Here is a 244,966-nt window from a genome sequence, read left to right as displayed (position 1 = left end):
AGGTGAAACTTCGCAGAACGAGATGTCAGTACCCATCACAGAGGTACAAATCAGAGTTACGACAATAGTTATTTTGAACAAATTTATAAATGTTTCTTGCAAATATTTAATGTAATAGTTCTACTTCGTACTGCTGTATGTACTTATATTTATACTGAATACTGCTATAAGGTGCTGATGCAGGTAGGAAGCACGAAGAAAGGGTCGTCCAAAGAAAAGCTGACTGGACGATGTAAAAAAAAAATGAACTGGCCTCTCTCTTGATATCCTGCTAAGAAAAGCTGCTAATCCGAAAACGTGAGAGGGGAATTTGGTTAATCGAACTGTCACAGCACTCTTATAAGGAAAGTCAATGGACAAATGAGAAGAGACTTACTCACAATAGGCGCTACAGAAGGTCTATTATAGCAATTATGTAGCCAATTGGCTTGTAAAATGAATGAGTAGGCCTAGGTCAATATGTATAAGCTAATTTTTATAAAACCTAAATCTAAAAAGTCTTTTTTTCTAAATTTAGCATTTATTTTGGTACATGATTTAGTCATTCTAGTCAGAGACACTGGCATTTTCCCAGGACATGTATATGTACTGGTTTCTCTACAATCTACATGATAGTTTCAATCATTCCTTCAGAAAAAAGGACTATTAGAACCCAGTCTTAACTTATCAAAGGACGGTAGTGAATGGTAGAAAGGTAGGAGTCAGACTTGACAGTCCCGATTACATGACTAGGCACAACTTAGCTTTGAGGTTCCTAATGAGAGATCACGATGAGCGCTATTAAGTTCGAGACCAATTGTCATAGAAGGCCTGAACACTGTCACGCAACGTCGCAACCTGTGGGCGGTGGAGACCAATTGTCATAGAAGGCCTGAACACTGACATACAACGTCGCAACCTGTGGGCGGTGGAGACCAATTGTCATAGAAGGCCTGAACACTGACATACAACGTCGCAACCTGTGGGCGGTGGAGACCAATTGTCATAGAAGGCCTGAACACTGACATACAACGTCGCAACCTGTGGGCGGTGGAGACCAATTGTCATAGAAGGCCTGAACACTGACATACAACGTCGCAACCTGTGGGCGGTGGAGACCAATTGTCATAGAAGGCCTGAACACTGTCACGCAACGTCGCAACCTGTGGGCGGTGGAGACCAATTGTCATAGAAGGCCTGAACACTGACATACAACGTCGCAACCTGTGGGCGGTGGAGACCAATTGTCATAGAAGGCCTGAACACTGACATACAACGTCGCAACCTGTGGGCGGTGGAGACCAATTGTCATAGAAGGCCTGAACACTGACATACAACGTCGCAACCTGTGGGCGGTGGAGACCAATTGTCATAGAAGGCCTGAACACTGACATACAACGTCGCAACCTGTGGGCGGTGGAGACCAATTGTCATAGAAGGCCTGAACACTGTCACGCAACGTCGCAACCTGTGGGCGGTGGAGACCAATTGTCATAGAAGGCCTGAACACTGACATACAACGTCGCAACCTGTGGGCGGTGGAGACCAATTGTCATAGAAGGCCTGAACACTGACATACAACGTCGCAACCTGTGGGCGGTGGAGACCAATTGTCATAGAAGGCCTGAACACTGACATACAACGTCGCAACCTGTGGGCGGTGGAGACCAATTGTCATAGAAGGCCTGAACACTGACATACAACGTCGCAACCTGTGGGCGGTGGAGACCAATTGTCATAGAAGGCCTGAACACTGACATACAACGTCGCAACCTGTGGGCGGTGGAGACCAATTGTCATAGAAGGCCTGAACACTGTCACGCAACGTCGCAACCTGTGGGCGGTGGAGACCAATTGTCATAGAAGGCCTGAACACTGACATACAACGTCGCAACCTGTGGGCGGTGGAGACCAATTGTCATAGAAGGCCTGAACACTGACATACAACGTCGCAACCTGTGGGCGGTGGAGACCAATTGTCATAGAAGGCCTGAACACTGACATACAACGTCGCAACCTGTGGGCGGTGGAGACCAATTGTCATAGAAGGCCTGAACACTGACATACAACGTCGCAACCTGTGGGCGGTGGAGACCAATTGTCATAGAAGGCCTGAACACTGTCACGCAACGTCGCAACCTGTGGGCGGTGGAGACCAATTGTCATAGAAGGCCTGAACACTGACATACAACGTCGCAACCTGTGGGCGGTGGAGACCAATTGTCATAGAAGGCCTGAACACTGACATACAACGTCGCAACCTGTGGGCGGTGGAGACCAATTGTCATAGAAGGCCTGAACACTGACATACAACGTCGCAACCTGTGGGCGGTGGAGACCAATTGTCATAGAAGGCCTGAACACTGTCACGCAACGTCGCAACCTGTGGGCGGTGGAGACCAATTGTCATAGAATGCCTGAACACTTTCACGCAACGTCGCAACCTGTGGGCGGTGGAGACCAATTGTCATAGAAGGCCTGAACACTGAAATACAACCTCGCAACCTGTGGGCAGTGGAGACCAATTGTCATAGAAGGCCTGAACACTGACATACAACGTCGCAACCTGTGGGCGGTGGAGACCAATTGTCATAGAAGGCCTGAACACTGACATACAACGTCGCAACCTGTGGGCGGTGGAGACCAATTGTCATAGAAGGCCTGAACACTGTCACGCAACGTCGCAACCTGTGGGCGGTGGAGACCAATTGTCATAGAAGGCCTGAACACTGACATACAACGTCGCAACCTGTGGGCAGTGGAGACCACATCAAAGGTCTGTCCGACGCACTGGCGGATGCCGGGGGGGGGGGCGGTAGGGGCGGAAGAATTTGAGTATAGAATTAAACACAATTTGTATACAAATTTATTACTTATGTTAATAATATATACTAATTATTAATATTTCAATTTTTTTTTTAGATTATTTCGCCCACCCCTTCTAGTATGTTGGCTGATTTAATGGGGTCGGGACAGGGGGATGGCATCAATCCCGCCCCCTCCCCTTCCATAAACTTTCGAGTGGGGGGGCGGTCCAATTTATTTGTAGAAATCAAAACTTGCTAACAATATCAATTAAATATCTATATAATTAAAACTTGTTATTAGTGTTTTAACCAATCTCTATATTATGTCGTTCCCCTGTTGGTCGATTTGGGGGGGGGGGCGAATACTTCTACTGCCCTTCCCACCAATACCCTTTGAGTGGGGGGGGGCGGTCCTACTTTAATGGGGAAATCATAGTTTGTGAGCAAAATTAGTTGAATTAAAATAAAATTTTTATATGATGTCGCTCCCTTTCTGGTATCTTGGCCGATTCGGTGGGGTAAGGGGGGGGGGAATTGCATGTACTGCCCTCCCCACTCTAGCCCTCTGAGTGGGGGGGGGCGGTCCTATTTTTATGGAGAAATCATAGTTAATTAACAAAATAAGTTGAATATCTATATAATATAAGCTACATATTGATATGTGAACCCATTGTATATTATGTCGCACCACACTCTAATTTCAAATTTTATCATTAGTAAATATAAAATGAAAATGGGTTGTACCAGGTGGGAGGGGCGATTCATGCAATCGCCTTCCGCCCATCGGACAAATCAATACTTTTTCTTTTTTTGTTTTATAGTTAAGATATTACATTTTTTTAAAAAATCTGTCACTAATATTATTTATATATGCTATAAATTAATTTTTTTTATCGAGTCGCCCCACCCATATTCTTTAATGCCAAATGCAATCATTAGCAAATATTATAAAAAAGATCGAGGATTAATCGTTTTCACTCTACCGCCCCTCTTTTTCCAGACGAAAACGCGATGTTTTAAAACAGAAAAGTCAAATATGGCGACAGAGTTTATGTAATAGGGTTTGTTGGACTAGTCCGTTTCGTTTCTTTGATTAAAAAGTATTGGGCCGAAAGTCGCTTTATTTATTTATTTATTTTTTGAGTATTTTACCCAAGATCTGTGTTGTTTTTTTTAGGACTAGCTTATTTCATGTACCCGGCATTTTCCGATACACAATTTAATACACAAAGTAATTGTTGAAAAAAATTGTAGTGATTTTAAACTTTAAATGATTACTTAAAAAGGTGTTACTCTAATCAATTTGAATATTATTTTGTTATGAATGTCACTGTTTATTTTGTGTCTGTTCTAGTTTCTTAAATTTTTCTTGAGTAAAGGGGTCGTTTTTCTCCTAATGGGTATACCTGATTCATGGGCGTAGCCAGGATTTTTTTTCGGGGGGGGGGAGTTTGGGGGGGTGAATTTTTTTCTCCCCCCCCCCGACCCCCCCCCCCGACCCCCCCCCCCCCGACCCCCCCCCCGCGAAAAACAAATTATATATATTTATGTGTGTGTGTGTGTGTGTATATAATCTTTATTACATTCTGGCCCATTCATTCTTTCGGAAGACGTTTATTGTGCCCTAGAAAAGGTTCTTCCATGAGTTAGTGAAAAAATTGTAGATTCCCCGACATTACCAGCAAAGGGGTCTGGGGGAGCGCTAGGGGCTCCCCAGCACGGGGCGAAGCCCCGCCGCCAAGCACTATTTCTGATATTGAAAACCAACAAAATGCATATTCTGAGGTATCTACACTGCATTTTCCTGCTATTAAAAAGTTCTATTTCAGAAACCTAATGTGCTATTCTTACTTAGACCCTCCCTCGTCGATCGGCGCATTTGCCATCAAGCTGTTTCCATAAAATTGTAGACTCCCCGCCATTACTAGCAAGGGGGTCTGGGGGAGCGCCAGGAGCTCCCCAGCGCGGGGCGAAGCCCCGCCGCCAAGCACTATTTCTGGTATTGAAAGCCAACAAAATGCATATTCTGAGGTATCTACAGTCCATTTTAATGCTATTAAAAAGTTTTATTTCAAAAACCTAATGTGCTATTCTTACTGACTTAGACCCTTTCACGCCGTTCGGAGCATTAGCCATCAAACAGTTTCCATAAAAATCTGTCACTGGTAATGTTTGAAGCCTCTTCCCACCTACCATGAGGACCTCCATGAATGAGTGGCGTCAAGTTGTACTAGGATATCATTGCAACTCTTCTAATGCGTAATTCATTTTGTCGGAGAACATGTCCCGCAAACCTCATGCGTCGTTCTCTCACAATCTTACTAAGGGGTCGACTCCCAGTTCGGCATAGGATTTCCTTGATTTAGATCCGATCTCTATAACTGACTCCTAAAATCTGTCTTAGCCATCTTTGTTGAGCTACATTTAGTGTTTTTCGATTTTGGTAGATGACTATTCACTGCAGTTTATTAATGGAGCCCTGCCACTGGTAAAAATGTGTAACCTCTCTTGAATACGCTCTTGGAATTAAGTGACTGTATTTTGCTTTAGATTTTATATCGAAAAGAGAAGTTTTATCGTCAAAATCTTCTGTTGGGGGTTTTCCACCTCAAAATGCTCTGTAAGGGAATCTTAGACTCAAAACCATCTGGAGGGGTTTTAAAAAAAAAGCCATCTGTAGAAGAAACTCAAAACCCCCGATTTGATTGGCTACGCTCAAATAATTTTAGTGTGTAATTTGCTTTTTTTTTTTATATTGAAGATGTATTTTTAGCACCAAACCCCTCTGAATGGGGGTTTAAACTCAAAATCCCTTTCGGCAACGCTTATAGCATTTTGAGTGCGTAATTTGCTTTTTTTTCTTACACTGAAGATGGCGGGGGGTTTGACTCAAAAACCCCTTTGACTACGCTCATAGATTTTAGAGTGAGTAATTTTCTTTTAATTATATTTAAGAGGTACTTTTTAGCTTCAAACTCTACTGGAGGGGAGTTTAAACTCAAAACCCCATAGACTACACTCATAACATTTTTAGTGTATAATTTGCTTTTTTTATATTAAAGAGGGGGTTTATCGTAAATTTTAGACGGGGTTTTAAAATCAAAATCTTCCTTAACTGTGCTCTTGGAATTAGGTGATTTTCGTTTGCATTTTTTTTTTGTTTTTTTTTATAGAAGAGGGGGAGTTAACTGCAAAAACCCCAGGTAGGGGGTTTAAAACTCAAAACCCCTGGTAGGGGGTTTTAAACTCAAAACCCCTAGTAGGGGTTTTAAAACTCGAACCGCTCTGGTAGGGGTTTTAAACTCGAACCCCCATGGTAGGGGTTTTTAAACTCGAACCCCCCCTGGTAGGGGTTTTTAAACTCAAAACCCCTTTGGTTGTGCTAGGGCAAGTGATGGTTTAGTATTAAAATCTCACCTAAAATAAACAAAATCAAAGCAAAAAATCAGTCACTAAATTCCGACCCCCCCCCTTACATTCTTCACTGCAGAAACGCATTCTCCTGACATCTCCAGCTCATTAGTAATCAGTGGGGTTCGGGGCGAAGCCCCGACGCCAAAAGCGTTTTCTTGCATTCTTCACTACAGAAACGCATTTCCATAACATCTACAGCTCATTATTCATCCTATTAAAAAAAGGAACTTTTGAAGAATGTTTTACTTGAAAAATATTTTAATGAATGTATAGGCCTTTACTACATTGCAAATAAAATGAGTAGAAGATACCCCACATATATAGATTAAGGCTTTGAGGATCGCCGCAGAAAAACAAAAATTGGAAAAATAATATTTATATAAAAGAAAGCTGATTTGTAAGTTATACATTTATTTCAATAGGCATGTTTGTAACTTTGTTTTGTTACAGAACTATAATTTAAAGCTCTAAAAAAAAATTCTGAAGTTGGAGGAGAAAATAAGTGGGCCAAGTAGATTCTACTCTAATTTTTTTTTTGCAATTTTAGGTTTCAAGCATAAATTGTGAGCTATAGTCCCAAATTTAACTAGAAAAATTGCAGATTGAGTGAAGATTGAAAAAAGGCGGATTGGAAAAGAATATTTGTGTTGAGAACTCATCTCAATCGTTATTCTTGTACTGAGAAATTTGGTATGAATTCCAAATGTTCCAAAGCAAAGTCTTTCGTTAAAAAATTATTATAAAAAATGATGAAATAGGGTTTGTTGCTGAACATAAAATTTATATATGTGTCAGACGCGAAGCTAAAAATATCGAAGCCTACATTTTTACTCTCATTTCTAAATAGTCAGAAGAGATGGACTGACTCATAGTGTAGCTTGTGTACATCTGCAAAAACACAAACTCAATTAGACTTTCAAAACTATTAAAAGAAAAACTTAGTGATTATTTTTACTGTATAATTCTTTTATTATTCCTTTTTAGAATTAGGATATAAACAAAAATTTGCCACATGACTTTATCTAACAGAAAAAAAAATTAAACTTACATCTATTTATGCGGTTATTTATAGTTACCTAGTAATATAAAATATATTGAACTAACACGTACATTCATCCTAATGCAGCCATGCGATTTTTCGTTTATAAACATAGCATTATTTAGGACCAATATTTTACAAAGGCTGCTTGGAGAAATCAGGTCATGGGCGTAGCCAGGGGGGGGGGGTTCTTGGGGTTCAATATAAAATACTGTGAAAACGGGTTTACACGATCTGTTAAAAGTTTCGTACTTAAATAGAGATACAATTAGGTATTTTCTTGTCTATTTTAAAGGCCCTCCAGTTGTGTAATGTACATTAAACATACACTACGGTCTTCGCCATGATCTAAGAAACATTTATTCCAAGTTTTATCAAGATTGGTTTAAACGGTTTTGATTTCTATGCGGGACATATACACATACATACGCCTTACTTTCTGCTCTTTAGTATTGATGGTTATATTGACTGTAAATAAAGAACCTCTTTCAGACCTGCCCATCTATAAGAAAAGCGATGTTTTAAGGGTAATATGTTTCTGTGGCATATGGTTAACCGCCTTTACTTTTCCTCAACTAATTTCAGGTTGGGTGAATTTATGGGGCGCCCTAAAAATCATGAAATAGTAAAACCCCAGTCTTCGATGGACTCCAAGGAATTTAGATGATGTCAAGCTCAACAGAAATATTAACAATAAACTATTTCAAATGATTATACTGACTTACATTTTGTAGGATTCTTAAGCATCTTGATAATACAATTTGTCACCAACTGATACTGATAGAATTAATGACTTCAATAGGCAAGACATAAGGAATGAAAAACTGACGCTCCAATCCTCATTTGTTTTTTTTAATTGTTTTGATTGCATTATTTACAAATCATGCACAAGTTTAGACAATTTCTTTTATATATAGATATAAAAATTATGCAGCAACCATCTAAACATCCACTCTATAGCTTTCATTCATTTCAGCATTCCGAGCATTGCTTTTAACACTACCACCACTCGTCATATTGCTTACATGTCTATCTACACTAAAACATTGCTTCAGTTAATAGAAACAACTTTCCAGTTGTCTTCATTCATATTGCTTTCATAAATATCAACACTCAAGTTTATTTTACCACTGCTTTCAGTAGCATCAACGCTCAAAACATCGAACCTAAATAATATCAACCTATGCATTCTTATTAATAAAACACACACACGCGATTGCTTAGAAGATAAACATCACACTAATACATACAAAATATCTCAGACATGAAAATAAGCTATTTCATTTTATGCATGTATTCTAAGATAGACAGTCTTAAAATATTCTGATGAACTGTCAACCAATACTTCAAGATGCTTGAAAGTATACTATAGAAATGATAGAAACATTTATTTGTAATTCAAAGCTAGGCAGGAAGAAAATCTACTCAATTGTCAGAGAAAAAATTAGCAGGATAATAATAAAAGCACTATGTATTTCTACACTCAAGATACTCACATCGTATCATTTCATTCTTCTATGATTTATCACAACTGATTGCTTTATAACTGTAATAGCTGTTCCTTTTTGTCTAAAAAAAACATTTTTTTTTAAGGAATGAGTGAGTCTTACTATTAGCTGCATAGGAGTGGACACTATTAGAAACTGTGTTGTGGAAAGCATTCTTGTCACTAAACGTAAACTTCTAAAATGAAATAAGTTGAGACTAGTTTGGACTTTCCAAATAGTGGGTAGAAACACAGCACCACAGAGTCCCTGGGTAGAAACACAGCACCACAAAGTCCCGAATCACTCAGAACATCAGATTTAGAAAATCATACACATTAATTCATCCTCAATATTTTGGCTAGAGATCCTTTGTTCAACTAGCATATACTGTTTTCAATGGCAATAGTTTCACTAAGTACTGACTGACCATCATTTATAGACCATGAAATAGAGATAAAACATGACAAAATGTAATCAGATTAACACGACTGGCTGATAAGCACAAAATTGAATCAGTCCTTCTGATGTGGAGAATCTGTTGAGACTCTACATAGAATAGTTCAAAATACATTGACTAATCATGAAATACAAACCATAGCTAAAAATGCTAGAGTCAAATATGTAAAGGAATTGTATTTTAAGTCCATCAAGGGTACAGGTATATTAAAACAACACAATCAATCTTTGCATTCAGTTTTGTTGGAATCACAGTCACTCTTATATACACACAATCACACACAGTAATTCTTGTTTTTGAATCAAAGAAATGAATAAATATGAACAATCATGAAAATATCACACTCTGACATTCAGACCTGAAACTATCAAGTCTCCAATGTGAAGTGAATGAAAGTGAACCTAGCACACAGTATGATACAATACTACAGTGTGCCACAAAATATAAACTCAACATATTTTGTATGTTTCTCGTCAAATGAACACAAAAAAACAGTGACCATGGTGGAAATACAAAGATATCAAAATTAGGCCACTATTTGAAGAAAACATGTTAATTAAAAACGTCAACAAAATCTGAAACAAAGCCATGTTATCTGTCTCCTCTCTTTTAGTATATGCTGTTTTTTTTTTTTTATATAAAAAAGATCGTTAACACAAAATGATAATTTGAATATTTCACATTGATTAACTGACTGAAGAAAAGTTGAGAATAGGTTAAATCTAGTCTAAATAAATGACATTAACTGGTGAATTAAAGTAGGCTGGCCAACTATTGGACTGGTATAACATACACAAGATCGATCATATTAAACATAGCTATTTGGGACTTATGATCAAAATATTTTACTAAAGTAAACTGCACACCACTTACAGTAAGCTGTGGTCAAATACCATTAGGAGTCTTGACAACTGCATATAGACTAAAAGCTACTCAATTAAAGCTGCAAAAAAAAAAAAAAAATGAAAAGCTGTGAACAAAAATACAAAAAAAAAAAGAAATGGAAAAGAGTGAAGCTGCCTGAAGAAATAGACCAAAACCAAAACCCCAGACAAAGTAAATCAAACAAATTAATTGCACTTTACAAACAATGAGGCTGTTGTACGCAAAGGCCATCGTGTGAGGAAAAGAAAGGTTTGTTTGACTTGTTGCTTGGTAAATGTACTGAACTGACAATCACAACACATTAAAACTGATACTCATTATACTGAAGGCTGTTCAATAGTCTCGCTATACAATCTAACACTACATAAAAATGTGTTATACACAAAAAATTAAATTTTCCATTAAAAAAAAAAAATGAGAAACAGTCTATTCACAACTAGAGAAACAGACTACAATTCAGAAAGAACACATTGTATGATATGAACAAAATAACACTCAATTTGAATGTATAGAAACTTGGATACACTATGTAGATTTACAAAAAGTGACTTATAATTTAGCAAACCCTTGGCAATTGAAAAAAAAATAAATTTAAACTTCTCCTTCCAACTATTAAAAAAATAGTTATTTTGAATTCACCTTTGTATAAAAATGCCATACTACAGTAATACAATGAAATACATTAAAAATATAGATCTATATAATTGAACTTAAACATCTTGTAGATTAAATTGTCCTATATTTGAGTGTATAGAATCTATTACAGTATTAACTCTATTTCATGTCTAGTGTAAAGCAACCTACAACTCTATATAATGTTTCCAAGTTGAAATTGTTGAAGGTTCAAGGTACACAAATAAAATGTTGGAATAAAACTTAAAACCACTCTACTATATCAATAAAATGAGCCTCCCCATTATTAGGCCTTTCACTCTGTTCTATGTGTAAAAGATACATGTTTATTGCTTTAAAAAAAATCATGTTTGTAAAACAAAGAACATGTTAGATGTGTGTACTCAGTACTCACAGGATTTTTATTTACAGATGGTTATCACTATCACTAGAACCAATGACCTGGGTTAATGCCAGAAGAAGACTTTTGATTGGAAACTACATGATATGTGCTTCACCATAACTATAAGAAACTCTATATAGCATTCATTGTGTATTGAAGCAAAGACTTGCATAATCAAAGAAACAGCTGGACAACAGCATAATTTGGTCCACTGAGAACTTGTAGGCTGTGTAGTGGACATGAGATTGTTGATACAAAAAAATTGTGTAAAAATGTAAAAACAAATAAACCCAAAAAAACCTAACACAACTGGTTTGCATTGACTGGGTTGTCAAGACAAAAAAAAAGGTTGTTTAAAAATGTAAATAAAAGTGAATCAAGCAATGAGTTCAGTCCTTAAGATTGTTGTCAGCAAATTGTGGTGGTTCCTTCCATCAAGGTAGAGACTTGATCCAGCTTGTAGGTTAGTTTGCTTTTTTTAGCAAACTCATCGTCTTCCAATGCATTTACAATCTGTCCAAAAGAAATGAAAATACTTCTTATAAGTTAAGAAATGATACGAACTGGCCAAAAGAAATGAAAATACTTCTTTTAAGGTAAGAAATGATATACAAGTAGTTTTTGTCAAGCAACAACTACATAAAAATACATTCTTTTCTTTTTTGAATGTGGGCCAGATATGGACTTCAATATAATTTTATAACTTAAGTAAAGCATTGACTACTTTTAGATGAGGGGGTAAACTTTCCTGCTAAACTTTCCAAAGAAGAATACAAATTAGGCATTTTTTGTTTCAAAGCATCCATGGTACCCCTTCTCTTTTAAAAGACAGCTATAAATATTGGGAAATTAAAATGAAAGTAGTTGGACACACTGACTTCAAAAGATCATGACCTCAGTTTTATTGTAGTGACAGGTTTAAGTATTACTTATTTAACAAAAATAATTATCATTAATATTGTCAGGTTTCAGCTTCATGCACTTCTATTTCTGAAAATTAATTTCTTTATACAGATTTCTAATAACTAATGTCAGAAGGCAGTGATGCCCAACTTTATTCAGCCTGCATGCCATTTTAATTTCCAAAACTCAAGTGAGGCGGCCATATCACCGAAAAGGTAAGAAGGAAAAAAAAAGAAATGAAATGAATGACTTGAAATCATTTTATATTGTACACTCAAACTGGTTCCAAACTGGTATTCAACACCTTAACACAGAAACTTTGTGGCTAAATAATGCAACGATATTGCTGAGGCTTGGATTTGTTAACTCTAGAACTTTTCAAATGAAATCTTGTTGCCAGTCCAACCATTCTTCTGCCGCCATAAGTAGTCATAGCCTATTTTTCTGAAGGATGGTTGGAACTTCTTTAAATAGACTTTAGTTAGTGGGGGTCTCATGAATGCTCCTCATATTATTTAGCAGAGAATCTAAACTAATGATTCATTCTTTCAAGACTGAAGAAGCCCTATTATTTCTATATATCTATAATGAAATGATTGCACCCCAATGCGGCCTAGTAACCAGATTCAACTATGTATAACATATAACATAACATACATATATTTATGTAAGCATAAAAAAAGCATATAAATATGTTGTAACAAAAAAATCTGTTGAAAAGAACTCCAGTTCACTTACATCATCATAATACTTTTTCACATATTTATACAACTCTAACAAGGCAGCATTTGTATTGAACTCATTCTGGTGGCTCTGTGGAAGAAAGATCAATTATTTAGAGATTTAGGTCTAGTATAATAAGCAATTAAAACAACATGTTAAATAAGAATAGTTTAAAATATATTTAAAAAAAATCCTGTATGATTTTAAAATTAAATGAGCAAATTATGAATAATAAACAGTCTTTATTTATACAGAAGAGTGCTTGAATCATGAAGCAATATAATTTTAAATACATTGTATTGGGAATTGTCCAGTCTTCTGTATTCACACAGTAAATAGTAAAAGACATTGTCCTGCAGTAGGGATAAGCAGACTTAAGTTTTATCTACACATTTTGTCACATCTGATGCAAATGAAGACATTGTGGGGAGTTACAGAAAAAGGAAGCACATCAAATGTATGCCTTACACAAGTAGAACATTACAGGATACAGCATCAATCTGATTTATTCCAGGTCTGCTAATAAATTTTTCTAACACAAGCAGATACTTACTAAAACGCTGCACTGAGGGCTTTGAAGTACTTTGCAGCATGATTTTAAATTGTTTTTATCCCTTCCTGGAGATTACTTACCCGAGATTCTTCAGCTAACATAGCAGTCATATCTTGGTCACTAATGGCTGGCATAATTTTGATATCTTGATAGTATCTGTTGATAAAAAAATGTCATTTTCACTTAAATCTTTAAAATAAAATCATTACATTGAAAGACATCTAAATATCTTTTGAATTTTTGTAAACACAAAGAAATATTTACCTGGCGACCCACTGTTTGTACTTAGGAATATCCTTGGCATAGAGAAGTTTGCCAGAGGGTGAATCTTTAGTCAGCTTGTGCTCCAGAGTAGAGCAGCAATCCATGAAGGTCTGACCTATCACTGTCAGACATGCATCAACAATGTTGGATTTGTAGATATCAAAGGCAAAGTTTGGATTCTTGATCACATTCACCCAGAACCTCAATGGAAGACTGCAAGACAGAGAAAACAGTAAAGAAAAATAAAATTAAAAAAAAAGTACCAAGCAATAATTAAGAGAAAAACGTGACATATCTATTGATTCTAATGATCATATTCAGTGTTACAATAAGGGAGGAAATAACTTAAATGTGTAGTATGATTATGTATGTTTGTTTTTTCTAATTTCAACTTCCCCTATCCCTTAGTCTGTAAGACCTTTGGGGCACAATTTGTTTCTCCATTCCTCTCTGTCTTTTGCCTTGGCAGGCTCGTCTCTTCCTTTATGTTGTCTTCACATTGCTTTCTCTGTCTGCCTCTTCTTTTTCCTGATACCGTTTCCTGAATGTCATTGCATTTGTGATGCAGTCTTTAAATGTGATGCCTATAATCCTTCTGTAGAATCACAACAGAAGAGAAAGTTGCAGACAGATCTTCACTACTGTACCTGTTGGATTTCCAGGTATGAACCACCTCTTCAGACATATTGTGATGCAGAGCCTGATCATCAAGGAAGTCAAACATATACTTGATGGCTAAGGGCAGGGCTGTGCCACGGTGGGCTGTACTAAATATCCGCTCAAATAAATCATCCACAAATGTCTGCAAAGTACCCTGGGGAAAAACAAAGCACAAAAAATTTTAATCAGTAATTCATTTTTTGTTCACACAGTGATCTCTTCACCACTGGAAAGGACAAAGTAAATCACATCAAAAGCTGTATAAACATAAATAAATAAAGAACAAAAATTGTAAAGTGATATTTTCAATACAGTAAGAAAGCTAATTGATAAGATATTAATACAATACAATGGCATTACAATAAATATAATATATTCACTTCTAAGAAACAAATTAATCTATGCAAGACTTAACTTACTTTAGTGACAAGTAACCTAGGCAGGTAGATCTCAGACACTAACTTGCTTCCTCTTTCACCTTCTTTATTATTGGAATCAACATCATGATGCCGCACCTAAACAAATACACATCATGTTTTATTTACTATTAATTGCTACATGAAATAGCACTAGTTACTTCTAACAAAGAAATACTTTTATGAGGTTAGGACAATTATTGTCATTATAGCTTTGTATAGCATGTGTTCCTAGCTCCTATTGTGCGCTCAGTGCACTGTGAGGGAAGGGGGCATCTGAGAGAGTTTTCAATGCTGTTTCTATATGCTCAGCAAAAACACAACACCACTTTTAAGTCTCAAATACAAAATTCGTAGTCCACAGAATTCAAACTCCAGCTCTCTCAGGTAGCAAAACAGTTTATGCCACTAAACAAAAAATCACACAATTCATATAAAATCAAGATTTAAACTTACCAAGTGATAGACTTTACAATCTGAATCATTAGCTAAAAGTGGACCATTTAAAGTTCTATTTAAAGAAGGACTTCTGTTGTAAAATGAGTTTTCTGTGGGGAAAGAGCAAAACCTATAAGTAAGGAGTGTCAGTAGAATAAACAAAATGCTAGCACTTAGAAGAAAGGTTTCTATGTTACCATTTCAAAAACGTATTTGACTTGACAGTAGGCCTACTTACCACTACCATATTTGTGTTTGTCTGGAACATAACTCATATTATACATGGAGGTTTGTTTGGGATGTAAGGCAACATATGCCCCATCAGGGACCTGGAGAAATAGAAATAGTCCTCACATGACGCAAACCTTTAAGACATTTAGAAATAGTCACAAAGGCATACTTTAATGAAAGTTCAATTCAAAAGTGAATCTAATGAAATGTACAAGAAAAAACAACTTTGAAAGTAGAGATTGCCTACCTTATAATGGCTGAGGGTGTTAAGGCGCTTGCAGTCATTCTCCATCTTAGTGGTATGGTCTTCATCACTAAGCACCATTCTCTTGGTGTCTTTAGTTGGAAATATTTTGAGAGGAATTGAGGATTTTTCTCCCAGCCACTCTGGCAGATCAAATAAAACTGTTCCAGTTCAAGGCCAAATGGAAGAAACGGAATAAAAGAAAAGAAAAGAAAAACAACTCAAATTAAGACCAAAACAAACCCAGGAGTCAAATTCAGTTTTAATCATTGTGACAATGGTACTCTGAGTTAGAAATAATTAATTAGTTCACATTAATATACAAGTTCTGTAACTTTGATTTAACGATGTACTTTCGTAGTAAATACATTATATGTTTTTTTAAGTTAGAGTTATAAACAAAAAATTAAAAATTGAACACCATTATAGTGAATAGTCTGAAATAATCAACTCTAAAATGACCAAAGTCACAATTTAAAACTGGATGCTACAAAAAAAAAAAAAGCATGCAATAAACTAAATACAAGACAAACACACACATGTATCTTTTTTTTAGACCTATATACATTTATTTACAGTTAAATCCATTTAATTGGACCATTAGTTAGTCAAACAACCTCCTATTCCTAATTACTCCCTATCCTACAAAGCTGATACAATTTCTACTATGCAATATTAATATTGCTTTTGTAAGGATATTAAATTCCATTTGATCTGAACAAGCAACTAAGAAAAATTAAGTACCATCTTTCTCTCTGGACAAAAATGTGGAACATCACAAGATGAAAAAATTATGAAGACATTACTAGAGTTCAATACTGCCAAATCAAATCAAGATTTTTGGCTTGAATTGCAACTAAACACAAGAAAGCATCAGAAGCCAAGAAAATTGATGAGGAGTCCATTACAAGTTAATTAATATTGACAATACAGAATGTGACAAATGCCTGAGGGAAATGAAGTCAGTCCCATTGCTGTAATAGATATCTGTGATGATTTTGATAAAAAGCCATCTGTCAAAAAAAAAAAAAAAAAACGATCACATCACACTGGTTCTTAAAACCCATGGACTTAAGTGACACATTTTTGTTGACACTGCAGTTAGTTTTGCAAACTGAATAATACTTAAATGTGTGAATTGCTTTCAAGAATAAGCACATGGATTTTTCAATGAATAATGTTTGTCACAGAAAATGAGTTCTTATCCATATGTATCTGTATTTCACATAAAAAATGTGAGGTTTCATTACTGAAAGTATTATAAAATATGCTTATTATTGTAACATAGACAATGTTTATATTAAAACATAAGAAATACTAAAATTGACCCTAAGTGATCCAATTAACCAGAATCAACTGTAGTCTAATTAAAATATAAACCAACTAATATCATGTTCTCTATTGTTCTGGAAATAAAATAAAAAGGGGGTAAAGTAAACCAGCTTAAAGCTGAAATGAGTAACAATTACTTAAAGAGATTTTGCATTTTCAATCTTATTTTAACTTCAATTGTGATGTATGGAAATTTCTATAATTTCTATTTCTATAAAAACGAATTCCTTTAATAGCAAAGCATTTTATGTCATTTAGTTAACAAATGAATTTAATTGTGTAATTTTATCATTTGTCATACATAATTTTACATTTTTTTTAAAGAACTGGTAAAGGCAATTTTTTAAAAATTAATTACAGAATCATTAAAAAAAAGTAACATTTTTAATTTTCCTTAAACAATTTATTTCAAAATTGTTAAAATAAGATTTAATTGTTTTGGCTTACCCAACAGCTCTGACATGCAAAAAATAAAAGTAGAAATAGAAACTAAATGTAACAAAACAAAACAACAACAAAGACATACATGCAAAAAAAAGAGATTAAAATATTTCCAGACATGAAACATGTTTTAAGACTTCAAGATACAGTTTTTATTGTTATATCTATCTATCTGTATTGCTGCCAGAAGCAGAATAAATATTTATGTTACATAACTCTTACAAAATTACATGCAGAAATATAATAATTTGACTCGTTGGATGGAAATTTAATTTCATCATTAATCCATAAAAACTATCAATACTGATAAATAATTGAGAAAAAGACATTGACTGCCCTATTTCACCTGGCAATGAAGAGAATTTTTTTTTAATTCATTATAATCCATAACTCCACTTTCTTGTAAAAGATAATTAAATGTGACTTTTGTATCATTTGCTTATATTGAATTTATGCAGCTAAAATGGAGATAACTCTTCTTGATGTTATGAAATCCTAACAAAAACAGGAATCAAATGAATTATTCAAAGAAAGTGGCAAATAACTGTAAGATTTGTTTGATTTCATGTTTAAGGAATTTAAGGACAGATCTAAAAAAAGAGCAGAAAAAAGAAATGTTTCTAACATTGTTAACAATTATCCTCCCAGTAGTTCTTTATCAGATCTATAAAGTACACTGACACAATAACAAAATTTAATTTTAAGGCTGACTATCACAAAACACTGACTGATATTTCACCTATTAAAACTATTTTAATGTGTTTCTATTATATGAAACTGTTGCTTGTTTAAATACACGCTGTAGTATCCAATGGTCAAAGAGTTCATTGGGGGGGGGGGGTGGTGGTGGTTTGCTAGTGAATGTTCCCAAGGCTATGAGATATTCCCAAGGCTAGTAACTGCTCCCAAGGCTAGTGAATGTTCCCAGGGCTATGAGACCCAAGGCTAGTGAATGTTCCCAGGGCTATGAGACCCAAGGCTAGTGAATGTTCCCCAGGCTATGAGACCCAAGGCTAGTGAATGTTCCCAGGGCTATGAGACCCAAGGCTAGTGAATGTTCCCAGGGCTATGAGACCCAAGGCTAGTGAATGTTCCCCAGGCTATGAGACCCAAGGCTAGTGAATGTTCCCAGGGCTATGAGACCTAAGGCTAGTGAATGTTCCCCAGGCTATGAGACCCAAGGCTAGTGAATGTTCCCAGGTTATGAGATGTTGGTGGGAACAGAACTTACCAAGCTCTAATTCTTCCTTAGGTGGCCTACTACTGAAGGGTGCAGACTTGTACATGGAGTCTAATATTTTTTCTTTCACCTGTGAGATGGTATCACAGTCTAGCACCTTGACTTGGTGAGTGGGTTGAGAACACCTGTCTACATCAATGTCCATCACATGAAGTACCTGAAACAGAGTCAGACATGCAACTTTAGCAAAAATAAACAATTTCAAGAGTTTCTATTTTTTTTTGCTCGGTTGATCACTTGGCAAGGTAGCACCTTAAGCATTTTCATCGTAGGTGAACTGGTTAGTGTACACTTAAAGTAGTTCCATCTAGGTGAACTGGTTAGTGTAGACTTAAAGCAGTTCCATCTAGGTGAACTGGTTAGTGTAGACTTAAAGCAGTTCCATCTAGGTGAACTGGTTAGTGTAGACTTAAAGTAGTTTCATCTAGGTGAACTGGTTAGTGTAGACTTAAAGCAGTTCCATCTAGGTGAACTGGTTAGTGTAGACTTAAAGTAGTTTCATCTAGGTGAACTGGTTAGTGTAGACTTAAAGTAGTTTCATCTAGGTGAACTGGTTAGTGTAGACTTAAAGCAGTTCCATCTAGGTGAACTGGTTAGTGTAGACTTAAAGTAGTTTCATCGTAGGTGAACTGGTTAGTGTTGACTTAAAATAGTTTCATCTAGGTGAACTGGTTAGTGTAGACTTAAAGTAGTTTCATCTAGGTGAACTGGTTAGTGTAGACTTAAAGCAGTTCCATCTAGGTGAACTGGTTAATGTAGACTTAAAGCAGTTCCATCTAGGTGAACTGGTTAGTGTAGACTTAAAGTAGTTTCATCTAGGTGAACTGGTTAGTGTAGACTTAAAGTAGTTTCATCGTAGGTGAACTGGTTAGTGTAGACTTAAAGTAGTTTCATCTAGGTGAACTGGTTAGTGTAGACTTAAAGTAGTTTCAGCATAGGTGAACTGGTTAGTGTAGACTTGAAGTAGTTTCATCTAGGTGAACTGGTTAGTGTAGACTTAAAGCAGTTCCATCTAGGTGAACTGGTTAGTGTAGACTTAAAGCAGTTCCATCTAGGTGAACTGGTTAGTGTAGACTTAAAGTAGTTTCAGCGTAGGTGAACTGGTTAGTGTAGACTTAAAGCAGTTCCATCTAGGTGAACTAGTTAGTGTAGACTTAAAGCAGTTTCATCTAGGTGAACTGGTTAGTGTAGACTTAAAATAGTTTCATCGTAGGTGAACTGGTTAGTGTAGACTTCAAGTAGAGAATCAATCAAACCAGTTAAAGGTCAATACGCTTTGAACATTATAGAAATGTTTGCTCTAATCATGTTTTTTTTTAAAATGCACAATTTTAAAACAAATTGCCTCTAGGAGAATAAAGATTATTATTAATCATATAAGTTGGATATCAGGTGCCTGCGGTCTAATTTCCATACATAATCCCAAAAAGGCTTTGCTCTAACAAGTTTCACTTCTTTACAAAGCTTATATCAACTCATTCTGTCTGACTAGTACTATTTTTGTACTTATTTCTGCCACAGAATGACTTGATATATGCTTAGTAAAAACTCAAAATATTAGGTGTTATAATAAATGAAAAGTTATTATGGAATCCCCATGTTATCTTATAGATTACAGATGTGACATAAAATGGAAACATTAAACATAAATGCAATTTAACCTTGGTTAGGTCAATATTAGAATATGCCACCTCTAAGATTCTGATGTACTCACTATTGATTTAAATGTGACTTGTTGCCTGATCAGTTTGTCCTCACTCAGTGAGTAGCGAGCCTCACTGGTAACAGCATCAACGGGCCCTTTGGAAACTTGCTGTTTGATAGCATTGTACAACATGAACAATGGCTCGCCAGCGCATTCCTGAAGTACAGAACAGTAACAAGTCTTCAAATTGAGGTTTTAGAAATCTACATTCAACATTGTTGACTGATTCAAAGGCAAGATTACATTCAAAGTATATTAAAGTAGGCCTACACAACTAAATAAGCAAAAAGGAGTACACTGCTCATAGAATAAAGGGCACTGTAAAATAGATTTCTAGCATTACTCAGTTGAAAACCTACCTTCAAAAATTTATACAAAAGGAATGTATACCAATTTGTTAACATCTTCTCTGCCACAGACTCATTTCTATTAAATGAGACCAGGATAAAATGAGTTAATATAGATTAGGCAACATTTATTTCTAACAAATAATATAATTATATGTAAACTAAGTCAACGCAAAAACATGTACATTTGGTTTTTACACCACATGCCTATGTGTATCAAAGCAACACATTCACATATAAAGTGTCGTAAAAGGATGATCACCTTCTTAATAGAAGCTTAGGGTGAACTTTAGGATTCTCCACTGTTTTTTCTATCAGCTCAGCCAGCAATGTTTTTAAAATTCTGAAACACACAAAGAGCAACCACTTAATATTCAACTAGATTTTTTTGAACTGAAAAGTTAGAGCAGTGATACCCGAACTAGAGCCTGAGGGTCACATCTGGCCGTGAGTCAATGCTACGTGGCCCTCTGAACTCCTGTCCATAGTGCACAATGAAGTCAAAGAGACTGAGGCTTGGTTCCATTGAGATGGACAATTTTTTTTTTGTGAGCTGGCTCATGACAAATGTATCAGAAATTTATTTGGCCCACAAGAGTTGGCCAACACTGTCTTATACCATGAAAAAGTACAAATATCAAAATCTTATAGTTTGACAAAAGTAACTTAATTAGAGTATAACATTGCTTTTGTGTGGAGCAACTTACTCTGTGGCATACTCCATCTGAGTCTGTAGACTGACAGATAGAAGAGAAGCAACATTCACTCTTTCCTTCATTGTAAAGTCTTGATTGTTTTCTAATGTACGCACAAAGATCAAGAGAAATGTTTTGTTGCGGATCAAATTGAAGAAAGCTTTCAGACCTTTTTCTAGATCTTCTTTATGGCGATAGTCAAGCTGACAAAAAAAAGGGGGAAAAAAAGTTGGCAACTAAAAATTATTAGGAATGGTAAAAAAAATATTAAAGAAACTAATAAATTTGTGTAATAAACATTAATGACCACCATAACATGACATAAACAAAGGCATTTATAAAAAAAAAAACAACCAACAATTTTCAAAAGTACTTATATTTTTAATATTATATTATTATTCCTTTATTTTTAAACTCATATTTTAAAAATGTTTTGTAAAAGGCTATAATAAAATCATTTTACTATTACAAAGTTAAAAAAAAAGTAACTTTGATTTTGTTTTTCCTTTCCTTGGTACTGACCTCTAATTCCTTGATTACAGGATGATCATTACATTCAGGAGGAAACAAGACTCTCATACAGTAAGTCCTATAGTCCCAGAATGGTATAGAGCATCCACCTGAGAGGTCACTGGTCAGCTCTGTCATGTCCGTCTGGAGCTCTGCAAAAGCTGTAAACCAACAGGACAGAAATGTACAAGCTAAAACATAAGTCAAACAACTGATGAGCTGGCAGGAGTAGAACTCAGAATTAGTACAAAGAAATCTACTTGAGCTGCATACCTTCTTTACACTCATTAGCTACTCGGGACTCCAGCTGGTCCATATCTTTTCTCATTTTCTTCATCATGTCATCGTTGCGCCTGACCTTGATGTAGCAACAGATGCCCACGATGATGATCAACACGACTGTCAAAGCTACAGCAACAATAATCCCTATCATTGCCTCCTGGGTCAAGCCTTCCTGTTCCTCAAACTGCAGTACCCCCAGGTTAAAGGTCAAGTTTTGCCCAATCTGAACCTAATTAAAAAAAAAAAAAAGAGTAAAATACATGAAATAGAATTGAAAAACATTGCTCTGCTTTATCAAGTGAAAAAGTTTCAATGCTACTATGATACTAAGATGACTTACAATGACTTCAGGGGATCCACTTCCATCACTTGTGTCTGGTAGGTTTTGAGGCAAGGTGCATGTGATGATAATTTTACTTATAGACATAACCAAACATTCAGTTTTCCCAATGTAGACCTTGATGTCAAGCTCTTTCAAAGGCATCAAATTGACTCCCTATAGAAGATTTGATATTAATCAGAGAATGGTAAAAAAGTTTTTAACTGTAATGATTCACACACACTATATACATACAATGTTCTGTTGCTTTTTTGCTGGGCCATATCAGGTTTGGGATTATTCTTTTGCCAGCAATAAAAGCAGTAATTGTGAGGGAAGACATTTTTGAAAAGTTTATTATTGAACATGTATTGTATTGTGTTTTCTAGCTAATTACAAATGTACTCAAATAGTTAGGTTACGATCCTCTGCTAAATTTAAATATAATATATATATATTTAGTAAAGCAACATTTCTTGAACTGTAAAGCTTATGTCACACCCATAAAGTTGAGCTTAGGTTACACCCATAAAGTTGAGTTGACACCAATACAGTTTAGCTTAGCTCAAATATTTTGTTTCGATCTCCATCTCTTTTAACAAGCTGTTGGGTTGAAAGTACTTGAACTATTGACCCCATTCCATACATTTCCAAGAAAAGAATCAAAGCAAACATTTTTTAAAATCTATCCCATTCATTGAAAAAACAAAATAAGCAAACATTTCTTACATTGATCAATAAAATTTCCTGACTTTGTTTATGTACTTTCTTGCCATCATTGAAAGCATAAAGGTTGGGGTCAGGGAAGATCTTAAATTTGCCCATATGTGTCAGTTTTTCCAAGCCAGAGACTTCATCCATCTTGAAGCCAAAGTCTAGCTCTTCATAGCCATCAAACGTAGCATTCAGGTCTTGTATGAGTGGGGTCACACAGGTGATATTGGTGGCGCTAGAAACTGGAAAAGCACAAGCCTGCAACCCAAACAAAGATAATTATCAAATCAGAAGAAACTCAGTTCTACAAAATGTCAAGATAACAAAGTTGAGTAACTAATGAGGAAAAAAAAGGTTGGTGATTGAGAGTGCTTGGATTACAAACCAGAGGGTCCCAGGTTCGAGTCCTGGTTAAGTCTGGGATTTTTAATTTCTGGATCTTTAGGGCACCTCTGACTTCAACCGCATAAGTTGGAAAAAAAGCAAAGGCAGTTGGTCGTTGTGTTGGCCACATGACACCCTTGTGAACCATGGGTCACATAAACAGATGACCTTTACATCATCTAACCTATAGACCCCATGGTCTGAAAGAAGAACTTTATTTTTTTTAAAATCATATTCCTACTACTAGAAATTATAGTAATCTTTCAATTTTGTAAAAAGGGCATGTGACTTAATTTGCTAAATAAATGCTTCTCAATGAGTGGCTTAATCTGGTAGGGTACCAAACATTTCTTGAGCCCTATCCCAGACATTAAAAATATATATATTTATAAAAAAAAACTTGAAGATCATTGAAAGCAACTTACCCCACTGTATGGGACACCTTTGTACCAGATTAAAAAGTAGGGAGACTGGACACTGTTTAAGTGATGACCAGAGACATTCAATGACAGACCACCACTGTAATGAAATGAATAGTAGTTATAAAATGCTAATATTTTGTTTACATAGTAATAGATTATTTATAAAATCACATAGTTAATATGGCAAGTCATTGGTCAAACAGATTCTAGCCAATTTGTATTCTGTATAACTGCAATGTAAAAACTTGGCATGAAGAAACATTCCTATTACATAAGATATGTGTGATGTTTTAAAGACCAGCTTAGGCGCCAACTTGCTTTAATTGATATAGAAGAGAGCACAGGAGACACATTGAATGCCAAAAGAAAATCCACTGCTGAGGACAGTCATAGATGGTAAAAAGAAAATATAAATTGACCACTAGAGGAAAATTGTTATGTTTGCGCTGGATGTGATAAAGATGTAGGTCGCAGCTGGGGCTGCGTAGCCACATGAAATACTGCATTCCTCATTAAACTGAGGACTCAATGTTTAAATAACTACAGATAAAATGTCATTATGACATGTCATGACATTGTTTAGTGAACAGTAAACAAGCTTGAGAGACACAGGGGTAAGAGAGCTCCTACCTTCTGAACCCTTGTAACCTTGAGAGCCAAGTAACATTGGGGTTTGGCACATAATGAAACTGTATTCCATTAGTATCCAGAGCAGTTTTGTCAATTGTTACAGACACATCAACAGGCTTTGAGAAAAGAGATTCATTGACACGTGAGCTCTTGCAGGAAATGGCTGCAAAGTCAATCCTACAGAACAAACACACACAAAAGTTTAAATGATATTATTTAAAAATTTGATTACTAAACAGACTTTTAGTAGATGGGGGTGCAGTGGTAGAGTGGTTAATCATAACTTTGGGCCCTAGGTTCAAATCTCAGTGAAGAATGGGATTTTTGAACTGCAGGATTTTTAGGGCACGCTTAAGTCCACCAACTCTTAACGGTACCTGACTTTTGTTGGGGAAAGTAAAGGCGGTCGGTCTTTGTGCTGCCCACATGACACCCTTCTCGTTAACAGTTGGCCAAAGAAACAGATGACCTAAACATCATCTGCCCTATAGATCACAAGGTCTGAAAGGGGAATGTTTTAGAAGATACAATTTTGTAGGAAAATATCAAGATCATAAATATGGTACACTCAAACTAAAGAGAAAAAAAATTCATTCCTTAAGAAATGAAAATGATGTTCGACATTAATCTTGATATGACAGATATACTCTAAGGTGTAGCTAGCTCAGTGCCATTAATCTAACAAAAGAATTTTAGCCAACAATACCTAGTGATTTCTCGACAGGGATTATTTTTTCCAAAGTGTACAGAGATGTTTGATCCAGAGTTCAAGTGCAGACCACTAAGTGTCACTACTGTGCCACCATCATAGGGTCCAAACTTAGGGTAAATTTCTCTCAGATCTGGTTTCTGAAACAAAGTATTAAAGACAGGCATTAAAGACAGGCATAGGACACATTTACATAATGTGAGCTCTAGAGTTTCAAGTGTTATGTGTTTATATCTTCTCCTAAAAAGAAGAACTTCAGGTGTTAATCTAGTACTGCAGGTTCATGAAAGTCTACTTATGTCATTGGTTTATTGATTAATTCATTCAATCTGTTCCATGGCACTAGGAAAGAAAGAGTTCTTGTACACATTTTTTACAGCATATGGGATGAGAAATGCGCCTTTATCATTGTGGGAATATTTTATCAGGTTGTTTGATGTTAGTTAAGGCTGCAGAAGGATCCTAGGTATCACATTTGGTATTTAAAGACCACTAGGTATGAGGGTTAGGAAACTTAGATGTTAGGATTGGAGAATTTAGGGGCTAGGGTTAGGGTATTCTACAGTTCTTATTTAAATAAACATGAAAACACATCAGCTGACAGTATTATAAATAAAGGAACTCATTTGGCTTTACTTCGAGCTAGTCTCATTTACTAATACCTGTTGTTGTTGTTTTTGTATTAGTTATTTCTGGTTCAATGTTTTATGTTTTATTGCTACATTACTTTTGACTAAATTTAGTCTTTTTGCTCTAGTCAACTCTAGTGAAATGTGAATATACATTTATTATAAATCTCACATCTCTATTGTTGCATCTGTTCTAGTTTCTTGATTTTTTCTTGAGTTAAGAAGTCCCAAACAATTTCCACATATTTTAATATTGATAACACACATATAATGAATCTAAAACTTGTATCAACTAAACTTACCACAAATTCATACTTCTGGGGAAACTCTGTACGGAATCTGTTTCCCACAGAGACATGGACAATGCCTTGGAAGGTGAGATTGTATGTATTACTTCTTTGGACTTCACAAACAATTCTAGAAAAAGAATTTGAATAAACATTTTCTTAACCAGAGTTTTACATAGTTCTGTAGAGTGAATACCTAGGAGAAAATTTATCAAATTTACTGGAAGACAAAGCTTATCTATGAAAAGATAAATAGTTTTGTATATTGAGGTAAAACTTATTATACATAAAGTGTACTCAGGAGAAACTTCTAGAAAAAATAGCCAGGATATGCTGCTTCAGAGTAAACCTCAGTCAACAATGTCATTCACACTTTACTTGCACAATTCATAATTAGGCAATGTGAAATAAAATTTTTTAAAAATGAAACTCATTACTGCATAGCAATGATGTTGAGCTCATTTCCTTTTATGACCTAACATTTATGTAACTATTATGAGGTTAACAGACATAATTTTTGTCAAGATGTAGCCAACCATTCAACTGGGTCTCAAGGGCTACACTCCAGAAGTAAAAGTAACACAATTCAAACCCTAGACCTTCACATAAACAGACAAGCACTTCATTTATTTAGTTCATTTCCTTAGTTCCAGCTGTATACATATATTTTTACACCAAAAACCTCTGGTTGGAAAATGACTCAGTTTTAGACAGAAAAGTAAAGTTGTAGCCTAGAAGCAGAAGGGATTATAGTGCTGAAAGGCCAAAACATAAAATGAGTCAATGATAAAAAAAAAAAGGGGCAAGTAGCTACCTGCTAGGAGGAGAGAACTCTACAACAAGACAATTCACTTGCATCACACCATCGATCGTCACTTTGAGATCATTTTGGGCTGCCACAAAATTTTCTCCTATTATAGTCAGTAATGTGCCACCTCCGACTGGGCCAGATAGGGGAGACAGCTGTTGGTAGAAAGAAAACAACTAACCTGAAACCCTTTTTAATTCATTTTTTTACACTACAATAATAATATTGGCAATATATTTCTATTGTGAGAAGTGTAGGATACCTTCCATATCATAATAATTTTATTGTAGAGATTCATTTCGATGTCATAGAAATTCACAGTAATTGCATTATTGACTATAGTTTAAACATTCTACAGAGTAAATACATCACTAAAATCTATTTATCCTATATTTTCAAGATGTTAATAAAAAAAAAAGACTATTGGCTATGTTACAATTTTCTTTTTTCTTTTATAAGATAATTGATACATTTTAAAATATTTAATATCACATGTAATGTCAATATATAACTTTAAAATATGTAAGCAATTCTAACCTAATTAGCTGAGTTAAAATAATTACATTTTTTACTTTGATTTTAGAATAATGGATACACTTAGAGTTTAAATATAGCCAGTGTTTTATTATTTCAATGACAAATATATTGTGTTTTCTGAGATGTGAACTAATGATGTAGGGTATTCAGTCAAGAAAAATTTAAAACTTTCACAATATGAAACCTTCACTATTTACATTATCAAGACTTTTAAGAGTACCTGTAAAAATAAATCATTTTTCTCCAGACTAAAAATGTACCTGCTTGATGTGAGGATTATCACAAACATTGCCCTTGCGAAGGCTGTGGGTATTCTGACAGGATTCTGCAGGTTTGCATGTTTTTCCCTCACACCATACACACTGGTACTTCTCCTCGGCTGTTAGGCAAGCACCGCAAGTTCCAGCCATGACAGAGCATTTGTAGACTTCAACTAAAACACAGGTCATAGATTTGTAGTAGCAGATGAAATCAGGTGGACATGCAAGTTGATGCAATTAGGAAAGGAATTCAAAGTGGAATTGTTTAACCTTCTACTGAGTGATCAGTACTGAGCTCTCAAGTCTCTACTGTGTTAGGATAGTATTACATTCTATCAACTGATGAATCAATGAAGGCAATGAGAAAGATTTGAAACTCAATGAAATGTAATAAAACTACAGTTAGAAAGCCTTACTTTGTAATCCACTTGGATTGTCTAATGGATGTTTGCCATCACCCCACAAGATTTCCATGACAACAGTTTTGCGACTAATAGTCTTTAGGTAATTAAACTGAGGAAAAACAAAATTAGTTATTATTTAGGAAACTGTAGAATGCTTAAAAAAAAAAAGAGAAAAGAACATTAAGCTAATGTAATAGAAAGATATCATTTTTTCAAATAAAATTTATGATTATTGAGAATTAGAATTCTAAACAAGTACTAATAATTTGATCATATGATTAAAATAAAGCAATAAATAAATATACAAGTACCTTATGAAGATCACAAGAAATATTGAACAGTCGTCCCTGTCCAATGGAGACACTTCTGGCTGGAACCTCAGTAATGTTGTCAACCCTGAAACTGCACCACAACTTGTCCTGCTGAAAGTCAAACAAGGAAACACCCCTGACACTGATAGATGTCATGGAACCAGCTGCCACAAGAATTTCATTGCTGGAGTTCCAGTTCTCAAACTTGGGACAGAACTCTGGGCCAGGATTGTGCATTCTGAACTGTTTCTAGGATGAGAAATACAAATTGCTATTGTCACAGAAAATTAATCAATAGAAATTTTGTTAAATAGATTTGTCCAGATTATGATTCCTGATTAAAACACTTCACTTTAAAGCTTGAAGATACTTTAGTCTTTTCCAACACTAATGGCTGACATGCATGAGAAACTATTTATGTTTGTTAGGTTTTTACATTACAACAGTATTAAGCTAACTTAATTTGACCTGATCCATGGAACTTTGTCTATTCATTAATTAAAGACGTCGTGGTCATGTGGTAAAACACTTTGCCACATTGAGCTGAGGAATCTTAGTTCAAACTTTGGTGATTACAAAAATTTGGGATTTTTAGGGCACCCCGGAGTCCACCCAACTTTTAATGGGTAAATAGCATTTGTTGTGTTTTGAAAGTAGAGTTGGTCATTGTGTTGGCCACATGGCACTCTTGTGAACTGTCAGCCACATAAACTTTACATTATCTATTGTCATAATTGCAAGTTCTGAAAGGGCTATCTTTACTTTTTTTTAAATAGATACTGAAAACATTCCATCAATCAGATTAGTTCTACACATTTTGTCATTACCAAACAAAAAATTTTCATAGAAAAGTGAAAAGTGTCTTTTTTTCCAGAGAAAACAATATTATGTCACATTTACATTAGAATTGGATGGAATTTGTAAAATATTTTTTAATATGGGCTAGAAAAATGTACAACGTGTGTAGAAGAATTGAACAGATCAACAACTTCAATTAGAAAGTAGATTGTCAATAAAAAAAACAACAGGAGAATCAGCTAGCTTCTTAAAATGCTGAGAGAGTGGAGAGTCATGATTGAGTTTAGAACTCATACAATGCAAGTAAAAAAAAAGTACACATAAAGAGAGATAGAGAAACTGGATATTTATAAGTCAATGCTAACCTCAATTTTCTGCCCAGAAATGACAGTGTCACCATGACAGTGCTGAGCAGTGTTGTCAGTACACATGTGTTTCTTGATGCACCAGGAACAAGGGAACTTACTCATTGTGCAAGATGTACAGCTGAAATTTTTTAAAAAAAGTCTAGAATTAATAAACAAAAACTACCAACTAAACTTGTAACTTGTATAGTCCAACAAAATTCACCAACAAACAGATAAGCATTTGATTTCTAATGTTTCTCTAAAGCTGAGGTTTAAATTAAATAAAAATGTTTTTTTTTTATATATTATTGGCAAGATTCTTAATTCCCTCAGTCCAGAGTACATGTATGTTAATGAAATGGAAACAATAAAATATCCAAAAACGATCTAGAATGAGTCAACCCTAATGCTTAACATCGGAGAGAACATGCACCAGTCAACTAACTTACACTTTATGGTGGGCACAATTAAAGAATGTGACTGTATCATGGACAAGTTCTGTATTATTCAGCAACAGCGACAGCTTCATAGACACAGAGTCTGAAGAAATACAGCCACAAAGTCAAATACAAGAAAATACTGAGAACTTCAAATACAAAATAATTCATTACAAAAAATAAAGGCAACAAAAGATGCACACATGAAAGCATCAAATGGTACGATGAAGCATTGTTTTTTTTACACTAAATAATGGGTGGTCCCTACAGACCAGTTGTTCACATATTACCTCATACACAAGCTCATGCCTACATTGGATTCACAAGAAATAACACAAATAGACAAGAAAGCACTATTATTACTGTTATAAAATTGACTTAGGACTTAACTTTATAAACCAAACAGGACACTTTCTTGTAATCACAACTAGCTTTAACACTCATTGTGAGCATAATGAAAGTTATTGTAACTATTTTAACCATCTTAATGAAAGTTATGTCAAGAAAAATTTTCGCGTTTTGGTATATTTTATTTTCAAAAACAGGTACCCGTTAACGCAGGTACCGCTAAAGCACTTATTTCAGGCATTGTGAATCAGATGGTGGTGAACTATTTTGAATTAGGCTTCTAGTATGTATTAACTCAACATCAAACATAAACATTACAATAGCAGTTATTGCTTTTCCATAGAGTGGCTGTTTAAAAAGGGAATCTAGGAATTACCTTTTCCAGTCTCAAAGGGAGGCAAGAGTGATTTCTCTGGAGTAAAACACTGAAAGTTATTGTGTGTTCTGTTGGCCATTCTGACAATTTTGTGCTCAGTGTTGAATGCCGTGAACTGGCAAATGTAGAAAATTTGGTTTTGAAAATCTGGCACATTTTGTACATTCAGTGTCAACTGAAAAAAGGAATGAAAACCTTGTTTATTAGATTTTTTTTTATATACAAATGTTAACAAAAACATATCAAGAATTGAAGTCAAAACTAGCATTTCAAAATACAAACATTCTCTGAAAGTTGAGAAGTTCTAATTGGTGTCTGATGCTTTAGAAAATGTTTAATCTAGAAATAGTAATTGTACAAGTTAATATAAATATTATCTGCCAATGTTGGATGACATTGGGCATCTTTTCTACTGTAGAGCAATATCTATTGTGTCTCTGTGCCTTACACCTATACACCACTAAAGAAATGAGATCTACAAATAATGTGAAGTGTTTCTGTTGTACTACAGTTTGAGAATTAGTAAATTATGTATCAATGTTTAATGACACAAAGAACAAACAGATGTCAGAAACCTGTCAGGCGTGTAATCAAATGTCTGGTCTATTTCTGGATTCAATCCCTAAATCCTCAGCTAAACAGCAAGTGCATTTTGTTAGGCAAATTTGTTTAATAAGGGTTATTCATTTTTAAAAAATGCTACACATCACACATAAAGAATTGACACATCACTGTGTTAAAAAAGATAGACATCACCAAACAAAAAGAAATGTACATAAAAAAAAAAGAATTGTGGATGACTATGTCAAGAAGTTTCTGATCACTATGTAAAGAATATACACATTGCTACACATAAAAGTTGTACATTACCACAAACAGGATCAATAGTTCATCAACTTACCAGCCCTTCTCTGTCTATAGAAATCTCTTCTGGGAGGATCTGCTTGATTTTGGGACACTCTTGTTTTGTGTGGGATAGCCATCTGTTGGGGTACTTACTGCCATTACACTCAGACTTCAAGCTACACCTGCAATGACCAATACAATCAATAGAACATGCAATAGTTTTGGTACAGAAAAAAAGAAGGTAGCAAAACACTGTTGAATTAAGTCTCTTGTTTCTTGACAAGAGTTTGTTGGAAGCACCTTTAAGTAGAACTAGGTAAAAAAAACACCAAAAAACCCAGAGTAATCTAGATTTGTACTTATTTGTGATTTTATATTATTCCTAAATGAAGATCTCTTGCAGGCTTCAGTAAAAATAAGAAATTAAAATTAATTGATATATAATCTAGAATACATCAAAATTTATATTATTATTGTCTTATTCAACTTCAAATTACTTTTGACAACATGACACATTCAGAAAAAGTTTTCTGAGATTTAAATGAAGTATTTGTTTTGACAAAGCAATCTTTAAAAATATTTTCTTTTTAAATATATAAACAAAGTTGCAAAAATAAACAAAGTTGTAAAAAAAAAAAGGTTTTAATATTTGAAATTGCACATTGACAACATAAAAGATGAATGTCAGCTTGACAAGATTTTAGTTGGACTCTGAACACAAGAGATGGTCATGGTTGGAATTGAATTTATTTGACAGAAAAGACAAAAATACAATACAAAAAAAAAAGTGATGAAACCAAACATTTTGAAACTAAAATTAGCTGCTACTCAGAGTGATTAGAAGAAATTGTGCCAAGTTTTAAAGAGTTTATTTGCCCTCCCATGACAGAATCAATAGAAAAATACACAATATCTAGTAGTTCAAAGACAAATTAGAAAAAAAAAATAACAACAGCATGACATTAACAGAGTGCCAAATAGTTTTGTGTTAAAAATTGGTCCATGTGACATCAGAGATCACAATCAGGGCAAGAAACACATAGACCAAAATTCAATGCTTATAATTTATGATATATCATTGCCTGGTGAATGAACTGGTGAAATAAATTTAATTTCGGTTTCTCAAATTTGATTAAATCTAAAGGAAAAGAGAGTACACTGAAATACGATGTTCTGTTCTAATCAATATCCTATGTGAAAGCCTATTCGAAATTCTATGGCATACAATATTCTGATTTGACTTCTACACACCAGAACCGTTAACAATGGCTGATTCCAAGTCATCCATTTCCCCCTTTTTTACGACTCCCTAGATACTTTTTATGGCCAAAGCCAAAGCCCTTCATGGAGCTTATTAAATTTTTTTTAGACCACATAAAAAAAAACAACTAGAAATTGTTTGAGTTTGATCTAGTTCTAGGATTCATGGTCTCTCTCAGAGTGCTCTCCCCTTACAGGACTTATCTATGTCCTGTTGACAGCTTCAAGAAATAAGTCTCAAGGGTAAAAGAAAAAAGATATTTATTTGTGTGTATATCTGTGTAACAAGGTTAAGAGAAGGGGGGGGGGAAGTACACCCATATTAAAAGGTCAAACCACTAAAATAATAAAATGCACATATATTGTAAAGCTTTAATCTTGATGTATGTATTTCAATCATGTAGGGTACACAGTGTGACATTCAAGCTGCTTGCTGTTAAACCAGTTCTTTACAAATGCACAGCAAAGTCACAAAGCAGATTTTTGTTTTTCTTCTGTTGCAAAAGATGCAATGAAAGATGTTTTTTTTTGTTTTTTGTTTAATGCCCCAATGATGCCTAATATTTAGTCCAACAGGTCAATGAGACATTGTCCACCTCACTGCCCAGTAGTAGGACTGAATATGAAGGACAAGCTCGGCCTTGCTCTTCCTAAGGCAAACATCCTAAACACACACATTTGGCCTCAACACACATTGAGCCCTCTAGTAAAGGAAGCAGACTTTCGTCTCATCCTATTTCCAATGTTTCCTGAAAGAAAGGCATGCAGTACTCCGAGTCAAACTGGACTCGTTCAGAAATACACTGAAAGGACAAAAGGAGCAAGGTGCAGCGAATAACAAAGAAGTTTGGCCAGAGGTCAGTCAGTCATGCAGATAGACACTTTGAGTTGCAAACTAGCGTTTTTGGTTCTCTCCTTTAGATAAACTAAAGTCACAAGTTTCATAGAGACTATATTGTTAATCCCGCGCGGCAATTTGAAGTAGTATTCCCCTTTAAATTAATTCAGGATCTAATGTAACAAGTTTGTAGGTTTATATTGTATTGTTGTTTTTAATTGTATTGATACATTATTTAACACATGTGTCTTGTTGATGTTATTGTTGCTGATATTTAGTAACAGTTCAATCTAATGCAACAAAAAGTTCAAACAGATTAGATGTTTTTCCTACTGCGTCAGACGTATCGTGCCTTTCCGGAAGCTATAAAGTGCATTTCCGCCAGCCTCATCGTACTTTTCCTTCAGTTTTATGTCAAACAAGTCATCGGAACCTCTGATTGCCACTGTCTCTAACAACTTGCAAACAGACCAGCTCGTCATCTAATAGAATGTTTGACTACAGAGCAGCAGACATGTCCAGCACGTGACAGGCCGTCAGGACTGAGCTAATTCAGACATCAAATATCAAACCTTTCCTCCCACATTCATTCATCTCCCCTACCCCCTTCTCTAGGCCCTATGATTGACAGCTTCGAGTCAAGGGAAGAAACCTCAAAACATCTCCGCCCGACCACAGATTTCAAGTCAGACAATTGTTGCATAGAAGATTCCTAATGACCAGAATATCTGCAAGTCTCCTCGCCCAGCCTCCCCACCCCCCCACCCTTTGCGCCCTGGACACGTTCACAAGTGACGGCGCCTCAAGACACGATGCCGGCTGACACAGACGCTAAAAAAAAAAAAGCTATGCTAAAAAATTCAACAGTTGAGATCTAGCGTGTCTTTGTTCACCATCATCACACAGTTGTTAAATATTAAATTCACCATCATCACACAGTTGTTAAATATTAAATTCAGCCTGTTTACTGTATTGAATCCACCCTGTTTTACTGTATTGAATTCACCCTGTTTAGTGTGTTGAATTCACCCTGTTTAGTGTGTTGAATCCACCCTGTTTAGTGTGTTGAATCCACCCTGTTTACTGTGTTGAATCCACCCTGTTTTACTGTATTGAATTCACCCTGTTTAGTGTGTTGAATTCACCCTGTTTAGTGTGATGAATTTACCCAAGCCGCAACTTTCCAATCCACGAGTCTCGTTTTCATAGATTTCTCTTCTTTGAGAATGACACAAACGGGGCTAGTCACGTGTTCGGCCACTTAAAAGAAACGGACCCATTCTAAATGACCCATTCACTAGATTGTCGGACTCAAAGACTGCATGTGCTGCTAAGAACGATCACCATTCTGTTTGAAAACGTCAACGTCCCAGTTCACTATTAGGCCTCTACATTCAAGGCCATAACAGTTTTATAACCAAGGGGGAAAAAAGAGAGAGTGCTAACCCCACAGAAACTAGGGTAACATTGGGTGCCGACACTAGTCCATAAATAATGTTTACTTTCTTGACTTATGTAATCTAACTGCAATACATCATCCTATGTACAGATTATTTCGCTATCGTCTGCAGACCATGATGTTGATGAAACAGGTTCCACCCAGGGAGTAACGTGTACACAACTTAAGGCACGATACCAGTGAATCATCCTTGACCTCCTCCCTTGGGTCAAGAGCGCATAACTAGATACAAATCAAAGTCCGATAAATCTAGTGTACAACCAACGATGAAATGGGACGGCCCTGATGGCGGTCGTAATGGCTGTCTTCAGAGGGTACGCGCCAGAACGAGGCATTCAGAGTCGGTGGGTGCGTGGAGATATTCTTTTGATTGCTCGCTCCAAAACTCCCAAGAATATTTTGTCATAAAGTAAGTTTCTATGGTAAATGTTGGGATTGGGGCAGGGCCGATGGGAGGGGGGGGGGGGAGGAAGGCTGACCATGTGGAAGTAAATCAACAAATTACTTACGCCAGTAACGATTGAAATAACAAAACCGAAGCACGTTGTGGAGACTCTTCCAGAAATGGGGTTGAAAGATCAAGACAATCAATACATGATATTCAATCGTTTCCCAAGACATCTCCGCGCCACCACTTTCCATTCCGCTATGGCCTAGACTTCATCACGTGATTATGCTCAACCAATCAGACACAGAGTAAGTCTTAGCACGTGCGGCCAGCGATAATTCATTGGGGCAGGACAACATGATTCTGGCAGAACATTCAGATTTTGGAAATGGAGGGGGGGGGGGGATCTTCTTCCCGCAACAATTCAAAATGACGCCATGGCAGGGTCAAAAAAAAGTTTGATCCTGGAACGTGAATCATCCAGTTAATTTGAAGCCAAGCTCATCAAAACATGTTCCATAGAATCAGGAACAAGGTAAGAACAGAAATATGCACATGTCTAGATTTTCCACAACTTCCGCTTTTTTTTTTATAGGACATAAAATTTTAACAAATAATCATTTTAACATACAATAAGCCACAGATAACTTAATGTTTCCTGTTTTCAGCATTGCCTTTAAAAGTTCAACAAAAACTTGCAATTTTTTTTTTCTGGCCAATTCTAAAAAGTTCGGGACAGCTTTACAAAACAATTTTATTTGTATGATTGAAACTAGTTCTTGATCAACGGAAGAAACACCCAAAGTTCTCCTACCCACCAGATGACATAATTAGAAGATACAGTAGAGTTACACTAGCAAATTGGCGACTAAAATGTCACTAAAAATGTCACTAAACACTTCACATTAAAGGCGAGCGATAAAAAAAAAATACAGCCATCAAATATCAATGGATGATAATTGCTCTGTCTGTGTGTGTGTGTGAGTGAGAGAGAGAGCGATCTCCATGTTGTACAGTTGAAGCAGACACACCGGTCGCTCATTAAGTTTATTATGGCTCATTACCTACACATACTTCAGTCCATTAGTTGAGAAATTGATGCAGATAGTTGGAAGGCGGTCGGAGAGAGAGAGAGAGAGAGACAGAGAGAGAGAGAGAGAGAGAGAGAGAGAGCAGATGACTGTTGTCGCTATGATGGACATATTTTTAATTTTGCATCTAACAGAGCTTCCTCTAAGTAACAGTTTTCTAGCAATTGCCTTGCATCTTCAATACGCGTGTATGTAATGATTCAAGGCACACATACATTTGCATGTAACATCTTCAATACGCGTGTATGTAATGATTCAAGGCACACATACATTTGCATGTAACATCTTCAATACGCGTGTATGTAATGATTCAAGGCACACATACATTTGCATGTAACATCTTCAATACGCGTGTATGTAATGATTCAAGGCACACATACATTTGCATGTAACATCTTCAATACGCGTGTATGTAATGATTCAAGGCACAAATACATTTGCATGTAACATCTTCAATACGCGTGTATGTAATGATTCAAGGCACACATACATTTGCATGTAACATCTTCAATACGCGTGTATGTAATGATTCAAGGCACAAATACATTTGCATGTAACATCTTCAATACGCGTGTATGTAATGATTCAAGGCACAAATACATTTGCATGTAACATCTTCAATACGCGTGTATGTAATGATTCAAGGCACAAATACATTTGCATGTAACATCTTCAATACGCGTGTATGTAATGATTCAAGGCACACATACATTTGCATGTAACATCTTCAATACGCGTGTATGTAATGATTCAAGGCACAAATACATTTGCATGTAACATCTTCAATACGCGTGTATGTAATGATTCAAGGCACAAATACATTTGCATGTAACATCTTCAATACGCGTGTATGTAATGATTCAAGGCACAAATACATTTGCATGTAACATCTTCAATACGCGTGTATGTAATGATTCAAGGCACACATACATTTGCATGTAACATCTTCAATACGCGTGTATGTAATGATTCAAGGCACACATACATTTGCATGTAACATCTTCAATACGCGTGTATGTAATGATTCAAGGCACACATACATTTGCATGTAACATCTTCAATACGCGTGTATGTAATGATTCAAGGCACACATACATTTGCATGTAACATCTTCAATACGCGTGTATGTAATGATTCAAGGCACACATACATTTGCATGTAACATCTTCAATACGCGTGTATGTAATGATTCAAGGCACACATACATTTGCATGTAACATCTTCAATACGCGTGTATGTAATGATTCAAGGCACACATACATTTGCATGTAACATCTTCAATACGCGTGTATGTAATGATTCAAGGCACACATACATTTGCATGTCACATCTTCAATACGCGTGTATGTAATGATTCAAGGCACACATACATTTGCATGTAACATCACATACAACCTTGCTTTCCGCAAAGAGAATCGATCAAACATTATATTTAAGTCCTATATAAAACCCAGAATAATAAAATAGAATGTCCTTTGTTGACCAAATGAAATAGAATGTCCTTTATTGACTAAATGAAATAGAATGTCCTTTGTTGACCAAATGAAATAGAATGTCCTTTGTTGACCAAATGAAATAGAATGTCCTTTGTTGACCAAATGAAATAGAATGTCCTTTATTAACCTATTTTCTTCTCTGCATTTTCTTTTTTTACTTTTACAAAATGAAGTTTATAAGATTACTATTCGTTTTAAATTAGGTCTAACATATAATGCATACTAATTAGCTTTTTCTCTTTAAAAAAAAAACTGCTTACATAATTGATTTTAAAAATTAGAATTTTCGCTTTCAGGAAAAAAAAAAGTAGCCGTTGCATCAGAACTTTGAATGTTCTAAAATATCGTGAAGTCGGATTTTCAATATCTTTTCTAATTTACGAGATCTAAACGGGACGGACGGACAGACATTTCGCACAAAACTAATAGCGTCTTTTCCCCTTTCGGGGGCCGCTAAAAACCAAAAGGCGAGATTTTCTCTACCTATTGTCTATCCTTTACGTAATGTAGCTTCTATCATGAAGGCGTGGCGGAGGAATGCAGCATAAGGTCTGCGGTTGGGAGTCAGCTGATTAAGAGGCAGAAATTGCAAGACATACGAAAACTACGTAAGTAAATTAAAGCAAAATACTAGTGGGTCATTAATTGCTCTTGAACAATTTGATAATCTATGCCTATACATTATTTACCGAATATTGCAAGTGTGTTTTACAATTCTCATCAATGCTATGAGCTAATGGTCTTTTTCTGGCACCGTCAGGAGCGACGTTCATAAAGCGAAAATTGATAGAAGAACCATTATTACTATTATTATTACTACTTCTACTAAAAATAACAGTAAAAAAATGCAATCAGTGGTCCCACGATAAAATGATGTTTTCGCAAAGCATAAAAAGAGATTACCGCCCTTGGTTTACCATGTCAGAAGGACCGATGTGCGAAAGGCTCCACCCAAATTAAAACTGTGATTATCTTATATACAATGAAGATAATGGCGGCTCACGACGACAGGACAGAAATAGCAGACATACGTAAACGTAGATAAGTTCTAAAAATAGTAACCCGATGAGTTACTGCAAAGGTCACACCAAACACGATGGCGCCTGGTATCTTACCGTTTTCTTTAACTCTTCTGATGCATACACACTGCACTGGGAGAGGCAGGGACCATGACATTCTAGGGTCACCGGCAGCATGTGAAATGGCAACACTGGATATTACTCTGCGGGTTACGGCGATGATGACTGGCCAGCTGATAATTCACGCGATATGTTGATTTCAAAGAATGAGTCATTAGGAGCGGCCTATTATTTCTCCACATCATGTTACTGTGATGAGTATTTATGTCATGTATTTACAGGTTACATTACTTGCCCTTTAACCTAACTGTTCTGTGCGGCGTAAAACTCAAGAGTGATTAAAAAAGGGGTGCTTAAAATACAACCAGGTCGCCATGACACTCTGTGGCGTATGGAAAAATAAAAAGAATTAAAGAAAGTTTTATGGGTTAGAGATAAAGAAAATACATATGTTTAAGTAGACAATGATTTCAGATGGTTTGAAGACCATCTCGGGAGAATGTTCTTCATTGACAGCCAAACTACAGAATGGTCAAACGCGCAGACTGGGTGATATCCAGAGTTAAGTCAAAGTAGGGTCTCACTTTGGAAAGCGCAGCATCAACTACCGCCTACCGGAATATACCCTGGTTCCTAATGAATCAACTATTGAAATATAACCTTGTTCATAATGAATCAACTATTGAAATATACCCTTGTTCATAATGAATCAATATTGAAATATAACCTTGCTCATAATGAATCAACTATTGAAATATAACCTTGTTCATAATGAATCAATATTGAAATATAACTTTGTTCATAATGAATCAACTATTGAAATATAACCTTGTTCATAATGAATCAACTATTGAAATATAACCTTGTTCATAATGAATCAATATTGAAATATAACCTTGTTAATAATGAATCAACTATTGAAATATAACCTTGTTCATGATGAATCAATATTGAAATATAACCTTGTTCATAATGAATCAATATTGAAATATAACCTTGTTCATAATGAATCAACTATTGAAATATAACCTTGTTCATAATGAATCAACTATTGAAATATAACCTTGTTCATAATGAATCAATATTGAAATATAACCTTGTTAATAATGAATCAACTATTGAAATATAACCTTGTTCATAATGAATCAATATTGAAATATAACCTTGTTCATAATGAATCAATATTGAAATATAACCTTGTTCATAATGAATCAACTATTGAAATATAACCTTGTTCATAATGAATCAACTATTGAAATATAACCTTGTTCATAATGAATCAATATTGAAATATAACCTTGTTAATAATGAATCAACTATTGAAATATAACCTTGTTCATAATGAATCAATATTGAAATATAACTTTGTTAATAATGAATCAACTATTGAAATATAACCTTGTTCATAATGAATCAACTATTGAAATATAACCTTGTTCATAATGAATCAATATTGAAATATAACCTTGTTAATAATGAATCAACTATTGAAATATAACCTTGTTCATAATGAATCAATATTGAAATATAACCTTGTTCATAATGAATCAATATTGAAATATAACCTTGTTCATAATGAATCAACTATTGAAATATACCCTTGTTCATAATGAATCAATATTGAAATATAACCTTGTTCATAATGAATCAACTATTGAAATATACCCTTGTTCATAATTAATCAATATTGAAATATAACCTTATTCATATTGAATCAACTATTGAAATATACCCTTGCTCATAATGAAACAATATTGAAATATAACCTTGCTCATAATGAATCAACTATTGAAATATACCATTGCTCATAATGAATCAATATTGAAATATAATCTTGCCAAAAGAGAACTAACTCCAGGGATATACTCTAGTTTTTCAATGATATATCATTTTTCGGTTATTTTTATTAATAAAAATGAATTAGGATTATTGTTTTTTTTCCTACAGAATGTGTCAGTCACACTACGCTACAGATTGATACGTTGTGATACAGAATGTCGAAACTCCAAGCCTGTGTTGCTGGTGTTGTCTCATAACATTCAAGAAACAGATTTGTGTCAATCCTTCGGATAAGGATTGTGTGTGTGAGAAAGAATGGCAAACGTTAGAGGGATTGTGGTGAAATAAGTAGTGGGAGAGGGAAGGGGAGAGTAAACGAAGAGAGAGAGATAGAGTGAGAGAGAGAGCGAGAGAGATAGCAAGAGAGAGAGAGAGCGAGAGAGGGAGATAGAGAGGAAGGGGAGAGTAAGAAGAGAGAGAACGAGAGAGAGAGAGAGCGAGGGAGAGAGAGAGATAGCAAGAGAGAGAGCGAGAGAGAGATATAGAGAGGAAGGGGAGAGTAAACGAAAAGAGAGAGAGAGAGAGTGAAAGAGAGAGAGAGAGCGATAGAGAGATAGCAAGAGAGAGCGAGAGAGAGAGCGAGAGAGAGAGAGAGAGTGAGGGAGGGAGGGAGAGAGAGAGAGCAAGAGAGAGAGAGCGAGAGAGAGAGCGAGAGAGATAGAGAGGAAGGGGAGAGTAAAGGAAGAGAGAGAGAGAGAGAGTGAGAGAGAGAGAGCGCGAGAGAGAGATAGCAAGAGAGAGAGAGCGAGAGAGAGAGATAGAGAGCGAGGGAGGGAGAGAGAGATAGAGAGAGCGAGAGATAGAGAGTGAGAGAGAGGGAAAGAAAAGCGTGTGTTTTATAAACAAATCACGCAGTGGACATAAAATATAGCAAAAAGCCATTTCGTTGAGATTCATATTGTGTAGAAAGCTTATTCAGCCCTTGAAGTCCTACAAGACAAGCTTGATGGCCAGCTCGTCATCCTGTGGCAAAATGTCAGTACTGAGTGAGACAAATCAAGTAACAGAAGACCTGTCCAAGAAGTGACGTGTTAAAAACATTTTGACGCTAGACAATGCACAATTACATTTTCCTTTTTGTTTTAGAGAAAAATAAAAGACACATATGTGTGTATGTGTATAATGTGTGTGTATGTGTATATATATGTATACATGAGTTATTTGACATTATTTCAGTCAAAGTGTGACTCCTATGCATAACTAATCAAAAATGAAAGCAGGAATGACGCATATCTTTTAAGGAACAAAAAAAAAAGATTTGCCTGTTGGGACTCCATAGCCAAAATTAAATGAACTAAACGAAGGAAAAGGCCAAAAAAAAAATAATGCTGAAAGATTGTTGAGAAGAGCAAAGTCTAGATATTAAATCAAACCAAATCATAACATCATTCACAAGATAGACGCCATGCATCGTACAAGCAAAAATAATAATTAAAAAAAAATGATCATCGAACAACAAAGAAATCAGAGAGAGAGGTCAAGGCACAACATTCAAAGCTCTGGTACATACGATACATAATGAAGTCTGGACTGAAGGGATCTTTGAGGAATGTGTCCAAGTACTTACGTGTTTCTCCGGACACCACTGTAGGACAAGATAGGGAAGTCATTAATTCACTCTCTCATCCTCAATATAGGCACATGTAGAGTGGCCAAACATTTAGTCATATACATACATAACTATAGATATAAATATAACAAGATATATAACATATACGTTTATTGATACAAGTAGGCGGTACAAGTGGGAGGTTATGATCGCGAGCATGAACTGTGTGGTAGTGGTATTTGGTTTGAATCCAAGGAGGCAGAGTTACTGAGCTGTGGTAACATGAAATGATTCTCGGAAATGATGTCAGCATGGGCATATCTCAAAGATGGGCACATCTCAAAGATGTCTTTAGAACGTTGAACTCTGCCTTCGTTCTATCACTTGTTCTGTACCCCTGCCAGTCAACGTAGTATTGCTCTTCTCCACATTGTTGGATTGAATTGACACTAAGAGAAATGGTCCAAGTTCAGAGAGATATAATCCAATGCACAAGGACTCTAGATTGATGATTTGTTACATTCTGTAATCTTTACGTTTTGACCATTTGTTATTATTTACTAACAGCGACTTCATTTTGCTCTGCTAGCTGCTTATTCCAAAGCTTATATAACTCTCTCCGTCTGTCTGTAAATTCTTTAACACTTTTTTCTGCTCACTTCCCATTGTCTGATCCAATTGAAATGTTGCACAAAGATTCATTGTCGATGTCAACACATGAATCAATACAAAAAAAAACAACCTATTGAATAATCCATTAGTGGTAATTAATTACATCGGTATATAGAAAAAGGGAGATACACTTGCTATAGTGAGAAACATGGTAGCAATAGGACGATGAGTTCCCTAGAATAAAATAAGCTTTGTTTATTAAAAAAATATATATTTTTTGTTGCTGTTGCTTGTACAAGTTTTATTTACTATGACGATTGTTCAATGCTGTGATGATTAGTTATTTTAATTATAGTGAATGTTCGCAGCTGTTTTGAGTTACATTAAATATAGTGAATGTTCGCAGCTGTGATGACTTGCAACTGACGCACACAAAAAAGTTGCATGAAATCTTAATCAGAACACACAGTAACGACCAAAACTCTTCTGCTTTGCGATTCTGGATGATGTTTAAGTGCTATTGTAACTCTGCTTCCCTGGTGGAGGTCAGCTAGATATACAGGATGGGAGAAACATGGTGGACAGTCAGCATGCAGGGAGGCAACAAGCTCGCGCAAAGACACGCGCACACATACACCAACTAGTACTAGCCCATGCTTACATTACTGAATACAACAGAAAGAACACAACCTGCACCTCGACACACATACAAACAGTAGACACACAAACAGAAACACAGTAGACACAAACAGAAACACAGTAGACACAAACAGAAACACAGTAGACACAAACAGAAACACAGTAGACACAAACAGAAACACAGTAGACACAAACAGAAACACAGTAGACACACAAACAAAAACACAGTAGACACAAACAGAAACACAGTAGACACAAACAGAAACACAGTAGATACAAACAGAAACATAGTAGATACAAACAGAAACAGTAAATATACAAACCGAAACAAAAATAGACACACAAACAGAAAAACAGTAGACATACACACAGAAATACAGTAGACACAAACAGAAACACAGTAGACACAAACAGAAACAAGAGTAGACATACACACAGAAACACAGTAGACACACAAACAGAAACACAGTAGACACAAACAGAAACACAGTAGACATACACACAGAAATACAGTAGACATACACACAGAAACACAGTAGACACACAAACAGAAACACAGTAGACACAAACAGAAACACAGTAGACACACAAACAGAAATACACTAGACATACACACAGAAACACAATAGATACACTAACAGAAACACAGCAGACACAAACAGAAACACAGTAGACACAAAAACAGAAACACAGTAGGCACAAACAGAAACAGAGCAGTCTAAAACAGAAACACAGTAGACACACAAACAGAAACACAGTAGACACACAAACAGAAACACAGTAGACACACAAACAGAAACACAGTAGACATATAAACAGAAACACAGTAGACACACAAACAGAAACACAATAGACACACAAACAGAAACACAATAGACACACAGACAGAAACACAGTAGACATACAAACAGAAACACAGTAGACATACAGACAGAAACACAGTAGACATACAAACAGAAACACAGTAGACATACAAACAGAAACACAGTAGACATACAGACAGAAACACAGTAGACATACAAACAGAAACACAGTAGACATACAGACAGAAATACAGTAGAGAAACTAGAACAATATTTGCCGATTCCAACAAAAAGACTTCTACGAAAAGGGGGGGGGGGTAGTCCTAATTTGACCAAACTGTATAACAGACGACTCATAGACATTAGGGCTTTGAGTTGGTAACATGTATAGCGTGTATGCATATAAATATATATGAAATATAAATGTAAATATCTATGAATGGAGTCCATGAATAAATGAGTAAAACGAAGCGATGGAAGGAGTATATTCTTGGACTGATTGAATGCAGCGTTTGAAGCGTTGCTTTTTCTCATTCATTTAAGCCAGAGCTGAGAATCAATGATTGGGACGAGGCATGGTTGAGAGATAGCCAACATGGAGTGGAAGAAGATTGGGACGAGGCATGGTTGAGAGATAGCCAACATGGAGTGGAAGAACACTCATTCCCCTACTACTACAACACACAAACAGAAAGTGAAGCGACAAGCCACACAGAATCAAGACGATGATGAGTTTTGTGTTGACAATGTTACCACCACAACAACAACAACAGGCGATGAAGGAGAGGAGAGAGATGATACAGTCGTAGACCAAAAACATCATCCTCTATCCAGTAACAAACCAGTTTTGTTTACCTAGCTTATCTCAAAGTGTCTTTACATCTACCCTTACCTAGCTTATCTCAAAGTGTCTTTACATCTTCCCTTCCCTTGAGTGAAGCAGCTTCTGTCTCAAAAGACAAAGGCCCATGATGACTTGCCCCCCCCCCCCCCACACAAAACTAAACTGGTGTTATGATGTTATGGCGGATGAGTTGATGCATGGACTAATGGTGTCACCGTCTGTTAATTAGCGAAAAGGGCCCTTTACTTACTTGCTCTGTAGGGAGCACCAGCCACAGTAGGGGTCTTTGGCGCCCAGGCATTCGCCACATGATGTGTACTGCGTGCAGTTTTGTACTTTCATCCTCACTACCTGAGAAGCAGAAGAAAAAAACGTCATCACTAATTCGGTATGAGTACAACTAGACCCAGATGTGAGTACAACTAGACCTAGATCTGAGAGCAACTAGACCCAGATGTGAGTACAACTAGACCTAGATCTGAGAGCAACTAGACCCAGATGTGAGTACAACTAGACCTAGATCTGAGTACAACTAGACCTAGATCTGAGTACAACTAGACCCAGATGTGAGTACAACTAGACCTAGATGTGAGTACAACTAGACCTAGATCTGAGAGCAACTAGACCCAAATGTGAGTACAACTAGACCTAGATCTGAGTACAACTAGACCCAGATGTGAGTACAACTAGACCTAGATCTGAGAGCAACTAGACCTAGATGTGAGTACAACTAGACTTAGATCTGAGAGCAACTAGACCTAGATGTGAGTACAACTAGACCTAGATCTGAGAGCAACTAGACCTAGATGTGAGTACAACTAGACCTAGATGTGAATACAACTAGACCTAGATGTGAGTACAACTAGACCTAGATCTGAGAGCAACTAGACCTAGATCTGAGTACAACTAGACCTAGATGTGAGTACAACTAGAGCTAGATCTGAGTACAACTAGACCTAGATCTGAGAGCAACTAGACCTAGATGTGAGTACAACTAGACCTAGATGTGAGTACAACTAGACCTAGATCTGAGAGCAACTAGACCTAGATCTGAATACAACTAGACCTAGATGTGAGTACAACTAGACCTAGATATGAGTACAACTAGACCTAGATCTGAGAGCAACTAGACCTAGATCTGAGTACAACTAGACCTAGATGTGAGTACAACTAGACCTAGATCTGAGAGCAACTAGACCTAGATGTGAGTACAACTAGACCTAGATGTGAATACAACTAGACCTAGATGTGAGTACAACTAGACCTAGATCTGAGAGCAACTAGACCTAGATCTGAGAGCAACTAGACCTAGATCTGAGAGCAACTAGACCTAGATGTGAGTACAACTAGACCTAGATGTGAGTACAACTAGACCTAGATGTGAGTACAACTAGACCTAGATCTGAGAGCAACTAGACCTAGATCTGAGTACAACTAGACCTAGATGTGAGTACAACTAGACCTAGATGTGAGTACAACTAGACCTAGATCTGAGAGCAACTAGACCTAGATCTGAGTACAACTAGACCTAGATGTGAGTACAACTAGACCTAGATCTGAGTACAACTAGACCTAGATGTGAGTACAACTAGACCTAGATGTGAGTACAACTAGACCTAGATCTGAGAGCAACTAGACCTAGATCTGAATACAACTAGACCTAGATGTGAGTACAACTAGACCTAGATATGAGTACAACTAGACCTAGATCTGAGAGCAACTAGACCTAGATCTGAGTACAACTAGACCTAGATGTGAGTACAACTAGACCTAGATCTGAGTACAACTAGACCTAGATGTGAGTACAACTAGACCTAGATCTGAGTACAACTAGACCTAGATCTGAGTACAACTAGACCTAGATGTGAGTACAACTAGACCTAGATGTGAGTACAACTAGACCTAGATGTGAGTACAACTAGACCTAGATGTGAGAGCAACTAGACCTAGATGTGAGTACAACTAGACCTAGATCTGAGAGCAACTAGACCTAGATGTGAGTACAACTAGACCTAGATGTGAGTGCAACTAGACCTAGATCTGAGAGCAACTAGACCTAGATGTGAGTACAACTAGACCTAGATGTGAGTACAACTAGACCTAGATGTGAGTACAACTAGACCTAGATCTGAGAGCAACTAGACCTAGATGTGAGTACAACTAGACTTAGATGTGAGAGCAACTAGACCTAGATCTGAGAGCAACTAGACCTAGATGTGAGCACAACTAGACCTAGATGTGAGTACAACTAGACCTAGATGTGAGTACAACTAGACCTAGATGTGAGTACAACCAGACCTAGATGTGAGTACAACTAGACCTAGATCTGAGTACAACTTGACCTAGATGTGAGTACAACTAGACCTAGATGTGAGTACAACTTGACCTAGATGTGAGTACAACTAGTCAAGCTCTAGGCCCATGTAGCAACAGCCTAAAAAAAGTGTGTCTAAACAGACTTGATTATCTGAACTATTATGTCTGTACATTGAAATAGATTAATACTACGAGACAACGTCTGTGATCCGATTATCCGATGTTCCAGTTATTCGTCTAAAGATCTAAACTGAGCTCTTAAGCTCTTTAACTCCCCTAATTTCTATTTCAAATCCTGACATCTAAAAATGTACATTCAACGCCAGTAATCTAGTCCTATCAGCTTCACTGAAGTTAACAATGTGTAGGTTTAAGTAGACAATTCAGCTCACAGTGTGTAAGGGAGACTTGGCCAGATTTTTAAAGATACACAAGATCTACCTTTAAAACGTAACAAAAATTTAAAAAAAATACTGTTTTCCTATACATCAGTTCTATGAGAATGGGTGTGCTGTTAGTGTTTATTTGTCAACTAAGAATAGAAATTGTGTTGCTCAACAGTTCAAAATCAATAAATCCCAAGATATAGTGTAAAATACTCAGTAGTAGAAACCCTAACCCTGTTTATCATGACTATTTGGTTTATTTTCTTGATCAAACGTTAAGTAACAATCAGTAGAGAGAGAGAGAGAGAGAGCATGGAGCTCCCAACATCCCCGCCCCTACTGGATACACAACACCCACCCACCGTGTGTCTGGTACTCACAAAACACTTCCACATTAGTAAGAAGGGACTGAAGGTATCCATTTTCAGGGCATCCATCTCGGCCACCGCCGGAAAGGTCAGTTCTGATTTCTAAGAGATTGTCAAAGGTCACCTACTCCAGGAGATTAGGGCACGAGGGGCAATCAATCTATCTGACCAGCGCACTAATCAAGTCCATCATGCCCCTGTATTCACACAGAAGAGGGGGTGAGCAAGTATTTGGACCAGTGTCTTTCATCCATACATCACAACCAGATGACACCCTCGCTTTATGTGGCACACACACACTTCGTATAAAGACTCGAGATGTATACACCTACAACGAACAATTTACATTTTGGTTTACAGCCTGGACTTTGCTGCCGTCCAATAATAATAGACAGTGTGTGGGATAACTAATCATCTTTGAGCTCTTTAGTTATAGAGTTGCTTAAACTTCTCTAGTCACAAGTCGGGATTGAGACGATTACAGTAAGATCTAATTGTAGAGATCTAAATCTACACAACGTTGGAGTCTTGCGGTATTTCCTAAATCGGGGAAGCACAAGTTGATGTATCAACAGGGTGGGCCCTCGTGTTGACAAGTGGGGACAGAAGAAGTGTACAGGGAGAAGGAAGAGAGTACGCTGAGAAAACCTAAGAATTTAGTGGGCTGGAACAATTTTAAAAAATAAAAAGTGACTAATTCACAACTTGACACCTAAACAAAAAGAACAAATTGAACTCAACGTGAGGCTGGTGGTACGGTATGGGATCTGCACCGTCATCATGATGGTCCCGGGTTCAAACCAATGCCGAGGTATGTGCTAGAACATGCATATCTTCCTTGAAAAACAAACAAATGTGGCAGTTCTGAGTGAATTGTCTTTCCTTGATAATCTTCCTTTTGAAACCACACGACTGTGTCATGTTAGAGCAATAGTTCTGAATTAAGATAATTGTCTTTCCTTGATAATCTTCCTTTTGAAACCACACGATTGTGTGGTGTTAAGGTAATAGTTCTGAATGAGTTGTCTTTGCAGTACAAGTGTTCTGTATGACTGTAATTTTGTCATGGCTTCTATTTTATTTATTTATGTCGCTTCAAAATAACTTATATTCCAAAAATCAAGCAAAAACTTTAAAAAATACTCTTAGAAAAAAAAAAAAGATCTAAAAGAAAAAGCTTCACACTTACGATATCTTCAAAAAAAAAAAAAAAAAGTTGAATGAACCCGAATTTGAGCTCGGGGGCTAAAGCCTCAGGCCGATACCGAAATCACTACGCCAGGGTAGTACTAATGAAAATAGAAGGTTTTCTAGTTATCTATTGTTAGTTTCAACCTTTTCTTTCTACAAAGTATAAAGAAGACTCATTCATCTTATACAAACACATCAGTCAAGTAAAATTTCTTTCCCTTATTTGAGATTGCAAAATAAAATAAAATAATTTCCAATAGTTAATTAACTAATTGGTAATTTTTTTTTATTCTTGTTTTGTCAGGTCAAAGAAATAATTGTGCAAAATTTCAGCTTGATCCGAAATTGGGTGTGGGAGAAATAACGTGTACAAAAACATTTTTACCAGACAGACAAAGTGAGTTGATAGATATAAGCTTTGTAGAAAAGTAAATCATTTCTTTGTGTTACCACCAGTGTAAACCATGACCACACTGACTAACTCAGCCAGTTCTATCTTTATGAAGAAATTAGTATTATACACATACACAGATAGATAGATAGATAGATAGATAGATAGATAGATAGATAGATAGATAGATAGATAGATAGATAGATAGATAGATAGATAGATAGATAGATAGATAGATAGATAGATATGAGAGAGAGAGAGAGAGAAGGAGAAAAATGCTGTATTACTGTTACATTACTACTAAATTAAAAAAAAAAGCCTCGTCCTGAAAATGTTTTTGACCTACTTAGAATGAGATCATCGATTTCTGTTGAAGACAAATATCCAGGAAGTCGTCAGAACTTTGACATTTGTTCGTCTTACACTCCTTCATTTGCTTCTTACTTTCCGAGTCTCTGGCCTATATACAAGTCAATTATCTAATCCATTGTCTAATCATTTACCACACTCCTTATTCTCCTAGATCTGAGAGGACATCAAAAGTTGAGATCTGTTTTCTTAAAGGAGATCGAAGTTTTCCCCCAAACCTGCGAGTTAACCATCACAGTCAAACAATGGAATACAAGGAGACATAGCCAGGCGAGTAGAATAATCAAAGGAAGAGAACTCCTTTTGAAGTTTCAAACATGCTATTGTAGTGCAAGACGTGTTTAGGCATTATTCTTGTGAGTCTCTGAGATCAGAGAAACATGCATACATGAAACTATGGTATCAAATAATTATAACTTTTTTTCTGTAAGACACTCTAAAACATTGGTTTCAACATAAATAATTACTAGAACATAGATTTCGGATGACTTTATATGAAATACAGTCACATATTTAAAGTTACCACGATTCTAGATTTCGGATGACTTTATATGAAATACAGTCACATATTTAAAGTTACCACGAGATTCTATCTTCCAGTGTTCCGTGTTGTTCTTAACGATGTACTGTGTACTTTCAAAAACGCATTTGTTTTGTTTTGTTTCGTTCGTACCATACAATATTTTCTATTACTGCGATTGAAAAAGAAAAACAAAACGAATGGGGACTGAATTTTAATCAGCTAATCCCCGCCCCCTGATTTACATATTTAATACTATGGATGGCAAAAAGAATTCGACTAAAAGCATTCGACAGAATGACGGAACATTTAGGCGGCTAGGATTTATGTTCCACACCAGGACAAAAAAACTTTTTCAGAAATTCCGAATTTCGGGGTGGGAGTTGAGCTTTACAATCTGTTGGCCAGCTTATGGACAAGAATGGAGGTCATCCCTAGGATGGGCAGTAAATTGACCACCACGAATGTTTAGGGAGATCATGGTAGTTTCAAATCTCGAGGCACCATGGGATCGTGTAGGGGAGACAAGGGCAGGATGGATTAGCAGCGCGTGGTGTAACACATTCGCACGGGATAGACAAATGGCTGGACACGCATTGAGCTCCCTTACATTTCACCCTACTTCTAATGGAGTTGAATGTGTGTGTGTATGAGAGAGAGTGTGTGTGAGAGAGAAAGAAAGAGGGTGTTTCTGTGAATGAGAGAGAGTGAGAGAGAGAGAGAGAGAGAGAGGCCCTTCAAAGCAATAAGATAGTGAAAGTTCAGTTAATGTGACATTCCCATAAAATAAAATGAAGGTAGTAAATATAATGCAGTTTTGCTTTTTGTAAAGTGCATGTAGTCATTGCTGCATCGTAAAGTGCACGTAGTCATTGCTGCATCGTAAATCGTAAAGTGCACGTAGTCATTGCTACATCGTAAATTATATGTAGTCACTGCTACATCGTAAAGCGCATAAATTCACTGCTGCACCGTAAAGAGCACGTAGTCATTGCTACATCGTAAAGTGCACGTAGTCATTGCTACATCGTAAAGTGCACGTAGTCATTGCTACATCGTAAAGTGCACGTAGTCATTGCTGCATCGTAAATCGTAAAGTGCACGTAGTCATTGCTACATCGTAAATTATATGTAGTCACTGCTACATCGTAAAGCGCATAAATTCACTGCTGCACCGTAAAGAGCACGTAGTCACTGCTGCACCGTAAAGTGCACGTAGTCACTGCTATATCGTAAATTACATGTAGTCACTGCTACATCGTAAAGCGCATGAAGTCACTGCTACATTGTAAAGCGCATGAAGTCACTGCTACATTGTAAAGTGCATGTAACAGCTTCCGTAGAGAAGTGAAGGAGATCACTTCTCTATAATGAAGTGAATGTAGACCTCCTTATCACATCAAGAAACTCATTGTCATCTGCACAAAGAGGATGCGGTCATTACTAAAAGCTAATTGATCATCCAGAATCCAGTCAGAGTTTGAAGTCAAGCCACAAGATATTCAGTAACTAGAAGTCAAGCCACAAGATATTCAGTAACTAGAAGTCTAGACTATCATGAAATCTACTCGGCTCCTGAACGGAACATTTGATTCTCTTTGTTAAAACAACCACGACGATATGGTGCATGTTCATCTCGTTATCTAAATGTATGTTCTAGCGTGTATCGGACCAAGGCAATCAAGTGGACGGATATCTCCACACAGAGATCAATATCTCCACAAAGATATCAATATCTCCACAAAGATATCCATATCTCCACAGATATCAATATCTCCACAAAGATATCAATATCTCCACAAAGATATCAATATCTCCACACAGAGATCAATATCTCCACAAAGATATCAATATCTCCACACAGAGATCAATATCTCCACAAAGATATCAATATCTCCACAAAGATATCAATATCTCCACAAAGATATCAATATCTCCACAAAGATATCAATATCTCCACAAAGATATCAATATCTCTACACAGAGATCAATATCTCCACAAAGATATCAATATCTCCACAAAGATATCAATATCTCCACAAAGATATCAATATCTCCACACAGAGATCAATCCACAAAGATATCAATATCTCCACACAGAGATCAATATCTCCACAAAGATATCAATATCTCCACACAGAGATCAATATCTCCACACAGAGATCAATATCTCCACAAAGATATCAATATCTCCACACAGAGATCAATATCTCCACAGATATCAATATCTCCACACAGAGATCAATATCTCCACAAAGATATCAATATCTCCATACAGAGATCAATATCTCCACAAAGATATCAATATCTCCACACAGAGATCAATATCTCCACAAAGATATCAATATCTCCACACAGAGATCAATATCTCCACACAGAGATCAATATCTCCACACAGAGATCAATATCTCCACACAGAGATCAATATCTCCACAAAGATATCAATATCTCCACAAAGATATCAATATCTCCACACAGAGATCAATATCTCCACAAAGATATCAATATCTCCACAAAGATATCAATATCTCCACACAGAGATCAATATCTCCACAAAGATATCAATATCTCCACAAAGATATCAATATCTCCACAAAGATATCAATATCTCCACACAGAGATCAATATCTCCACAAAGATATCAATATCTCCACAAAGATATCAATATCTCCACAAAGATATCAATATCTCCACACAGAGATCAATATCTCCACAAAGATATCAATATCTCCACAAAAATATCAATATCTCCACAAAGATATCAATATCTCCACACAGAGATCAATATCTCCACACAGAGATCAATATCTCCACAAAGATATCAATATCTCCACAAAGATATCAATATCTCCACAAAGAGATCAATATCTCCACACAGAGATCAATATCTCCACACAGAGATCAATATCTCCACAAAGATATCCATACCCCACACAAAAAAAATCCCCCTCACACAAAAATATCAATTCCACACAATAAGATCAAACCCAACAGAAATCATTTCCCCCGCAAAAGATTATCAATGCCTCATCAAATTATCAGTCACACAAAAAAGATCGATGCCAAAGAAAAGATCAATACCACAGAAAATGGTCAATGCTTCCAAAAAAGTTCTTCATGGAATCAATATCGTTTCCCCCTTCACAAACTCTAGAAACAAAATGTTCGCGTCTAATTGGATTTTAATTCTGACAGAAATTAGAATTGAGGAGTTCCGCACTTGAATGTTTGCTCGCCACTACATCAGATTTTTGTAGGAACTAATCAACTCTTTTCAATCAACATGTTTTCTGAAACACTCATAGGTAAAAAAAAATAATAAGCGAAGCGAAAAGAAAACGCCGTAGCGACAAATTCAAAAGCGCCACCACGAAAAAAAAAATCATTTACGATTTTCCTAATTAGTTGAAAACATTTCCATCCGTTTCCAATCTCCACAAATTATTTTTCAAACAAGAACAAACACAAAAACACACTCCACGTTCACACACACACACGCGCGCACAGGACGAAGTAGGAAAGATGAGAGAAAGAGATTCCAAGACAAAAGAGATTCCTCCCCGTCTCCATGAAGCTACATTAATCCAGCAGCAAATGAAAGATAAATAGACATTTGAAGGCTAAAGAAGCAGGGGGATAAACAGAGAGACTCCTCACCTTCACAGTGGGGGCCCAGTTAGCTGCCCTGGTCAGAGTTTCATTGGCTTAGACTAGCTCAAGAAATGTAAACATAAGAAATCGTATTACCTCCATAATATTCTAGTGGGAAATGTTATTTCTTAACTCGATCTTAATTAAGTTGATTTCCTCTTTAAATCCTCAATAAAAGTATGCCACCTAAACAGTCAAAAATTTCATTTAGAAAGTTGTGTGTGTGTGACAAAACGTTTAGTTCGACATTAGACATACTATATCAACACTAGCTAGAAATAACAGCCCCACAAGTTGAGATACTTAAACTAAATCATCATCTTTATTGAAGTAACCTCTTTATTATACAAGATAAGACAGCCATAGTTCGAGTCAGTTTTCAGTCCCAACAACCGTTAGATAGGCCTAGTGCCTTGACCTAAATCAAACATAAGTCAATGATTTTTACTTCACACTACAGTCAACTCTCTGTAATGCCATCTATTGAATCTAGATCCAGGAACTATGACCAAGGGCTACTTAATTCTAGTAGAAATAGTCAACTTGTCACACAGAATACACTGTTGACCAAACGGACAAAAAGATGGCTGTACTGTTCAACCTGTTGGCCAACTTGTTATACAGACCACAGGGTTGGCCAACTTGTTATACAGACCACAGGGTTGGTCAACTTGTTATACAGACAACAGGGTTGGTCAACTTGTTATACAGACCACAGGGTTGGTCAACTTGTTATACAGACCACATGGTTGGCCAACTTGTTATACAGACCACAGGGTTGGCCAACTTGTTATACAGACCACAGGGTTGGCCAATTTTTTATACAGACCACAGGGTTGGCCAATTTGTTATACAGACCACAGGGTTGGCCAATTTGTTATACAGACCACAGGGTTGGCCAATTTGTTATACAGACCACAGGGTTGGCCAACTTGTTATACAGACCACAGGGTTGGCTAACTTGTTATACAGACCACAAGGTTGGCCAATTTGTTATACAGACCACATGGTTGGCCAATTTGTTATACAGACCACAGGGTTGGCCAACTTGTTATACAGACCACAGGGTTGGCCAATTTGTTATACAGACCACAGGGTTGGCCAATTTGTTATACAGACCACAGGGTTGGTCAACTTGTTATACAGACCACAGGGTTGGCCAACTTGTTATACAGACCACAGGGTTGGCCAATGTGTTATACAGATGACAGGGTTGGCCAACTTGTTATACAGACCACAGTGTTGGCCAACTTGTTATACAGACCACAGGGTTGGTCAACTGGTTATACAGACCACAGGGTTGGCCAACTGGTTATACAGACCACTGGGTTGGTCAACTGGTTATACAGACCACAGTGTTGGCCAACTTGTTATACAGACCACAGGGTTGGTCAACTTGTTATACAGACCACAGGGTTGGCCAACTGGTTATACAGACCACAGGGTTGGCCAACTTGTTATACAGACCACAGGGTTGGTCAACTGGTTATACAGACCACAGGGTTGGTCAACTTGTTATACAGACCACTGGGTTGGTCAACTGGTTATACAGACCACAGTGTTGGCCAACTTGTTATACAGACCACAGTGTTGGCCAACTTGTTATACAGACCACAGGGTTGGTCAACTGGTTATACAGACCACAGGGTTGGCCAACTGGTTATACAGACCACATAGTTGGTCAACTTGTTATACAGACCACTGGGTTGGTCAACTGGTTATACAGACCACAGTGTTGGCCAACTTGTTATACAGACCACAGGGTTGGCCAACTTGTTATACAGACCACAGTGTTGGCCAACTTGTTATACAGACCACATTGTTGGCCAACTTGTTATACAGACCACAGGGTTGGTCAACTTGTTATACAGACCACAGGGTTGGTCAACTGGTTATACAGACCACAGGGTTGGCCAACTGGTTATACAGACCACAGGGTTAGCCTATTTGTTATACGGGATGTTGGTCAAACCTTTGCCTACCATGTGTTTGCTGATGCTGTAATCTACTGATGACAGACTTTTGTTTTCTTAGATATAAGTGTGTACAGCAGGCAATCATTGTGTTGTTGTTTTTCTCTTTCAAACCTTTCTTTTGATGTCTCTTAGGGACGAATTTATGAATTATGTATTTGAAAAAAAATTATCTATTTATGGTTATTTTACTCTGAAGCATTAAGGAGAACAAAAAATGACACCTAGAGCAGGGGTGGCTCATCAATAAATAGTTCGTGGACATTTCAACGTAACACGTCAAGTAGAAACTGATCATGTTTGAAGTCTCTATATGACTTGTTTTCTATAGTGCCCAAACTAAGCCGCAGAAAATGAGTTCTGGTGGATGGCTTTAGACACAAGTTATAACTGAGGCCAGAATTTACTCAATGATTGAACAAAAAGAAAGTAAAGTTTCAACCTAATCCAAACAGTAGAGTCAGAATAACAAAAGAAGAAATATTGGTATAATCTTTTAGTTCCTGCGAGTTCCTACCAAGTAATACATTTGTCTTGAATTGTATTTTTCCCTTACTGCATACAACGTCACTAAGGGCCATCAGAAGATCGACATCCTTGAAGTTGTTCTATATACGACAAAGTCGATCTATGCGTTCTCGTCAATAGACTAACATCTCGGGGAAAAAATCAGACGTGAATAAACTTTACATTGGAGACAAATTAGTGACACAGAGCCAGGCCACAGATGAAAAGATTATAGAAGAAGACATCAGACAGAATCAGATTTCCAAGATTTTAATCTACAAAACTAACAAGACTTACTTCCCCTAATGAGGCGTCCTCAGAAGGAGTCAATGAACTAGGAAACCATTAACACGATCGCTTTATAACTTTGTATGTGTGTTTGAATGAGAATTTTGTATTTGTGGATGGGGTCGTTAGCATCAGTGTGTCAGGAAGTTCCAACGTACAACATGAGCCCCAATCAAAACACGTTCGGTAGATGATACCATCTTAAGTCTAGAAACTTCAGCAGTTAATCAGCGCCACAGTGGGCACAACACAATCACGTATTATCTAGATCACGTGACAGTGAATGACTGGCGCGTGACGACGCAACAGAAAGTAGTTATTAAACAAGCTCGGCTCAAGATGTTCAGTCAACCTCAAACCAAGATTGGACAGGGAAATTTATCAAAATAAACCAAGATTTGAAGAATAAGTATCTAAAAATAAGCCAATATTTGGATAATGTACTTTAAATAGATAAGGATATTTCCATAGTACAGCATTTATTCCATTCATGTCAAGTTCCCATGTGGGCTGCAACATTGTGAACAGCTAACTCGCGATCGCTTCTGAAGGCAAGAAACTTTCAGTGCTGATTCTTAAGGTAAAGAGGCCGACAGAAAAGACAAATCAAATTAATGCAGGCAAGTCAGCTATAGGCCCATTTTACTGAAGCCTTGAATGTCAATGGCTTTTCAAAACAAAGATTGAACTAAAAGCAATCTTCGTGTTCATAAGAAAGTTTGTTGTGAACATTTCAACAGCGAATGAGAAGCTTCATAGTTCTGAGATCTTAAAACAAAACGTGTCGATCAACTGTTTCAATCAGTGGTTAAATCTTATTGGAACTTGTAAGTGTACTGTCCGACTCCTTGGTTCAATCAGTGGCTAAATCTTATTGGAACTTGTAAGTGTACTGTCCAACTCCTTGGTTCAATCAGTGGCTAAATCTTATTGGAACTTGTAAGTGTACTGTCCGACTCATTGGTTCAATCAGTGGCTAAATCTTATTGGAACTTGTAAGTGTACTGTCTGACTCCTTGGTTCAATCAGTGGCTAAATCTTATTGGAACTTGTAAGTGTACTGTCCGACTCCTTGGTTCAATCAGTGGCTAAATCTTATTGGAACTTGTAAGTGTACTGTCCAACTCATTGGTTCAATCAGTGGTTAAATCTTATTGGAACTTGTAAGTGTACTGTCCGACTCCTTGGTTCAATCAGTGGTTAAATCTTATTGGAACTTGTAAGTGTACTGTCCGACTCATTGGTTCAATCAGTGGCTAAATCTTATTGGAACTTGTAAGTGTACTGTCCAACTCCTTGGTTCAATGAGTGGCTAAATCTTATTGGAACTTGTAAGTGTACTGTCCGACTCCTTGGTTCAATCAGTGGCTAAATCTTATTGGAACTTGTAAGTGTACTGTCCGACTCCTTGGTTCAATCAGTGGCTAAATCTTATTGGAACTTGTAAGTGTACTGTCCAACTCCTTGGTTCAATCAGTGGTTAAATCTTATTGGAACTTGTAAGTGTACTGTCCAACTCTTTGGTTCAATCAGTGGTTAAATCTTATTGGAACTTGTAAGTGTACTGTCCGACTCATTGGTTCAATCAGTGGCTAAATCTTATTGGAACTTGTAAGTGTACTGTCCAACTCCTTGGTTCAATCAGTGGCTAAATCTTATTGGAACTTGTAAGTGTACTGTCCAACTCCTTGGTTCAATCAGTGGCTAAATCTTATTGGAACTTGTAAGTGTACTGTCCGACTCCTTGGTTCAATCAGTGGCTAAATCTTATTGGAACTTGTAAGTGTACTGTCCGACTCCTTGGTTCAATCAGTGGCTAAATCTTATTGGAACTTGTAAGTGTACTGTCCGACTCCTTGGTTCAATCAGTGGCTAAATCTTATTGGAACTTGTAAGTGTACTGTCCGACTCCTTGGTTCAATCAGTGGCTAAATCTTATTGGAACTTGTAAGTGTACTGTCCAACTCCTTGGTTCAATCAGTGGTTAAATCTTATTGGAACTTGTAAGTGTACTGTCCAACTCTTTGGTTCAATCAGTGGTTAAATCTTATTGGAACTTGTAAGTGTACTGTCCGACTCATTGGTTCAATCAGTGGCTAAATCTTATTGGAACTTGTAAGTGTACTGTCCAACTCCTTGGTTCAATCAGTGGCTAAATCTTATTGGAACTTGTAAGTGTACTGTCCAACTCCTTGGTTCAATCAGTGGCTAAATCTTATTGGAACTTGTAAGTGTACTGTCCGACTCCTTGGTTCAATCAGTGGCTAAATCTTATTGGAACTTGTAAGTGTACTGTCCGACTCCTTGGTTCAATCAGTGGCTAAATCTTATTGGAACTTGTAAGTGTACTGTCCGACTCCTTGGTTCAATCAGTGGCTAAATCTTATTGGAACTTGTAAGTGTACTGTCCGACTCATTGGTTCAATCAGTGGCTAAATCTTATTGGAACTTGTAAGTGTACTGTCCGACTCCTTGGTTCAATCAGTGGCTAAATCTTATTGGAACTTGTAAGTGTACTTACTCATTGGTTCAATTTGTAGGAACGGTCCAAACATTTTCTTCTTCCACACTTTTTTGTTGCATGAATATGACGTCACCATGAGGAGCAATGACGACGTTAACCTAAAGAAACTGTCCAGTTGTGTCCACTGAAAGGCCAGAGCCCCTGACCAGTAAGGTCAACACGATGTTGATCAAGTCATTTCCGACAGTTTCCACTGGACACAAACAGAAAGCAATCAAACTGGACAGAAGCCGAGCGGAACTCTTGCTAGTGTTGGTGCGGGGGATGGCAAGTGGTGGACATGGAGTCAGTCGAAAATCGAAAAGAGGGGGGGGGGGAAAATAGAAGCATCGACAATTTAAAAAAAAAGGGGGGGGGGCGGGGTGATGGCTATAAATAGATGGAAGGGTAGCAGTGCAGGTGAAGAGATGACGTCAAATGGCGCGTTTTATAGAGACAATCAATTCCCAAAGAGGTCATGGGCGATAACTTCACACAAAGGTCTACAACTCTGCAAATTAAGTCAATCAAAGACGTGGTAGACTATATATGTTTAACTGATTTAGTTAGAAATATTACATAATGCTTATAGTGCATCACTTATTAATTATGTGTAATATTTTTTAACAGGTCGATAGTACTTTCAGTAGAAGGGCCCATTCCTTTGATTAAGTAGACTTTTTATTGCATACACCTTGATAAGTCGTATTGAGAACGGCAACAGATACTGATGAAAATAAAAATCAACAGTAGTGGATGAACTTTGAAAATATATTGCTGAAATAGGCTTGGGCATGAATAGATGAAATGTAATGCCTGACATTAGCCACATTGACAATGACGAGGAGAGAGACAGAGACAGACAGACAGACAGACAGACAGAGACAGACAGACAGAGACAGACAGACACAGACAGACAGAGAGATAGAGAACGGGGATCGATGCAGGAAACTAAAATGGACGTTAGAAAGAGTGTATCAGATCAATATGATTCCGCCATAAGTCACTTCCGATGTCAAATTTCTGGTTGGAAATGACGCGCGTCAGACTTAAAACAAAACGTCCTGAGTTTCTAAGTACACGTGACAGCTAAATAAGAAAAGGAAAAAAAAAGGGGGGGGGACTATTTGCCATCCCAATCAGTTGAACATTTCAATTGTAGAGCAGGACATTGAGGTAGAACGAAACATCCTATTAATCCAGAGATAAATTGAAATAAATACAAGTAAATGTAAAAGATGGACCTTGACCACAATAAAGATTAACCGACTATCAAAGATAAGATATCTGTTTATTCCTAATCCTGTTTTTGTTTTGTTGTAAGTCTCAAGTAACAGAATGGATTGTAAGCAAAATAGGTAAACTTCCAGCTACATCTTTCAGTAGCACCATTTTCTTTGGTTTGGTGAAGACTAAAATTGAACTCATTTAGCTTTTGTCATTATTTGTTTGCAAGAGTATTTCAACCGTAGACGAAGACTACGTTTCTGGAGGTCAAAAGTGAAATGCAATAGCCAGTAAGCACATCTTGCAGGAAACATACCCATTCTAAAAGTGCAACAATCCAAGGTGTACAGTGACAGGCACATTCCCCGATTCAAAGATGCTTCAGCCAATCAAAATGTATTGTCTGGGAAAAGGGGAATACGGGCGGCCCCCCAGGGGAAAATAAAGGGGGGGAGGAGTGAACTTAATAATATGACCAGTTTAATTTCTTTTCCCTAAGTGGCGACTGTCAGCTTCATTTATAGCACTGAGGCTAATGTACACATTGCGCTCTAGTGTCCATGTGTAGAGGTCCGTGCAGCTCCCCTCTGGGGCAGACGTCTGACAGATGAACTACATTAAGTAGACGGCCTCGGTCAAGATGTGATACCACGCACACACGCTGCGATACAGGATGAAATCTTCCATTGAAAGTAGTCCATGCTAATTGAAAGTAGTCCGTGCTAATTGAAAGTAGTCCATGCTAATTGAAAGTAGTCCATGCTAATTGAAAGTAGTCCATGCTAATTGAAAGTAGTCCATGCTAATTGAAAGAGCTTTGTGATGAAATCTTCAATTGAAAGTAGTCCATGCTAATTGAAAGTAGTCCATGCTAATTGAAAGTAGTCCATGCTAATTGAAAGTAGTCCATGCTAATTGAAAGAGCTTTGTGATGAAATCTTCAATTGAAAGTAGTCCATGCTAATTGAAAGTAGTCCATGCTAATTGAAAGTAGTCCATGCTAATTGAAAGTAGTCCATGCTAATTGAAAGTAGTCCATGCTAATTGAAAGTAGTCCATGCTAATTGAAAGTAGTCCATGCTAATTGAAAGTAGTCCATGCTAATTGAAAGTAGTCCATGCTAATTGAAAGAGCTTTGTGATGAAATCTTCAATTGAAAGTAGTCCATGCTAATTGAAAGTAGTCCATGCTAATTGAAAGTAGTCCATGCTAATTGAAAGTAGTCCATGCTAATTGAAAGTAGTCCATGCTAATTGAAAGTAGTCCATGCTAATTGAAAGTAGTCCAAGCTAATTGAAAGTAGTCCATGCTAATTGAAAGAGCTTTGTAAGTCGAAAACAAAAATAGGAGAACATTTACTGAGTTGTCTTAGGGCGTTTATGTTTTGAACACAAACTCGCTGGAGGCTCCCTTGGGTCTGTTGCTTTGTAAGCGATGTAGGTCAGTGTGTAGGAATTTGATATTTTTAAGCACGACGAACATGGGGGCTAAATGAAACTCCGAATCGCATTTCGTTAATTTTTTATTTTTTTTTACAATTTTTTAAGAAAATCTATTGTAAGTATTTTAGTTACTAACTGTTAACAAAATACAGCCGTGATGCGCCTACTACGGTCCGAGGGCCACTTAAGACCCTCGAAAGAGCTTTAAGAGCATAATGAAGCCACAGTACCACGATTTCATTAGACTTGAGTTTGACAAATAGTGCTTGAGCCGAAACAGTTTGGGGATCACTGATCATCCTAAAATGTCTTAAACTTGGCGTGATCTCTCTAGGCCTGACCTTGTTCTTTGAAATCATGAAGTTACCATACGTCAGCGTAGATATTAAAAAACAAAACAAAGGGTGACTCATGGTGAAGCCAGTTCTTTCAGTCGTGGTCAACGTGACATCTAGAGCTACTATCTAGAAGTGACAACACGTAAGTTGATACAAGTGTTGATAACCGAGCACAACAATCAAACTGATATGTTTCTTTCTTTTCTTTCCATGGAACAAAGTTTCTCAGCTCTGAGTTCCAGTACCCCCTTAGGGAATTCCTTACTTCCACCATGACAATCAAAGCGTTCATAGAAGAAAAACAATATTGGCAATGAGACTGAGGAGGAAGGCTTCACAAGAAGGGCTTCACAAAAGTAATGCCCAGGGATGACGTTTAGGGGACGGGGTGGGGGGAGGCGTTAAGGAAACTCTGCCGTGGATAGATGGATAAGTGAAAGATTGAAAGGAAAAAAACAACAAATGGACAATTCAGACTGTTAAGTGCTAAATCAGGAAAGAAAAAGAGTAGCAACTTTAAAGATGTGAAGTACACATTTAGTTACTATCAAAGATGTGCCAGTTCAGACAGTCACGCGTGGTCCGAGTTCACATTGTCACATATAATCCATTCGGGTTGAAGGCGGTCACGTGATGTCCGTTCACAAGTCTCGGGTTGTGTGCCCAGAGCAATGGGATGTCAGCTGAACATTTACTTACAAACTAAGCAAATAGAAACACGATCAACTCGCTTATGTATCTTGGCGTGAGTAATTTGGAGCAACCCGATACAGAGGGTGGGTATGATAAAGGAGCGAGCTCCACTGAAATAAAAAAAAAAGTTTGTGGGATGGGGAAAGCTTTCTGCTCAATCAAAAGGTCAAGGCTGTAGAGAATGAAAGAATATTTTTGATTGACAAGCTCAATTATCATGAAAAATGGCCGCAATGACACGGGGGAGTTCTAGAGGAGGGTAAAAATGGACCGGGGGGGGGGGAGCAGTGGGAGGTGCCGGTTACTCATCGCCATGAATACACAAGTGTGTGGCGGCAACGTTTATCTATTTCTGGAAGGATAGTTTTGTATCTACTTGTATCCTAAGCTTTGATTGATGGAAACATTCCCTTCTTTTAAACATCAGCAACTTTTGTCAAATAGTGTTCTCTCCCTTAGAACTGTCGTGTTGACGTTTATATATACATACTAGACATATGTTACCCGCGACCCGCGGGTCTTTATTTGCGCATTACTTTCGATATAGTCACTGAGAGTGTTTTGTAAACAATTAAACGAAATAATAATGTAATAGTAAAGCGAATGTGTCAATGTAAAAATAGCTAATAGGCTTAAATCCATTTTTTTTTTAAATTAAAACATTTGCTTTTGAATAATCTAGTGGATTGGATTTAGATGTATGTTAAACGTAGCTAATGATCTTTTCACATTATTTCTCTTTCGCTACGAAAATAAAATTAGTTTTGCGAAAATGGTTTACCCGAAGTCGATACATTCTTATCTATTAAAAACGAAAAGTGCGATAGCTTTGTTAAATAAATGGGATTATAAAGTGAACAATTAAACAAAATAATTTTTAGTACGCGATTCATGAATGAATATAGATCTAGGCCTATCTCAACTCGGCTTCGTGGCTTTCGTAAATGTATGTAGCTTTAGAAAACCAAATTTGAATGTTTATTTGATCAAAATATGAAATGAATGGACTTTAATTAATATGTTAATGTGTTAAAGTATAAAACTATCTGTGCGAAGAGAAGTTTTATCATCTTAGAGTTGAATTAGAGTTTTAGATCTAGGGATGGGATTATAAAGTAAACAATTAAACGAATTAATATTTAGTACGCGATTCATTACGGAATTGTCTAATGAAAGAATGTTCGTCAGGAAATCTGTAATCACAGATATAAGGAACTAATTAATGTAAAAAATGCTTTTGAAACACAAAATTGAAGGTTAATTTTATTATATAATGAAATCAATGGATCTTCTTTTGTATTTTCATGTGTCAAAGTAAAAAACTATCTGCGCAAAGTGTATTTCTTAAAATTAGATCTAGGTCTAAATCCTTTCTATCTTTTCTCATGTCAACATTGTAGACATGGCCTAGATCCATAAAATACTATAGCTGTAATAGAGTCGGACAACTTTATTTTTTTTGAGGGTCTTAAGTTTGTTTTAGGGCTACTATACATACACTACGGTCTAAGTTGGTACCCAAGGAACATTCCTGCCTAGTTTTATCAAGATTGGTCAAGCGGTTTTGATGTCTATAAGTAACATACATACATACATACATACCCCTCACATTCTACTTTATAATATAGATATACATGGTTTGGGCAGCGGTTGGGAAGAGAATTAGTTTGGAAAGAGAAAAAAAGAGAAAAAGGGGGGGGGGGCGGGGGAGTACAGAAAAGCTCCTAACTGATGATAATCTATAAATAGCAAGTCCGAATGATTCGTCCAGTTCAATGGAAGCGTGTAGGTTTAATCAGTGTATTCACAATGAAGTCAGATGTGCGCTTTATAGATCTGTAGAAGATGTATCGGTTAAATAATTTGGTGTGTGGGTTTTCAAATGTGTTTATTGAATTATAATGTCCATGTGTTTTATAAACTGATGTGTGGGTTTCATAGAATTTCAGTTCTGCGTAATTAACTGAAATGTTGCTTCAGTTAAAGCTTCAATATGTTTTCAGCAAGAAAGTGTGCAACGAAATGTGTTTTTAGACAGAAAAGTGAAACCCAATATAAAACTACACAAGACACAAATGAGCTCAAAGAAAACTTACTCTGAAGCTGGTGAGGAGATACAGATGTTCCTGCTGGTTGTCAAAGAAGATGTCCGACAGGAACGCTTCATTTGGAGTCACCGTGACCTGCTCGTACAGGTTGCCTGTGACATTGGAGTCCAAGGAGACCTGGGGACATACAAGGTACATGAGTAAACAGCCAACTTCCAATGTAGAGGTCAGATGTCAGGAAACCAACCTACTCACTGCTCATTTGAATTGCCAGCATCTAGTTTACTGCCAATACACTCTAGAAACAAGTCTCAAAACTTGTATAACCATATTTATTTATTAATTGAATGTGTCGATAGTGTCACGATAAAGTAATCCATGCCAAGTTCTTCACTGTTGCCAACTATAAAAAAAGAATTGAATTATAATTTTAACAATATATCAATGCCTGACAGTTAATCATCATATTAATTTGACCTTATGACCGCTAGTTAGTTGTCCATTTGAAGTCCTAGAGTGATAGTCTAATGTTTTTTTTTTCCATGTGTGACATTATTTTGTGCTAGAAACAGAAAATCTTAGACAATCTGCAGGGCCAAAGTGAACACAAATGATCATTACTTTTAAAAACCAAAACTTATCAAAATAAAAAGCTAACTATTTATAGTTTTCAGCCATGTATGAAGTTCTCCACTATTACATACCTTTCCCATTTCATTAGAATCAATGCCATGTGTTTTAAGAGATTACTAAGTTAGCTAGTTTCAAGAGATTGCTATGTTAGCTAGTTTCAAGAGATTACTATGTTAACTCCCATTTCATTAGAATCAATGCCATGTGTTTTAAGAGATTACTAAGTTAGCTAGTTTCAAGAGATTGCTATGTTAGCTAGTTTCAAGAGATTACTATGTTAACTCCCATTTCATTAGAATCAATGCCATGTGTTTTAAGAGATAACTTAGTTAGCTAGTTTCAAGAGATTTCTATGTTTGCTAGTTTCAAGTGGTTTACACTACAACCATGTCCTCCAATGACTCAGCATAACACAAATAGAACTCAGTTTAGGCAGCTTACCAAATGACATTTCCTATTTTAGATGTCACCATCTGTTTCATTGTCTAAAAAGTCCGTTACCTTATAAACACTTCCATCGGATGTTCCAAGAAAGCCCACAGTGAACTCTTCAGTTGTGCTCACAGCCATGGAGGTCATTTCTACACTTTTGTTAAAGGTGATTAAGGCGGGAAGATCAGCAACTACCGGGCCAAAGTAAGGGATGTCTTCCAGGCCAGTGCAGAAGTCATCGTCTACCTGGACATTACCTGCAGCCTAAAGTGGACAACAGACATGGACATTGAAATAAACTACCTTCAAGAAATGCCTAATACAAATTAATAATGAAACAAAAGAAGAATTATTCAACAAATGAGATCTAGATCTGCAACTAATAGATATAGATCAAGTTGGTTGATGTATCCACCTATATAGGCTTGAATGGTCAGGTCGCTACAAGAATACAACAAAAGTTGGTTGATGTATCCACCTATATAGGCTTGAATGGTCAGGTCGCTACAAGAATACAACAAAAGTTGGTTGATGTATCCACCTATATAGGCTTGAGTGGTCAGGTCGCTACAAGAATACAACAAAAGTTGGTTGATGTATCCACCTATATAGGCTTGAATGGTCAGGTCGCTACAAGAATACAACAAAAGTTGGTTGATGTATCCACCTATATAGGCTTGAGTGGTCAGGTCGCTACAAGAATACAACAAACGTTGGTTGATGTATCCACCTATATATGAATCTGGGGAATCTCAGAAATAATCGACCCAAGGCACACAAGTCGAAATAGGAAACATTTGTGCACTAAAAAAAAAAGTTTCCTATGTTATGCAGAAAACAATCTTGGCATTTCGACATTGCTAAAGGGATCTAGCTATTACCAATGAGAGGTTTGTGCCATGAATAAAATTAAAGCGCTAACAATACTTTCTTTTTTTTTTAAAGGTTAACAATACTTACAATTTTATTCACACAGGGTGTGGAACGTCCAAGATGGCCTCCGCCTATGATTCCTTTTCCAGACAGACACAGCTTGATGTTTTCCGTAAACTTTCGTCGAATGAACTCCAATGGGAAAATGCAAACAGCCGACTGGACATAGCCGTGTGTCTGGGGCGCAGCCGAGAAAACTGTGAATAAGACCTCGCTGTTGAGGTCCACTCCAAGAAACAGGGCCAGTTCGCGCCCTGGTTTGGCCACGACGCCGGCCTGCATGATGGTGTAGTTGACACCATTGGCGTGGCACTGAAAGGCCATCTCAGTGTACGTGTAGAAGTTGCGGTCAGTCTGGCACACCCTGGCGATGACCGTGTGATTTCGGGTCTCGTTGTTTTCATCTTTCTGAATTCCGATTTTGTAGCTGAAGTTTTTGAAGGAGAACCCCAGAATGTTCTTCACTTTGAAGATTTCTTTGTTCCTGGAATCCGGGAAATGGATCCCCGAAAACAAAAACTCGGCGCCCGGGGTGGTCTGCACATCCATGTCGTTGAGGTTACGGCTGCTGTACACGTAGATGTTAAACTGCTCATCCTTGTCCGGCGTGGAGACGCCCACGTACATCAACGTTGGCTGGGGTTCGCCGGCTTTCGAAGGCACCCCCGGAGCCAGGAAGCCCACCACGGAAGAGTTGGGATGGAACCCAATGACGGGCATGCAGTTGTAAGCTTCTTGGTCGAAGAAGGAGATGTTGCTGAGTGAGCGCTTCTCGCAGCTGCCGAAGTAGTAGTTGCCGCAGGAGATGAGCGTGTCGTTGACCAGGTCCACCACCAGAAGTTTGTTGATGTTCTCGTTCACTGTAAACTGGCCAGGCTCTTTGTCACTGCAGGATTTGATCTCAGACCTTTTCTGTCTCAAGGTCTTCACTTGAACTTTTTGAAATAAATCCTTATCCAGTCTGAAAAAAGAAAACATATTTCGTGTGCACAAGTTTCTATGTGATGTTTGGATTGTAAGACGTACACTATGTCATAGATTGTAAAGTAAGATATTGACTGTCATAGATTGTAAAGTAAGATATTGACTATGTCATAGATTGTAAAGTAAGACGTACACTATGTCATAGATTGTAAAGTAAAATACTGAATATGTCATATATTGTAAAGTAAGATATTGACTATGTCATAGATTGTAAAGTAAAATACTGAATATGTCATATATTGTAAAGTAAGATATTGACTATGTCATAGATTGTAAAGTAAGATACTGACTATGTCATAGATTGTAAAGTAAGATATTGACTATGTCATAGATTGTAAAGTAAGATACTGACTATGTCATAGATTGTAAAGTAAGATATTGACTATGTCATAGATTGTAAAGTAAGATATTGACTATGTCATAGATTGTAAAGTAAGATATTGACTATGTCATAGATTGTAAAGTAAGATATTGACTATGTCATAGATTGTAAAGTAAGATATTGCCTATGTCATAGATTGTAAAGTAAGATATTGACTATGTCATAGATTGTAAAGTAAGATATTGACTATGTCATAGATTGTAAAGTAATATGTAAACGAAAGGTCATAGATTGTAAAGTAAAATCTACACTAATTGTCATAGATTGTAAAGTAAGATATAAACGAAATGTCATAGATAAAGTCAGATGTAGACGAAATGTCATATATTGTAAAGTAAGATGTAAACGAAAGGTCATAGATTAAGTCAGATGTAGACTAAATGTCAGACATTGTATAGTTAGGTGTAGAGGTGTAGACATACATTGTATAGAAAGACTCAGATATGACACTGTACAGACTCTGACAAAGCATGAAATTACATAGAATAATTCAGTAGTAGTAGTGTCATAGATTTGTTTGAAATAAATGATTTCGTAGTGTCTTCGACTGTACAGCATGGCTGTCACGTATCACTCGATTCATAGCACGACTGTCACGTATCAATCAATTCAAAGCACGACTGTCACGTATCCCTTGATTCAAAGCACGACTGTCACGTATCACTTGATTCAAAGCACGACTGTCACGTATCACTTGATTCATAGCACGACTGTCACGTATAACTCGATTCAAAGCACGACTGTCACGTATCACTTGATTCATAGCATGACTGTCACGTATCACTTGATTCAAAGCACGACTGTCACGTATCACTTGATTCAAAGCACGACTGTCACGTATCACTTGATTCAAAGCACGACTGTCACGTATCACTCGATTCATAGCACGACTGTCACGTATCACTTGACTCATAGCACGACTGTCACGTATCACTTGATTCATAGCACGACTGTCACGTATCACTCGATTAGACATATTTCGGCAATAATCTACACAGCAAATAACAAGCAAAATAGAAAAATATCAACTTGATCCGAGAATGGGTGTGGGAAAAATGACGAGCACACACTTTTACCAGACAGACAGAAAAACAGACAGACAGAATGAGTCAACGTAAGCTTTGTAAAAATTTATACAATCCCCTAACTATTAAATAAATATCTTTTTTTATAAGAAATCTCTTTTTTTTTTTGTTTGAAAGGCGTATTGAAGAGATATCGTTGAGTCAACACAAACACTACAACAACATTAAGGTTATGGACACAGATTGCTAATTGAAAACCAAACAAGTAACAGAAGGAAGTTGTTTGAAATCAATTCGTGCTGCCCATTCTACAGATTTCTCGTCATGCTTCACTATGGCAATGAGTCTTTCCAATGAGCTTTGCAGAATCAAGTTTTTCTATTACAGTCGCAGCTCGTTTCTACAGAAATGTTTATTTAAACTCTTTACTGAATACAAAGAAAAATTGGAGCTGACTGCGGGAATACCCACTGAAGTGTGTTGAAAATTGCCAAATTTAATAATAAGATGAATATATTTTGAAAAATTATGACGATCAAACCAGAGTTTTCGCTGTGTGGCCCATTACTTAGTCATTTTTGTCCCAAAGATATACATAAAGTATCAAATGTTATCGTTAGAGACGTTTTCAAAATGTCCAAGTGTCCAGGTTCCACCCTGTGTAGGGGGCCTACCACTTTTTGAGACCATTAAGAATTTGTCAGCTAATAGGAGGAATTGTAAAAAAGAAAAATTTGTTCCTCAAGTAGTAAAGTAAAAGTACAATTATAAGTAAAAAAAAAGTAAAAGTAAAAATAAAAGTAAAAGTAAAAATAAAAGTAAAGTTCCCCTTTCAGGCCTATAGTGCAGATGATGGTCACATGTATTGTTTTAGCCAACGGTTAACGAGCAGGCCAGCACAACGACAAACCGCCTAATTTTTCCCTAACTAAAGTCTTGTACCCATTAGAGTTGAGTGGACTCAAGTCGCCCTAAAAATTCCGAAATTCAAAATCCCAGTCTTTACCTAGATCCGAACCCAGAACCCCAGGTGTGTTACATACAACTAACTGAATGGGCAGCACCTTCAGGTTATGACAAAAGTCGAGTGTATTAGATACAACTAACTGAATGGGGAGCACCTTCAAGTTATGACAAAAGTCGAGTGTATTAGATACAACTAACTGAATGGGCAGCACCTTCAGGTTATGACAAAAGTCGAGTGTATTACACACAACTAACTGAATGGGGAGCACCTTCAGGTTATGACAAAAGTCGAGTGTATTACATACAACTAACTGAATGGGGAGCACCTTCAAGTTATGACAAAAGTCGAGTGTATTACACACAACTAACTGAATGGGGAGCACCTTCAAGTTATGACAAAAGTCGAGTGTATTACATACAACTAACTGAATGGGCAGCACCTTCAGGTTATGACAAAAGTCGAGTGTATTACATACAACTAACTGAATGGGGAGCACCTTCAGGTTATGACAAAAGTCGAGTGTATTACATACAACTAACTGAATGGGGAGCACCTTCAGGTTATGACAAAAGTCGAGTGTATTACATACAACTAACTGAATGGGCAGCACCTTCAGGTTATGACAAAAGTCGAGTGTATTACATACAACTAACTGAATGGGGAGCACCTTCAGGTTATGACAAAAGTCGAGTGTATTACATACAACTAACTGAATGGGGAGCACCTTCAGGTTATGACAAAAGTCGAGTGTATTACATACAACTAACTGAATGGGGAGCACCTTCAGGTTATGACAAAAGTCGAGTGTATTACATACAACTAACTGAATGGGCAGCACCTTCAGGTTATGACAAAAGTCGAGTGTATTACACACAACTAACTGAATGGGGAGCACCTTCAGGTTATGACAAAAGTCGAGTGTATTACACACAACTAACTGAATGGGGAGCACCTTCAGGTTATGACAAAAGTCGAGTGTATTACATACAACTAACTGAATGGGGAGCACCTTCAGGTTATGACAAAAGTCGAGTGTATTACATACAACTAACTGAATGGGGAGCACCTTCAAGTTATGACAAAAGTCGAGTGTATTACATACAACTAACTGAATGGGCAGCACCTTCAGGTTATGACAAAAGTCGAGTGTATTAGATACAACTAACTGAATGGGGAGCACCTTCAGGTTATGACAAAAGTCGAGTGTATTACATACAACTAACTGAATGTGCAGCACCTTCAGGTTATGACAAAAGTCGAGTGTATTACATACAACTAACTGAATGGGGAGCACCTTCAAGTTATGACAAAAGTCGAGTGTATTACATACAACTAACTGAATGGGGAGCACCTTCAGGTTATGACAAAAGTCGAGTGTATTACATACAACTAACTGAATGGGGAGCACCTTCAGGTTATGACAAAAGTCGAGTGTATTACATACAACTAACTGAATGGGCAGCACCTTCAGGTTATGACAAAAGTCGAGTGTATTACATACAACTAACTGAATGGGGAGCACCTTCAAGTTATGACAAAAGTCGAGTGTATTACATACAACTAACTGAATGGGGAGCACCTTCAGGTTATGACAAAAGTCGAGTGTATTACATACAACTAACTGAATGGGGAGCACCTTCAAGTTATGACAAAAGTCGAGTGTATTACATACAACTAACTGAATGGGCAGCACCTTCAGGTTATGACAAAAGTCGAGTGTATTAGATACAACTAACTGAATGGGGAGCACCTTCAGGTTATGACAAAAGTCGAGTGTATTACATACAACTAACTGAATGGGCAGCACCTTCAGGTTATGACAAAAGTCGAGTGTATTACATACAACTAACTGAATGGGGAGCACCTTCAAGTTATGACAAAAGTCGAGTGTATTACATACAACTAACTGAATGGGCAGCACCTTCAGGTTATGACAAAATTCGAGTGTATTACATACAACTAACTGAATGGGGAGCACAATCAGGTTATGACAAAAGTCGAGTGTATTACATACAACTAACTGAATGGGGAGCACCTTCAGGTTATGACAAAAGTCGAGTGTATTACATACAACTAACTGAATGGGCAGCACCTTCAGGTTATGACAAAAGTCGAGTGTATTACATACAACTAACTGAATGGGGAGCACCTTCAGGTTATGACAAAAGTCGAGTGTATTACATACAACTAACTGAATGGGGAGCACCTTCAGGTTATGACAAAAGTCGAGTGTATTACATACAACTAACTGAATGGGGAGCACCTTCAAGTTATGACAAAAGTCGAGTGTATTACATACAACTAACTGAATGGGGAGCACCTTCAAGTTATGACAAAAGTCGAGTGTATTAGATACAACTAACTGAATGGGGAGCACCTTCAAGTTATGACAAAAGTCGAGTGTATTAGATACAACTAACTGAATGGGGAGCACCTTCAGGTTATGACAAAAGTCGAGTGTATTACATACAACTAACTGAATGGGGAGCACCTTCAGGTTATGACAAAAGTCGAGTGTATTACATACAACTAACTGAATGGGGAGCACCTTCAGGTTATGACAAAAGTCGAGTGTATTACATACAACTAACTGAATGGGGAGCACCTTCAGGTTATGACAAAAGTCGAGTGTATTACATACAACTAACTGAATGGGGAGCACCTTCAGGTTATGACAAAAGTCGAGTGTATTACATACAACTAACTGAATGGGGAGCACCTTCAAGTTATGACAAAAGTCGAGTGTATTACATACAACTAACTGAATGGGCAGCACCTTCAGGTTATGACAAAAGTCGAGTGTATTAGATACAACTAACTGAATGAGCAGCACCTTCAGGTTATGACAAAAATCGAGTGTGTTAGATAGAACTGAGTGAGAAGTAAGTTATCATAGTGTAAGAACACATTCTTCAAACTTTTTATGTAAACTCCCAATATTGATTGTTAATAGCACCCTTGAATGTTTAATACTACAAAGGCCTTTATAAGATTGTAAGATCTTTTTCCTTTATTTGATCTATTTCATTCTATTACTTGCCTTTAGAGTTTTGATTTTCTCAAGATGTCATAACGTCAAGACTTCAGTACCGCAACTGACATGTTCACATAAAGCAATTAGTCTGTTCTAAATACTTGCTGGTGACGGTATGTTTGTCTTCAACTCTAATGTTTTTTTTCCCTTTGTATTGGTGCCACGTAGATTGATTTTGTTTTCTTTTCTGATCTACAACGAAGTGCATTAGAAGCAAGTTCATCCATCCACTTCACAACGTACATTTCTATTGGCTCAAGAATGTCATATGTTTCGTTTCTTCCTTCTACTCTCTTCGGTGTTACAAGTATGACATGTCTGACGGAGAACTCTGTCACTAACTTTGTTTTCATATCCGTAGCTTAAATTCTTGAAATAAATATGACTATAATGTACCGGTACTTAGAAATAAAATAAAAATGGTACGTTTGGTGGGTGCGAACATTTTATTTTAAGAGATTGTTGATTATATAAACACATTGATTTAAAATAGGAACTTTCTGTCGTGTATTTACTGAACAGAAATTAGATGATAGAGAGCCAAAGTCATAGAATGATAGAGAGCCAAAGTCATAGAATGATAGAGAGCCAAAGTTATAGAATGATAGAGACAAAGTCATAGAATGATAGAGAGCCAAAGTCATAGAATGATAGAGAGCTAAAGTCATAGAATGATAGAGAGCCAAAGTCATAGAATGATAGAGAGCCAAAGTCATAGAATGATAGAGAGCCAAAGTCATAGAATGATAGAGAGCCAAAGTCATAGAATGATAGAGAGCCAAAGTCATAGAATGATAGAGAGCCAAAGTCATAGAATGAATTGAGAGAAGTCCTAGTACTGAAACAAAGCCTAACATCGAGACAAGCCCTTATAGTGAGACAAGGCCTAACACTGAGACAAGCTCTAATATATTGAGACAAGGCCTAACACTGAGACAAGCCCTTATATTGAGACAAGCCCTACTATAAAGAGAGAGAGATTCAAAGAACTAAACCAATGCTAAATCCTACTTACTGAAAGAGGTAGTTCACAGCTCCAACATATACATCTTGAGTCTTGGGATTGAACGCTATATGGTTCAACAGGAGGTTGGCACGGTGGAACTCGGTCACATTGTACACACTGGCAGATTTTTGAAGGCCATGTGTAGCGTCGACCAGAAGATTCGTCCCCAAGAGAAAGACGAACAAAAACCTGGTCAAGAAGTTTGTCCAGAGGACTGTTATCCGTTTGGTTGTCATGACTCTGAGCTAGGACATCTTGCTCTGAAATTGAAATAAAAATAAATTTGTTACGATTTCAGGAATTCAAACGTATTGTGTTCAGTGTTTTAGACAGGGAATGCGACCTGGCGGTTGCGAGTGTAGCTGTGGAAGTAGAGTGGCAGTGGAGTAGAGAGAGACTGGCTTTGGAGGTAGAGAGAGTGGGAGTGGAGGTAGAGAGTGAAATAATAAAAAAAAAAGAATTAGAGATTACAATTCGAAGTTTTGAAAAATGCCATTAATTAAAAGATGTTTGAAAAGAAGGGAAAAAAAGGGGGGGGGGGGAAGAGACAGACATATAAACAATCCTGAAAGAAAAACAAATGACCAGTACCAAACAAGCAAAAGAAAAAAAAAGTTTATTTTTGGGAAAGAACCGCTAATTACTGCCATTTATCTGAAAATTACAGGGTTTAGCGCCCTTTCTGCTAAAACAAAATTAATTAATTAGTACCAAATGTTTAACTAATTAGTTACTTTTTTTGGATTGATTCGTATATTGTTATCGACTATGAATAATTATGTAAAATTTAAACTTTTTCGAGTATAGGAAGTGGAAGAACAAAACGTGTCCTATATTTATATCCAAATCTCTCATCTGATCTCGCATTACTCAACAAAATAATTAATCACCAATAATTAACGAACTAATTGTTTAATTTTTAAAATTGATTTACGTCTTGTCATGTTCAATGAAATAATTGTGTGCAAAGTTTCAACCTGATCCGAGAATGGGAAAAAATACGTTCAAACTTTTTACCAGACAGAGAGACTGAGTCGATATAAGCTTTGTAACAAAAAAGCAAACTGTTTCGCTGTGACGATGAATGTCGTCTCGTCCAGCTTCTATTAACGATGCTGTAAACGTGCTCTGATTATTCAGAGTCTCAAATTATATCGTCACTTACGTACGTCAAGTGGTGGCTAAACCATTTTCTCTACAATTTAAATGTTTATTGTGCCTCTGTAAAATGAGCAAGAATTTTATGCCAATATTTATAGATGAAGAAGTGTTATGCGCCAGGAGGCCCATTGACTCCGACTTCAGCTTGATTTTCTTTCTGGGTGTGCTCCCATAGCCTTTGATCATCCAAGATCATCTGCAAGGCAGCAGTTGATTTGTTTCAGAGTTGTCTCTCCTAGATGAATTACTATCCGTAGTTAAGGAGTTTCATCTACCCGGGTTTAGAGTTTAAGCGCCTTATGCTCGCTTTTTGCAATCATTTCCCTGGATTTTTTAGATGTTTTAAGTGAATATTCTAACCACAGGAATACCCCCCCCCCCTCCATCCTCCATGACTGCAAAGCAGTTGGTCCACGGCTGTGTTTGATATTCACAACTAACCCTTATATAGGGGTTTTCACTTATCCGCCACCTGGGGGCGTGCTTGGCAGAAGATGGTAGCTCCTCCAAGCTATCTCGACATAATTTTTCGACTCAAAACCGGACACAACAGAATGAGACAACATATGTTCAGGAAGCTTTAAGTCGGGACGAGCGAAACCTGCCCTTGTGGGGCATCACCAGAGAATGCTGACCATGTCCTTCAAAGCTGCATACTATATCAAGAGGCCCGAACAATTAACTGGCCCCAAAACCTTCCTTTAGAACAAATAATATGTGGACAACTGCCTGATCTGGAAACCACTGTGCAGTTCATCTCAGATATAGGATTACAGATCTGAACTCTCCGACATGTCAAATGAGAACGAAGAAGAAGAAATGTGTGAACACGTATACGTTGATTCTAAATAAAGATCTATATAATGACTTAATTTAAAATTAATATTATTATGCACTAATTTTACCATAGATCATTCAGTACTTCAATAATACACTGCTGCACTAGAATTTAGATGTCTACTGTCCACTTGAGACCTACTATTTAAAGTCTTTGTACCGGTACTTCTTTTGTACTCACAAGCAACTAAGTTGTAATTTCTTTTGAAATTCTTGATTCAAGAGTTTCAACGTTACATTTTATAGATTTCATTGTTATAGCAAAGTTAAATTTCGTTCTTAAGATTTAGAGTTATGTATCATTACTACAGACTATTTTGTTGTCACGAGTCACATAAATGCTTACTGTGTAATATCAACAGACATAGCCACATAGATGAGCCACAGAACAGTGCCGCCTCCTTAGCGAAAGATGCAATAGACTACATTCCACGGATAATTCAAGTTTCCTATGGATCGGGTTATAGCACTTCTGACCAAAGCCAGGGTCATAAACTATCTGATAATAACTGACCTCAGGAATGTTAGCCCAGGACTGAGCAGGAAATAAAAAAAAAAGAGTCACAAAGTCGGTGTCCGTTTTATCTCCTCCTTGGGCAGCTCTCCTGGCACACAGAGTCGCCTAATTACCATCTAATTATAATACATAAAGCCCTGGAGCTAAATACTAAACCGCGCGGACACACCAGTCCGACCATGAAGATTATAGTGTCCTCGGACCTTCTCGGTGGCTGGGAGGTTCACTTCTATGCTCAACTCGCCCCCTCCCCCACAATAACTCACACTCACTTGTTCACATACACACACACTTGTTCACACACACTTGTCTACAAACACATACATTCACGCTGATTCGATCCAAGTTTTGAACCCATTTGTTGATCACGTCTCAATGTTGATTGGTCAATTTCTAATACTGTTGTGCATTTAAAAAAAAAAAAAAGAGGGACCATGGATGAAAAATGGGGGAGGGAGAATGGAGTCCTGGGAAGAACATAACGACAACGGCCTCGCGTGTGGCCCTTGTGGATGGCCACTACTGTAAGCTGGAGTGAAAGTGATTTCATTGACTCAAACAGAAGGGTCATACCAGGATAAGAACGACCATGGCCTGAGGCTAACAATTTCCTGGTCCCACAGGCTTGTCTAAACTGAAAGTCGCTCACTGCATTCTGTTTTCAGATTTAGTTTATAAAGTTTGATGATCGGGGGCCCCGTTACTTTACGTTGCTATATGTCAAGGTTAACAAATGTTTAGCGACTGCAGTAAAAAGTGTATACAATTTAATCGATGAAGAACTTTCGATGTTTGTTCATGGCTCACTTTTAATAAGTGAGCTAGAAAACCAAGCTGCTTTAGAGACGTTTAATGGTTGTAGTGGACAGTAGAAAGGTACTTTGGCTTTAGCGCAGTGGACGGTAGAAAACATATATTGGCTGTAGGGAATAGTAGAAATGTCAATTGGCTGTAGTGGACAGTAGAAATGTCCATTATTTGCAGTGCCTGGATTTTAATGCTGGGTTTAGGCTTACAGACGGTATCAAAGTTAGGAAAAGAGATAGTTGGTCTAATACAATAAGCCGAAGTCTATTATTAAGTCAGCTTTTGTGTTGGCGACAGATTACAGTTATATTTTTTCTGCGACACTGTCTTTATTATTTTCAAGATCAACAAGCCTGATGTAATTGTTAGATGTTTGAATAGTATTCTTCTATATATTGACTCAATCTTCCTTATTGTCCTGCTCTTTGAAATGTAACGACGTACACAAGTAGAAAGATAAAAGAGAAACCGAAAGAAAGAAAACAGAAAAAAAAAAGCCTTTTGTTGTTGTTCAAGTCCAATCATCAAAGGTCTCTTAGCTCCACATTCAACGCACACACTCACACAACATTGAAATACAAGCTCACATCTAATAATGTATGGAAGTGGGTGCATAAGGCATGTGTGTGTGTGTGTGTGTCTGTGTTTATGTCTACGAATGTTTATATACATTCCATATGCATAATTCCCCCGTTGGCTTTCTATTCCGTCAGACGATGGATGGCTTTCCTACCTCTCCCCTTCAGCCAAGTTGTATCTCCAGATATGTATAGCCCTAGTCCGAGCAGTTTCTTCTCTCTGTTGGTAGGGACGCACGCATGTGACCATGTCCAGTTTCTTTTCTCTGTTGGTAGGGACGCACGCATGTGACCGTGTCCAGTTTCTTCTCTCTGTTGGTAGGGACGCACGCATGTGACCGTGTCCAGCTTCTTCTCTCTGTTGGTAGGGACGCACGCATGTGACCGTGTCCAGTTTCTTCTCTCTGTTGGTAGGGACGCACGCATGTGACCGTGTCCAGTTTCTTCTCTCTGTTGGTAGGGACGCACGCATGTGACCGTGTCCAGTTTCTTCTCTCTGTTGGTAGGGACGCACGCATGTGACCCTGTCCAGTTTCTTCTCTCTGTTGGTAGGGACGCACGCATGTGACCGTGTCCAGTTTCTTCAATCACAAAGTTGGTGTTTTATTTGAAACATTATTTGGCTTCGTTTGAAATGAATCCAGCCAAACCAAGTGACCTGATTAACTGGATAAAGCTTGAATGACCACGATCCAAGTGTTGTTGAATGACCAAATATCACGTAGACTGAAGTAGTCCATGAACACTACACGCGCGCTGACCTTACTGCAAGCGTCCTAAAGGAGCAGAATTTGGAGATGATTGACGACATCTCAAAAGATGACTGCTTTGTTTAATAGAGACTGAGAGAGAGAATGTGAGAGAGAGGGGGAGGGGAGAGAGAGGGGGAGAGGAGAGAGGGGGAGAGGAGAGAGGGGGAGAGGAGCGAGAGGGGAAGAGGAGAGAGGGGGAGAGGAGCGAGAGGGGGAGAGGAGAGAGAGGGAGAGGAGAGGGGGAGAGGAGAGAGAGGGAGAGGAGAGAGGGGGAGAGGAGCGAGAGGGGGAGGAGCGAGAGGTGGAGAGGAGCGAGAGGGGGAGAGGAGAGAGAGGGGGAGATGAGAGAGGGGGGAGAGGAGCGAGAGGGGGAGAGGAGAAAGAGGGGGAGAGGAGAGAGAGGGGGAGAGGAGAGAGAGGGGGAAGAGAGCAAAAGAATAAAATAAGAGAAAGAGAGAACGCAAAAAGAGAGATAATAGAGAGATAAAGAGAATGGGAGAAAAAAGATAAAGAATGAAAGAGAGTGAGAGAATTAGAGAAAGAGAGATAATAAGAGAAAATGAGAGAGAATGAGAGAGAGAAAGTGCGATGGAGAATGAGAGAGTAAAAAGAGTGAATGAAAGAGAGCGCGAGAGATGAAATCTCCATCCCTTAATCCCATAAAACATTCTGACGTAGTTCTTACCATTGTGACTGAACGCTCTCACACACCGGGCCACACACCGGGCCACCCACCGGGCCACCCACCGGGCCACACACCGGGCCACCCAGGACGTGTACTACTCCTCCGCCTATGTACATCATCATCAGAAGTTTTAGAAACAAGGAGACCAATAGATGGCGCTGTGACTCGGAGTGATAGTGAGATAGCAAGGAGTATACGGGGGGGGGGGGGGGGAGACACGCACAGATCTGACGGGTGGGGTAAAAGAACAGAGACAGTGGGGAAACACTGCAGAATAAAAGCGATATCACGAGCCCAGGTATAAATACAGTACATAAACTAGTAGCCGGATATGACCCGCGGGTCTGAATTGGTATGTCAATCACCTGGTGCATTAGAAACGAGAAGTCTTATGTAATGCGTGACTATATGATCTCTTTAGTTGATAGTGTTCTTTATGGTAGGAGACAAAAATTTGAATGGGTCAAAAAGTTTTTAAAAGTTACCTCCCCCTTTTTTTTATTGTATTCTGCCATGAACAATATTTCGAAGTCTATTATGTTTTTCTTGATCAATAGACAATTAAAACGTACTGATTCATCAACCGAAGACATTTAACAAGCAAACAAAGCTTATAGAAGGGAAACAAATCGCACAATTGCTGATATATCTCTCAATGATGCAAGATGTATCTCCTATTTTTATATTAAAATATTTTAGAACTAATTAATTAAATAATGGGTTATTTTTGTTTGATTGATTCGTGTGTTATCATCAACATCGAGCAAAGATTCAGCTTGATCCGAGACTTGGAAGTGAGAGAAATAACTTGCACAAGATTTGTACCAAACAGACAGACAGACAGACGGATTGAGTTTATAGAAGTTTTGTAAAGAAAAAAAAAGTAATAACGTGTCACGTGACAATACTCTCAAAAACAAGCTTTGAACTGTTATTTTAATCTCTCTCGCTTTTTCTCTCTCTCACACATATACCATTATAAGCCAACACCATTGACTGATTTTGTAACGGGGCATGGCGCTACATTTCTTTGATGAGATGAAGTCAATTACATGCATTGATTTTTAGATTCTATTTGAAATGGGGTTGACAAAAAAAATAAGGTCAGTAAAAAACAAATCTTCCTTTGTTGTGCTTATTTCTTACCAAAGTATTTACCTGGATAAAAATGACCAAAGAGAGATAACAATAGTTCCGTTTGAAATGACAATTCGAAAACAAACTTTTGGTGGCCATTTTTCTTCCGTCAAATTTAAATCTATCCAATCACTGACGTTCCGATCGACTTTATTTATTTACCTCATCGGGAAGAAGATCGTACATCCAGCCATCACAAAGCCGCTTCAATTGATTTCATTAGCCATCAGCGACTGACGGTGTGCAAACGGCCATCAGTTAGGAGGCACTAGCCAGAGTACTTTATTTATTAGTGGGTCAGAACGTTTTTTTTAAGGGAAGAGGAGGGGATTCAATCGGGAAGATAGGGGAGGGAACTAATCAGCAAAATCAACAATGGTCACGTGTCTAACGCCCATGAAATCAGAGGCGGTCTATTTAGAGCCAATCAAGAGTGTCGTGAAAGTCAGCAGTGGCAGCTTCATGTTGACCTGACAAACTTGGACTCAGGCTGGTCTAGGGCAGGGGTCGGCAACCTTTTGAGTCGGAAGAGCCGAAAATTGGAATTTACACAATTCTAACTTTTTTAAAGAGCCACAATATTTTTCTCTTGCCAACAATAAATAGTACTTACACACTTTTTTATGAAAAAAAATGAAACTTTTTATTCCTATATAAGTAGTGTTTTTCAAAAAAATAAATTTAGGAAACAACTAAAACAGTTAAACATTCACTGATAACACTAAATTGTACTTCAATAACAAACTGTCACAGATCACATTATAGAATTGTGTGTACATTTCTCATTTGTAAAGAAATATAAGCCCTCGACACCAGTCTCGGGATTTACCCCTCAAATTTAGACACTTGACATTCAAGTCAGGATTTACCCAAGGGACGTAATTAGTATGTTTGAAATCTATTGGTTGATTTGAATTAAACAAAGACATTTTTTGAAAAGAGTTAGCGCCAGAGAATTGGCGGGTGTAAGAAAGTAACGGGAGTCGATAAAATATGGTTCTTGTAGATAGTCACGTTTCTAAGAGCTCTGTTTGAAAAGCCTTTGTAATATGTTTCATGCTCATTGATTTATAATTTGTACATAAGCTGTACTTACGTTATGTTTAAATAAAGTTCCAGAGTTTTGTTTTATCAAAGAATCGTCAATTGTGATTCTAGATCTTCATTTTTTGTTAACTATTGAATTCAAGTAAAATCCCCGGCATCACAACACATCGTGACATCTTGCATCATGTATGTTGTGACACAAACAATTAAGCAAATTGGAGCGATGGCCCTACGATCTTGGATACATTTAGCTCATAGCTTATTTTTAGTTTCAAACGCGACTGTAAATTTTCAATTTTTAGTTGGTTTCTTACTTTACTTTTAATTATATTTATGCAAGAGAAAGCTTGCTCGCACGAATATGTCGATCCAAAGATAGTCAGCACTCCAAATGCCAACTTCTTCACCGAACTGTAGCAATCTGGAAGACTATTCAACTCATCAACTCGCGGCATTCCTTTTAAAGCTGTCCACTCGTGTTACATAGGCTACAACAGTTCTGTACCTCCAACTCTTCCAACTTGAGTTTTAACTCTGTACATTTTCCTCTCCAGAAAACTTTACTTTTTAAATCGATCAATTGTATTTCTATTATCAATTCCAAAATGATCAATGTGGATTTCGTTACTGTTTGTGTTGAGAGGATTTACTTGGAATGACAGAATGGTTGGTTTTGAACTGCTCAAATCTATCAAGAAATTCATCTTAGATTTTGTTTATTACTGTGCTAAGCTAAAATAATTCGTATCAAAAGTTGCTCTGATTCTGTTTTAGACATTGCCACTCTGAAATATATTTTTGGCAAAAATAGTTTTTCTTTAAAACAAACGAATTCTTCTATCACACTGGGTTTTACTTTCCTTGCAGTTGTAGATTCAGCTCATTTAATTTCATTGTTATATCCACCATAAAGTAATTTTTTTGCAACCATTTGTTGTTCTCTAATTCAGGGTGATTAATGTCATTATCATTTAGGAATGTATTTATTTCATTCAAGCACAAAGCAAAACGTTTTAACCTTTGGAAAGCCATTGCACTTTATTGGGAAGAAAGAGTCTCCGTTTCCTTTAATAATTCTTTAAACTGACTATGGTAGAGTGCTTTTGACAGGATGCTGTTAACAATCCTGATTACCAAATTTATGACCTCAACTATTTCGGCTGAAAATGTTTGGGCACAAAGCGCTTCATGGTTTGGTTTATTATGCAGTGAAACGTAAGAATGAATTTCATGGTTTATTTTGCTCCGAAGAATCGATGTTACCCCTTTATTTTTTTTTTATGTCACAAGACTCATCTATAGCAAATGATAAGACAGAAGAAAGTAGAATATCTTCCACCTGCCAATATGTTACATTTGAAAACATGTTAGCTATTCTATCTTGTACTGTTTTAGCAGATAGTGGCAAATCTTTGATTTTTTTAATTTCAAGATTTCTGTTTTTTTTTAAATCACGAAACAGTTCTTCAGATGCACGAAGGAAGCAGTCTTTAACAACTTTAAATGGTTTGATTTTTGTGCAATTTCTAGTAGTACCGCAAAGCTTGCCATAATAGCATTACTTGTAGACTGCTTCTAACTTGTAGAAGTTAATCGCTTCTAACTCACTTACTTGCTATACGTCCCAGCCAAGGAGAGTGGTGAAGATGCCAATTCGTCTTGCGTCGATAGCGAATTAAAACGTACTTAGAAACGACCAAGAGCTTCTGATGTGCTGACAACAACAGTGACGATACGTGTAATGGGGGAGGGGTGTGGTGAAAAGCGAGTACAAGTGGCTGAGAGATATATTCGGTGCCTAATCCTAATTCAACGATTCAAACTTTAAAAAAAAAAATTCCGATAAAATAAAGAATATTTGCGAAAGGAACTAAAGAGCCGCATCTTCACATCCAAAGAGCCGCATGTGGCTCGCGAGCCGCAGGTTGCCGACCCCGGGTCTAGGGGGATCATGGGGAGAAATAAAACTTGGACTGAAGATAATATATAGACATAATGGAAAGGTTTACAAACAGGGTAACTATACATAAACAGGTCAACTCGTACATAAATAGGTCAACTCGTACATAAACTGTGTAACTCGTACATAAACTGTGTAACTCGAACATAAACTGTGTAACTCGTACATAAATTTGGTAACTCGTACATAAACTTGGTGGTAACTCGTACATAAAAAACTGGGTAACTCGTACATAAAAAACTTGGTAACTCGTACATAAACTTGGTAACTCGTACATAAACTGTGTAACTCGTACATAAATAGGTCAACTCGTATATAAACTGTGTAACTCGTACATAAACTGTGTAACTCGAACATAAACTGTGTAACTCGTACATAAATTTGGTAACTCGTACATAAACTTGGTGGTAACTCGTACATAAAAAACTGGGTAACTCGTACATAAAAAACTTGGTAACTCGTACATAAACTTGGTAACTCGTACATAAAAAATTGGGTAACTCGTACATAAACAGGGTGACTCGTACATAAAAAACTGGGTAACTCGTACATAAAAAATTGGGTAACTCGTACATAAAAAGGGTAACTCGTACATAAACAGGGTGACTCGTACATAAAAAACTGGGTAACTCGTACATAAAAAAAAACTGGGTAACTCGTACATAAAAAAAAACTGGGTAACTCGTACATAAAAAACTGGGTAACTCGTACATAAAAAAAAACTTGGTAACTCGTACATAAAAAAAAACTGGGTAACTCGTACATAAATTGGGTACCTGAAACAGTGTGTAATAATTACAGGATCGAACAACAAGTAATCTAGCAAAGATCTCAGCATGTCACACGGGCATTCACTTTAACATCTGAACTGGTGCGTTATAAAATAGTGTGTTGACAACAATATAAAATAATAATAATAAATAAATAATAATAATCTTTATTATCCATAAGGGAATTTGTTTTACAAATGTAGCGAAACATCGCAATGAACTATTAGACTCTAAATGATGAATTGTATATTCATTTATGGATAATGAGGTACTTCATTAAAATCGGTGCCTATTACATTTTAAAACATCTAGTGATAGACAAAGAAAGAAATCTCATAAAAATTGTCACTGAGGTGAATGTCTACTACATATTCATTTTCTTCCCAAGCTCCTATCCAGATCAAATGAACTAATGTCTAGAAGAAAGAAATATGCAAAACAGAAGATAGAATGAACTAATATCTAGAAGAAAGAAATATGCAAAACAGAAGATAGAATGAACTAATATCTAGAAGAAAGTATGCATAACAGAAGATAGAATGAACTAATGTCTAGAAGAAAGAAATATGCAAAACAGAAGATAGAATGAACTAATATCTAGAAGAAAGAAATATGCAAAACAGAAGATAGAATGAACTAATATCTAGAAGAAAGTATGCATAACAGAAGATAGAATGAACTAATATCTAGAAGAAAGTATGCATAACAGAAGATAGAATGAACTAATATCTAGAAGAAAGTATGCATAACAGAAGATAGAATGAACTAATGTCTAGAAGAAAGTATGCATAACAGAAGATAGAATGAACTAATATCTAGAAGAAAGTATGCATAACAGAAGATAGAATGAACTAATGTCTAGAAGAAAGAAGTATGCATAACAGAAGATAGAATGAACAAATATCTAGAAGGAAGTATGCATAACAGAAGATAGAATGAACTAATGTCTAGAAGAAAGGAGATAAAGCAGCCCTTAAAAGACTGCGAGTAGTCAGTAGGATGGTGTGTCCAAACCTAGGACACCCTAGAAGATCAGAAGTGATAGGCCGGTCAGCAGTTTCGGGGATAAGTGTGATGACCAGCAGCGATATTTCACCAGCCACGTCGTCAGCGCGCATGAATATTTCAAAAGCGGAGGAACGATCTGTGTGCTAAGTCTGGACATCACTGCCAAAACGAGGCGAGTTTAATTACAAAACGAAATCGCTCACGTGATGTGCTCTAGATTACACTCAATTATTAAAACTAGTGATATCCAAGCATTAAATACCAAAAGCGGATTACATTAATATGGCTATAAGGCCATGTGTTAAAAGCAGGCATGGCTTTCGGTGTTTCCGGGTCAGTAAAAACTTGGACTTACCCACACAAACAAATGAAAACACCCTTCGATCCTAACTCCACATACATCTCACTGTCGCTCTCTTCGAAACAAAAAGCATCAATGACAACCAATGGTGTTAGGGAGGAACCAAAAACAGAACACGCGCGGAAAGATGTAGTAACTGTGTCCTGTGGGAACATTACAGGAAGTACCAGGTTAAAAATCGTTTGCTTGAAAAGATGATATAATGAAGACACTGGTCCAAGTGATTGTAATTATGTAAGTTTTGTTCTGTTAAAACTAGCATGAGTAATTTTCACTTTTTAGTTGAAATAGTGATTTTCAAACTTTTTATTTTCGTTTTTTTTTTTTTTTTTTTGAAAGGTTTCATTATTTCGTTATCATATTTCTTCCTATTGATTTTCTTCTTTTTCTCTCTTAGTAAATCGTGGGATGTTAAAAATTCAAGTGTAAATAAAGAGCAGATTACTCTGATTGAATTTTAGAGGGAACACTTCAAATAGAATAAAACAAAATAGCAAATAACATTTCGCTTCCAAAATTAAAACAAAGAAATCAGAAAACAAATTGAACGTTTGACTAACAATGTCATCCAGTCAGAAATGTCAGATGCACTTCACTCACCATGATGAAGCAGTATCCAGTTTATTTCCTAAAATTACTAAAACTTAACCTTAGTTATCAAATCCCAAAATGTAATAACACCGTATGAAGATCAACATTTACTTTAGATTTGTAAATATCAAGGATGCAAAACAATTGATCTTATCTTATCAAATACAGACGTTACTTCAAAAAAGATGATTACGTCCAACGCGTGTTCTTAAGCCAATATGATTATGCATGCTAAATCTAAAACTTAAATTCTGCCAAGTCATTGTTTTTTTCTGGCTGACTCAGGCAACCCATTCTATGATCTAATAGCACTAGGGAAGAAGGGGTATTTGTACAAATTCGCCCTAGCATATGGAACAAGGGCACTGTGGCTGAGCTGTAAAGCGCTTGCCTTCTAATCCGGAGGTCCCTGGTTCGAATCCTGGTAAAGACTGGAGCCTCCGTGTCCACCCAGCCTAAATGGCTACCTGACATTAGTCAGGTGATAGTAAAGGTGGTTGATCGTTGTGCTGGCCACATGACACCCTCGTTAACCGTGGGCCACAGAAACAGATGACCTTTATATCGTCTGCCCCATAGATCACAAGGTCTGAAAGGGGAACTTTGCTCTAAGGAACAAGGAATTCGCCTTTATCTTTGTGCCTTTTTGAGTATTGTATTAGTTTTTGTTTTCGTATTTGAAGATAAATGGCCCAGTTTGGTCTCACGCATATGCGAGCATTATGTTAAATACATTATTTCATTAGCCATCATTTAGCCTAAAGCAAAGAATTCCAAAAAATCTCACAAAGGCTAATGTTAATAGTTCGAATATCTCACGAGACTAATGCAGAACAGTCCAACAAGACATTCATCCGAGGCCTATACGCGAGACAGCCGCGCGGAGTTCAAGGCAGATCGCCTAACAAGCCGGTTATCATAAGACGAGCTCGGGGCGAAATAAACCAGATTTACATTAATAAAGATAATTGGCTGGATGGAGGAGAGACTCAAGACAGGAGGAAGATGGATGCCCACATTAAGGTGTGGACACAGACACTGGTCAGGAGATACTTGACACTGGGAAAGAGAAGGAACACACAAACAGTACACAGTTCAGAAGATACGGGGCGATGACCACTGAAGAGTAAACCAGGGCCTCAGGGACGAGCACTACAATAAAATCGGATTAAGATAAATTTTTAACCGACGGTCAGAATAAGACTTAACATAAAGTGGTGTCGGAACAGGAATAGAAATCCTCGAGAAATGAATAAATATGCGCACTTTGTAAAAGAAAGAGAACGCTGCCAAACGCTGTTAACGGGTATTCCTATGTTGTGACTTTCATTAGATAAAACCGTTCTAAGTAGGATATTTGTAGTAGGCTAATGAATCACAATTTATAGTCTGATCTTTTTAAAATAGTATTTGGTATTATGATAAAAGGCTTTCTTAAACACCCGACTCACAAATCGAGTACCTTATGAAATAGGCGACAAATACTAAAAGAAATGTATTAAAATTGTACAACAGGCTAATATAACTGTAATATAGATCTAAATTATGATATAGATGTTTATTTAGATATAATACGCAGTTCCACATCTTTCACGCATTCTTAATTTGGTTAGGACTTGTAGAAGAGTGGACATAAAGGGAGTTAATAGGAAAGGAACGGGGAAGTAATTCAGGCTGGATTTAGAGCCGCCATTAGGAGAAAACACGGCAAAGGCTCGCGTTGAGTTCAAACACAATAGATATCGATCTGTCGGTAGGTGTCATTTTATTTCCTCCATACCAGGCTCCGGGGAAGAAATCCAAGACACAGTCAACAGATCCACGTGTAATTTGTGGCCTGAATGCACGGCACCAGGTATCCGTAACATCTAGGTCACGACTCTGGGGCGTTAGCTGTAAACGATAATCCGTAAGAAAATCGTAAAGGCATTCAAACAAGTCCAAACTCTTTTTAGAACTGAAAATAGTTCAATAACTGTATCTTTTATACTAAACATAAGTATATACATAGTTATAAATAATTAGACAAACATCTTACAAAAGGTATATGTATAGTTCTCTAGTACAGTTTATAGCAGTTCGTGTGATACGCACAGAATTATTTTCATTTAATGACTCTGTCCTGGCAGCGCCAGATAATTAGAAACATGTTTTATAAGAAAACTAATTTACATATTTCCTAACAGCACACAAACATCTTACAAAAGGTATATGTATAGTTCTATAGTACAGTTTATAGCGGTTCGTGTGATACGCACAGAATTATTTTCATTTAATGACTCTGTCCTGGCAGCGCCAGATAATTAGAAACATGTTTTATAAGAAAACTAATTTACATATTTCCTAACAGCACACAGTTTTGTCCCCCAGACACATGTGTTCCTGAGTCCCAGTCTGACCATGTGAGTCTCTACAATAAACGTTTGTTCTCTCTATATATATAACACGTTCACACGAGTTGCGACCATTCTCATGGGTCAATATCAGTGTGTGCTTAGTGGTCAATCTTCGGGTGTCTTTAGTGGTCACTCACCAGGTGATATTAAAAGCTGTTTGGATCACACGCTAACAAAAGAAAAAAAAAACAACACTCAATGTACAATCTAAATTGGTCACTATCCAGTTAGCCCATGTTCAGGTTAGTCAAGTTAGTCATTCAGAGTCTGGACTTCAAAAGGGGTTGAACAATTTGCCAGATGGTAGGACATTTAAATCGTACCACTCCTCTCCTCGCCCATTCCTTGCACCCACACCCGCACGCGCCTATTCACCCCCCCCCCCCACGCGTAGTCCCCCCTGGTGTATTATTTAGGAGATAAAAGTATCTAGCCCTGGTTCATGACTCTCTGGAGGAATTCTCACCAGCATTCTTGAGGCATGGTGCGTCTGAGCCACCGAAGTTCGGGAGGAAGGTCACGACGATGGAAAGCGATTCGTTGGAATTCGTTCCCCCTGCCAGCTACACAGCTGGGGATGCTTTGAGAAACCTCGGCGTTTAGGGCACTCGTGTGTGTGTGTGCGCGTGTGTGTGTGAGCGTGTGTGTGTGAGAGAGTACCAAAGATGTGATCTAAAGACCTAAGTGGGAACAGATATACATAACTGCTTACATCGTGAGCAAGGTGTCAATGCACTCAAGACTAAACACCTCTTAATTGAGAAAACAGGCACACTGATGGTCCTGTAAACTGAGAAGGGCCCACTCGACAGTGAGGCCACGGGTGAGGCTTCAACGTAGGTCTATCGGTGAGGCTCAATATTATGTCATAAAAAGGGCCGCATATGACGACAAGTTTAAAGGACAAAAAAATGGGGGGGGGGGGGGGGGAGTATAAGAGATAACTTTATTAATGTTATTAAGTTTTAAGTAACATTGAAGTGTCCTGAATGTTTTTGTACTACAGAGTTACTGACAAAAAAAACAAAAAACAAAAAACACTAGAATTTGAAAACGGGACTTATGATTTGTTGCTTGTATCAAGAAACTTCAACTTGAGTGACACGAGTCGCCGTCTGCTTACGACCATTACTGACCAGTGGCTAGCGGAAGCCTGTCGTGACCTGTCACTAAATGTTGACTGATGAGCAAGGCTGACCTGAGCTGATTATAAATACTGAGAAACGATTGGATACACACACCTACACAGAAATGTCCAGGTACACAGTGGTGTGTAACTATCTGCACATTAATATAGAACTACACAGTGATGTGTAACTAACTACACATTGATGTACACTGTGATGTCCAGGTACTCAGTGATGTGTAACTACACTTTATGTACAACTACACATTGATGTACAAGACAGTGTGTATGCAGACGATAGTGGCACTGTGTGAAAACTAAACCAGAGAAGGAGAGAACCAAGTAGAGACAGCTCAGTAGTACACACCCCTGGAATAGACTGTAGGGGCGGAGACGTCATAGTTAGAGACATGTAGAGGCAGTTGTCTTATTTTTTCTGGAAGATGAGAGAGAGAAATACTCACATAGAGTTTGCCGTGTTCTCTTAGACCAGTCGCACATAAAGCCATATGGTTTGAATGTTTCAACGTAGGATTAAAAAAAACAAATCGCTAGTTCTTAAATAACAAAAAAAAAAAACTTTTTAAAATAAAAAAAGCATATAGAAGGGAAAGAGCTACACAAAATGTATATGTTTATACACATTTATTCATTAATCATGTAGAAGTTATTTCCCTTGTTACATAACCAAAACAAAAAACTTACTTAACAAAGTGACTAATTGGTTCATTTTTTCTTAGGTACAATAAATAATTGTTTAAAGTTTCAATTTGATCCGAGAAAGGGGATGTGAGAAATGACGTGCCTAATGATCTAAGGGGACAAAACCCTACCTATTTAGCCATATCTATGAATACTGAAGGGTTCATTTCCCTTCTTGGTATCAAACAAAAATAATTAATTACCAGTAATTAATTTATATTTTTTTTTTTTAAATTGATTCATGTTTTGTCTTCAGTAGTGAATAGTTGTGCAAAGTTTCAACTTGATCTGAGAATGGATGTGGGAGAAATAACGTGTACAAACTTTTTACCAGACAGAGAGACAGAGTGAGTTGACACAAGCTTTGTACAAATGTCAACTCCGGAATTAGCAGGAAATAAAAGAAGATTCAATATTTGTCAATACAAGAAAGATGAACAGATCTAACAGAGACCCTGCGCTCAAAGGAAAGCATAGGAATTGTCCGCCTTCGTCAGTTAGAAACAAAAAGAAAAACCTAGACCTAGTTTGGAAGACATGAGGGGCATACATTTAATTAAAACTAGTGACATTCTGATGTTACCTCCCTTGTTGTTGTTTACCAGCGATGAAACATTCAGGGAGTCAATAGTTTACTCGGATTCTATACCGCCCTACGCCCCCCACCCCCTTACCCTTCCAAGCCTTGCCACACACTCGCGGCCTCAGTTCAACACACTCGCGGCCTCAGTTCAACACACTCGCGGCCTCAGTTCAAATCTAAAAAAAAATCGAAAATTTTGTGTTCAATACTGTCTCCGTCCAAAGTCCATTAAAAGACAATAATACCCAGAACTGCATCCCATTACAGCGTGTATAGACATTGATTCAGTTAGTTGCGGATGTTAATAGTGGCGGGGGGGAGGGGAATGGTCTAGGGAGGGGAGCAACGAAACAGGGAGGGAGAGATATGAGGATACGTTTTCAAAACCAAATGATTAAGAGGGGGAATAGAAACAGAGAAAAAGGCAGAAAGGAATGTGTGTGTGTGTGTGAGAGAGAGAGAGACAGAAAGAAAGAGGATGACTATAGAGTAGATGCCAGCATCTGTCTGCCTTGATTTAACTCTACACAATGTTTGTTCTCTAACTTAAACATTCCAATGATTGTAGTGTAACTTTATACATGGGTGTCATGTTTACAGACTTGAAGATCATACAATTACCGGCTTGGTTTGAGCAATGGGAAAGCTTTTATTTTTTCTTGTCAAAATATTTTTTTTATGTAAGTTTGAACTGTGGTGCACAAGTAACAATGCCATTGAAGCAGGGGATACAGGTTAAACAGATAATACAGGAAAACGGGTAATATAGGAAAACAGGTGATATGTTAAAACAGATGACTCAGGTAAGCAGGTAATGCTTAGTTAACAAGTGATCCAGGAAAACAGGTGATACGGGAAAACAGATGACTCAGGTAAGCAGGTAATGCTTAGTTAACAAGTGATCCAGGAAAACAGGTGATACGGGAAAACAGAAGATACGGGAAAACAGTGGATACTGGGTATTTCCTAAGACGGTGAACCACGTGATTCGGAAAAAAAGGGAACGCAAAGTCATACACGGGAGACGATACGGTGAAACAGCTTGCTACGGGCATCATTTGATACAAGAAGACATCTCTCATATGGAAACACTTGATACGGTCTAAAACACTCAATGCAGTTAATACTGGGAAAAGTAAATAATTCTACATGACATTTATTTGAACTCACCATATGAGTATTCCCACGAGATTTGATCGAGTGGTGACTCATAGACCTATCAAATGTCAACAGATAGATCTGATATCATTAAAAGCTGATAGTGATGACCCCTCCACACACAAACAAAAGAAAGACAACTGATATTAAAACTTAAGTGGCTTACAATGTGTATTTACGAAACACATAAGCTTTGAGTCTAAACAAACTCTATTCTGCTGTGACATAAAGACCGTGTGATATTCATGTTAGCCATTGTCGACAAAAAGGTAATGGAAGAAAAAATACGTGGAGTGGACACCCTGTTCCGATGGAAGAAACGCGTGGAGTGGACACCCTGTTCCGATGGAAGAAACACGTGGAGTGGACACCCTGTTCCGATGGAAGAAACACGTGGAGTGGACACCCTGTTCCGATGGAAGAAACACGTGGAGTGGAAACCCTGTTCCGATGGAAGAAACACGTGGAGTGGACACCCAGTTCCGATGGAAAAAACAGACACTGACCAAATAAATTAAATCGTTTAAAAAATGTGCACTTCAACATAAAACACTCAACTTAACAGTGTAACACAGTGGACATAAACATAACACACTGGACTTGATAGTGTAACACAGTGGACATAAACATAACACACTGGACTTGATAGTGTAACACAGTGGACATAAACATAACACACTGGACTTGATAGTGTAACACAGTGGACATAAACATAACACACTGGACTTGATAGTGTAACACAGTGGACATAAACATAACAAACTGGACTTGATAGTGTATAACACAGTGGACATAAACATAACAAACTGGACTTGACAGTGTATAACACAGTGGACATAAACATAACACACTGGACTTGATAGTGTAACACAGTGGACATAAACATAACACACTGGACTTAACAGTGTATAACACAGTGGACATAAACATAACACACTGGACTTGACAGTGTAAAACACAGTGGACATAAACATAACACACTGGACTTGACAGTGTATAACACAGTGGACATAAACATAACACACTGGACTTGATAGTGTAACACAGTGGACATAAACATAACACACTGGACTTAACAGTGTATAACACAGTGGACATAAACATAACAAACTGGACTTGATAGTGTAACACAGTGGACATAAACATAACACACTGGACTTAACAGTGTATAACACAGTGGACATAAACATAACACACTGGACTTGACAGTGTATAACACAGTGGACATAAACATAACACACTGGACTTAACAGTGTATAACACAGTGGACATAAACATAACACACTGGACTTGATAGTGTAACACAGTGGACATAAACATAACACACTAGACTTAACAGTGTATAACACAGTGGACATAAACATAACAAACTGGACTTGATAGTGTAACACAGTGGACATAAACATAACACACTGGACTTAACAGTGTATAACACAGTGGACATAAACATAACAAACTGGACTTAACAGTGTATAACACAGTGGACATAAACATAACACACTGGACTTAACAGTGTATAACACAGTGGACAAAAACATAACACACTGGACTTGACAGTGTAACACAGTGGACATAAACATAACACACTGGACTTAACAGTGTATAACACAGTGGACATAAACATAACACACTGGACTTAACAGTGTATAACACAGTGGACATAACCATAACACACTGGACTTGACAGTGTATAACACAGTGGACATAAACATAACACACTTGACTTGACAGTGTAACACAGTGGACATAAACATAACACACTGGACTTGACAGTGTAACACAGCGGACATAAACATAACACACTGGACTTGACAGTGTAACACAGCGGACATAAACATAACACACTGGACTTGACAGTGTATAACACAGTGGACATACACATAACACACTGGACTTGACAGTGTAACACAGTGGACATAAACATAACACACTGGACTTGACAGTGTAACACAGTGGACATAAACATAACACACTGGATTTCACAGTGTAACGATGTGATCTGAGACATATCTTCATTAAATTTAGAGTGTAACAAAATGTTACAATATTCAGTTTTGAAAGTCGTTTTAAGTTTCAAACGTCTGTGAGGGACATAAATTTAAATGGAAGTCAACCAACAGATTGAGAACTGCTGCAACAACCTTCACGCCATGACAAGCAGCCAACGACCACTGACAAAAGTCATGTCAGGAATGGGAAGAATGTCAGCTCTTGTCTCTGTTTCCCACAGGTAACAAGTCCAATGTCAGCACATGGGCAATGTCTCTACTGACGACTTCCAGACAACAATCTCTTCTTGTTCTTCTCTGGACCAATACGTCTGAGGTGAAGAAGGAAAGATTCATACTAGCCTAGGTATTGTACCCGTCATTCTAGGAGATGAGTATTTATGTAGCTTATGCTTCACGTTGAAAGCTGTATGTCATGTCTTCAATTGGTGAAAGGACAAGGAACTTATTTGCATTAACATTAGTCAGCTCTTCACCATCAGGGTCATGCTGACATAATAGTTGGTCAGGTGTGGTCACGACTCATCTATTGCATGTCTGAACGTGTGTGAGTAAACAAATGAAAGACTCGCTCATGAAAGACTCGCTTTTGCCTAGAATAAATGATATCGAGATATTTATAGTCGTCAGAGAAAGACTTCACAGAAACAACATATTTCGAATTTTCGTGAATGTAATGATCATCCCATACCATCAACATTTTGTAATAATTTTTTACACAAAAATCATCAAGTAATTTAAGATTAACAAAAAATGTCTATTTCAAAATGAAATTAAATAAAAAAATTTAAAAACGAGGCAACAAAGAAAAAAAAAAAACACACACACACACACAAGTGCACTAACTCAGATTAATGTAATTTTTCATGGCAGTCAAGTTGAATTTCTTTTTCAAACTTCAATTTTCTGTGTTTATATTATCTTATTATTGCGCTTGCACGAACAGGAGTAAACAAACAGCTTTAGAGAGTTGAGTTCAAGAGCGTTAACTCTAGACATTTTATCAGTTGAGTGCAGTTGTACATCTGCATACTTTCATCTTTCACGTGTATATAAATATTCAGACTTACTTTCCCGCCCTCTTGTGTCATCAAACGACAAACTAAAGTGAACACACACACACAAATATTTCATCCAGCTTTATTTGGGGCACATTTTAATACCGCCGTAATGCAATTCTGAAAGCTTTTGATAATAACAAAATAAACTTCCAATAATAACGCTAAATCTGGACGCTGGTATTCTTTATACCCACTAAATTCCAGTACAAACTGGATAGAAGAATACAATCAAAAGTGATTCGACTCGAGATGTGGTTCCTGGAGTACAGCAGCGTGGGTGTGTGATTGTGTGTGTGTGGGGTCTCTATGTCTCTAAAAGTTGACAAACTTGACAAAGCAGAAGGTTCTAGTTCTGTAGACACAAAGGACACGAAAGTTGCCAACGACCTCTAGCATCTCAGACCTCTAGCATCTCTGACCTCTAGCATCTCGTGTAAAATGGTTTTAGGAGAAAAAAAAGGGGGGGGGGGAGTTTTATCTCTTCAGAAAGAAAAAAAACAGGATAGGAAAAAAAACGAGGGGAGATAAGCAATGAAGTTGGTGAGAGGAAAGATTAAACTAAAATGGTTCATGTAAATAAACTGACGACAATAAGAGTAGAGGAAATGTCTACAGTCAGAACATGATCATGCCTGTGTGTGTGTGTGTGCGTGCGCGTGGGAAAGAGAGAAAGAAAAGGTGTTGATAAAAAGAAGGGACTGAATGAGATTAAAAGTGGAAAGTGACTGTGTGTGTGCGCGTGAGAGAGAGAGAGAGAGAGAGAGAGAGAGAGAGAGAGAGAGAGACGGGGTGGGGTAATTATAATATGTGAGTGTACTGGAAAAGAAAAAGAGCGTATTCTATTAGAGTCATTGATGGGTAAGTGTGAGTACACCGCCTGTGTCTTGTGTGAGTACTCTCCTTATTAATCTCAGTAAACACACACACACAGACTACTCGCCCACTGATGACAACAGCTCACACACAAACGTATCAACACCAGGCCGAGGTGTTAGCAACACTTGGTAAACACCTCGTAGAGTTCCCCCCCCCAAGACCCTACTGAGGTCACTGTATCCTTACTTTGAATCCAAACTATAACACAATAAGACAATAGAAATAAAAGACTGGGGGAAACAACTCTCAAAGAAAACAGAGAAGGGGAGAGTACAGTGTATCACGACTCAGCATAATGTCTGGAACCTCAAGATGTGGTTCGTCAACAATTTTTATATCTACATGGTTATCGTTCCTTGCCCGGCTAATATCCATAGAGTCAGAATGTTCTGGAGTTAAAAGATTCACGATGACCTTTCTCAGATTACGCCTGAAGTACCCCCTTTCCCCTAACTCGCCTGCCCATTTTTCTGCTCCATACACACGCAGAGAAAGGGGAGTGGGGGTGCCCCGAGGGCGCTGATATTTTCTTGCCACACCTAGCTCTACAATTGAATCAAAGTTGTGCATTTGAGGCTTGTTTCTTCCCTTTCACCTATCGTTTGGGCAACATACATGATTCGTCAACTGTTTTTCTCCATTCCTGTCTTTTAGAATCTCTTTCAATGACAGGCCCGTCCATTCTTGTATGTTGTCTGTCCATCGCTTTCTCTTGTCTTTTAGAATCTCTTTCAATGACAGGCCCGTCCATTCTTGTATGTTGTCTGTCCATCGCTTTCTCTTGTCTTTTAGAATCTCTTTCAATGACAGACCCGTCCATTCTTGTATGTTGTCTGTCCATCGCTTTCTCTTGTCTTTTAGAATCTCTTTCAATGACAGGCCCGTCCATTCTTGTATGTTGTCTGTCCATCGCTTTCTCTTGTCTTTTAGAATCTCTTTCAATGACAGACCCGTCCATTCTTGTATGTTGTCTGTCCATCGCTTTATCTGTCTATTAGAATCTCTTTCAATGACAGACCCGTCCATTCTTGTATGTTGTCTGTCCATCGCTTTATCTGTCTTTTAGAATCTCTTTCAATGACAGACCCGTCCATTCTTGTATGTTGTCTGTCCATCGCTTTATCTGTCTTTTAGAATCTCTTTCAATGACAGACCCGTCCATTCTTGTATGTTGTCTGTCCATCGCTTTCTCTTGTCTTTTCCCTCTTCCTGTTCCCCGAAGTGAGGATTAGCAAGAACTGAGGACCTTGTGATAGGGCTTTAAGTATTGCATAGATCCTCCATCTCTAGTATCTCAATTCCATGGCAAGGATCCTCCTCTCTAGTTCTACAGCTTATTTACTCTGCACAAAATACCGAGGTCATCAATGTATCTAAGAATCATTGCGAGTGGTGTCCAAATGTTTTACTGAAACTGACAAAATTCAAGATGTTAGCAACCAGGTTAGTGTTCACTTTTGAGATTATAATGTGGCATGAAGCAGTAGCGTGATCAGAAGTTACACTAGTGATTCTCATAATGCGATGCAATTCAACCCCTAAAACTTTCGCCGACAATGAATTAAGAAGGATTCAAAGATAAGTTCTATTTGGATGTTGAAATGTTACGGCCCGCCAAACGTTAATTGGAAAATATATTGGCCGAAAAAAGTTTGGCACAACTGAGCTAGATTTTCCCATTGATTGGCTAAGTCTTTACATTTTTGTTTTGTTTCTACACAATTTACTTTAATGTGAAGTAGGCAAACAACTTTTTAATTCTACTGATACCTCCCCTCACACAACTTTTCTTTTTGTTGATTATTTCATTAAAAAAGGGGAAGTGCGCTACTTAAATAAAAAAGCGTGTTTCTACTTAAAAGAGTGTTTCTACATAAATAAAAAAGCGTGTTTGTACTTAAATAAAAAATTGTGTTTCTACATAAATAAAAAAGCGTGTTCTACTTAAATAAAAAAGCGTGTTCCTATTTAAATAAAACAGCGTGTTTCACCCTCACCCAATGTTGGATTCACCACTTTTAGAACAAAGCGTAGCCTGGAACCGTTGGCCAGAACTAAACACGTCTGTTATGTCAAAGATAAAGCCGGGTTACTTTATACCCTGGACGAGATACGTGTCAAGAGTGGACATCTAATGGTCAGTTACAGAACTCACGGACCGTTCCAGACACTGATTGTTAGCCAGATTAAATGGCCGGATTGTTATTCAGCTATGGACTTGATCGATCTCACAAGGACGTCCAGCAACGTGCCGACTGGAGCAGAGACTCTGTATTGTCTTTTCAACACGACAACAAACAAGATGGCTGGCAGGTCAAAGTAGTGGGGGGGGGGGGTGAACTGAAGGTACGACAACATTTCTTGAACTTAGCACAAAACGGTTTTTGAAGGTCAAATGAAACGACTCATAGGGTGAGGCTTCAATGGAAGGGGATAATGTCGAATGTTTTTAGGGTATCTAAAAACTTCTCCCTTACAGAGAAAAAAATAAGATCGATCTGCCGCTAATCCGAAGGTGATAGGATCGAATGCTGGTCGAGACTGTTTTATTTATATTTACTATGGGTTTCAGAGCGTTGTTAATCCAATAAGATCCATTGTGTTGAAAAGAAGCAAGGTTTAGACATTTCTTCAGACATGAACATTACAAAGACCTCTACCAGACTTACAGGACGACAGGTGTCGCTGTTAATTCATTACTCACTTTTACATAGGCGCATCTTTCATGCTGATTGCGCTATTTGTTTCACTTTCTTTATTTCAACATGTGTGGGAGAGGGGTACCTGGGAGAAGGGTACTTGGGAGAGGGGTACCTGGGAGAGGGGTACTTGGGAGAGGGGTACCTGGGAGAAGGGTACCTGGGAGAAGGGTACCTGGGAGAGGGGTACCTGGGAGAAGGGTACCTGGGAGAGGGGTACCTGGGAGAGGGGTACCTGGGAGAAGGGTACCTGGGAGAAGGGTACCTGGGAGAAGGGTACTTGGGAGAAGGGTACCTGGGAGAAGGGTACCTGGGAGAGAGGTACCTGGGAGAGGGGTACCTGGGAGAAGGGTACCTGGGAGAGGGGTACCTGGGAGAAGGGTACCTGGGAGAGGGGTACCTGGGAGAGGGGTACCTGGGAGAGGGGTACCTGGGAGAAGGGTACCTGGGAGAAGATTTCGTGCTGCAGGTAGTCGAGTGGTCACTCAGGTACACATTGCGTATATTGAAAGATCAATGTTGCAAACTAAATATCTCAAGTGTAGAAGCTGTTTCAAGTTGTTAACTCTAAAGAGAAGAAGCTGTTTTAAGTTGCTAAATAAATATATAAAGAGTAGTAGCCGTTTCAAGTGTCACAGTCATGTGTTTGCAATACTCCATTTTGACATTATGTTGTGCTACAATCAGTAGAGTTGAGTGATTGGCCAGTGCTAAAAAGCGCACAAAAATTTACCGTATACCCTTTAAAAATAATGGCTTGCCAAAAATTTCTATATTTTATGCCCCAGAAACAGCCCCCCCCACACACACACACAAAATGCGAGCCAATTATAGTTTTCCATCTTGGATGAAAATCTCCAGTGGACTACAGAAATGCATGAAATCGATTAGAGTCTATACACCAATTACAGATACAATAGAACTAGAGTCTATACACCAATTACAGATACAATAGAACTAAAATGACTAATACCTCATAAAACATAGTAGATGCAATACTTAAAATCACGACATAATAGAGACGATCAAGACTCATTACAAGACCAAACACACACACACACACACACATACATTAAGTCTCTGAAATTGCCGACGTATTGACAAAATTATACAGGACAACAAAAAATAAAATAAAAAACCCAGACCCCATTCGAATTGGAGTCTGGCTTCCAGCAGGCTGGCTTGTTGAGTACATTATTCTGTTACAGCAGAAGTTTGATCACATGCAAGAACACATCAAGCTCATTTCATTGACCAGATGAAATAACTCTGTAGCTTGCTGGCAAGACAAGTGTCTGACAGCCACCAAAACACGCACAAGACAGCCACGATGGCAACACGTCATGAGGACTGCACGAGGGAAACGCGACTTGAGGACGAGTACAACAAGGATTGGAGACATGATAGGAAAACAATAAACAATATTGAATTTCCCCTGTGACGGACATCTTGCCTTGTCCATCACGCTCGAGCTGGGCCTTTCTCTTACATTTCAATTGTATTTGTAATCACGTGGCTAGTGTTATTATTCTCAACACGCAGGACACGTCATGACGTCATGTACTGAGCACGTGTAGTGTCTCACAAGTATCAGTTTCAGTCTTATAATTTTTTCTTCAACAGTGGGGTTAGATATTTTGTTTGTGTGTGGTTATAAGTTTTGTTTGTGTGTGGTTAGAAATTGTGTTTGTGTGTGGTTATAAGTTTTGTTTGTGTGTGGTTATAAGTTTTGTTTGTGTGTGGTTAGAAATTGTGTTTGTGTGTGGTTAGATATTTTGTTTGTGTGTGGTTATAAGTTTTGTTTGTGTGTGGTTAGAAATTGTGTTTGTGTGTGGTTAGAAATTGTGTTTGTGTGTGGTTAGATATTTTGTTTGTGTGTGGTTATAAGTTTTGTTTGTGTGTGGTTAGAAATTGTGTTTGTGTGTGGTTAGAAATTGTGTTTGTGTGTGGTTAGAAATTGTGTTTGTGTGTGGTTAGAAATTGTGTTTGTGTGTGGTTAGAAATTGTGTTTGTGTGTGGTTAGAAATTGTGTTTGAGTGTGGTTAGAAATTGTGTTTGTGTGTGGTTAGAAAATTTTGTTTACAAGAGTGTTGTTAGAAATTTCGTTGAGGTGTGGCTAGGACTCTATGAAAGTAGAATTATACATTGATAAAAAGTGTTTAATGATTTTGTTATCCAGAGAATGTTAAGTCCTAATGTCCTGACCCACTGATGTCCTGCTCCGCTGTAAGTGTTTCGGATCAGTAAACAACGAAACGGAAATTACGCTCAAATGTCGTGAATTAAGCGAACTAAATTTCGTTTTTTTTTGTCCCAAGTATAACCAAGTTTTGTTTCTGGCTCGAGTCTATGTAAACTTCCATTTCCCAATACATTGGATCAGAAGAAAACAAACAACAGTCCGAGTGGCTACGAATAGTGCTGAATACTTCAGATCTGTGTATTCGCTGTTTTTTTAATTCAATAATGAAATAGAATTTCAAGAAAATATTAATAAAAATTATGTTCTTTATCTACACAACTATTTACCATGTAATAACTAACTAATGTTGATTGCTGTAATGTACTACATAGCCCGAGTTTTAACTTACACAAAGACAACAGTCTGATTTGTATGGACACGCCCAAATGTATTACATAATTGGAACAACTTTAAAACTCCATTAGAAAAAGATATAACAAATAGAAGTATGCTGTTAGGTTTTTGACTTGCAAGCAAGAGTCAAGTAGCCAAAGACAAAGATGAAATCCAAATAGATGCAAGAGTAAGTCTTGAAGAATTACGTTGATACAGTGTGAGTTCAAGTCTAACGCCTGATACAGTGTGAGTTCAAGTCTAACGCTGATACAGTGTGAGTTCAAGTCTAACGCCTGATACAGAGTGACTTCAAGTCTAACGCCTGATACAGAGTGAGTTCAAGTCTAACGCCTGATACAGTGTGAGTTCAAGTCTAACGCCTGATACAGTGTGAGTTCAAGTCTAACGCCTGATACAGTGTGAGTTCAAGTCTAACGCCTGATACAGTGTGAGTTCAAGTCTAACGCCTGATACAGAGTGAGTTCAAGTCTAACGCCTGAGTCATAAAGGTGTGTGTGGTGGGAGAAGATAATTCCTCCATTAGAGGAAAACCAAAAGAAAGAGTGATAGATTCTTGTCAAAATGTCTGTGTTATAGGCTGGGTGAAGATCTGATTTGTAGCAGAATACAACAGGCTTAACCGAGGACTTGAATGTAATGTCTGTAGAAATGCAAGATATTAGCCATGTTAGAGAGAGAGAGAGAGCGGGAAAGATATTAGCCATGTTAGAGGGAGAGAGAGAGCGGGAAAGATATTAGCCATGTTAGAGGGAGAGAGAGAGCGGGAAAGATATTAGCCATGTTAGAGGGAGAGAGAGAGCGGGAAAGATATTAGCCATGTTAGAGGGAGAGAGAGAGCGGGAAAGATATTAGCCATGTTAGAGAGAGAGAGAGAGCGGGAAAGATATTAGCCATGTTAGAGGGAGAGAGAGAGCGGGAAAGATATTAGCCATGTTAGAGGGAGAGAGAGAGCGGGAAAGATATTAGCCATGTTAGAGGGAGAGAGAGAGCGGGAAAGATATTAGCCATGTTAGAGGGAGAGAGAGAGCGGGAAAGATATTAGCCATGTTAGAGGGAGAGAGAGAGCGGGAAAGATATTAGCCATGTTAGAGGGAGAGAGAGAGCGGGAAAGATATTAGCCATGTTAGAGGGAGAGAGAGAGCGGGAAAGATATTAGCCATGTTAGAGGGAGAGAGAGAGCGGGAAAGATATTAGCCATGTTAGAGGGAGAGAGAGAGCGGGAAAGATATTAGCCATGTTAGAGGGAGAGAGAGAGCGGGAAAGATATTAGCCATGTTAGAGGGAGAGAGAGAGCGGGAAAGATATTAGCCATGTTAGAGGGAGAGAGAGAGCGGGAAAGATATTGGCAGAGAAAGCTGAGATAAAAGAGGTACGGATACAAGAGCCAGAGAATAAGCGAGAGAGAGAGGGGGGTGAAATAGAAGAAAGAGAGAGGTCCAAAAAAAAAGAATGAGAAAGAGAATGTAGAGCGCGTGTAAAAAAGAAAACGAGTCATCATATAAAAGACAAAAGGTACAGTGACATAAAGAGAGTGAGAGCAAGAACGAAGATAATGTTAAAGAAAAGTCGAGAGGTTTTGTAAAAGTGAGAGAGATGATGTCATTAAAAAAAGAGACAAAGAGAGGGAGGGAGAGAGAGAGAGGGAAAGAGAGAGAGTGAGACACACACACAGATAGAGAAAGAGAGATGGATTATAACAGAGAGATGAGGGTCATGGGAAGGAGAAACTATTTCACTAACATCAATTCAACTAATAGCGAGTCAATATTCCATGCACGCGAACAATTGAATTACACTGGAAAACCAGGGGCGTATCAGGGATGGAACGGGTCAGAACCTCAACCACTATGTGATGTTAAACACTCATTTCAAAGCAATGGACATGCTCGTGTGTTAGTTATTTGTTGAGCTACTACATTATAGATCAACCCACCCTCCAAACCCTTTATTTGATTAACTTTCGCAAAATAAAAACAAACAAAAAACGTCAATAAAGAATATTTCCCCCCATGGAAACACAACTAGTCCTGAGACCAAGTCCAACTAACATTCAATACAGCGGTAGACTTGAACTAGTCCTGTTGTCCTGAGACCAAGTCTAACTAACATTCAATACAGCGGTAGACTTGAACTAGTCCTGTTGTCCTGAGACCAAGTCTAACTAACATTCAATACAGCGGTAGACTTGAACTAGTCCTGTTGTCCTGAGACCAAGTCTAACTAACATTCAATACAGCGGTAGACTTGAACTAGTCCTGTTGTCCTGAGACCAAGTCTAACTAACATTCAATACAGCGGTAGACTTGAACTAGTCCTGTTGTCCTGAGACCAAGTCTAACTAACATTCAATACAGCGGTAGACTTGAACTAGTCCTGTTGTCCTGAGACCAAGTCTAACTAACATTCAATACAGCGGTAGACTTGAACTAGTCCTGTTGTCCTGAGACCAAGTCTAACTAACATTCAATACAGCGGTAGACTTGAACTAGTCCTGTTGTCCTGAGACCAAGTCTAACTAACATTCAATACAGCGGTAGACTTGAACTAGTCCTGTTGTCCTGAGACCAAGTCTAACTAACATTCAATACAGCGGTAGACTTGAACTAGTCCTGTTGTCCTGAGACCAAGTCTAACTAACATTCAATACAGCGGTAGACTTGAACTAGTCCTGTTGTCCTGAGACCAAGTCTAACTAACATTCAATACAGCGGTAGACTTGAACTAGTCCTGTTGTCCTGAGACCAAGTCTAACTAACATTCAATACAGCGGTAGACTTGAACTAGTCCTGTTGTCCTGAGACCAAGTCTAACTAACATTCAATACAGCGGTAGACTTGAACTAGTCCTGTTGTCCTGAGACCAAGTCTAACTAACATTCAATACAGCGGTAGACTTGAACTAGTCCTGTTGTCCTGAGACCAAGTCTAACTAACATTCAATACAGCGGTAGACTTGAACTAGTCCTGTTGTCCTGAGACCAAGTCTAACTAACATTCAATACAGCGGTAGACTTGAACTAGTCCTGTTGTCCTGAGACCAAGTCTAACTAACATTCAATACAGCGGTAGACTTGAACTAGTCCTGTTGTCCTGAGACCAAGTCTAACTAACATTCAATACAGCGGTAGACTTGAACTAGTCCTGTTGTCCTGAGACCAAGTCTAACTAACATTCAATACAGCGGTAGACTTGAACTAGTCCTGTTGTCCTGAGACCAAGTCTAACTAACATTCAATACAGCGGTAGACTTGAACTAGTCCTGTTGTCCTGAGACCAAGTCTAACTAACATTCAATACAGCGGTAGACTTGAACTAGTCCTGTTGTCCTGAGACCAAGTCTAACTAACATTCAATACAGCGGTAGACTTGAACTAGTCCTGTTGTCCTGAGACCAAGTCTAACTAACATTCAATACAGCGGTAGACTTGCAATTTTCACACAGCGTCATAGCGTTATAAACATTGCCTTAGTCCGGTCTCATCCCCCCCCCCTCCAGCAAGTCCGCCCTTGTTAGCACCATTACGTCATGTCATTAGCGACATTAGCACATTTTTAATAAGAGTTGGGACTTGAACACAAAAAAAATGAGTGTTGTGCGCTGTATGTGTGTGTTTAGGTGCAAGTGCGTAGGTGACACGAAGTGTGTATGAAAGACGGCGTGGGTTTGAGAAACAAACAAAGAATCTCAGAAGGTAGAATGGTATTTTCTCACCTCAATAGACTGTCTAGGTCAGTGCTAGAGTGCAGTGTGTCTGTGTGAGTACCCGTCAAGGTGTGAAAGAGCATGTGCATGTCTGCGTGCTAAGGTGCTACATTATGAGCGCACGTGTCGTTGGCAGCGTGTTAAGATCTGTGCATCGGTGCACAATGTGGCGAAGTCAGGTGTGTATGCATGTCATAACGACCCAGAAACCTATGACTGAAGAAACTTTGTTGTTTTTTTTTTCTTTCAATAGCACATGACGTCAAATAGAAACTCAGATTGAATGCTAGATGGCCAATAAGATGTGAACGCGCCATTCCTTTATTTTAGATCTCTTCTTTCAGATTTCTCTCTCCTAAACACACAGACACAACAAACCTTGTTCTTTGGAACCTCGCTTAGCCTCGTCTCGCAGAGTTCTTTGGAACCTCGCTTAGCCTCGTCTCGCAGAGTTCTTTGGAACCTCGCTTAGCCTCGTCTCGCAGAGTTCTTTGGAACCTCGCTTAGCCTCGTCTCGCAGAGTTCTTTGGAACCTCGCTTAGCCTCGTCTCGCAGAGTTCTTTGGAACCTCGCTTAGCCTCGTCTCGCAGAGTTCTTTGGAACCTCGCTTAGCCTCGTCTCGCAGAGTTCTTTCTTCTTGGTGTGTGGGAAAGAAAACGCTCGCATGTATGTGTGGGTAGGTGCGGGGGGAGGGGTGACAGGGCAGACAGTAACAACGTCACCAATCAGGAAGTGAATAGATCTAAAATGAAAGTCTCTCGATGTTTCAAAGACAATAGTGTATGTTCACATCTCAATGACCTCAGTCATCTAAGGGAAGCAACTACTTTTATGGTTCTACGAACTAAGACTAACACGCTTTCAACAAACCTACACAAACAAATAAGTCATAATGGTTAAACACACATTCCTAATAAGGGCTGGACAATAGGCAGACTAATTAAGTCCGACCGATTATTCACTGACCCATCGCATCTCCCCTGAAGTCAAGAGGAGGGAGATAGTCAAGAGGTGGGGGTCGAGCAGTAACGTGAAAAGAGCAGAGTTCACGCCCCTAGACTGTACTCTGTCCTGCAGGAAGAAAAGCAATACACATTTTGATTAACGCGACCAGGTCCCGTAGAGACATCCCCCCCCCTTCCCTCCCAATCAACCTCTCGCCTTCCCGGCCTTAACTTTCTACTCTGGTATGTTAAGTACTCCCCCCCCCCTGTTTACCATGAGGTAACCTGAAACTACCCCACCCCCCTAATGTAAACGATCAATTTGTCAATGAGTTCTTGTTGACCCTAGCGCTCCATTCACCCTTTTACCCGTCCTCAATATAGCACCCCCCACCTTTTCCATCGCCATCCCTGGAGACAAAACTCAAGTCTGCACGAAGTAATTGGGCCAAAATTGTGTTCCACTAAGGGAGATTACTTTAAAAAAAAATAATATATATATATATATATATATATATATATATATATATATATATATATATATATATATATATATATATATATATATGCACACTCTGCAGCTAAACAAGGGGGCAAAAAAATGTACAAATAGATGTAACAAAAGTTGAACCATTTGGTAATATGTATTATGTGGAATCTCGATTTACATCTAAATGTACATAATATGAAAGCACAGCTAGGTCTGCATGACCGCAGGTTTTATAACATTTTGTAATTGCATTGTTTCTAGAGTGTTTACAGCCTTTTAAAATTTGAATGTTCAGAAGCCAATGTGGCTCCATACGTCTCTTATGCTCCTGGCAAGTTCTTGTTAATAAACTAAATATTCAAACATTAATAAAAAAAAATCTTGCCCACATTGACAAAGTATGTATTATACTTTTTCTTCCAGATGTCGAATTAAACCCAGGTTACAATTTCTGATTTAATACCCAGATATCATTTATAAATCATCTAATAAGAAAAAAAGATCTAAAACAAAACAAAATGGAGCAGGGGGGGAGGAGGGCGCAGAGAACGTATGGCGGCTAGCAGGATCCAATCACATGCTTCAGTTGAGGAACTTCTGCTTAATGATGATGACTTGATGACAAGAACAAATAAATAAAGGACTGAATATAAATTGCCCAGATTGAGCGGAGACTCTATGCAAAGTGGAAATCAACCAAATTTCTATTTTATTTAGATTTTAGACTGTTGCTAGATATTGCTTTGTGACAAGCAAAACACAATTAAACGGAAGAAGTTAAATTTGTATAAACGTATTTACCGGTAGAGTATGTCAACCCCTTGTCAGTGGTGTATATCAAGTGAACGGTCATGGGCGTAGATATATGTAGATATATAAGGTGGATGTCTGGATGATAAATCGTTTTGGTGTATCTCATATCACACTATAGAATGTTTGGCCAGTATAAGGATTGTGTTTGTCTCTAACTAAAACTTCTGCATCAAAGTAGGGCTAAAAGTATTTACAATAGAGATCTCGTGGACAACAAATACTTCATTAAGATTTATTGATTTATCAAGTTTCATTCTTTTTTAAAAAAAAAACCCTCTTCACTGCATGAAATAAATTATAAATTGAGACAGGGGAGTAGCTGGCCACGGAAAAGGAGGGAGGGGGGTTGTTATCTTAGGGAGATGTGATACAGAACTTTGTTATGCACGTCAGCAGACGATGTATGCCTGAGAACTTGTGTGTTGGTTTATTTCAACTAGCCTATATAAACGTGTCGAGAGGTCACGTGAGACAAACATAGTTTAAAAGTATGGAAAAATAGTCTCAACAAAGAAACCAGCTTTCATTTATGTGTGTGTGTGTGTGTTGTATTTGTATATGTGTTAAAGTACAGGGTTTTCCACGTGTTGTTTTTTTTTATATAACCTGCGCAGGATTTTGTGTTTTCTCTCTTTGTAAACTACAAATCTAAAACTCAGTCATCTCCCTTTTTTAAAAAATTTATTTAACCTACTGAGAAGTGGATTTTTTTTTTAAATTTAAAATAATAAAAAAAAACCAAAGGTTTAGCTCTGGGTCTACAAAACCTTCACTGTTGAACACCTAGGGGAGGTGGAGGAGGCTTGGCAGAGGGGAGGGGAGTAGGTGGGTAAGAAACAGTTTTACCTGCAGACATGCCATTCGCCGTGTATTGTTTTCTAATTAAACAGCGCCGGGGTCACGGTGACCTCCACACACACAGACAATATACCAGAACAAAATGTTTGAAACTGAATGTGCTGGGGGTGAAAGGTCAAGATTTAAATTGGAATAAGGGGGGGGCACACACACAAAAAACAACAACAACGTATTGGATGGGAATTTGTTTCGTTGTTTCGTTTCAACAGTAATTAGACATAATGATGAAAACATGAGCGCAGGGATAGAATGGCTTACTGATGCGTGATAAGAATGTTTAATAGGTAGGTAGGAAAACGGATAGTTTTGTTTTCTGACGTAGACTAGTCAAACAAATAATGCATATTGGCAGACAGGCAAAGAGGCAGATCAGCAGACAGGCAAAGAGGCAGATCAGCAGACAGGCAGAGAGACAGATCAGCAGACAGGCAGAGAGACAGATCAGCAGACAGGCAGAGAGACAGATCAGCAGACAGGCAGAGAGACAGATCAGCAGACAGGCAGAGAGACAGATCAGCAGACAGGCAGAGAGACAGATCAGCAGACAGGCAGAGAGACAGATCAGCAGACAGGCAGAGAGACAGATCAGCAGACAGGCAGAGAGACAGATCAGCAGACAGGCAGAGAGACAGATCAGCAGACAGTGCTAAAACCAAGACCAGGAAACGTGTGACGGTACACCTAAGCTCTGGGGTGGGCAGTGAACGTTGTCCATGGGGCTATTGCGTGATGTCCACATTAGCACTTCCTCCCCCCCCCCACACACACACACACCTCCTTCAGCAGCTTAGGGGCCATGGCGTGTGAGATCAAGTGTTGACCAAGCTAAATAATACATGTCCACTTCTTCTGGCCCCGAGCCCTCGACACGCTCTCGTTTATAGGCATTGTGGTCTTAAACTCGCGGCTCACTGGCTGGTCGCATGGGAGTAGAGAAAGAGGAAATGAAGGAGTATGAGAAATAACAGAGAGTATACGTAAATACGAGAGAGAGAGAGAGAGAGAGAGAGAGAAAGAGAGAGAGAGAGAGAGAGAGAGAGAGAGAGAGAGGAGTAAAAGTAGCAGAACCAGAGACGTAACAGAGTGAGAGAAGAAGAGAACGACAAACGACAGACAAACAACAGACAAACAGCAGACAAGTGCTTCAACATTATTCATGCATTAGAAACTAAAACTTCGGGGTCACGTGTTCAGAATATTTACTGCCGTGATTATTTTACTTTTAATATCTTTTGTTTACTGAAAAACTTTTTCAAGGCAAATATCTAAATAGGAAAGACTAAAGATTTATAACAAGAAATGCTGTTTATAAAAATAAAACAAAGAACTATTCGCACTGAATATACACTAGCCCCAGAGAAGAACAGATCATTATTAAAAACCCTCGATGGCAAACAGTAGAAATGTTTCAAGTTGTGTAATGTAAGGTTCAATATTCTGGTGAGTTCTATCAATGTCAAATGATTGTAAATGTAACCACGAGACATCACACGATGCGGTGACGAAGCATTACTTTTTTTTTTGATCATTTGATTGAACATCGTGACTAGCAGCAGCGAGGAGGAGCCCACGGCCGTGTAGTCTATAGCACCACATCAAATGTGCAACAGCCAACTCGTAACAGTGTGAGGCAAATGAAGTTGAACAGACGAAGCATTAATCACAACGCTGTATCTCAGAATTTGTATCTAACTGTAAGAACTACACTGCTACTTGGGGTAGGCTCACCCCATGTTGAGACACGCAGCATGCTTAAGAACAAGTGAAGCTACTGCACGACTGGAGAGGCGCAACATGAGACCCTGGTTTACAGGTAATCAAAGTCACCACCAGGTTTCTCAACCTTCAAGCCACCTGTCCAGACTAATCTAAGGAGGCAAAGTGCATGCAATTAAACACTGCTCTCTACTTCGTCCAGCTCTGGCAGAGGGGAGGGGGAATTAATTGAGAGGAGTAGATAGGTGAATGTTGACAGATCGGAGACCCACAGCTCAGAAACGTGAGCTCATTGAATGTAATGGCGATAACAGCACTCACCCACAGTTATTGGAGAGTGTTGTGTCTAGTCACCCGCAGATAAGGTCAACACGGTTAGTTGAATGATGTATCTAAATGATAAGGACCATGGGCAGCAGTTAGCGTTTTGGTCATTAGGGCCAAAGCAATATGGTTTACGTATAAACAAAAGCACTAATTGAAAAGAAAAAGTGTATTACGTACTAAAAGAATGTGTAAAAATGTAATAATGAAATGAAATCTTTTTTTAATACTTGATTTACGAAAAAAAAAAAAAAAAAAAAAAAAAAAAAAATTAATCTTCATAAGAGTAACAATGGGGGTATTCAATTCAAAATGAAACTTTTAGAACTCGAGCTCCCTAAGAAGGCCTGAGATGTTCACGTGAGTCAAGCCTGATAGATGGGAGGGGGGATATCAATGTGTGTGTGTGTGCTTGTGTGAGACTGTGTTTTTGGTAACCAAGTTGAACCCTGGATTCTGAGGAATGTCCAGCATTATGTCAACAGAACGAATCAACTCATTTAACCACAAATGGCTGTCATTCCATCCAGTCCAATGAGTTGCAATGTGAAGCCTTGGTTTGCCACAATCTCTTTGTTAACAAAAGGTTATGAAGAGAGAGAGACAACCAAGTAGAGATAACATGGCCCAGGGTTGAACCTAAACGTTGCGTTCAGTTCATTATGACTTGTCTTATTATGGCAACAGGATTCACTTCCAATGAAACGTTTTCCCCCCAAGTCCCCCGAGAGTTTGGAAAGAAACTTGGCCTCCTAGACTTTAGTTATTGGAGAAGGTTTTAAGTTGAATGTTGATTGAAGCAAGTGATACTCGTTGGCTTCACAGACCAAACTCTGGGAGGCGAGCTGTAGGATTCAAGGTTAGACAAGATTAGCCAAATGTTAGACAAGGATAGACAAAGTTAGACAAGGTTAGACAAAGTTAGACAAGGTTAGAAAAAGTTAGACAAGGTTAGACAAAGTAAGACAAAGTTAGACAAGGTTAGACAAGGTTAGACATGGTATTGTCATGTGATGGATTCGCTGGAGGAAGGACGGGACAGGTCAATGGCGCAGAGGAAACATACATCCGATGAATGAAGACATTAGCCACGTGCAAGTGCAAGGTCGTGTTCAGTTCTGTCAAGGTCGAGAGGTATGAGCATAGACATAAATATAGACTGGAAAAAGGAAATAACTTCATGTAACTTGAAAACATGTATATCTATTGTTGTCGGATTTCCGAATTCTGAAAAGTTGCATGATTTTCAGTCTTAGAAATTAAACAAAACTACACTGCTGTATAATAAAATACACAAAATTGCTAGTCACAAATTTTCGTTTCATAAAACTCTTTTATCGGCCAGTCTATATTTATATATGTATGTCTATGGGTATGAGACAACAGGCTTATATTGTCAAGTGAATTACTGATAAAAATGGAATCGCTTGTAATTTCACCAAAAGAAAAACAACAACAATTCTGCGTTATTTTCTTTAGAACTAATGAATTTCAGTATTTATTTGGAGCTTTCATGCGTTCATTTAACGCCAATCACGTGGTCGCGAATAAAAACCTAAAGTTGTTTTGTTTCATTTATATTAAAACACATTGAGCTAGTGGTGTTGGGATATAAATAGCTCATAAGCTCCCAAGGGCTCTAACAATAAAGACGTTTCAGTCCCAGAATCTTTCCTCTGAAATAGAAAGGGAAGAGAAGTAAGTGGGTCATTAGTTATTTGCTCTTCAGTTGAACACTTTCACTGTGGATGTATCCTCTCAATTCATTTCTAGTCTGTCTATAAACCTCAGGTATTCTTGGTGATTATTTATTCTACAATTCAGTTTGGGATATTAAATTACTTAATTTTGTGAAGTGGATTTGTCTGTATTCAGTACCCTCTCACGGATCCCCGGCTGGTTGGTTATGTCTATAGGTTCTAGAATTGTAAGTTTGTAAACACAACCACAACACCAGCCCCGCCTCTATAAGAACACACTTATACTGAAAACCCAAATGAGCCTAAAAAGTGAAGCAGAACAGTTCCAAACCCATGAACAGGAGAAAGTGTTAACACTTCCGCTCGTCCACTTCCTCTTCAACTGGACAGATAATAAATGCCTATCCCCAAGAGAATGAGAAGCCCGTACACCATAACGCTTGTATTATAGCCCTCGTCTTCTCCCCGAAATAAGCTCGAACTACTTATAAAAATGACATCCATCTCGCATCGGGGGTTCCCGAGCACGCCCGTCATTAAATCAAGTTTATCAGCTCAAGGTCACATTGAAACTAAATAGAAATCTACGTTCCGGTTTATTTCTGTTCTGCACAGTGCACCAACACAAGAGCCAGCCACCCGACTACTATAAATAGCCATGACAGGAAAGTTATCTGGGCCAGGAGAGCTCATGAAATAAATATCTGGTGCTCCATCAGTCTGTCCACTCAGACAAGCTAATAAATAACATCATGAGAACATCTGGCTCCGAGGTTTCCATTTTGTTAAGTCCGTAATCGATCGTTGATTGTATTCACACTACTCCCCACCCACTCTAAGTTTCATTCTCTTTTTCACAAGGATTGCATTTCACTTGGATATCGGTGTATCATGACATACTCAATGTAGAAAATATAATTCCTATATATCCATTTGAATATAATACACCAGATGTTCATGTCGCCTCATTCAAATATGCCTGCAGTTCATGAGTCCTCATTTAGTTTTACCTGCAGTTCCTGTCTCCTCAGTTAAATATACCTGCAGTTCCTGTCTCTTCATTTAAATATATCTGCAGTACCTGTCTTTTCATTTAAATTTACCTGCAGTTCCAGTCTCCTCATTTAAATATACCTGCAGTTCCTGTCTCCTCATTTAAATATACCTGCAGTTCCTGTCTCCTCATTTAAATATACCTGCAGTTCCTGTCTCCTCATTTAAATATACCTGCAGTTCCTGTCTCCTCTTTTAAATATACCTGCTTAGGCGCCAACTTGCCTTAGCTGACATAGAAGAGAGCACCTGGTTGTATGCGGCCTCAGAACGAGACCGCCGGAGATCACTCACAAAGGCCGCGGGGATGCACATTTGAGACCAAAAGAAAATCCGCTGCTGAGGACAGACGCAGACGGCGAAAAGAAAATATTAATCAACCAACGGCGGCCAAAAAATGGATATGCTTGCCCTGGATGTGCCAAAAATGTAGGTCACAGCTCGGCTGCGTATCCACGGGAAATACTGCATTCCTCATTAATCTTCGGACTCGAAGACAAGCCTTATTATAACTGTTCAGAAATGTACAATAACTAACGTATACAGACTCATGTTTCCCAATCTTTCCCTCAATGTTTATTATTTTGATATTAAACAAATGCAAGTCTTTGAACAAATGCAAGTCTTTGCTCTGCCATGGTTAGAATGTTATGACATTTATCACAGTTCACATTGATGACCATTGAAATCCCAATAACAATGTCCACTATTACTGCACTGATTGATGCTTGACTATACGGACGAGTCATGCTAAATTGTTTACACTTTTTTATTGATTGATGAAAATGTAAATACTATTGTGCGTTTAAATCCAAAGACTTCAAGGGTTCGTTGCTTTCAAGTAAAGATAAAGATACTGTTGTCTTTGTTGTCCTTATCACATTGTAAGAGTCAACGATTTCATAGTCACGCTGTTTTGACATTCCCACCTAAAGACTAGGTCAATGATGCACAGCTTATGTCTCGAGGGTCACATCCAGCCCGTCAGTAATCTAGTAAGATACGTGACGGGGTGCTGCATCTGTACCTTTGTCCTCAAGGAGTCTCTCGGCCCCAGATGAGTCGGTGATGTGTCTCGGCACAAGAGGAGTCGGTGATGTGTCTCGGCACAAGAGGAGTCGGTGATGTGTCTCGGCACAAGAGGAGTCGGTGATGTGTCTCGGCACAAGAGGAGTCGGTGATGTGTCTCGGCACAAGAGTGTGGGAAATGTGTACTGCTTTAGGTCTTGTCAACTAGATCTTTGTCAGGTCCTGTCAACTAGATCTTTGTCAGGTCTTGTCAACTAGATCTTTGTCAGGTCCTGTCAACTAGATCTTTGTCAGGTCTTGTCAACTAGATCTTTGTCAGGTCTTGTCAACTAGATCTATGTCAGGTCTTTTTAACTAGATCTTTGTCAGGTCTTGTCAACTAGATCTTTGTCAGGTCTTGTCAACTAGATCTTTGTCAGGTCTTGTCAACTAGATCTTTGTCAGGTCTTGTTAACTAGATCTTTGTCAGGTCTTGTCAACTAGATCTTTGTCAGATCTTGTCAACTAGATCTCTGTCAGGTCTTGTCAACTAGATCTTTGTCAGGTCTTGTCAACTAGATCTTTGTCAGGTCTTGTCAACTAGATCTCTGTCAGGTCTTGTCAACTAGATCTCTGTCAGGTCTTGTCAACTAGATCTCTGTCAGGTCTTGTCAACTAGATCTTTGTCAGGTCTTGTCAACTAGATCTTTGTCAGGTCTTGTCAACTAGATCTTTGTCAGGTCTTGTCAACTAGATCTATGTCAGGTCTTGTCAACTAGATCTATGTCAGGTCTTGTCAACTAGATCTTTATCAGGTCTTGTCAACTAGATCTATGTCAGGTCTTGTCAACTAGATCTATGTCAGGTCTTGTCAACTAGATCTTTGTCAGGTCTTGTCAACTAGATCTATGTTAGGTCTTGTCAACTAGATCTATGTCAGGTCTTGTCAACTAGATCTTTGTCAGGTCTTGTCAACTAGATCTTTGTCAGGTCTTGTCAACTAGATCTTTGTCAGGTCTTGTCAACTAGATCTATGTCAGGTCTTGTCAACTAGATCTTTGTCAGGTCTTGTCAACTAGATCTCTGTCAGGTCTTGTCAACTAGATCTATGTCAGGTCTTGTCAACTAGATCTATGTCAGGTCTTGTCAACTAGATCTTTGTCAGGTCTTGTCAACTAGATCTTTGTCAGGTCTTGTCAACTAGATCTTTGTCAGGTCTTGTCAACTAGATCTATGTCAGGTCTTGTCAACTAGATCTTTGTCAGGTCTTGTCAACTAGATCTCTGTCAGGTCTTGTCAACTAGATCTATGTCAGGTCTTGTCAACTAGATCTTTGTCAGGTCTTGTCAACTAGATCTATGTCAGGTCTTGTCAACTAGATCTTTGTCAGGTCTTGTCAACTAGATTTTTGTGAGGTCGTGAATGACCAGAACAATTCAGAGAACTTTTTTCTGTTCCAATAGCTTCCAAACGTTTACAGTCAATAAATAGTTTGTGTCTGTCCCCTGTGGCAGGATAAAGCGAATGGTCTCAGAGAAATGTCCACAGAAGGGGAAAAAAAAAGACCAAATAAACGATTCAAGATGGGGGAGGGGAAAGAGGCGGACAAATCTAGTTAGAGGACAAATCAAGCATGGATGCTGCAAATCGACCGCCCCTAGTTCTGGCCCTTGTTTTCTCTGGAAACTCTGCGAGAGTTTCGTTTTCCCAGATTTTCTGCTCCGACGAGTCCAGTGTTTGCAGGTGTGGGCCTTTCCGAGTCTTTGTCTAAACTGACCTGGCTAATCCGTCAGCAGTTTGGTCCATGTGGGCACGCGAACAAAGCATTACTAGTGTGTTTGTGTATCTGAGTAAGTATGTTGAGACAATTGTATGGATTAGATTTATGAGTTATGAGATAATGTGGTTACACTTTTGGACAGTGTCACGTGATAATAGCAAGATCATATTCTTCGGTCGTCTGGTTAGGACAGAGGATGATGGGACATAATGCTGAGAAATGGAAGAGGCGGGAGACTGGATTATGTTATTAAGCAATGTGGAGGGATGGGGGGAGGGGTGACAAGAAAGAACAACGACCGAGTGGGTATTACTTGTTACAGGATAAAAGGTAGATTAAAATTCCATTACTGAAGCAGCGGGATCCTTCATTATTTCGGGTCAAAAAACAGATCTGTTTGTTGTTTTGAACGTAAGTTGAGACACACATAACAACACACACGGACACCTCCCCTAGTTGAACTTCACACTGTGTAATGGAATATCTTTGAATCATTGAGTACACCCTTCGGGTCTAGCATTCTAGGGATCAACTGAATGGATCTCAATGCCGCTCAGAGAGGACACTGGACATGGATGGACTGTTATAGTTGAAACAGAAATAGACAAAATAGAGACATTGTTTAATGATACTCACCATTAAGGAATCATATAAAACGACTAATCCTTTCGAGACATTATCTTAAAGCTGGGACCACCTCTATCTTTAAGCTGGAACCGCCTCTATCTTAACACTGAAACGAAACAATGAAAGACATTATGAAATCAATATGTCCATTGAGAGTCAAGCAAAAGTTTTATATACATATACGTGAAGGGTTTGTACCAGGACTGTGTGTAGAATACTTTTGGAATGATGGAGCTCTATTAGTTGGAACTTAGGGGGGATCTTATTCCAAATAAGAAAATTACGAATTTTTTATAACCTCCGGGGGTGGGGGGGGGCATGAAGAACGAGGAAACAGGTAGGAATGTAAGGAAGTAGATCTGTGACGTGGTACACAAATAAAATCAAGATTTAACATTATGAGTTCAAAATATGTATCGGATATTTGTATATTCTCTTAAGAATAAAGATAGTTTGTGTAGATACAAGTGAATTTGTTTGTGTAGATACAAGTGAAGTTGTTTGTGTAGATACAAGTGAAGTTGTTTGTGTAGATACAAGTGAAGTTGTTAGAAAACAGCGAAAAGGGGGGGGGGTATATTATGTGCTTAAATGTTTGTGATTGGCCAATGTACATCTAGCGAGATTGGCCAATGTACATCTAGCGAGATTGGCCAATGTACATCTAGCGAGATTGGCCAATGTACATCTAGCGAGATTGGCCAATGTACATCTAGCGAGATTGGCCAATGTACATCTAGCGAGATTGGCCAATGTACATCTAGCGAGATTGGCCAATGTACATCTAGCGAGATTGGCCAATGTACATCTAGCGAGATTGGCCAATGTACATCTAGCGAGATTGGCCAATGTACATCTAGCGAGATTGGACAATGTACATCTAGCGAGATTGGACAATGTACATCTAGCGAGATTGGCCAATGTACATCTAGCGAGATTGGCCAATGTACATCTAACGAGATTGGACAATGTACATCTAGCGAGATTGGACAATGTACATCTAGCGAGATTGGCCAATATACATCTAACGAGATTGGACAATGTACATCTAACGAGATTGGACAATGTACATCTAGCGAGATTGGACAATGTACATCTAGCGAGATTGGCCAATGTACATCTAACGAGATTGGCCAATGTACATCTAGCGAGATTGGCCAATGTACATCTAGCGAGATTGGCCAATGTACATCTAGCGAGATTGGCCAATGTACATCTAGCGAGATTGGCCAATGTACATCTAGCGAGATTGGCCAATGTACATCTAGCGAGATTGGCCAATGTACATCTAGCGAGATTGGCCAATGTACATCTAGCGAGATTGGCCAATGTACATCTAGCGAGATTGGCCAATGTACATCTAACGAGATTGGATAAGCTCGTAGACCACAACCTTGTTACAAGAGTCTGTGAGATAAATAGATGTGTAGGATGACCAACTATTCCGTGGTGATACCTAACAACTAACGTTCAGATGTTTTAACGAGTTAATTTATATTGTCATTGTGTTGATAGTGACAACTTTTGTGTCTCAGAATATTCAAAATACTTTTCTCAAACATAGATCCTCCTGTGCCGTTCGGCGCATTGGGCGGCAAGCTGTCTCCACAAAGGTTCTCTCACTAGCAATGTCTGAAGCCTCTTCCCACCTGCTGTCCACTGCTCTGAGGTCCGTATTTGGCCTCCATGTTATCGCAACTCTTGGTATGCGTAATTCATTTTGTCGGAGAACATGTTTCGCAAATCTCAAGCAACGCTCTGAAACAACCTCACTTAGTGGTCGAGTCCCAGTTCGGCAAAGGATTTCCTTGTTTGATACCCAATCTCTATAAGCTGAATCCTAAAATCCGTCTTAGTCATCCACATTTAGTCTTTTCCCAATTTTGACCGAATATTTCCATGTCTCGCATGCATATGTTGGGATGAAGGTTGTATTACGTAGATATAGTTGTGTGTATAAGGGTAATAAAAAAGCACTTTTAAGACACACTGACAGTGATATTATATTTTGGCTAGATTAGACAACTCGTTCCAATCCCAAACAGAGTTCTCGGGCATGTGTTTGTATTAACATAACAACGAGAAATAAAAGTCTTATGTAATAGCGTGTTTCTATGTGCAGTGTTACAGCTCGGTTTGATATATCCAATATTATATGACATTGAAGTGCAGTACATTTAGATCTACCAGAAGTAGAGGAGGGAAAAAAAAAGGTTTGTGTTGACTTTGGTATGAATTCATTATACACAGTCACGTGGTTCAGCACAAGGCACACAAAGAATTATTTCAGCAGGTGACAGGTCATGGCACCGGAAACAGTCGATATCACGCCGAGTGCTACGGGCTAGCCTAATAGAACTTCTGGTAGGTGGCGCTGTTTATATTGAAGATAGATATTTATAAGTATCCCTCCCCCGCCCCGACGACTCCAGCTGCCACTAGGTGATGATGTGGTGCCACTCAAGAGTCGACTGATAACAATGCCAGAAATCAAACAATGCCAAGAGAGGAAGTCTTACAGAGGACAGGAAGTAGTCAAGAAGTTATCAATTCGTTACGTGACTCAGAAACAGATGAACATGACAAAAAGAACAAAATGGGAGTCGAGCTGACAATAAGAGAGACAAGAGAGATACAGAGACACACACACACACGCACACACATAGACAGACATGAAGAGACAGAGAGACAAGAGAGATACAGAGACACACACACACACGCACACACATAGACAGACATGAAGAGACAGAGAGACAAGAGAGATACAGAGACACACACACACACGCACACACATAGACAGACATGAAGAGACAGAGAGACAAGAGAGATACAGAGACACACACACGCACGCACACACATAGACAGACATGAAGAGAAAGAGAGAGATTGTGTGTGTGTGTGTTTCTGACAAAGTGAGAACGGACAGAGAAATTAAAATTTTATTTTTTTTAAATGTGAACAAAACTTTTAGTTATTTGGCAAGAGGCAGGCAGACAGACACACACACACACAAGTAATTTGAAGAAAAAAAAAAGCAATTAAAAGAGAAATTAACGACTGCAAGTGTAAAAATAAACAACCTTCAAACAGCAGTATATTATTTATGGGATCAATCGATGGACAAACTCATCAGACGTAAAAATAATGTGAGATAAATGGGCATAGTATTATTTAGAGAGAAAGAAAAGATGATTGAAAACTGAGGGTTGAGAGCTAGAAATGTTTAGATTAATTTCGCAGGTGGAAACATGAAACAATATTTTCAAGCTACTTTTAATTAAGTAATTTCTTTAAAAATAAATGAATTTTTGTTTTGTTGTGAAAGTGTTCACAAAGTTTCTGAATTAAACTGCAGAATGAAGGTTGCTCTAGCGAGCACGATATTATGTCCCTAGATCTAGATGTCACCCCAATAGATGAAGCAATCCCCGAGCAGCGATTCTCTAACGAAAATTTGACAGCGTCCTGCCCTCTAGGAATGTGAGACCGTTGGTTCACTGAACTCAAGTCACTTAAATCTCATCCTATTTTATTGTAGACAAAGAAATAGAGTTCACCCTTGCGATCTATAGGGCAGATGATGTAGCCAGGCTTTCAATACGACCAACAACCTTTACTTTTCCACAACCAAATGTCAGGTGCCCCATTACATTTGCCTGAACTCATGGGCGCCCTATAAATCCCGAAATTCAAAATCACTGAATTCACCAGGATTCGAACACGGGACTCATCGATTCGGAAGCAAAGAAAAGCAAACATACGTATACAGAAATCCACTTTCATATACTCTCTCTTTCACTCTCACCTCTCATTCTCCCCCTCCTCCCTTTCTTTCTCCTCCCCCTCTCCATTTCTCTCAAAGTAAGATAGGGTAGATAACAAAGTCTATAAGAGGAGTAGGTCAACGGAGATATAATGCCCTCGTTCAGACCTGAGTGTACCCACTTGTTGGACACTTCCACTGTTAAGTGATAGCTACTCGAAGTGATAGCCAGGCATATAGAGCTACTACTCATAGATTGGTTTCACTTTTTACTGATACTATTGTTGTATACTGGACTTCACAACGTCTGCTTATAACATATACAAAACTTATAGCCTCATTGGTACATATGAAGGGGATGGTAAATAGTATCGCCAGCAGTTAAATCCATTAATCCAATAGCAAAGTCAGCCGCAGATTATTGTTTAAGTAAAAAAAACAAAAAAAAAACATCCTCTTGATCAAATAAAAACACTTTAAATCTCCGAGTGGATATCAGGAAAAGAATGATCACACACTAGTAACATAATGAGGCATAGTTTTAATTACAGAATCATTAAAGTTTACGACACATATTGAAATGTATTTTAATTTACCCCCACCCTCCCCACTATTGTCTTCCGTGGTATTTACAGCCTCTCTAAACTGAGTGTCTCAGACAAGAAAGAATCATAACCTCCTGTTGAAAAGATCCCTGCTTATTTTTTTTTAAACTCTATTGGCTGTTTATAGTTCTATTGGAAAATTATTGTTTCTCGAAATATGAAGATATTGTTTATTGTTTGTACACTTACAACAACCATGAACTTGGCACTTATTATCACGTGACACTTAAAACCATTGGCAGGGAAAACTACAAACACGGAGCTAACCTTGCATCAAAAGGGGCCAGGAATAGAACGCTGGCCAGTCAGTTTTCTTTGCCAGACGACAAACGCAGTTCATTTCAAATGTTAGGAGAAAAATCAATGGGGAACATAATTCACAGTAGGTCAGAATCTAACCATCATACCACCAGTACCGGGGCTGAGACTTTCTCGCCCACACACACACACCCATCCTTCCTCTTTCCCAGTTCACACATCTACCACACACCTCGCTGAAACAGAATCCCGTTATTTATTGGTATTACCAGACCACCGGACATGTTAGTACCGCGTCAAAGTGAACGTGGAAGAAAAAAAAACAAGACTCGAGATCCGATCCCCTGTCCCTCTAGCTCTAGGGTCCGAAGACTTTTTCCTTGTTGCTTTGCGAGCTACTTTCTTTTGAAACTTTAAGACTGAAGAATCAAGAGCAGCAAGCCATGACCAACATTGTCAGCGACACAAGTTGATGCATAAACATGGCGTCATAACCAAGAGTTATTTCCGGTAAGTGGATGGAAATGGCATCTGGTATTTGAGAGTGTAATAAAACTTTGTTCAACAACGTGGAATGACAAGAGACAATGGCCGTAGTGTTAGTAGGGATTTAAACACAATTATATATAACAACTACAAGTGGCCAGAAAACAAAAAGAATATAATAAAATAAATAATAAGATTCTTTATATTACAGGGTGAATGTAAATGACATGTATGGAATACTTCAGTCTAAATCCCAACTTCACTGGTTGTAAATATTCAGTTATCGCGTAATTGGTTTTGGAGATTCTCAAAGCATGGCGGTCACCTTTTTGGTGTCTCTGGTGTACTATATAAAGGAAGTGTTGATTGATATAAAGGAAGTGTTGATTGATATAAAGGAAGTGTTGATTGATATAAAGGAAGTGTTGATTGATATGAAGGAAGTGTTGATTGATATAAAGGAAGTGTTGATTGATATAAAGGAAGTGTTGATTGATATAAAGGAAGTGTTGATTGATATAAAGGAAGTGTTGATTGATATAAAGGAAGTGTTGATTGATATAAAGGAAGTGTTGATTGATATAAAGGAAGTGTTGATTGATATAAAGGAAGTGTTGATTGATATAAAGGAAGTATTGATTGATATAAAGGAAGTATTGATTGATATGTTTGTTTTTAAAGGTCTAGGATCATGAATGTGCAGAATCAAATGTTCCAAGCTCTTCCGTTCGTATCACAAAATAATGTCAATATGGTGGAATCATTAGATCTCCACTCTAAGACATAATAGCCTAGTCCTTGTAAAACAAATGGACAACTAATAAGCGGTGGGTGATCAAGGAGATTCGATTGGAAAATCAACTGCCACGCATTGAGATATCATTACGACTCAATTTTGTTTTGTTTTTTTATTTAGTTGGCAGAAGTGAAGTTCAATTGAGTGTCCTTGACATTGTTTTAGTTTATCGTAAAAATATCCAACAATAGGCAAAACTGTCTGAAAGAGAGAGAGAAAAAAAGAAAAGAGGGAGAGAGAAAATTTTAAAATATCAGACGTTGAAAGAAAGACGTGCCATGACGTGTAGCAATTCTCTAGTTTCCGTGTTTAAAAAAACAAGTATCGATAAAAAGAAAAGACAACTCTGTCTAGAGAGTAACTAGGCAACAGTTGTTCAAAGCACTATTCCCAGACTACTTGTAACAGCCAGATAATTGTCCTGCTATCTAGACGGACCCTCAATACTTTATCAGCACGCATTGGTCAGACTGAAGTGGGATGGACTTTGCCCTCTGCCTTCACACTCTTGTAACAACGCTAGAGAGAAATTATTTGTGTATGTGAAAGTAACACGTCAAGTTTGAGCACCAATTTAAGTGAAATGAACAAAGTAACATCGAGCTGGTCAGTACATAGCCACAATAAACACCCCGAAAAGACAACTATTTAGCCCCACAGGGTGGAGGAAAACCGAAAAGATGTGTATTTAGCCACACATAATGGACGTCGAACCAAGAAGATGTGTATTCAGTTACACAGGATATATATCTTTACCAAGTAGACTTGGACATGTTACAGTCCTGCACAGTCACTCCAAGGAGATAAATTTCAAGCTTATTTAGCCGTTCAACGGATTGGCTAGAAAAACAAGACAAAACCAAAACAATGCCAAGACAAAACCAAAACAATGCCAAGACCAAGACAAAACCAAAACAATGCCAAGACAAAACCAAAACAATGCCAAGACCAAGACAAAACCAAAACAATGCCAAGACAAAACCAAAACAATGCCAAGACCAAGACAAAACCAAAACAATGCCAAGACCAAGACAAAACCAAAACAATGCCAAGACAAAACCAAAACAATGCCAAGACCAAGACAAAACCAAAACAAGATCAAACAAAAAATGGTGTTGTACGCAACAAACAAAAAACTCCCGATAGAAAACTGAAACGTGTAGGAGAAGTTCAACTGCAGCAGGCCGAGACCGTTCATGAAGTGAAACTCTAGGACACTGGCCAGCAGAACAGAGTTCTCCTCCCTTTGATTATTTTCCCTCGTTAGACATCTCGTTCTTTTTCACCATTGGATTCGTTTCCAAAGTAGCTGGCGAACAATACGTCCCTCTCTACCCCAGAGACGTCATTGTAGAGATACGTCATTCTATATCCCTGTTAGAACCAGGGTAAAGAAAGAATGGTAACAAAAACAATGAATCACAAGCTAACCTCTGCATGCCCCCCAATACACGCTCACACACCTACACCCGGGGCTCACACACCTACACCCGGGGTTCACACTAAGGATGTTTTGAATGACGATGACGAGTACGAAGGGAGTGGACTAGCACTACTCACTCTATGCTCAACGCCATTGTGGCTAGAAACAAACCCCGGCATACAACAGCGCCCCCTGGCGAGGGTCTCAGCAGACGTTCACTTATCAAGATTGAGAAACAACGTATGTTAAATAAATCTGTCCCGGAGAAGACAACTCGGTTGTGTTAGTGTACACTGAGCACGGAGAGTTATGAGACTTGAGGGCGGAGGTCATACAATGCAATTATTTCTTTCATCGATGTAACTCTCCCCCTCCCCCCCTCTTTCCCGAACCATTTTCAAAATAAGGTCAATTTATTAATGAAATTAGAAAAATGATATTAGGAAACCTGCTATTGTGTTTTTATCAAATTTCAAGTATAAAATTTGCTTGATTAAAATCAATAATGTCAAAATGAAAAATAACATTCAACATTCGTTTTCAACAACGTCACTCACGTACAACACAGACACAGACAGACACAGACAGACACAAGACAAAGATACATACACAGACAATTTGAAAGAAAAACACATCTACAATCTCTACATCGTGTTTTTCTAGCTCTCCTTTAATCTCCAGAAGTCAAACATCTCTGTGCTGTTATTTCTCTGTGCTGTTATTTCTCTGTGCTGTTATTTCTCTGTGCTGTTATATCTCTGTGCTGTTATTTCTCTGTGCTGTTATTTCTCTGTGCTGTTATTTCTCTGTGCTGTTATTTCTCTGTGCTGTTATATCTCTGTGCTGTTATTTCTCTGTGCTGTTATTTCTCTGCGATGTTATATCTCTGTGATGTTATATCTCTGTGATGTTATTTCTCTGTGCTGTTATTTCTCTGTGCTGTTATATCTCTGTGCTGTTATATCTCTGTGATGTTATTTCTCTGTGCTGTTATATCTCTGTGCTGTTATATCTCTGTGCTGTTATTTCTCTGTGCTGTTATTTCTCTGTGCTGTTATTTCTCTGTGCTGTTATTTCTCTGTGCTGTTATTTCTCTGTGCTGTTATTTCTCTGTGCTGTTATTTCTCTGTGCTGTTATTTCTCTGTGCTGTTATTTCTCTGTGCTGTTATTTTGTCCACCATTAGTCGACCAGAAAATTCCGGTGGGGTGAGGAGGGGGGGGGGTGAGAGGAGTGACAACAAAAGAGTCGGAATCAAAGATGTCAAATTACATCGAATACATTTTTTTCCCTCCTGTCTCGTGAAGTCATGCATGAATAGTTTTGATGTGGACGTTCTTGTTGAAGCCGGAGACAATAGGAGGAGTTTCTTTTTCCGAGATCTTAAAGCAGTCGTGGAACATTGGAACTAGACCAGTGATGTTCTAACCACGGGCCTTCAGGTCGTGTTCGGCCCGTGCTATCCGGCCAATAGAAACTTCAGCCAACATAACATGATGAGAACACATGATGAAGACATGGGTCCTAAACATGCGTGAGGACATAAACCACCTCTCAAGGACCTAAAAGATTGGGTATTAGGGAACATAATGGGAACCAGGGAGAAGATTGTACACAAGGGAACGGGACAAATGATTGTAAGAAGAGCAGAGCTCAGACCCTCTAGACTTTGAAACGCCGTCCATGCCATAGCTAGATGTGTGACCTAGTGCCATAAACTGCTAGACTATCTATCAAGGGGGCTCATTGAGACTCGAGGTGAGTTGTATTTGCTGAGAGCCTTAAGGCAACACAATAATCTTTTTCAAAATACCCCCCCCCCCCCATCTTTTTTTGTCTTGTAAATTCTTAATTTTTAATTATTTTTTTTTAGTTTCGAACTAAAGAACTCACGTTTACCTAAAATCAATGTACAGAGTCTAAAAGCTCTGTCTACAATTTTTTGAACACCTTCAGCTCAAGAAAAAGAAAAGCCGTCTAATGCTTTATATAACCAAGTTGCAGTCCAACAAGTGTTCCAAAGGCTTCCAGACGACACAAGTGTTCACTAGAAACTTCAAACAAGAGAAACAAAAGCTACAATGTTGACGTCATCAACGAGGGGACAAACAACGAAACAAAGCTGTGGTGGTTACATGCGCGAAGTAAGTGGCTACAATGTCGGCCCTTTCATCAGCCGGCCTAGGCGAGTCCCTGTAACTCGACCACTACTAACATCACGCATAGTTTCAACATGTGCTGCCACGACCTATCTGAAGTTTGGTCTACAGAACTTTCTTCCAGCAGTCTGGATCTCGAGCCTAGACGAACGTTGGCCTGGGTCAAGGTGAAGGCCAGAAAACTCACAAACTTTTATCAACAAAAAAAAAAAAGTTACAAACGTAGCAACAAGAAATGCTAGGTATTTACCACCAGATCTAGATTATTTTTAAATAAAAAAAAAGAAATACTTTAAAAAAAAAAACGAAGCTTATATTAAGTCTAATTGTATCAATTAGTTTGGATCAGTAATGCATTTATATGTGCTATTGATCTAAACATAATAAATTTGTGCGATTAGAAATATTTTTTACCAATCGTTTTGGTTTAGCTTTTTCAATGCGTCTGGTCTGGTCCAGTTGTGAAAGGGGGGTGGGAGAAGAAGGAGGTGGGCTATCTTGCTGATTGTTTACATGATTGTTTTTTAAATGCATAAAAATGTTTACTCAGGGTTTGAGTCCACAAGGGGACTAATTCAACTTATGTCAAATACGAGTTCTTTCCATTGTTCAAGATACCAAACAAAATAATTAATTACCAATAGTTCATTAACTTATGTTTTTGTACTTTTTAAAAATTGATTCTTGTGTTGTCACGTAAAAGAAATAATTGTGCAAAATTTCAGCTTGATCCGAGATTGGGTGTGAGAGAAATAACGTGTACAAACTTTTGACCAGACAGACTGACAGACAGGGTGAGTTGATAGAAGCTTTGTACAAAAAAAGTTTCACGCTGTTATATTTTCATTAAAATGAAAGCACTGTTCTTTAAGATCTGATCCAGTTGTAGTCCTGACATATGTTATAATAAGAACTTCCATGACACACTTCAACTTCTGATTCGAGAGTCTAACATGGGAGACGAATAAAACACAATAGATTTTGTATGCCTCAACAAGAGACGTTTCTATTTTTAGAAGATGGAAATTGCTAGGGTTATAGCTTGATTTTTAAAAGGGGGGGGGGGAGGGAGGGCACGTGACCATGTTGAGAACAAAAGTCTCGCTGGCTATTCAGACTGGAAACTACTCCAACACCATTCTCTCCCCCGTCCCCAAGCTCTGGGACGCTGTTACTTTGATCAATAAGAATTATCACAGTGAGTTACCTCCCCGCTATTAAATTCCCTTTCCAGCTTAAATCTCCGTGGAAGATGCTTAAACCGTCTGAATGTGTTTAGATCTTAAATACACCCTGATTACATTTATACACACACACAATGTGTTTAGATATAAATACATCCCGGTTAGATTCAAACGCACATACACACACACAACGAGTTTAGATCTTAAATACACCCTGATTACATTTATACACACACACAATGTGTTTAGATATAAATACATCCCGGTTAGATTCAAACGCACATACACACACACAACGAGTTTAGATCTTAAATACACCCTGATTACATTTAAACAGACACACACACACACACAATGTGTTCAGATCTCAAATACATGCATTCCAAACCTTGCTCACACACTACTAAGATCGTTACTACACCTTAATAGAAGGTTTGAACACACACTGACACATGTTTATGTACACGTTAAGATCCTAAATACACCACAATCAAATCTAGCTTCATAAACAAACACACACACACTGTAACACACACAAGACATAATTTTCCATCTGGAATGAGTAATGATTTGCTTGTAGGAGACAATGAAAAATGTTTGTTTTTCCCGCTCGCAGATAGCTGTTCAGTATAGACTCGCATCTCTAGTAAAAGAAGTTTTAGAATACACATCCCTATAATTTGATTTCTTGATGCGTCACAACTCTACATTGTAATAGGTCACATCTATAAGAAGTGATAGATCACATCTCTATGTCACGATTCATATAAAACACATTTCCACTTTTTTACAGGCGCCCATGCAAAGCAAACCATTACTTCAAACAAAAAAAAAAAAAAAAACAGCTTCGCCTCATTGTATTGTCTAGGTTATTCTGTGTTTAAATTTTACCTAGAAACACAGCTTTCACACCTGCTATACAAAGAGAATGAAAGCAGCCCCCAACATGAAACATTCCAGCCAGTAATTGAACGCTGTGTATTCTTGGATTCAAACAGAGATATGAAGAGAGAAATGCCAGGTATCGCCCCTGCTCACACCTGCCCCGATGTTCAATCTGGTTCTGTTCAATAGGATGTGCTAAGTAAAACAATTTCCTAGGAACTCTCTCGGGTCGGGCGAGACTTGGCTCCATGCTAGGGGGCCGGAACGGTCTGAAAATGAAGTTGAAAGACCAAAAGAGGGAGCATCGATTACTCTCTCGGCAGTTTCACGAGCTGGACGTCGGGGGGACAAAAAAAAAAAAGAACCACAAATCAATAGAGTGTATACATAATTACTTAGTTGGACACGAGAGAGCTGGCCAAGTTCTTGGACTAAAGGGAAGGGAGAGGAAGAGACTTAGAAAAAAAAAGGCGAAAGAATAGTTGAGTTGTTTTGGCTGTATAAAGTTTAATCAAGAACCATTTTCTAACTGTGGAAATCATAGCACTAGACCACAGTTTACAACTGTTTGCATATCTTCTGGTAGAAAGGTTTTATAGATTATAGTTTACAGTGGAGAATTGACTAGCATGAACTTATTACTAATCAATAATTACAGAGAGAAATAATCAGACTGGCTCAAGAGACTATTTTTATTCGCTATTTGTATTATGACAATCTTTAATGATGAAAAAACGCGATGGATTCTGGGAGTTCACCCGAAACAAAACGCGTGGTCATTAGTTTTACGAATCTACAGACAACACAATTCCCTTGACTTCCACCTCCGTACATCAAAAACAATGCACTATGAATGCCTTGCAAATATTTCTATTTATTTATGACTTCAGGGGAACTCGTAACAAAACTAAAAAAAGCGACGTCTCTACATCGCTTGTAATTGTTAGACCCTAGATTTGGACGACATCTCTTAGGAGAAGGATCCAATGTCGCATGAAGCAAATAAAACATCACAAAGCTTTTTGTTTTGTTTTAGCTCAGTCAGAAATAGACATCTACATTTAGTAGAGAATTATTTTTGTTTATAAACACTCTACGTGGAAAGAAAATATAATCTTTTCATTTCAAATCGTCTAAAAAGAGAGTTTTATATGACGTAATGCTTGTCCAATCTATACATTTGTACAACGGTACAACCACACTGGTCTCACACACAAATTATCAAGATATTTTTAAAAATATAAAAGTTTACGAACATTTACATCTATTAGAGGAATGGAAACTATTTGGTCGTACTTTTCTCTCCAGTCTAATGGGATTCACATCAAACGATGGCATTGTCCATTAGCCTCAAAGGGGATAGTTTTAACAGCGCTGAGCCCAGTGGGCCGCCTATTGTCCAGATACACATCATTCCACAATTATCAGTGATTAGCGGGGTCCCTGGGCCCATTCTAAATTGAAGCCGGGCCATCGGGATATCATCGGTTTCCAGCGCGGACCACAGCATTCACTGTAATTACCCCACAGACATGTCTCATTTCCTTCCATGCTGACCAGCTGGTCTCTCCCCATTGTCCGAACGATTTAAGCCGCTACAATCCAGAGTTGTCATTCAGGCCCAAGAATGACAGAGCAAGCCAGGACTCGTGAACGCTGTTCAGGACTTTTGTTAATTAAAAAAAAGGGGAGAGGGGTTGTACTAACGAATGGATACATCGTTGTACATCATGTTCAAATTAAAACTGGACAAACCGATAGCCTTCAAACAACAACTAGGTTTTAAAGGAAGAAGAAAATCCAGCGAGAGACAATGGACACCAAACTTTCAGAAAGCCAGGGTTCAAGGGAAGTAATTCTAGACTGGATAGAAACACTGCACATATTAATGGCAATAGAAAGAATGAATTGCAATATTAAAGACATTTAAACAGACTACACATTACATGTCAAGGCGACACTGTAAATCGAACAAATACAGTTACCTCAAATGTCTCAATTGAAGCGTCACATCGACAATATTTTGTAGAAAACTTTAAATTGGGGTCATTGTGACAGAGTTGAACAAATAAATCGGACATTACGGGGACATTGAGTAGCCTAACAATTGTTTTAATTTATGGTAAATGTACACTCGAGGCAACATTTTGTTTTTGAGGGGTGTTCAAAACTCTTGACTGATGCCGTCACTCCGGTTTTCCAGTCAGGCTACAAACTTAAAAGATCTTTAAAAGATGTGTCCAGACACCAAACAATCTCAGATGTTAGAATCAGAATTATTAGAAAATTGTTCTATCAATTGCCCAATTCTTATGAAGTCCCCCCCCCCCCCAAAAAAAAATGCTTTCATGGCAAGGTCACGTGATACGACTCACAGTCATGCAATTTTTTTTTATGCCTGATGGCCAATTAATTAATTGGGAGAATAAGAGGAAGTCAAAAGAAAGTTGGTTGGGTGAAGTCATTGATTTATAAGACTATCATTTGAAGATGGGTGAAGTCAGTGATTTATAAGACTATCATTTGAAGATGGGTGAAGTCATTGATTTATAAGACTATCATTTGAAGATGGGTCAGTGATTTAACAAAAATAGCATCTGAAGATGGCGAAAGACCAATGTAGTAGGGACAGGATTGTGACAAGAGTCAGCAGTAATATACCACTTGTTTCCATAACATGTTACGGAATTGAGTGACAATGAAAGAAACTCTGGTCAGTGAGAACAACAGCCAGTCACACGCACACACACGCACACAAACATAATAAATAACGTCAGGTAAGAAGGTGTGCAACTAACTAGTGTCAGGGCTTTAAACTAATCTCAGTCAGCAAACTTTACGGTTCAAGAGGTTTTAAGTGACATGCGCCTAATGAGCTCCTAGACGATTCACTGACCAGTCGTTAGGTGCAGTGACAAGACTGTTTTTTTTTTTAGCGCATTCATTAACTGTGTTTATTTATTTATTTTTTGAACATATTGAAACATATAGACAGGTTGATATGCAATAATTCTTTGGAAACACAGACAAAAAAACATATTTTTCTATGTTATATTTATATTTAGGTCTACACCATTTTGTATATCAAACTAAGCTTGCTCTGTAGTGTACATAAACAATGATACAATTGTTAAATGTACATAAACAGTGATACAGTTGTTAAATGTACATAAACAAAGATACAGTTATTTAAAGTACATAAAACCATGGGATAGTTTTTCTTTAAGAGCTACAAAACGAAGATGACTTTCTTATGTAATTTTAGATACATACATAGTGAATGTTCATAGCTCCACCAGACGCTTGTCTCAATTCATTGAATGAACCCAACGTGTGAGTCCAAAACCTGCGTTACCGCGGGGCCAAGGTGGATGACCACGTAGTGTAAGCAATAGATCATTACATTTTAGTGGGGGGTGGTTAACAGGTAAAAACAAAAGTACCACAATATTTGATTCAATGAATGCGTGCGCGTAGTTTGACTTGACCTTACGTGAACAGCCTGTGAGTGAGCTGAACACAGAGAACTAGACAACCAACAATGTGACGTCTTGAAACCAATAGCTGTTATTTCTTTCATATAGGAAATATTAAGTAGTCCTCTTAGGGCAGAGACGTTGTAAGATGTCGCTTTAAAGTATCAAAGGCATGGAAGTTTTGTCTCTTAAACTTTCGATAAAGCTTAGACATGAAAGTGTCTATTTAAAGGTCACAATGTTTCAAACAACAAAAAGAATGGGAAGTAACGACATAGTAGCAGACACAAGAGAGTTCAGTTCAAAGGGAAACAAAAGGTGAGTTACTGGCGCGTGCCACCCAAGTCAATCTGCCACTCAATCTTTCGGAAAGAAAGATTAGAGTTTGGTGACATGCTCACTTCACGTGGTATGGTTGCTAGCCATTTTGTGATACGGCTGCGAGTTGCCCATTACTGTGGTGGAGCAGACATTGTACAAGTATCAGCGTTATCTGTTCAACTAGCACTAATTTTCTGTCCTGACTAGAGGGATCTAGGTCTCGAGTACAACCGAATGTATTCCTGAGAACATTCAGCAGCCAATAACCTCCCCAGGCATCCATCAAGCCACTCTGCAATCAATATACTGCTGCACATTGTAAGGTCGGAGATCAAGAAGGCAATCATTGCGAAGTTCTTTGAGTTTCAGTTTGAGGACCAGTTAAAGTGGAAGCGTTATAGGCCTCAAAATACGACACTCTACAACTGCATATCCGCTGCTGACTATAGAGTTCCCCTTTCGCAACTTGCGATCTATAGGGCAGATGTTTCTATGGCCCACGGTTAGCGAGTGTGTCATGTCGCCAGAACAACCGCCTTTTCTTTTCCCCCAACTAATGTCAGGTACCCATTAAGGTTAGGTGGACTCAGTCTTCAGCAGGATTCTAACCCGGGACCCCTCCCCCCGGTTCGGAAGCCAGGCGCTTTACCACTCAGCTGCTGACTGTATCATGTTATAAAGGTTATCATGATGTAAATGATACAAGTTATCATTATGTAAGGATACAAGTTATCCGTAAAGCCGCTATATCGTCGAACATTGTCGAGGACTATAAATGTCATGACAAAATGCTACTATACAAGATCAAGATCAATGGTGAAGAAAAAAAGGTACATGTGATTGTAGTACGAAAATAACAAATCCAAAAAAGAAGAATGTGTAGATCACTTCAAGTATGTCTCAGGGAAAGTGTTGAGCTACCTATCACCATTGTCTGATGGAGGTGAGCAGGAAATGAAACATCAAGAGAGGCACGGGCGATCTAGTGGTTCAGTCGCAGGTTGCCCAATAGAATCACATCCTCAGGTATCAGCTGAAATAAACAGCAACTTTTTAAGACGCTCCATTTTTTTTACTTTCTTGGATGTAGTTTAAACATAGATCTCTGAGCGCAAAGAGAGTCTGGTGGAGATGAGAATGTTTCAGAGCGCCAAACAGGAAAGTTAGAAGGAATCTTTGTTTTCAAGCCGATAGAACTTGGGTTTAAATTTCAGTATGCCTTAACTCGGATTCACGATAGAATTTTAAATTGACCATAGTTATGTAATACCTGAAGGTGTGATAAAGATGGTCAAGATATTGACTTTACGATACAAATGAAGAAGGGGTAGTTGGATTACGATATGGCTCGGCTAGAAATCGGTTGACTTCACGTCCTGTTGTGGACACAATGATTTGCATTGGAGGTTGGAGGTCTACTGACAAAGTCATTGAATGAAGTACAGAAAAGTGGTTGATCTATACACTATACACACAACAATACCAAATAAACCCGCTGACCATAAACGTACCTGTCGTATATAGGCCTCGAATACACTTTACGATTTACTTTACCGACATCAATACGTTTCTAGTTCTACCTGCATTGTTACGTCACCAAATAGGTGTGAGTGTTTCTGTTTTCTACTGGACAATGTTGCCTACCAATGTGCACTATGTAGAATGATCGCCAGTCAGATGAACATAAAAAGGTTAGGAAAACGCGAAAGAGTGCCCATAATGGATTGAATGTCTACCAGGGTCAGGTCAGTGGGAACAGAGTGGCACGAGACAGAAAGCGAATGAACAGCTACAAACGATTTATGGCCTTGTGGATTAAAAGGTGGCAGGCACTCACTGACCAAGTGGGACAGTCAAATAAATAGGCGACAGCTTCGGGTCCACGCACGGTAACCAAAGCACCAGGGTCCGGGGGGAAGTAGGAAATGGGGAAAGCAAGGCCGGGATCTCTGCACGAGAGTTAGCGACTCTGGCATGAATGGGCTCGCGCGTGCCGATATTGATAGTAATAGTGACAAGTCACGTGGTCGTTTCAGTGAATAACGCGAAGTAGCTCTGATGGGAAAAAAAAAAGGATCAAAGTGTACATTGTACTTTTTCAAGTGATTGTTATAGAAGTAAGTAGACTAACAAGGATTTTGATCGTCTGAAGTATGGTGATATGTATGGTTATTATTTGTAATTATGGCTGCCTTTGTAGGAAACAAACACAAGTGTTAAAGTGTTGAGTATCGTATACACTTGCAACGTTGTTATAAAGTGAAGAGACTAACTAGACTTTAGGCTTGCAGATTTATATAGGCTCGAGTGTTCTATCTATAGGAAGAGTCAGGAATATGATAAAACACAACTATAGAGTAGGCCTATACTTAAATTTAGCACACGCAAAAACTGTCTTCGTCACACCCAGAGAAACACATTGACTCAACAGGCAATAAGGAAGGCATTAAAACAACATCTTCCCTTCAGATCTACGACAGCACAGCTAGAAAGTAACCCGACTTTTTCACAGAGAACTCGCCCGTCCGCGGTGTTCCACCATACAGTCAACAGCCAGACCTCAATGAGATAAACAGATGCACCCGTTTGCCTTACAATAGCCTTTGTGTGGGAGGTTTGTGGGAAATGTGGGGTGGAAAAACTTTGTCCAAGGCAAGAGCTGACTGTTTAGTGCTAACTTTCATTCACTGGCAGTAATATTAGAGTATCGCTAAATCTGGATCAAAATCTCTGGTTTACATTGCGTCACATTGTCAGTGCGTAGATATGTGACAGAGTATGATAGGACTGACTCGCAGTGAACAGAGACTAAGAAAGATAAAGAACATTGATGTCAGCACTAGAGACATTCCAATCTGTGTATCCGTCAGTCGAGTTTCTTTTGGGAGAGAGTATTTATACAGTTTTGTGAATTTTATTGTTTTTGTTAATCTAAATATTTTAAATTCTTATTAAAAAATAAAGGTAATTTGAAGATGTTATGAAGGTCAGACCAGAAGACCTATCTCAGCGCTTATTTTTTTATTCAGAGATGCACACATACACACATTTGTCGAGAATGAAATTAAAGAGGTGCCAGAAGCAAAACAAAGTTGTGCATAGCATAAACATAAATGTGTGTGGGTTAGTTGGGAAAAGGAGGTGGGGTATGTTTTCTACATTAAGTTTAATGATAAAGAAAGAAAAGAAAACATTTTTCAGCTAAATATTGAATTGTATCATAATTATTATTACTTTAGAACTAAATTATTTCATGATCTGTAGATTACACAAAAAGATTTTTTTTTCCTGTTAACGACTTCCTGTAGAGTTTCATTGTTCAACTCATTAACTCAAAGTACATCACCATCTTACAAAGTTCAGCTGGTGTCAGAAGTACTATCCAGTCAGTGCTATAAGATTTCAGTCCTATGTTAAATCTAGCAGTCGCCTAATTTCCCTGAGATAAAAATAAACATTTGTCGTTAGACGCCATGTTACTATTGATTTTTTTCAAGCACGTTTTCACCCCCCCCTCTCTACTTTTAATACTCACAAAGCCTTCTCATAAGACAAAATTATCCCCCCTCCCCCACCTTTTTTTTCTGCACACACACACACACACACACTTGTCCAGGCCCAGGTCTCTAAGCATATGAATGAGATTTGTGGCCCACTTACACACGTTTCAAAGAAAAACGAAGCAGCTTTTTTGTCAGCCTCAGCTGGTGCATTCAAGTTTGTGTCCTGCCCACGTGATGCTCTTGTGGACTACTAGGGGTGTGTGTGTGTGGGGGGGGGGTGAGGCTCGGAGATAGGAAGTTAACCTTCAGTGCATAGACGAAAGCTAATCCCTGACTAGAAGTTATTCATCTAATTAGACCTTTTTTTGTTTGTTTCTTTGTGCCACATTGGAGAGTGCAATTAATGTGGGAGTGGAATAAAACCAGCATCTGTTTGAATTGGGAGGGAGAAGTTGAGGAGGATATTGAGGGAGATGATGATGGAGAGGTTGAGGAAGATATTTAGGGAGATATTGAGGGAGATATTGGTGGAGAGTTTAAGGGAAAGATTGAAGGATTGAGAAAGAAGTTGTGGAGAGTTTGTGAGAGATTAAAAGTGAGGTTAAGGAAGATATTGAGAAAGAGAGATAACTAAAATTAAAATATGTGAACATCTTGTTCAGGAGAAAGTAAAATCTTTGACTACCTGGTACGTTTGACAAAACATTATTTATAGTTGACCGTTTCTCTGTTGATTGTCATGTGTCAATGTTTTGAGTGTCATGTGTCAATGTTTCAACAATGAAGACTGGACAAAGAAAGATCAAGTACATCTCTCCACGAGGAGGTCAAAAATAAGGTCATCAGCAAGCGCAATCTGACCACACATTATGTAATTTTTTATCGCACAAGCCCCGGTCCACACACAGCCCAAGGTCACGCTGCACTGACTCATGTATGTGTCCGCTTACAATTCACGTTGGGACGACACACTGTTAAAATAACGTGATGCTCATTGACACACACACACACACACAGTTTATCAGTGCAGCGATACTCAGTTACAATAAATCTTATTTCTCTTTATTGTATGACACAGACTGTATCTCTTTATTGTATGACACAGACTTTATCTCTTTATTGTATGACACAGACTTTATCTCTTTATTGTATGACACAGACTTTATCTCTTTATTGTATGACACAGACTTTATCTCTTTATTGTATGACACAGACTTTATCTCTTTATTGTATGACACAGACTTTCTTTATTGTATGACACAGACTTTCTTTATTGTATGCCACAGACTTTATCTCTTTATTGTATGCCACAGACTTTATCTCTTTATTGTATGACACAGACTTTATCTCTTTATTGTATGCCACAGACTTTATCTCTTTATTGTATGACACAGACTTTATCTCTTTATTGTATGACACAGACTTTATCTCTTTATTGTATGACACAGACTTTCTTTATTGTATGACACAGACTTTCTTTATTGTATGACACAGACTTTATCTCTTTATTGTATGCCACAGACTTTATCTCTTTATTGTATGACACAGACTTAACTCTTTATTGTATGACACAGACTTTATCTCTCTATTGTATGACACAGACTTAACTCTTTAATGTATGACACAGACTTTATCTCTTTATTGTATTACACAGACTTTATCTCTTTATTGTATTACACAGACTTTATCTCTTTATTGTATGACACAGACTTAATAAAGAGGAGACGACAAACATAAGAGCAATACGTTTAAAGAGTTAAACACATATACAGATATCAAGCTCAAACATGTACAGATCATGTTAGGTCAATGTGTTAGCTATATAGATCAAACATGTACAGATCATGTTAGGTCAATGTGTTAGCTATATAGATCAAACATGTACAGATCATGTTAGGTCAATGTGTTAGCTATATAGATCAAACATGTACAGATCATGTTAGGTCAATGTGTTAGCTATATAGATCAAACATGTACAGATCATGTTAGGTCAATGTGTTAGCTATATAGATCAAACATGTACAGATCATGTTAGGTCAATGTGTTAGCTATATAGATCAAACATGTACAGATCATGTTAGGTCAATGTGTTAGCTATATAGATCAAACATGTACATATCATGTTAGGTCAATGTGTTAGCTATATAGATCAAACATGTACAGATCATGTTAGGTCAATGTGTTAGCTATATAGATCAAACATGTACAGATCATGTTAGGTCAATGAGTTAGCTATATAGATCAAACATGTACAGATCATGTTAGGTCAATGTGTTAGCTATATAGATCAAACATGTACAGATCATGTTAGGTCAATGTGTTAGCTATATAGATCAAACATGTACAGATCATGTTAGGTCAATGTGTTAGCTATATAGATCAAACATGTACAGATCATGTTAGGTCAATGTGTTAGCTAGATAGATCAAACATGTACAGATCATGTTAGGTCAATGTGTTAGCTAGATAGATCAAACATGTACAGATCATGTTAGGTCAATGTGTTAGCTATATAGATCAAACATGTACAGATCATGTTAGGTCAATGTGTTAGCTATATAGATCAAACATGTACAGATCATGTTAGGTCAATGTGTTAGCTATATAGATCAAACATGTACAGATCATGTTAGGTCAATGTGTTAGCTATATAGATCAAACATGTACAGATCATGTTATGTCAATGTGTTAGCTATATAGATCAAACATGTACAGATCATGTTAGGTCAATGTGTTAGCTATATAGATCAAACATGTACAGATCATGTTAGGTCAATGTGTTAGCTATATAGATCAAACATGTACAGATCATGTTAGGTCAATGTGTTAGCTATATAGATCAAACATGTACAGATCATGTTAGGTCAATGTGTTAGCTATATAGATCAAACATGTACAGATCATGTTAGGTCAATGTGTTAGCTATATAGATCAAACATGTACAGATCATGTTAGGTCAATGTGTTAGCTATATAGATCAAACATGTACAGATCATGTTAGGTCAATGTGTTAGCTATATAGATCAAACATGTACAGATCATGTTAGGTCAATGTGTTAGCTATATAGATCAAACATGTACAGATCATGTTAGGTCAATGTGTTAGCTATATAGATCAAACATGTACAGATCATGTTAGGTCAATGTGTTAGCTATATAGATCAAACATGTACATATCATGTTAGGTCAATGTGTTAGCTATATAGATCAAACATGTACAGATCATGTTAGGTCAATGTGTTAGCTATATAGATCAAACATGTACAGATCATGTTAGGTCAATGTGTTAGCTATATAGATCAAACATGTACAGATCATGTTAGGTCAATGTGTTAGCTATATAGATCAAACATGTACAGATCATGTTAGGTCAATGTGTTAGCTAGATAGATCAAACATGTACAGATCATGTTAGGTCAATGTGTTAGCTAGATAGATCAAACATGTACAGATCATGTTAGGTCAATGTGTTAGCTATATAGATCAAACATGTACAGATCATGTTAGGTCAATGTGTTAGCTATATAGATCAAACATGTACAGATCATGTTAGGTCAATGTGTTAGCTATATAGATCAAACATGTACAGATCATGTTAGGTCAATGTGTTAGCTATATAGATCAAACATGTACAGATCATGTTAGGTCAATGTGTTAGCTATATAGATCAAACATGTACAGATCATGTTAGGTCAATGTGTTAGCTATATAGATCAAACATGTACAGATCATGTTAGGTCAATGTGTTAGCTATATAGATCAAACATGTACAGATCATGTTAGGTCAATGTGTTAGCTATATAGATCAAACATGTACAGATCATGTTAGGTCAATGTGTTAGCTATATAGATCAAACATGTACAGATCATGTTAGGTCAATGTGTTAGCTATATAGATCAAACATGTACAGATCATGTTAGGTCAATGTGTTAGCTATATAGATCAAACATGTACAGATCATGTTAGGTCAATGTGTTAGCTATATAGATCAAACATGTACAGATCATGTTAGGTCAATGTGTTAGCTATATAGATCTACCATTTGGCTTGTCACGGTGTTACACTAATTACAAAAGCGTTATCCAATTCTAATGTAGACTATAAAAGTTAACATTTTTGTTGGGAGAGGGGATGGGGTTAAGTCTTTGACCTTCATCGCCTGGAATTCACCTTCACAACACTGACATATGCAAACAGGACATTTAAAAAATTAGAGAAGGCACTTGCGTGTAAGACAAACAGAAAAATAAGAGATCAACATTATTCGGTGAGCTCAAAGTATAACATGACAAAATTATGTTTCAATATCAACAAACAACATTATGCTTCAATATCAACAAACAACACTATGTTTCAATGTCAACAAACAACACTATGTTTCAATATCAACAAACAACACTATGTTTCAATGTCAACAAACAACATTATGTTTCAATGTCAACAAACAACATTATGTTTCAATGTCAACAAACAACATTTTGCTTCAATGTCAACAAACAACATTATGTTTCAATGTCAACAAACAACATTATGTTTCAATGTCAACAAACAACATTATGATACACCAAGTGACAGACAGTCAAACATACACAAAGATACACCAAGTGACAGACAGTCAAACAGACACAAAGATACACCAAGTGACAGACAGTCAAACATACACAAAGATACACCAAGTGACAGACAGTCAAACATACACAAAGATACACCAAGTGACAGACAGTCAAACAGACACAAAGATACACCAAGTGACAGACAGTCAAACATACACAAAGATACACCAAGTGACAGACAGTCAAACATACACAAAGATACACCAAGTGACAGACAGTCAAACAGACACAAAGATACACCAAGTGACAGACAGTCAAACATACACAAAGATACACCAAGTGACAGACAGTCAAACAGACACAAAGATACACCAAGTGACAGACAGTCAAACAGACACAAAGATACACCAAGTGACAGACAGTCAAACAGACACAAAGATACACCAAGTGACAGACAGTCAAACAGACACAAAGATACACCAAGTGACAGACAGTCAAACAGACATGTATATTTATTACGATGACAACCCACTGACACTTGAAACCACTGTCACTAAACATCTAGTGTCAGAACCTAAACAATCAACAGACGTAACATCACACAAACCAGAAATGTACCAACTCTAAGTTTACACATAACAACACCATATTGATCTAGATCCTGCATTATAAATGTGATGGCCATTACCTTGTGAGTGCTACAGAAGACTATTATCCTAGCGCTCCAGTAAATCCCTAGATAAACATAACTTCACACTTCACTTACAGGCTCGAACATGCGCAGTGAACTAAACACAGCACGTGGATAAAGACAAAATGTTTGAGATATATTCCAGGAAGTGTTGCCTTTGTCTTCACTGCACAACCAACAGACCGACAGACTCTTGCCTCAAGACATCGCCCAATCGTGGGATTCACTTGGATTGACAAGACGCGATGTCTTAAAATTTAAAAAAATAATAAAAAATCAGAATCACACACACGAGAAGATGAAATTGACAAGAAGATTCACGGGTCGTTGTGTTTGTACTTGCAGGCAAGGGCCAGGGACAGATGGGTGGGTACTAGCCACACAGTCTTGCTTCAACACTCACACTAGGAAGGGTTGTTGTTGTTTGGTCTCTCCCTCTCTGTCTTCTCGTGCTCGCTACTCGTGCACGTGCTGCTGTTTCATCGCTCGCGAACTCCTCGGTGCTTACTCTCTCTCTCTCTTTCTCTCCACGCGATCGAGTGGTAAGCTCCACTCGGCTCCATCAACGCAGGGCGGCGGCTGTTACTGTGCGGCGGTGGGACCAAGAGAAGACTGAGGGAGGGTGAGGAGGGCGTAAAATAAAGGGCCGCCAACTTACGACCACAGATGGACTACTCACGACAGCGTGGTCTGTAAAGCGGAGGATGGGGGGTGTTATTGTTACAGGGCAATTCAGTGCTCTATGGGTGACAACAAGGACGCGGCCGCCACGATACTTTCTTTGTCCCATTACTTTAACATCTCATATCGAATCGCCTGAAATAAACGTGTTTTTTTTTCCCAATGGCAGCAAATAGCTTGAAAGAATGTTAGTCATTAGTCACCAACTCCCCTGTGGTGCCCATACGCCACTAATAAAACAATAAGCGCCTAGTTCTTTGTCTAATGAGGTTATAAATAAAACATTGGCAACAAAGGCATGCGAGGTGTTATTGTTGTGTGCTATGTGTATCGTGATATACGTACATTATACATACAGGATGATGGATTTAGAATTTCATTAGAACATTGCCGTTCGATTACAAAGCCGCAACTGTGGTCTTTATAAATTTAGAAAGTAATTAAAAATTATGGCTTTTATATAGCGCTACTTTCATGTTTATAGCATGCTCAGAGCGCTTTGGTCCAATCTCAGTTGTGGACTAGTGGGGGGAAGGGGTATCTAGGATAAGGTTTTTCCGAGCTGCCTTTAGGCTCAGTAAACACAACTCTGTCCGAGTCGGGTGTCGAACCTCGAGCCCTTTTCATAGGTAGCCAAGCGCATTTAGCCTCTCGACCACGCTTCCCAGGGTAATAGTATAGTAATAAAACTCTGAGAGGGTACCAAATGGACAGGAACCAGATACCTTATGACTTATGTGTTTCAAGTGTGACTGTCCAAGCAGACGTGTTTAGAGTGGAGATGTGGACAACACCAAAAGATTAAACTGCCTTGATAGTTGGTGCCTATGTTTGTGGACTCTCCATTACACTTGTGTAGTCTCCCCTGCTAGTGGACCTATGGGTTATCCCCACTGCTAGTGAGTGGACCTACGTGTAATCCCCACTGCTAGTGAGTGGACCTACCTGTAATCCCCACTGCTAGTGAGTGGACCTACGTGTAATCCCCACTGCTAGTGAGTGGACCTACGTGTAATCCCCACTGCTAGTGAGTGGACCTACGTGTAATCCCCATTGCTAGTGAGTGGACCTACGTGTAATACCCATTGCTAGTGAGTGGACCTACGTGTAATCCCCACTGCTAGTGAATGGACCTACGTGTAATCCCCATTGCTAGTGAGTGGACCTACGTGTAATACCCATTGCTAGTGAGTGGACCTACGTGTAATCCCCATTGCTAGTGAGTGGACCTACGTGTAATACCCATTGCTAGTGAGTGGACCTACGTGTAATCCCCATTGCTAGTGGATATATGTGTTAGTAGGCCCTCGGCAATTTATCTGTAATTTTCCCTATAAAGGGATCTTAGTGTAACATCCTCTTGGAGGAGGATCTACTTGTAATGAAGCCAGTATTTTGTTTGTTTTTAATTCAGTGTTAAATGTTTAAACGATATCACAGGTGGAAGGTGAGATCATTTTACAATGCAAGAATTTCAAAGCGCTTTGGTCCTTGAGAGCCAGCGGCAATGTAACCCTCTGATTCAAGACACACGAGATACAATGTAAGCCTCTGCTTCAAGGCACAGGAGATACAATGTAACCCTCTGGTTCAAGACACAGGAGATACAATGTAACCCTCTGGTTCAAGGCACAGGAGATACAATGTAACCCTCTGGTTCAAGGCACAGGAGATACAATGTAACCCTCTGGTTCAAGGCACAGGAGATACAATGTAACCCTCTGGTTCAAGGCACAGGAGATACAATGTAACCCTCTGGTTCAAGACACAGGAGATACAATGTAACCCTCTGGTTCAAGGCACAGGAGATACAATGTAACCCTCTGGTTCAAGGCACAGGAGATACAATGTAACCCTCTGATTCAAGGCACAGGAGATACATGTAACCCTCTGGTTCAAGGCACAGGAGATACAATGTAACCCTCTGATTCAATGCACAGGAGATACAATGTAACCCTCTGGTTCAAGACACAACGAGATACAATGTAACCCTCTGGTTCAATGCACAGGAGATACAATGTAACCCTCTGGTTCAATGCACAGGAGATACAATGTAACCCTCTGGTTCAAGACACAACGAGATACAATGTAACCCTCTGGTTCAATGCACAGGAGATACAATGTAACCCGTTCAAGGGACACGAGATACAATGTAACCCTCTGGTTCAATGCACAGGAGATACAATGTAACCCTCTGGTTCAAGACACAGGAGATACAATGTAACCCTCTGGTTCAAGACACACGAGATACAATGTAAAGACAAACGAGTATTGTGAAGCCAGCACAACGACTCTACGCCTTGACATTTCCAAGCACGTGTCCGATACCTATTAGATCTGGAAGTAAGCCCCTAAACAATGAAAACCCTAAACCATTTCTTTTAAACATTATATAGTTTTCTCTTCTTGTGTGTGTGTGTGTGTAAATGAAATATAAATACTACAGTACTGGTATAGTCATGGTATAATAACGAAGCCCTATTGATATTTGGTTCATTAAAGGCTCTACAAACCTTGATCCTTCAATTTTTGCATCGAGTGCACACAAGTTTTTTGTTGTTTTTTTTTAAATCAAGAGATTCAGACTTGGAGATGACCTGTCCCGAACTAGATAACGAAAAAGTGTTGTTGACACTTAACGCCATGCCTCTGGACAATGGCCAGCAAATCCTGTCAGCAAACAAGAATAGACCAACCCCAAAATAGAAGCCGACTAAGAAGCCCTACTCAGCAGCCAGTGAAAGAATACAATATGCCCCGGTGGTGCAAGAAGAAACCTTGAAAGGGAGAGTGAGGCCCAGGACAAAGAACTGTTGTGTTTACCTCGGGAGGAGAGACAGGAGATTGGACAACAGAAACACAACAGACAAATTGGGGACAGAAAAAAGGCCTCTGCTTTGATTTGAACACAAGTAGGCCAGATTTTAAGATTAAAGCTTTTAAATTTAAAAAAAAATAATTTTTGTACACTATTATCTGGGCGTTTGTTTTTTCTATCTTCATTATTTGATGTTCTATGCAATTATTTTGTATTAGTACTAGTTTCTAGCAAATATTTTATTTCTTTTTAATGGTTCAAATGTCAATGTTCGGCCAGAACTTCATCATTGAAGCCATCCAGTATTTGATAAGTAGATCCCAATGGAGTTTAAGTACTGCAGTAATTAGGGTGCTGACTGGGGGAGGGGGGAGGTTTTCTGCCAGAAGGAAGCTTGAGGGGTGAGGTAAGAGTCAAATCAAAGGTATTATTTATATTAAAGTAGGAAGCTTGAGGTGAGAGTCTAGACAAAGGTATTATTTATTTTTAAGTAGAAAGCTTGAGGTGAGGGTCTAGACAAAGGTATTATTTATTCTGGAAGTAGGAAGCTTGAGGTGAGGGTCTAGACAAAAGGTATTATTTATTATGGATAAGAAAGCTTGAGGCAAGGGGCTAGAGAAAGGTATTATTTATTATGAAATAGAAAGCTTGAGGAGAGGGTCTAGACAAAGGTATTATTTATTCTGGAAGTAAGAAGCTTGAGGTGAGGGTCTAGACAAAGGTATTATTTATTCTGGAAGTAAGAAACTTGAGGTGAAGGTCTAGACAAAGGTATTATTTATTCTGGAAGTAGGAAACTTGAGGTGAAGGTCTAGACAAAGGTATTATTTATTGATGTTTTGCCTTCATTCCTGAAGCTGCTCAGCATCCTTCTGCCAAACAACATGTTCAGTTTAGGATCAAAATAAATATTTACAAAAATGATAATAATAGCTGCTCTCTTACAGTAACCTTGTGGCAAATGTTTTATACACCGGCTTTTTTAAAAATTCAGATTATACTTTCCCTTTCAATAACACACAAGACAAACAGGCAAGCGCATCCACGTTGAACTGTCAGGGTTATTATAAAGTTGTGTATAGTCCATGACCATTTACACGGTTCAATGTAATATAACCGCTGCAGTTCATCAATTATAAATTCATAGTAGTAGATATTATATAATACTGTTCAGGAGTCAAGGTTCTTGAAAGGTAGTAATGAAGTAAAGGTGACATTGTACAAATAAAAGTAATTCAAAACTGTAGTTACATATATCCTTTGTAATTCGTTTTATTTTAGGTAAGTACTCAAAGGTATATTATTTAATGCGTTTATATAGGAAAGAAACGTTTCCCAGACTCAATAAGCCACTTCATGTCTACCTCGCCTTCAGAAACTATAAATAGACTTAAAAGACACAACCATCGTCCTCGCCGTTAGCTGTTAATTATTTTGTTTCAATAAATAACTGTTGAAATAGGACTTGTTTCCCTTGAATGTCTAAAACTTTACAAAGAGTCCAAACAAATGAGAGAGCTATCCATTAAATAAAAAAAAACAAGTTTCCAAACAGCAGATCTTGCAGGCGATAACTGTCTAGATTCTATGTGTAACTGACACCTTTGAGCGTGAGCAGAAATAAAATCATCATTAAAAGGCATTTGGCTTAGTCAAAGATCAAAATACATAATCAGGATATCAAGTTTGTGTTGTGTGATACTATCGCTGACCATTAACTACTTAGACTGATGTATACGTCATCATATTACACAATGACATGGCGCCATCTAATCGTTGAGTACGTAAACACAATTACAATAGTTTGTGTGATAGCACAAAATCAGAGGCGACCCCCCACGAATCCGCCCTTGGGTCCGCATTTCAAAAAGGAACATACAAAAATAACATAATATAAAAACTCCCCATGAGAATCCATCATTTCATTGCCATCTCATTATTATTGTTTTTAGACAGACGTGAGATGGAATAATTATACAACAAACCGCAAGTCAAAAAAAAGATATATGTCTAACGACTGGAATGGAAGCATGCCTAATAGAACAGAATATAGGCACCAACAAAAATGCATGCCAAAGCTCGGTGGGAATTGGTGTTTTGGGTGTTTCAGGAGACTCTTTCCAACATGTTCCGCTCGATTCGATTTACTCCGTCGGCTGAGATCAGTGCTGCCTTGCTATGGATAGCTAGCCCTAGTTTCACTGCTGCCTTGCTATGGATAGCTAGCCCTAGTATCACTGCTGCCTTGCTATGGATAGCTAGCCCTAGTATCACTGCTGCCTTGCTATGGATAGCTAGCCCTAGTATCACTACTTCCTCCACATAGCTGATAGCTAGCCCTAGTATCACTACTTCCTCCACATAGCTGATAGCTAGCCCTAATATCACTACTTCCTCCACATAGCTGATAGCTAGCCCTAGTATCACTGCTGCCTTGCTATGGATAGCTAGCCCTAGTATCACTACTTCCTCCACATAGCTGATAGCTAGCCCTAGTATCACTACTTCCTCCACATAGCTGATAGCTAGCCCTAGTATCACTACTTCCTCCACATAGCTGATAGCTAGCCCTAGTATCACTACTTCCTCCACATAGCGCGCGCTAGGACTACATCTTCATAAAAAAAACAACGTCTAGATTACTCTAGATCTTTGTCCGCCGCTTGCAGACCACGTGACCTCATTACATGTGCATTACAGTGGTATTCGCAAAGCAGTTTTCCTAAAGCCTGTCGCACTTTCGCCATAGAGATGCCTTCGGGGATTTGCTGATTCTCCAATATTGTTACGAATGAACAGTGACAGGTAGAGGTCAACGTGTGACCACGGCGTGATGACACAGCAGCCAGTGTTCTCTGGAATCTACGTGTATAAACAAAGACAGGGTGTGATGTGTCCTCACGTGATGTTCCAGAAGATACTAGCAGTGTTTGTGCAACATTAGAGAAGCGATTAGGGACTCTATATAAACCTAAGAGTCAATGTGAAAAGTCAGTCGTTAGTACGTCATTACTGTTGTCTACTGTGCGAGACAGTAGAAGAAGAGAGATGTGTACGACTCGATGCAAGTTAACTAGAGTGGAGTTAACTTGAGTGGACTACAGTCGTTAAAAAGTCTAAACAGCGAACTTGAGCCGTTACAGTCGATGTAAGACGTGTAGAGCTCTGATTCTGTACAGTTGAGTACGACTCGGAACAGCTGAGTAGAGCGGAATATGACTCGATGCAAGTTGAGAAGACATGAAATTCAACGAAGTATAGCTAACTGTAAACTATCAGATAATGTACAGTCTTCTACGCTACATGTTACAGTGACGAATTGTTAGAGTTAATAGTCATTAAAGTTATATGAAACTGAAAGTTTAGTCGTCAAGTTATTTGCAGTGTTTTTATTTGTGTGCGTACTAGTACATTGAGCCAGAAGATTCAGAAATACGTAACAATATGGTGGATATGACCAGGTCATCGCATGCGTAGTTGTAAAAAGCTGGTGACTATGCTGGACAGAGCAGCACGGGACAGTATATTAATGTTGGAGCAATGACCTTCTTCCCAATAGTATTTATTTGATTTGTACAAACAACAGCAGCACTAGGGTACATAGTTATCGAGAGAAGAAGGTGAAGATGTGGAAACAAAGATTGCTCCAACATCTAGCAGCGACCCAGCTACCAACATCTGGCTCGACTCTAGCCAGCATATGTGTACTATGATGCGCTATTTGATGTTACATATCATTAATATTCCTCATCTGTTTCAGCAATAAAGCTTTAATGATGCCGCTATTTGATGTTACATATCATTAATATTCCTCATCTGTTTCAGCAATAAAGCTTTAATGATGCCGCTATTTGATGTTACATATCATTAATATTCCTCATCTGTGTCAAGAAACTTGATATCAGCTCTTGATGGCTATACGTCTAGGGTGATTCTTACTGATGTAATTTAACTGATAAAACACACATATCACAGATGACTATGGATTAAAGACCACAATATTCAATAATGATATAAATCATGATCTCTGGACACAAATTTGCATATGAAAAATAAATATTTAATTAACAACTATAGTTACATATAATACTCATGTGATTCTAGAATTAAAATTTAATAATCACATAGATATTGATACTTGGCTGTAGGTCACGATGAACTCTCCATTTCTCTTGTCTCTCTCTCTCTCTCTAGTCTCTGCACGGATCCTGAAACCCAACGTCACAGTCCGCACAATACTAGAGTGATATCCCCTTGCGTAGCAGGCAAGGATACACCATATATAGATCTACCGTCTCTGACCGTCAGACTGTCACTAAGACTGTCACTCTAAATAGACAAATAATCAAAATATCGCTAACAACTCGCTAAAGCGCCATTCTATTTAATCATAATCAAATAACATCTAATGCTGGATATATAACTAAAAAAAACATTTCTTCTTACCCTGGTCCCTAAGAATTAGTTCCTACATGTTGTCTCTGGCAAACAACTCACACCTCTTGGAGCCAAGATCGCGAGCCAACCTCGGCGACTTGCTCCCAATGTCTGTATGTGTCGTTCACCAGAAAACGCCTAGCACACGACACACGCCCCTGCTAACACTACATGGCGCTGTGTCCCGACTGCCCCAAAACTCTACTCTATATAGGCTGAGTATCTAGCCTACACCTAAACTAACATTACTAATTGTCTGTGTCTGTCCCGAGCCACATATCAGTCTCTCTACAAGACAAACACCTAACTAACATTGTCCTAACCTTTGTCTGGTCTCTGTCAAGTCTATCGGTGAGCTTTGATAACAGCTATTAAACTAATTAATAACCCTTACACCACACTGTGACAATCTGTTTCAGCATTAAGCTTTAATGGTGCCGCTATTTGATGTTACATATCATTAATATTCCTCATCTGTTTCAGCATTAAGCTGTTAACTTCAAATACTGATATATACACACGATGCATTAATTTGAAGATGAAGATAATATATCAAGTAAATCTTATGACACAGACAAAAATGGCATACTCTCGTTCAAGGAAAAGTAAATTTTATTTAAGTTCATTTTCATGGAATGTTTGACACGTGAAATCAAGACGCACAAAATAACGAGGAACGCTCAGGTTCAGTAATAGATGAGAGCAGGGTACTACAGACTGGGGACTACACTCCGCGAGTACAAACCTCAGCAGAAGATAATACTCATTCTGTGAGACACTCTAAGACATTCCTGTCTCGGTATTCCCTTTTGGTCGTCGCGGAATTCCCTCTCGGTTGCCAAGGAGATACAACCCTCCCCCGGGCTACTGCGCAACCTTCTCTTTGGATAGCATGGGTCTATACAACTGTGGGTGTATTTATGTTTTGACTGATCAAAAGCTAATTAGGCGGGGCAGGTATGACGTGCTGGATGTTCCAGGGAATGGAGCAGGTAATCCAGTGACATGGCACGGGGCCAATATGTCGATCAGCGTGGAGTCAACCCGCGACATGATGTTATGCAATGATCTTTTACTTGGACTGCCATGTGGAAGTACCTACACACTTGTTTTTTCAGAAGGGAAAGGCGGCGTTTTGTTATTCTTTTTTTTTTCCCTTAACTGAGTAAATGTCACGTGGTTGGCCAAGTCACATGTTGTGTCTAACAGTGTAAACAATATAAAACGTGACTATAAAATCGAAAGAGTTGAATCGGACCACATCGGGACAAGATGGGTTTGGTCTTTTGTATTTGCCCTAAGAATTGAATCTTGGAACTCTAGAAGCTTGCCTCCGTCTGCTGCCTGGCTGAACAGAATCTTCTGTCCGGGAAATATCCAAGCACATGTAATATTTTTACATCCCTATTACCGATGGCTCGTATCCAAAAACGTTAGGGTTAGAAATGAGACCAAAAGCCGAGCACTCCGGAGAAACTCCCTATATTTCACATACCAATTAAGCCGTGTTGGTATTCTACACACAAACAAACAAAAAAAACGGCCCTTTGACGAACGGCGTATGGATAGTGGCATATTTGGGTTTTCGTTCCCGCCAGTGCAATGGATTTGGAATTAGGCATCCAACGGGGATTCACTTTCTGGTTGGCCCAGTCGTCTCTTGTAACGACCGTTTCCACCCGACCATCACGTAGAGGCTTCAAAACCTTTTGGTCCAAACAACCGGTTGGTCCAATTAACTGGATTCCACTGTATAATAGGCTTTGTTTCGGTACTTTGGAGTCGGTCGGAATAAGCGACTAGTCCAATTCACCGGATTCGACTGCATATGAACTTCAAATGACACAAAGAACAGGTTTTATTTTACTGTTTTAAACATGTGACTGTGTGATGGCACAACTCGCAATGATATGTTAGATCTTAGATAGGTTTAGTCCACGTCAACCATATCACATGCTCGGAAAGTCTTGAGCTTTCACAATTGTAAGATTTAAAACAAACAAAAAAAAAAAAAAAAGGATGTTAGGGGGGAGCAAAAGAGGGAAGAGAGGGGGGTAGGGCTAATTTCATTAAACTGTTGGATGTTTATATATAGTTGTGACGAGATGCTAATTAGTTAATATTTGGCGCGTTTATTTGAGTCGAGGGGAAATTTTATTAACTTTATCCCGCTCACATATAAGATTTTGTACAGGCACACCGCAAGTAACAGTAAGAACAGACCAATATTATAAGTTCATAAATAAAAATAATTTAATGAATGAAAGTTTATAAAAGAAAAATGATCAAATAAAATTATAATTAAGAAATGAAGTAAAGGTGCTAATATCTAAAATAACTGTTCATCATGGATTGCTAATTATTGAGTGATTGGAGGAGAAGAATGTTCCTATGTCTGCTACTTATTTTTCTTAGCTGCTAGCCCTTGGGTCGTCTTCTGGCGGTCGTAGGACTGGCACTCAGAAGGATGAGTCATCCGGCTCTGTCTTAAGACGTCGGCTCGGGATATTCTCTATGCTGTAGGCAAGCTGGCTCTAGGGTGAGGCCGCTGCCTGTTTATCAGTAGAGATGGTTGGTGCTGCAGACTAAGTTGTAGTGGGACGATCTCTCAGCTATGATCTCTAGCTCGTAGAGAGCCGTGCTAACTCAACACCAGTTTATCTTCTGCTGCGAAGGTTGCTCTAATCTGTCGGCATTAGGCAATAGCTATTGGGCAGTGGACAGTTTGGGCCGGGTACTGGGCAGATGATACTGGGCAGTATAGGGCACTGTGGACACTGGACAAAATGTTAAGGCCAAGGACAGTAGGCAATGCCTTCTTGCTAACAGGTATATAATTGGGGGGGGGGGGTATATGGTGCGGTCTGCTCCGGTTACCGCTTTCTATGGAGATCTGGTAGTTGTAGCAATCGTGTGTAGCAATCGGGGGTAGCAATCGGGGGTAGCAATCAGGGGTAGCAATCGGGGTAGCAACCAGGCCGTTTGTCCCTAATGAAACCTCACAACTAAACTTCCTAACAGAGGAGACTGTATGAGTCCTAGCGGGCCTAACTTGGAATGCTTTGGTCTCTCTTTATGTATAGTTGGGACTTTTCATTTGACGGGTGGGGAAGATATCTAGCTGATTTTCTCACATGTATCGATGTACCGGAGATGTCAGGCTTCAGGTCAGATTTATGGTCAATATTCGTTGCCTACCGTGGGAGTAAAGTCTTAAGCGAATATGTATCTGTCCAGCCCGAGTGCAATGCTATTCTTAGAGCGATGTGTATCCTGCGGGGGGAGGGGGGGGGGAATATGTGTGAAAAGTTATTAGGCCGCAGCGTGAAGGGACTATTGTGTGCAGTCACCTGCACAGCGGTCAAAATTAAAAGTTAGCCCTAGAGAGGCTAGTTAATGTTTTACGTGGAGATTCGTCCCGTGAGAAACGGTGCGAGGAAAGATAAATCCTAAAAGAAATTAGTTATGGGTGGACAAGAAAATAATTGTTTAAGTTAAAAATTAAAGTTTCCCACGTTTTGCTGGGAAAAACTCAAATGAAATTTTGCATGCAAGTTTCGTATCGTTACAATAGTACACATAGCTTTGAATAATCAGGAGATAGATATATATATGGTAGTCGTTTTATTTATATTTTATTTACGCTTTTATAGAGCATGCTAATTGTGTCATATTCAACAGCTGTTAACAGGTGAGCACTAATCAAGGACTGAGAACCGCTTCGAAAGAGAAAATATAATTCAGAATGGTATTACACTTGTTACATTGTTTGCAGTCCATGGGACCTAAGGACGTCCATAACCAGAGGATATTGGGTAGGAGTCAAAGAGACTTTTAATTTTTCATTAACCCTTAAAGTGCTGATCTGTTTTACAATACAGACATACAAAATGAAATAACAATGTTCATGTTTAGAGGCTCAACTACCACAAGCATCTTAAGGGTTAATGAGCAAACACTAGGAATGACAGGGTCACTGTGTACTGTGCCAGACACGCACACGTTGAACAGGTGGAGAAATCGAAACACTATGACATCGCCTGGCTACAAAGGTAATAGATACAGGTAGACATGCGTAGAGCGTTGGGACATAGATTGGCATTGTTGAATTCTAATGATATGGATTTTAATCCTAACTAAATGAATGTTGATGTTAAAAAATATACTAATTTTTGTTTGAGTGGTGGTTTCAATTAGCCAAAGCTTATATGTTAACAAGTTGCTATTCAAAGAATAAATAACGTACTTAAAAATAGGGTTAAAACTCAACAGGATTATTTAATAGTGAGAACTGTTTATTTAGATACGTTTTTATATTGAGAGGGAAAGGGGGAGACAGGGAGGGACATGTGAGCAAACTGGCAGTCGAATAGACACACTGAGGGATAGACACACTAAAGGATAGAGGAATGGACACACTAAAGGATAGAGGGATGAACAGAGGGATAGATAGATAGATGTTAAGACATAAATACTAGACTCAGTTGTTGTATTCAGACACTTAACAGTAAATGAACACATCTCCCATTCCCTCGAGTCTCTTCGTGGAAGAGAGTGTTGATTTAAGTTCAGCGTAAGCAGTTAAGTTACTCCGTCAAGAGGTAACACTGAGTGACGTGAGCAGCTGTCGGGAACAAACGCTTCAATTTCAGTAGAATTTGAATTGGGGAGAGGGCGCGGAGAGATGGGGCAGGGGGGGGGGGCGAGTAGTTTTACATTGATCGTCGACTTTATTAAATAAGATCACACGACTGTCACATGACTGCCACTAAACTAGACAAAGCAAGTGGAACTAACTCCTTCCCTGGTCTGACTTTAAATTGTTTAAATAAATAGAACGTCACTTCTGTTCAGCAAGAATAACCTTAAAGTCACTAGGACATTTTGATCGGTTACATCGATCTGGTCTCTCTTGAATTTGAAACCATCTAATGATTTATTTTATGTTACAAATATTTCAAGATGAAAGAGCCAAACACACAAGTGTAGAGACATACAGAAACACGAAATAACATCGCACTATCTATTAGGTCTATCAAACTCCTTGGTTTTATTAGAAAAGCAAATTGACTAGCTCGTCATGTTTTTCTTAATGTTATTAACCGGACTGTGTCCACTGGTCTGATTAGCACACTTTCATTTTCAGAAAGAGGCAGAGCAGAAACGCACGCAACCATCCAAAACTAAATTTATTTGTTGAGGGGGGGGGGTGTACGACATGCGAACTTGACCAAAGTCAGAACACAAAACATGAAAGTAACTTTACCCTGCCTGGACCATTCACTCCCAGATGATCGCTCTACCCACAAGGCCACACCTTAGCTCTTACAGAAATAGAAAACCAATGGGTAAGATGTTTGAGAACCGCTGCCCTGGTGTGTGTGTGTGTGTAATGGAATGTACTGACATGAGCAAAGAACTGAACATTACGGCCATGTGATGTTTGAGAACCGCTGCCCTGGTGTGTGTATGTGATGGAATGTACTGACATGAGCAAAGAACTGCACATTACGGCCACTTATTATACGAATTATTGTTTCTCCTAGACACAATGGAAAGATAAGAAAGATGGTAAATAATAGCTTTTACTTAGCAGTCGGGGAGAAAGGGACTTTTTTGTTTTGTTTAATTGTAATCTCTGTGTAATACGAGACGTGGCCCCTGCATGCAGGAAGGAGATGAGGCTCACACATTCATCACGAGATTCCGAAGGGATATCAATGCGCAGTGCAACAGTAGAGAGAATGATTCATTGATGAGACATGATAAACACAATATCACGTGATAAACACAAGTGTCACGTGATGCAACAATAAGCCATTAAAAACACGAGTCGCGTGTGATTGGTTCAAGCCATACCGATGCATCAAAGAAGCGCATGCCTGATAGTTCCCTAAACAACCACATTTTCGTTTGTTACCGGTTCCTTTTTTTTTTAGTAGGTATATTTGCAACGCGTGCCATTTTAAGGAAAGAAACTTTCTTCGCCTTTATAAAGAAGCTATTTATTTATGCAACTTTTTACTAAATACAAAGAAACATTTGAGTTGAGTGCGGGAATACCCGCTGAATGCGTGATCAAAATAGCCAAATGAAATTTCAAGATGATGATATTTTGAAAAAAAAATATATAACGGTCAAACCAGAGTTTTCACTGTGAGACCAATTAGCTGTGTTGTTTTTTTTTCCTAAAGACATACCAATAAGATAAGATTAAATTCCATAAAAATCTTAAAATCCATTTTCGTAAAAGTCATCCAGTGTCGAGGTTTCACCCATGAAGAGTTTTGCAAGCAAATAAAAGGAATTGTAGTAGAGATATAGCTTCAGAAAATGCACAAAAACGCAAAGCTCGCAAACGACATCCTATTAAGCATCTCCACTGGACTAATCGAATGTTAAAGTTTCTCACGTTCCGTTGTCACGTGGTGTGTGTCTTCATTCACAACTTGTCTCCTCACCCCACCCACACTCCCGCCTCTCCAGCTTTGACCCCCAGTGCTCAGTACAGACCCTGCCAAATTCCAGCAGGTTGGCGTGCCCAGGGAGGTGAAATTAAAATCCCATGGCTTCTGCGCGAGAAGACTCCGGACATGAACAGGCACGTCAGTGACCTGAGCGTCCAATACAAAACAGATGAAACAACGCGCGGACTCCCCACCGGCACGTCAGTGAAGGATTGTTTTAATAAACTCATCGAGTCTGGACATTAGAGTCTGTAGGAGAGTTTAGGGGAGGGGAGGGGGGGTAGTTTCAAATAGGAATTCAACATTGTGTTAGATCCATGCCAACCCATAGCAATGTTAAATAATGTTCGCCCTTTGGTTTCATTTATTTTTGTTTGTTTGACTAAAACGTATTTCTTATTGAAAGTTTGTGTAATGAGTCAAAGTGAAGCAACATCTTCCCATTTCAGTCCAATGGTTGTCTTTAGTTCTCAGTGTACTGTTGCAACAAGAGGAGGGGGGAGGAGGGGGGTAGTTCTGGCCTGTGTGTGCATGTGTGTTTCATTCAACTTGGATATTACAATGCTAATACACTTCATCAGTAACGAGGGGTCTAGAGTTCGAATCCCGGTAAGTCTACACACTCCCCTAAATCCGGGGACACGACTATTCGTTCACTGACATTTCGTTCACCGACAAATCGTTCACGACTTTTCGTTCACGCGACTATTCGTTCACCCGACAATTCGTTCACAGACAAATCGTTCACTGGATATTTCCAAAAACAGAAAATTGCTAGAGATCGGGCCTGATCCGAAATTCTTTGTTAATTTTTTTGTTTGTTTGTTGTTAATATGGATGAGTAGCATAACGTATAAAGAGGGCTGCTGAGAAACATGAAAGAGATTAGCTTAACATCATCTGCCCCCAATAGAATGCAAAGAATAATTAAATTTACTTTAACTTTTAAATACCATCGACATCGCCTCTTACGTTCCACATTAAATAACTGATGGCTGGTGCCTTAGAAATCATGGGATTACAATCTTCCATTTAACAAACACTTACCTAACAAGCAAACAATGCACATTATATTAACTGCTGTCAAGGTTTCAATCTCAATACATTTGGTCCAATATTTCTCTAATGAACGAACATAACTAGTAAATCCCTCTATTAGTTTCAGAGTCATGCGCCGCCACATTAAAGGTCAGAGACAATACAGATCTGTATATAAGAATGCTGCTTGTGTAATTTCACACATTCCGCCCAAGCCTCTATACTGAGATCGGTATTTGCATGCGTCACAAATGGATAATGTATTAGAGGGTAGGACAGGCGGAACGTTTATATCCGATATTGACACAGATGTCTTTTTAAACGAAACCCAGAACCATGGTAATAAATTAACACAGAACTACAATATATTTTTAAAAACAAAACAGTGGTATAAATACATCGTCTGAATGACATCTTATTTATTTCCCATCATTTTCTGTTAGACTAAAAGAATTGTGGGGAAGTCATCTAGTCTAGACAGAGAATAAGCAGAGATTAATATTACACATAATAGCATTGAAAATAAGCAAGGATTAACGATATAGATCAGTGTTTCCCAAACTGTTTTCCCTGGAACCCTATTGTTCCGCAAGGTGTGAAAAGATGTCCCTACTGGAATAATTAACTAGAAGGCCACCACACAAAACAATAAGCAAAGCATTCCGCTAAATACTCAGAGAATGTGTCAAGTGTTCCGTTAAACAAAAAGTTTGGGAAACACTCATATAGATGAAAGCGTTGATGAAAAGAAAATGACAGATAACACTGAGAATAAGCAATAAGTAGAGGTAGAGATTAATAACATTAATGGAAACATTGGGGATAGACAGAGAATAATGAGATTGAAATGATGTGTCATTCTTGTGCAATCAGATTGATGGTCAATCTACAAGGAAAGCGTCTTGAGCATCATTGGACAACATGTACGACTACTGTTAGGACAAGGTACTTTACAAACCATAAACCTTGCTGCTAGGACAAGGTACTTTACAAACCATAAACCTTGCTGTTAGGACAAGGTACTTTACAAACCATAAACCTTGCTGCTAGGACAAAGTCCAGTGTCTAAGGTACTTAACAAACCATAAACCCTACTGTTAGGAAAAGGTACTTTACAAACCATAAACAAGGTACAAGGACAAGGTACTTTACAAACCATAAAACCCTCAGTACTTTTGTGCTCCATATATATCGTTTAGCACTTCTCTAAATGTTCTTGTAGAAACACAAATAACAATCAATGCGTAGAACTTATAACAATATCTGTACTTCACTGTACGTCTCTGTCATTCACAGTATTTCTCTGCACTTCACTCTGCAACCGAGCTGTACACATCTTACTTCAAAAGTATCCACTGTACAGACTCTAGTCCAGTCTAGTCCGCACTAATCAACTCTGCTTTAGTTAACTTGCATGGAATCGTACACATCTCTCTTGCACTGTCTCTCTTGCATGGAATCGTACACATCTCTCTTGCACTGTCTCTCTTGCATGGAATCGTACACATCTCTCTTGCACTGTCTCTCTCTGGTTTATATAAGGTCCAAACAAGCTTCTAAATTCTAGAATATGCAAACATGGAAAACCGGAACACAACCTGTGAGCAATGGAGACCAATAGCTCATTTTCACTACTTGTCAACGAGCTACTGGTCTCCACAGCCCACAGGTTGCGACGTCGCAGGTTAGTGCTGAGGCCATCTAAAGAGAATGGTCACGGTCTTTCGAGTTTCCATTTAGAAAAATCACGTGACCAACTCAAACTATCTACTTGTATCTACTCAACGTCACGCAGATTTTAGAATCAGGCTGACATCAGTTACATGACCCGTAGGGGTCGCGGATGGTGACCTCACCTGTTCATTTATAACAATATGTCCCTAAACTGGACTGTCCCAGTGACGACTGGGAGGCCTACACAACTTACTGGCGGACTAACAATGCCGAACTTTAGAATGTAATCGCCAGAAATTCTTGACATGGTGTTATCAAAATAAAACCAAACAGCAACCTTGTGATGATGAGTACATTTCAAGAGAGCACGTGAAGACAAGTGTGAGTACAAGTGTGCGTACAAGTGTGCGTACAAGTGTTGACAGTACACCCAACAGAAACAACGAACAATGCATGAGTGCGTGACCATTGCACACTCAAATATCAAGGTCTCGCGGTAGTACCAACTGACCAACGTTGACCTTGGCCAATGTTGACGTACCAACTTAACGGTATGACGTAGGTTAGCACAGCTTTTGCTATAAATAGAGATCTTACATATGCGATATTTTTAGATACGACCCAGTTATCAACCCTTCAAACAGATTAAAAGGATTTCCTGCTGGCGCAATGCAATTTGGCCCATCGGCTGCACCTAAAAAATAATAACTTCGGAGAAGAAAAAAAAGTAGTCTACATCCGCTTTTGTCAACTTTCGATTTCGTAATGACAAATTTGTTTATAGTAAATCCAGACTTAATTTAAAAGTATTGGCTTTCAAATGTACTAACAATTACTGATTTATTTCATTCATATCATGCTAAATAATTTATTTTTTAATTACTAATTCATGCCTATTTATGACGCGACTTAAATGCATGCTCAGGTCTCTCTAGTCCAACAATCTATCTTTTGAACATGGAGGAAAGTTTTTCATCACATCTTGAACGGAAAATCCCCATCCTACATCAGAATGATGCATGCATTTTGTTCTAATGGTAATATTGTTGAGACCAAACAAAAATCCGCTGCCGATGACAAATGCAGACGACGAAAATAAAATCTTAATCGACCACCGGCGGACAATGGTTATTGCTTGCCCTGGATGTGGCAAAATATGTAGGTCACAGCTGGGGCTGCGTAGCCAAGAGAAATACTGCATTCCTCATTAATCTTCGGACTCGAAGACAAGTCTTATTATTATTTATAAATAAATACAATTCCTGTCAATTTATTTTCATTATTATTATACTTCACACATGTCATACATTTTATATAAAGTATCTCAAGTAGGGAGATCTATCCCTGTAGCTTGTTCCTTGTCTACACTGGTGTTATGTGAATTGGAATTAGTGAGGTTTTTTTTAAGATCATAGACATAGACATGATGAGGTAACTTTGACACTTAAATTTTTTTTCTATAAAGCAGAAAGTAAGGCGTATGTATATATGAGTGTATGTCTCGCGTAGTAATCAAAACAGTTTGACCATTCCTTATAAAACTTGGCATAAATGTTCCTTGGGTACTAACTGGAACCGTAACGTATATATAGTAGCCCTAAAACAAACTTAAGACCCTCAAAAAAAAAAGTTGCCCAACTCTATGAAAGTATTACTATTTTATAGATCTAGGCCATAATTACACCAGACACGTCGAAAGGATCTAGATCTAATTTTAAAAACTACATTTTGCACATGAGACAAGAGGGAAAGGTCACGCAAGCACAGAGCGAAAGCTCCAACCTTGCACACAAACATCCGATGCCTAGGCCTAACTCTTGCTAATTCTAAGATGACAGATCTACTTTAGACTGTAACACATGAACATATAAAATATAATCCATTCATTTCATATTTAAATCAAATTAACCTTCAAATTTGTGTTTCTAAAGCATTTTTACATACATTCGTTCGCCACGAGTGCAACTCTCTATTCTTGATATCGTGTGCGTCTAAATATAGATCTATACACAAGTCACTGTTTTCATTAGAAATTGGATTGAGGTCGATTAGCTATTTTTAGCTCCATTCTTAATATTTTTATATTCATGAATTCATGCATTCGCTTTACTTATAACATTATTATTTTCTTCAATTGTTTCTATTGCACTATACCAGTGACTTTATCAGCAATACGCAAGTTAAGACCCGCGGGCAATATCTGGCTAGTATAAAAATAAATTAAGAAAACCTGAATAAATATTTTTCTATATTATTATTAAAAAAAATAAAACTTTTAACGGACTTTCTTAACAGAAAAAATATAGTTATTTGTTATTTATTTTTAGTACATATTTTTTAACGACTTCGGGATTCGAAGACTGGCTGCTTCATAGGTACACACCTTGTATGGTATGGTATGAGAACAAAATCTATTTTAAGGTATGATGCAATGTAACATCGACACAGTGGACTGTGAGCTACAGCGGGTATTTCCTCCAATAGGTTTTGTTTTCCCTATAATAAAAACGCGCACATGATTTTCCAGAAAACTTTGACATGTCTCTAAAAAAAATATGATATAAACATGTGATTTTAGTCCACGTTGTGTGTGTAATTTTTTATTTTATTTTTTGCAAAGTTTTATATCAATTCACTCTGTCTGTCTGCCTAGTAAACAAAAACAAAATGTTATTTATTCGACACCCGATCTCGGATCAAGCTACAATTTTACATAATTATTTGTATACCTGACAACGCATGAATCAATTTAAAAAATTAACAAATTAGTTAATTAACTATTGGTAATTAATACTTGTGTTTGTTATCTCGAACAAGGAAAAGAAATTGTACTTGACTGAAATGGTGGTACAAGTTGAATTAGTCCCCTTTATAGGTCGCAGCTTTAAACTAAGTTTGTAACAAACAATAGATAACTATATAGTTTAATATTTTTATGGGAGGCACGGTTAACAGAGCAGTAAAGGGTGTCCCGGGTTCGAATCCTGGTGAATACTGGGATTTTTAATTTCTTTGAGCGCCCTTGAGTCCACCCAGCTCTAATGGGTACCTGACATTAGCTGGGGAAAAGTAATGGCGGATGGTCGTTGTGCTGGCCATATGACACCCTCGTCAACTGTAGGCAACAGAAACAGATAACCTTTACATCATCTGCCCTATAGGCCACAAGGTCTGAAAGGAAAACTTAACTTTTCTATTTCTATAGGCACCTCACTAGCAGAGTGGTCAGTATGTCGGCTTGAGCAATTAGTTTTTTTTTTGTTTTTTTTTTATGCTTTTAAAAAGCGGATACGGTAAAAAAAAAAATTCACCTAGATAACCATTTCTCGCCCCCCCCCCTTTTTTTTTCTCCATTTTCCCAGGATTTTCAGAGGAGTCTAATTTTATAGGGGATACCAAGACCCGGGGGGGGGGTCATGATTTGACTTGACTAATTCTAATCACAATTAGTCCCAATTCTGGTAATAATAGTCTTAGTGTTAACGTCTTGAGACATTGAAGCCAGTGCTTGTCGTGGGCAATGAGTTATAAATTTAAATAAAATAGATGTATTCATTGTACAACTTAAAACATTACGAACTTAAGTAGCTTATTTTTTTAGATTATTCAAAAAGAATTATTTTATGACTTAACGCATGGCGTCATGGGGTCACGAGTTTCTAACTCTAATAACTTAACATGTAGCAGCCTCTCTTATATTTGTCTTACACAAGCCACGCTGTTTATTAAAATATCTAAAGGGAAGAACTCAACATTTACAGAAAATATTTCAATACTGTATGATTTATTTCCCATTTCGATATCAAACAATATTACCAATATTTAATTAACTAGAATGTCATTTTTTTTATTAATTCATTTTTTTAGGGAACAAAAAATAATTGTTCAAAGTTTCAACTTGATCCACGAATGGGAAGTGGAAGAAATATCGTGTACAAACATTGTGTACTAGACAGGAATATCGTGTACAAACATTGTGTACTAGACAGGAATATCGTGTACTAACATTGTGTACTAGACAGGAATATCGTGTACAAACATTGTGTACTAGACAGGAATATCGTGTACAAACATTGTGTACTAGACAGACAGAGGGAGTAGATGCAAGTGTCCTACTACAACTACTGGAGCTGCTCTTTTAGGTGAATATTAAAATAAGTGAAGAAACGTAATGGCTGGATACGATATACCTGTGAGAGAGAGAGAGAGAGAGAGTATGTTAGAGTGTGTGTGTGTGAGTGTGTGTGAGTGTGTGTGTGTGTAAGAGTGTGTGTGAGAGAGAGAGTGTGTGTGTGTGAGAGAGAGAGAGAGTGTGTGTGTGTTAGAGTGTGTGTGTGTGTGTGTGTGTGATAGAGTGTGTGCGTGTGTGTGAGAGTGTGTGTGTGTGAGAGAGAGTGTGTGTGTTAGAGTGTGTGTGTGTGTGTGAGAGAGAGAGAGAGAGTGTGTGTGTGTGTGTGTGAGAGAGAGAGAGTGTGTGTGTGTGTGTGTGAGAGAGAGAGAGAGTGTGTGTTAGAGTGTGTGTGTGTGAGAGAGAGAGAGAGTGTGTGTTAGAGTGTGTGTGTGTGAGAGAGAGAGTGTGTGTGTGTGAGAGAGAGAGAGAGAGAGAGAAGAACAATTTTGCATGTTAACAAAAAAAAATAGGTACAAAAGTCGTTGCAACTGTTGTTAGATTCCTATGAAGAACAATTTACCTACATGTGATTAGAATATGTCAAATGTTCATTATAGCATCGATTGCAAATTAGAAATGTTTCCAGTCGATGAAGTAAATACTAACTTTGATCTATACATTATTTCTAGTGAAAATGTCGTTTTGTATATTTTCTAATTTAGACCTACATTGTTTCAACACAAGCTTTTATTTTTCTAAATTGACTTTTTTGTTTCCGAGTTGAATATCATGTATTTGTAGGGATTCACTTTTTTTTTTTTTTTGAAAGAAATACTTTTCAATTAAAGGAGAGAGAACTCTTGACATTGGCTGGATCATTAGTTAAAAGTAACATAAATTTTTACTTACCTAATAATCAATAATTAATCCAAAATATTAGCGTGTTATCGCTCGATACTGAAATAAAGAAAAGTATACCTTTAACATAGTGCTATCATTCATTTCTAGTGAAATTGACTGTATATTATATGCTTAAATGCACTGTTAATTCTATTCAATTTTTATGTGTAAAGGTGTAAAGAAAAACCCATTTCACCTAATTTATTGAAGCGAAGCATGAAAAATAATATACATTCATATAGACCTAGATCTACTTTAATTTTAGCAAGTAATTTATGGTGAAAAAGAAGTTTGAGTGTGTGTGTTTTACAGAGATAGTACTTGATACTGACATTCGGAGTGCTGCCTATTGCCCAACTCAAGTTAACAAACTTGCCAACTTAGATATACTCAATGAAGCTAAACAACACAAAGTAGCTAAAGAACTCGGACCTACATTTTCAAGTTTGGTGTGCCCCCCCCCTTTCCCCTCTTTACTTTGTTTAGAAATAAGGAGCCCGTTAAACCATTTTTTCAATGAGTCATGGCCAATGCTACTGAATGCAAAGCGAGCCATTGAATGAAACAGATCAGCCAAGTTCAACAAGGCACTACAAGTTGAATTAGAAGTGACTTCAAAACCTGGCTAATTTTACACAAGTTTTTGGCTCGGTGTTCTTACTCCATGCGTATACCAGACTCTGTGGTTCTCTGAATGTTAAATAGAGGAGATGATGCTGTTTAGACACTTCGTCATTGTAAAAGCCTTGAGAGAATACAGCAGTATACGACAAACTTGACTTGGTTACACAATTTAATGGCACCACTTTATGGATTAAAAATGGTTGAATCTTTTTACAATTTTGTATTCCAAATTATTTTGTTTTAAATCTCACAAGCCTAGATGTACGTACACTTTTAATGTGGCAGGAATCTCTTTGAGCACCGTGACCTGGGTTTTCAAATTTCCAAACTAAGATTCAGTTTAAGCACTCGAATGCTAATGTGAAATGCCCCTAATATGGCGTGGGTAAAGTATAGTGGAGTGTGGTGAAAACGATTTCAAATGATTTTACTCGAGTTTCAGTCAATGTGCTTCATCCAGATTTTCTGGAAATCCTTGACCCAACTCATATAGATTAACCTACTGGCCACCTCTAAAACTGAGATAGTGATACATAGATAAACCTACTGGCCACCTCTAAAACTGAGATAGTGATACATAGATAAACCTACTGGCCACCTCTAAAACTGAGATAGTGATACATAGATAAACCTACTGGCCACCTCTAAAACTGAGATAGTGATACATAGATAAACCTACTGGCCACCTCTAAAACTGAGATAGTGATGATGAAATCCCACCTATGACAAATGTGAGATTGAAACAGTGGTACTTTAGCTACATGTGGACCTATGACAAATGTGAGATTGAAACAGTGGTACTTTAGCTACATGTGGACCTATGACAAATGTGAGATTGAAACAGTGGTACTTTAGCTACATGTGGACCTATGACAAATGTGAGATTGAAACAGTGGTACTTTAGCTACATGTGGACCTATGACAAATGTGAGATTGAAACAGTGGTACTTTAGCTACATGTGGACCTATGACAAATGTGAGATTGAAACAGTGGTACTTTAGCTACATGTGGACCTATGACAAATGTGAGATTGAAACAGTGGTACTTTAGCTACATGTGGACCTATGACAAATGTGAGATTGAAACAGTGGTACTTTAGCTACATGTGGACCTATGACAAATGTGAGATTGAAACAGTGGTACTTTAGCTACATGTGGACCTATGACAAATGTGAGATTGAAACAGTGGTACTTTAGCTACATGTGGACCTATGACAAATGTGAGATTGAAACAGTGGTACTTTAGCTACATGTGGACCTATGACAAATGTGAGATTGAAACAGTGGTACTTTAGCTACATGTGGACCTATGACAAATGTGAGATTGAAACAGTGGTACTTTAGCTACATGTGGACCTATGACAAATGTGAGATTGAAACAGTGGTACTTTAGCTACATGTGGACCTATGACAAATGTGAGATTGAAACAGTGGTACTTTAGCTACATGTGGACCTATGACAAATGTGAGATTGAAACAGTGGTACTTTAGCTACATGTGGACCTATGACAAATGTGAGATTGAAACAGTGGTACTTTAGCTACATGTGGACCTATGACAAATGTGAGATTGAAACAGTGGTACTTTAGCTACATGTGGACCTATGACAAATGTGAGATTGAAACAGTGGTACTTTAGCTACATGTGGACCTATGACAAATGTGAGATTGAAACAGTGGTACTTTAGCTACATGTGGACCTATGACAAATGTGAGATTGAAACAGTGGTACTTTAGCTACATGTGGACCTATGACAAATGTGAGATTGAAACAGTGGTACTTTAGCTACATGTGGACCTATGACAAATGTGAGATTGAAACAGTGGTACTTTAGCTACATGTGGACCTATGACAAATGTGAGATTGAAACAGTGGTACTTTAGCTACATGTGGACCTATGACAAATGTGAGATTGAAACAGTGGTACTTTAGCTACATGTGGACCTATGACAAATGTGAGATTGAAACAGTGGTACTTTAGCTACATGTGGACCTATGACAAATGTGAGATTGAAACAGTGGTACTTTAGCTACATGTGGACCTATGACAAATGTGAGATTGAAACAGTGGTACTTTAGCTACATGTGGACCTATGACAAATGTGAGATTGAAACAGTGGTACTTTAGCTACATGTGGACCTATGACAAATGTGAGATTGAAACAGTGGTACTTTAGCTACATGTGGACCTATGACAAATGTGAGATTGAAACAGTGGTACTTTAGCTACATGTGGACCTATGACAAATGTGAGATTGAAACAGTGGTACTTTAGCTACATGTGGACCTATGACAAATGTGAGATTGAAACAGTGGTACTTTAGCTACATGTGGACCTATGACAAATGTGAGATTGAAACAGTGGTACTTTAGCTACATGTGGACCTATGACAAATGTGAGATTGAAACAGTGGTACTTTAGCTACATGTGGACCTATGACAAATGTGAGATTGAAACAGTGGTACTTTAGCTACATGTGGACCTATGACAAATGTGAGATTGAAACAGTGGTACTTTAGCTACATGTGGACCTATGACAAATGTGAGATTGAAACAGTGGTACTTTAGCTACACGTGGACCTATGACAAATGTGAGATTGAAACAGTGGTACTTTAGCTACACGTGGACCTATGACAAATGTGAGATTGAAACAGTGGTACTTTAGCTACATGTGGACCTATGACAAATGTGAGATTGAAACAGTGGTACTTTAGCTACATGTGGACCTATGACAAATGTGAGATTGAAACAGTGGTACTTTAGCTACATGTGGACCTATGACAAATGTGAGATTGAAACAGTGGTACTTTAGCTACACGTGGACCTATGACAAATGTGAGATTGAAACAGTGGTACTTTAGCTACACGTGGACCTATGACAAATGTGAGATTGAAACAGTGGTACTTTAGCTACATGTGGACCTATGACAAATGTGAGATTGAAACAGTGGTACTTTAGCTACACGTGGACCTATGACAAATGTGAGATTGAAACAGTGGTACTTTAGCTACACGTGGACCTATGACAAATGTGAGATTGAAACAGTGGTACTTTAGCTACACGTGGACCTATGACAAATGTGAGATTGAAACAGTGGTACTTTAGCTACATGTGGACCTATGACAAATGTGAGATTGAAACAGTGGTACTTTAGCTACATGTGGACCTATGACAAATGTGAGATTGAAACAGTGGTACTTTAGCTACATGTGGACCTATGACAAATGTGAGATTGAAACAGTGGTACTTTAGCTACATGTGGACCTATGACAAATGTGAGATTGAAACAGTGGTACTTTAGCTACACGTGGACCTATGACAAATGTGAGATTGAAACAGTGGTACTTTAGCTACATGTGGACCTATGACAAATGTGAGATTGAAACAGTGGTACTTTAGCTACACGTGGACCTATGACAAATGTGAGATTGAAACAGTGGTACTTTAGCTACACGTGGACCTATGACAAATGTGAGATTGAAACAGTGGTACTTTAGCTACATGTGGACCTATGACAAATGTGAGATTGAAACAGTGGTACTTTAGCTACATGTGGACCTATGACAAATGTGAGATTGAAACAGTGGTACTTTAGCTACATGTGGACCTATGACAAATGTGAGATTGAAACAGTGGTACTTTAGCTACATGTGGACCTATGACAAATGTGAGATTGAAACAGTGGTACTTTAGCTACATGTGGACCTATGACAAATGTGAGATTGAAACAGTGGTACTTTAGCTACACGTGGACCTATGACAAATGTGAGATTGAAACAGTGGTACTTAAGCTACATGTGGACCTATGACAAATGTGAGATTGAAACAGTGGTACTTTAGCTACACGTGGACCTATGACAAATGTGAGATTGAAACAGTGGTACTTTAGCTACACGTGGACCTATGACAAATGTGAGATTGAACAGTGGTACTTTAGCTACATGTGGACCTATGACAAATGTGAGATTGAAACAGTGGTACTTTAGCTACATGTGGACCTATGACAAATGTGAGATTGAAACAGTGGTACTTTAGCTACATGTGGACCTATGACAAATGTGAGATTGAAACAGTGGTACTTTAGCTACATGTGGACCTATGACAAATGTGAGATTGAAACAGTGGTACTTTAGCTACATGTGGACCTATGACAAATGTGAGATTGAAACAGTGGTACTTTAGCTACATGTGGACCTATGACAAATGTGAGATTGAAACAGTGGTACTTTAGCTACACGTGGACCTATGACAAATGTGAGATTGAAACAGTGGTACTTTAGCTACATGTGGACCTATGACAAATGTGAGATTGAAACAGTGGTACTTTAGCTACATGTGGACCTATGACAAATGTGAGATTGAAACAGTGGTACTTTAGCTACATGTGGACCTATGACAAATGTGAGATTGAAACAGTGGTACTTTAGCTACATGTGGACCTATGACAAATGTGAGATTGAAACAGTGGTACTTTAGCTACACGTGGACCTATGACAAATGTGAGATTGAAACAGTGGTACTTTAGCTACACGTGGACCTATGACAAATGTGAGATTGAAACAGTGGTACTTTAGCTACATGTGGACCTATGACAAATGTGAGATTGAAACAGTGGTACTTTAGCTACACGTGGACCTATGACAAATGTGAGATTGAAACAGTGGTACTTTAGCTACACGTGGACCTATGACAAATGTGAGATTGAAACAGTGGTACTTTAGCTACACGTGGACCTATGACAAATGTGAGATTGAAACAGTGGTACTTTAGCTACATGTGGACCTATGACAAATGTGAGATTGAAACAGTGGTACTTTAGCTACATGTGGACCTATGACAAATGTGAGATTGAAACAGTGGTACTTTAGCTACATGTGGACCTATGACAAATGTGAGATTGAAACAGTGGTACTTTAGCTACATGTGGACCTATGACAAATGTGAGATTGAAACAGTGGTACTTTAGCTACATGTGGACCTATGACAAATGTGAGATTGAAACAGTGGTACTTTAGCTACATGTGGACCTATGACAAATGTGAGATTGAAACAGTGGTACTTTAGCTACACGTGGACCTATGACAAATGTGAGATTGAAACAGTGGTACTTTAGCTACACGTGGACCTATGACAAATGTGAGATTGAAACAGTGGTACTTTAGCTACATGTGGACCTATGACAAATGTGAGATTGAAACAGTGGTACTTTAGCTACATGTGGACCTATGACAAATGTGAGATTGAAACAGTGGTACTTTAGCTACATGTGGACCTATGACAAATGTGAGATTGAAACAGTGGTACTTTAGCTACATGTGGACCTATGACAAATGTGAGATTGAAACAGTGGTACTTTAGCTACATGTGGACCTATGACAAATGTGAGATTGAAACAGTGGTACTTTAGCTACACGTGGACCTATGACAAATGTGAGATTGAAACAGTGGTACTTAAGCTACATGTGGACCTATGACAAATGTGAGATTGAAACAGTGGTACTTTAGCTACACGTGGACCTATGACAAATGTGAGATTGAAACAGTGGTACTTTAGCTACACGTGGACCTATGACAAATGTGAGATTGAAACAGTGGTACTTTAGCTACATGTGGACATATGACAAATGTGAGATTGAAACAGTGGTACTTTAGCTACATGTGGACCTATGACAAATGTGAGATTGAAACAGTGGTACTTTAGCTACATGTGGACCTATGACAAATGTGAGATTGAAACAGTGGTACTTTAGCTACATGTGGACCTATGACAAATGTGAGATTGAAACAGTGGTACTTTAGCTACATGTGGACCTATGACAAATGTGAGATTGAAACAGTGGTACTTTAGCTACATGTGGACCTATGACAAATGTGAGATTGAAACAGTGGTACTTTAGCTACACGTGGACCTATGACAAATGTGAGATTGAAACAGTGGTACTTTAGCTACATGTGGACCTATGACAAATGTGAGATTGAAACAGTGGTACTTTAGCTACATGTGGACCTATGACAAATGTGAGATTGAAACAGTGGTACTTTAGCTACATGTGGACCTATGACAAATGTGAGATTGAAACAGTGGTACTTTAGCTACATGTGGACCTATGACAAATGTGAGATTGAAACAGTGGTACTTTAGCTACATGTGGACCTATGACAAATGTGAGATTGAAACAGTGGTACTTTAGCTACATGTGGACCTATGACAAATGTGAGATTGAAACAGTGGTACTTTAGCTACATGTGGACCTATGACAAATGTGAGATTGAAACAGTGGTACTTTAGCTACATGTGGACCTATGACAAATGTGAGATTGAAACAGTGGTACTTTAGCTACATGTGGACCGTACCGTATTGCACGTCTACTCTGATGTCAAACCCTGCACACACACATACGTACACACACACACACATACGTACACACACACACACATACGTACACACACACACATACGTACACACACACACAAAGAGTAAATAGGAAAAGACTTTCTTACTTTCTAAGTAGCTCTTTGAATTGTAATCAGTGGTTCTAAAATTCAAGTACATGTTACCGAGTTGTGTAACAGAGTTAAAGACATATCCTCTGAATTTCAAAAAAAAAATGTTTATAAATTATTTTGTAAGTAAACATTTCAAAAATGAGGGAGCAAAAAAATGTGAAGATATTTGCATTTGACTTTACTGACAACTGATGAACACAAGAATGTAAAGTCAAAGTAGTCAGTTTACTCTCATTACTAGAATGACCTGTCCATCAAACCGTAGGCTCGGGTTCAGTTCCTACGATTGATCAGCAGAAACGTGCTAAGATATGGATTCGATTCACTCCCGTTTCTGTAATAACATCTGAATCCTTTTCTTTCACAAAACTCTCTCCCTCACCACTTCTCTCATACACACGCGCACACACATACACACGCACACTTTCGGTCCACCTAAAGACAAAGAAAACAGGAAATGCGGGGAAAGATAAGATTAATTACAAAAGGTACCATGTCCCCCACCCGGTCTCCCGTAGAACACACGTGGTTCTGGGTAGACTGTGGAGTCAGGTACGTTATTGAACGAGTCAGAAGTGTTTCTGGGGAGTCATAGACCAAGTGTAGGGCAGTTCAAATGAACAAAAAAGGAGGGGGATAAGCGGTCAGTCTGTACTATGGAGTCCCACGATGGAGGCGCGCCAGAAAAAAATGTTATGGAATTTCGAGTGTGTGAGCGCGGTATTCGCCCCTGATTGATAAGAGTTTGTAGATGATGTGTCAAGAAGAGCGGACAGGCTTATTAGTAAGAATAAGGAAAGAATAATCTGCAAGGAATGTTCTCTTTACTTAAGCTTTATTTAGAAGAGGCCATGCATGAACCCAGATAATTGTGTCAGAAGATATACACTCGTGCAATGATCATCTGGGAAAAAAAAACTTAATTCTTTGGCCTAGCGAAATATTCAATAATTGAAAGATTACACGAAGTATGCTGATATTACAGGAATATCAAAGCCAGCCAAGGTAAATTACAGTCAATAAAGAAATAGCGTCATCTCAACTAGGATATGGATTTATATATTTTCAAAGACTATGCCTCCGGTTTAAAAAAAAACAACAACAACAACAAACTAAAGGCTGTGAGACGCCGTCGCTGTGCCATTAATTGTATTTTTAGACAAGATTAGATGTTGCATGGTCGTATTTTTTTTTGGTCTTCTAAATATAGTCCCGTGTCTCTCTGAGCGTGTCAATGGATAAAACCTAGATCTAGTCTCAGGATTTGAGCAAGGCACTAAACTGTGTTACAGAAATAGCAGAATCAATCAAAGTTAAGTTAAGAGAGATTTGTCTACCTCATCCAGCCTTCCTCACAGGTTCGTTTGGTTCTTAAGTCGACCTCAGAGGTTCGTTTGGTTCTTAAGTCGACCTCAGAGGTTTACTTTCATTCACAGGCCTAACTCAGGGGTTTGTTTTGTTCAAAGGTTTACCAGAGGTTTATAGGCCTACCTCAGAGGCTTGCTTGGTTCCTTCGTAAAAGGTTCATATGTTTACTTTTGAGGTTTGCTTTGGTTCATAGGTTTACTTTTGAGGTTTGCTTTGGTTCATAGGTTTACTTTTGAGGTTTGCTTTGGTTCATAGGTTTACTTTTGAGGTTTGCTTTGGTTCATAGGTTTACTTTTGAGGTTTGCTTTGGTTCATAGGTTTACTTTAGAGGTTTGTTTTGGTTCATAGGTTTACTTTTGAGGTTTGCTTTGGTTCATAGGTTTACTTTTGAGGTTTGCTTTGGTTCATAGGTTTACTTTTGAGGTTTGCTTTGGTTCATAGGTTTACTTTTGAGGTTTGCTTTGGTTCATAGGTTTACTTTTGAGGTTTGCTTTGGTTCATAGGTTTACTTTAGAGGTTTGTTTTCGTTCATAGGTTTACTTTTGAGGTTTGCTTTGGTTCATAGGTTTACTTTTGAGGTTTGCTTTGGTTCATAGGTTTACTTTTGAGGTTTGCTTTGGTTCATAGGTTTACTTTAGAGGTTTGTTTTGGTTCATAGGTTTACTTTAGAGGTTTGTTTTAGTTCATAGGTTTATTATCATTATCAACATTAGTAGCAAATCATAAGACAGCGAACTTTCTTCTTCTTCTGAAATTATAATTAAAAAATGTGCCGTGGTGGTTGAGTGTTGGAAAATTCGCAGTTAGATCTTTGGTTCCTGGTTTTATTTCTGGTAAATTTCATTGTGTTTAAGGATGGACAAACAATACTTGTTTGTGCTAACTTTACTTTGGACCCCTATCAATACACAGTCTCCAAAAGATGTAAAACGTCTATCAATCAATGTCCACCAAATTTAATCAATGTGTAAACTCGTATCATTATCCTCAGAGTCTACAATGGTCTAAAGTATTGACAGAAGAAAGCCTAGTTTCTAATCCAGCTAAAGTCTGTTCAGATCTAAATCTATCTCGACGCCACAGTCAGCGAGGATGTTTGCTAATTATAGTGACACCAACCGTTGTAATAACAATATGCGTTTTCATGACCCACTTCGCTCTTCCAAGCTACTTGCAGACGTCTTTGCACACGAGCCACTTTTAGAGAGATTATTTCTACTGTCAGAAACCGCATATATATATATATATATATATATATATATATATATATATATATATATATATATATATATATATATATATATATATATATATATATATATATCGACATTATTGACTGGTATGTTCGTCTGCTGAACTTCAGCACAAACGTCAATTCCTCTCAGACCAGGCCAGCAGAGCAGACGTAAAATATCTATACAAAAAAATGGCGAAGTTTATGGAATCAATAAGAGTATATAAATATTGTAGCATGCCCCGAAACGTGCAATTAGGCAGACGCTAATCACAGAGCATGAAGACATAAGGCCGACAAAATGGCGGCCACAGCAGAGAAATGTCAACGTTCCAATAAATAGAGGGGAAGGAGACAAACAGTCAAGATATTGTTGACATGGGAGGGGGGGGGGGGAATTCCCCCTTTGTCTATTTGAGTTCTGGGATGAGTAAAGGATTTATGTCCTTTTCTTTTGTACACATATTTTCTTTTGTACACAGCTTATATCAACTCACTCTTTGTCTTTATGGTAAGATGTTTGTACACGTTATTTCACCCACACCCAATCTCGGATCAAGCTGAAATTTTTCACTATTATTTCTTTTACTGACAACACAAGAATCAATAAGAAAAATAATTTGTTAATTAAGTATTAGTAATTAACTATTTTGTTTGGTATCTTGAACAAAGGAAATAAATCGTACTTGACAATTTTGGTGGTACAAGTTGAATTACTCCCCTTGAGGACTATTGCCCCCCCCCCCAAGTGAACATTTTTTATGCATTTAAAAAAAAAACGACGGTGTAAATATTTCTCCAGATACCCCCTCTCCCCCCCCCCTTTCACATCTGGTCCAGACTAGTGATAGGATTGAGAAAGCTAAAAACTAAAAAAAAACAATTGCTAGAAATATTTCTAATCGCCATATTTATTAGGTCTAGGTCGATCATACTCATTGAAAAAATTACATTTAATATAAGCTTTTTTAAAAAATGTTTTTAAACTGTTTTTCTAGTTCCTCCAGTCTATAAAATAGTTAGATCTAAGTTGTTGTTTTTTTGTCACGGAGTTTACTAGTGTTTCACCCTCTCCCCACACAGCAGTGAAGTCATTGCTATAGCAACTAACTTTAAAAGTAAACTACAAGCCTCTTTATCGGACGTCAGTGGACATATGTCTTGGACATTTCTCATTCAACAGCCAGACCTAACTAACTATACCATCAACAACTCATTAGTACAGTCCGACGTGAGTGGTCCCCCCCCCCCTACCAACTAATAAGTACAGAGAGTATACAGTCACCTGAATGTCTGTAATTACTTCTGTTACACTAAGACCTATACATCTATTGGCGAACAAGAGTTTTTATCTTGCGTTTTTTAGCGGCCCCCGAAAGGGGAAAAGACGCTATTAGTTTTGTGCGAAATGTCTGTCCGTCTGTCCCGTTTAGATCTCGTAAACTACATAAGATATTGAAAATCCGACATCACAATATTTTAGACCATTCAAAGTTCTGATGCAACGGCTACTTTTTTTTTCTGAAAGCGAAAAATCTCATTTTTAAAATCAGTTATGCAAGCAGTTTTTTAAAGAGAAAAAGCTAATTAGTATGCATTATAAGTTAGACCTAATTTAAAACGAATAGTGATCTTGTAAACTTTATTTTCCTGAACATTTTTTAATACGGAATTTTTTTTATTTTTTTTTTTATCCTTTTCAAAACATATTGATCAATTATAAGACATCAGTTAGGCCAGGGGAGGCGCGGTGGCTGAGCGTTAAAGCGCCTGGCTTCCGAACCGGGGGTCCAGGGTTCGAATCCTGGTGAAGACTGGGATTTTCAACTTTGGAATCTTTGGGCGCCTCTGAGTCCACTCAGCTCTAATGGGTACCTGACATTAGTTGGGGAAAAGTAAAGGCGGTTGGTCGTTGTGATGGCTACATGACACCCTCGTTAACCGTAGGCAAAAAAAAACAGATGAACTTTACATCATCTGCCCTATAGACCACAAGGTCTGAACGGGGAAATAGTTAGGCCAGGTTCACATCTAACTTTACATTCCTTTTCACCTATTCTTTGATCTGCTGGACCGTTGGGGCACTACACAAGATCTGTTAACCTTGTTTCTCCATTCTTATCTCTCATTTGTCTTTGATATAATTTCATTCGGATGTTCTTTCTGAAAATATTGATTTAGAGTTTGTGTTTCCACACAAACTGTCTTTTGTAACCTTGTTTAGTTTCTCTTTATTACATGTAACATATTATTAATTTTGAATGTATAGATAAGGTTAATAATTATTATTTAAACAAAATATAATTATACGCTAAATGAACATGTGGAGATGTTGTGGCTGAGGGGTAAAGCACTTGGAACCGGAAGTCCCGTGTTCGAATCCTGGTGAAGACTCCATTGGACCACTTTGCTGGCCGATTTTGAGTTTGTGTTTCCACACAAACTGTCTTTGTAACCTTGTTTTTATCTTGTTTTTGTTTCTACTATTGTGTCTGTTTTACACTAATGCGATGATGTTTGAATTCAGTTTGATCGCAAGAGAGATACAAATAATTCATTCAAATATATCAAATAGAAATTTAGAGTAAAAAAAAAATTAAACAAACTTGGCAAGAATTGTATATAGTGAAATCATGCTTTTTGTATTTCTGGCAATATATATTTATATATATAAACCAACATATACACGGCCTAAATAGCATGACATCACTTTATCTGATAGAAAGAAACTGTTGGGTCTTAAAAAACAACAACAGAAAAACAATCTGATAGAAAAGGCCTTTGATAAAATAAAAAACACAATAAGATCGTTTTTCTCAAGGACCGGATTTAAAAAGTATTTGGAATGTGACCACGACTCTATCACTTCTAATATTAAATCTGTAGATTTATTGATCTACTCATTATGCATTATGTCATGTGTCCAGAAGCCTGTGTGGAAGCCAAGGGACACAATTCAGAGCCCATTGTCAACATCATGGTGTACAATCTACATCTGAGCACAATGGGAGTCAGCGAAATGTAGTATTTGGGTATAAAATAAGAGGACTAGATTCTGACAATGTGCAACTGAAGTCCATCTTATCACGTGACAAGTTTTGTCAGAGCAAGAGGTCTGACCCCGGCGTACAGGGGCCTGGACAAGACATTTTATAGTTCTGCCAGTGCGGACAAATTTAGATTGGGTAATTCTCGTATGATCAAATGAGATCTAGAATAGAAAAAAGGAGAAGGAGGGGAGAGAACTAGAAGGGAGAAAAGAGAGTTAGGCTTTTCGATTTTTCTGCATAACCTTTTTATCTGCCCTTGGAATGCATTCAGTTGGGTCAATGAAGAGTAAGAAAGTAGAGTGTAACCAGATAAAAGCCCAATCACTTCCCGTTGGACCCTCCTCCTCCCACTTCGTCCAGAACACAAGAGGGAGGGGACATGGTGGGTGCATTATGTTGTATAGAAAAGAACAAGGTCGGTAATCAATGATCAACTCCACATTCTAGCACTCCATACCCCTTCCACTCTTTTTTTTTCAGCCCTTCCATCCATTTCCAAAGTTGACATCGCCTCATCAAGTATGAAGGCAACTCACTGCTGCTGTGTATATTTTAGGATATTGTATAACTACGAGATAAGGTTGTTATAGTTATGTCGTTTGGGAACATAACAGTCATTTTTTTTGTTGTTGTTGTTTTTTGCGTTGTATAATAATATTATATAAAAATGTGCGTGTTTCCTATGCCTATATACTAATGTTTTCTCTAGGCCTATATACTAATGTTTTCTTTGCCATTTAAACCAATGTTTTCAAGTCCTATATACTAATGTTTTCAAGTCCTATATACTAATGTTTTCAAGTCCTATATACTAATATTAACTATGCCTATATAATAATGTATTCTAGGTCTATATGCCGATAATTTCTTGACCTATATATACTATATACTATTTTTTTTCCTATTACTGAAACAAGGATAAAAAGATTTACTGCTGCAGGGGTGAAGGAGTGTATAAGAAATGCACTAAACATACATAAAGGAAACCTTGCTTGACCAAGTTAAAACAAAGGACGTTTGGGCCACAAGGCAATTATCAGCTACTAATAAAACGCAAATGTTATCGAGGTCTATTAACTCTTTACTGCTGCTTCATGTGAACTATCTGAGTGATAATTTGTTTTTAATTTTATTAAATGTTATATGAGATGCTAATAATGAATAATAAGTGATGTAATAATGACACCGATGATAATAATACTAAGGTTCTGCAAGGTTGTTATTGACGGAAGTGGTAATAGTTATAAACACTCCACTACCTATAGAATGCTTCCTAATAGCATGTGTCTCAAATAGCCTCTGACAACCAGTCCAACTTCTGGCCTTCACGGGTTGCTCGGAACAGAAGGGGCGAAGACAATTTACTGGCGCGTCTAAACCAGGAAAATTCTGAATGCAAACCTCTACTGACTTGCAGCTATAATCTAACATGGGAAAGGCTTTGGGAGTCAACCCTGAGGAAAAATCAGGAGCCGGCGATCCTTAGGCAGCTTCCAGCACACAGAGCTACACCCTGGCAGAACCTGCGGCACTGCTGATTCTAAACGGTATCGGCCTTTGTTGTTTCTTTTGGATACATCAGCTGCGTGGAGAGAGGGGAACTGGTAAGCGTGAGACCAATCATTATAAAGGCCTGAACACTGACCTGAAACGTAACAACCTGTGGGCAATTGAGATCAATAGTTCGTTGCAACGTCACAGGTCTGTATGACGTGGCAACGAGCTATTGGTCTAATCTGCCCACAGGTTCTGACGTTGCAGATCAGTGTTGGGGGCCTTCTATAACGATTGTCTCGGTAGGCTAATGCCCAGGCATTCATCTCATTTGTATGAGATGATCCATAGTGGATTCGCGACTAAAGGAGGCCATAAAAACATAATAAAGATGGATAATGTATTAAATGATAATTGGATTACTATTATATTTTGTACTGGGTGCTACCTAGCCTATTGTCTAGTAAGTAGCTCTTTATCACTGGGACTGGACTAGGAAACATGGAACATTGACATCAATGGTTAAGGTTTCATTCAACTTGTGCAAATTGCAAGTAGAATTGCTTCCGGTGTATACCTACTGTCGTTTAGTACATCTTATCCCGGGCATGCTACCCTGCCTCATAGTGGCGCCCGGGTGGAACCGATCGTAGGAGGAAACTATTAGGCTAAAAGGTAGCAAAACAAGACTCCCGTGGGGGTGCCTAAAAGGGTGCGAAATCATCCTCATTGCACTGCGCGGAGTTGTAAAAAAGCTCCCACAACCTTGTCACAATCCAGGCTCTGTTCCTCAAGGGGCCGTTACATAATAAATGGCTTGTCCCGCACGGTTAGCCTGGTATAGAAAAGAAAAATGGCGGGGTCTTAGTAGATCTATACGTGGCCTCTTGCAGCGAGTCTGACCCACGCGCCAGACAAAACTGTGTACACTGTTTTCATACAGGCCGGTGAGAGGGAGCTCTTGTTCACTTTTGCTGGCCTAGAGTTCCAAGAGCCGAAGGCTCAACTCTACCTGGCAGTTTAAGAAGAAAAAGAAGAACATCTTATTTGACAGCCCCAGACTTGCTGATCTCCGTCTCGACAGTTCTGGGAAACCAAAAATTCTCGACCTGTATGGTGACTTGTATGCACTACACAAGACAGCAGGGTTTCTGTCCAGGACTTTTTGAAAGCGAGGATTTGGGCTTCTCAAGCCATCACTCGGAGTTTGATGATGATGATGATGAGTACATTTTATTAGCATTGCATACTATAAAACATATCCATATATATTGAAAGGAATGTGTCCATAGATATGACATGAAACAAACTAGGCGTAGAACTGTATGGATGTACGTGTATGTTTCTGTTTTTGTGTGTGTGGGCGTGCGTGTGTGTGTGTCGACCTTAACGTTGGAAGCGGACACTTTAAGAAAACAGTAAACTTAGCCCCAGTTCTTGTCCTGATTTCTACAGAGACCTAGACACTTAGCGATGGTTTATTTTTAACTAGATCTATACACAGTTTATTGTACACTCGCGTTTTTTTTTAACTCTTCATATGTCAGTGATGTTAGGGCTATGCCACAGAACCTGTGTTTGTAGTTTTGATCTAGGACAGGATTGATGGGACTGTGTAGAAAGAAAGATGTTTTTAAGACACGTATGCTTGTTGCGTTTTAAAAACAAGTGTGTGTGCGTGTGCGTGGAGGGGAAGGTGCACTTTTTGATGAACTAGCTATATGGGGTAGGGCCTTAGATAATTGGAGGCCCTTGGCGAAGTGGATTGGAGACCCTTAATAAAATAGAAAAATAAATAAATAAACAGCGAAAAAAAAAATCATTTGAGCACAAGACTTGCTATTTCTTCTCTAAAACAAACGTGTTTTGAGGCGAGGCCCTAGGCGACTACCTAGTTTACCTGTACCTAAGGCTGGCCCTGGTTTGTAAAAAAAAAATGTTTTTAAAATGTTTTACATGTTTCGGATGATCCTTCAGAGTTGAAGATAATTTAATTCCTAGTCCAAACCTACCGCAAAACGACGGGGGATGGGAGCGGGCAGGGTTTGAACCCAGGACCATCGATTATTCCGAACGACAGTCCAGCGCGCAAACCGTTCAACCAGGCATCCCTACTCTATGAACTGTTCTCAGTCTGTTTAAGACAAAAAAAAAATGATTCTGCGAATCTAAAAAGCAGACATGAATTTGTGTTTGACTAAAGTTATTTGAATAGGCAGAGAGGAGAGGGGGAGTGGGGGAATGGAGAGAAAAAGCAACAAAAAAATTGGTATTAAGTGATAGACAAATAGAGAATGGATGAAATCATTTCAAACGTTTTGATAGAGTCATTGCTTCAATGTTTTACTCTGAAATAAACTGTTTTTACTTTTGTTATACGTAAACATTTTATATAACAAACAACGGACAGACTTTTGTTGGCATACACAAACCAGACTTAAATACCAGTCTTAAACACCAGTCTTAAATCCACGTAAAAAATAATAATTCTCGAAACTAAAAAGAACTTGTGTGGGAAAGATGGTGTTGTATTTGAAGGTTGCTTCAAATAATGATAGTAATAATAATAATAATTAAGGGAGAAGGTACATGTGAGTGAAAGGATAGTCCTCCACTCTACCTAAAGATCAGTGCACTTGACTAGAGAAAAAAGATCAGTGCACTTGACTAGAGAAAAACCCAAGTATAAAGAAACAAAGATGATTTTGATATGCCAAAATAAATATGTTAATTGACAGCCAGTTCCGTCAAGCTGATTGAAAGCAATGTTATTTCAAGAGATTCAGACCTCGCCCCTGGAATAACAGCTACAACTAAAAGTAAAGGAACATTTTTGTTATCCTGTAATATTTTCCCTTTAATCTGAAAAAAAAATCTAAGTCTGCTGGTTGGATAAAGAAAACAAAATATTGTGTCAGCCCTTCCTACAAACAGCACAGATTACTTGCCGAATCACATATTGGAGCTGGTCGATTCAACGCGAAATTGAAAGGATGGCCGTCACAAGCGTTTCCGGTCTATACTGAGATACAGCGTCGGATACTGCTCAATAAAACACAAGCAGGAGACGAATGGGGGAAATGGGCAATGCTAAGCTCTGCTGCCACGTCGTTGTTAGTTGTTATTTTTCCTGTGGGGTAGGGGGGGGGGAAACCAAACACAAGCACAGACTGCAGAAATACGAAGACCTAGATTTAAGTCAACACTTTCTGGTGGATCCACGAGCCTGTCGTTGAGGGTTAACTTGGTTTTGAGAGCTCAAGGTTGACACAACTAGTGAATTAGAGAAGAATAGCCAGCAAGAATAATAAACAAACATGACAAAGCCTTAAAAGGAATGCAAACAACGCTACGACAACATTCGCTGTACCTGATACCGGATAAGATTAAAATTGAAACCTACCGAAGTAGGTCGGAATGTGTGACACTGTCACATAGTTGTTAAAACATTCAGATTGTCTTTCTAACAGACGCGAAAACAACCCTCCAAAGCTTGCAAAACTCTGATTCCTCTTATATTAAAAACCTCAGAACAGCACTCACAAAGCTCAACAACAACAGCAAAAAAAACTGTTATTCAATGGATACCAGCTCATATACAACTAGCAGGAAATGAGAAGGCTGACACACTCGCCAAGAGTGGGAGAACAAACTCACAAGTAAACTCTGCACTCTATCCAGAAGAAATGAAGAAATTAATTGTACATAAAATAAATGAGAAATGGACGAGCTTCCATCCAAATCACAAAAAGATGACGTTTACTATAAGCTATCCCGACAAGACCAACGTCTAATCTTTCGACTCAGGACCGGACACAACAGAATGCGACAACACATGCACCGGAAGCTCAAAATTGGAACCAGTGAAATCTGCCTATGTGGAGTATCACCAGAAAATGCCGACCACGTCCTCCAAAACTGCTCTCTTTACCAAGAGGCCCGTATAAGACATTGGCCCCAAATCACCCCAATAGAAAGAAAACTATATAAACCCTGATTTGGAAACCACTGCGCAGTTCATCTCATGTATTGGTCTAGTCATATGAACACTCGCAAGTGGAAACTATTCAATCTGTGCTCTTGGTACATGTATGTTGACCAGCTTTCACTGCCATAAAGGAGAGTGCTCACAACACAGGCGTTGTAGACTAGGATTTTGGTCGCTGTGGTCAATTTACCATTTTCCAAGACGCGCTTGGAGAGTTTTGCCAATGCTGTGGTAGCTTTTCCTATCCTTTTTGTCAGCTCGATGTCTAAGTCTAGGTTACTGACAATTGTTGAACCCAAGTAGGTAAATTCCTGCACCACTGAAAGGGTGTGGTTCCCAATTTGTATTATAGGTATTTCTGCAACGTCTTGTGCCAGGATTTCGGTCTTGGAGAGACTTATAGTAAGGCTAAACTCTTGACAAGCAGCTGCTAAGGCGTTCACTAGCTTCTGTAGACGCATAATGGGCATCTCTTGGAGGGACCATGTCTCCAATCAGGAAGTTTTGAGACTGGCCAATATGAACAGCATGTATGCTCTCCTGACACAAAGGAGATTACGCTGGCTCGGACATGTCACCCGCATGCCAGATGGTAGAATCCCGAAAGATATCTTATATGCTGAGCTTGTGGAAGGAGTCAGACCCAAGGGCCGCCCAAGACTAACATATAGAGATGTCTGCAAGCGAGACATGAGAGCCTCAGGCATCAGTGAAAGTATGTGGGAAAACATAGCCAAAGACCGGAGTGCATGGAGACAGACTGTGCGTGCTGGGACAACCCTTGCTGAGAACAAAAGAATTGAAGCGGCTTTAATCAAGAGGGAAAAAAAGAAAGCTGCCCTGTCTGCTAGCCCTAAATCAGAGGCATACAAATGTACGAATTGTGGCAAAGTCTGCCGTTCTAGAATTGGCTTGATTAGCCACACCAGATTCTGCCCCGTCTCAAGATTAAGCCAAAACCAGTGACTCACTTGGGCGCATCCATTGCCTTTCGAGACAAAAGGAGCCATATTTTATTTATATAAACCCTGATTTGGAAACCACTGCGCAGTTCATCTCATGTATTGGTCTAGTCATATGAACACTCCAACATAACAATGAGAACGATGAAGAAGAAGAAGAAGTTGTTAAAGGTTTCTGCCATTACGAATTTGTTTACTCTTTCAGAAAAAAAAATATATCCCTGCGCATGTCAATTAAGACAACAGCGGTCAACTAAACGTAATTGAAAGTTGAGTTGTATACTCTTGCTTCCTGTAACAATGCTGTTTATATGTATAGTTCACTTCATACCACGAGTGTATGATACCGTTTGACTTGTGGCTACTTCCTAAACCTAAGAACATCCAAGCGTGATTCTCTTCGATCAAGTTCCACACTCTTTTAAATAAGAATTATTTTGAGACAGAAATGTTCCTCTAATGGAAAACAAAATGCTAAGCTGTGAGCCTCGATCTTTCAGCTAGAAGGTACTTGGGTTTTGTATTTTGTGTTTTTGGCCAATCGGCACAATTAAGGCCATGTCGTGCCCGTAATCCCTCAAGGGTTACTCTCCCTTCATATCAAAAGAGCTCAATTTTATACAGTTAAGTCATTAAAAACAAGGTCTATTCACAGTTAAGATAGTAAAAATAGTAAAAATTTATTAATTTAATAAAAATCTGTTGTAAATATTATAAGTTCACAATTTCTTTGCCCTATCACAAATCAAACCTTCACAGACAACCGCACCTCCCGGACAAAGCCTCAGTACCTTCCCAGGGTCGACATTATCAAAGGTGTTCTGCTAGAAGGTTCTCTAACGACAAGAGCATTGTGTGTCATGGTTTGTACTCTAGAAATGAAACCACAAAGATTCACAAAATGAACCAATCGGATTCACTAATGGAACCACTAAGATTTACTACAGTAATTGAACCACTAGAATTCACTAAATGAGCCACTAGGATTCGCTAATGGAGCCATTATGATACACTTAAACATAGAATTATACTTAATAAAAGTGATATGACTTATTCCATTCCCCCCCCCCCCACCACCAACATTGGAGCTATTACATTTTCATATTTCAACATCACGATTAAAAAGCAAAGAATGTGTAGCAGACCTAAGCTTTCATTATTGAACAGTGAATGTTTTGCACAGAAGCCAAATGTGAAAGTGTTGTTTTTTTTTTAAGTTATTCCTTCCATCTGCTCAATTAACGTCTTTGTCTGGGCTGTGATCTCAGCCTCAATTTAGAAAATCAAACCGAGATCCTGGAATAAATATGGAAGAATTTATTTGGCTGAAAGTAAATCTTGAGGTCTAGACTTGATTTATTGCATAGATTGAGGATCAAATGTTCAACTCCTGATTTCACCTGAAACGTTTATTCTCCTCTTTTAAAGTAGTACTCAAACAAACGATCAGTAACTCCCCATTACAACATTTGATGGAAGAACTTTTACCTAGATAGAGATTTAGTAGCCTGTAAGAAACTGTACTAATTATCTGCAATAATTATGTAAAAAAAAATAGTTTTGTGAATAAAAAAAATATGTAAACAATTATTTTATGAATAGATAAACAAGAAAACGGAGGAAAAGTGTGCAGATAGAGTTACTATAAACACATCCACATTCACTCAGATACTCAGACACACTCAGATCAAGTAAACTCACTCATAATGACAGATACTCAAACCAACCGTCTTACTCTACTCATCCAGATACCGACACTTACCATCAAACTCACTCAGATACTCAAACCAACCATCAAACTCACTCAGATACTCAAACCAAACTTCAACTCACTCAGATACCGAGACTTAACATCAAACTCACTCAGATACTCAAACCAACCATCAAACTCAGATACTCAAACCAAACTTCAACTCACTCAGATACCGAGACTTAACATCAAACTCAGTCTGATACTTGGACAAATCAATTCTATAAGACATGTGTTTATCAATTCCATCCAATGTATTCTTTAGCTTTATGAAATCAAGTCATATTCCCCACCCCCAATCCCCCCCCCCCTCTTTTTTTACTCTTCCTCTAATTTTTTGTAAACATTTTTTTGTTTTTTGTTGTTGTTTTTTTTTGTCTATATAACTCCAACCAATCAGAGAGTGTGGTACAACAGACATTTAGGCGGGAAAGTGTACTGACGTAATCCTAATGTATTGTGAACGCAGACGTATGCACACAGAAATGGGACTCTAAAATGTGAAGAATGTGAACTAGTTGAAGAATGCTAAACAAGTCCTCAGGGGAGGTGACACGGCCGTGGAGAGACTTACATGACACTCTTGCAGATGTAAGAAGAAACGAGAGAGTTGGTGGGGCGGGAAAGACAATGATTTATGGCGGATTCTCTAGTCCTCATACATATTCAACGTTTATTACTTCTTTAAATGTTGCTGGGTAATAAATGCGGCCCGGGGAAAAAAAAAAGGGGGGGGGGAGAGATACAGAGAACACGCACACTTCTGAATAGCGATTATTGAATAACATTATGTACAGGCTTTTGTAGACTAGTTTTGTCACAATACCCAATGTTGTTTTTTTGTTTGTTTGTTTGTTTTCAAAATGGACTCGCAAAACGTGGAAGAAAATAATGGGTCGAGATAGTCAATATGTAGTCACACTAAAGTAGGATAGTACAGTCACATTATAGTTGTAAATATAATTCTAATGTTAGGCGGTGGTGTGGGTGGGCGAATGAGACTAGAAGTGTTTCTCAAACAAAAGAGTTCATGTACCCACTGTTATTCATATAAAATCATGAGCTCTTGGTAGTTTTCTGACGATGCCATGATGGAAATTCGTTTTAATTAAGGAAACAAAAGTCTATCTAGTCTCCATAAGCTTGATGTCCACCAAGATCTGGATGCTTTAAAGCAGTACCGCTCTCAAAGGATTAGCAAGAATATCTTATGAAGTATATTCGAGTCCCGATGATATCTGTGAAGTTTTATGTCAACATCAATCTCTTGAATCATAATAGGGCAAAGATCTAGCGCACCCCATAGTTCAATGGGGATTTAGTGTACTACGTTGTTCAAGAACGGGTCCTCATATCCTGTGAGAGGTTCAGCCCCACAAACTTCATGAAGAATGATTTTGTTCATATTAATCATTTAATGTCCCCAGGTTAAGGAGCTGTGGGCTAATTTGTCTGCTTATTAACTCAGGCACTAATCCATACATCCCAGATTTTTCCTGAGCGCAACACGAGCAGTGGTCCTACTATCCAGACCACAAAGTTCACCTCAAGCCATAGTGTTCATGTTTTGGTCCATTTCAAAATCGTGTTATTATATTTATTAATATGAAAGAAAAGGCGCCAGTCACTTAGGAATTAGTTCTTGAATCGAACGTGCTACTGAAAGTGTCAACTGAAGAGGGAGAGACCTTACTGAAAGGAAATCATGAAAAGGTTTTCGGCAAGGTTCTTGTTGTTTTGTTTTCCATTTTATTAGCTGTAGTCTTTTTTTTTTTTTGTTGCTATTTTGTAAATGCAGAAAAGAATCGACCTAGGTCACATCTGTTAAGCGGTATCTTAGTATAATTAAATGAAAAACTCAACTATTGTGATTGAAATTAAATGAGCTAATTAGGCTGTGGGGACCAAAGTCAAAGAATAGGTAGACGATTATAGCGTAGCGAGAAAAGTAAAGAAGGTGAACAAACCAAACCAAATAAAGTGGGGCGGGGTATAAAACTATTTCAAGTACGAACATGAAGAAACATTCTGGAGAGCTCTGAATGAAAAGGCGTGCTGAAAGAGTCAAGGTCTTTGGAATAATATAGAGATTCTAGTCAATCATCTTCAAAATATATCAAGGATTCGCTCTTGTTGAGAGTATATGACTCGATATGTAGATGGGTTGAAACAGTCATGGTCTTCTAGGGGTCGTTCGAATAAAAGGATGGAGAGATTCTAGTCCAACAATCATCTCCAAAATATATCAAGGTGTTTCGTTCGCTCTACGACGTCTATGTTGAGGGTACATGGCTGGATATGAATCTCGTATGTCTATGTTGAGGGTACATGGCTGGATATGAATCTCGTATGTCTATGTTGAGGGTACATGGCTGGATATGAATCTCGTATGTCTATGTTGAGGGTACATGGCTGGATATGAATGTCGTATGTCTATGTTGAGGGTACATGGCTGGATATGAATCTCGTATGTCTATGTTGAGGGTACATGGCTGGATATGAATCTCGTATGTCTATGTTGAGGGTACATGGCTGGATATGAATGTCGTATGTCTATGTTGAGGGTACATGGCTGGATATGAATCTCGTATGTCTATGTTGAGGGTACATGGTTGGATATGAATGTCGTATGTCTATGTTGAGGGTACATGGCTGGATATGAATCTCGTATGTCTATGTTGAGGGTACATGGCTGGATATGAATGTCGTATGTCTATGTTGAGGGTACATGGCTGGATATGAATCTCGTATGTCTATGTTGAGGGTACATGGCTGGATATGAATCTCGTATGTCTATGTTGAGGGTACATGGCTGGATATGAATCTCGTATGTCTATGTTGAGGGTACATGGTTGGATATGAATGTCGTATGTCTATGTTGAGGGTACATGGCTGGATATGAAAGTCGTATGTCTATGTTGAGGGTACATGGCTGGATATAAATGTCGTATGTCTATGTTGAGGGTACATGGCTGGATATGAATCTCGTATGTCTATGTTGAGGGTACATGGCTGGATATGAATGTCGTATGTCTATGTTGAGGGTACATGGCTGGATATGAATGTCGTATGTCTATGTTGAGGGTACATGGCTGGATATGAATGTCGTATGTCTATGTTGAGGGTACATGGTTGGATATGAATGTCGTATGTCTATGTTGAGGGTACATGGCTGGATATGAATGTCGTATGTCTATGTTGAGGGTACATGGCTGGATATGAATGTCGTATGTCTATGTTGAGGGTACATGGTTGGATATGAATGTCGTATGTCTATGTTGAGGGTACATGGTTGGATATGAATGTCGTATGTCTATGTTGAGGGTACATGGTTGGATATGAATGTCGTATGTCTATGTTGAGGGTACATTTCTGGATATGAATGTCGTATGTCTATGTTGAGGGTACATGGCTGGATATGAATGTCGTATGTCCTGTACTACTTCCGCCACTCGAGACAGTAACGAACTATTGAAGTGATCCAACAAGTAATGAACTATTGAAGTGATCCAACAAGTAATGAACTATTGAAGTGATCCAACAAGTAATGAACTATTGAAGTGATCCAACAAGTAATGAACTATTGAAGTGATCCAACAAGTAATGAACTATTGAAGTGATCCAACAAGTAATGAACTATTGAAGTGATCCAACAAGTAATGAACTATTGAAGTGATCCAACAAGTAATGAACTATTGAAGTGATCCAACAAGTAATGAACTATTGAAGTGATCCAACAAGTAATGAACTATTGAAGTGATCCAACAAGTAATGAACTATTGAAGTGATCCAACAAGTAATGAACTATTGAAGTGATCCAACAAGTAATGAACTATTGAAGTGATCCAACAAGTAATGAACTATTGAAGTGATCCAACAAGTAATGAACTATTGAAGTGATCCAACAAGTAATGAACTATTGAAGTGATCCAACAAGTAATGAACTATTGAAGTGATCCAACAAGTAATGAACTATTGAAGTGATCCAACAAGTAATGAACTATTGAAGTGATCCAACAAGTAATGAACTATTGAAGTGATCCAACAAGTAATGAACTATTGAAGTGATCCAACAAGTAATGAACTATTGAAGTGATCCAACAAGTAATGAACTATTGAAGTGATCCAACAAGTAATGAACTATTGAAGTGATCCAACAAGTAATGAACTATTGAAGTGATCCAACAAGTAATGAACTATTGAAGTGATCCAACAAGTAATGAACTATTGAAGTGATCCAACAAGTAATGAACTATTGAAGTGATCCAACAAGTAATGAACTATTGAAGTGATCCAACAAGTAATGAACTATTGAAGTGATCCAACAAGTAATGAACTATTGAAGTGATCCAACAAGTAATGAACTATTGAAGTGATCCAACAAGTAATGAACTATTGAAGTGATCCAACAAGTAATGAACTATTGAAGTGATCCAACAAGTAATGAACTTTCACCAAGTTCCTTTGAAGAGCCGCCGCGTGCGAAACTTCTTCAGACTGGAGGGGGGGGGGGGAGGTCTTTCAATAATTATGTTTGAATCACATGCACAGACAACACTTGAGTGCATCTAGTGGGCGAGGATTCTCAAAAATTAATGGATTTTGCTTTTTAATCTCTTGTCATGTTTACAAAACAATTATTTTACACCGATTAACTTGCACTTACTTCTTAGCGTTGATGGTAACTTTGAAAACGATGCACTGGCCTGCCCGGTGTGTTATTTATTCTGTTACCCATAATATTTTTAACTTCATTCTTTTATTAGGTACAAAAAAAATATCATGCAATTTCCTTCATTTCCCTGGGCTGGAAAAGGAAAAGGGCGCTATCATTTTGTGTGGTGCGTTTTGTCTTTAGATTTCAAAAACTAGAAAAAAAATATTGAAAATCCGATTTCAAGATACCAAATTCTGTTGCAACCAACTTTTTTTCTTATGAAGTCAAACCGTTTATTTGTTTGTTTTTAAATTATATAATATATAATATTTGAGAATGCAATATTTTTCGTTGAAAATGTCATTATATATATATATATTGTTTATTACTAATTTTTCTAATGCACAAAAAACTAACAGTTTACTATTTACAGACACGTGTAATTTTGACTTTGGATTTGGAAGAATGCATTTTGCAGCCCCAGCGGTATTTATTACATGTATATCTATGCAATGCAAACATAAAGTGTATCAAAGAAAAGAAGAAGGTTTAAATTATTTTTCTTGACACTGGCGGCCCAATGTTATCTCATCTAAATTTCATTCAGTGTATCAATGCCTGGCTAGATAATAAAGGGAAAAAAAACAGCTGATAGTATATTAATTTTAAAAGCAGGTAAGGGAAGACAAACTGCTAGTTGTATAAGTTTGACTAATGCACTAATAAGACTTTGGTTATTAAAGGCCAGAGAGTTACAATGATTCTACCTCCACGAAATAAATTGACCATTTCACTCTTTGAGTTAGAGCGCTGTGACGGGAAGCAGTTAATTGAGTTTTTTACAGTTAGTTGGGTTTAAAGCATCCGTCAGCGTTGTCAACGAGTACCTCGCACGGTACTAAAGTCACGTGTTAATTTAGATCAAGTTTTTTTTTTTGGAAGGAAGAAGAGATAATGAAAATAGAATTTAAACAGTAAAAATGTAATCAGCCTATCATGTCTTTAGAAAGACTATATTAGTTTTATGCCAACTTCAAGGCAAGACCTCCACAGAGCCAAAGATAAACTTAAGTACGACATTCACATGAACAAGAAAAACATTTTTAAATTCATTTTTTTTAAAAGACAATACATCCATTATAAAAAAATAAAATATTTTTACTAAATTCATTTTTTAAAAAATTAGCTGAAACCGGGAATCGAACTTGTGATTTCGACACCGTCAGATTCTTATAGGAACGATTCTACTCATTAGGCCAGAGGGCTAGTTTAAGAACGCAATCGGTACCTTCATAGCCTAGTGTGTTATTTTAAACTTTTAGCGGACATCATCATTCTCTACATTAAAGAACAAAATAATAATTAATTACGACTTACTGATAATTTGTGTGTACAGATACATTTGTTGTCATCGACACTAAAGAATTGGGAATGAGAAATGGAAGTAATAATGTGCAAAAGATTTGGATCATACAGACCGGTGAACTGAGTAGATTTAAGATGGAATCCGATCAAAAGAAAACATCTTGAATGTCGCTTACACGTGTTTATGTATTGACTAGTTCAACTCTTGTCTGACGCAAAGCTAACTTTATAATGTGTAAGTTCAGTAAACTATCAATAAAATATCACATTTTGAACACTTTCAAGTAATTATATAGTTTACTTTTTTAAAGTAATCATTGTATCACAAATGAAGGCCAGAATGTCTAGGAAGTAAAAGAGTGGAAGAGAGACAGTTGACCAGATCTAGCTCTATTCATGTGTTACTGGGGAGAGGTAGAAAAGTCTTTAACATCTCTACAGAAATGATTCCGATACTTAAAGGATTGTCACTTACCTACGTAGAGTACATGTTTGCTAACTATTACTATTTTATGTAGCAAGATTGAAAGCCTCACTGTAATTGTGTTCTCTTGAAAGATCGTAGCACTAGGAGAGTAAATAGTAGAACCAGTAAATAGTAGAACCAGTAAATAGTAGAACCAGTAAATAGTAGGAACCAGTAAATAGTAGAACCAGTAAATAGTAGAACCAGCAAATAGTAGAACCAGTAAATAGTAGAACCAGCAAATAGTAGAACCAGTAAATAGTAGAACCAGTAAATAGTAGAACCAGTAAATAGTAGAACCAGTAAATATTTTTAGAGATAAAAACTTGGAACAACCCCCCCCCCCAAAAAAAAAAAATAACACTTCAATAAAATCAAAATCTTTACTGTATGGCTCTCTGGCAAGCGTGTTTTTGTTTTTAGACTTGTGTGGATGTGTGTCCAAGTGTTTTAGGCTTCTGTGTGTTTCGGTGTGTGTATTTGTTTGTTTTTTGTGTTAGATTATGTTTTGACAGAAAGCCCAGAGAACAAAATGAGCAGGGAACAGGTTTCCAAAGAATCATTCACACAGTTACAGACAACAAGCAGGCTTAAACCTTACTGAGCTGCCGATCAATCATTTGTGATATTTTCATATGGCATCAGGGGAAACAAACAAACAGTCAAGTTGAACAAAGTCTTCGTTCTCTCTGCGTTTTGTGATGTACCGTGCCCCCATGATCTGAACACAGCGAACACTTGCGTTCTTACACATCCCTATCAGAGCATGAACCCATAATACTTGGGGAAAGAAGAACAAAACTTGAACAAGAAAATATACTGACATCTTATTGTACCTAACTATTATAACACTTGTGTAATATAGTCTGGTAGAGACTAGAATGCACTGTACACTTATGTAATATAGTCTGGCAGAGACTGGAATGCACTGTACACTTATGTAACATAGTCTGGCAGAGACTAGAGTGCACTGTTCACTTATATAACACAGTCTGGTAGAGACTAGAGTGCACTGTACACTTGTGTAACACAGTCTGGCAGAGACTAGAGTGCACTTATGTAACAAAACAATGAAACTTATTTCAACTGAAGCTACTTTGAAGGTTATTCAGTCCAACACCTGGGCCAGAATCATGTTTCTGCCTTATGTTGAGACGTAAGTTTGCGTTGCATCACAAACATTACAAATATCTGTATACATTTGTATCTGCTAAGCTGGGACTCATACAATCACAAGTCATATCTACGAAGCTTGTCACTAGAAGATTTTTTTGTCAAACACGTGTGTCCACTCTATACTTCTAGAACTGACACAATGTGTCACAATAATGGTCAGCGGTGATACATTTATAACATACATATATGCAGAAGATAACAGCCCGACGCTTTTGGGCTTGTCTGCTAGATCTAGAACAGAAGAATGCAGTTTCTGGTGATGTGTTAGTTTTAAAGAGACATATTGAGGACTATGTACACACTAATTGTGTTGTTATTGTCAAGTGTACGGCTGGAGTCGGAACATTACACAATATTGATTTCATCAATGAACAAACAGGATCTCAATCTGTCGGCTGATGTCTCGCTTCAACACAATTTAGACGTCTAGAATGCATGTCAGTTTGAAGTCCTTATACAAGACTCTTTAACTAACTAGATCCAGTCTATCTGATCTGACTCTCTAATTAACTAGATCCAGTCTATCTGATCTGACTCTCTAATTAACTAGATCCAGTCTATCTGATCTGACTCTCTAATTAACTAGATCCAGTCTATCTGACTCTCTAATTAACTAGATCCAGTCTATCTGACTCTCTAATTAACTAGATCCAGTCTATCTGATCTGACTCTCTAATTAACTAGATCCAGTCTATCTGACTCTAATTAACTAGATCCAGTCAATCTGATCTGACTCTCTAATTAACTAGATCCAGTCTATCTGACTCTCTAATTACTAGATCCAGTCTATCTGATCTGACTCTCTAATTAACTAGATCCAGTCTATCTGACTCTCTAATTAACTAGATCCAGTCTATCTGATCTGACTCTCTAATTAACTAGATCCAGTCTATCTGACTCTAATTACTAGATCCAGTCTATCTGACTCTAATTACTAGATCCAGTCTATCTGACTCTCTAATTACTAGATCCAGTTTATCTGATCTGACTCTCTAATTAACTAGATCCAGTCTATCTGACTCTCTAATTACTAGATCCAGTCTATCTGACTCTCTAATTAACTAGATCCAGTCTATCTGACTCTCTAATTATTTAGATCCAGTCTATCTGACTCTCTAATTACTAGATCCAGTCTATCTGACTCTCTAATTACTAGATCCAGTCTATCTGACTCTAATTAACTAGATCCAGTCAATCTGATCTGACTCTCTAATTAACTAGATCCAGTCAATCTGATCTGACTCTCTAATTAACTAGATCCAGTCTATCTGACTCTCTAATTAACTAGACCCAGTCTATCTGACTCTCTAATTATTTAGATCCAGTCTATCTGACTCTCTAATTACTAGATCCAGTCTATCTGATCTGACTCTCTAATTACTAGATCCAGTCTATCTGATCTGACTCTCTAATTACTAGATCCAGTCTATCTGATCTGACTCTCTAATTACTAGATCCAGTCTATCTGATCTGACTCTCTAATTACTAGATCCAGTCTATCTGATCTGACTCTCTAATTACTAGATCCAGTCTATCTGATCTGACTCTCTAATTACTAGATCCAGTCTATCTGATCTGACTCTCTAATTACTAGATCCAGTCTATCTGATCTGACTCTCTAATTACTAGATCCAGTCTATCTGACTCTCTAATTACTAGATCCAGTCTATCTGACTCTCTAATTATTTAGATCCAGTCTATCTGACTCTCTAATTACTAGATCCAGTCTATCTGATCTGACTCTCTAATTACTAGATCCAGTCTATCTGACTCTCTAATTACTAGATCCAGTCTATCTGACTCTCTAATTATTTAGATCCAGTCTATCTGACTCTCTAATTACTAGATCCAGTCTATCTGACTCTCTAATTACTAGATTCAGTCTATCTGACTCTCTAATTATTTAGATCCAGTCTATCTGACTCTCTAATTACTAGATCCAGTCTATCTGACTCTCTAATTACTAGATCCAGTCTATCTGACTCTCTAATTATTTAGATCCAGTCTATCTGACTCTCTAATTACTAGATCCAGTCTATCTGACTCTCTAATTACTAGATCCAGTCTATCTGACTCTCTAATTATTTAGACCCAGTCTATCTGACTCTCTAATTACTAGATCCAGTCTATCTGACTCTCTAATTACTAGATCCAGTCTATCTGACTCTCTAATTACTAGATCCAGTCTATCTGACTCTCTAATTATTTAGATCCAGTCTATCTGACTCTCTAATTACTAGATCCAGTCTATCTGACTCTCTAATTAACTAGACCCAGTCTATCTGACTCTCTAATTACTAGATCCAGTCTATCTGACTCTCTAATTACTAGATCCAGTCTATCTGACTCTCTAATTATTTAGATCCAGTCTATCTGACTCTCTAATTACTAGATCCAGTCTATCTGACTCTCTAATTACTAGATCCAGTCTATCTGATCTATCTAATTACTAGATCCAGTCTATCTGACTCTCTAATTACTAGATCCAGTCTATCTGACTCTCTAATTACTAGATCCAGTCTATCTGACTCTCTAATTACTAGACCCAGTCTATCTGATCTATCTAATTACTAGATCCAGTCTATCTGACTCTCTAATTACTAGATCCAGTCTATCTGACTCTCTAATTACTAGATCCAGTCTATCTGACTCTCTAATTACTAGATCCAGTCTATCTGACTCTCTAATTACTAGATCCAGTCTATCTGATCTGACTCTCTAATTAACTAGATCCAGTCTATCTGACTCTCTAATTACTAGATCCAGTCTATCTGATCTGACTCTCTAATTAACTAGATCCAGTCTATCTGACTCTCTAATTACTAGATCCAGTCTATCTGACTCTCTAATTACTAGATCCAGTCTATCTGACTCTCTAATTACTAGATCCAGTCTATCTGACTCTCTAATTACTAGATCCAGTCTATCTGATCTATCTAATTACTAGATCCAGTCTATCTGATCTATCTAATTACTAGATCCAGTCTATCTGATCTATCTAATTACTAGATCCAGTCTATCTGACTCTCTAATTACTAGATCCAGTCTATCTGACTCTCTAATTACTAGATCCAGTCTATCTGACTCTCTAATTACTAGATCCAGTCTATCTGACTCTCTAATTACTAGATCCAGTCTATCTGATCTATCTAATTACTAGACCCAGTCTATCTGATCTATCTAATTACTAGATCCAGTCTATCTGATCTATCTAATTACTAGATCCAGTCTATCTGACTCTCTAATTATTTAGATCCAGTCTATCTGACTCTCTAATTACTAGATCCAGTCTATCTGATCTATCTAATTACTAGACCCAGTCTATCTGATCTATCTAATTACTAGATCCAGTCTATCTGATCTATCTAATTACTAGATCCAGTCTATCTGACTCTCTAATTACTAGATCCAGTCTATCTGACTCTCTAATTACTAGATCCAGTCTATCTGACTCTCTAATTACTAGATCCAGTCTATCTGATCTATCTAATTACTAGACCCAGTCTATCTGATCTATCTAATTACTAGATCCAGTCTATCTGATCTATCTAATTACTAGATCCAGTCTATCTGACTCTCTAATTATTTAGATCCAGTCTATCTGACTCTCTAATTACTAGATCCAGTCTATCTGATCTATCTAATTACTAGACCCAGTCTATCTGATCTATCTAATTACTAGATCCAGTCTATCTGATCTATCTAATTACTAGATCCAGTCTATCTGACTCTCTAATTACTAGATCCAGTCTATCTGACTCTCTAATTACTAGATCCAGTCTATCTGACTCTCTAATTACTAGATCCAGTCTATCTGATCTATCTAATTACTAGACCCAGTCTATCTGATCTATCTAATTACTAGATCCAGTCTATCTGATCTATCTAATTACTAGATCCAGTCTATCTGACTCTCTAATTATTTAGATCCAGTCTATCTGACTCTCTAATTACTAGACCCAGTCTATCTGATCTATCTAATTACTAGATCCAGTCTATCTGATCTATCTAATTACTAGATCCAGTCTATCTGACTCTCTAATTATTTAGATCCAGTCTATCTGACTCTCTAATTACTAGACCCAGTCTATCTGATCTATCTAATTACTAGATCCAGTCTATCTGATCTATCTAATTACTAGATCCAGTCTATCTGACTCTCTAATTATTTAGATCCAGTCTATCTGACTCTCTAATTACTAGACCCAGTCTATCTGATCTATCTATACAAATAGTGCGGGAAGGAAGTCGGGTTTTGCGTAGGCCTGTCACGAATTTCCACCCAAATGTTTGTATGTCATATGAAATAGTTGTTTCCTATCAAAGACTGTGGTGATATAGATACCGTCGTTCTCAGGACTCACTCTTCTCCGAGTCAGTGCCGACCCAACACGCACACACAACATTCGTTGCAACGTAATATCGTGGGAAAATAAGAGAGTCTAAGACTTTAGCGACCAATGCATATATTTAGGCCTAGATCTATAGTTCGTCTTTTGATCAAATGAAATAGGTGGATGGGGGTCCTTTACGCGATTAAATAATAAAAATGAAATAAGTCATCTTTTGATGTTTACTTGTATAACAGCTATGTTCAAATAGTCAGGTTTCTTTGCCTTTAACTTTTGAGAAGTTATTTAAAGGGGAGTGGGTCTTGCTTGATTTTATATCCACGCAATGCTGTGTGCAGACGCGAGTAGGTTAGCAACTAGGTGTGTTCCAACGTTCACACAGGCACACCACCAATGGACTTTGCCGTTCTCCGTACTTGACACAGTCTACTGACCTAGTTCGTGGCAGACCTGTGTTGTTGGTGCACTCTAGCGTCTTGGGGTTAACATTGCAGGAGACTTACAAGTGGTGATAGCTTCAAGTGGTTGGCAGGGAGGGTGGGGATGTGTTGGGGAGAGATTGTATCTCAACATTTGCGTTCCAAAATAAAGTCTAACTCATCAGTTTGTAGATGGTTGAAAGAAACAGTGCTAGAACATTTATAGTTTCTTAAGATCAAAACTTGGTTCTACGTTATCAGTGTCGTCAAAGTCCTGAATGTATCCTACAGCATGATACTGTATTCTGTCATTATGCATATATCAGGTGCGATTAGCAGAGGTGAGGAGGGTCCACGTGAACAGCTAACAGTATGAAACAAATTCACAATAAGACAAACATGGTAAACATATCTAAGACACTTCAAAGTTCGTCTAGATTTGGCTACAGTTGGTGGGTAGGGTGGACTTTAGTTTCATTAGCAACTGTCTTTCTACAAGTGTAGTCTTCTTTAGTGTTGCTTTTAAACACACAGAACTCACACATTCAGAGTCCCAGACCAAAAAGTTTGATCTTGAAACAAGGTTTGAACACGCAGAGATGTTGACGCTATTCTGGTTGAAACTTTGAGTGTAATTTGGAAACAAAAGCCGTTCAACGCGTGGAGTGCTTTACTAGTATAAGTTAAGTTCCCCTCTCAGACCTTGCGATATATGGGCAGATGATGTAAAGGTCATCTGTTTCTGTGGCACACTGTTAACGAAGGTGTCAGGTGGTCAGCACAATGACCAACAGCTTTTACTTTTCTCCAACTAATGTTAGGTACCCCTTGGAGATGGATAGAATCTGAGGCGCCCTGAAGATCCCGATATTCGTAGTAGAAGTCTTAACCAAGATTCGAACCCAGGGCCCCCGGTTTGGAAACCAAGCGCTTCACCACTCAACCACCGCGCCTCCAATTTTTTAGTATGTTAGTCATGTATGGAGATATAGTTTTTATCTTTTCGTCTGCGATTAAATACTGTCCACCTGTAACACCTGTAAGATCTCCGGATCTTCTACGTGACCTCGCAATGTACCTGGTGTGTGTTCTCAACCTAGATGAAAGGAGTGCCGGTGTACAGTACGGTGGCAGTGTACGGTCTTAAGACGCTTAGATCTTCTTTGGCCAAGACTTGCTCATCAAGTCTATCACTGAGATATGGTTCATCCAGGATAGATAAACTTGTAGAACATTTTTTTTTTACTTGCTGAGATTGAGCCGTTCCTCAGAAGTTAAGACGCCTGGACAGTGTTCGGCCATCGTGACAGCAGTGGACACCTCAACAAGCGCAGCACTAGACCCGGGCATCGCTTCTCGGAATCAACGTGACGCCAGAGTGGAAACTGTCGTTAGAGAAGACGATTAGGTAATTAGGGAAGCAAGGAGCCCATTGGGGTACCTAAGAAGAGCATTCACAGACTGTCGGAGATGTAAGAGAGCCCAACTGCCAAGATCCACACACCATTCATCAAGGGGCCGTCATATGACACCCGCTGGGTACAAAGAATGAAAATGCCGGGATCCGAAGGAGTGTTCGGCCTTACAGATTCGCCTCTAGTCCTAAGAGTCTTGGGATGCGAGCACAGGAAACAGAGATGCAACAACTATGAATCTGCTATGATCCCTTTCTGACGGCGGGCGGAGCTTCCGTTGACCTAGAGTTCAAAAAGTCTTCGACTCAACTATTCCGACAACTACCAATTAGGTAGCATTACATAGTGTACATCAGTTATGCCCTAACTATGACATGGGGCCCAAATCCGCCCCAGTGACGCGGTACAGGCCCCCCCCCCTCGAAACTTCTGCCTGGTTTGCATAAAAAACGACAGACGAATAGTTCCTTAAGACTAGTGGGTTTTTGTGTTGTTTTTTTTTTTTTTTAGGGGCGATGTTCATTGACATAGTCCCATGTAGCACTGGTGTACATCTGTAGGCCTCACTCTCAGTAGTTCCAAGTGTATGTGTTTGTTAATGGACAAAATGTGTTCCAAGCAAGATTTTTACTCAACATGAAAAGCATGAAAAAAGAAGACAAAGCTATTGAGAGGCCCAGAGAAGCAAGCACAAGGTTGTACGTTTACGATACAAGAAAACACTCACGTGTACTACACATCAAGGTAGATATTATCAAGGCTGGAGTTGACTTATTGGGAAATGATGAGGCCGAAGGAAGGAGCACATTATAATTACCATTACCCTCAATACATAAATGTGTTGTTATTGAAATATACTATTGGTCGAAAAATGTGCGCAAAGTAAGTCGGCCTTCAAATCTTTGACTATAGGTCTCAAAATGTACGCAGAGTAAGTCGGCCTTCTAATCTTCGACTATAGGTCTCAAAATATGCGCAAAGTACACACAGACCATATAGTTTGTAAGTTCCAGATCTAGAATGTATTGTTATGACTCTACATTGCGCACTGTCATTTGGCGCGACATTGTGTACCAGAGGACACGATAGAGAACAGAGGAAGGAAGATGGCCGATGATTAGAGATGTAAACAAGAAGGCCTGAGCTGTGACTCTGGGTTTGGCTCTAGATCCAGTTTATAATTGATTATTAAACGTTCTGTTTTATATCACTTTCGTTGAGGTTAATTGCTAAGTTATAGCAATTGGTGTCAGAAGTGGGATCCTCAACGAAAGTGGAAAAGAAGGTCTAGATCTAGGTATAAGACAATGAACGATTCCATTTTCGGGTAGATCAACATAAGTTTTGGTTTTAGTTGATCAACGTTTTGATACGGGATGGCGTCTAAGAAAACACTTAGTCAACTGTCATTACAGGAACTTAGACAGGAACTGAGAGGGAGGGAGCTGAACGTAAGCGGCAACAAGAAGGCACTCATAGAACGTATTAGGCAAAGCATCATAGATGAAGAGCAGGATCCGGACACCTATTTGTTTGAAAAAGAAACGGATATGAGTGAGCATTTTCAATCGATCCAAGAACAAATGAAGGAAGACCTGAAATCAGTAAAGGATGAACTTAAAGACGAATTAGGTAATAAACTGAGCTCAATAGCATCCTTTGTGACCGAATTGAAAAATGACATAGACAGTTTCAAACAACAATTAAGAAATGAGGTCGCTGAATTAAGGTCCCAAATGGTGGGAGATGTTGATTCTAAAATTCAACAATTACGAAATGAAATGAAGGCGGAGCTGCAAAAGAAACAAGATGCGGGTGCCACTGTGACTGAAATGACGGGGAAGATTAAACCACCGGTGTTTGACGGCTCTGTGTCTTGGTCGGTGTATCGATTACAATTCGAGGCGGCGGCGCAAATCAACAGATGGGATACCAAGGTAGAGAAAGCAACTTGTCTTATGTTGGCACTCAGAGGCAAGGCAGTCGAATTGTTACAGACTATGACGGATCGGACAGACTACGATGCCATGGTCAAAACAATGGAACTACGATACGGCAATGAACACCTGCAGGAAGTTTTCAGGGTGCAATTAAAGAATCGACAACAGAAAAACGGAGAGACATTACAGGAATTAGCAGCAGACGTAGAACGTCTCGCCCGTCTTGCCTACCCATCGGCAACACAGGAACTTCTGGATGTTCTGGTTACAGATGCTTTCATAGATGGAGTGCGAGATTCGGAACTTAAGAAAGCCATCCGAATAAGCGGAAAACGGAAAATCAACGAAGCCCTCATCTATGCCCTGTCCTACGAGGCGGCCGAAGTTTCAGCGAGGAGCACACACTATTGTCGGACGTTAAATGTGGCGGAAGAGGAGGATCTGCCGCGGCTGATTCGAAGAATGGTGGAAAAGGCTTTAAATGAACGGGAACATTATCAGACCTCAAGGCGTAGTAAAAAGACTTTTCGTTGTTGGAATTGTAACACTCCAGGTCATGTACGGAGGAATTGTAACATGTTGTTCCAAGGCCAAGGCTGTGCATCAGAACGTCAACCGCTACGATTCTACGGGCTTAGGGAGCAAGAACTGGCAACCCAGAAAATCGAAACTCCGAGAATAAAGACTCGTTTCAGAGTGTTAGAACAAAGCAGAACCTTGAGAGTGCAGGGAAAGATTGGCGCTGGTTCTTATAGGTTCCTCTTGGACACAGGGGCTACGCGGTCGATAGTTGGACCCAGTCTGATCGGAGATCAGGAAATAATACGAGTGAATGACTACACTCTTAAAACGGCAGGTGGCGAACTGTTACCTATATTAGGACAGGTACGGCTTAATTTTAAAATAGGAAGTCAACCATTTAGTCATGATTTTCTGATCGCCAATGTTGTCGACGACTGCATCCTTGGTCTGGATTTTATGCAGGAATTCGGTTTATCTCTAAACATTGGAAGTGGAACTGTACAATATGGACACATAGTGTTTCCATTGCTTGATGATGGTGTGGAAGGCGTTCAGGTGAAACGAATCGAACATACGACCATACCAAAATGGTCTAATCTGTCAGTAAACAGGTATCATAAAAGGGACAAACTGAAGTGGACCAAACTGGAAGGCCAGCTACATCCTAGTAGAGCGGAGACTGAAACATCAACCAATCATTGTTGTGGCCATACGGGTAGTTACAAGGAAAGTGTTGGTGGTGGCAGAGCCGTCCATGATCATAATGACAAATCAGATGCGTCTAGCTTTCAAGATAAAGAAAGTGGCAACCTTTTCAACGACAAGCGCAGACCCGAAAAGAAAACGCTAGATGAAGAAACTAGAGGAGTGACCTACAGGCAGAGTGAAACTATTGCTTTCGATGTCCTTGATATGAGTGCTTCAATGGGCGTGACCAAATCAGACAACGTTGGGTCTGTGTCCAATACTCCTGTTTGGCTACCAGTACTAACTGCAGACAGAAATCTAATAAGAACTGTACGGGCGGCACCTCGAATGAACAATGCAAATACCAGAAAAACTATCAACAGGTCTGGACTTGACAAACGTGTGTACGTCTGCCTTCACAAAGCAGAGTAAAAGATGAATCAATTTCAGCGGAAACTGGACACTGATAATGTGGGTAATGGACATGTGTAGAAAGGCATACCTTCTGGAGATGGCTGAAAATGACAGTGTGTTTATGACCTGGCCTCCAGTGGAACTCTAACTTTCTTGCCAGAACTTCATCTGCACTGACAATTCTGTAGCCCTCTCGAAAAGCTGGTCATGTTCGGGACGAACATAACTAAGGAGGGGGCAGTGTTATGACTCTACGTTGCGCACTGTCATTTGGCGCGACATTGTGTACCAGAGGACACGATAGAGAACAGAGGAAGGAAGATGGCCGATGATTAGAGATGTAAACAAGAAGGCCTGAGCTGTGGCTCTAGATCCAGTTTATAATTGATTATTAAACGTTCTGTTTTATATCACTTTCGTTGAGGTTAATTGCTAAGTTATAGCAGTATTTTCAATCAGAGAAGCCTTAAGTTTACACTTTCTGAACCTTCTATCATAGCAGCCTAGGAAAGTTCACTGTATGTAATACTACAACACAACAAACTCGTTTCTTTACATAAACTGAGGCCACTTTTGTGTTTTCTCTTTCACAACGTGGGCGTAGAGCACGCACCAAAAGGACATTTGGAGACACTGGCAACTTCCTCTAGAAACAAATGTCAATATGACATTTAACCCAAAACCCAATCAATCGATAACAAAATGTGTATTGATAATGAAGTCACCAAGTTCTAATAAAGCGAATCGGGATGAGATAGACATCACTCACGTGACCAGCACAGGACGCGGTCCCTCACTTCAAACCCCCCTCCCCTATTGATTAGCTAGAACAATAGTTCCTGGTTCAGCGAAGCAGAACTTGAGACATGACCTAATAAATCTGGCGATGCTTGCTACAAAGTAGACTGTCTATTAAAAAAAACATTTTCTTTATAACAAACAAAAAAAAAAGGGAAAATAAAGATCAATAAAAGTGTGTAAATATTGTCAATATCTAATTTTATCTAAACATTGTGTAAATTATCTTTATGATCATACTGCCTTTAAATTTTAAATGGCAACATAAAACTGTGTCAATATAACCTAATCACTTCAATCATGACATTAGTATTGTATAAAGAAAATTCCGACCTTTTGTTTGGATATGGTTTAAATAGGTCACAAACGGTGAAGAGCATAAATTTAAAACAGAAACAAAAAATAAATCGCGTGGACGCCGTAATGATAGTAATCGATAGCGAAATCACTCGCCCGTGAGAGGTAATGAACTGGGCCATACGGCGATACGTGCATGCACAAAAATGACTCATAGCCATCTACCGTCCTTGGAATGAGATCACTCGCAGAGAGCGCCATTTACTTGCCGGTCAGACAAACGAACTAGCATTACTTCCCTTGCTCTGTATTCCCGTCCGCCCCAACTACGACATCGGAGGGAGAAAAAAAAGTAGAGGTCCCCTCCCCCCTTCTTTTTTTTTTTTAATTTATGCTTCCACATTTTGTACACATGTGGAGTAGCCTATGTGTCTTATGATCACAAGTCAAGTGGTCTGTGTGCCCACGGTCAACTGCTCTCCACTGGCCAACGCGTTTCACTTGTCCAACGCTAGCACGCACCAACACCCGCCGCCTCTCCTTACATGGGCGATGTGTTTATTGTATGTAAGAACAGCTTAGTCTGTGACAGGGACATCTGTGTGTTCATTAATGCATGAAGCGTGTAGGACAACTCAGATGAGAGTCAAAACCTCGGCTTGTTTCAAGCACAACACTTCTAGTCAGAATCAAATATTGATAGTGTGTGAAGATCAAAGGTTGACGTTTTACCTCTATGACGTGACATTAAGATAGCGCTATAAAATCCTACCACATTGTGTACTGGACACTACTTCTTTTATAAGCGTATAGTTGGGAAATAACATTGGACGCATTGCTAAATATTAAAGTAATTGGGCAGTAGACTGACACTGTGTCAATTTTAAACTTCTCGCATCAATATTAATCTACCTGATCTCTAGCAGATCTTTAAATCTATTTTTATCCTACAATTCAAATATTTTTGTGTGAATTAATGAAATAATTAGCGACAAAGAAAAACAAAAAGATAGTTGGGATCCTTTATTGTGCCATAAATTCCCACAGTCAGAGGCGTGTATATGAAATAAAAGAATGAAATGGGGATATTAAGTCTTAAATTGTAGTGACCAAGCCTGCACAATACACAAATTCTAATTTTCTTTGCAGGGAGGTGGGGTGTAGAAGGACGTTTTCAACTCCCAGTGACGCGCTTTACCCTGGAAACAAACCTTCATTCATGAAAACAGTTCTGGATCACTTCCAAGCATTTTTTTAAACAATATATTTGAGTCAAAATTGACCACCATGATCAAACTATTCTGAGAGTCTTGGAGTTCAACTTTATGCCATAGCCCAAGTATACAGTAACAGATCCCAACCCAAAGTAATTTGTTTTTTGGCTACTGTTAGATCTACCAAAGGGAAAGGGCCACATTACAATACAGGTAGTACTATAATACATAGATCTTTCTAGATTTAAATCTATAACTAAAGGAGGCAGCTCTTTTTAACCAACCTCTGAAACATAAATATCACAAGGGAGCTAACCAATGAAGAATCAAGATGTCAGATATAGATCTATATGATGGATGAAAAATGTTAGTCTCCACCAAAATTTGATTTTTACTAGATTCTAAATGGATATACAGAGTCTAGAATGTACACTGAATAGTTTATAGCTCTTATCTAATAATCATTCAGTTAAGTTTAGTATATCTATTATAAATAATAATACCACCGTAGCGATAGCGAAAGCCACCTTGGCCTGCGGACGGGAGTGTCTCTCCAGGATAGGGCTCCACAGCCACATGAGGAAGTGCGGGATGAACCATAGTCGTTCTACGACTGAAGGAGGCCAATGATGATGATGATGTGTGTATATATATATATTACATGTTTAGGGCGTTCCTTCAGAGTTAATTTACTTCCAAGTATTAACCTCCGGCAGGATGACGGGATGGGAGTGGGCAAGGTTTGAACCCAGGACCGTCGATAAATACAAACGACAGTTCAGCATGCAAACCACATGACCAGACACACATCTTGATCCTATATAATTATATATATATATATATATATATATATATATATATATATATATATATATATATATATATATATATATAATATACATAGGCATATATACTAGAGTATAGATCTAGATTCTAAACTATTCTAGATTCTATACTATATAGATCAATATATATCTAGATATGCATTTAAATTATTCAATATATTGATTAAATGATGAGACTAATAAGATTACATTTTAAATGATTTTTAATAGATCTATGTTATTAGATCTAGTAAATAAAAATTAAAATGTTACCTAATAACTGAACCTAATAACCTAATAACTGAATTTAACTTACCTATTTTGGTCTATAATATATATAGAATAGAGAGATCTATGCTATCGATCAGCTAATTTATCCACAACGCAATTTAAGTTTCCTGAGGCTTGTGGCACACGTACATCTAGTTCTATTTCAGTCAGATTCCAGGTTTTGAAAACAAAACTTGTAAGTTACTCCACCTGAAGACCTGAACCAAATGAAATGGTTTCAAAGGAGAAAAGTTTCAATGTCTTCTGAACTCTATTGACTCTACTACTCTAGCTAGATCTAGACTAGAATATAGATTATTCTAGATCTAGTACTCTGCTATACTATACTCAATCAATGCTCTGTGCCTGTCCATTACTAGACTAGTATCCTATCTAAAAGTAACAAAGCTATGGCATATGCTGATATGGTATGCTGGCCTATATTATATAGCTTATAATATAGATGCTAATTTTATAGAATCACTTAAAATATAATTATATTAATTATATAGAATATAGATCTAGATCTAATTATAATATACTAGACTCTAGACTAGACTATATATAACATTATATATAATATAAAATTGTATATATAATATATACTATAATATAGACAATAACAGATTAGATCATATTAAATGGGATGGATGATATTAGTTTCTAGATATCTAGATCTAGAATGATCTACTAAGTCCGCTAAGTCTACTAGAATCTTATTATTTTTACTATTTATAATCTAGATCTACGCTTGTGTGGTTTAAAAGATTAGAATGTAATATAGGTTAAGACTCTATAACTTTTGATTATTTAGAAATATAAGTTTTAAAACATATGACCAAAGAAATCACTGACACTTTTGACACATATAGAACAGCCTAATATGCATAGACTTATTAAAAATTGCACACAGTCACAGTACACAACTTGTGAACCTCGGCAAAGTTCGTAAACTTTGTTGCTACCCAGATTTTTAAGGCCAAACAAGTTGTGCTGGTGTCTAAGTTGTTTGTACTAATTAAATCTATATTTCAAGATTAAACATAATAATGAGCATTAAATTGTTTTTTTTTAATTTAAATTTCAATGCTCTTTAAACTAAAATACGTTTTAAAAAAATTATAGTGCTCGCAATTAACTTTTTAATAGTTGCAAGTTGGTATCACAAATCGACAAAATGTAAAATAGTTGTCTTTGAAATTGTAAATTTCTTTTTCCTTTGGTAAAAGAAGTCTGAATGCATTCAGACATTTCTAATATAGTTGACAAATGGTCATACTCTTTCATTTTCATATCACCGCATAATTCATATTATGTAATGTGTTGAAATTTGTTTTAATGAATGTCTATATTTTTTGTTTGCTTAATGTGGACAATAATGATCTAGATTTAGATCCAGCGCATGCGTATTAATGCTTGCTCTGTTCCAATTTTTTTCGAAGGTTTTTGTTTGTTTTTTTAAGCGATGCGTGATTTAAAGTAAGTATATATTTATAACTACAACATTTCAAATAACTATACAAAAAAAAACACCATTTAGTAATCATATTAATATAGAATCTATATATCATATATATCAGCGTTGAAATATTTGACAAGCCCACTATACTACTTATAGACTTCTAACTAGAATCTACTTCCGGAGACCAGTTAACTTTTATTTTCACCTTTCTAATACTCAGTTACTGCCCTTCGACTTGGTTTAACAGAGTTTAGATAGTTAAGTCTTTATACTTATTAAATAAAAGTTATTATATTGCTTTAATTGATATTGTTATTACAATAATATACATCATTAGATCTGGATCTCGGGGCTCTTTAAAAATAATATATAAAAAGACTTGTTGCAAAAGGAGGACAAAATGCATGCTTGATGTAGATTAATTAGATTATTAATTTAATAATGTGAACTTAAAAAAAAAAAAAAAAACTTAGCTAAGTCCAAGTGGCCAAGTCATTGGTTTTCCTGGCTGACTCAAGCAACCCATTCAATGCTCTAATAACTAGATCTAATAGCGCTATAGAAGAAGGAGCATTTGTAAATATTTGTCCTAGCAATTTTCATATGGTACTAAGGAATGTGCCTTTCAAGGTCTTACTTAGTATTTAATTAGGTTTTGTTTTTGTATTTGAAGATTGTGGTTCAGTGTTTTATGTATCGCTACTTTACTTTTGAGTCTTCTCTCCTGAAGGCTTTCTAAATTTTGTGATTTTACTAAAGGTGTTACTTTAGTCAAATGTGAATATTCATTAGTCATGAATCTCACTGATATAATTTGCCTGTTCCTGTTTCTTAACTGTTTTCTTGATTTGAGGGGTATCAAACATACATATTCTATTATTGGCCTAACCAAGGTTAAATAACATTTTAGTTTTATGTTCTTATTTGATTTATATAAATTTCTTTTAATAAACCCTAATGCTTTATTTGATTTTTTTATAGTTTCATCACCTAGATATTTTGATTTTTTAGTCTGTGTTTCTGGTTTACCATGAATAAGATAAGTGGAATTTTTTGTTTCAGTTTTTTTTGTTACTCTTAACAACTGACATTTTTCTGGGTGGAAAGACATGCTCCAATTTGATTCCCATTTCTGTAATTCATCTAATTCTCTGTGCAAAATTTCGGTATCTTGTGTTGTTCTTATTGTTCTATATATAATGCAATTGTCTGCAAATAATCTGACTTTTGTTTCCTAAACTGATGCAATTTGGTAAATCATTTAAGTAAATTAAAAATAGTAGCGGACATAAGACTGTTCCTAGAGGTACACCTGAGTTTACTGTTATTGACATTGATTTAGAGCCATTTATTATTTACAGAAAATCCTTAATCCACTGATGTAATAAACCATCTATGCCAAAAATTTTAATTTTCTAAGCAAGCTTTGTTGGTGAACTTTGTCAAAAGTCTTAAAAAATCTATTTGCTCATTAATATTTTTAATACCTTTTGAAAAATCATCAGCTTGTCCTATTAGTTGTGATTCACATGATCTATATTTCCTAAAGCCATGTCATGTTGGTATGGATAAAGACTCAAAAATAAAGATTTATTGCTGCAGGGGTGTTATGTTTGTCTATATGGGTTTACAGTGTTGCTACATGTTGTATTCTATAATTTTACATGTGATGCTGGTTAGTGATACTGGTTTGTAGTTTTCTAGGTCAGATTTTTCTTCTTTTTTAAATAGGGGGTAACATTAGTCTATGAGATTCTGCGTGTAAGAAATGTAGATGGTGCAGCATTAATTATTGAAAATTGGGGTTCAGTCCTTCCTTGTCAACATGCGGTTGCTTAAGTGACTTTTTATGATGATATGAAACTAATTACGCTGAAGGATCATTTGAGACAATACCACCCTGATAAAAAGGTAAAGGTATGAAAAACTTTCAAACTCTCGAAGATTCACAAAATCTTTTCAACACCATATGAAGAAGATGGTGGTTTGTGAGGGTCTTACAAGAAATTTGTACTTATAACAAAATACGGAAAACTATCTAGATAACACATTGATTTTACCAGCTGTTGAAGTAGTTTAAAAACTTGTTTACACAGGCTCATATCTTATATTATTAAACGCATTTTTTAAGCAACATTTCAAGGGCACATCGGTGGTACCTGGGTATGAGTTATAACAGTATAAGCTTTTTATGTAATTGCAAAAGACATACATAGTTTGGGATCGACGCGTACCATGCTCTGACAGAGTGTATCACTGTGTGCTGCAAACATCCTAAAGGTTGCCGGCACCTTATTTTTCCTCATTGTTGACCCACGAAACCTTTCCTGTGCAAGGCAGCAGTTTTCCTTCTGCCAGGTGGGTTGCATGCCAAGGCTAACGAGTCCCTCTTGCCCAAATCTAACTGGTTTAGGCACCATTTACTCGCCTTTGCCTCGTCTCCTGTTAATGAAAACAGTTCTGGGGTCCCAAAATTTGAGCCAGACATGAAAGATCAAGAAATACACTGCTCTTTGCGAAAAGCTTTTGCAATGATACTTAGGTTGAAATTAATTAATTAATTACTATTTAATGTTTGAAGGACTATTTCATAGAACAACAAATTCATATATAATGAAACGTAATATCCGTAGCAACGAATGATGAACCTGCAAAAAAAAAAAAAAATTTCCAGTGTGTTTGGTGACTCCAGTAGGCTAATACATATTGTTATTTTAATTGATTTAAATATGAATTTTAACAGTGAAAACGGATAGAGCTCTATAACTAAAATGTAGCTTTTAATTACTTTTTCACCATTCGACTCACAACAGTTAATAATGGAGTTGATTAATTTGCAAAAAATACAATAATAAGTTAAGCAGGGGGTCTACCGAAAACCAGAAAACATGTAAAGGGGTCTATGAGACAAAAAAGTTTGCAAACCACTGCTCTAGAATCTATAACGTAGGCTATATGTACAATGTATAGTAGTAAGTAGGTTAGATTATTCCATTTTCTGTGATGTAGATCTAGATTTTTTAAAATTCGACTATTATCTAGTCAGTTTTATTATATATATTACAAGATCTAGCTCTTTTTTTTTTTTGTGTGTGTTTCTTTTTAATGATAGTTTAATCTAAATTCTACTTTTCATAGAAATAATTGACTTCGCTGCCTATAATAGCTAGATCTATATCTAAACCTTCAAGATGGTGATTATGGACTTAGTTGTAACCTTTGACCATCATAAATACATTCTGGTGTTCAGGAAAATATACGAGAGGTGATGATCCACGGGAAGGAACTTAAGAAAATCTCGTGTGAATTTTGACAATTGAATTGTGTACCCTTGTAAAACTAATTACTAGCTTCCTTTTTTACATATCAATATTTGTTGTTATGAGTTATCCTAATTAAAGAAAGAAAAAAGTTAAGCATAGACCCTAGCCTATCCAAAGACAGAATGTCACAATAAAAGACATTCTACATTTCTAGCATTTGTTAAAAGTGCTATGTTTTCACAACTATATGCTACTGAGGAAGTTGATAAACCAGATGAAACTGTTCCTGTAAATAATGTAACAATTCCCACACTAGTGCTAGAGAGAATAGCCAGAGAGTACATAGAAAAAGAATCAGGAATGGATAGAATTAATATGCTTTTTAGTAAAAAGTAAGTTCATTTGACCATTTTTTTTTCTCTTGCTAAAAATTGAAAACATTTTAAGGAGTTAGTAAAAAAAAAAGTAAAAGTTCCCCTTTTAAACCTTGTGACTTATAGGGAAGATAATTTAAAGGTCATCTGTTTCTGTGGCCCACAGTTAACAAGGGTGTCATGTGTCCAACACAACGACCAACCCCCTTTACATTTCTTCAACTAATGTCAGGTAACCATTAAAGCTGGGTGGAGTCAGAGCGGCGTCTTCGATATGTCGCGGAGGTCACGGTCAGAGACGCCCTAAAAGATCCCTATCCCAGAATTCAAACATGGGACTCCTGATTCGGAAGCTATGCACTTTACCACTTAGCCTCAAGGCTCCTTAATGAGTTAGATATCATTTTTAATGTTCTGATTGAAAGATGAGTTTTTTTGTGCTTACATTTTTAAAGAAAATCTCAAAGTTTTTTGTTGTTGTTGTTTTCTTCTACATTTTTCTTGGTTAGTTGTAAACTGTTTTCTCATGCTCCTGAAGTTTTCAATTCAGAATAATAAAGATAGCCCTTTCAGACCTTTGAAATCTATGGGAGCAAATGATATAAAGCTCAACTGTTTCTATAGCTGTTGGTTAACAAGGGTGTCAGGTGTCCAGCACAACAACCAACCGCTTTTTATTTCCCCAATGTATGTCAGGAACCCATTAGATTTAAGTGATCTTAGCTGATTCACAAAAATCTGGAAATTTGAGATCCCGTTCTTCATCAGAATTTGAACTGGAGGCCCCTTGGTTTAGAAGCTAAGCACTCGATCATCACACCCCACTAATTATTTGAATTAAAATTTCTTTAAACTGTTATGAAATTAAAATTTCTTGAACATTACACTTCTTTGTCCAATACCTTATAGCCCACTATGTTTTTATTTATAAAATCAAATGTATCCTGATAACATTTTTGATGCACTCTATATGTCATGGTTAGATTTAAAATTCTTGTTTATGTTTCTTTGTTTTTTACCAGTCATAAAGGTGAGGAGTCAGAACAGCTTCATATTGTTACGAATCTCACTATCCAGGCTCTCTGCAAACTGCACCATACACCACCAACTTAAAGAACTTGACAAGTCAGGGCTCCAAAATAACGTAAAGGTTTAATGTCCATAAATAACAGCCAATACTGTACAATTGGCAGCACGTAGAACAGTACAAATAGCTCTGCGATAACAAATATCTCTCCGCCGTATCAAGTCTTGCACTGGCCTCTCCGTCTCGTTCCGGGCTTGCACTGGGTTCAACAGTTCGGGACTGACTTCACACACTTGGGCTCGTTGTGTCGGACTCGATCACAGACCAAGATCAAGACGCCGTTCGTCTCAACTGTACTTGACAGTACTCCGCACTGAACCGTCGTAATGCTCTGTACAGAACCACACCGTTGAACTGTGCTGTAGTCGACCGTGTTCTGAACTCCTGTCGTGAACCCGCTTTCTGAACCGTCTTGACTGCGTCGCCTCCGCTCTTATATAGGGTCCCTACTGGCCTTCTCGAACCGGACAGAACGCCGCTCGACGTTTCTAGGTGGTCAGATGACTACAACTCTCGTGACGCTCCTGAGCTCTTGTTCACGACGGCGATCTTTCCCGAACTGTCCTGTTGACAATCGACTCGGCTGACCGTCGTAGCTCGTCACGGTTGACCGCTCGTCTAGCGCTGGCCTGGGGCGATTTGCGTCGGCTGACTACACACACACCACTACCCCTCTCTGTGCCACCACCAAGTTTATAACAATATGTTGAAGTTTACAATTATCCAAATATTTTGTGTCAGTTTCCTTATGAAGTATGTTCCAGAGTGGAAGCTAGCCAAAGATGATTTTATAAGGGAAAACAGAGCAACAGTTTTTAGAACTCGTATACAAGCTATGGTATGTTGACTAAAAAAAAACAGTTTTTTTTTATTTCTAATCAAAATATTGAAGATTTACATAATAGGAATTTGTATTCAGGTTAAGACATGTTTTCTTTGATATGAAAGTTCAAGTCACTAAAGGACACAAGTGTAGTTGTGATGACTTCCTAATTGTAATGAACCACAAAACATCTAAGTAACAATCTGGAAGAGCTTTATTTTATATTAATCTGCAGCACTTTATTTACTATCTAGTTTCTACATCACAACCTACACCAACAGACCTAGCCGCTCAAATGTCCTTCTGCATTCCTAACCTCAAGTTACCCCTGCTAGGCTGACCTATTCAACCGCTGGACAGATACAGAACAGGGGCGTAACTTAAGGGTGACACTCATGCTCTATGACATATTAACACGCACACGAAAATCCTTTCACAACAATAGTGCTGTCAGAAATTTCTTTCAAAAGGAACAAGCTCTTTCAAACCTATATATTTTTATTTTCTATATTTCTCCAAACGGCGGCAGTCTATATAGAAAGCATTAAAAAAAAATCATAAAAATTTCTTGTTTTTAAATCAATTTTTTTTCCCCTAAATCTACTTATTTTTATATCATTTCCACTTGCTTTTAGAATAAAAAGCAAACCAATCCTATTAGTATTAATGATCCTATTTCTTTTATTTATTTTTTTTGAGAAAGAGAGATTGAGCCAGTAATTGTAACTTTGTCAAAAAAAAACATTTCATTCTAATTGCATTGAAAGGATAAATCTATTGTTATTTCGCTACATTCAAATGGGGTCAAATAAACAATTACAATTAAAACTGAATTGATATTGCTTTTTATTTAGAGAACAAAATACCAAGATAATGTAGAAAGAGGAATAGGAATGTGTATGAAGGACCAACTTTTTGTTGTTGTGGGGAAGGGGAAAGCGGATAAGTCAAAGTGCTACTAAAATTAACAGGCCCAAAATATATGAGCTTGTATGTGTCGGGGTGCATTATTAAGCAGAGTTTATCAAATCAAGTCAAAAGTTTATGTGGGAGAAATTACGATGCACAGGTAAAAAAAAAAATGTGTTCCAGAGAGTGAAAGAGAGAGCGGGCCCTGAAATTTCATGATAACAGTTACATTTATTCACGAGCCAAAAAAAAAAGTGTGTTCAGTTGATCGTTACTACTTGACCCATTGAATTTTTGAAAAAAAAAAAAAGGGGGGGGGGTGTTCAGGAAAGAGAGAGCGGGACATAAAATTATATTGTAAGAGTTACACTAATTCACAGGCTACAAAAGTAAGTTAGATTAATCGTAAAAATGAGGTCCTTTTATTAAAATAAAAAAAAAAAAGATGGTGTTCTAGCCTAAATAAACAATATAAAGTCTGGAAAGAAAGTAATGGGCATATCTGCTGTGTACTGCTAGAATAATAATGAATTTAAAACTTAACAAGGTTACAAAAGACAGTTTGTGTGGAAACACAAACTCAAAATCGGCCCCCGAAGTAAAATGTTTTACATATTTCGGATAATCCTTCAGAGTTGAAGATAGTTTACTTCCTAGTCCAAACCAAACCGCAGGACGACGGGGGATGGGAGCAGGCAGGGTTTGAACCTTCGATCGTCGATAAATCCAAATGACAGTCCAGCGCGCAAACCGCACGACCAGTGGTCCACCCAGGTAGGCTTCAATATTTTCAGAAAGAAAATACGAATGAAATTATATCAAAGACAAATGAGAGATAAGAATGGAGAAAGAAGGTTAACAGATCTTGTGTAGTGCCCCAACCGTCCCGCAGATCAAAGGATACGTGAAAGTGAATGTAAATTTAGATGTGAACCTGGCCTAACTAGTTTGTGGTCTATAGGGCAGATGATGTAAAGTTCATCTGTTTTTGTGGCCTACGGTTAACGAGGATGTCATGTAGCCAGCACAACGACCAACCGCCTTTGCTTTTCCCCAACTAATGTCAGGTGGGTAGACTCAGAAGTTGAAAATCCCAGTCTTCACCAGGATTCGAACCCGGGACCCTCGGTTCGAACTAAATAAGTTAATTGTTTTGAAAAAGCTCAATCTCATATTCGAATCCTCAAAAAAAAAAAAAAAAAAAAAAAATTTCCGCTATATAGAAAAAATGTTTACGAAAATGATATTTATAAGATTACTAGTCGTCTTAAATTAGGTCTAACATATAATGCATACTAATTAGCTTTTTCTTATAAAAAACTGCTTGCATAATTAATTTTAAAAATTAGAACTTTCAGGAAATAAAAAGTAGCCGTTGCATCAGAACTTTGAATGGTCTAAAATATTGTGAAGTCGGATTTTCAATATCTCTTCTAGTTTACGAGATCTAAACGGGACGGACGGACAGACATTTCGCACAAAACTAATAGCGTCTTTTCCCCTTTCTGGGGCCGCTAAAAACACTAATTTTTGTTTCTTTGATATGTTTTCTGTAAAGTATTTTGATGTAGTCATAATTTTTAAAATATTCATAATGCTTTTTAAAAATAAATTTAAACAAAAATATAGTTTGGTTAAATATGTGCCTTATTTCTTGAAATCATACCAGTGCCTAAGAAACCAAAAATAGATTGTTTAAATGATTTCCGCCCAGTAGCACTAACACCTATTGTTATGAAATGTTTTGAAAAATATATGCTTAAACAACTTGTAGCAAAAGTCAATAACAGCCTAGACCCTCACCAATTTGCATACAAAGCAGCTAGGAACTGAGGATGCCATTCTATTGCTTTTGGACCAGCTTTATAAGCATCTCGATTTACCCAAAACCTATGCACGAGTCCTCTTCGTAGATTTCTCCTCGGCTTTCAATACCATACAGCCACATCTAATGATAAACAAACTGAGTAACTTAAATGTAAGCCCTTACTTACAAGCATGGGTTCTAAACTTTTTAACCCAACGTCCTCAGTATGTTAAAGTCAACAACACCAAATCGTCAACTCGAGTACTATGTACCGGTGCTCCACAAGGTTGTGTACTTTCTCCTGTACTATACACTCTTTACACTAATGACATAAGAAGCATCTATGACTCAGTTAAACTCATTAAATTCGCTGATGATACTGCAATAGTCGGTCTTATTTCAGGAGACGAAACTCAGTATCGAAGCTCGATAGAAGAGTTTACAAACTGGTGCACAGACAACTTTCTAGAACTGAATGTAACAAAAACTAAAGAACTTATAATAGATTTTAGAAAGAAAAAACAAACTATAGGCCTACGTCAACTGCAAATAAACACTACATCTATAGAACAAGTAAAGGCATATAAATATCTAGGCAATATCATCAACAACAAGCTTTCATAGGAAGACCACCTTGGAACTCTGACAAAGAAAACAGCACAGCGACTCTTTTTTCTATACAAACTCAATAGTTTTAAACTAAACAAGAAGATCCTTGAGACATTTTACGGCGCGACTGTACAAAATCAGCTAACATACGGAATAAGTTGTTGGCAAGGCAACGCCTCATCTAAACTGTTGCGACGTCTAGAAAACATCATTAAAAAAGCATCAAAAATTACACTCACAACATTACAAAAACTCGTTCGTACCTCACTCGGTCAGACTCTATCACCGCCACTCATTGATCAGGGAACATGACATGCAATAAGATACCTGTGTGTAGTCGCTGAATGAACTCTTTATGTTGTCTGTTGTATTTATGTGTATTTTTCTGTTGTGTTGTCTTTATATGAGAAACATGTCCTTGTAATCATAACAAATCTCCGTAAGGATCAATAAAGCAGTCTTAGAATTAGTCTTAGTATAGTGACATATGTGATGTACACACAAAAACTGGGTTTCTGTTCAGGGTTTTTGCATGAGTGGATTTTGAATATAATAATCCACACTGAAATGGAGTTTGATGATGATACAACAACTGCTTGTGTAAGACTTTATGACTTGTGTGTTCCACTTTAAAAGAAAATCCCTTAGCCTTAATTTTAAACATCAACTCACAATTAATCTAATTGTTTAATAAATTCCAATGTTGTCCCTTTTTCTTGCCAGATATAAATATTTGCCAAACCCTGGACAAGTATATCAGAAAATGTATTCTTTATTTTTGTATTATTTTTTCTTAAGCAAGTCCTTGATTTATTTGCATTTAGAATTGTACATTCAAGTTCCCTGTCCAATAATTTTGTTTTTGTTTCTGTACTCCATGCAGAGATTAATGCAAGACCAAGTGTCACTGAGAGCCTGCAAAGCTGGGGCCATTTTTTCTGTGAAAGTCACAAGTTTTTCTGCATTTTTGTTGTAAGTTGGTTGAAAAGGGGAAGTAACAAACTTTCCAATAATTTTTTTCTCTCTTCTTTTGAAATATAATTAAAATTACCTTTTTATATTTATTTTCTGCTATTGATTATCATTCAGAGAGTTCTGGGTATTTTCATCTAGCCTATGTTTAGTTGGAGCTGAAAAATAATATCACTAGATATTGGTATTTTGTTTTTATTTATGGGGAAAATAATTGGTATGAGTGATACCCTTAATGACATGTCCATGTATTCAGCTAATTTTATAATGAGACAGGTCTTTCAGTTGACTATGTAGAAAGAGTGCAGTGCTTTAAGTGGATGTGACGGCTGCATTGTAACCTACTAATTTTCATATTTATGGACAATAAAGCTGTTGAGATGAAATGTATCTTTGCATCCTCCTGGCATATCATTGGTAGCTTTGTATACTCCTGACCTATCATTGGTAGCTTTGCATCCTCCTGACATATCATTGGTAGCTTTGCATCATCCAGGCCTATCATTGGTAGCTTTGTATCCTCCTGACCTATATTGGTAGCTTTGCATCCTCCTGGCCTATCATTGGTAGCTTTGCAGCCTCCTGACCTATCATTGGTAGCTTTGCATCATTCAGGCCTATCATTGGTAGCTTTGCATCATCCAGGCCTATCATTGGTAGCTTTGCATCATCCTGACCTATCATTGGTAGCTTTGCATCCTCCTGGCCTATCATTGGTAGCTTTGCATCCTCCTGACCTATCATTGGTAGCTTTGCATCATCCAGGCCTATCATTGGTAGCTTTGCATCATCCAGGCCTATCATTGGTAGCTTTGCATCCTCCTGACCTATCATTAGTAGCTTTGCATCCTCCTGACCTATCATTAGTAGCTTTGCATCCTCCTGACCTATCATTGGTAGCTTTGCATCCTCCTGACCTATCATTGTAGCTTTGCATCCTCCTGACCTATCATTGTAGCTTTGCATCCTCCTGACCTATCATTGTAGCTTTGCATCCTCCTGACCTATAATTGGTAGCTTTGCATCCTCCTGACCTATCATGGTAGCTTTGCATCATCCAGGCCTATCATTGATAGCTTTGCATCCTCCTGACCTATCATTGGTAGCTTTGCATCCTCCTGACCTATCATTAGTAGCTTTGCATCCTCCTGACCTATCATTGGTAGCTTTGCATCCTCCTGACCTATCATTGTAGCTTTGCATCCTCCTGACCTATAATCGGTAGCTTTGCATCCTCCAGGCCTATCATTGGTAGCTTTGCATCCTCCTGACCTATCATTGGTAGCTTTGCATCCTCCTGACATATCATTGGTTGCTTTGCATTCTCCTGACCTATCATTGGTAGCTTTGCATCATCCAGGCCTATAATTGGTAGCTTTGCATCCTCCTGACCTATCATTGGTATCTTTGCATCATCATGGCCTATCATTGGTAGCTTTGCATCCTCCTGACCTATCATTGGTAGCTTTGCATCAGCTATCATTGGTAGCTTTGCATCATCCAGGCCTCTCATTGGTAGCTTTGCATCCTCCTGACCTATCATTGGTAGCTTTGCATCATCTTTGCCTATCATTGGTAGCTTTGCATCCTCCTGATCTATCATTGGTAGCTTTGCATCATCTTTGCCTATCATTGGTATCTTTGCATCCTCCTGGCCTATTATGAGTAGCTTTGCATCCTTCTGACCTATCATTGGTATTTTTGCATCCTTCTGACCTATCATTAGTAGCTTTGCATCCTTCTGACCTATCATTGGTAGCTTTGCATCATCATGGCCTATCATTGGTAGCTTTGCATCCTCCTGACCTATCATTGGTATCTTTGCATCATCATGGCCTATCATTGGTAGCTTTGCATCCTCCTGACCTATCATTGGTAGCTTTGCATCAGCTCTCATTGGTAGCTTTGCATCATCCAGGCCTCTCATTGGTAGCTTTGCATCCTCCTGGCCTATCATTGGTAGCTTTGCATCCTCCTGGCCTATCATTGGTAGCTTTGCATCCTCCTGGCCTATCATTGGTAGCTTTGCATCCTCCTGACATATCATTGGTTGCTTTGCATTCTCCTGACCTATCATTGGTAGCTTTGCATCATCCAGGCCTATAATTGGTAGCTTTGCATCCTCCTGACCTATCATTGGTATCTTTGCATCATCATGGCCTATCATTGGTAGCTTTGCATCCTCCTGACCTATCATTGGTAGCTTTGCATCAGCTATCATTGGTAGCTTTGCATCATCCAGGCCTCTCATTGGTAGCTTTGCATCCTCCTGACCTATCATTGGTAGCTTTGCATCATCTTTGCCTATCATTGGTAGCTTTGCATCCTTCTGACCTATCATTGGTAGCTTTGCATCATCCAGGCCTCTCATTGGTAGCTTTGCATCCTCCTGATCTATCATTGGTAGCTTTGCATCATCTTTGCCTATCATTGGTATCTTTGCATCCTCCTGGCCTATTATGAGTAGCTTTGCATCCTCCTGGCCTATTATGAGTAGCTTTGCATCCTTCTGACCTATCATTGGTATTTTTGCATCCTTCTGACCTATCATTAGTAGCTTTGCATCCTTCTGACCTATCATTGGTAGCTTTGCATCATCATGGCCTATCATTGGTAGCTTTGCATCCTCCTGACCTATCATTGGTAGATTTGCATCATCCAGGCCTATCATTGGTAGCTTTGCATCATCCAGGCCTATCATTGGTAGCTTTGCATCCTCCTGACCTATCATTAGTAGCTTTGCATCCTCCTGACCTATCATTAGTAGCTTTGCATCCTCCTGACCTATCATTGGTAGCTTTGCATCCTCCTGACCTATCATTGTAGCTTTGCATCCTCCTGACCTATGATTGGTAGCTTTGCATCCTCCTGACCTATCATTGGTAGCTTTGCATCCTCCTGACCTATCATTGTAGCTTTGCATCCTCCTGACCTATAATCGGTAGCTTTGCATCCTCCTGACCTATCATGGTAGCTTTGCATCATCCAGGCCTATCATTGATAGCTTTGCATCCTCCTGACCTATCATTGGTAGCTTTGCATCCTCCTGACCTATCATTAGTAGCTTTGCATCCTTCTGACCTATCATTGGTAGCTTTGCATCCTCCTGACCTATCATTGTAGCTTTGCATCCTCCTGACCTATAATCGGTAGCTTTGCATCCTCCAGGCCTATCATTGGTAGCTTTGTATCCTCCTGACCTATCATTGGTAGCTTTGCATCATCTTGGCCTATCATTAGTAGCTTTGCATCCTTCTGACCTATCATTGGTATTTTTGCATTCTTCTGACCTATCATTAGTAGCTTTGCATCCTCCTGGCATATCATTGGTAGCTTTGTATCCTCCTGACCTATCATTGGTAGCTTTGCATCCTCCTGACATATCATTGGTTGCTTTGCATTCTCCTGACCTATCACCAATAGCTTTGCATCATCCAGGCCTATAATTGGTAGCTTTGCATCCTCCTGACCTATCATTGGTATCTTTGCATCATCATGGCCTATCATTGGTAGCTTTGCATCCTCCTGACCTATCATTGGTAGCTTTGCATCAGCTATCATTGGTAGCTTTGCATCATCCAGGCCTCTCATTGGTAGCTTTGCATCCTCCTGACCTATCATTGGTAGCTTTGCATCATCTTTGCCTATCATTGGTAGCTTTGCATCCTTCTGACCTATCATTGGTAGCTTTGCATCATCCAGGCCTCTCATTGGTAGCTTTGCATCCTCCTGATCTATCATTGGTAGCTTTGCATCATCTTTGCCTATCATTGGTATCTTTGCATCCTCCTGGCCTATTATGAGTAGCTTTGCATCCTTCTGACCTATCATTGGTATTTTTGCATCCTTCTGACCTATCATTAGTAGCTTTGCATCCTTCTGACCTATCATTGGTAGCTTTGCATCATCATGGCCTATCATTGGTAGCTTTGCATCCTCCTGACCTATCATTGGTAGATTTGCATCATCCAGGCCTATCATTGGTAGCTTTGCATCATCCAGGCCTATCATTGGTAGCTTTGCATCCTCCTGACCTATCATTAGTAGCTTTGCATCCTCCTGACCTATCATTAGTAGCTTTGCATCCTCCTGACCTATCATTGGTAGCTTTGCATCCTCCTGACCTATCATTGTAGCTTTGCATCCTCCTGACCTATCATTGGTAGCTTTGCATCCTCCTGACCTATCATTGTAGCTTTGCATCCTCCTGACCTATAATCGGTAGCTTTGCATCCTCCTGACCTATCATGGTAGCTTTGCATCATCCAGGCCTATCATTGATAGCTTTGCATCCTCCTGACCTATCATTGGTAGCTTTGCATCCTCCTGACCTATCATTAGTAGCTTTGCATCCTCCTGACCTATCATTGGTAGCTTTGCATCCTCCTGACCTATCATTGTAGCTTTGCATCCTCCTGACCTATAATCGGTAGCTTTGCATCCTCCAGGCCTATCATTGGTAGCTTTGTATCCTCCTGACCTATCATTGGTAGCTTTGCATCCTCCTGGCCTATCATTGGTAGCTTTGCATCATCCAGGCCTATCATTGGTAGCTTTGCATCCTCCTGGCCTATCATTGGTAGCTTTGCATCCTCCTGGCCTATCATTGATAGCTTTGCATCCTCCTGACCTATCATTGGTAGCTTTGCATCCTCCTGACCTATCATTGGTAGCTTTGCATCCTCCTGACCTATCATTGGTAGCTTTTCATCCTCCGGACCTATCATTGGTAGCTTTGCATCCTCCTGACCTATCATTGGTTGCTTTGCATCCTCCTGGCCTATCATTGGTAGCAGTTTAATTCTCAACAACTTAGTCTGTGTCACCATGACAGAAGTCACAGCCATATCTGCATAGCCCCATGAAATACTGCACGTGTTCTTCATTCGGAATGCAATGCATTTTTCAAAATATTATGTTTATTTCTATTAGTTTTTTCTTGTTTTTTTTTTTTTATCTTTTCCGCAGTAACACTCGGAGTAATCCAAAACACCGGCGAAAGGTTGAACAATCAAAGCTGTTTAATAACAATGAAGGGAACCATCAAATGTCAGCTAACATTTCTAAAATGTGACTTATTTCTATGTAGTCCTGAAAGTATCTCTGTTGATGTCAACTTCTATTGTGTTCTGTGTCGAAAGCCCTATCCTTGTGTGATTTGTATGTCATTGTCACTAAATCAAAACTCCCTCTATATTTTTATCGTGTCATCAATTACATAATGAGAAGAGCAATGAACCAGACGGCCTTTGGTATTCCATGGCGTGAACAAAAACGAATGACGAACTTGGACTTTGCCGATGACGTTGCACTACAAAAAAAAGGCATACAAGAAAGATAGATAGAGAGGCACATAAAATTGACCTCCGCATAAACTTGGACAAGACTAAAATTTTACGAGTGGGATATAAGTCAAAGGGTGCCCCCATCAGACTTGGCGAGTCAAAGCTTGAAGAGCTGGACAAGTTCACTCACATAATAAATGATGGGGATGCTTACCATGATGTTGCGTGCCGAATAGGAAAGGCAGGGAGCATTTTTCAAAGGCTGCAGCCTATTTGGACTTGCCAAGCCATTGGACTCGAGACAAAAAAATACACCTTCTCAACACAATCATCATGCCAACTGCAACATATGCATGTGAGACATGGAAGTCATCTGTCAAAATTGAGAAGAGACTAAATGTGTCTCAACAAAAATGGCTGAGACGGATTTTTGGAGTCAGTTACACAGACCGGGTCTCAAACAAGGAAATCCTATGCCGAACTGGGAGTCGAACACTTAGTGAGGTTGTGACAAAGCATTGAATGAGGTTTGTGGGACATGTTCTCTGACAAAATGAACTACGCATACCAAGAGTTGCGATGACATGGAGGCCAATACGAGGAAAGCGCAAACAGGGACGTCCTCGTAAAACTTGGCGTCACACCTTCATGGAGGACCTCAGAACAGTGGACACCAGATGGGAGGAGGCTTCAGACATTGCCAGTGACAGCTCTTTATGGAGACAGCTTGCCGCCCAATGCGCCGAACGGAGCGGGAGGACCTAAGTCTAAGTAAGTCTAAGTAACACTATCTCGGTATGTTATTCGTAGGATGCTTCTCAGCCATCACTGCTCAGTCTCTTTTCAACCTTCCACGTCTCGAAACGTAGGTGGCCGATGGGACAATGATTGTTTTGAGTACGTGGATTGTAAACTCCAGGCTAATTGATTTGTTTGTTCAGATAGGCTATACTTTTTTAAAGGACGACTCCTCCTTTCCAATCCGAAATGCAACAACATGATATGCAACCATTGCTTGAAATTAACACTGCCTAAATAGGTTAACTTTTCTAATGTTCAAAAGATCTGTATGACCAATGTTGATGGGGGTACTGGGTAACCTGCACCCAAGATGCATAACTTTGAGGGCGTCTTTATCCGTCATATCGTGTATACATTTAATTGTATTTCGAAGTTATGCTATGTCGTCTGCAAAATCCTACTTGGTTTCGTTTAAGACATGGGAATCTGTATTTCCATGACATGGTCGATGGCTGCTAGAAAGAGACATGGGGATAAGATAAACCATTGGCTATCTTATATCCGTCTGTCCGTCTCGGTGTTGAAGAGTTCCGCCATCTGTTGTGACACAGTAGCTTGATTGGCTTTAAACAAGTCGCTGAATCTGGACTAATTGTTGCTAGATACCTTTATCTCTTGCTATTTTCCAGAGTGGTTCCGATGGACGCTATCAAACTGATCAACATCCTTGTTGTTTCGCAGGACGTAAACTGTATAGTGCTTGATTTGCCTTTTCGGAAGCAGCTGAGAAACACTAGTATATTTTAAAACCTTTCCCGTAAATAATCTGTAACAAAAATGTTCAACTCAATGTTTCTCAAATCAGTAATTGTACATTTTAAATGTAAGTGATCACTTTTAAAATAGAATCGAAAACCATTTTCGGGTGTAACCAATCAATCAATTACCTTACAGTTGTATTGTTCAACATAAAGAAACGACAAAAAAAAACAATACCGGCAGTTGTTTTTTTCAGGGGGGGGGGGAGTGACACCCTGAGCTTACCTCACCGGGAGACACCGATCCTAGTGACGCAACTGCATTTAACATAACAGAAGATGCTTTCATACAAAAATTAAACCAAACCCAACATGAGGAGTTAACACTAGAAAGTTGTGTGTTTAATTCAATCACCAAAGGAAAAAAAGTAAGATGGTTTTAAAATTCTTCAAGTTGTTAAACTATTTGGATACAAGTCCCAAAAGTGTATGTTGTAGGGATCAATAAGACTGGTTACAACTAAACTATAGTCTTCTTAAATCACTTCCTGAGAGGAGCTTTTGTTTAGTCCTGGGGTTTTTGTTGGATTTGTTTGATGTCGGTAGTGAACAATTCAATCATTCTTGTAATGTCTGTTCAAGGTCATTGGCTGAGTTGGGAACTGGCTTCACAAATCAACTGGTCTGTGGTCACTGGTGATCATTGGCTGAGTTGGGAACTGGCTTCACAAATCAACTGGTCTGTGGTCACTGGTGATCACTGATGGACATCACTTGGATCCAATTGATGATTTAGAGAAAGAACAAGAACATATAGAAACATACTTTCAACAACAGAGTTTATATTAAGCGTACTAGTATCAGTTAGTTGGGATCAGTCATGAAATTCAATGTGTAATATCTAGACTAACTCTAAAACAGCAGGAAGGACCTGAATACAAACTTTCTTCTTAAGTCTGTTCAGGCTTCTGAAGCCTATATAGTAACCAATCTGCTAGTATAGAGCTTATGAACATGGAAGAATGTATAGATATCTATTGTTTCTATTGTCTTGACCTATTTTTCAGGTTTTTGTTAATTACGACGACCTATAAATGGACTATTTAGCTTATACCACCATCCATTCAAGTGGCGCTACAGCACATGGAGGACCCTGGCCTGCTTTAGCACATCTCTCCATTCTATCCTGGGCTTTACGTCTCCATGCCCAGACTTTTAGCTTTTTATAGACTTTTTATAGATCTGTCTCTACGTCATCAAACCACAGTGCTCATGTTCTGACCTTGGGACGCCTGCCTTTTGGTTTTTGCCGGTGAACAATCTTTGCTCCTCTGTTCTTCTTTTGAGGTGACGTAATCTGTTCCTTTTTATTTCCGTCACTATGGAGGAGGTCTTCCTAGAGTTGGTATATTTCTTGGTGGGTGTCACTATGGAAGAGGTCTTCATATAGTTGGTATATTTCTTGGTGGATGTCACTATAGAGGTCTACATATAGTTGGTATATTTCTTGGTGGGTGTCACTATGGAGGTCTTCATATAGTTGGTATATTTCTTGGTGGGTGTCACTATGGAAGAGGTCTACATAGAGTTGGTATATTTCTTGGTGGATGTCACTATGGAGGTCTACATATAGTTGGTATATTTCTTGGTGGGTGTCACTATGGAGGAGGTCTTCATATAGTTGGTATATTTCTTGGTGGGTGTCACTATGGAGGAGGTCTTCATATAGTTGGTATATTTCTTGGTGGATGTCACGATGGAGGTCTACATATAGTTGGTATATTTCTTGGTGGGTGTCACTATGGAGGTCTACATATAGTTGGTATATTTCTTGGTGGGTGTCACTATGGAGGTCTACATATAGTTGGTATATTTCTTGGTGGGTGTCACTATGGAGGTCTTCATATAGTTGGTATATTTCTTGGTGGATGTCACTATGGAGGAGGTCTACATATAGTTGGTATATTTCTTGGTGGATGTCACTATGGAGGTCTACATATAGTTGGTATATTTCTTGGTGGATGTCACTATGGAGGTCTTCATATTGTTGGTATATTTCTTGGTGGATGTCACTATGGAGGAGGTCTTCATATAATTGGTATATTTCTTGGTGGATGTCACTATGGAGGAGGTCTACATAGAGTTGGTATATTTCTTGGTGGATGTCACTATGGAGGTCTTCATATAATTGGTATATTTCTTGGTGGTTGTCACTATGGAGGTCTACATATAGTTGGTATATTTCTTGGTGGATGTCACTATGGAGGTCTTCATATAGTTGGTATATTTCTTTGTGGGTGACACTATGGAGGAGGTCTACATAGAGTTGGTATATTTCTTGGTGGGTGTCACTATGGAGGTCTACATATAGTTGGTATATTTCTTGGTGGGTGTCACTATGGAGGTCTACATAGAGTTGGTATATTTCTTGGTGGGTGTCACTATGGAGGTCTTCATATAGTTGGTATATTTCTTGGTGGGTTTCACTATGGAGGTCTTCATATAGTTGGTATATTTCTTGGTGGGTGTCACTATGGAGGTCTACATATAGTTGGTATATTTCTTGGTGGGTGTCACTATGGAGGTCTACATATAGTTGGTATATTTCTTGGTGGGTGTCACTATGGAGGTCTACATATAGTTGGTATATTTCTTGGTGGGTGTCACTATGGAGGAGGTCTACATAGAGTTGGTATATTTCTTGGTGGGTGACACTATGGAGGAGGTCTACATATAGTTGGTATATTTCTTGGTGGGTGTCACTATGGAGATCTACATATAGTTGGTATATTTCTTGGTGGGTGACACTATGGAGGAGGTCTACATATAGTTGGTATATTTCTTGGTGGGTGTCACTATGGAGGTCTTCATAGAGTTGGTATATTTCTTGGTGGGTGTCACTATGGAGGTCTACATAGAGTTGGTATATTTCTTGGTGGATGTCACTATGAAGGTCTACATATAGTTGGTATATTTCTTGGTGGGTGTCACTATGGAGGTCTACATATAGTTGGTATATTTCTTGGTGGGTGTCGCTATGGAGGTCTACATATAGTTGATATATTTCTTGGTGGGTGTCACTATGGAGGTCTACATATAGTTGGTATATTTCTTGGTGGGTGTCAATATGGAGGTCTACATATAGTTGGTATATTTCTTGGTGGGTGTCACTATGGAGGTCTACATAGAGTTGGTATATTTCTTGGTGGGTGTCACTATGGAGGTCTACATAGAGTTGGTATATTTCTTGGTGGGTTTCACTATGGAGGTCTTCATATAGTTGGTATATTTCTTGGTGGACGGCACTATGGAGGTCTACATATAGTTGGTATATTTCTTTGTGGGTGACACTATGGAGGAGGTCTACATATAATTGGTATATTTCTTGGTGGGTGTCACTATGGAGGTCTACATATAGTTGGTATATTTCTTGGTGAATGTCACTTTGGAGGTCTTCATATAGTTGGTATATTTCTTTGTGGGTGACATTATGGAGGAGGTCTACATATAGTTAGTATATTTCTTGGTGAATGTCACTTTGGAGGTCTACATATAGTTGGTATATTTCTTTGTGTTTGACACTATGGAGGAGGTCTACATATAGTTGGTATATTTCTTGGTGGATGTCACTATGGAGGTTTTCATAGAGTTGGTATATTTCTTGGTGGGTGCGAATCTCCCATTCGGTTTCTTCATGTATGGCCCCATAAATACCAAAGAAAATAATTTACTATCAATAATTTATAAACTAAAAGGTTAATTTTTTAAATTGATCTTGTGTTGTCAGGTAAAAAAAATAATTGTGCGAAATTTCATCTTGATCCGAGATTGGGTTTTAGGAGAAATCACGTGTAGGCCTACAAACCTTTTGCCAGAGTTGATAATATGCTTTGTAAACAAAAAATTGTGACAACAAGCATCTTTGTAAATAGGGCCAGATTTAAATATTCTCTTATAGATAACAGATTTACTTCATTTTGGAATGGTGTATGTTATCTTATATAATACAGACGTTACTGGTACTTCAAAAAAGAAGATGATTACGTCCTACGCGTCATGTATCAATAAAAAAAATATAGGTCCTTGCGACTTAATTGAAAAACAAATTGAAAATATCAGGCAGTTCAAGGAGTATACTGGTAGTCCACAATAATTATATGTACATGTAACATATGGTGTTTTTTTTATGTTTTGATATTTGCTAAATCACCTAGAAATATTTTTAAATAAAATGAAACCTTTGGATTATGATCAGGAAATATGCAAGAATATTGTTATGACTTTACCATGCGTACCGCCATCCAAGATAGTACAGAAAGAAGGTGCGCACTATCTGAGACTAAACAAGTCGGATGTTGACATTAGGAGAAAAACGATTTCCGCCCAAGTCTAGAGAGCCTATATGGAGATGCTGTGCTCAAGGCAGATGCCCTTTGTGTTTGTCACGTCTCTATGTAAATAAACGTCTATGTCCTCGTTGAGTTGCCTCACTTAAGTTATTACAATATCTTGTTACTTTAAATAAAACCCAAAACGCCCTCAAACACTCCTGTCTATTAGTGTAAAGATTTAAGAATAAACGTCTACAAAGTAAAATTAAATATCTATGTCCTGTCCTGTGGCTTTTTACGTCTCGAGAGACCATGTATGTAGGATACTTTAATTAGGTGTATATATGCTACTTTATTCACTTTTAAAACAAATGATCAGCTTTTAAACGTTGTTGAAACAAAGGGAAACGGTAGAATATTAATATTACCATAGACTATGGTATTACACAAATAACAAACTAGTGTTTAAGAGGGAAGACATATTAGGAACTCCATTTATTACGTAAACACAAGCGGTGTTGCACTGACGCCCTAGTGTGCAAATGTACATATAATACCAATATGTTACATCTCTCTTCTTGAATTCAGAAAATCTATTTATCAGAAAAACATGGAAAAACTAACAAACTAGTCATGGAACTATACTAATGGAACACCAGCTTCGAGTTTTTTACAAAGCCAAAGAGAGTCGAAGTGCCGTCGCGCATCATTTTTGCGCATGGTGCAATGTGGAGAAATCCATGATGATGCCAAAGAAGAGATTTACTCCGTCAGTCCCTTGCAATGGGTGTAAAACTTTCGTACGCTCTATTTGATTAGATGTGTAAAAACTTCATCCATTTTCTGACTATCTGATATAATAGATAAAATTTTCCCGAATAAGAGATCGTCACAAAAGTTATTTTTTTCGACCACCCTATAAAATGCCACATTTTTTCAAAAAAATAGAATCTAAATTCCGAAAATACAATCTTTCAGTGTTTCTGTGTTTGGTTTATTTACACTAAATCTGGATGAAGACCTGTCTACCGTTCCTCTAAATGCGTATTTGTTATGATATACTAAATTGCACGAAATAAAAATAAAAATAGGAGGCCTAATACAGTTTTGACACTCCAAGCTACGCATTTCTAATCGTTTTTTTTTTATTATTATTATCGAAAGGACTAGGCTATAGGCATACACGTCTCGTGGGAAACAAAGAAAAAGTTCATCTCGGTAATATTGTAGCCTAAATAAAATGACAAAAAAAAAAAAACAACTATAGCCTAATCTAAAATGAAATAGATCTAGAGATAGATTTTCTTGGACGAATGATACAAAATAAGTATAAATAATAAGTCATAGTCATATGAATCTGATAGATCTAAAACAAATACTGATAGTCATTCATTAATTAATTATTAGAATTACTGGACTACAAACTGGGTATTTTTATTGCCAAAATACAATGTATTTTATGTGCATTTATTAAAAACAACAACCAAAAATTAAGCGTTCGACGCAACTAGATCTAATATTAATAATATAGATTCTGGTTCTAGATCCAGAAAGCTACTTCTCTAATTCAGTTTTCTAGTTTAATTCTAGTTAGATCTAGATGTCTAGACCAGTAGATCTAAATCAAGCCAGGGTTTTTGTCATGGAATAGATCTATAAACCTGCAGCCGCCTACTGATCACGATATGACAGATACTATTGATGAGATACTCTCTCTACTTATATATTTAATATAATAGACATCTAGATCTAGTAATCTAGTAGATCACAGTAAAACTCAATGTGTACTTCCGACTTTAGCTCAACAAGTCTACTCCAAAGTATACTAGTAAAGTCACAAAGTGTAAAGGATCATTATATATTCAAATAAAAAATTTATAGGCCTAAAATGCCTAAATGAATCGAATAATCAGTCACTGATTTGACTAATCTAAATTGTTATTTTTTAAATGGCAAGTGTTATTGATGACTTCTGACTTGTAAACGAGTTGCAGAGATTCTAGCTTTTATTTTGATGACATGTTACGATATATCAATGATATTTAGATAAACGCAAGTACCTAGAGGAACAGAGAGAAGGACCATTTAATATTAAGCAAAGAAGTAAGGTGTTTATAATCCATCAAACTCACAGAGGACTTGTGTCGGCATTTCATGCATTTACAGAAGCTACAAACTATGCTACAAAAATGATAGGCTTGTCTTTGATTCCTAAGACTTATGAGGAATGCTATGTTTCCAGAGGCTACTCAGCCCCAGCTGTGACCTACATATTATGCCACACTGAGCACAGGCATAACCATTGTCCACCTGTGGTAGAATCAGTTTTTTTTTTTTTTGCCATCTACCCTCGGCAATTAATTTTCATTGGTGTATACCACACCTTTGTAAGTGACCTCCTGCTGTCTCGTTCTGAAGCTGTATGCAACCAGGTGCTCTCTTATTCTATGTCAGTTAAAGTAAGTTGGCGCCTAAGCATTTCTGTGGTACCTCTTTACGTGCATATGACATGTTAGGCAAATGGTTTAGCCTATCGGAATGCCATTTCGGAAAGTATAGGTGCTTAAAATGAAACTCCAAATATCTGGACTTTCAGTTACCAAGAAAATAAGCTTAGGATTCAAAGAGACGACACTGGCATTTCAGCTAAGACGATCAGTGAAATTAATAGCAACTTTAATTGCAGTCCACCAAACAAGATAAAAAAAAAACAAGTGTGGCTTCAATAGCATTGATGATATTAAATTTACTTTTATCTCATTTACTAGTATTACTATTTCATTGACTATGGTTTTTTATTGTCAAATAGGCATAAGTACATGTAGTAGTTCCTGCAATTTGATGAAAAATAATAATTAAATTGTGTATAGTCTATATACAAATGTTTATAAGAGATCACAGCTTAGCTTAATTTACTTAATATTTTAAAACTATGATTTTGTGTTCTGACTCTACTCTAAATAAATTATATTTTATTTTAAGAATGCAAAGTTGGAAATTCTGTTCTGATGAAAAAAAATTATTAAACTAAAGTAGATGTTTATGGTTCTTTTGTATTTATTTTTAAATTATTTATTCATTAAAAATTAATTGCTCATTAACATTTACTTGAAGTAAAGATCAAAAACACAAATTCAATACATGATCAGCTCCCAATTCAAGCACATCACAGCCCATCACTTAAATGTATTTACTGTCAATTCTACAGACTATTCATTTCAAAATGTTGCTTTAAATTGTTATATGACACAATCAAAGTACTGATACCTCACATTGATGTAGGCCTAAAGCAGCTGAAATAATGACAAATTTTCATTCACTAACTTGTACTGTCATTTATTATCAGACGTGTTAAAACTAATGACCTGTATATATAATTGATTAAGCAGGAGCATCAACAAATCTTGAACAATAATTGTCTACAGAAAAACTTTATTCTTATTCCGACAGTATACATTTACAATGTATTTAAACAAGTTAATTTATACAAATCTGTATGGCCTAAAGATTATGGTGTATTTTGAGCATTACATGAAAATAGTGTACTCATTTTTTAAATATTCTGGGTAATAAAAATTAACAACTAATATGATACAATAAAATTGAAGCATTAGTCAAATAAAAAAAAAATTCACTCAAGATCTGTGTGAACTCTATGCTTGAAAAAAATCATTTTGAAATTAATTTAAAAAAAAAAAATAAATTATGGTTCTTTAGTCAATGGAATGATAGCAGCAATTATTTTACAATTTCATGATTATCCATTAATCTCAATATACTTATAACGGAAAAATAATTCATAAGGTTTAGATACAACCATTTGAAATAATGATTATAATTTTTTTCTTAATTTGCTTAATTCAAATCTAATATAAACAAGATTTCCTCTGTCAAGAAAATTATGAGGGAACAACATGCATGTTCTTCTCAGTAAGTTTTGCAAAGGGAATTAAGAATATATGATGTTGCTTTTTTTTGCCAACATTTTAAACCTTCGCACCAGGTTTTAGTTTTAAGGAGAATGCACCATATTTTATGTTTACTTTTGATAGATTCTTATTTTAATTTTTAAAAAGTAAAATTTCCCTTATATATCTTGCAATCTATGGGGCAGATGATATAAAGTTTATCAGTTTCTGTGCCCCATGGTTAGCGAGGGTGTCATGTACCCAGCACAACAACCAACCACCTTTTGAAAAAAAATCCCATTTCAGACGTCACAATCTATAGGGCAGATGATGTTAAGGTCATTTGATTCTTTGGCCAGTGCATCATGTGGCCAGCACAACAACCAACCATCTTTACTTTCCAAAACAAAAGTCAGCTACCCATTAGAGTTAGGTGGACTTAGGGGCCAAAAATCTAAAAAAAATTTAACCCGAGTCTTCACAGAGATTCAAACCCATGACTTAACCATTCAGCCATGGATCCCCAAACTGCCTTTACTTATTCCTTACTATTGCCATGTATCCCTAGCCTTTTGAATTCTGAAATTGAAAATCCCAGTCTTAATTGAACCCAGGAACCCTCAGTTCAGAAGCCAAGTGCTTTACCACTCATTCACTGCACTCCCTATTGTTTTAATGGGGCTCAGATTAATAGTTTTCAAGTACAATATCAAACAGATTTAAAGAAATACTAAATCCAAACCTGTTGGCTGAATGACAGGATATACATAAATATGTATAGAGCTTACAGTATAATATATATATCTTAAATTAAAATTGGTCCAAGACTTTTATTTTGCAACATGATGGGATTTTCCTTTCTGGTGGTGCTATGTAGGAGTCCAAGAATCTCATCTTTTCTCATAACAGAAAGTTATCTAGTTATAAAAATAAATAAAAGGATTTTAAAAAAATAAAAATATGTGTGACATATGTGTTGACCATGCTAAACGTATATATGTTATTAAGTATAATTATATAATTTTGCTATTCTAAAAATAGTCTGTACCTAAAAGGAGCTACTGTGTTAATGTGTAGACATGGCCCTGACCTTAATAGTTATGAATTATTACTAAAGGTGAAGGCAGATATTCAGTTAATTTGATGGACATTGCACTCATCTAAAAGCAACTATAACATACATTATGATTTACATTTTCATGGAAAACTAGTTTTTCAAAAATACAAGTACTTCAGCTTATGAGAAAAGTGCATAGGGAAAAATTGCAGTACCTTACCTTTAAGAGGTGCAACCAATCATTGACTTGTCAGGAATGCATGCCTTTTTCTTGCATTTCCAAACATAACTGTAATTATACAATTAGGCATAATGGCTAATTTCTTTTGAAAACATTAAAATTAAAAAATATTAAATTGAATACATTGTTGTATCAAACATACAAATTATCAGACATAATTTTGCCTAATTTCATCTAACAGTTTATTGTAAAGGAATGGCCTGCACAACAGCCAAGTATATTAGGCATTCATGAAAGATGAATTTGCTTAAGAGTGTTATAAAAAAAAACTAGAGAAAAATGTTAAATTCCATCCCCGATATTTGGATGTTGCTTGACCATGAAAATCACACTTCATAAAATATCTTTTAGATAACTAAAATAAAAATTGTATAGTAGTACTTACAATAAATATTGAATGGATGCCAATATTATTAATGTCTGCCCAGAGAGTAGAAATAGTATAAGTATGATCCTTGAGCCATTCTGGTACATCATCAGAACTGGTTGGCATGGTTCTACTTGTTAATAACTGAAACATTACAAACATTTTTTTAAATTTATAATTTATCACAGACTTGAATAGAAATGTTGCCAGGAAAAATACCAATGGTTAGAATGCACCTGATGATACTTTTGTAGCCTTAAAATGCACCAAAACTTCATTCATTAAATCTGATAAGAAACATATATGTATCACACAAGTCCAAGTTGATCAGAGTGTCATAGCAAATAATTAACTAGATATGAGAGTTTTATATTAAAAAGCTGAATTTCAGGGGATAGATCCAACTTGACACCACATCATTTATTATTTCATGAACTCATGGGTCTGGGCATGGCATGGAATGGGAACTATTATTTAATGTATGGGGTGTAGGCGAGGCATGGATTATAAATTGTCTTGTATAGATTAGATTGGGTAAAACTTCCCATCGAAGGTAACTTTTACTGATAGATCTGGATCAATTATAAATTTATGGGATCTAGGCCTGCATAAATTTTATATTTTATTTATATATTTTATGTACATAAATAACTAGTCTAGATTCTATAATTATATCTTAATAATAATTTTTGTAGATGTCATATAATATCTAAAATATTAAGTATAGATCAGTAGATTTAGAATTTTAGCTAGTAAATATTTTTATATTCCAAATCTAAACTGGATCTATATATATATTGTATATCTATCTAGAATTTAGATCAGTAGATTTAGTATTTTAGCTAGTAAAATACTTTTATATTCTAAATCTAAACTGGATCTAGATCTAATTATTCTAGAAGACTAGTTGTCAAGATTTGACTACACTATGGCTAAGGCTAATGCACTAGCCAGCTAAGTAGGCCTACTAGATAGATCAAGAGACCGAGTACTAATAGTAATAGACTCTTGCCTCGTTGGGCCTCTCAAATCAGCTACAGACTTTAGAGACAATTTAGGAAGGTGAATTTCGATCCAATTCCAAGATCTACAAACTACAGGTTAGAGTCTAGCTAGAGATGCTAGATCTAGTCTAGAAGGCTGATCAATTAAAAATAAAATCAATCATTTCTAAAGTTTGTAAAATTATATTTTATAGATCTAATCTATCTATTTATAATATAGAAATCTATGTCTACTATTTTAATATTTAAAATGATATATGGCTGATGATATTAATTATTTTAATAGAGACATTGACATACTAGTCTAGATTATTATTCGAGATGACCTCAGATGATGATGATGATAATCAACTGGTAGAGCTATAAGTCAGTATAAACTATAATATAATCACTGCATTCGTTTCATTCACTGTCTGTATCAATAATCATGTGATGTGAAAGTGAAGTCTAGATTTAGATCTAGATTAGATAGACCTGATAGAATTGATAGATTATAAATCTACTTTCTACTATTAAAAAGTATTATTATTATAGATCTACATCTACTAATATTAGTACAGGTACTAGATCTACAGGCAATACACTATTGATTATAGTGACTATAATTACCGTCACTATACACTAATATAATACTAGTAATACAGTTACAGTATAATACAGTCTATAGACTATAGTCTATAGTCAACTATAGTCATGATAGATAGATCTAGAGTTCTAGACGTAGACTAGATCTATAAAAATTCATATTGACCTCATGTATGGTCTAGATCTAGAGAAAATAGAGAGGAAATCATGACTTTATTAGATCTGTTGAGTTATTTTTAAAAAAATATCTTTTAAATAGATCTAGAACCATAGTCTAAGTCTGGGTGTTGTAGATCTAGATTATTCTAGATATAAGAGATCTATAGATAAGTTCGGTTTTTTAAAAATGCGCATTCGAAATTTAAAATACCCAGATTTAAGTATTAATATACCCATATTGGTAGGGCCGCGTTAATCATTTATTAGATCTATTAAAGCATGTCTATATAAAAGATATTATTATTAAAAAAATATATTATTATATAAAAGATATAGTTGTGAATATTTACTAAAAAAATTAAAATAATGAATTTTTTACTTTTGCCAATTAACACTCTGGCTGGCAAAAAGGATGACTCCTCAATACTGTGAAAAGACGATAACTGCATGAGTTGGTTTGGAATTGTATTTTGTAAGACTAACTTTAAAAAAAAATATCCTTTAAGAGAATAAACGAAAAAAGTTTGTCAGAAGAAAAGCTGGCTGGACTACGCAAATAATGGACCAGCCTCTCTCTCTTGTTAAGAACATTGGTGACCGGGAAAAGTGGAGGATTTAGTTACGCGGGACAGATGATAATGATTTAATGTACATAAAAAAAAAATCCAGATTTTGTGTAAAATACCCAAATGTGAAAATACTGAAAACAGCTATTTTAATGGGGTGGCCTTAAAAAAATAACTTTTGTGACGATCCCTTATTCAGGAAAATTTTATAAATCACAAAACATTGTGAGAAAATGGATGAAGTTTTTAGAGATCTAATAAAATAAAGCGTAGGAAAGTTTTACTCTCATTGAAGGTCAGTCCAAGTGACTGGAGGAGTAAATTTCTTCTTTTGCATCCTCCTGAATTTCTCCATATTGCACCATGCGTGAAAATGATGCGCGACGGCACTCCCCTAGTAAAAACTAGGAGCTGTTGTTCCATTAGTATAGTTCCATGAACTAGTCAACTAAAGAGTCAATTCAGTTCATCACAATTCAAGTCTCTTGGGTTTGTTAACTATTCTGCCTGAGCGTGTTACGTATGTTTCATGTGGTCTAGAGGTGTTAGAAGAAGCAGTGTGTAGCAGTATTCTCAGACCTTTGTATATAATACCACCCGAAGTTGATAACTGGTCTCTTGAATCCCAATATGGCCTGACTTCAATTGGAGTCTCGCTTCTTGTGTCTGGCCAACCAGTCATAATTATTTCTTGAAGCTTTGAAAGTTCTTTGCTTGTACAGTCTTAAAGTTCACTGTATTTCGAATCACTTACAGAGATCATATGCACTGAATCATCTGTAAATTCACATGTCTGTATATCAGTTCGTTGTAGTAGCCCTAAGCATATATATATATATCTACTGTGTCACCTCTCAAAATGTTCTCTCGATTAAGGTCTACAACCTCAAACCTTGCATTCACTTCTTGAATATTATTCTTCAAAGGTAGCACCACTGCTCCTAAAGTCTAAGTGACATGATTGCTGTAAGACTTGAGTGACTTTGCTGAATAAGCAAGTTTTACTTTGTCTTTGAGCTTTTCAAATCCTGACTTGACAAGAATGTTACGCCTTGAACCAGTGTCGATACAGAAAATTAATGTCTTGCCATGCACTAATAGTTTTACAGTCCACTTGTCTTCAACGACATTGATTTTATCAATTTTACCCTTTTTAGACTGGCTACTTGCAGTACTAACTGGTACAATATTTTCCTCACTGTGGCTGTCATCTTCTACCAGATTAACGTTTCGTCTTTTTCTGCACATTTGAAACCAGTGGTTTTTCTTTTTAAAGAAATTGCGTGTGGTTCCTATTGCTTCTATTTTCTTTAATAGCAATTGCGAATCTCACTCTTCACTATCAGTAATATTTCGAGTTTTGTAAACTTCTCGACCCTGTTGACCTATCCACATTCCCAGCCATCCGACTTTTTGTGTACTATCGGCACCAGCTAACGGTCCTTTGAAACAAAGCTCACCTGCTGTTGAAACCTTAAAAACATTTTTTTACGTAAACACAAGCGGTGTTGCACTGACGCGCTAGTGTGCAAATGTACATATAATACCAATATGTTACAGAAACTACCATAGTTAAATCCTTTTTGTTTCTGAAAGAAAAAAAATGGTAAGGTCTCCCCTTGTAAATTGAATGTACATGTGTTGTTTTGTTTTGTTCTGCTGTCGTTTTCACTGTACAATATATATTGTTATTAACTCTGCAATGCGCACCGCCATCCAGGCTAGTGCTAGAAGGTGCGCACTGTGATAGACTAGACCTAAAAGGATGTTAACATTAGAAAGAGAACGATTTCCGCCCAAGTAGAGAGCCAATATGGAGAGACTGTGCCTAAGATAGATGTTGTTTTGTGTACCTGTGATGTCGTGTTAATAAACGTCTATGTCTCGTTGAGTTGCATCCCTTAAGTTATTACAATATAAATAAATTAATAATAAACGTTAAAATACCAGAAAAGTCATATTTCTTAGCCACATTGAAAAAGGTGCCGGTACTCCGTACTGGTGCGTACCGTCACAAAAAAGCACTGTATGTATAACAAATGTTTCAATATTTTAATTTAAAAAATAAAGAAACAATCACTGCCTTACTGAGTGCAATTAATTCCCTAAAATGTCCTTCCGAATTTCAGAGACTTTAGTCTAGCATTTGTATGTTTGATCTATTTAAAATTTCTCGCAAGCAATCAAGTTAATGTTTATAAGAATGTATTAGGTCAGAGGTGCGCAGACTACGAGCCACGAGCTCATGCTATTTTCACTATTTACTGATCCACGGAGGTGGGGGGGAAGGGTCCTCAAGTTTTCAGTTCTAGATGTACATGTCAGAAATCAGAAATGCTAAACAAACTAAATGCATGTGTAACACTCAAAGTAATCCAGTAACAACTTTTTGAAGCCCCTCCCAAACAAGCATACCGCAATCTTACAGTCTCTCTCACAAACAAGTACAACAACAAACAAATATAGGACACACATCAACAAGCAATCATACAAGCAATCATACAACAGCCTCACCCATTCACGCCATAACAACAAAATAAGTCACGACACATCTAAACAAGCAATCATACTACTGCCACGCTGACGTTCAAGGAAAAAAAAACAAAAAAGACATAAACAAACATACTACTGTCTTAACCGACGTTTACAAAACAACTATAAAAGAACGAGCATTCAAGCATTCCTCCTTTCACACTTAAGTCCCCTTACCGCCGCCAACAAACAAACACGTACAAAACAACAAAAAAATGCACAAAAAAGATACGGAACAGGCACCAAGGTTTTCCGGAAGAAATGCCACCCACGCAGAATTTCAGTATAAGTCGGATAATACTATACCGCTCCAACGTCAAAGAAGTACATTATAACATTTATACATTACGCATAAATAGTGATTTGACTTTTACAGTAGGTAATTAATTTATAATGTATCAAAATCTTTAACAGGGCCGCCCTTTGGCCTGTTTGACCGATTGCTCCTATTGGGCTCTGTGCCTAAGCAGTGTCTCTCAATTTACATTAAGTATATCACTATCAATCATGGCTTTTGTGATAGCTTTAAAGATGTAGGACTTTTGTATATTTAGTGTTAACATATTTTATCTGATATAAAAATGTTTGACGTAACTTTCTTAACCCACTGGCACTAGTTGCGTTTGAGTTGCTTGCTATGCATGTTGTCGTTTAATGATCTAATTTATAGTAATTTTTAGAGGCTCCCGTAAGGGGAAAAGCCGCTATTAGGTTTCTGCAAAATGTCCCTCTGTCTGTCTGTCACACTCAGATCTCGAAAACTAGAAGAGAAATGAAAAATATTATTTCACCTTGCGACGCGGCTTGAAAAGTTTAGATGCAACGGCTACTTTTGGTTTTCTAAAAACAAACCGTTTAGTTTATAAAATTAATTATGTATACGTAAAATGAAGGGAGGCAATGTTCTTATATGTTAACAAAGAAAGACATTTTTTTTTTTACTTTCAGTATCAAATATATTTATAAAATGTACAAGAAATGTTCACAACAAATATAAATATTTGTTAAATGTATTTTTTTTTGGCCATCTAGCTGCTAAAAATTTATTTTTTATAAAGGTGTAATGACACAAGATGCGTAGAAGTTCAAGTTAATCGGGTTTTTCCATAGTGACGTGACGAGTAATTAAAAAAGGAGGAGAGCGGAACAAGAAGAGTAACGGACAAGACGCCTTCAGGAGACGACGCTAGGCTAGCGACGACAGAGGACTCTGCCCTTTTTATTGTTTATTAAATTGTTTGAAGTTATCAGCCTGCGTTATCAAGTATATTCTTTATTCATTCTGTTGTTGTGTCATATGGACTCGCATGCACCATTAACATATTGTAATAACTTAAGTGAGGCAACTCAACGAGGACATAGACGTTTATTTACACGGAGACATGACAAACACAAAGGGGCATCTGCCTTGAGTACAGCATCTCCATATTGACTCTCTACTTGGGCGGAAATCGTTTGTCACCTATGTCAACATCCGACTTGTTTAGTCACAGATAGTGCGCACCTTCTTTCTGCACTATCTTGGATGGCGGTGCGCATGGCAAAGTCATAACATTGCCCCCGTCTTAGCACTTTTCGTCCCGAAAAGAAACACTGCAGCTGAGGTTTGACAGTTCAGGTTGAGGTCGATCAGTGGGAGCCACATGCGGCAGGGAGCGTGTTCCCCACGAAGCCATCCGCATTGTTTTCCTCCAGTGCGGCTTTCTCTTTCTCCAGTTGACCAGGCTGTTGTTGCGATGATGACGTGGCCGTTTGCCACACAAAGAGATAGTGTCGAGCACTGTTTTCTTCAGCACAGCCGTTGATCGGACACGCTGTCTCAGCAGACCTTTCCGACAGACACCTCTCAAGGGAGCTGCAGGTTCACATGCAGCCACGTTGCAAACAAAGCCCAATGCACCGCAGTCATCCTCAGACAACAGTCTTACGTCCAGAAGATAGGTCTCTTCAGGTTCAAGTAGAAAATGTCTTCCTCTTGACAGCTCAGATTTAGAGTGGTTTGATTGACATTCATCTATGCCAATGTCGATGATGATGGTAGAAGTACATATGCCCTGTTGGTGGTTTTCTTGGCATCTAAATTCTATGTGTGATGCGCCACACGTACAGTTCATGGTAAACTTCTGGATGCAGTTGTCAAGCTTCGAATTTCCCTCGTGAGCACCGACAGATAGGCAGAGGTCTTTAAGGTCCATAGCAACAGGCTTGAATGCAGACCCAACGTTGTCTTGCTCCGTCCGGCTCATTGAGGTACTGGTAACAGGTTCAACAGGAACAAACGCTTCAGGCACGTAACAGTCTTCAGTTTCTTCATTTGTCTCTTTCCGTTCGATTCGGTACATCTCGTTGAGATCATCACAGCAAACGTTGTCACGTTTCTCGTCTTGAAAGTCACAACCACAAGACTTGCCCACAACACAGACGGCGCTCCAATCCCCAGCGCCTCCGTCACCACTGTTTGTGCAGCCACAGTCCTGACCATGCAACTTCATCACCAACGAGTCTACAGGCAACTGCTCCTTCACTAACGAGTCTATTCCTCCTTTCGCTTGAGACACCATTTTATCAAATTGATCTGTTTGTCCTTCCACTTGCAATACACTTTCATCTACCTTACTCCCCATCCTGTTAATTTCTTCACGCATTGCATCAATTTCTTCCTGTATCTTGCCAATGAGCTCATGAATCTCCGGTTTAATTTTAAATAAGTAGGTATCTGGATCTTCGTCTTCATCTATCAAGGCTTGCCGGAGACGAGTTGTAAGCACCTCCTTGGTACCACCAATTATCTCATATCGGTAACGAAGTTCCTTCCTAAGCTCTCTAACCGACAATTGGTCTAATTGTTTCAAAGCTACCATTGTAAATCCTACCTCCTCTCGTTGAGTTGCCTATAATCCCACTTCTGACACCAATTGTAATAACTTAAGTGAGGCAACTCAACGATGACATAGACGTTTATTTGCACGGAGACATGACAAACACAAAGGGGCATCTGCCCTGAGTACAGCATCTCCATATTGACTCTCTACTTGGGCGGAAATCGTTTGTCATCTATGTCAACATCCGACTTGTTGAGTCACAGATAGTGCGCACCTTCTTTCTGCACTATCTTGGATGGCGGTGCGCATGGCAAAGTCATAACAATATATACCAATCAACAAAATAGACTAAATAGACCAACCATAAAGGCTAAGAATGCACTTTGTTTGTAAATATCACGCATATTTTTTAAAATTGACTTTTTATGCAGCGATTTACGGCAGTAGCGTAGACAAGTATCTTCTATACATGGTGCCAGGAAAACGCCAATCCTACGCGCGATAAATAAAAACGGCATTATGCATTAGACGTAATTGTGTAATCTGGTGAAAGAAGCTTCTCGCGCCTCAGACTAATGAAGAATTACTTGAGGTCAACAATTCTCAAAGATAGATTGAAACATTTGTTAATTCTTGCTATTGAGCGTGATCTATGTAGGCAACAGAATTGTCATGATATTCTGTATGACTTTGCTAGACGCAAGGCTCGTAAAGTAATTCTGTACGTAGTAAAGAATGAATGAAATGCATAGACGAATTTGTTTTCTAATACAAACTCTTAAATTTCACTTTATTGTCCGCTTCCCTACCCAAACTTGGCCCCGCGAAATCCGTTTCGCATAGGGCCCCACAATGCTTAAGTCCGGCCCTGCTATTTAGTGACGGGTGAATAGACATACGTAGATAACTTGTTCTCTTTCCATGACTTCTTGGTCACAATGGTTAAGCCCGTTGCTGCTATTTAGTATTTGTAAAATGTTTGTAAAATGTTTTACATGTTTCGGATATTCCTTCAGAGTTGAAGATAGTTTATTTCTTAGTCCAAACCTCCAGCAGGACGAAGGGGGATGGGATCGGGCAGGGTTTGACAGTCCAGCGCGCAGCCTTCCGTAGCGACGTGTGAATACCCACTTGTTCTCCCCCCCCCCTCTTTTTTTTTCGTGGGGTTACTATCCGCAGAAATAAGAGAGTGATCTTTCCTTTACTTCTTGCTCGTCCAAACTGTTGAGCGAAGAAGAGAATTATAGATAGATAGATAGATAGTTAGCTTGCTCCTTTTTTTGAGAACAGAAACAATGTAAGAAATTGAGCTCGGGAATTCCCTTTTTGTATGTTTGAATTCTTACTGAGTTGGGGGGGGGGGTATCTGTTTTCTTTAGTTCTGAAGCGCGTAAACGTTTATGGTTTAATAAACAAACCAGGTAATACGCTGTTTAGATTGTACTTTGTTTTATCTATATAGAAATGTATTAATATATAAATATTAATTTTATAAAACGCTAAAGCTCACATTTAAATTGATTAATTCAACCTTTTTTTTTTTTAAATATTAAAACAATGATAAAGTAGGTCTTGAGGAAAGAATATAAAAACGGGTAGGGCCTACATAGTCTTCTGAAATTGTCACCAAGTAAAAAGTATTCCAATGTTCTACTTGCTTTACCACATTTTCAGATGAGCTTATGAAACCTACCGGCTTCACGAACATATAGCGATACCCTTAATTTATTTAAGAATATTTATTAACAATTTAACAACGCTCTACTATTCAAACAATATAAATACCCCCCCCCCCCCCAAAAAAAAAAGGGCATAGCAGAATGTCAGCGGACCGCTACAAAGATTTCATAATTAAAATAGAAAAAAAAAACAAGGTTACAAAGACAGTTTGAGTGGAGACACAAACTGAAAATCGGCCCCCGAAGTGGTCCACCCAGGCAGGTAAAAAGGCAGGTTTCAATATTATCAGAATGAAATTCTATCAAAGACAAATGACAGAGAAGAATGAAGAAAAAAGGTTATCAGATCTTGTGTGGTGTCCCAGAGGTCCAGCAGACCAAAGGATAGGTGAAAGTGAATGTGAAGTTAGATGTGAACCTCGCCTAACTGATGACTTATAACTTATAATGGATATCTAGTTGATCTAATTGTTTTGTAAAGGGTCAATCTCTTATTCCTCAAGAAAAAAAAACATTTCCTTTAAAAAAATAATAATGAAAGGGCTAGAGAGCTACAGAGCTGTTCACATTGTAAGTAGAGACGTAAAGTCTTTTACGACAACGAATCCACAGAGAAGTGCTTGCTAGCAATGATGGGAGAACAGATTCCTGAAAAGAAGAATACTGTTGGAGCCGTGAGTCTGTCTCATAACTATTAAAAGGCGAGTGAAAGATATGGGTTAAAAATCTCTATTAAAAACTAACAGACAAACCAGATTTCCACATTGCCGCTGACGAGTCTACCGACATATCTGAAGCCGCTCAAAATCTTGGTAATTATTGTCGATAGGCCTACTAACCACAGTTTTTGAAATCAGAGAAGTTAGTAACTCTGAAGAGCATGCATGCACAAAATCTATGTGGCAAGGAGTTCAGTCTTGACCATGTGATGATGATCGTGTTCCGAATGAACATTGTTAGTAGTTTTAAATGTGTCAAGTGCCCAGACAGAGATACAATGGAATTGATTGACTTACAAAGCTAGACATCCCGGCTTGACAAATTGTAAGTGATGCAGACAATTGATTTTTTTTTATCTGTGTTTCTTGAAGAAACTTTTCTAAATCTCAGAAAGCAGCACCTACTTGTGAGGACAAATCTTTTCAGTGATAAATCTTTTGAAATCCGTGTTATGTAATCCAGCTCACGGACGAACATCTAGAATTCTAGATTCAGTAGCCTACTCATCTCATGCAGCCGAATTTTAAAAGTTGGTTTAAAATAAATTTCTCATGAATTAATATATGTACTAGATTCACGGGTTTCACATAAAAAGGGTTCATTTTCATTGCCTAAATCTATTTTCTTTTTTTTAAAACCTTTTTGTTGACATGCCCACGACACTTGTCTAGGAAATTAAAATGGCCCGCCTGCCGAATAAGGTTAGGCATCCCTGGCGTAGAGGAATGTAAAAAACAATGACTTGTCAATGAACCATTTCTCCTTGTATAAGTGATTGGTTCCCTGTCCGATAAAGTTGTATGACTTCTAGAGACGACATTCTGTCTACCACTCAACTAGGTGTTAACTAGAGTATCCAGCTGAATGGGAGGTGAGGTACAGGTAGAGGAAGGCCCTAAAGAGTGTTGACCGTAACGACATGATGGAACAGGTAGGCCTATGTCAATTATAAACATCTGGACCACTATAAAGAAGATAAGCAAATGTGGGTGGGGCGAAAAAAACTGTATAAGGGACATATATATATATATATAAAAGGAGGCCTACAGGATGAAAGTAAAAATGCTGCCTATAGTTAAGTGACGGCCAATTAAAATTGTTCAGCTAGCTTGTCAGAAGCAGTGGTGCTCAACGTTATTCGGCGGACCATTTTCATTTCGGGCCACATCAACAGGAAATAGACAATGAACCATTTTAATTAGAAACCACTAAATCTAGTGCTTTCATTGATTCATGAAAATTTATCGTAAACCAACATTTAAATATCCGGCCACATAGATGAGTACCAAGTTTGAGCACTGAATCT

The 244,966-nt window shown here is 37.9% G+C and overlaps 5 protein-coding genes and 1 long non-coding RNA gene across 16 annotated transcripts; all 6 read right to left on the bottom strand.

Annotated features, from left to right (window-relative positions):
- Positions 1-8,077: 8,077 nt before the first annotated feature.
- On the bottom strand, positions 8,078-206,580 carry LOC106070840 (plexin-A2-like). Of its 11 annotated transcripts, none has more exons than XM_056027644.1 (40): positions 206,455-206,580; positions 205,646-205,817; positions 163,811-163,858; positions 117,582-117,678; positions 75,147-75,397; positions 67,767-68,700; positions 66,876-67,070; positions 65,790-65,918; positions 45,781-45,881; positions 42,651-42,668; positions 31,689-31,815; positions 30,788-30,962; positions 30,076-30,166; positions 29,645-29,765; positions 28,482-28,730; positions 28,183-28,279; positions 27,767-27,939; positions 26,976-27,124; positions 26,177-26,291; positions 25,243-25,385; positions 24,537-24,713; positions 23,910-24,003; positions 23,116-23,358; positions 22,408-22,563; positions 22,059-22,296; positions 21,798-21,946; positions 21,288-21,478; positions 20,843-20,923; positions 20,593-20,659; positions 20,243-20,389; positions 18,520-18,685; positions 15,519-15,676; positions 15,279-15,369; positions 15,059-15,150; positions 14,606-14,701; positions 14,174-14,340; positions 13,527-13,739; positions 13,343-13,418; positions 12,725-12,799; positions 8,078-11,596 (listed from the first exon to the last, which is right to left on the bottom strand). In XM_056027644.1, exons 5-40 carry the CDS (start codon positions 75,371-75,373, stop codon positions 11,492-11,494), a joined length of 5,826 nt encoding a protein of 1,941 aa, XP_055883619.1. In that variant the 5' UTR covers positions 75,374-75,397; positions 117,582-117,678; positions 163,811-163,858; positions 205,646-205,817; positions 206,455-206,580; the 3' UTR covers positions 8,078-11,491. The 11 variants fall into 11 exon arrangements, with proteins under 11 accessions (XP_055883619.1, XP_055883622.1, XP_055883617.1 ...); XM_056027647.1 differs by having other exon boundaries at positions 205,646-205,809; positions 206,455-206,570; XM_056027642.1 differs by having other exon boundaries at positions 205,646-205,992; positions 206,455-206,568.
- Positions 206,581-217,433: 10,853 nt separating this feature from the next.
- On the bottom strand, positions 217,434-217,871 carry LOC129925956 (eukaryotic translation initiation factor 3 subunit A-like). The gene has a single exon (XM_056027560.1). The coding sequence runs from the start codon at positions 217,869-217,871 to the stop codon at positions 217,434-217,436; it is 438 nt and encodes a 145-aa protein (XP_055883535.1).
- Positions 217,872-218,091: 220 nt separating this feature from the next.
- Positions 218,092-219,828, bottom strand: LOC129925955 (germ cell nuclear acidic protein-like). The gene has a single exon (XM_056027559.1). It carries the CDS (start codon positions 219,826-219,828, stop codon positions 218,092-218,094), a length of 1,737 nt encoding a protein of 578 aa, XP_055883534.1.
- A 191-nt stretch (positions 219,829-220,019) lies between these two features.
- LOC129925954 (eukaryotic translation initiation factor 3 subunit A-like) lies at positions 220,020-221,108 on the bottom strand. The gene has a single exon (XM_056027558.1). It carries the CDS (start codon positions 221,106-221,108, stop codon positions 220,020-220,022), a length of 1,089 nt encoding a protein of 362 aa, XP_055883533.1.
- Positions 221,109-221,299: 191 nt separating this feature from the next.
- Positions 221,300-221,791, bottom strand: LOC129925953 (uncharacterized). Its single transcript, XM_056027557.1, has one exon. It carries the CDS (start codon positions 221,789-221,791, stop codon positions 221,300-221,302), a length of 492 nt encoding a protein of 163 aa, XP_055883532.1.
- A 9,904-nt stretch (positions 221,792-231,695) lies between these two features.
- On the bottom strand, positions 231,696-235,387 carry LOC129925889 (uncharacterized). The gene is made up of 5 exons (XR_008777654.1): positions 235,349-235,387; positions 234,898-235,056; positions 233,612-233,737; positions 233,206-233,274; positions 231,696-232,845 (listed from the first exon to the last, which is right to left on the bottom strand). It is a non-coding gene; the product is annotated as an uncharacterized LOC129925889 (long non-coding RNA).
- Positions 235,388-244,966: the final 9,579 nt, after the last annotated feature.

This window comes from Biomphalaria glabrata, chromosome 4, assembly GCF_947242115.1.
Source record: "Biomphalaria glabrata chromosome 4, xgBioGlab47.1, whole genome shotgun sequence".
Classification (NCBI taxonomy): domain Eukaryota; kingdom Metazoa; phylum Mollusca; class Gastropoda; family Planorbidae; genus Biomphalaria; species Biomphalaria glabrata.
Note: the sequence above shows the minus strand (reverse complement) of the source record. Positions and strands in the feature narration are given on the sequence as shown.

Excerpts from the sequence above, each read along its gene's own strand:
- LOC129925953 (XM_056027557.1), bottom strand. The coding sequence starts at position 221,791 with ATGAAGAACACGTGCAGTATTTCATGGGGCTATGCAGATATGGCTGTG.
- LOC129925955 (XM_056027559.1), bottom strand. The coding sequence starts at position 219,828 with ATGCAAAGCTACAATGATAGGTCAGGAGGATGCAAAGCTACCAATGAT.
- LOC129925954 (XM_056027558.1), bottom strand. The coding sequence starts at position 221,108 with ATGCAAAGCTACAATGATAGGTCAGGAGGATGCAAAGCTACCAATGAT.
- LOC129925956 (XM_056027560.1), bottom strand. The coding sequence starts at position 217,871 with ATGCAAAGCTACAATGATAGGTCAGGAGGATGCAAAGCTACAATGATA.
- LOC106070840 (XM_056027644.1), bottom strand. The coding sequence starts at position 75,373 with ATGACAACCAAACGGATAACAGTCCTCTGGACAAACTTCTTGACCAGG. Across the intron at positions 22,297-22,407 it reads GTGGATCCCCTGAAGTCATT|GTTCAGATTGGGCAAAACTT; the intron begins GTAAGTCATCTT and ends TTTTTTAATTAG. Across the intron at positions 20,390-20,592 it reads TTTTGTATAAATTTTTGAAG|GAATGCGCTGGCGAGCCATT; the intron begins GTAGGTTTTCAA and ends TCTGTACTTCAG.